General features: G+C 40.8%; 9 protein-coding genes and 2 long non-coding RNA genes across 18 annotated transcripts; 8 read left to right on the forward strand and 3 right to left on the reverse strand.

Annotated features, from left to right (window-relative positions):
* Positions 1-9,414: 9,414 nt before the first annotated feature.
* On the forward strand, positions 9,415-16,108 carry cmtr2 (cap methyltransferase 2). Its single transcript, XM_086107458.1, has 3 exons — positions 9,415-9,432; positions 11,328-12,596; positions 12,993-16,108. Exons 2-3 carry the CDS (start codon positions 11,334-11,336, stop codon positions 14,037-14,039), a joined length of 2,310 nt encoding a protein of 769 aa, XP_085963584.1. The 5' UTR covers positions 9,415-9,432; positions 11,328-11,333; the 3' UTR covers positions 14,040-16,108.
* Positions 16,109-31,596: 15,488 nt separating this feature from the next.
* On the forward strand, positions 31,597-45,727 carry LOC147207630 (calretinin-like). The gene is made up of 11 exons (XM_086107542.1): positions 31,597-31,782; positions 39,277-39,353; positions 40,250-40,339; positions 40,493-40,573; positions 42,379-42,435; positions 42,758-42,835; positions 43,563-43,618; positions 43,698-43,737; positions 44,723-44,776; positions 45,106-45,177; positions 45,250-45,727. Exons 1-11 carry the CDS (start codon positions 31,692-31,694, stop codon positions 45,364-45,366), a joined length of 813 nt encoding a protein of 270 aa, XP_085963668.1. The 5' UTR covers positions 31,597-31,691; the 3' UTR covers positions 45,367-45,727.
* Positions 45,728-50,494: 4,767 nt separating this feature from the next.
* LOC147207631 (aspartate aminotransferase, mitochondrial-like) lies at positions 50,495-59,656 on the forward strand. Its single transcript, XM_086107035.1, has 10 exons — positions 50,495-50,663; positions 53,204-53,360; positions 53,462-53,590; positions 53,661-53,720; positions 53,817-53,978; positions 54,997-55,101; positions 55,247-55,397; positions 56,365-56,530; positions 56,638-56,788; positions 58,593-59,656. The coding sequence occupies exons 1-10, from the start codon at positions 50,581-50,583 to the stop codon at positions 58,713-58,715; spliced, it is 1,287 nt and encodes a 428-aa protein (XP_085963161.1). The 5' UTR covers positions 50,495-50,580; the 3' UTR covers positions 58,716-59,656.
* Positions 59,657-60,420: 764 nt separating this feature from the next.
* Positions 60,421-73,383, forward strand: slc38a7 (solute carrier family 38 member 7). 2 transcript variants are annotated; one of them, XM_086107036.1, is made up of 13 exons: positions 60,421-60,525; positions 60,891-60,933; positions 63,017-63,450; positions 64,921-64,974; positions 65,500-65,644; positions 67,414-67,552; positions 68,623-68,721; positions 69,644-69,698; positions 69,773-69,887; positions 70,318-70,465; positions 71,420-71,619; positions 71,713-71,764; positions 72,344-73,383. In XM_086107036.1, exons 3-13 carry the CDS (start codon positions 63,196-63,198, stop codon positions 72,444-72,446), a joined length of 1,365 nt encoding a protein of 454 aa, XP_085963162.1. In that variant the 5' UTR covers positions 60,421-60,525; positions 60,891-60,933; positions 63,017-63,195; the 3' UTR covers positions 72,447-73,383. The 2 variants fall into 2 exon arrangements, with proteins under 2 accessions (XP_085963162.1, XP_085963163.1); XM_086107037.1 differs by having other exon boundaries at positions 60,513-60,609.
* On the reverse strand, positions 64,887-70,429 carry LOC147207633 (uncharacterized). Its single transcript, XR_015100448.1, has 3 exons — positions 70,301-70,429; positions 68,644-69,400; positions 64,887-65,052 (listed from the first exon to the last, which is right to left on the reverse strand). It is a non-coding gene; the product is annotated as an uncharacterized LOC147207633 (long non-coding RNA).
* A 282-nt stretch (positions 73,384-73,665) lies between the features above and the next one.
* drc4 (dynein regulatory complex subunit 4) lies at positions 73,666-88,393 on the forward strand. 3 transcript variants are annotated; one of them, XM_086107039.1, is made up of 11 exons: positions 80,716-81,519; positions 81,642-81,737; positions 82,624-82,821; positions 83,042-83,242; positions 83,441-83,495; positions 84,934-85,139; positions 85,491-85,646; positions 85,743-85,823; positions 85,899-86,108; positions 86,705-86,770; positions 86,876-88,393. In XM_086107039.1, exons 1-11 carry the CDS (start codon positions 81,517-81,519, stop codon positions 86,996-86,998), a joined length of 1,395 nt encoding a protein of 464 aa, XP_085963165.1. In that variant the 5' UTR covers positions 80,716-81,516; the 3' UTR covers positions 86,999-88,393. The 3 variants fall into 3 exon arrangements, with proteins under 3 accessions (XP_085963166.1, XP_085963165.1, XP_085963167.1); XM_086107041.1 differs by having other exon boundaries at positions 85,899-85,997; XM_086107040.1 differs by lacking the exons at positions 80,716-81,519; positions 81,642-81,737 and adding an exon at positions 73,666-73,871.
* On the reverse strand, positions 74,107-80,718 carry LOC147207635 (lysosomal protective protein). The gene is made up of 11 exons (XM_086107038.1): positions 80,438-80,718; positions 79,205-79,316; positions 78,992-79,129; positions 78,761-78,919; positions 78,280-78,371; positions 77,137-77,221; positions 76,908-77,054; positions 76,687-76,832; positions 75,550-75,712; positions 74,617-74,706; positions 74,107-74,554 (listed from the first exon to the last, which is right to left on the reverse strand). The coding sequence occupies exons 1-11, from the start codon at positions 80,617-80,619 to the stop codon at positions 74,471-74,473; spliced, it is 1,398 nt and encodes a 465-aa protein (XP_085963164.1). The 5' UTR covers positions 80,620-80,718; the 3' UTR covers positions 74,107-74,470.
* Positions 88,394-90,642: 2,249 nt separating the features above from the next.
* Positions 90,643-115,213, forward strand: LOC147207636 (stereocilin). 2 transcript variants are annotated; one of them, XM_086106692.1, is made up of 29 exons: positions 90,643-90,715; positions 90,814-91,935; positions 93,238-93,262; positions 93,366-93,906; positions 94,649-95,536; positions 95,606-95,668; positions 96,281-96,406; positions 96,638-96,804; positions 96,879-97,065; positions 97,947-98,062; positions 98,957-99,089; positions 99,173-99,355; positions 99,960-99,998; positions 100,080-100,256; positions 100,440-100,589; positions 101,454-101,512; positions 101,923-102,046; positions 102,186-102,268; positions 102,367-102,517; positions 103,379-103,584; positions 103,828-103,918; positions 104,023-104,194; positions 104,848-105,011; positions 109,235-109,390; positions 109,470-109,612; positions 110,752-110,900; positions 111,116-111,213; positions 112,350-112,497; positions 113,896-115,213. In XM_086106692.1, the coding sequence occupies exons 1-29, from the start codon at positions 90,643-90,645 to the stop codon at positions 113,982-113,984; spliced, it is 5,823 nt and encodes a 1,940-aa protein (XP_085962818.1). In that variant the 3' UTR covers positions 113,985-115,213. The 2 variants fall into 2 exon arrangements, with proteins under 2 accessions (XP_085962818.1, XP_085962819.1); XM_086106693.1 differs by having other exon boundaries at positions 102,367-102,490.
* Positions 115,214-116,199: 986 nt separating this feature from the next.
* On the forward strand, positions 116,200-179,268 carry furina (furin (paired basic amino acid cleaving enzyme) a). Of its 3 annotated transcripts, none has more exons than XM_086107044.1 (16): positions 116,200-116,367; positions 124,210-124,537; positions 150,293-150,391; positions 155,609-155,704; positions 156,650-156,778; positions 156,932-157,008; positions 162,496-162,584; positions 166,883-167,055; positions 168,592-168,804; positions 170,118-170,218; positions 170,545-170,648; positions 170,859-170,976; positions 172,111-172,290; positions 172,377-172,501; positions 173,653-173,760; positions 175,672-179,268. In XM_086107044.1, exons 2-16 carry the CDS (start codon positions 124,244-124,246, stop codon positions 176,277-176,279), a joined length of 2,514 nt encoding a protein of 837 aa, XP_085963170.1. In that variant the 5' UTR covers positions 116,200-116,367; positions 124,210-124,243; the 3' UTR covers positions 176,280-179,268. The 3 variants fall into 3 exon arrangements, with proteins under 3 accessions (XP_085963170.1, XP_085963171.1, XP_085963168.1); XM_086107045.1 differs by lacking the exon at positions 116,200-116,367 and adding an exon at positions 116,667-116,815; XM_086107042.1 differs by lacking the exon at positions 116,200-116,367 and adding an exon at positions 121,624-121,766.
* Positions 179,269-180,077: 809 nt separating this feature from the next.
* On the forward strand, positions 180,078-201,894 carry fes (FES proto-oncogene, tyrosine kinase). Of its 2 annotated transcripts, XR_015100449.1 has the most exons (19): positions 180,078-180,656; positions 181,917-182,090; positions 185,481-185,577; positions 186,543-186,726; positions 187,592-187,729; positions 187,923-188,042; positions 188,302-188,424; positions 190,898-191,093; positions 191,859-191,930; positions 193,677-193,865; positions 193,973-194,095; positions 194,211-194,264; positions 195,386-195,504; positions 195,594-195,688; positions 196,056-196,179; positions 197,222-197,379; positions 199,077-199,199; positions 199,316-199,784; positions 199,863-201,894. XR_015100449.1 is itself a non-coding variant. In XM_086107046.1 (18 exons), the coding sequence occupies exons 1-18, from the start codon at positions 180,432-180,434 to the stop codon at positions 199,456-199,458; spliced, it is 2,457 nt and encodes an 818-aa protein (XP_085963172.1). In that variant the 5' UTR covers positions 180,078-180,431; the 3' UTR covers positions 199,459-201,894. The 2 variants fall into 2 exon arrangements, 1 of the variants encoding a protein (XP_085963172.1); XM_086107046.1 differs by having other exon boundaries at positions 199,316-201,894.
* LOC147207639 (uncharacterized) lies at positions 196,298-212,224 on the reverse strand. Its single transcript, XR_015100450.1, has 2 exons — positions 212,078-212,224; positions 196,298-197,390 (listed from the first exon to the last, which is right to left on the reverse strand). It is a non-coding gene; the product is annotated as an uncharacterized LOC147207639 (long non-coding RNA).
* Positions 212,225-213,173: the final 949 nt, after the last annotated feature.

A 213,173-nucleotide genomic window follows, 5' to 3' on the forward strand; every position in this document is an offset into this window, starting at 1 on the left:
ATGTAAGAGAAACTCAAAGGAACAATTACTGTATTAGGAAGAGTCGGATCAAAGTCAGTCCTGCCAATATGATGAAACAGCCCGAGGTGTATTAACTATTGCAAGTTCTTTCTTACCGGTATTTAGAAGGCTCCTCATCACATTAAAAAGTGTTGTGCAAAAAAAAAAAAAAGTTTTTGATTTTAGACCAATACTGAAGGATTCCATTCATTTAAAAAACTTTTACATATGATTCTAAAATATTTTAAACAGAGACAATTTGACAAAATACAAAACAACAACAACAATCAATCAAAATCTAGTTTTTCTCATTTTAGTGTAGAGCAGGCGTGTCAAACTCATTTCACATGGTGGGCCACATACGGCCTCGGAAGATGTCAAGTGGGCCGGACCATTAAAATGATACCATACTTTGCTATAAATAACCAAAATGTTATGTCTTTCCTTTGTTTTGGTATAAAGAAGCACAAGAACATTTGGAAAATGTTGAAATTTAATGAACATATCTTTTACAAAACATTTCATGAAGCACCTTAAATTTCCTTCGACAAATGTACAATTTACTTTTATCATTCCCATATATGCATTGCAACTGATCCCACTGATTGTACAAACTTTAACAAGTAATTGGTATTGAAAAATATAGTAATGCACTTTAAGATTAAACGAGATTTATAAAGAAAGGACGTTTTAAACCATTTACACGTGCATATAAAATCTAAATGTAATCCCTGCCTACACCTTACAAACTAAGGAGAGGGCTATTTTTCACAGCCCCACTTTGTTCAGCGGAGAGATCGGTGCTGTTGAACGGTCTGCGGCTGGATGGATGTAAGGCTTGAGGAGCCGACGATGAGAAGAAAGGAGCGTTAGCGCGGAGCGCCGATGCGGATGTGGAACTGGGAGTCACGGCTTGGAATTGAAGTGGATTTACATGGGACAGGAGATGTGAGGCAATCTCTTTTTCGTTAATGGACGCTACAGCTTCGTGTTTGCTTTCAAAACTTAGCTTGTGGCAGACGTGTGCACATTTTCAGCATGACGTCTCTGATCCACTGGTGAAAGGACACTTTGATCCTCTCCTCTTTCATCTATAACTGCTTCAGACAACAAAGTGTATGCAGAAAAGTGGTGAAGATTGCACGAATGTCCGTGTCCTATGTGTTGTGTTGTGTTATTTTTGTTATTTTGACTTCAAAATGGCGCCGCGTGAGTGGCTGCCTTTCCAGCAGCTCCTATATTTTGTTGTTCTACTTCTTCCTCTCATAACTTTGCTGCTGTGAATTAGGAATTTCTCCATTGCGAGACTAATAAAGGTTTTTCTTCTTTTCTTATCTTATTAAATGTGTAAATGTGAGAGTGCTATTGATAGCGTCTGCTGTCATGGGTCTGTCTCAGTGACGGACTGAGGCTGCTGTTGTCTTCTTCTCTGCGCAAAACACTGTCCCCTAGCGGATACTCGATGAATTGCATCTTATTAAAATATTAATTCTGTCTTTTATGCATTTCTTTCACTTTTAAATTATCCTGCGGGACTGAATTGAACCTCCTTGCGGGCCGGTTCCGGCCCGGGGGCCGTATGTTTGACACCCCTGGACAAATCTGGAAGTCCTTGAAAATGGGATTTCTGATCACATGGCAGTTTTATTTGACATAGTCTTATCGCATGCTGCTGTGAAATCTGCCGCTCCTAGTTTTAAACGCCGAATTTTTAACCCTCGCACTGCTGGTCGTTTCTCTGATGCCTTTAATAACCTTTGCGTACCCTCGTCTAACACAGAGGAACTCACCTCTTGGTTCAACTCATCATGCCGTGCCATCCTGGATTTGGTGGCTCCTTCAAAAACTGTGCTCCCAAAACCTAAACCCGAGCCATGGTTTAACGACATTACCCGCGCAGCTAGGCAGGGGTGTCGCAAAGCCGAACGCAAGTGGAAAAATGACAAATTGCATGTCTCTTATCAAATTTGGAAAGACTGCTGGCGTAACTACCAGCTCACAGTAAAAGAGGCCAAAAGAGAATATCTGTCGGACCTTATTCAAGCTAACCGTCACAACCCACGCGCACTATTTAAAACAATAGATTCTGTACTCAAAACCCCTCTGCCTACTTGCTCGGATTCTTCACCCGAGATGTGCAACAGATTCCTTCAGTTTTTCATTGATAAGGTCTCTACAGGTAGGACTCCGGTCTCAAATACCGCATCTGACCCCTCTGTCCATGTTCCATGTTCAACTGTGCTAAATTCTTTTGAAACTGTGTCCTTGGCGCTTTTGGAGGATGTAGTTCGCCAGACAAAGCCATCTGGCTCCCCTTGCGACTCTCTTCCCCCGCACTTCTTTCAGGAGGTTCTCCCGAGTGTTGGCGCATCAGTCTTGGATATCATCAACAGCAGCCTCTCTTCTGGTGTAGTTCCCCAACAGTTTAAACATGCTGTGGTCCAACCCTTGATCAAGAAAGCTGGCCTTGATCCAGATGTGCTGTCAAGTTTCAGGCCCATTTCCAAGCTGCCTTTCATTTCCAAAATTCTGGAAAAAGTGGTGCACATGCAGTTGAAAATTTTCTTGGATGAACATAACATCTTGGAGGTCTTCCAGTCAGGTTTCAAGACGATGCATAGCACGGAGTCAGCCCTGTTACGCGTTTCTAATGACATCCTCCTGGCAAATGACTCTGGAGACCACGTGTGTCTAGTTTTATTGGACTTAACTGCAGCATTTGATACAGTGGATCACAGTATTCTGCTGTCTCGTTTGCAGCACTTGTTGGGCATTGGCGGCAGTGCTCTTGAGTGGTTTAGGTCCTATTTAGCTGACAGAACCTTCTGTGTGTGGCGGCCCGGTAGTCCAGTGGTTAGCACGTCGGCTTCACAGTGCAGAGGTGCCGGGTTCGATTCCAGCTCCGGCCTCCCTGTGTGGAGTTTGCATGTTCTCCCCGGGCCTGCGTGGGTTTTCTCCGGGTGCTCCGGTTTCCTCCCACATTCCAAAAACATGCATGGCAGGTTGATTGGAAGCTCTAAATTGTCCCTAGGCGTGAGTGTGGGCGTGGATGGTTGTTCGTCTCTGTGTGCCCTGTGATTGGCTGGCAACTGATTCAGGGTGTCCCCCGCCTACTGCCCGAAGACGGCTGGGATAGGCTCCAGCACCCCCCGCGACCCTAGTGAGGATCAAGCGGTTCGGAGTGAGGAACCTTCTGTGTCAGCCTTGGCTGCTCTGAGTCACGCACTGCTCCCCTGTCATGTGGTGTTCCACAGGGCTCAATTCTGGGGCCTCTGCTGTTCTCGCTGTATCTGCTCCCATTGGGTTCCATCTTAAGGAAACATGGTATTCCCTTCCACTGCTATGCAGATGACTGCCAGATCTATGTCCCACTGAGCAAGAAAGACGCCTTCTCATTAAGGCCACTCCTATCCTGTCTGGAAGAAAAAAAAACCTGGATGGCACAAAATTTCTTGAGATTCAATGAAAAGAAGACAGAGGTGATATTGTTTGGTCCCAGTGGCCCTTGTACATTCCATCCTGTAGACTTGGGCCCCCTGTCTCCTTATCTTAAGTCAACAGTCTCAAACTTGGGCCTTAAACTGGACAGTGATTTCAAACTCGATCGGCAAATTGGTGCCGTTGTTAAATCCAGCTTCTTTCACCTTAGACAGCTGGCCAAAATAAAACCTCTCCTCTCACATGAACACTTTGAGACGGTAATTCATGCCTTTGTCACATCCCGGCTCGATTACTGCAATGCCCTTTACTTTGGAGTCAGCCAGTCCTCCATTAAGCGCCTTCAGCTGGTCCAGAATGCCGCCGCTCGCCTCTTGACTGGTACTCGTAAGAGGGAGCACATAACTCCTACTCTGGCATCCCTTCACTGGCTCCCCATTCATTTTAGAGTTATTTTCAAGATCCTCTTATTTGTTTTCAAATCTCTGAATAATCTCGCGCCACCTTATCTCTCTGAGCTCATCCGCCCCTACACACCTGCCCGGCGCCTCAGGTCTGTGGACCAGACTTTATTAGAAGTACCAAGAACTAAACTGAGGCTCAGAGGGGATCGAGCCTTTTCTGTTGCTGGTCCCTCTCTCTGGAATGACCTCCCACTAAACATTCGGCAAGCCTCCTCGCTGCCCATCTTCAAAACCCTCCTCAAAACTCACTTGTATTCTTTGGCATTCGAGTCAGCATGACTTAGATTTGTTCTTGGTTTTACTGTTTGGTGCTTTCTACCGCCTTTATTACCGATTTGTCTTACTGTTTATTGTGCATGTTAAATTGCTCCATGTACAGCACTTTGTATGCAGCGATGGCTGTTTGAAAGTGCTCTATAAATACTGTTGACTTGACTTGACTTGTTGTTGACCCCTGGTGTAGAGGTCCGGGGTTCAATTACAGGCCCCGGTTTTCCTGTGTGAAGTTTGCGGTCCAATTTCCTCCCACATTCTCAAAACATTCATGGTAGGTTAATTGAGTGTAAATGCATGTTTGTCTCTGTGTGCCCTGCAATTGACTGGCAACCAGTTTAGGGCGTACCTCGCCTACTGCTCAAAGACTGCTGGGATAGGCTCCAGCATGCCCTCGGCCCTCATGAGAATAAAGCGGTTCAGATAATGGATGGATGGATGAGTGGATGGATCTGACCTTTACTTGATGTCCATACGTCTCTGCCTCAGAAAAATATCACTGACGAGCCCGACTATAGAAAATCAGAGTGTAATTTACTACTTATTATATTACCTAGAAATCGATATAATTATTATTTTGGAGTCATGAGCGACAGAACAGTCTCTTGCCAATCCCCCCCTCTGTTGGAACAAAGTAGTTTTACCAATATATGAAGGCGTTGCTCTGGTAGTTTTGCTTTTTTGCAAGAGATCGCAATCTGAGGTGAAGCTGGCTGCTCGCTGCCACACTTGTCATCATACCCATAAATTTCAACAGAAAATATGCATGGTAGCATTTCAAGGATGAAAACATTTTGACGATTAAAAAAGAAAATCAATATAAAGCAGACACAAGATAGCTGAAATGCATTATTTTTTTTAATGCAATCATTGTTTATTTTCTTTTACACTCCACATGCAGGTGATGTGCCAATAAAGCACCATTCTGGTGATGGAGGAAGATGCAGATAAAAGAATGCTGCGAGAACTGTAATGGCACCATGCCTCCCATTTGTTCATCTTCATCTGCAAACCAAGAACTAGTTTGCTCACAAACAGATGGACAAACTAAAATCAGTCTTGGCAGAGGTCTGTCATAAGGCCATTACAGCAAAACTAATGGTGGCTTACTTACATTCCGGTATATCATCTCGAACTAAAAACATACCAGATAAATGAACAATAATCCATGACATTAAGATTCAACATCTCAACTGGAATCAAACATCTGTTAAGATACTTTAACCAAAGTGGCCGGGCGGACAGACAGGCCATTAGCATCTCGCAGCAAAACCGCCTAAAACATTCTTCATTCTCTACATTAGATTATGTTTTCATTTTCCGTTGCGACATTCATTACTGCGCTGTCCCCTTTAGCAGTATTCTCAGTGTTATCGAGAAATTACTCGTAATGTCCGCCTCTTGTGGTGCTAATTTGTGGCGCTGTGTCTCTTAAATGTTTAATTGTTCCTGATAAGAATGTCAGAAAAAGGGGCTGGATTGTAATTGATGTGGCTACAGTCCTTTACTATGTATGTATATGTGTGCGTGTGTGTGTGTGTGTGTGTGTGTGTGCGTGTGTGTGTGTGTAATTAGATAAAAAGCAAGCTATTTTTTGAGATTGCTGGATACATGGCACGTTAGTTCTGTATGATATTACTGTGTAACATGTATCTGTACACAGTCCCTATATGCCTTTTTGATTATGCATCAAGGTTATGGTTGGCAGAATGAGGTCATCATGGATGGAGATAGCGTGCGTCCATCACTGTGAGGCTGGCCTGCAGGGTAAGCCTTGCATGGTAATAACTGTGTATATGAAGAAGAGACTTCTTTCATCACATTTGTGTGAAGCATGATCAAATGTGATGCACGGATGGTGTTCGTTTTACTCATAATGTCGACATAATCTGTATCTGGACGAGTTTCTGGCTCCTTGTGATTTTTGTCATCTTTATAATACAGTGCAGTATGGTGGCAGTGAACTCAAATCACCACTCTTGACAATAAGTATCAATTTGGCAAACAGTGATCAATACATAATAAAAGAGGCTTTAAGCTGTATAGTGCCACCCACAGTACAAGTTTACTATCCACCTAAAGATAAAACAAAGAGAATTTCACAGTATGTATTTAAAACAACCACCTTCAGTCTGCTAGCATGAAGCTTATGTTAATTAGCATCTATGTTATGGTGATTTAAACATTAATGAAACAGATTGAGTACAACCAGTCCAGAAACACATGTATACAGATAATATAGCAGTTGTTCCAGCCTTACTGTATATTCTTTATCCTCTGCATAGAATGCTTAATCTTAGGGCTGTACACATAAACTGAGAGGTGTTGGTATGTCTCACTGAACAGTATATATTTTTCCCAGTTTATTTATAAAATACATTTTATGAAGAAAAAATATGAATTAGATACATGATAAAATTGCCACAAGCAATGTCGTAAATGAGTAATAGCAGATGGAGTAGCATTGATGCAATGACGTTAAGCTTCATTGATTTTTCATATGATGGTAGTGTAGCTTGTCTGAAGTCACTCCTGTCACACAAAAACTCAGGAACTCATGTGTCATCCAGCAACAGTCCTGCCTGAGGCTCAAATCTACATCCCTCGGGTGAACGTTGAGTGCACTGACTAGCAGGCTAAGAGCCTAAGCTGCTAGCCCACCGGCTAGCACTTTTTTTTAAGGCTCTCGAGGAGTTAAGCTTGACTTGCGTGACATGAGGGAGCTGGCATCTGCTACACAGGCACACTGCATGGACTGTGTCTATTGAACTCAGTTCTCAAGCGACTGATGTGTAACAGTGACTAAACAATTTATACTCAATCCAACTGTAAAACTATGTAACAGTTGGATTAAGCGTGGGTTGATTGGTCATGACTCGAAAATGAGACACAAGAAAAATATGCACAAAATAGGAAGCAAATAAGTTTCCAATGTCCAATGTGAAGATTCAGAATGCATAGGAGAAATAGGGCGCACTGTCCAATCATGATTCATTAATTTATTGACAATAATTGGCCACTCACAAGTTAATCAGGCAACCACGTGATTGAGCTGTGACTAAGGTCTTGCAAATGACAGAATCCATTTTCAATACAAGCAACAACACCAACTTCATTGATCATCAGAACACTGGATAATTAAATCTCTTCTATTGGTATTAATTTCTCAGATCAAAAGGATGAGAAAAAAATTGATTTGCACAAATTAAGACAATTTTTTTTTTTTACTATTCTGAAGACACCACATGGAATCAGGACAGTGGGAGCAGGGTTGCTCCGACAAGACTTGTCCCAGCAGAATGGAGGTTGTTCACTGGATGATGCTGAGGGGGCTGCAGTCGTTGCTATGCTGTAATAATCCACACAGAGTATAGAATACATGCAACCACTCCTCAGATTGGCAGAATACATTTAATCTTTTTTTATAGTCACGCATGACCTTTAAAACCTCAACCTCCTCATAATACAACAGTTGTTGCACAAGCACATATACACAGACACATGCACATACAGGTTTTTCCCACATATTATTATCATTTGGAGGGTTTTTCTTTTTTGGTTGTAAAGTAATATCATTTTAAAATCGATTAGCCGATTGATGATTCCATCGACTATTGGTATAATCGGATGAATGTCTTCAACTGTTCTGTATGTAAATGCTTGAAGGTGTTGTGATTTTGGTTGTGTAAAGCACATTGAGCCACCTTGAAATGAAATACTGTATGTGAATCAAGTTTGCACATGCTGTAATCTATTGCAGAATGGTGCACTCGAATTGACCATGATATATTGCACATTTTGATGTGTCTTTAATTGAACAAAACAATATTAAGACAATTACAACTACTTTAAATTGAAGTAAATTTCATGAATCAATTTTTATGAGGCCCCCTCAATTTTTTTGGGGGGGGCACCCAGGCAATTGACTGTTTTTGCCTAATAGGTTTGCCCTGATTTGCACAATACTTGTCTTGTGAAAGGGGCAACCAAGTGTACTCCATAATGCACTCATTAATATTACAAAAGGTTCCAGTGGTTTAGCTGCAAATAGAAATACAAAATTTTTACAGCTACCATTTTGGAAATCCTAATTGCACCTGTATATCCCTGAGGTCCATTATTTATGAATAAGGCTCCCTCTGTGGGTGTCCTGCTTTTGCTTTAAGCCCTCCACTCCCCCATTTCTTACAAAACCTAATTTATCCTCATGGAACATGCTGAATGTACAGTATATGTACTATATATATATAGGAAATGGCCCCTAAGTAGAGAAAATAAACATCCATGCATAATGGTCATTCTTTGCTAAACTATATGGCAAAAGTCAGATTGGATCATCTCACATGCCAGACAGCTCTTATAATTATAAGGTACAGATCAGTATGTTGTCTAAAAAGATGCTCATGCAAGCCAGCTCAGTATAAAAAGAGCGTAGTCTACGTTAGAAATGTTCGAAGAGACATCTTAAATTGGATTATTTGCATGTCTGACATATTGTGAACAATGTGATTTGTCAAAGTGACATCACATTGCAGAGCATTCACGATTTATGTTAATGAATGTGCAACTCAGTGAAGCTCTGAAGACAAATGTCTAGAGGCATATTTAAAAGGCTATAAGCAAGCAGATGTTTTATGATTCATTTGGTAATTGTGTCTAAAACTGTTCTTGTGGAACTGGTTCAATGAACTACTTTGTATCTTGCATCTCAAATAAATGCAAAATGTACATGACATTGTCAAACTTAATTAGAGTACCGGTACCTGTATATACTTTTCTTTAAAATGTTCAAAGATTTGTACATTTTAAAGTACAATCAAATACTCCAAAAAAAAAGACAAAATATTACTGCAGTTTACTGGGTCACTTATAGTAGTTGTGACATTTTTCTTTGCTTGTGGATACATGACTGTACAGGTATTGTCTCTCGTGGCCAAGGAATTTGTTGTCACCGAAGAGGCTGCAATTAATTCATCAGGGTGCACAAACGATTTAATTGTTTACATTCTGTTTAGTTGCAGTTTTAAAAAATAAAAATAAATAAATGAATACAAATAATATTCAACAATGATTTTGCTAAATGTGCTTTTGAAGAAATTTACACAACGCCCCCAAATACAGTACCGCATATATTGTCCTTCAAAATGCCAGTGTTTACGCATGCGTAATGTGGGTCTGATAGATCACATGACTCGTTCATAAGCCTACATAATCACGTGACTGGGTGTCTTCCGGGGTCTGTGCTGCGGCTTGTCCGGTGAGTTTTTAACGCTTTGCGGCTGTTTTACATCTGTACTTAACTATACGTGTTGTTAAAAAAAACATTGCACTGAAAACATTTCCTAATATTAGACGGTTAGAATGTCCATAATTGGTTGTTTGGCTCTTTTAAAAGGTTACTTTTTACGCGATTTCTCTGTTGATAACGAAGTTTTGCTCTCAATTATCCCTGGTTTAAAATGAGTGTACCGTGACGACGAATGGTTCGTAACTCAACAATTCAGACCAGTTTACATCTTTTCAATAGAGGTTTTCATGTGTGGAGATCATTCCAGAATTATAAGCACCGCCATTTTTGGCAAAGTGGACCACTTATTATATCAATTTAATTATGTTCTCAAGAAAAATGGGCAATAAACCCACATACAGAAAGATCGGTTAACTGTACACTTTTTATGAGGTATCTGTCATTTATATTTTGCTGTACCTGGAGCAACCCTGATTTTGATACTGAGGCACCGATAAACATGTTTAAAAAAATAATTAGGGAACTGACAACAACATTAATTAAATATTTTTGAAAACAAAATGGTGTTTGCATTTAGTCAATATGTTAGGAATTTAGGAAGTTATGTATTTTAAAAGCTTCAAAGAGCAGGCAAAAATGAAGGTACGGTCACTTTCTCCATTGGTACATTGGCCAATGACTTGGCCAATTGGCCAATGAGTGTCTGCAAAGCGGTGTGAGGCTGTTAGGAACAAGTCAGAGCAAAGAAAGCATTTTGAGTCGCGATGCGCTTAGGGAATGGCATGTGCCGTGAAAGCCAGTTATGTCTGTTATTTGTTTGGCTACAGGAGAGTCCCACACCATCACCGAATGCTCATTTAATATTAGTATTAGTCCAATCTTAACAAGAGGGTTGCAAATTCAATACTAAAGGACTAGTTTTTGCTCAAGAGTAGATGCAAAGCTATGTTAGCTGCTGGTCAAAACTAGGCTAGGTTCACACTGCAGGTACATCTGACCCAGATCGGATGTTGTCGCCTATGTGCGACCTGCATCTGATTTTATTTTATTTTTTTAATGACCATTATTATTTTTTAAATGACAGTCTGACGGCTCAATTCAGAATTTTTTCTAATCCGACCTGGGCCACTTTCATATGTGGTCGTAGATCAGATAGATACATATGGATGTCTTTTTTTTTTTTGCAATGGGACTGCAGTCTGAATGACCAAGTCGCATATGTCTAACCTATATGTCACCAGAAGCCCAAGGTGCGCTCCAAGCAGGCAGGGGAAAAAGCGCTTGGGAGTGAGATTGACTATTTGATTGTCCACGAATCTGCAGTTGGATTGAATAGCAGTGTTATTTTACTCTCTATAGTTGACTTTAATTTCCCCCCACTTGAAACATGAAGCATCAAGTGGACATTTGTGGTGATAGTAGCAATTCACCTACACAGACAGACGGTTCATTTATTACGCACGGCAATGACATGACGTCATCTTTTGTAGAGATCTCCGGAAATCAAAAGCCTCTCCCCATTTCCCTAAAAATATTTATACCTCCTCTCGCATCCCTCCTCTGGAGATGATTAAAAAGATGAGCCGATACTCACTGGACCCCATTTACTTATGTAAACACGACATTGTGAGTGACGTTGTCTCTTCTTCTGCGCATGCGAGTCACTTCGGGGATGCACTAGACAGACTGAGCTCGTATTTGATACGTAATTTGAGATTTTGTTCTGGTCCGATGAAACCAAGGTAGAAATTCCTGGCCATAAACACAACCTGGGTTCATCGTAAATGCCAAGATGATTTATCTTGGTCACTTTTTTGTCATTTGGACTTGGGTTTATGTAGACTTTTTGTGTCCACCACATTTTGTGTCTTTTTGATTTGACCAAACACCTTTGTCTACCACAGCAGGTTATGAGGATGATTTCAGGCAATGGAACGAGGAAGAAAGTCTGCAGGCAGCAACTGCAAGTGAGCAGCGTTTCATCTTGTGATGCTGACGCATCGACTGAGATTAAAAGCCTATTCAGTAAATTTAGAACCTATCTCAAGCCGTCCAATGAGGAATGGCGCAGCCCTAGTGCCAATGTCGCCCTCAGACCACACGCAAAAGTAGAAAACTGCCGCCTTCAGGCCCTAAAGGTGTCCCTCAATGCTGTGAAGAACCAGCTCAGTGACAAGAACATCGAAGTGTGGCATAACCACACCAACTCCACCAACCGGGCTGGGAAGGTCATCGCCACAGTGCGCTCTGCCGCCAACGCGGAAATCTGCACTCAGGCATGGTGTAAGTTCTATGAGATCTTGGGAACATTTAATCTTCTTTCTGAGGAGGCACTGCACTCTGGGGAGCTCAACACTGTTCACCTATGCGAAGCTCCCGGGGCTTTTATAAGCGCCTTGAACCACTACGTCAAAACGTGCGAACGCACGCGCTATTGCGACTGGAGCTGGGCCGCCAACACGCTCAACCCGTACCATGAGGCCAACACGGGTGGCACGACCATCGCGGATGATCGGTTAATCGCCAACACTCTGCCGTGGTGGTTTTTCGGGTCCGACAACACTGGCGACATCATGCTCCAAAAGCACCTACTGGAGCTGCAGACGTTTGTGGCAAACATGCGGCGAGTGGATCTGGTGACGGCGGATGGGAGCTTCGACTGTCAGGAGAACCCTGATGAGCAGGAGGCGCTGGTGTCGCCGCTGCATTATTGCGAGGTGACCGCCGCGCTGCTGCTCCTCAGCTGTGGCGGCTCCTTCGTACTCAAAATGTTCACTCTGTACGAACACTCCTCCGTCTGTTTGCTCTACCTGCTCAACTGCTGCTTCCATTCCGTGAGCGTCTTCAAACCGGCCACAAGCAAGGCGGGCAATTCCGAGGTTTACGTCGTGTGCCTCCACTACGATCACAAGGAGGCCGTGAGGCCTCTGCTCTCCAAGCTCATCCGAAATTACGGACCGCATCTGGCGGAGAGAGAGGCGCTCTTCCCGGAATCCTCGATCCCGCCATCGTTCCTCGCACAGCATGAAGAGCTGTGCACATACTTTCATACCCTGCAGGTGGAGACCATCACAGAAAACTTGAGATTGTTTGAAGGAATGAGCACCGAGCAGAGGGAGAGGCTCGACTACATAAGGGATTGTGCCGCTCAGGAATACTTGCAACGTTTCCAGGTAGGAAGTCGCATCATTTTACTGCAGCGCTCCAAATATTTTTAAAAATTGATTAGTTTGTTGATATATGAATGAATCGGATTTTTTAAAATAGTTTTAATTTCCATCGCTATATACAAATCAGGAAAAAAAAAAAGCGTAAACGTGAATAAAAATCAAGTGCTGGTCTGTAACATGTCAGGAAATAGGTTAAAGTGTTGATCATTGTTTTTCAAAGTAAAAGCAGATGTTTGCAAATGTTTTATTTTGATTCTACGCAAAAATAATTAGTCTGCTTTCATGAAGGACGACAGAAGTAGGCACTACAACAGAGAATATTGAGTGTTTTATTATTTCTGTTTACTACACAGTAGGTGTCAGGGTTCACTCTGGATGAATTTCTGTCTCCGTGCTCAGGTGAGATTCCTTCCCCGGAGTCGCTGGATCTCCCGCAGCGCCATCAGCCCCGCCTACTGCCACGGCTCGGTGGGCCGACCTCTGGGACCGAAGAAGCAAGCGGCAGGCTCCTTCAACGAGCGCCGGGAATTGCAGACCCTCAGCTGGAAGGAGCGCGTCGAAAGAAGTTGCCATGCCGACTGGATACAGCGGCACTGCCGTGAGACAGATGGGACGGACTGCGTGCTGCGAGGACCCCTGTCCGGGTGTCACGTGGATTCCTGGTACATTGTCGTCGGCGCAGTACTGCCCGTGGTCAGAAACTCTGCGTTCTGTGCTGGAGTCTTGTTAAACTATCTGACTGAAGCACAGCTGGCGTCAGCTCAGAGAGACTTGAATCAAGTGCTTCCGTGTGACGCATGCCACACGGTTAGCGCCGCGTCCATCTTGTCAGACGTTGCGGGTCTTTGCACTGATAATAACGGGACGAAAACGAAAAGGCAGTGTATGGTGTTCGGTAGCCGCTCGGAGTGGGACGCCAGTGGGAGCCAAATCGAAGAGCTGCTTCTCACATTTCCTTCGGAGAGTTTGTATCCTCAAGGAGGCCACGGCGCGTCGCACGACGGAGCGCCGGCGTACCAGCATCTGTTGGTCAGCCGTGTCGTGATGTCCCTGCAGAGGCTGACCTCTGGAGATGCCCTGTTGCTGCTCGTGCCATCCGCGCTCACCCGTGTCTCGGCTGCGTTGGTGCTCTGCTTGCACGCTTGTTTTCGCTCAGTCAAGTTCAGGTGCCCGCCCCCGTCAGGCGGCGTCGGGGCAGTGCTCGTATGTGCTGGCTTTTGCCCTTCAGCTGCGGCCCAAATGCTGCCGGCTTTGACAGAAGTCCAAAACTGTATCGGTGAATTGCTGAAAGGCGAGGACTCAAGTCAACGCCAGCGAGCTTGTGATAAACAGGTGCTCCAATTTGTGCCCATGGAGGAACTCCTTAATGGAGGCTTGACTGACTTCCTGCGGACCATGAACGCTGAAATCATGCGACACACACTGCATTTGCTCATGCAGACATAGAACGGGCGCGACTATACCAGTTAATGCCTTAAGAAGCGTTATTTTATATTCATATGGATTTTTTTTTTAAATTAAGAATTTCTGTTTTTTGCATCCTTGAGTATTTTTGAGGGTGCTGTCATATGTGGAAATATACTGTATTGTGTTATCAGAAGGCGGTCCGGTGTATGAGTGGTTAGTGCGTCGACATCACAGTGCAGAGGTACTGGGTTCGATTCCAGCTCTGGCCTTCCTGTGTAGAGTTTGCATGTTCTCCCGGTGCCTGTGTGGGTTTTCTCTGGGTTCTCCGGTTTCCTCCCACGTTCCAAAAACATGCTTGACAGGTTGATGGAAATACTCTAAATTGTCCCTGGGTGTGAGTGTGAGCGTGGATGGTTGTTCATCTCTGTGTGCCCTGCGATTAGCTGGCACCCGGTTCAGGGTGTCCCCCGCCTACTGCCTGAAGATAGCTGGGATGGGCTCCAGCACCCCCCGCGACCCATGTGAGGATAAGCAGATCAGAAAATGGATGGATGGATTTGTGTCATCAGATTCAGAATCTGATTTACTAATACTGAATGTTATTACCCTCAAAACATAAAGCAGCGTCTTTTTAGTTTAAAAAAAAAAAAGGAAATCAGCCTTCAGCTGCTGATTCAACATTCATGTTAAAATTCTGCAAAATATCACTTGTCGGTCACCAGGAGAAAGAAGCCTGGCCAAAGCAATCATTGGAGCCGTCATCCAACGTAAGCCAACAAAGGAAGTTTATATGATTGACTGGCATTGGAACCTGCTGCCTCGACTGCTTTGGTCTGGTGAATCTCAAGTTAGGTTTTGAAGCTGAATGGTGAATTTGATTGCAGCTGGATTTTGATTGTTTTTTTTTTCTCCCTCTTTAAGATGAAAGTGTTTATAGAATATTTTGATGGTAATAAAATTCAGTCTTAGTGATTCAAAATCTGTCGGCATAGATTTACTTAAATAATCACGTTACATATTACGCAGAATGGGTCCCAATTACCTGGAGCAATAAACCTTAAAGCTCTGAATTTTTTTTTTTTTTTTTTTTGTCATATTTGCTGAGACTGTCAGTATAAACCTGACAATAGTACATTTGTAAAATACGCGAGGGGGGAAAAGATCATCCCACTACGGCTCCATCGTTTACCCTTAAATTGATTATTAAGACACCACTGTGCCTGGGTAAGAATAACCAACCGGACAGAAAGCGTAACCGACAAGGTTACATTTGTAGGTCTCTCATTGGTCATTGACAAGCCACACCCCCTGCAGCCTTATGCTGACATGTTAGTTTGGGATCAGTGAAGTGAGGTTTCATTCAAATCTTCCTAAGTGTTTTAAAACGGCAAATTCCTTTACATAGAACTGCAGAAGTTGTTCCTGCATACGACTTTCTTTTTCTTTGAAGTTGTGGGCTTTTCTTTCTCTCTCTCATTATTTGCACTTTCCCCTCCAGCTCTTGAAATGAATGTTTTTTTAATAAATTTTTGATAGCTTGTAAGTTTCGTTTTTCCCCATATGTGACCTAGACGAGCGGTCAACAGAGCAGTTACCTTTTTCAGACTTTATTTTTCTTCCACTCATTTGTGGTTGGGAACGCTGTGACAAATGATTGACACCTCCTAAGTCATGCCTTCTGTCTCTGATAGGTTGTTTTTCCTCGGGCGTGCTTGTTTCTTGCATATCAAATTAGAGGCACAAAATGGGGCCATCAACAGCAATTTCTTTTTATGGATCATATTTATAATTTATGAATTACTTTCAAGTAATAATGACTGTTTTAACAAATGTGACAAAAATAATTTAGATGGTCTTCTGTGATAGTTGGGGTTTCCCCCAAAGACTTGACATTGTTTCAAACCTTTGGGTAACTATTTCATCGGCAAACTCGGTTAATTTATTTTTAACCTGCCTTTTTGAAATACTATATTTATTTCTAATATAAATTGTGAGACAGAGCTGAGACGTCAAAGAACAAATTGTTAAGCGTAAAGAAGGCAGAATGTTAGTTTGTTGTCATGTTCTCCCGGATTGTCGCAGTCCAAATTAAACTATTCATCTTGCCATTGTATGTTTATTTTTTGTGGGTGGGATAAACAACAACAAAATGAAAACATTTCGAAAATAAACGGATGTGGCTCTTGAGCCGATCGTTAGGTACTTCAACTCAGTGAAGATCCTTTCAATATGCTTTTAATTCAAATGTGTCAAAAAAGGCTATATAGTGGAATGATTGTCCTCAAATTCTCATCCTCAGATGATTCTCCATTGTGAGACAAATAAAGGTTTTCTGATCTTATCTCCTGCAAGTTTTTTTGCAACTGTCCTTGTCAGTTATAAATTACAATGTATAGCAGCATATTTAGCCGGCAAATACCATATATCTTCATGGACTCAAATAACACACCTCATGTGGCCGCCATCAAAAGCAGCAACATTTTCTTATGTTTTGTTTTATTTACGATTTGTAAGAGCTTCTCCATGTCAAAAGCTAAAGGATTAGACATGCATGCATCAAATTCTTTTGCATCCGTACGGCACACAACTGAAAGTTGCTTTCAGTATAACTCATGCATAGCTGTAGTCACTAGGGGTTTTTAGGGGAGATTTGAACAACCAAAATGTCCCCCGTGCAGAGTGTCGAGCCTCCTGTCAGTCACAGATGGCTAGTGAGCCACTATGGCTTACCCTAGAGTGCTGGTCGTCTCCAGCAAATGCATTATTTCGTCCCAGGACGCGCTGATGCTTTTTTTGTCTTTTGGCCATTGTTACGGTTTGACGCCGGGTTTACCGTTTTATTTCTTCATTTTCAGGAAAGTGATGAATATAGCATGGGTACTTTACAGTGGATAGGAAAGTCTACATACCCATTTTTGAATTGCCAGGATTGTGTGATGTGGAAAAAAAAGAGAAATCATGAAAAAAAAATCTTTTCAATTTTAGGGACCCACAAGTTGCAGCTTGCAGGACCAATATGAGAATTACTGAAATAGAGTATGCAGATAAAAATAAATAACATTTGGACAGAACAGAGGATAAACAATACAGCGAGCAGCATGGAGGAAAAAGAGCAGAGACTATAAGATGGAATGTAGGGAAGTTGAGAGCAGGTTATTAGATGCATATTGATTCTGAACTGAACTGCTCAAAATACCTGGCACAGTTGTATGCATTTATATTGCATTTTTGTCTTGTATTGATGGTTTCTATAATTGCGGCAGCATAGGAGTGCCATCAAGAGGAGAATTGAGAGTCTGGTCGGTCCCCACTGAAGGAAAATACCAAATGCACAGCTCGTCACTGTGTAAAGGTTTGAACACCAGTAAGAAGAGGCTTGGAATAATCCAGTCGGGATTGACGAGGATGGCAAAAACTGCCGCGTGAGAGATAAACAAAAGTTCAAAGTATAACTATTTTTAATCTTGGGAAGTTCCAGAATGGATGTTTTTATGACATTGAGTACATGTATTAATTGTGACATAATGGCGCACGGTGGGGAGAACGCGCCACTGAGCAATCCCGAGCCACCATCCACTATCTGTCACAGCAACACGAGGCACGCCAGCAAGTCCCTCTCTCCTCGTGCAGCTGTTGTCTGACAAAACCTTTTTGTTTCATCGAAGAAAAATGGATCCTGTGAACGGAGCGATGGGAGATCAATCTTCATATTAGGGGAGAAAGATATGAGGCCGGTGCCATCTGGCTTAGGAGATCCACGCAATGCTTTTACATTAAAAGCAGGGCTATAAATGAAATGAACAGCTCTATTTTCACTTGTTTTGAACAGGACCGTAGAATGGCTGCTGAGACAGCAGAGCTTCACAGTTTTACAGTGCAGCTAACATTTGTTTGTTCCAAGGGTCCTTTTACAGTTGTCAAAACTGACTTTAAAGATATCTTTGAATATTCGCATTTCTCATTCATCCAGGTCATCGTATTCTCAGGGTACTGAATTGAATAGGCTGCATCGTGCTGTGATAGTGTTTGACTGTGTTTTGGCTTAGGGCTTTGTTGTTTTCATGCTGTCACCTTTATTGTCTCAGATAGGATCGGGCATGGCCTGATGTCTCTCAGTATACAAGATGGAGTTGCTCAGTGACACGTCAGAAAGTTAAGCTTCCTTGAATCCCTTCTACATCTAGCCCTACTTTCGATTCTTACTTTGTACATTTATATACCGACCCCGCTCTCTTTTATTAATTTGTATTTTTGTATATAAATGCCCAATTCCAATACCCTACACTACACCCTACAGTCCTCATTGAAGTGTACACGTAGTGGAAGTGCACATAGTGTTCCAGAGCGCGAAAGAAAGAGAAAGAAAGAAAATTGCAAAAGCAAGCGAAAGAAAATTGCAGAATTGTGACAGTGTGTGTGTGATTTACAACACATTCCAGATTTGAAGGTAAAAACTACTTTGTGTTGCTGCTATAAATGATAGCTGATGAACTCAGCTATTTTCCATAGTGTTGTGAGAAATGTGAAAATAGAAGGCACTAAAAAGCCTCTTTAAAAGCCATAATCCAAAGAAGCGGGAATGGTGTGCTGCTGTATCATCTGTGGTAACACAGTCCTGCATTTAAACCGATAGATAATGTCACACACTCTTCTGTATGTTAATCCCTAAGACTCCCGTATGAAAAATAAGGACAGTAGATGAGGCTCGTTCAATACAATTCAACCAATCCCAATATCGTATGTGTTTATAAACATACCTGTCAACTCATACGGTTTAGCCATAGTTCATACGGATTTTGTGGTGAATCTTACGTATATGGCCGCATCGCACAAATCATACGGATTCTGAAAATTTCTGTCTACTCGAATGCTTTCATTTCCGGTAACTTTCCAGTAAATCACGTGGTTCCTAGTTGAAAACAGCAGAGTATTCATTGCATACTTCGGTAGTGTACAAGCAAGTTCTACAAGGAAACAAATATATCATTCATGTTGCGCAATGGAACCAACAAGAAAGAGAAGTAAAACAAAGCACAGTGGAAGGTTTCTTCAAGAATGGATATCGCAGTTTAATGGCGCAATAATGCCTGGTAAGACTGATCGCTTGCACCAGAAACACTGACAGCATTATTGCAGTGCAAAGTAAATATGAATGGATGCTGTAACTTCGAGCCGATGGGTCAGCATTTGGAGTTGGTGAAAAAAGTAACGCAGGAATACAACTCTGAACACCGTAATGCCACTAAGTTGAATGATGATTAGACATTAACCAGACATTGTATTATGGAGATCTACAATAAATATCATTGAAAATTTCATGGGTTTTTTTCTGCCGTTATTTTGACATATAAAATGCTTTGGTATGTTATAAGGATTTTTTGCCCTTTATAAGGATTTTTTTGGTAGTTTATACAGGTTGGCGCTCCGAAACGTTGACAGGTATGTATAAAGAGCATCATTCTTGGAATCTGAAGGCTGTGGTTACAGCTTAATGTATGCAGTGGGGCAAACGGGGGACTGAAAGTCATCAATCTGTCAATGTGACGGATATTTTCTGTTCATAGACAGCAACAAGCAATTAACCTCTGACACCTGACCTGAATCGAAGAGTCAATTGGTGGAAATATTGCAGTTAAGTGCCGTGTTTCCCCGACCAGGTTTGTGGCCTCTGTATTAAATCATGTTGGATGATATCAGATTGACGTCAACGTTTTCTGGGTTTGTCTTCATAAAGCGCTAATTGGTTGAACTCTCCTCGGGCCTTCTTGCTTGGCACGACAAGGCGTGTCATGAAACTCAGGCATTCGCTGGCCTCATGGCTGACACTGACTAAATGTGTGGCTCAGCTGTATGAAAGAATCCCACAAGGCTTTAAGCTAATTGTATAAACTATATCATATGTTATCTGTATCATGTCATGGTCATTTTGTCACATCATTGACCCCAAAACCAAACAAACTGATTACAATGAGTTTGATGGATATCTTAAATTAATTAATGAATCAATGACTTATTTCACCTGAGACATTTCAGACACCTTTTGTAGGAATGCTTTGGGAGGAGGCTCCTGATTGTACTCCAGTGCACTAAACAAGGCCAAGCATGCCTATTAGAAAACCGATTCCATTTGCTTTTGGTATTCCTGGTATACGAACGACCTAATCAATACGTTCAAACGACTTTATCAATACATTCAAATGACTTCGCAGTATGTTCAAACAACTTAAGCAACTTGTTCGAACGACTTTACAGAAGGTTCGAATGACAGCCCAGTCAAAAATGTTTATTCCACATTGGCAGTTCCACACTTGTACCTGCTTGTACTTTGAATCTGTTTTGCATTTTATCTCATGAAACCATGACGGTGGATGGTCTGGCCAACAGAGACTTCTCAACCATGTTATTCGCTTCCAATGGTGTGGAAGTAATAAAAGTGAGTTTTTGCTCAGTGGGACACAGATCTGACAGTCATCCGCATAGCAGTGGAAGGAAATACCATGTTTCCTTAAGATGGAACCCAATGGGAGCAGATACAGTGAGAGCAGCAGAGGCCCCAGAATTGAGCCATGTGGAACACTGCATGATACTGGGGCAGTACGTGACTCAGAGCAGGCTAACACAAAAGGTTCTGTCAGCTAAATAAGACCTAAACCACGCAAGGGCACTACCGCCAATGTCCACCAAGTGCTGCAAACAAGTTAACAGAATACTGTGATCCACTGTATCAAATGCTGCAGTTGAATCCAATAAAACCAGACACACATAGTCTCCAGTGTCATTTGCCAGGAAGGTGTCATTAGAAACGCGTAACAGTGAGTAACTTGTTGTATTACTTTGTTACTGCCTAAACATATCTTACTGTAACACGTTACCCCAACACTGCTGGTAGGTTAGCCAATGTAGTGCCGTGTCCAGTAAATCTATAGTATGAAGCAAATAGAGGAATGTATGTCTAAAATTACTTGTCTATTTTTCCTCACCATGTCTAATTGTGCTGCAGTTAGACAATGGGTGTTGAGCTTTGTCATGTTTGTTTGGTCACATGGTAGCTCATTAGATAGGCCCTGGATTGGATTTCTTTTCATTTGATTACCGGTAATTTATATCTCCATTTGCAACACGGTGACTCATTCCATTGACAGCACTTTCTGTCGTCCACATTACGAAGCAGGCAAATCAATAGCTGATAGAGTAACTCCTTACATCCGTATTTTTCTCGCATTCTCCTCACAGGCATGTCAATGACCTCGCATGAACCTCTATATTGAACTGAGGTGATTGCAAGGACAGTGGTGGATGAGAGACCACAAATCAGGCTACCGATTCGCTTGTTTTCGTCGTTCAATTTTCGTAGCGTGCACTCACGTACAGTACACGGAAAGCACATTTACTGGACTTTATGTTTATGTGCTTGTCATCCCTCGGGGCATTTGTTTTGGGTGGAGCTTGGCAAACGTCAATTATTCATCTTACTTCTTGGTATTAGGTGCGCGGTGTGTGGGAGTTGGGAGATGCGACACCTTCCTGAATACAAATGTACCTTTCCCATCTTCGGTTCGATTAAATACAATAATGTAGCATGAATTATCGATATTTTTGTCTGATTGGTTGTCAGAGAGGTGTTAACCTAACAACATATTGCATATTTTGACCCTAATATTCCTATGCAATCCAAATCCCAACAAATTTTAGTCATGGTACAGATCAGTAGTCAGTCACCAGCGCTTGCAAACATTCTGAACAGGTCTGCTGTATCTTTTATTGCAATGTGAATGATCAGTCAGCTTTACCACCCGTTACTCAAGAGCACAGCGATCGGGCACACCTGACTGAGTCCATGACCAAAAAAAGGGTATTCCGAAAGTTTATGGAAAAAGATGACCTACTGAGAGGCGCCAGTTCAATTGTTCTCTACCTTTTAGACTTCTATCTGTTATCTTGTTGCCATATTGTGTGGTAGAACCCCACAATTGTTGCATCATGGCAGCAAATAATCACTTCTTGTCTCTGGTGACTTTACTATGAGAGGTCAGGTTGTTTTTTGCACATCAGAGATGTGCACTCTGGAGGTTTAACAACGTAATTGTTCCCTGCAGAGGGAAGGGCCGAAGGACAACGATCCCTGCCTGCATTCGGGGAATCATATTGCTCGTAGGTGGTTAGCACACTCGACTGTCAGCAAAAGCCCTTTGCAGATCATACTGTGTGTGGTTATGTCTCGTGCGCAGGATTATGATAGCGTTCTTTTTTTTTTTTTTTAACAGTTCATGAGTGTATTTTGGTCTAAAGCTTGTTTACATTGCGTTTTTGTTGATAATTATTGAGTGACATGGACTGTAATCTTGCTTTTTAAGATTGCAGAAAGCACGGTTATATGTTACTTTTATAATGTACATCTTTGGACATGCTTATTGATGTATATTGTGAGATATACTGTAAGTTAGGTTTGTTAGTTTGGAGGAAAAAAAAGGATTTCTTTCCTGTAAACATATAAAGGGATCACTGCATGCATGTTACACTGTCCAATCTCTGTGTTATCCCTTGCTCTTGCTCTTCATATAGTCAAGGTTTTGAATTGTGTTTCCATTATTTTGAATGTGTAGTTGGCGACACGCTATTGTATTTAACACAGTACATTTGAAAGCAGAAGGGTGAAAACAGGACGTATTTGAAGCTCATACTCATTTGTGAGAGAATATGAACGTTAAAGCCTATCCCGTTCGGTGTTCTACGCGCCCAGAAAGCAACGGCTGTTGGTTTATTTTATAATGTACACGATCGTAAAGCGTCGCTGTAATCAGTTGCCGCGAAAAAATGACATAACTGGGAGAACGGATTGGAAACTGTGTTTTGCTTTATCAGTTTCCAGCATTCTCCCTGAGTCCAACTACTTGTTATCAGTCTGCATTGTGTCGCCAATGAAATGGCTGATTACTGCAATGAGGCAATCTGTCACTCTCACTTACACAAATGGTACACTCCCACTCTGATTGCTGCTCCAGCGCATTAATGCCGGAGCAAATGTCTCTGGCACTCAAGCCCACAAAGCCTAATTTGATCTGTGTGCACACTTCCACACAAGTAAACCCACTCTGGGATTTTCATTCTACCCAACAATATGCACATTGGGGGTATTTATTGCCTATCTGAGCATATAATTATGCAATTTTAGATGGTGTGCACCAGAAAAAGATGACTGTGGTGTGTGTGTGTGTTTGTTATTGTGTGATGCTTCTCAGCCGACTTTCCTCATTATCTGCGTGATGAGACTAGCATGAAGAAGAAGCGAAAGGAGGGATTAAAGGCCTCCTGGTAATTAGCAAACGCATTAATTTGAACTACTCTGGAGTTAAAAGATGTCCGGCGGGTGAGACAAACAATCCCTTGGGTCACATCCTGGCTTGATTGGACGTCCTCCTGGCTATCCAGAAGACGGATTGCCTGCTGGATTGAATGTGCCTTTATGGGCCCTGAACATGAATGTTTTAAATAGCAGGCAGCGGCATGTCTGTAAGTGCTCGGCGCCTGAAACTTGTTTCTTGCACATCTGTTTTGTGCGATGCTCTCTTGTAACCGTTTCTTTCGGCCGTTTCCCTGACACTTGATTGATTAAGGTCACTAAACATTGGTGTTACTTTTGCGCCAAGTCCTTTGTTTTCTGGGATATCAGTGTCCAGTAAAGATATCTCCCGGAGTAGCGCTAAATTTGGCTTCAGATGCGAGGGAGACAAAAACTTTAACCCTTTCAGGGACAGCGGTTACTACCGTGGACAGCTTATCATGTTATCAGGTTACTGGGTGTATAAAAGTGTTAAATACGCCCATTAGCCACATTTAATAAACCAGTACAATCTCACGAGATCCATTGCAGGAGTATAAATTGGGATTTATAAATATATTCCCTCACTGACAAATATATATTTATTCAGTCATGCTTTTACCGTGGTTGTAATTTCCATTGGTTTAAACATTCACTGCGAGCTATGTTATGTAATAACCACTAAATAATGGATGCAGATGTTAGCTTCGTGGTCTGTGATTGCCACAGTCAGGATTGTTTATTGATTGATGATGGCACGGAAATATCAGGGATAAACACGGTAGCATTGTAAGGACCCATCCCAAATTAATTCCTCTCACCCCATAAGTTGTTTTTCTAACACATCTGTTCTTAAAGCCGTGGTTGAGTTGCAGTGTAACATCCGAGAAAATTAATCTGGGAATGCGGATGCTTGTTCTTGAAGTTAAACATTCATGTTCGCTATTTACAGGGTTTCCCAAAAGGCGAGTGCAAAATTGCTGCCCAGCAAGAGCTTTTTTTTTTTTCCTGACTGCAGTTCAGCACCAGTACGAGAAGCTTTATAGTCGTGCACACTGCTTCAACCCGAAGTACAATTGACTTCAGGTCAGTGAACATCGTCATCTGCTGCTTTAGGTCGATGTCAGTAAAGCGTTAGCACTTTTCGAAGAATCCGCGAAACGGCGCTTCTGTTGATGCTTATAGTTCTGGACTGACATTTTCTAAATTTGCACAAATGACTTCTCTGGGAGTTCAGTGTTTACTGCAAAAGTGGTAAGAGCAGGCCTTTTCCCTTGATATCAAGAACAGATCGTGTTTTAAGAAACTGGATCTGAAACTGGACATTTTAAAGCTTTAACTTTGCAAAACAATTTCACATGTTGCATCAGCTCTTGCACCAATCACCCACTTGTCCATTCCGCTGGCAACGCATGATTGTGATTTATATCTTCAGGTTTTGCCCCCAGGACATACGCGGGCGGCACAGCCAAGTGAATCACATGGACACATATCTGACAATGTGCAAATCAGGTAAGCAATCAGGAGGGCATGTGCAATTGATTTCATCCATCCATTTTCTATACCACTTATTAGGGTAGTAGCGGGTGAGGTGGAGTCTAACCCAGCTGAATTTGACCATTCACATTCACATATACAGTACTCTAAGAATCTTCTTTGAACCTCAACTAACATGCATGTTTTGGGAAGAAACCCGGGTAAGCATGGGTAGAATATGTCAACACAGGAAGCCCGGAGCTCTGATTCGAACCGCCGAGCTTGAAACTGTAAGGCAAATGCGCGAAACGATTTCAGCAGAAAGCAGTGAAGCAGGATGGTGACCCATGATTGAAAAGGACAAACATCCAAACACAGAAATACAAAATGAAACCACTCGCAAGATGCATGGAGCAGATGTGGGAAAAATGTCTCTTGTACATTGTACTGTTTTGTTTGATGTGAGGACAAGCAGTTTGTAAAATGGATGGATGGGTGGAAAAATGTGGTGGTTTTTTTCAGTCTTGAGCGGATTAATGAATTTTCAATTCCTTTTAATGGCGTAAAATGTATTTGTTATACAATTAAGTTTTAGTCTTTGCACGGCGCAAAGAACAGCAAAGGCAAACCATTTGTTATCCATGTTTGTTTATTATGTCAACTGACACTTTGTCGAGCGTTAGCGAGAATTTGATTAATTTAATTAGCATCACTTGGTTTGACAAATCATGTTAATCCGTGATCACTTTAATTAGGCAGAGTAGTTAATTGGTGTTGTCAGTCTTTCGGTTGTCATTAAAATATCTTCTCAAAACAGATGCATACTGTCTTTTCAAAATTGGCAATGGCTGGTAAAATTGTGTCGTGTGTCCCCATGTGACTTATTGTCACCTCTGAACTTTGCCGCTTGTTGTGATAATGAGGAATACGTTATTGAGAAGACATTCGTTTTAACATAATGTGCTTTTGTTCTGAACACAAAAAGAAGGCATATCAGATATCATACGCGGTGTCCCAGAAAACAAAATGAAAAGAAACCCAAAAAATATCCTTTGGCGACATTTGCTTCATTTTTGGCAGTTTCAAAAAATTGCCTCTATTTGATTTAAACATTAACGTCTGTACAAAAGGAGGCTCATCCTTGGTGGCTATAGCAAAACGTTATTATTAGCTGCTCCGACAATACAAGATTTATAAAACTTTTTTTTTAATGCATGCTGCAATAGGATAGTTCATATATTAAACATACGGTAAATTGTAGTTCTTAAAGAAAAAGTTAGAAATGTTTAAATTGTCATTTTTTTCCCTCTGACTTGAAAGCATAAACTTAAGATACGAGCGCTGTGTGGTGGACTTGAACTCAATTCAACTCACTTCACAATTAACAACACTCTGGTAAACAATTCTGAAAAAAAAACAAAAAAGCAAAAAAACTTTAAACTATTCATTGTCACTCAATATTTAAATTTAATATCAAACTAAACATAAAACAAAGAGAATTGCACATAGCAATTTAAAACAACGAAACAACTGCTTGAAGAAAGGCCCAAATAGTTTCATGCTAGCATGCAATGGCTGCGAACATACACACTGAAGATTAGCATCTAGAGTCAGTTTTAGAACCCTGTTAGCAATGTATGTTTGAATATAAAATGTCCCATAACACATAGAGGTGTGCGATATGAACAAATCCTAGCACTGGTAATTTTACATCCTGTTAACGAAATACATAGTATTTAAAATTACTTGAAGTGCAAATAAATGAAGTGACTGAAAAAAGAAATCTGGGTGAGCACAATTATTTTACTTTATTTCCTCGGTAGCAACGAGGAAAATGTAAATATCTTTCTGCTAAATCTGGTGCAAGCGTCTCTTCATGTCCTTTGATGTTGATTAATGTATGTACAAATTGTCCATGAATTTGAAAACCCCCCCTCAAATAATACAAACAACGTATTGTTATATCGTGCAATCGACTTTTTTTTAAGCACATCTACTATATACATATATTGTTGTATTGCAAAGACAGCCTACAGAAAGACTTGAAATGAAGCATTAAATAATAATGCAATAACTTTTGAATTATTTTACATTCTATTTACCATTAATTTTTTTTGGTACGAGTAAATGTTTTTGATTCCAATCTTTATAAAGTGCAATATTATTTTCCTTATTTTAAAAAACACATTGCAAAACAGTGTTCATAATTTCTGGGTGATGGCCCCTGTGGTTTATTGTTTGTTATTGTAAAGTGTCCTTGGGTGTCTTGAATGGCGCTTATAAATAAAATGTATTATTATGTATTATTATTACTGCATATCATTTCAACCAGCATGGTCATTCACATTTGTTATCACCACTGTACTCATCTGTTCTCACCACTGCTTATTCCTGCCAATCTCATTAAAATGTTTAAATCTGTTTATATATATTCAATCCGCACTGCACAATTAGGTTTTGCCTAATTCGACATAATCCCAAACCCACTTTATTATGCGTGCATTTGAGAAAATGACCATGGATGGTAAAGCTTCGACAACACCTGGCCGCCCTTCAACATTTCATCCTTTAATTTCCGTGTTAATTATGCATATTGTGTAGCATGGGCTCATCTTCATTTTAATAAAGCATTAACTCGATTGCACAATTCTCCGTAGTCAGTGACCTACAACCTGTGTCTGGATTGGCATGCAAGACCAACACAGGCGGTTTCAAATTCAAACTGCAGTCATGCATGTGCACACATATGCATGAATATGTACACGTCTTTGTACAGTACTTGTCTTTGTATTTGATGCAAAGTTGATAATTTAATTTATTTTTTATTTAGCTTTCATCACTCCCAGCCAGGGTTGGGGAGTCACTAATTACCGGTATATGTAATGATATTACGTCATCTACATATTTAGGTGGGTTAAAAATAACTCAATATTTGTGAACAAAATTGCCTAATGTGGGTCAAATATTGTTTTAAGAGTGTATTTACAAAATGTATGTAACTGTAATGTTACTGGGGGAAAACATAATTAGATTAGATTTGATTTGACTTTTTATTAGGTCTCCCATAGGAGAAACTTGTCACGGAGGACATTGCAGTTGCTTTTGGACAATTTAATGATTAAAATGTAGTTACCTTTGGAGAAAATTACCTCAGAAACTCAGATTATCCCCACCACCCAAAATAAATAAATAAAATCCAAGACTTGCAAATCACAGGTTGTGAATGGCTGTCTCTGGTCTTGTACCATTAGGCCGTACTCAATCAACTTGTTATTGTACAACAATCGGCTGCAAGTTTGCGATAATGTCGCAGGCGCCCTAAACTTTTCCGAGTTGGAAATACAGTAAGCGATTCAGACATTCAATAGATAAATGTCCCAACAGCGCAACAATTGTAGGTGCTGTCAACGTTAAAACAGTCAATATAGAGTCATGATATTTTTGTCAATTTTTGCACTGGATAGCCCTCCTGATACAACCCATGCATGTTCCATCACCCCAGACCAGGATGTGAACCCCAATTTCAATGTCTGAAACCCAGTGAGCCATCCAGCCACTACCGACTTTTTCTAAGAATCCATCCATCCATTCATTCTCTGAGCCACTTATGTGTACTCTCAGTTCAGTACGCTTGTCTCAAATCGCTACCAGCTTCAGTCTGCTCAAATCCATTCTTAAAACGAATCTGGTGGGTCACCCAAGCTTGGGTAAATATAACCCAATCTGTTCAAAATCCACATCTACTCAGTGAGATGTTTGGGAAAACAACGCAACATTTTTATTTATTTATTTTTGCATGTGTACACGTACTGTCGATTTCTGCCCTAACAGAAAAACACAAGTAACTCAAATGGAATCTTGTGTTGTGTTTTAGTATATTGCCTGTGTGCCTTATGCTGTATTATTGATGAAAATTTTTAACACTATCAGGGTATTAAAATGTGAAAAACAGTCGAGAACGTTGATTCAAAATGAGTTAAAAAAGTAATCAAAATGTAATCAAATGGAATTAGTTATGTTACTTTTCGGACAGTAATTGAAACACGAGTAGTTGCACGACTATTACATTGTCAAAGGGTAACTTGTAGCTGTAAGGAATTTCATTTCCAAAGCAATCATCCCGCCGCTAGTGCCAGCAAATAGCAAGAGGTTAACGATGCCTGCACTTGGGGAACGCGAGTGTTCATAATCACGTGATCAGGCGCTCCATTAATGAACATGTCCCTCATCTATCCTTGTCCTCTTCCCACATCCCGCGCTGCTCTGGGATTGATCCCATCGCTTTGCCTCCATCATTAAAATGAGAGTAATCAGGCCTCGGCAAACATTCTGTAATTATTGTTCGTACACCTTTCATGTTGCAAGCGCCTATAAATGTGGGTATTCTTTGTCACACGAGCACACATTTGCACATTCAAAATCATAAACGTGGACACTAGCCTGGCCAATTATCTCTGTTTTTGTTTTCTTCGTTTCTCTGATACCAGCGTGCTGCCTGGAGGGAGGAGATAAAGTGTCTTCGTCTTCTTCTTCGGCTTCTGCAGTTTTTTCCCCCCCATCCCTTTCACCCACCCCCACCGCGAGCGCCCATCCTTTACACCAGCTTCCAGAGACCAAACCACGGAACAGAGTTTTTAATGAGAAAGGAGATTAGGAAAAGATAGGAGCTGGGGCTCACACAACAAACAGAACAAAGGCATGTTGATTTAGCAGATATGCGAGAGCGGCCGTTTGGATTTACGTCCTGAGTGGGTTCGATTGAGCGCGGAGAATCAGGCTCTCTGACCCGAGCAGGCCAGGAAGAGTGATGGAGAGTGTGAGAAGAGCGTTGAAGGAGGGTGGAAAGTAGAAGCAAGATGGAGGCAGAGTGTCGGCCCAGCTGCGAGACAGCTCAAATCAAAAGTCAGCAGAGGAGAGAAGCAAGTGAAGTGGAAGACAATGTGCCTATAAATGGAACAGGGGTGATGCATTGAAGGCATAATGGAATCTTCTAGTTTGTCCTCGCCAGATGTTTGGGCCTCTTGGGTGACACAAGGTCAGTTTGGAGGGTGATTGAATGCTGCACTTTCACAACTTTTTTGATGGTTGAACTGCAGTCTGCACCGCTGGTATATCGAATCATTTTTTTCTCATTGAAAGAAATGGAAATGTGTTAGAGGAATCTATGAGCAAAATTGTATCATGTTTAAAGTTTCATTTAATTTGGGCACATCGAAGCGTTTGGGTGCGTATCCAGCACCCCCAAATGCCTGCACACAAAGGCGCCGGCCGTCTGGCCGGGGGACTGTTGAAGTCCACAATTAGCACGTCAATACAGGTGGACAACCACAGGGGAGAAGGCGACACTCGGTCATAAAAGGGGAATGAATAATTCGGGAACAGCGGTTGAGCAACAAAAGACGAGTTGAGAACACCCGTCGCGCCCAGACGACATTGACCATCCGCAAAGTCTACAACATGCTAATTCGATGTAGACCAGCCAGAAAAGGCGCCAATGTACTGGTGGTTCAAGTTGGAAAAACAGGTAACCAATCACTACCGAGGAGCCGGACCGGGGTGCGGCATGCAAACATCGGGGGCAGTGTTTTTCTTGTATTTTGCATATGTTACAATAAAATGTCGAACTCGCGGTGGCGGGACTGAGAGTGTGATCGCGGAGCAACTAACCGTCGTTCGCTCTCAGAGATCCGCTCCCGCCGATATTGAAGACAATTTTCCTGTGTGCCGAGTCATTTCTTTAACTTTGTCCGAGAAAATCTCTGACAAAATGTCATTCATTCATTTGTTCCAGCGACACCCCCCCCCCTCCCAAAAACCAAAACAAAACCAAAACAACACATTTTTTAATGTATTTTTTAGAAAGGAAAATAACACCCTAAAATATTGCACTTTGTACAAGCAAATAGTAATCAGATGTCTCATTAAAATGTGAGGAATTAATGTGCATCATGGTTAATTCATTGTAGCTTCTTCTGGTGTGCGCAACCTGGCCTCCTGGAGGGCAGTATAATATAGTCATACAGACAGGATAAAGACTATATGCTTGCAAGCAGTATTCTGTCTACATGTGTTTCTGCACTGTTTGTGTTCAAATACTCGATGTGTTGCTGAAAGGCGCAAAACACAGCAACTATGCATGCCATTAGGTAGCTTGTCCATGACATTTTGTATTATGTGCTAGCAGTAAGCTAGCAGACATCCCAAATGGCAAAACATTGTTCTAAATACATACCCTGTAATATCATTTGTTTTATAATTACAGTAAAGTTCAACTAGGAGTGGCAATACAATGATTTAACAACAGATTAATATCAATATGCAACATTTGATTTGGTCTCATTTTTTTTATATCCGAAAAACCTGGCATTTGAACAGATGTGACTTTTTATATCCATTGTATCTGTGAGATAATCACATTTGTCTCAAGTTTTTGTAAAAACTCGCATGTAATGAACACGTTTGTGTAAAAGCCGACTGTTAACGCATGTTCTCTGTCTTTATTTGATTAGGGAGAGAGAGAGAGAGAGAGAGGTGCTCTGGCTTGTTTTTCACATCATGAACAACAAAATCATCTCAGCAGGCAGCATCTTGTGCATCCTTTCGTGGCAACTCATAAGCAATGCCCAGGAGAAACCCCCGCCCCACTCCTCCTGCCCTGCAGCGAAAGTGGTCCCTGGCTCCCGTGGGGGTCGGGGTCGGGGGGGGGGGGGGGGCTGCCTTCACGGCCGAAGCGCTCCCTGGTGGCAGGAAGGAGAAGTGCGGCCGACGCGGGGGGGGGGGGGGGGGGGTTTAAAAGCAGCGAGTGAGGAGCGGCAAGCAAAAGCGAGGATCTACACAGGCAAAGTTGATCTTTCATCCAGCTTGCGAGTGCATCCATTCGAAGGAGGAGAAACGAAATGGCAGCCCAGACTCAACAACCTCACCTGCACCTGGCCGAGCTTACCGCAGCTCAGTTCATCGACATCTGGAAACATTTTGATGCAGACGGTCAGTGGCTCTTCTTCTTTTCTCTGCGTTCAAAAGTTCATCACATTAAAATAAATCATTTAATGACTCACTTTGTATTCACATTTCATGCATTGAAGCACAAATGAGTGAAACTTAAGTGAATATTTTTAAAAAATGTTTGCACTCCTGCTGGTGTAAATTGTGGTATTAGATGTTGATTTTTTATTTTTTTCGTCCCTTGATATTTAAATTGGTTTGTGTGCAATTTCAATTCACAAAAAAAGGTTATATGCTAATCTTGCATTTTTTATATGTTAGCCATGGGGAAAGATTAATAGACCATCATTATTTCTTAAGTTTACTGTCCATTTTAAATACCCAGTAGACTTTAAGGTATATTTTTTTGGGCCAATATATGAAAAACAGCTCATAAGAGTTGAATTTAAGAGCTGATTGAGATTTTCTTGATAATCACTAAAATCACTTCACAAGTTCTTATAACTACATGCCAAAAGCAGTGTTTTTGTGTTATTTTTTGTCAGTTAATCACTTGACACAGTTTTAGTGGTATTAGACATTAAAATGAACAAGAAATTGAAGAAAACCCCGGCAGTCTCTTATATATGTAGTATACCACCTAAAGTGGTATACTCCACCTAAATTGGTATACTATAATAGTTTCCGACTATCTTTAATGTTATTTATTTTGTTATTTATTTATTTAGGCGTCTTATAAATGGCTGTTTTACCCTATACTGCTTCATCACCTGAATTTCCCCTTTGGGGATCATTGAAGGATTATTATCTTATTTTATAATGTGGTTAGAATATGCGCTTTGGTCGATAAGGAGTTGTGGGGGTGGGGGTGGGGGGTTTGTCATAATATTTATAAAGAAGCAGAGTAAGTGAAGAGGGAGTGTAAAGGAGAGAGAGAAAGGGAGGGAGAGAGAGAGAGAGAGAGGGAGGGAGAGAGAGCTCACGAGTGACAGCTAGAGAGAAGGGGGATGGGGTAGGTGCATCATGTAAACTGATGGAGGATGGATTTAAATTAAAGAAGGGAAATGAGATGATGGCGCTAAAGTGGAACCATGCAACTCTAATGGGGAAATGGTCCGAAAATGATAAAAGAAGTACAATAAATATATGTTTACAGATGCCTAATGAAAACATCTTTGACTCTTGACTGATCATGACTAATTCTAAGACAAAACACAAATTAATGTCAACGTTAGTCTGTGTTAAAATTAAAACAGGGCTTCTTAAATGCATGTATCACTTTTCTATTGAATAAAAAGTGATCAACAAACCCTGCCAATAGGTAAATACACAATACATGTACAGAAAAGTAAATATCGGTAGGCCAGAGAAAGGCTGAACATCACGAAGCATCTTTGCCACCCTTACCATATTCATTTTTCAGTTTTAATTGAAGGATAATCTCCAGTCATTCCAAAAAACAACAACAACAAAATCCATGACCTCTACTGTTACACCAAACCGTAACCTAATTCTGCGGTAGTATTAAAGCTCACCGATACAGCTTTGTCTGATAACATCCAGTTGCTTTCATACACGGATGGGTAGTGCTGAAGGCTCAACAGGACCCCCTAAACCTCCCCTAATCTTCTTACACATTCCATGAATCTAATAGTCTTTTGAAAATTTGTTGACAGACTTGTGTCAATCTGCCCTTCGATCAAGAATGAGTTGAATCAAGGCCCGATTGGCATCCAGCGGACTCATAAATCCAATTTTAATTCTTTATTGAGACAAGACCAACATAGCTTACAAAATGGTCTGAAGCCAGGTCTGAGCAACATAATGTAATGGGTGACTCACTGTTGCAGGGTTCAGTATGAGCCCTTTTTACAATGATATTTCCCCAAAATGTTGAAATTACAAACAATGGAGAAGTCAATCTAGAAAAGCATGTTTGCATTCTGGATAAAACCAAAAGCAGAGTGTATCCAGATCAAGGCTCACGTGACCCTAAACAACAAAATACTGGACACGATCATATACAGTGTACAGTGGTACCTTGACTTATGAATAACATTACTTTCAAATTTTTTTGAGACACGAACCTCAACTGATTCTTTAGCTCATACACACACACACACACACGCACACACAAATCTGCTAGCCTAATGCTAACAGACAATGGATTGGAAAACACCATGGATGGGAAAACAAACCTTGCATTGTATTTGTGGTGTTCTAACCCGTTAGGTCACGTATAAGTAATGGATATTTGAACACAAATGGTGGTGCAACACATGTAGACAGACAATAAAATAATACCCATAGGCATATATTCATTATTCTCTGTGAAAAACAACTCTTTTTGCTATATATATATATATATATATATATATATATATATATAGAGAGAGAGAGATTATAGCGTTTCCTGATAGGCAAGTTGTGCACACTGGAAAAGGAAAAACAATCCTTTATATTCTATACTTCCTAAACCAACTCCATTTGGAATGACCCTTGAAATGACAATGACTACAAATTAATTTAAATATTTTGCTAATCACACGTGGACTGTACTTTAGTGGTTGCATCACTTTCCATGAGGACACTTCCTCATTGGGGGACAGATAAAAATGTTAAAAGCTTCTTCACTTGGTGGGAAGAACAAATTACATCTTTTTGACTGATAGAGTGCGGCTTGCAGAAGATCAATGCAAACTAGATTCACCATAAATCAACAGCCGGGCTTTAAACTAGCTCCAGTGCGCACAAGATTCATTACAAGGGCAGTTTATTCTCTATCAATAATCAAGGCGTGTATGCAGTATAGTCTAGTATAATTGCATCAAAAGCTTTTTCTGTAGTTGGAGGACAAAGTGGTCAGCTTCTTGTCAAGCTTGTGGACACCACCATCACAGCTGTGACACAGATGCCACCGAAATGGATTGTGGATGATAACTGGGGCAAAAAGAACAAGAGTTTGCATGCTGCATGGACCAACCAACTCGTCAGCCATTCTGAGACAAGTTATGTAACTGAGGGGGTTACATCTGCACTCAAGTGTGCTGTATCCTAATGCACATTTGTATTGCAACTCATACTTGACACTTGGGATGGAATGGGACAGTACTTGGTACACCTGGCATGTGTCAGTAAGCCCATACGTACACTGTTTTTATTCCGTTTCGTGATTCCCTTTGCATTGACATTATGGGCCCTATTTTTGTAGACGGGCATCCGTGTGCTCGTAAAAAATGCTACATCTTCATTTTCGTGGGGCAAATCTAGTTTACCCTGTTTGGGAATTTGGCAGACCGCCACACCTTGAAGGGTGTTCCAGTGGCCCAAGGGCGTTTTTGATTCCCTGCCCCCGACGCATCTGACAATTTGGTGGCAGAAAATATACTCAACTTTCGACCAGGTGAAGTAGCCAACAGCTTTGACATTCAATCATCTTTTTTTCTAATCTTTCAAAAATGAGGATCCACTTGAAATACTTCCTGTTTGTACTCTTCGTCTTTCACACTTACAATGTTAACACAATAGTGTGCCACCATCTAGTGGCCAACAGTGGAATCACACCCGAATAAACAACAAGATTTAATTATAACCAGACACACACAAAATGAAATAGCGGGACTGGGAAACCTCTATTTTGGTTTCACGTTAAATACGACGACAAGGGACTGAAAACAATTGATTTTAATGTCTACAAATGAGTTATGGCACGTACCATGGGTTACTACTATCGCCCCACCCTGACTTTAAACCATTTAGGAGCTACTGACATTTTACTCAGAACGTTTGAATATTCTTGTCTGAGATAATTGTCACCTCTGATCACAAAACTTTCACAATCTAATCAGATGCAATGCAAAATATCAGATGCAATACAAAATATAAAAAAATCTATTTTTACAAAGATAATGCTCAGTGTTGATTGATGATCCACATGAGAGAGGCCAAACATTAGAAACTTCTATCCGTAGCAGTGCAGTTATATATTGCAACCAAAAACCACAAAATCAAATGAATACAGAATTTATCAAATGAATACCTCTCTGACATCGTCAGTCAAAACAAGATATTACCTTTGTTGACTTTTAGATGCACCTGTTGTATTGCTTTTCCCTCTGCACCATGAGTATAAAGAGTGAAATACGTTTCATACTCCCCGTGTTTGAGTGTGAGAAAAATAGAGCACAAATCCGAGATGAAACCTGGCCAGGGATTTAGGGCTTGCATATTGCCTTCTCAATCATAGAAAAGAACATGAAAACATTCTAATCAGTGGAAATAGAATGCATTGTCCTTCACTTCAGCCCACCTCCCTGATGTATATGTATCCTGTGAGATCACAGCTGATCTTCTAGTCTCACTCCACTGGATCCAGCTGCAAAACGTGCTAATGAGGCCCTCAGGGGTCACAAGGTATGAAAACTTCCATGGTACGGTGTCTCCCCCCACTCCCCCAGTCTCCCATTAACTGTTTTGATTAGCCAGTCAATTCCCATTCAAAGCCAACCCATAGTGAAATTAACAACTGCTACAGAAATGTATTTCATGTGATTACTGTGATGTAATAAATTTGGCAGACACTTTATGAGCACAATCTAACCCAGTTGTTCGATTTTGGGCCTCCTGTTGGCTGCTTCATAAAGTTGCTGTGTCTTTACTGGGACGGGGGTGGCTCCTCAATCATATACGTATAAAATTGAGCACCTCATTGTTTTCTTGAATTGGGTTGGATTGAGGGTTGGACTCCGCAAAGGTTGACCTTTATCGCCGATTCTGTTCATAACCTTTATGGACAGAATTTCTAGGCGCAGCTGATGCGTTGAGAGGGTCTGGTTTGGTAGCCTCAGTGTTGCATCTCTGCTTTTGGCAGATGATGAGGTACTGTTGGCTGCTTCAAGTCGGGCTCTCCAACTCTCACTAGAGCGTTGGATAGATAAGTGGTAAAAAATGGATGGATGGATCTGGTGCTTAGAGAGCAGGAATGCTACAAGATGAAATATATAATAAAATAAAAATGTATCGGATTCCATAGCTACAAGCCACAGTCTGGTATGTTTGATTGTATATTCGGTTTTCAATTTTATTTGCATTTTCAAATATTGAGTACCGGTAATTTTTTTTTCATAAATGAAGTACAAAGAGAGACTTTACTTGGTTGGACTCAAGCATGCCTACGAAGCAAAGTATGAAACTAACACTACTTCCTACAAATAAACTAAACATCAAGCTTAACCTTTTCATGCACTCTGTAACCTGATAACATGATAAGCTGCCCCCGAAAGGGTTAAATACCATTGAAGAGAGTTCCTAATTTGTTATTTCAGACAATTACAGAAAAATAAAACTATTGTGTGAGATCAAGATACAGCAATGAGAGAGAAATTATGAATTTCACAAACGTCCAAGTGACTTTTTAATATTTTTGTGTCTGTAGTCTTCCATCAGAGATTTGTTTATATCTGAAAGCGCAGATGGTGACACGGGCCACCTATGACATCGTGTGCAGCTGAAGCAGTGAGGTTCGGATAAAGCAGGAGGGAGGTGAAGAGGAGAATGATCGCAAAGAAATTGAGATCAGATCAAGAGCCGAAGATAGAGGGGGCGTGGCTACATCTTGACATTGTATTGCGTGCATTGTAATGACATGCATGCTCATTTTTCTTGTTTGTTACTCGCGGGCAAACCAGAACAGTAAATGATGTATGATCCTCGGTCATTTGACTCATTCTCACAATAATGTAGAAAGAGGGACAGAATGCTCCAATAAGCATCAGTCGAACTGCCCACTTTCACTCTCTTAGTCAAGAAAACACTCATTACACACTCCAACTGCTCCCAAGTGCTGGGATTCATTTCTTCCGCTCCAGCAAATCCTGCTGCTGAAAATGTCACTTTGGGATGAAATATCCCATTCTGAACACATGAGAAGATTCTCTTCATGTCATCACTTTTAAGAAGCGGCTGCGGCGGGCCTTGCATTACCAGGGCATTCAATGGTGGTTTAGATCTGTTGAGAAAAAAAAAAGTGACATTTGCCAAATTGAAGTACTGGCCCAACAACAGCGATATAGAATAAAATGCGGAGGTGACAAAACTGTTACATGGTTTCACTACCGGCCTTCCGAGGGGAATTCGGAACTACAATGTGTCCTACACAGAGCCTGAAATCTGATTGGACAAAAAATAAAAATAAAATAAAATAATAATAATAATAAAAAAAGAACATCCACATACACAAACTGGAAGCATTGCAGCCAAAAGAAATGCAAAGAAATGAAGAGAATTGTTATTTATTATTATGTGAATATAATTTGATGGGACAAATAGTAGAATTTATATTAATTTCTTTTTTTGTAGGTCAGTGATTCTGATCGTGTTTGGGCCTTTCTGAAGCTGAACTTCAACTACTTTTTGTAAATAGCTGATAGATTGTGTAAATCATTTCCCCTGGTGATATAGTAATACTGTAGTGATTTAACACCAGACATGAATATTAATGCTTCGGGAGACAAATTAACATAAAAGATGCATGCTCTGTGATAGACTGCATGTTGTACGCTCTGATAGACACCCGTGCCACAATTAGTCACCGGGTGAGGCGTTCACTTGAAATTGATGCCTCGTTAATTTCACGTCAGGGGGGAAAAAAAGCACTTGGTACCAGGTGGAGCGTACTAGCACAGAAAGCCAGAGGTCAAATATAAAACAAACAAAAAAGCCTTGAAAATCGGGTTAAAATGAACAAATCACAATTAAGTACACTTCAGCTAGTGCAAAGTAGAATATACAGTACATATCACCATTATCGTATTCAATGTACAGTAATTCATCATTAAAGTGTTTCAGAAATACCTCACGTGTTGCGTGATATTTTGGTGTGGACTATTTGCATTGGCCAAGATATAGAGGAAAGTGTGTTTTGCAAAATGTGACGTCGAAACAGGAAAAAAAAAGTTCTACCTCCAATTACGCTGCATTATTGGAAGCAAGAAAAAAGGACAATGAACAAAAAAAATTCTCACTGTCGTGTTACCCAAACACAAGTGTTTGTACACCCACATAAATAATTTTCCACGGCTGGAATATGCTTTTTTTTTTTTTTTTTAAATAAATCAAATCTTCTGCAAGCCATTTATTTTTAAGGGCATTGTAGTAGCATCAATTTGAAATGATATTAAAGTGTTTGGACCTTATAGTTTGTGGTATATTTACAATTTAATTGATAAATTCAAGCAACTATGAACATTTCCAGCAGCGACATGAAATACTCTGTTCTCTGTTCACAGTAGGGCTCAGTCCTTATCCCCACGAATAGTGAGGGTGTGGGTGGGGGTACAATACTTTTATGAAATGTGATCTGTAATTCTATTTATTTAGAGTACAAATCGCAGGGCTTTGGGGATAGCTAAACACAAAGTGTGTCTGCTCTAAAGTGGAAACACTTCCGTATCATTTAAATGTATCAAACAAATTAGCGAGACTTGAAGCTTTCGAAAAGTTTCATAAAACTTAATTTGTCCCTCTTGCATTGTGCAGGAAATGGCTACATTGAAGGGAAGGAATTGGAAAACTTCATTCGAGAGCTGGAGCTGGCAAGACGGGGAGCAGGCGTGGTGAGTGCTCGGGGTGCATTTCCCGAAAAGCGGCTCATCCTCTAGGTTTTCACAATAAATTGTCCAGGCCTTGAACAATTTTATTTTATTTTTTTCACAACAAAGACACGACTGTTTACGAACACCATATTGAAAACCTCCCGCTTTGAATCCCTAGCAAGACCCCACTTTTAGTGTCCCATGTTTAGTGGACTGCAATATCAAGTAAATTAGCCAGTTCTCTCAATAACTGAGCAGGATTGTGTACAAAAACGAATACACTTTCTCAGTAGAAAAGTAAATTCAACGTAAAACAAAGATAATTACACTTTGTGTATTTGAAACAACCACATGACGTTTCCTCAGAGTCCACGAGCTTAATGCTAACACACGTCAGGTGGAAAATTTATTTACCCAAATAGGGTCTATTTCATTTTTTTTTTCACTAATCAATACTGTTGGCCTGACCCCACTTCATCAGATATTTTTATGCATTATTCACCAATTTTAAGTGTTCATAATAGTCTGAGAAAAAAACATCTCTTCAGTCTCTTGAACACCCCACTGTCTAAAAAGTGTCATCAAACTCCGCCTCTTCCTGCACGCCACAGGAGCTCTGTGGAATTTTGTGTCTTTACCCTTTTAAGCAGTGACAGCATAATACATTAGTGTTTTTTGTTGTTGTTGTGTAACTGTATTAAATTTGTGACCGAATATGATTTTGGGGTGCTGTTGTGTTGATGTTGTTGCACAACGGTATATGATAGCAATACTGTATAAGGCATTATACCCGGTACTTAGTAAGATGACATTTTTTTAATTTCCTGAAAAATAGTCATTTGGGAGATGTGAGGATTCCGCTCAATGGCAATGATATGAGGCCCATTTTGCATGTTTTTACTTTATTGCCTTTGCAGGATCCTTCACATGCTGCATTCAAGGAGAAGATGAGGGAGTTTATGGCCAGTTTCGACAAGAATTCTGATGGCAGGATTGAGATGACAGAGGTGAAGAGCGTGAGGAAATATGACTTGATTTCACTGGGACACACTTGCCTTATAAATGCATCTCTGGTGGAGTGCATCTGAAGAAGATAACACTCAAAGGTCACAAAAAAACCCCCAACTAATCTATCTCTCATTTTCTCTCTCACTCTTCAGCTGGCTCAGCTTCTGCCCACAGAAGAAAACTTCCTCTTGTGTTTCAGAGAGTTTGTGGGATCCAGCACTGAATTCATGGCTGTAAGTTAGTGTCAATCAAATCTGGATTTATCGGCATATGTATTACATTTGGACAGAAGTCTCGGGGTACAGCTATTTATCATTTAAGTTGTTACTGCTGGTTGATGTGAATCTTAGTTCATCTGACTGAAGTATTTTGGACAATTCCACTGTGTATGCAAACAGTTTGGTGAAGGCCTTTTTCTGCTCTCGCTTACATGGGCGTTTACAACATGATGTCACGTGTACTTCCAGTGAGCAAAAGACCCAGCTTTCTCCAATGGCACCACTAGCAAACAAACCCTTACATGTCATTTGACCATGGCAGTGCGAATAAGAAAAAAGGCTAAATAGCTTCAATGATGATTTTGACTTTTTGGTCGTCACTGCAGTTTGAATATGTAAATTGCCAGTGGAAAGTATTTGAGAGAATTTGCTTACACTGCTTGTAATTGACATTTCAACAGGTAAATTAAAATAGACTTGGTGCTAATTCAGACACACCGGTAGTTGACATGCTAGTTTAGGGACTGGCATTAGCCAGTTGACGTTTTTGTTGCGGCAACTAATGGCATGCAGGCGCCCTGTTTTGACGCTGAAATGATTAGCACACAAGCACGATAGCACGGTCTTCTCTGTACAAGTACTTATGAGGTCCACACATTTATCCTCCGAACAAATTCCGCTGAGTCGTTTAGGGTAACACCAAGCACAAGTTTTTGTCTTTGTTTCAGTTCAGATTAGCGGCCGTCAAACGTTTTCTACCACCCAGAACTACCTCGGATTCTATTGTTTACAAACATTATGAAATTAATAACACACATCATTGCAGCAAGAATCATTCCAATTGTGATCTATTATTATACTTATAGTTAAATGATATATATTAAATGTATGATAGTAGTGATATATTATTATGACTTTGAATGCAGTGATTTTGCTTGCCTTTCTTGTACCTAAAGAGCTATACCTACAGACATTCTTGTGGTACCAATATGTCCACAATAGCCATATTCACACTGTAGTCGAATAGGCTACTTTTATGTATCAAAATCGTGGCTCATAAAGCCACTTTGATATCTTGAGGTTTTTTTTCTTCCAAATACTGTACTACAAACAAATCTCATCTAAGTTGCAATGCGAAATCTGATCTTTGCCTCATGTCCATTCAGCTCAATGCGAAAAACGAGTGAACAAATAGCATCCGTGTCGTAGTGTTGTAGCCCTTTAAGCGATGGATATTTAAACACAAACTGTGCTGCAACCCAATGTAGACAGATGATATCGCAATACCCAAAGATATTCCTTATCCTCTGCAAAGAATGACCTATATTACTGCATCTTACTGAGAGGGTGTAACCGTCTGCATATACAGTAGCTGTTTAGCTGTTTTATCCAGGTAACCATTACATGTAGATCTGAAGGAGCAGCACAATATCCATTGAACTGTAGCAAATTTGACAAAAACGTGAATTGTTTGCATTTGCTTTAATGAAGTCATTGCTGGTAACATAGTGGTACTGTTGGTAAGGTTTCCTTCTTTAGTGTGCAGTTCGATGTTCACGCTGCCTGGTGCAGTCGCAGCATTAAAGCCTATTCTGAGACAACCATACATTATGGATGAAGAACAGCCTTCAGCAGAGGAAAGGCATTTAGTGTGGGCGCTTTTAGTATCCGTCTTGGAGGAACTCTATATTTACACAATATCTAGTGGCTGCCAAGCTTTTCTTTTACAAGTTAGTTTCTTAGTTATTTGAAGTATGATTTATGATGTTGTCATGTTTGCAGCTTGTGTAACCTCCCTTTTTCTCTTTTCCTTCCCGCAGGCTTGGAGAAGGTATGACACCGACCGTAGTGGATACATTGAGTCGAATGAACTGAAGGTATGATCTGTCATTGCGAAAACCTCTCTATGTTGTTATTCGTAATCAGAATATGACGGATTGTGTGACACTAAAAAGCCTGCTTACGTTATAAACGCTTTAATATCTTGAATTTCTTTCCACTCAACACAATACAACAAGTGAATCAAATCGAAGCTGTGAGGGGAATGATCTTTGTTTAAATCTCATTATTTGTACAGAAATCATTAATTATGATGAAGCCAGCATTCTCATCAAACATTTTTATCCTTAATATAATCCCAGCGTAGTGCTAATGCAATTTATACAACATGTATTCGCTCACCTTGCCAACTCTTGTCAGGGCTTCCTGACAGACCTGCTGAAGAAAGCCAACACGAGCTATGATGATAAGAAGCTCAATGAGTACACGCAGACGATTGTGAGTATTTGTCAAACACTTGCTGTTTTCACATTTCACACTTTCTGCTTGGGGAAAATAAGATAACGAATTCTTCCTATCTCAACATTTATATGCAATGTTGAATGTACTTATTGGTTTCTGTTTCATCATGTTTATACAAAAAAGAAATTATAGGCTACTTGAGAGGCAAAAAGAACCTTTTCGGAGCAATGACATTGCGTTACGTCTTTACTTTGAAATATAAAGATGTTGCCATTTGTTTTTTACTGTTAAATTTATCTGCTCAATTGTTGCATTTACATGTAGTAATCTTGAATTTGTATTTGTTTGTTTGTGTTGTGTGTGAAGGAATTTGTGTATGTGTGTGTGTGTGTGGGTGTGCACGTGTGTGTGTGTGTGTGTGTTTGGGGTTAGGATGACAGATTTTTAGGTGGACTTTTGTGAGATATTTTTGTGTGAGTGTTTTTGGGTGGCCATAAAAGTGTTTTTTTTTTTTGGTGTGTGAGAGATTTTCTGGGTTGTGCAGTTGATTTTTTATGTAAATGTGACAAACACATTGGTGTGGGGCCTTTTTTGTGCCTGTGAGAGTTTTTTGTGTGTGTGAGGTGTTTTTAACGTGTGTGCACATGCATGTGTAGGAGAGTTTTTTTTTCCTGTGTGAGAGGTAAACGATGTAAATGTAACATACATGTGCATGTATACTTGAAGCCCTGCTGATGAACGTGTTAATCCTCTTTCTCTGTAGCTTAGGATGTTTGATCTGAACGGCGATGGGAAGCTCGGTCTCTCGGAGATGGCAAGGTATGTCTCCAATTCATAAATATTCCGCGTTTCCCCTACAAACGACAATTTGTACTTCAAAACTTTGTGTCTTACCCAGGCTCTTGCCCGTACAGGAGAATTTCTTGATGAAGTTTCAGGTAGGAAGACACACAAATTAGGAGCCTGACTAATACATTTTGGTATAAAATACTGCAGGTGTATGTTTTGGAGTAACTCAAGTCATGTGTGAGATGAGACCCATGGCAGACAGTGCAATTCAGCAGAACTGGAGTCACTATACAAGAGGATTACAGTATATGGCCTTAAAGTGCGAATGGACATATGGCACATTGACACAAATACACGGCTACTTTAAGTCTTGTGGTAATCACGTTTCATAATATTACATCTGCCAGGGAGGTTGTGGTTTTCCCTTGGCTAGTGAGATGATGCAATCATGATTTTTACTCTCGTACAGTATCTGAACACTACAAGCCATGTTTAAAGGCAGAAACAGTGATGCTTTTCTGTTTTATTGACATTGTGAGACAATTGGTGAAGCTCCGACATGCTAAGCAGCCGTGCTGCCCAGAAAATAAAAAATAAAAGAAATAAAATAAAAGAAATGTAAAAAAATTAATAAAATCAGGTCATTGCCGTAGAAGCCGGAAAAAGTCCATTTCAGGGAAGGCGTGATAGCTGGGGATCATATCAATACCCCTGAGTAAAGCAGGGAAAAGTTCAGTCATACTCAGCTTTCAAGATTTTTTGCATGAGTAAAATCCCATTAAAAATATCTACTCAAATTACAAACAGATACACTATGTAATCCACGGGCAGTTATATTTGGCGATGACAATGATAAAAGTTTGTAGCACAGATACTATTTTAATCTTCCCGAAAGGCCTACCGCACGTACTGTTTGTTCCCATATATGCAGTCCAGTTTTTGGAACCAGATCAACAATTCCTTTCCGTCAAAGGATTAGCTAGTCTGGTCAGGATTAATTCAACACTAGGCCCTGTTATCATAATCTGCATGGATTAATATCAGATGTGGCTTTGCAAGGGCTTTTTTTTTTTTTTACTGCTCTCTAGAAATGTCCCACAGCTTCTAACAATTTTCTTGCTCCTATGCGCGCAGGGTATCAGGCTCACAGTCAAGGAATTTGACTCCCTCTTCACACTCTATGATAAGGTGAAAAACACTTGCTTGTTTTTTGTTTAGTTTTTTGTGTGTGCGTCTTGAATTTCTGACGAGATACATGCACGATTCTCAAATATGAGTGTTCATAATGACGTGCCGATGAAATACTGTTGATAGTCACAGAAAACGCATACCCACTACAAAATAGCAGCCGATGTTAGCCACGGATGCATTGTCCACTTTTACAGTCAATTACATACAATTTTGTGACGCTATCATAGCAGACCCGAAAAGAAAAACTTTTTTTAAATTGATATTGACCCAATAAACATGAAATCCTGCATTATGACAACCCACGTTATCTATTCTCTATTTCTCAGGACGGTAATGGTTACATTGATGAGCAGGAGCTGGATGCTTTGCTGAAGGACCTGTCTGATAAGAACAAAATGGTAATATCGACATTAAAGTGCAATCTGGATCCAAGTGTAAACTTTTCTGACCGAGAAACTGCATTTTGGTAGGATGTGGACATCACAGGGCTCTCGGGGTACAAGAAGAGCATCATGGCTTTGTCAGACGGAGGAAAACTGTTTCGCACTGAGCTGGAAATCGTCCTCTGTCGGGACTCGGAGCTGTGAGACCCCCCTTCTGCCTCCTTCCTACCTCCCGTTGCAACCTGTTGCATGTATGACCTGCTTACACTGCTAGAAAGAAAACTAAAAGTGCTCCTAAAAGCACTCGGTCAACTGCTGTCCCTTAACATTTAATCTTTTTATCATGATGCTTCCATGGTGAAATAGCCCTAGCAATTAAATACAGTATATTGTGTAATCACCTTTTTCTTTTTTCCAAACGTTTCCATTTTAATATACATTTGCAGTTTTCTGTTCATGTATTCTATTTATTTTAGTCTAAACTAATTTGATCTTATTTATTTGATGAAGCTTGTACTCTTCTATTAAATATATTACTGACAGAATGAATAAATATAACATAAGACTTTTGCTCCACTTATTCCCTCCACATTAAAGAACTCTTCCTCCCCTCCAAACAGCAGGAGGATTATTTCACCTTGCAACAATGCAATGTGAGAGAAAATAATTTCATTCCGCTGGAGCGGAGGGAAGATTACATACCGGGACCGGAAAGGTAACCGCAGCAGCTGGAGTGATACAACTTCTCTGTCCAATCTCTTGGTAACAGAAAGCTTGATGTAGGAGCTCCTCCATTTTTCATGCCAAGGCTTTTGTGTCGCTTTTAGATAATAAAAAAAAGAGTCGAGTTGGCAAAACACAGAGGAAGAGGAGATTGTCTCACTCCTGCTGCATGAAAACAAACAAAGTGGCAACAAAATCTGAGGAAACTGTCAGGTATTTTTGCATGCGTTTATACAAGCTTTTAAATGACATAAAATATACCACAGGTATGTCCTATTTTCTCGATTAACCTACACATACCAAAAAATAATGCTGGATTGTTTTCCTAACCCACTCGCTGGTAAGCTGTGGATTTCTTATAGCTCATTGTTACTTTTACCCAAAGTTGTGTGAATTATTTTGGCCCAACAGATTGGGTTGTAGGAGTTGGGGGGTGACGGGCTTTAAAGAACTAAAGTTGGTCGCCACTTTAGGGTACTTAAAGTCAATTTAGTGTAACATTCTTCATAAATGTTGGCGGCTGCTGGATGTTTCAGTGGGTAAAACCACTGACTATATGGGCACAGGGATTAGTAATCAAATTCTGGCCAGCGTGGACAACCCACCCAAAGAAAATGATTTGTGGTAACCCTTTTACAACAGGAAGATGCTTCTTCCTCTTAGAAAATGTTGGTAATGAAATGTGTTCTTTTTAACCACAGCTATACTAATAACCTGGTAACCCTCATCAATATGGGTAGTTTTTACCCCTTATTGGATCAAAAGCTTGTATAGGGTCAACTCCTCAACTCAACGTGGTGGGTATTAATAACCCAGCGTTGGCTCAGTCCCTTTTAGACATATCATTGGGTGAAGTATTTCAACCAAGTTTTCAGACTGTAATCTGGAATTCAGATATGAGCAGTTGCTCTTTTCACCCACAATTTTCTTAATTTCCACGTAGAAAGACGCGACCCCCTCCTTATGTATACCCCCATTGTGGAACATTCTATTTCCATCAGTTAATCATCAGCATTTTCATTTTTAATTAACTCACTATCTTTGAAGCCAATCTCTTCACACACCATTGCAGCGCTACACACACGTACACACTCATTCTCGCTTAAAAACAACAACAACAAGAGGGCACACCCGTACAATTGCACACAAAAACAAATACACTAGGGAGTTGGGGGGGGGGGGGTTGGGTGACACAAGGCAGTGTAAAGTCAAAGCTGTTAACTGCTGACAGCGACGAAAGAGAGTTTTATCCGCTCTGATTCCTTCACACACATCAGACGCTTGCAGTGAGGGAGATGAGAAGACGAGTGAAACACAAATGATGAGATTCCCTCTGTGAAACCCCCCCCCCGCCCCCCACCCTGACACATACATGTAGGCATACTCACTGGGCCAAACAAAGAGGGGATATAATCGTTGTAAATGTGCAAGAAGGCACTGCTGATTCCTAAAGTGCTCCAAGTCACATGCAGTATAGATATGCAGTATGTAAATATATTACACCAGATTCTTTATTTATTTACAAGGGAACATTTTTTATTTATTTATAAAGGAGTCTCTTTGACCCATTTTGACATTTGACAGCATTTTAAAAAGTACCGCCAGAGTCACTCTTTCACTGTGTGTGTTCAATGTGAGGACTTGTCCTATACTCAAAATACACAAAAATGAATAGACAGTGTTGCCTTGACATGCAAGTTTCATTCCAGGATGACGGCCGTAACTCAAAATGCTTGTGTCTCAAATCACCTTTTCTTGATGAATAGACATATCCTCAATTCATTGCAGCCCCCAAAAACAACAACAACAACAAAAAAAATATCACACTTTATAAAAACATACACTAAACACATAATTTATTATAATGTAAAGAAATTAAATAATTGATTGCCACATTTTTGTTTCGTTTCAATGAACATTGTGCTTGCTCCTACTAGATTGCACACTTTTGCCATCTGGGGCCAGTAAAATCCAGACATACAGATGTTCAGTACATGCAGATGTCACTGCTAAACTCAATAAGCCAGAATAATATTATATATAACAATAATTCCTTGCATAGGATGAGGACAATATACCTTTGAGTATTGTCATATTATCTGTCTAACTGTCTTGCGTCACCATTTGTGTTCAACTATTACTCTCTGTTGCTTAAAGGCTTAAAACATTGCTCCATTGATGCTATGTGAGCCCATCTTTTATGACGTTATTTTTTTATTGTTGATGTCTTAAGGCAAAGCTATGTGGTTTGTTTAAATACACAAGATGTAATTCTCTTTGTTTGATGTTTAGTTTGACAGTAAACGTTTGTGTGTTCACTGAGACCGTTCTGGGTCAATGCAAATAAATGTAAGATATAACAGTGTATTAAATCAAGGAAACTGGTCGAACGATGTTAATACACAGTTCATCATTTGACAGTTAGATCCAACTGATTGATGGACAGAATTCTTAGTGATCAGAAACATATTACTGATACGTGATATTTTAAATTTTGTCTACCTTTTAGCTGGCAACAAATGTAAGAAGAACACGTACGCAACTGACAACCAATATCCCTGCGCTGAAATGAAAAAAGGTGTGATGTTGCACTTCACAAACTCTAATTAGGAGGAAAAATAAATAAATCAGAGACCCAAGTGCTACTACAAGACTACTAGTGCAATTGGGTTGTATTGGTTTAAAAACAACATCAGTACATTGTCAAAGCTGTATGCTGTCACTGCAACCATTAGGTATACTCTGCACTTGGAAAAATATCACAGGCATCGTTGTCAGGAGAGAAGCTGCATTTATTACGTCTTAATCCGAGTGTTGGTGCCGAAATCAATCATCTTTCTAAAGATAATGCTAAGTCATGGCTTTTAGCAACACACCCACACACACAAGCATGCACAAGTTGAGAAACATCCCCTGGCATTAGTTCGTACCCCTTCCCTTTTTATCACTTTGTCCTCATTTCTTTTTGCAGCACCGTCATTTTTTCAGCCCTGCTTCAAAAGATCAAATTTCTTCAAAACGTATTCCCAATTTGTGGTTTTAGGGGAACACATTTGGAACATAAGTACCTTTGATCAAAGTTTCTGTTCATATTAATGTTGACTAAGCTTACACACAGCCAAGTAATATGAGGTAGTGTACATTCAAATTCTGTAGGCTTAAAAGGCTAGCCAGAAAATACTTAGTGTCAGGATTTTAGAGAATAAATCTTCTGGATGCATTGAAGGTATTTGCAGTTGTCTGAATGTGGGAGGGGAAAAGGGAGGACAACATCTGTGCTCTCCTGTTGGCCTGAGTAGTGAACAAAATAAAACAGTGACCTTTGCATGATCCCACACTGCAGACCTCAGCTGCAGACTTTAACTCAGTCTGGAACAACTTTAAAAAAACTAACCACCTCAAAACACGGTGCTGTTTGTGTCATAGTTTAAACTGCAAAAGCTCACAGCCTCAAGATTGTGCTGCTCTACCACATAATATAAGATGAGATAAGATAACCTTTATTTGTCCCACACTGGGGAAATTTGCAGTCTACAGCAGCAAAATTGGGGGGGCGGGGGAGAGAAAAAAACAAAGTGTTTCATTGCACAAAATAAATGTTTCAGAAAGAACTGTACACAGTTCAATAAAATGCAATATAAAATATAGCATTAGCAATATATTTGTAGAATAAATATAATAAATTAGCAATAGCATAGAAAACACAGCATAAGGTGGCTGTGCTATTTACAATGGTCACGGGTTTTCAGCAGTCGGTAGGAATGAGCGGCGGTATCTCTCCTTCTTGCAGCACGGGTGGAACAGTCTCCGGCTGAAGGAGCTACCCAGTGCTGTCAGGGCGGGCTGGAAGGGGTGGGAGGGACTGTCCATCATTGCTTTTAGTTTAGCGAGCATCCTCCTGTTGCCCACCTCCTCCAGAGTGTCCAGGGAGCAGCCCAGGACAGAACTGGCCCTCCTGACCAGTCGCTGGTCAGGAGGGCCAGAAGCCTCAAATAGGAACAATGTGGAGGTCACTTCCAAATTCCTGGGAAAAACAGGTAAAAAATTGAGTTCAAACCATCAACATCAGCGTGCCATCCAAGGTGTAACGACAATATTTCCCTTAATCTCACAGTGCAAAGGTGTAGGGTTCGATTCCTTCCCCTGTGGGGGTTGCATATTCCCGTGCCGTACTCTGGTTTCCTCCCACATTCCAAAAACATGCATGACAGGTTAATGGAACACTTTAAATTGTCCCGAGGTGTAAGTGTATATTTTAATATTGAACAAGATGGTGGTACTGTATTTGGAGAGCATTTTTTGAGGCGGCACTGATCAACAATCACTGCTGTATTAGTGTGTTGGATTGCGACATCTAGTGGACAAATCCTGTCACTATATAAAAATGAGGCAAAGAACGTTACTTTTTCATTTTTACCGTACAGAAAATATCATAATATTAAAATGGATTGCAGTGGCTGGTATACATAGTTGATGCTGTTAGTGCGCACACTAAAATATGCTATAATAATTAGGTCCCTTCATTCATCAAATCACATTACAGTATTTCAAGAGCGTACTTGCCACGTGACCAACAACATCCGGCGTCCTTACGTCATCGTGGCGTCATTACGTCCTCGGAGCTTCTCATCGTGGCCGTGACTGCCCTTCATCCGTCCACATCCTCCCAGACTTGACCCCACCAGGCACGCAGAAATGGCCCTGCTGAAGTCCAACAAATTGTTCGTGTGTTTTGGAAACATGACTCCGTCACTTGGGGTTATGTCCGCCCGAAACAGGTAAAAAGCGATATTGTGTTAGAATACTAACTACAGTCGTATATTTTATGTTTTAGCCACAGAAGTAGTTGTCGCTCATGCTAGCCTGTTTGCCTGCAGTTGAATACAATATACTTAGTCACATTGACAGAAGCTTGCTTACCCCGAGGAGCTAATGTTAGCCGCACAAACTGGCTAGCAAGCGCAATCAGGGGTCATTGGTTGACAGCAGGCCTTGGCAGAGGAAGCGTTTCCTTGTTTGCGCCAGGCGCTTTTGGCGTCTTTCTACACGAGCCCGAATGACACCTGTTGTGCCAATTTGGTATTTAAAATCAGCAATGTTTTTGAATACATTCATAAATCAATGCCACTTCCTGTAAAGCTTGTATGCATGGATTAGGGTTTTAGCTAAAATGTCTGCATGAAGATGTTTTAGTGCAAAATGCAAATAAAAATGCTAACATGACTTGTTCCAATCTGATGTGTTTAGTTGCTCAAAAGTCTTAAACATGGCGTCTTTTAAAAATGTATTTTAGTGAAGACAAATTTTTTGATTTTATTTTGAGCGAAACTCCTTGTCGGCAAATTCGCGGGCGCTGATTGGCTGTTGTGGGTCTCTTTCCGTTGTTGATTGGTTTAATTGTCGATGCGTTGTTCACGCAAGTGGCGCATTTGCGGATTTTTTTCTCGTGCAAATGTAATCATAGTGGGTTACGTGTGTGTGTATATATATATATATATATAGTCACGTATTTATTGTATACATAAAATGGGTTTTGTTTATACAATATTTCTTCTCTGAATATACTAGGTTTCTTTAATTTTGGAATTTCCATTATAGCTATTTTTTTCGTTTAGAGTTTAGTTTAATTTGTTTTTCAGGATGTTCGTTTATTTCATTTCCTTTTAATGCTTAGTAGTTTCGTTTTTTATTAGTTTTAGTATTACTTTTCATTTTGAACAATTGTGTATTAAAAATTCAACAAAAATATAATTTTAAAAGCTGTCCATCCACAAAACAAAAATCAATTACGATATAACAGTCCACAGACTATCGATCAGTGCAGTACATAATAGTGCTTCTCCTGTTAAAATCACCACAACTTCATATATACTGTCTATATTTTTTTTCATGTATGAACCAAAAAAGAAAAGCACTGTTTAAGACTGAGTTAAATGGCAAAAGCAGAGGAGGCATTCCAGCTAAGAGTCAAACATGCAAAGCTGTTGCCAAGGAGCGACGTCATGTGGGGACACTTTTTTTATTGGTTGCTGCTCAATGATAATTTTTTTGTTTGACACACATTATTGAAAGGACCACAACTCTCAGACAACTGTTCCAATGTCCTTCTTCTGGTTTATACCAAAATAAATACATTTAAATTCCACCACAAAGGCTCATGTATTAATTTCTGAAGACAAAAACAAGTGAAATTTTTGCTATATTTATAGTTAGTTTTGTAAATACAAAATGTTGTTTCAGTGTATTTAAAAAAAAAAAAAAGCATTTTAGTTTTATTTCCTTCCCAAAAATGTTTTTTTTCTTTCAAAGACAGTTTTAGTTAGTTTATTAGGTTTCGTTCACTAAAATAACCTTGGAATTTACAATTTTACATTACTCAGGACTCTGCTGGTTTCTGTGGGTGTATTTTCTCCAGCTTTAATATTGTTCTACTTAATTTAGTTTAAATGCTTAGAAAGATGATCTTGCTTTGCAGTAGATCTCAGACGTGTGATTATTATTTTTATTTTTTGTAGATGTTTGTAGCAAGAGAAAGGACCGCAGGGTGGCCTTTGTGCTATTGATCCCTGATAACTTGTGTGTTTATAAGCCAGGGTTCAAGTGTGCAAAGGTTCTATGTGTATGTAAACTATAATGCATCACTTAAAATTTTAGTTATTATCCTTTCTGGATTCTCATGAATGCTATTGAGAAAGCCCTGACAAAATATTTAAAAGCTGAAAAGACAAGTGCTTTTTTTATGTAGTTAATAGAGTTTGAAATTGATTATGTACTCAGGCTTTGACAGGGATTTAGCTTACAATTACATTCTTCCACATTATTATTTTGCTAATTTATTGTTATGAGGATATGCTTGAACTGCCCTTTGCAGAGATTTCAATTCTAATTTTAGCTGCAACGTTAGAGGGTTTACAAAGCGGAAGAAACTTGAGACCAATGTTAGCCTCAGCCATCTTAACAGAACTGCACCTATTTCTTTTGAAAAAAAATATTCATGTCGATACATACCTAATGCTGTGGTTTTGAAAAAGTTGACTTTTATTTCACTTCAGTACCATTTTACTCTAACTTTTCAGGATAAAAAAAGCGTAATATTTCTGAAATTCTTGTGCCTGTCACTCACATGATGTTCATGTGCTTCTACGTAAGCGCGGTCTCCTCGGTTCCCCTGATTTGTTAATCTCAAGCATCACAGGCCGCACTTACTACATTAGCATGGCCCGTGTGACTTAAGGCCCTCAAATACTTACGGTTGGACTTTGTATGCTTGCATTAGTGCTCCTGTTCATAATAGATATTTTGTCCTGTGCCTGAGCAGTTCATGGTGGGGTGGAGTGCAGATGGGCCCGCCTGATCCCATCCTGGGGGTGACGGAAGCCTTCAAGAAGGACACCAACCCGAAGAAGATGAACCTAGGGGTGGGAGCTTACAGGGATGATCAGGGCAAGCCCTTCGTCCTCAGCTGTGTTCGTAAGGTAAGACTGCACCCAAACACACGGCACTGCCTTGTTATCACGAGTGAAGTTTCAATGTTTTGTATTTGTGAATGTAACCCCCACCCGGGCATGTTTTCCAGGCAGAGGCCTTGATTGCAGCGAAACAGCTGGACAAGGAATATCTTCCCATTGGCGGTTTAGGGGAATTTAGCAAGGCTTGTGCCCAACTTGCTCTTGGAGCTGACAATGAGGTCTTGAAGAGTGGCAGGGTAAGTTGGTGTTGGTGCACAAATTCACCATTGAGATGTTTCAAGTTGCAAACTAGTGGTCTCCCAACAGAACATCACTGTACAGACCATCTCTGGAACTGGATCGCTGCGTATTGGAGCTAACTTTTTGGTAATACACTCTTGTACGGTGTAGTAGGTCTATCGGTCCAAATGAACAGGAAGGCAAGAGTGGATTTTCTCACTTGTTTCTTTTTTCTTGGTCCAGTCTCGGTTCCATGGAGGTCCTCGTGACGTGTACTTGCCCAAACCCTCTTGGGGTAACCACACACCCATCTTCAGAGACGCTGGAATGCAGCTCAAAGCATACCGCTACTATGACCCATCCACATGTGGCTTTGATTTCAACGGCGCTCTGGAGGACATCTCTGTAAGACACGAAAAGTCGCTTGGGTGGGCTTTATGAGAGGAACATTTTGAAAGTGGATCGTGTTATGTGACACTACTAACTGACTTTTTTTTCCTTCTTAATGTTGTTGTGAAATAAAATGCCGGTACCATACATTTCTAGTCATATCCAAAACAGTGCTTCGATACTAATCCACTGATACCACTTTACTAGCCTGACATGTAACTTCGGGGTAGGTGCAGTCAACCGTGTGGAGAGGCTTTTAAGCCAAACACATAAGCAGCATTCTGTTATCTGCCTACAAATGATCTCCGGCGCTAAGATGGGCTCATGGCTTTGGTAGCACTGCTCATCTCCGTCCAAGGCAGCGGCGCCTGCGTCACAAAGCCTCTGTAGAGTGACACATTGAGTAAAGAGAAGTCAGCGATGGTGTGAGAAAGTAGCACTTCGGTTGTCCTGTCAAATGTAATTTGTGGCACTCTCAAAAAGTCATCAAGCATTTGTATTTTGTAGTTAACGCAGAGAGGTAACTTGGCATCCATGATCCGAGTTGTATAGCCACCAAACTCCACATTCTTCTCCCTCTCTTTTTTTTGTCCGTCTTTTGTTTACTGCAGTTCCCCGAGTGTTCCGTCTGACACTGCATAACTGAAATGCCTTGTTACAGATTACATTTAAGTGACATACATGGCAAGACTCTTCAGTGCACTGTTCGAGAACATTTTTATGTTCTCAACTGGGTTTGATGAAATCAAACATGTTCTCATCACAACTGCAAGTCATAATTGTGTTCTGAAGTATCTGTAATCTTTGTTGGCGAATACTCAGTCTTAAAAAAAAAAGTGGTATCGGTGGATTCTCAGTTTGGTCGTTTTTCTTTTTTTTCCCTTGAATGTGTGGACCATTTTTGGTAGGAATTTAAACATTTGGAAATCAAGATGCAAGATTTTAAGATTAAAAAGTGACCAGGGAGGAGTGATAAGGTGCATGACCTCTTTAAAGTGCAAGTAATCTTCATTGGTTGATTGTTTTTCCACAGAAAATCCCAGAGCAGAGTGTGATCTTGTTGCATGCCTGTGCCCATAATCCCACCGGTGTGGACCCCAAGCCTGAACAGTGGAAGGAGATAGCTGACATTGTGAAGGTTTGTCTTTTCTGCCACGCACGTCACGCAATCAGAATTTGTGATTGTTCCAATGGCAGTGTAGATTACCACACTGTTCACTTTGATTGGCTCCTCTCCTATCTATCACCCCCCCCCCCCCCCCTTTTTCTTATTCACCTTACAGAAGCGCAACCTGCTGGCGTTCTTCGACATGGCCTACCAGGGCTTTGCAAGTGGAGACATTGATCGCGATGCCTGGGCAGTGCGCTACTTTATTGAGCAGGGCCACAACATTGTGCTGTCCCAGTCCTTTGCTAAGAACATGGGTCTCTATGGTCAGTGTCAATCTTTTTTTTTTCACAATAGTGTTTACTTAAGCCATTGATGGACAATTTCTTTATGCAGAACATTACACTTTTTACTGCAGTAGGAGTTGGCCACCTTTTCCTTGTAATCCACCGGATGTTGCAGCGCCACGGTCGTCCTTGCCCATTTGGATAGATGACGCCGGTTCATTAAACAAAAGCACCAAGCATCATAGATTAGTTGAGCTTGAATTCTCTCGCTCGATTCCCTTGGTCCTCCACATAACTGATAGCTTGCAGTTTAAACTGTCCTTCGTAGGTGCCATTCTCGGGATGTTGTTTTGGACAATGCACGTACCGGCACCTACTGGGGGCATGCCTTTCGCGTCCTCTTTCAGGCTCACCCTTCCCACTTTAACGTCCACATGCTGTCCTCAGTTACCTCTGCTTTTCCTCTACATAAGCAACGTGTCGGCACAACCTAAGTATGACAATTGGACCTGTCATCAACGTCACACAACAGCAAGGTTGTTTAAGTTGTATGGAAGTGGTGGAATTAATTTTTCATTCATCAGACTTCACATTCACCAGAAAACAATATACTACTGTATAGGACAATGGGTGATTTTTAAGATCTATCTTAGTCTTATCACCTCCTAGTGGTTAAATCTATTCACAGAAGATAGTTAGAATCAAAAATGTATTCCATCTCAAAGTAGCAATAAGAGTTTTTTATGGTCTCTTTCCATTTTTTGTGGTGTTATTTTCAAGCCACTGTGGTGAACAGGTATGGCAATATAACATTCAATGTGAAGTTTATAAAAGCACTTCCCTCGACCCTGATGTTACCATCGATGCTCGTAGTAACAAAACATGCTAAATCCCTTTGCATGCCCATTACTTTGTAAGAATGCTGAAGTGCCCGCAAGTGTTCCTTCAAAACGAGGCTGACATGCTGAAACAAGTTGATCTTGCGGTGGTGTTTTTGTGTTGCCAGGCGAACGTGTGGGAGGCTTCACTGTGGTGTGTAAGGACAGCGAAGAGGCGAAGAGGGTGGAGTCTCAGCTCAAGATCCTCATCAGGCCCATTTATTCCAACCCGCCAATGAACGGAGCAAGAATCGCCGCCACTATTCTCAACTCGCCAGATCTGCGTGCTCTTTGGTAAAAGTAGTTAAGTCATCGTGCAGAAATCATATGCCACAAGTCTTTGATTGTGTTTCTTCAATGCGAGCGCCACAGCTGATTGCTGTCATCAATCTGTGTGGCAGGCTGGAGGAGGTCCATGGGATGGCCAATCGCATCATCAAGATGAGAGAACAGCTGGCGGCTGGCTTGAAAAAGAATGGTTCCACCCACAACTGGCAGCATGTCATTGACCAGATCGGCATGTTCTGTTTCACAGGCCTGAAACCGGAACAGGTACACAAACGAGTTCAGACGGGCATTTGATTATAAAAGTTGATGGCGTCCCAAAAAAACTAACAATGAAATTAAGAGGTCCACAAGCTCATCTTTCTCTCAAAAGCATTATTTGTCACCATTATGGAAGACTGCAATTGAAGAAATTACATGTATGAAAATGGCTTGAGACTGAACTCTGAGTCATAAGATAAGAAACCCTTTATTTGTCTCACAATGGAGAAATTCCCAATTTACAGGAGCAAAATTATGAAGGGGAGAAAGACAAAAAGTATATAAATATAAATATAAGCATATTAAAAATGGGTGAGTGGGGGTGAGTCCAGGTTTTCAGGACCCTCTATTCAATAGCCTGACAGCAGTCGGCAGGAACGCGTGGCGGTACCTCTACTTCTTGCAGCGCGGGTGTATCAATCCCTGCTGAAGGAGCTGCCCAGTGCTGTTAGGGTGACCTGTTTATTGTGGTTTTGATTCAAAATGTATGGTATCAAATTAAATCGCAAACCTGAAGAAAAAAAATCCGTTACATTCGTTTTCGAAATCATTCAACCCTAGTATTAATCAATGATGGGAGTAGAAATGTAACATTGCTAAATGTTGGACTGTAGTTCATTAAATTAGTCATTTTAATACATTTAGATAATGGGTGTATAAATACTACAGTGACTCCCATTTTTATTTTTATACTTCACATTAAGAAATAAAAGTTAAGTTCATATTTTATATTTTATTAATTTAATATTTTACACATTCATTAATTTAGTCCTAATCGAATTTGACCTTGTTGTTACAAGATAAGATAAGATATCCCTTTATTTGTCCCGCAATGGGGAAATTACAGTCAGAATTCAGAAAGGAAAACGCTGGGTAGGGAGAGGGAAAAAAAACCACGCTCGAACTATCCTCTTCTGAGGATAATTTAAGTCCAGGATAAAAAAAGACCCTAGCACATAAATAAGCATATGACAGTTACAACAAGTCACAAGACATAACATGTAATAAGGGGGAGGATGAATGGGAAGGGGGGGAGGAGAGGGGTGACCGCGACGCGGCCGTCCTGACCAGCTGCACGGACAACACGAGCGCTCTGCAGATCGAACCACGTCATGGGGGAAAAAGAATCGGAGCGATGAAGACGGTGATAATAAGGATGTGTATGCGCGTGTGGTTGTCCAGTTGTGTATGTGTATGCGTGGACAGGTCGATCGTACGGAGTCGCTCCAAAACCGCATCAAATTGCGGTTGAGCTCAGTCACCGCTTGAGTCTGAGTGTTGGACACTTGCGGCAAGCCATCCAGAGTGACCGGCAGCTTCTTCCCTTCCAATAAAGCCGCTCCCGTCGGTTGAATTTTGCGATAGAACAGAAAGCTGCCAACACCAAACAGCAGCATACCTGTTATCAAAAGGCCGATAATGTAGATGTCTTCCACATCCTCAACGGACAGTATTGACGGGCACGCCATTCTCCACTTTCTCCATGGATCAAGGGCGTATCCGGCAGCAAATGTCCCCGGGGGGCAAGCAGGCTCCCCACTGCCTGCTCTTTTCGTCAGCCAACTAATTCCATGGTTAGTTCTTCGGATGAAAATACGGTAGGAGGCTAGGAAAAGTTAGACAAAGACTAAGTGGCGAGCAAGGAGAGGGTGGGGGTGAGGGCAGGAGCTGAGCAAAAAAGCGTCCGCCTTCGTCGAGAGCCAAGCAGAAAGCTTCATTATGCATCTTATAGATGCATAAAGCAGGTGTTCATCATGACCTACTGTTGTACTTTCCATAATGCATCACCACTGCAAATGTTCTTTTCCAGGTGGAACGCATAACGAAAGAGTATTCGGTGTACATGACCAAGGATGGCAGAATCTCCATGGCTGGCGTGTCCTCCGGGAATGTGGAATACCTGGCCGAGGCCATCCACGCCGTTTCAAAGTAGAGCGGATCCCGCTGGTAGAGCAACAAGAGCCATGGGGCAGAGTTGAAAAGATTTGACACGTCACTTGTCTCCTCTATTCATTTCTAGTACCCAGTTCGAAATTTTTCTTGGACGTCATCGGTCTACTGTCCAACTCGTTGCGGTTAAAATAGTTCACTTTATTTTGTTTGTTTTTGTTTCAAAACAATGTCACTCAACCACAGTTTCCCCTGCTAAATTGTTCAATGTAGTCACTTTGAGCTGACTGAGATATCTATTGTAATCTTGTCTTATTTATTGTGTGGAACAAACCCATCTGCTGTTCTTTTGCTTTTGACTCACTCAATGTTTAACCATCAGGGTAATATTTAGACAGTGGTTTCAAGTACAAGTGAACAAATGTCTGGCTTTGGGAAAACGTGCATTTTTGTTGGTTTTTACAGCACTTTATGACTTCATTCAAACTGAAGCACTGAGACTTTCAGGATTATCCTGATGCTCTTTGTCATTGGTAAGAAAATTATCTTTTGCCTGATTAGTTCTTCACCTGACCTAATCAGTCATTCAGTAGTTTTTTGTAGTATCACTCTTCTTTTACGTCTTTATTCAAATACTGTAGTAACTTTGAGTGTCATCAGTTGCTGAGCAGCAGGTTCTCAGTCAGTTGTGTCAGGTTGTCCTCACAACAGTCATGCGAGTCAAAATAGAGTTGGTAGAGGATTTTTTTTTTTTTTTAAACTACAAAGGTGGTTTATTTTCGTTTTTCCAAAATAGGGTTTTACATCAAGTATTGGTACAGTTGTCAGAGTTTGGGTTGTAAAAGGTGAAGTGTCAGTCTATTCATAAGACATGATGACCACTGAGGGTGTTCGAATGTCAAACGTTACCATTTGCCTCTGTATTCTGCATATTAAAAGATCAGTCATGTGCATTACAGAAATACAATAAATCATTACAGAATACGTCTGCTTCTGTGATTGTTTTGTTTTCTGTACTACTATGAAATGTGATCAAATACCGGTTACTGCAATACCGTATTACATCTTTAAAAGCCCAGTTGTTTTATACAGCTGACATGTGGTTATAAATTTGATCAGCAGTGTTATGCAATATAGCGGGCAGGAAACAATCCGATACTGTAATCATAGTTTCTGTTGCTCAGTAGACACCAACATGCAATTTCTGTAATATTTTAAGTAAAATACTGTACAGGGTATCCACAAAATTGGTGATTTAAAACAACGTTTTTTAAACATTGCATCCATTTCCTTTAATAAAAGTATTATAGAGATGATAAGGACATCGTGTTAGTGTTCTCATTAAATATAACAATTATATATAACTTTTTTTTTTCATTGTAAAACCTCCAGTATCACAGTAAAATTATTACATTGTATTATTTTGTTATTTGTATATAAAGCTTTCCAGAGTTTCCTAAGGTTTAAATTGCTTCCTAGTAGGCCAGAAATGCCACTCGTAGTTGAAGAAAACATTACTAGTAAGACCCACACATCATCCTTGTGTGCTTTATTGTCTTACTAGTGAGGGCAAAGAGCGTTCTATGACATAGACCTTAATAAAATCTTGAACGACTTTCCATAGTTTTTACTTAAGTTTAAATTGCGTACGAGAAAGCCAAAAGTGGCACAAGAAGTCGGAGTTGGGGTGGATAAAGGGATCGAAGTGATATAAAATACTTTACTACATTTCCCACAATCCCTGGTCACGTGACCAAGCATCACGTGCTCCTCAATTCTTTATGAAGGTACCCCACAGTCTATTTGCCAAGTAAGATGCAGCAGTTGCAGCAGAGACACCTGGATGATCGAAGGTTTTCTTTCATATTTTCCCCTTAATCTGTCATTGACACGCCGCTGGCGATTGTGACAATTAGCGCAGACAACTATTGTTTTAGGTGGGGGTTTTTCTAGGTGAATGAACGTAAAGTCAACAAGGTAGCTAGGTTCGCTAATACGAGACGAGTGGTTTTGAGAAACAAAAGATTGAGTGCACTGACAGTCATGCATTGTGTTTGTTAACCTTATTCGACAAATTTACGTCTAATCAATTACGTCAGCCTGGTTGAATCACTCATAACCTCCATTTAATGCCACGAACGCAGGAGTTTCTTTTTCGATGCAAACAGTATAGATTGATTTGAGGTCCTCAGTCTAACCCTTCGCTTGTCCTCTACAGACTCTGCAAACATCACTGACTGGATATCCACTAGTTTATGGAGGTAACATTTATCGTTTTTGTCAGTTTGTTTTATTATCTTACTCTTATGCTTGTTAAATAAAATATATCTGGGGAACAATGAAGAAATCTGCAAAAAACGAACAGTTTATCAGATTAATTCGACCATTCATAAGATTTATTTTACAATGTATAAATTAATATTTGAGCAAAATGAGCATTTTTGTTTTATTTAGGAATGTCCCGATCACGCTATTTTGAGTCCAAGTTTTAGGTAACTGCTGATACCGAGTCCCGATCCAACACCGCGGCAATGCATTAAGAAAAAAAGAGCGTGCATCCGATTTTTCTCACGTTCATATAGACATGCACATACATGTATGTTTCATGTTTTGACCATTCCACCAAATCAGTGCCAAATGCAATTTGTAAAACAGTAATCCCTCGCTATAACACGTTTCAACTTTCACCGCAGCATCGCTGTATCACGGTTTTTTCATGCAGTTTTTTAATAGTGCGTTGTATTCTGCATCCTGATTGGCTAAAGGACTGAAACCTAATGTCAACAACCTCCGCGTTTCATCGCTGTACAGCTTGTCAAATTTTCTCCATGACAAAACCTCCAATGTTGACCAAAGGTTCTGTGCAATATTTCTAAAAACCGTCAGTTGTTTCTATGAAAATGAACGAGGGACTACTGTACTCTCAAAATAAACTAAAAATAAAGTGTTTTCAAGAGCATTTAACATAAATGGCACCAATTTGGTTGAATGGCCCATGTAAGCATTACCATCGAATGACGGATTTCCCTTTTTTAAAATAAAATTTATTTATCTAATGTTAAACAATACTTTTACATCGGTACGTGTAGGATTGTGTGGGGTAAAATGACAAGTCCGCGCAGTCACATATTTGTTGAGCACATGTGTGACTTCTCTCGAAATGACACGAGTGGTGTGACCTCGTTAAATGCAGTGGGGAACAAGCTCGCTTGTCACCAAATAATTTACACTCCTTAAACTTCTGTTTGAAGTTATGTCGCTTGGACGTTTTTACAATCGCCAAACCTGTCTGTCGCACTCTCAGGCTCTCTCAACCCTTTTACGATGCCATTTAGCAAGGAGGCTTCTTTATATCAGGCAAGGCAGACTTATTTAGGCTTTCTTCTCCCTCCAAACAAGCTAGGAAGACAAACCCATTGCTCTGTCTCTGCCTGCAGGAGAGCTGTGCTAGCAGAAGAAATGTGCATGTTGGTGTGTGCGTATCACACTAACTGGATTGTTCCTTAAAAAACAAACAAACAAAAAACATTGTGAAATATAAGCCATTACTGGTACTGTTCTATTTAGCATCCTTAGTTTTATTTTGTTTCCTACTATAAACAGGTTACTCTGTTTACTACTGCAGAAGTCCTAAATCCACGTCATTTCGAACATTTATTTATTTGCAGAAAATGAAAAATTGCCAAAATACCTAATACGTTTTTTTTCAGTTAAATTCAAATTCTGATCTGTAGTACAGACCCTTGTTTTTTTGTGTATGCAAAATAAGAGAAAAACTATCTTTCAGTTTTAATTTTATTCGTCTTAATTTAACTACTATTGCTTAACCAAATATCAAAGAAATGTACAGTATGTTGGACCAATTTTTCATCCTAGACTTGGGACTAGACTTGAGGTATGGCAGCAAAGTCTTACAGCTAGTGGAAAAAAAAAGGAAACAAACTTCAATTTGTATATTGCCACTCCCAGTTAATGTTTACTGTCAAACTAAGCAAAATAAAAAGAATGCCACCTTGTGTATTTAAAACGACCACATATCCTTGCCTTTCAACCTTTTTTTTGTGTGTATAACTATGTTATTACTCCAGCATACCCACAACCTTAACAAGGAAAAGAAATGAAGGGATGAATCAACTTTATGAACATGAAATTGTCTCAAACTTTTTAAATTTGTTTTTTTTTTATCAAATGAATGTGTGCCATTGCTTCAAAATGTGACATTTTGCACCCATGAAACAACCCTGCTGTACTGTAGAGATTTGTACGTAATCCCTACAGTCACTGTGCTTTGGTTTATTTACTTGTTGATCTCCGAGTCTAACTGTAAACTGTATTGAATTCCAGATTACCAAATGGATCCACCTGCTAACCAATACTAATTACACCCCAAAATTGGCTAGTTCCCAAACCCTGTGGAAAAATTCAAGATTTATCCATCCTCTCCCAATCAATATTCATATTCTTCAAAAGCTGGATTCAGATAGTCTGAGATTTGGCTGTGTGGTACGCCTGCCAATTAGCTCATGGCCATTAACACTGACATGGACGACTGGGGAGGAGTTAGCAGCAATGACTCGGGAGAGCGAGCGCGGCTCTTGCAGAGTCCCAGCATGGACTCGGCGCAGCTTATGGAGTCGGAGAGGAGGCCGAGTGGCAGCGTGTCATCGTTGGGAGCGGTCTTCATCGTGGTCAATGCAGCTTTGGGAGCCGGTCTGCTCAACTTTCCGGCAGCCTTCAATATGGCAGGTGGCGTCACGGCTGGAGTCATGCTTCAAATGGTGAGGCGGCAACAACACGGCTCCCTTTCATGACTTCATGCAACCCCATTTTTGTAAATGAATGACGTACATGAAGTTTATTTGGTTCTCCAGTGACCGTCTTCATAGTCTTTCGGGCTGTGATTTGAGTGGAAATACACCAAATATTTGCAAAAAATAAAATAAAAAAAAATAATAATAATTTCTTCAGACTCTATATCCGTATAAATCCTAATACAGGTACACGACAATATCAGTAGTACGAAACAAAAAGTTGAACTCGTATATTGCACAGATTCACTACACACACAGTTAAATAATTCACGATTGTATATTTATCATTTTGATTAAAAAACTGGGCTCCCAGATAACAGAAACTCCGAATTAACCATCTCAAGACTTTGGAATATTGAATAAGAAACAATCACCCTTATTTTAAATGCAGAAATTGGGTAGGAAATTGGTGGTCTCAAAAAGTTCCTGTGTGATGATTGTGTCAGCGTCACTTGAAAGTGCCTTTGGTGTCCTCATCAGAACCATTTAGTCACTTGGAAAATGTGACGGAATAATGAAACGCTTGAGTTCTTGTTGTATATAGTATATATTGTGTATATATATATATATGTGTGTATGTATATATATATGTATGTATATATTTGCGCACATCACAGCCCAATGTTCAATTTCTTAAAATGTCTCTCCTTCATTTTATAACCCCCCCCCCAAACTTCATTGGACATACATGATTTTGATCCCACACGCTGCTCCGCTAACTACAGTGTATAAGTGGCTAAATGGTACAAATATTTAAAAAATTGTTTCTACGTCATTTTATCGTTCACTGCAAGTTATTTGATGAGTCCATTTTATCATCCGTATTCTATTTTTATCATCATATCAACTTCTGTCATTGTGAAATATCAACAAAAAAACTTTCTGAGATGCCAAATATATTTGTTAAAGACCACACAGTCCGCTTGCTAACTGAATCATATTGCCCAGTAAAAGTCCAGCGTGTGTTCATAAAATGCTAACATTGGCCAAACTCTTCAGTGTGTCAGTAAGCTCGATTATTTTGCCGTTTGCTTGTACAAAGCACGTTGTCTAATTGCAGTTAACTCATTGAAAACAAAGAAAAGGATGGAATCTTGACCCATAAGCAATCTCTCACCGCATAACAGCTACTTAATATAATAACTATGACTTTCAATGGAAAATCGAAACTTTTGGGGGGCAAAATTGTGACACCCGAAAGGCATTTTATGTTGACATTGACTCAAAATTGTATAAAACTGAGTTTCACTTTTTGAATTGAGCTCCTTTTCAAGAATTGTCAGTAGACTACGATATTTAATCTAATTTATTGAGTGCCCAAATAAAAAATAGATATATTTATAATGTCTGGCTGAAATTCTTTGATGATATTTGACAACACAAAAATATTAAGCAACGATGAATTAGGATGTGAGGCTGCCTTTCTTTATTTTTCAGTTCATGCTGATCTTTATTATCAGTGGTCTGGTGATTCTGGGTTACTGCTGTCAGGTTAGTATGATTAAAGCCCTTTCATTCACTGTAGTCTTTCTGGTCATCTCAGTCACTCGTTCTCTCTTGTGCTTCCATCTGCAAGTACATGATTTTAAATTTTTTCCAAAAAGTTGTAGTCGTAGTAGCAGAATGCTTGGATCAGCACTGTGCACTCAGACTTTCACTTCCTAAATGGCATATTGACTCAGCTGATGTTTTAGTGTTTCCTTTGTTACATTTACTTACATTTGAGCCACATCAGCATATTAGCTTAAAAAGAACATATCAGTTGGGGCCCAGCAATATTTAATAGCACTTATTTAGAGGATAAAGAATATACACATGTGAGCATTGTATTATATGTCCACGTGTGTTGTTGCACCATTTGTGTTCAAATAACTGTGATTTAAGGCGTGACAACACCGCGGCTTAGATGCTTTTCATTAGTTCGTCTACGGCATGTCTCCATGTTTGGCCTTAAAATCTTGTTAATCGAATTGACATTGCTGACTCCATCGCGTCAGCTGCTTTGGTTTCCCTCAGGTCAGTAACGAGAGCACCTATCAGGAGGTGGTGCGAGCCACTTGCGGAAAAGTCACGGGAGTCTTGTGCGAGGTCGCCATCGCCGTGTACACTTTTGGCACTTGCATTGCTTTCCTCATCGTCATTGGGGACCAGCTGGATTTCTGTGAGTATGCTCGCTAGTTTATCAGAGGACTGTCACGCCTGCCCTTGCTGCATCGGCTGCTCTGACAAATCTTGTCAAGATTCTCGCGGTATGAATGCACATTCCCAAATTGGTCCGAACAGAAAACGTGACAGCCGATCTGATCACATGACTAAACATACCTCCATATTGATGATAAATGGGCGAGTGCATGTGTGAAGTCTACCAAGCTACTGTTAACAGTCCTTATGTCACTGAGGCCTGCCCTGCTTTGCCGTTGCTATTAGCTGGTTCAATTCAAGGTCCATGACTGCTATAAGTTACGAATGAGGCAAAACTGATCGCTGGGTGACATCTGTATGCTACTAGTATACAGTTACAGTATACTAGTATGCAGTTTACTAGTTATTATTAACTAGTCGAATTGAATCATCTCACTTGTGTTACTAATGGCACGCAGTTGTCAATTAGTGCAGTGGTTTTCAAACTTTTGACACCTCCTAAAAAAAATACATGACCAACATTAAAATAGAGTAGGCCCAAGTGTTCATCAAAAATGAGATGCTTTTTTAAATCACGTTTCTGATGATTCTGATTCTGATTTATTTCTAAGGTATACATTTCGTATTGTAATCAAGCCACTGTAACATTTCACACAATTTGAACATTAAAATTTTTTTTTTCCCTCTCCCTACCCAGTGTTTTCCTTTCTGAATTCTGACTGTAATTTCCCCATTGCGGGACAAATAAAGGATATCTTAATCTTAACAATGTATTTACGGTAAATGGGGGGCGGGGGGTGGTTAAATAAATGATTCAGTAAAAATATGTTGTACAAAATAAACACAAATTTTACCTATAAGTTAAAGTAAAAAAAAAACAGTTCTCAACAATTGAGTGTAAAAATATTGTACTAGTTATGAGTTAAATCTAACTGAATTGTATAGGCAGGCATTATTTTGCATACCACAAAACTTTGAAAACCACTGAACTAATGCAGCATAATTTTGCCTCACAAATATGCACCTACCCAATATTGGGGCCGAAGAGTGTATTAATACATGGATAGACCTTACATTGGATCATTATTATTATTATTTTTTTAATGTTCCGAATCTGGAAAGCAGTTTTTAATTCAATATTGGATACACATCTTTCATTGTACAACTTAGTTAGGTTTAATTGTTTATTAGCGGACCAAAAGCAACATTAGTAGTGGACAAAATAATGAGTGAGACAATTGTTGTACTTGTATACCCTGGTTGTTCCATTAGTAGGCAGAAGCGGCATGCTAGTGAGGGCACACTTGTACATACATTGAAATGTGTCATTATTCCACATGTAGTACTTACAACTACATGTAACTAGTATGGCAAAACTATGTACTCGTTCGTGAACAAGACACTTGTAGAGCTGCTGGAGTGGTGGCCATAATAATGCGGTAGTTCCCAAGCTGGAAAGTCAATATTAGTATTAATTTTATTACATGCAAATTTAAAAGTGCCGTGTACCAGTGTTGATAACCTCTAGCAAAAATATGGGGCTTTAGCTGGTGAAGACAAAGGGTGCACAGGATGACAGAAGTGCCCCTCATGTGACCGTGTCATGTGCCGCGTCGTTCCAATATGCTGACAGCGACTAAATTTGTCTCCCGCTCGGGTCTGAAATTTACACTTTGGCCTTGTGTAGCTCTCGTACTCCGTGTGATTTTTTTAAAATCTACTCATCCATCAGATATACTGTAAATCTTTACAAATGTTTTTTTTTTTTTTTGGGGGGGGGGGTCACAGTGATTGCGGTGGCATTTCAGGATGGCTCTTTTAGCGGCTTGTGGTACACCGACCGCAAGTTTACCATCACGTTGACTGCAGTTTTGGTCATTCTGCCTTTGTCCATCCCAAAAGAGATTGGCTTCCAAAAATATGCCAGGTATTGCACAACACACAACAAAAATCGCACGTCATAAATTGATGACCTCAGTCAAAGAGATGACATGCTTTTCACTAAATCGATTGTGGAGGAAGGACATCACCTTCTGCTTGAGTCTGTAACTGTAATTTCAATTTTGTTATTGAAAAATATCCTCAATCTTATAGTTTTCTTTTATTTCTCACCGAATCATGCAATTTATTGGCTAGTTTATCCACGGTGATCCAAATTTATTTATTTTGATGTGGCCAGATAAAATTGTGATTTTCTTTTTTCAAAATATTCTGTAATTGTCTATTTTTCCGTGTTTAAAAAAAAACAATACGCTGCAGTTTAGAAGATTTACAAATATATTATTTCAGAATAAAAATGAGTTTTGTGTGATTTTTTTATTTATATTTTTTAACAAGCTCCTCGATGAATCATGCATGAAAATGAATTGATGCACAATATCTTGGAATTATTTGAGGTTTCAAAAGAACCAGAAACTGTCTAACATTTCTCATAAAATATTTTTCAGAATATCGGTTTGTTTAATAATATTTAACAATAAAACATTCTACAATATAGTTTTTTTAAATTGAAAAAATAAGTTTTCCTAAATTTAAAAGCGAATTGGAGGATTCAAAACTTTCAGAAAAATATTTTCCAAACTATGCTGAAATTGCTTAAAATGTTCCCGTTTTATTTACTTATTTGAAACTCCGTAATCTTAAGATACTTGACAATAAAACATTAAAGAAACTAAAGAAATTTTAGCATATATTTTCCTCATGATGTCTGCATGAAAACTTGAAGCTTTTTCATAAAACCTGTTTTTTTCTAACCATAACAAATGCCAATAAAACATTAGAGGAAAGGTTTTGAGATTCTCTTTTTTTGGAAAAATGTTTTCCTAAATTCCTGAGTCAAGCGGCTATGAAAGCATATGCTCGGGTAGATTATCTATGGAGCGTCACAATTTCGTGTGCATGAAAATGACTGTTCTTTATCCTTGAAAGAGCCTTGCCAAAGCGAGGTTCTCTACTGAGAGAGAATCTATTGAACAGTGTCCATCTCCCTTTTTGCAGTGCTCTGAGTGTGATGGGTACCTGGTACGTTACCATTGTGGTGATTGTGAAATACATCTGGCCTGATGCAGAGGTCATGCCAGGGGTTGTTCCGAGCAGGTGAGGGCGTCACACGCTTCATTCCTGGTCAAGTCCTTGCTCATATTAATCATCGGTAAAAAATACTGTTAAACTCAACCTCTGTTTAGCGAAGGGGGATTTGTTCCAGACCAGAAAAACTATTCAAAAAGAAAAAAACAATTGATTAATTAAATGGTTTTATCCACTCCACATGCTTGAAACACATTTTAACTCACTAAAGTGCACTTCAACTGCGTTCCACCTGTCTAAATCTTTTTTATTTATTTATTTATACACAAACCTCCCCAGAACGCTCATAAACATTAAATCTACATTTTCCACGAAAATTTCGCAGGGGAAAAAAATAACTAAATATAATATATATTATAATGTAAGTGGTCTGGTGGTCGACTGGTTAGCGCATCGGCCTCACAGTACGGAGGCGCAGGGTTCGATTCTGGCTCCGGCCCCCCTGTGTGGAGTTTGCATGTTCCCCCCATACCTGCGTGGGTTTTCTCCGGGTGCTGCGGTTTCCTCCCACATTCCAAAAACATGCACGGCAGGTTGATGGGACACTCTAAATTATCCCGAGGTGTGAGTGTGAGCACAAATGGTTGTTCGACTCTGTGTGCCCTGCGGTTGGCTGGCGACCGGTTCAGGGTGTCCTCCGCCTGCTGCCCGCAGACAGCTGGGATAGGCGCCAGCACCCGCCGCGACCCTTGTGAGAATAAAGCAGATCAGAAAATGGACGGATGGAGAGAGATGAAAAGAGAAGAAAAAAACTTGACGTCAGCGCTCCAGGGCATGTTGTGTAGTGTCACGACGTGGTACTAAACTGACTGCACGCAACTCGAAATTCAGACTTTTCCTGTACTGCATACTGTAAAAACCCATTAAAAAAAGTGTCCTTTTTTTACCATTTCATTTATTAATTTATTTTGACACATTTGCTTTGTTCCAGTTCCACCTGGACTGCAGTTTTCAATGCGATGCCAACCATATGCTTTGGCTTCCAGGTACTAATTTAGTTGTCATTTTAGCTCAAACTGTTCTGCCTTTCTGCAAATTCTCCGAATTTTTTTCTTCGCAGTGCCACGTCAGTTGCGTACCAGTGTTCAACAGCATGAGCAAGAAAGCGCTCAAACCCTGGGGGCTTGTTGTTACACTCAGCATGATTATCTGCCTTTTTGTTTACACAGGGACAGGTACTATTTGCTCTAACCATGTTGAGGCGTATAACTATTGACATGGTAAACAGTAATGATTAGCATTGTCAATATGTGACTGATGTCATTTTCTACACATTTGAAATTGATTAAAAGTGAGACTGAAAAAAATCTTTACATTATGTTCTGTGTAGCCCCACTTGTTTGATTGGTATTCATTTGTGGAATATGAGTTAGTTAGTTAAAAACAAAAAGTGGATTTTGCCTCGAAACTCGTATTGCACAAACACAATATTCATCCGAATGATGTGTTTAGACTAATGGAGGCACATAGAACATATTTATTGTCAATACTTTTTTTGTGTTGACCTCCCCTTTAAATGTATAGTTTTTTTGGTGTAATTTCACCACTATGTTCAGTGTTAGGGCGCTGAGATGTGTCATTTTTATACCTCTCCCATTTCATCAGGTGTCTGCGGCTTCCTGACGTTTGGTTCCAATGTCAGCCAGGACGTGCTGATGTCATATCCTCCGAATGACATCGCAGTGGCCATCGCCAGAGCGTTCATTGTCATCTGCGTGGTCACCTCATACCCTATTTTGCATTTCTGTGGGAGGTAAAAACTGTGGTTATCTTAATGCTTCTCCGTTACGTTTACAGACGTTGTAATATGTACCTCTGGAAGAGAGAGGCTCAGAGACAATAATTTTCTAGACATACAAAAGTTGACATCAACACTTCAGTTTCTTTGCATCTCAATCATAATTTGTTGGTATAAATTGCTAATTTTGCAGTGGTCTTACATTTTTTCTGGAGTTGTGGATATTTTAGACCACACCTTTATTTTAAAAAATGAGAACAATTATATAATTTCATTGAAATCAAGTTTTTCAATCTATCAAATGAAAATGATCATGATGAATGAAATGGGGAATTTTGAGGATATTTCAACAAGATTTGCCAAAATTATTTGCCTGTGAAATGTCCATTTTAAGGGGGGGGGGGGATTGCAATTACCGTATTTTCCACATTATAAGGCAAATCGGAGTATAAGGCGCAACTTCAATGAATGGCCTATTTTAAAACTGTTTTCATATATCGGGTGCACCATTATAAGGTTCATAGGATGGACGCTACAAAAGTGGCTGCGGTTGATTATGCATCCACTAGATAAAGCTATGCTAAAGGAATACAATATAATATAGCTTTATTTATATAGAGCCTTCACAACAAAGCGTTTTACAGAACATTTAAAATACTACGTCCAAGAAATCAGATCCATATCTAAGGTGCATTGGATTACAGTATAAGGCGCACTGTTGGCGTTTTGAGAAAATTGAATGCTTTTAGGTGTGCCTTATAGTGTGGAAAATACGGTAGATTAAAAAAAAATCTTAAAGCTATTCAGTCCTACCTCCAGATGTTTTTGTTTCATTTCTCTGGTAAACCATTAAAATGGCTCTTTTAGTTTTTAAGGTTCAGTTTTTGCTGAACCTCTAGCACGAGTAGGCACTTATCCATCATTGTGTTGATTATTGACAATCATTCCAGTTTCACCGTGTGTTTGCAGGGCCGTCATTGAGGGACTGTGGTTGCGCTGGCAAGGCGAGCATGTGGAGGTGTGCGTGCGCCGCGAGCAGAAGCGGCGAATCGTGCAGACACTCCTATGGTTCGTCCTCACGCTCGTACTCGCGCTCTTCACACCGGATATCGGGCGCGTCATCTCGCTCATAGGGGGATTGGCGGCCTGCTTTATTTTCATCTTTCCAGGTATCTTCCCCTCCTTGTTTGTCTATGCGCAGTTGTTGTGTGGCTTAGTAGCGTACAGTCATGTTTGCGGACGATCTGTGTTTGATTTGAAAGGTGTGTGTTTAATCCAAGCCAAACTGTTGGAGACAGAGAGACGATCTGCCAGGTGAGCGCTTCAATCTTTCACTCATATCATTAGTACACAAACACACATGATTAAATTACCTCTGTGTCTTGCACTGTTGACTCCCCTTGCCATTATCTTATATTTAAAAAAAAAAAAAAATCAACTTATTTCACCAAGAAATCGCCACGTTTGGGAAGACTCTTTTTCTCTTACAGATCAATTACGGTACCCCACCCTACCCTTTGTTTTGGGCCAGGTAAAAGCTCTGTAATGATTCTGTATCGTCACTTAAATATAAAACATCTCAACTCAATATGGCATGAATATTAGTTGCTCTTTGCAGAGGATAAAGAATACAGGGCTGAGCGAACTGTTAAATTGTGTTCGACTGTGTTCAATCTGTGAGTGTAAAGGGTTATTGCACCACAACATAGATGCAATTTAGCCTTAGCATTCAGCTAGTGGACTGAAAGGCTAAGCTTTGTGGTCATTTTGAATAATAAGGTGGGGCACCCATGACAAATGTGATTCGATAGTTTTTTTTTTTTTTTAAAGCAGTAATTAGGAGTGGCCTTAAATAACCCTAAAATGATGCCCGATTGGTGTTTTCATTCCCAGCTGGCATGGACTGGTGGCCTTTGGTATCGTCATGGTTACACTTGGAGCCTTCATCTTTGGCGTCACCACGACCAATTCCATCTATCAGGATGTCACCAATTAAAGGGGAACATTTCTGTCCCGGCTTGTGGAAATGGTTCTGCACTAAATAAGACTTGAGCAGTTTCTCATTTAATCAGCCCCAATCGCCACCTGATTGCACATCTATACTACAGAACCAGGAGTAAAGTGCAGACAGCCCAAACTATCAAGTCAACCTCGGGCACTTTATCCTTCATGTGTAATGTTTTGCATGTTCTCTGTTTATTTTGTTGATGCTTTTAATCTACAGCTAAAGCAGTATTGTGACTGCAGTCAGTCTACAACTGCTCACCCTGTGACCATGTACAGGTTTACAAGCGCTAAGGGACTTTGTATGGAAAACCTCACAATGAAATAGTTTGGTTAATGGCTTAGTACCAATCTGTACATTTTGAATTGTCAATGTTAATCATTGAGGAACAAGTGCAATGGTTCACAGCCAATGAATCAAAGTCCAGGCTAGTGACTGTTTACAATGCAGAATTGACATTTGATGATTTGCACCTTTTGATGTTGAAACTGGGTAAGAAATGTGTGAAATGACTCTAAATTCTATCAGATTTAGGCAGTTTTAGCACAGGACTAAATCAATGTACAGAACTGTTGGCTGGTTGGGGTTTGCCAATGTTTCTCTGAAGGGATACAGAATGTATGAAGCCATAAGAGCGTGTGCAAGATAAACCAAAGTTTGACATTTGTCGTTCTGAGCTCCCGTGGCAAACACTTAATACTACTGCCAGACGAGTCAGGATGTATTTTCTCAAAAGCAATATTTAAGGTTGCATGTATGGACTTAAAGGGATTTTCTTTAAATACAATGTATCCCAAGGGATAAAGCAGGAATATTCATTTCTGTTCTTAGAACTTGAAATATAACATTTGTGTCAGGTGTTTTGGTTATGATTTTTCTTTCTGGTGCTGCTGTTCCTTGAATCACATGAATAAATAGATGCATTCGTTATTTGACTTGTTTTCTGCCCAAAATGCACATCAGATCGCGATCGACCGGCAGCTTGTGGACTGGTCCCAAGTCGATGGGTGTAGTGTAAAAACAAACGAAAATTTGTGTGTCTCTGTACATGCTAGTAACATATTTTTATGTTAATCCCCACTGTACCCTAATAATCCTAACAGCCTCACTTTCACAAAAAGTATAATAGTAATAAAAACAAGTCCCCTTTAACTTCCGGTGTCGGGTGACTGCGTCACCGGAAATTGTTAGCGCTCAGCAATTTGCAATTGCACATTGCAATCAGAGCTGTCGCGATATAGCTTTTATTATAATTATCAGTCAAAGTTCGTTTCGTGTAAAATTCACCGATGGCACTGGCAAAGAATGGCAATCTGGAGGATCGAGAGAAGCATTTTAAAACGGTACGCCTGAGCTACGACAGTTAACAGGCTGCAAAAGTGCGTCCCATACCTCCGCGCCTGGTCTCCCACGAAGGTAGGCAGTGATTTCCTTTTAACAAACTCCAAGTCTTGTGTCTACTTTATTTGTCTGTTCATCTTAGCGGCCGGTATGGCTGTTGTTCATCATGGCATGCGTGTATAAGTTCGGGCGTGCGCGATAACGGGAGGAGGTTGGTTGATCGAAAAGTAGATCTTGCGTCCAAAAGGTTTGGGCACCGCTGATGTACATGTTGTCCACCCCAGATTAGTAAATAAACTTCAGAATGTAATATATTTCCAACATATTTTATTTAAAATACAGTTTTAATGAATTCAACTTCATTATTGACAAGTCACCTGGCATAAGTGAAAAGTGCAAACTGATTGCAGTGTTTTGATTCATTTCGGCAAACAATGACATTGAGTCATTTCTGAGAACCATTTTTTTTTCTTTGCACTGTGCCAAAATTGAACAAAGTGGAAAAGGTCATTTAAGTTTTCTTTATAATTAAGCTCAAACACTGCAGCTTGGACAAATAAAAAAAGCAAAATTAATTCCAAATTGTCTTTTCCCTCAAAATCCCAAATCCCTGATTTAAAAAAATACGCTATATGTCAATGAATGCACATTAACCTAAGCACAGTACCCACGATTCAGTAGGAGCCATTTGTTATGAAGGACTGGAACATGTGAAGAGCTGGACCTGGAGCCCACTGTGGAACCATGTGACCTGCACCCTGGAAACAATTATTCAGTACATTTAAGTAAAACTAAATGGAGTAAAACTATTTTGATTTACCTTCACTGTCAGGAAGGTAACGTTTCCATACTGCTGGTAGAATCCTGCGACCTGGTTGTCAAGGTGCCAGGGTTGATACATAGTGGTGGCCTGGGAACAACATGAAGACATTAGATTTGACTATCTCTGTGCAAACCTCAAATATCACTGGCCTCTGGTGGCATGTTTGTTCAACCATTAACTTGACATCCTCATAGATTGATCATCATCAAGATTGGCCACTAAAGTGGAAAAATAACAAGCATGTTGACTGACCAATAGTATAGATTTGTGAAAAAATAAGAAACTTCCAAAATTGTTAGCCTGATGCCATGGCAGCGTCCTCTACCTTCTGGCTTGATGCTAATATGCCAGCTAATACTCTTCATGAGCCTCATGTGTGGGTGGTTCGTTTGTGTAGAATAGCTTCACTACTTCATAAACATGTAAGGTAATTTGGTTTTATACGTGCAATAGAGTTGATGCTTTAGTTTATGGTGTTTTGCCACCATCTTTGCACAATTACAAACTCTGGAGGGAGTGGTACTGAAACCTGCACGTTGTGAAGAAGAAGAAAAAAAATAACAGTGAGCGACTGGTTAGCACGTTTGCCTTCTATTGCTGAGGTGCAGGGTTCGATTCCGGCTTTGGCCTTCCTGTGTTGGAGTGTTTGCATGTACTCCCGCGCCTGCGTGGGTTTTCTCTGGGAACTCCGGTGTCCTCCCACATTTCAAAAACATGCATGGCAGGGTAATGGAACACTCTAAATTGTCCCTAAGTGTGATTGTGAGCACAAATGGTTGTTTGTCTATGTGTGCCCTGTGATTGGATATAACCAGCCTACTGCCTGAAGTCAGCTGGGATAGGCTCCAGCACGCTCGCGACAAGAAGCGGATTATAAAGTGGATGAATGAAAAATCAAACAAGGGTTAGGGATCAATAGTCAGGCGCTACCTCTATGCCCAGGTCTTCCACAAACCACTGATCTCCCAGGAAGTTGCAGGCCATGTCCGTGTCCCCGTTGTAGACGAGTGCTCGAAGGCCAAACGAAAGCAACTTAAGATACACATCTTTCACTGATGCGTACAGGCTGGTGTAACCCTGCCCGACAGTCTCACTACAGAAGAGACAAGAAGCGTTAATGAGTTAATACAAGACATGCATGGAACAGGACAATGAGTGGACCATTGGATCCTTATTTCTGTGACTATCACGTGACAGCTGATCATGAGGTTATAAGAGTCACATTCAAGCAACCATGTAGAAAACGTACTCCCATTTACAACAACATAAAACATTTTAGAAAAGGCCCTATTATTGTTCCGCATCAAGCAAACAAAGCTCAGATTTGGTTATGAACTGTTCGGTACATTTAAAAATGTTAGGATGGACACTGCCAGCACAAATTGATGTTTCAGATTTTTATCCAATTGCTGTTTTGCTACTTAAAATAAATCGATTGGATGAATCAAATGTTTGTATCGGTGAGGTTATTTTTGTGCCCTTCCCTATGGCTGGAAACATCAGTATCCTACTACTACCCGGTACTACTAAGCCGCAACCAGCAGGGGGCACTCTTAACTACAAAGTAAACCGAGGGGGACTCCATATTCAGTATACTGTATATAGTCGTTCTTCTAAACAACAAAGTATTTTCTGAAGTTTTTAATATTCTGTGTACTCCAATACATTGTGAATTTAGAACATTTTAATTTATTAAGACGTGCCTGTATGTATAGGCATACAACACAAGACAAGTACAGAGTAAATGGAGTGAGAGTCCCTTGTGTGTGTGTTTTGTCGCATGTTTTAACAAAACGAAATCACGAAGCCACAACTACTTTCATTTTGTTACAGTTTAGCACGCAGTGGCCCAGTTCGTTCGCACTGCTGCCTCACACCCATTCAGAGAAAATAGATTGATTGTTACCATGGAGACATTGGCTCTGCTGTCACAATTCCGTGAATGTAACTGGTCAAATAAATTGTGGTCTCGAAATTAAACCACACTCTTTAGTAACACCACGCACACCATCCAAAATTAATGACAACAAAGAACTTGTCGTGCAGAGTGTTGGCGTTCGAACATACCTGCACAGGTCCCATGGTGGCAGCGTGTCCGGAATATGCAAGGCTTTCCTGACATCGCCCCTGTTGAGCCAGTTGACTTGAGCCGTGCTATTAATGCAGGGGGGGACTTTGCCCAGAGAGACGGAGAATGACGGCCCATCTGAAAGCTTCCCGCAAAGACATTGGTCAACATCCCTTTTGCTTTTCCTGTGTGGTGAATAAGAGTGTGGGCTCTCACTTACATTGTAGCTACGTTTGCGGTAGTTCTTGAACAGGTGACTCATTGCCCTCTCGTAGGCTGGGTGAAAACCACCGCGACCCTCACAGTTCAAGTAAAGCGCATACTCGTTAAGACCACTGTTGTACACGATATTAAAGGCCACGCCGACCTGCAGGGAGATCAAAACAGAGGCAGACATTGCTCACCTGGGTGGTGAGATGAACAATGTACATGCAGGTACACGTACATACCAGCGTCTGGCATTTCTGCGAAGTGGAGTTGGAGAAGTCACATCTTTGCTTCTCGCAGCAATAAAGGTTGAGATCACGCCACAAGCTGCGCATAACGCACAACGTTACAATTGCAACCACAGCAGGAAAAAGCCTGACTCCGGATGCAGGATCTCTGCTGATACTGTACATCTGTCTTCATGCTCAAAATACTCTTGATAGTACAACACATACGTTAAGGTACAGGTGTCAAACTCAAGGTCCGGGGACAGATCCACCCCATAAGATCATTTTTACATAGCCTGCGAAGGCAAATAGGCTTCACTTGTAACAACAGTGAGATATTGCAAGATTTTTTTGTGACCAACCCCCCCACACCACCTTTTTTTTTTTAAATAAATTGAAAACATTTGAACTGACTTCTGATTTCAAAACTAGTTATCCATCCATTTGTTGTGTATATGTGATAACATATCTTGAATATACTGTTATACCAGACTTGGCATTCTTCTTCATCTCTTAGCCATCTACCGTTTACTCTATTTACTCTTGTCATAGTGTCCCCCAGTGTTGACATTGACTCACCACATGTGAAATGCTTTTGTACTACATTTCAGTGAAATGTTTGGCAAGATTGTTCACATACCTGCTAAAATGCGAGTAGTAAAAAAAATAAAAATAAAAAAATCAAAGGAAACTGCCGCCATGTATTAGAAGTGTTTTTGAACAATATTTGATTAAAATAAAACATTTTCATCATAATTTTAAGCTCGATGGCCTGATCAAGAAGAGGTTGTTGGTGAGTACTCAAATGCAAGTTTAAGCTGTCTGAATATTTACATCAAAGCCAATTCTGACTTTACTTCTGCAATCATGTGTTTGTGATAGTTCAACTATTCGGAAGCTATTCATCTATCCATTATTTGAGCCGCTTATCCTCATGGGGGACGTGGACGTGCTGGAGACGGTCCTACACTGTAAATTACAACCGCAATAATTAACCCCATTAACTTATGTCCTATTTTACAGTGTCAATCAAAACTGGGCATTTTCACCTCAGTGCAGGCAGAATTTTAGACACAGCATCATCAGAAGTGCTGAGGTGAACGTTCAAAGACTGTACACGTTTATAAAATAAAGTTCCTTCATCGAAAAGTAACTTACTCTTCTCCAAAGAGGCCGTGGTAGTAGGCAAAATATATTAAAGTCTGGTCATTGAGTGCAAAGCTGCTGAGACCGTTTCCCACAGCAAATCCCTTAAAGAAAAAAAACAAATAAAAATTAACATACAGTTGACAGTGTAGCACAGTTTACACCAACCACTTAGCGTGCCACAAGAAATGGTCCAGTTTTATCTAATTGATCCAAAAATGATTACTTAGGGAAAATAAAACTCATTGTTGTCCTCTTTCTTTGCAAGCGACATAGTGACAGGCAGAACAATTAACGTATGCGTCTATTCACACAACAGAATATAGTGTTCAACTAAACAGGCTCAGATTTCAGACGGAATACGCACATCTGCGTGAAACGTAAGACGGGATATCATCATTTTTTAGTATACACGGAACTTTTTTTGGGGGGGGGCCCTCTCCATTGCAAAGTAACATCAACTGTATCATGCATTTTAGCTTAAGAATCTCACCTTAAATTTGATTTTGTCATCTCCTGTAGCAATGCGTAAACTGAGGGTTGGCACGTAAATTCCACCATAACTTTCTCCAACGATGAAAAAGTCATTCCGTGTGAAGCTCGGAAACTTGGCAAAAAAACTCTGCAGCGCTTTGTAATTGTCCTCGGCAACCTAAACAGGAGACGTGAATTTATTTATTTTTTAGCTTCACGCAACAAGTCAATCAATCATAGAATATATCACCTGATCATCATCCGTTGTGTAGTCGCCATCATTGGCGTAGGAGTAGCCGACTCCTGCGGGAGATTCTAAATATAGAACGTTTGCAATCTTGTTCCAGCTGAAAGTGTTCTCGTACAAAGTGGCTCCATCATCTCTTACCTGAGAGGAAATTAACAATGAAAGTCACGTCAACGGGGTGTTGTTGCCACTTTTGCAAACTGTGGGCACACCCACATGGAAGGGTCCGTTCTCGGATAGGAATCCATCCAGCGAGCTGCAGCCTGGGCCTCCGTTGAGCCACAATACCAGCGGGTCTTTGACCGGATCCCTCTGAGAGGTCACAAACCTGCACGAGACCCAAACCACCAATAAGAAGCAAACGTGCCGAGTACAAATATTTCATACCACTCTTCCCCCCCCCCCCCCCCCCCCGGACTGATATCAGTAAGTGTTCTCAGCCCAATACCAAAAGTAGGCCTACTTTTGAGACATGACATTTCTATTAAACCAGTGACCGATAATTTTAAAGAAATATCTTTCATTTATTTCTGACAAAAGGCAGAAGGCAGTTACTCTGCAACACGGAATGTAAGTTAAAATAAAAACACAAACAAATCCCTCTGATTTAGAATTTATTAGTAATAAATTCACAAATGTGCAAGGACAAAACAAATCTGACAACTCCTGATTTTTTGTGTTTGATCAAATTAGAATGCCAATTACACCTCCTCCAACCCAACTAGACATATACTGTAGACATAGTTCTGTTTCTCACTGGAGAAAGGGTTGTGTACTTTTAATAGGAGCAGGGAGAAAAGCAATATGCAATTCATGAGTCGCACTTCGGCAGCACAGTGAACAACTGATTAGCACATACGCCTCACGGTCCAGAGGTGCCGGGTTTGTTTCTGGCTCGGGCCTTTCTGTGTGGAGTTTGCATGCTCTCCCCGTGCCTGTCGATGTTTTTTTTCAACTGAATACTTGGGTCTACTTGCTCTTACTCTAGTAATTATGCACAGCACCACTTTTTACTTATCCTTGAGTCACATCATTTTCAAATGACAGTTTTATAGGAATATAATTTTTGTCTACTCAACCCACTTCTGATGAGCACAATGAAAATAAACCTCCGCACATAATTGTCCTTTTTTATTCCCTCTACGCTATCAAACTTGTGCCTTTGATTTGCTAACGTTGTGATCAGAATGACAAACGCTAAACTGGCTAATAACTGAATATAGACAGTAGATTTTTTCAAATGTAAGGAGTTAAAAAAAGTCGTCAGAAATATTAATACTCAAGTGTACGTACCTTGAAAAAAAAATCTAAGCACATTTTATTTAAAAAAATAGTTACTTGCTATCACTGAGACTGATTGACTTCAAAACAAGATAGTAAAACGAATGCAATCACGTGATCACTACGAGTACAGTACTTATTCTCAAGTGTGTTTTTCATGTCGCTCACCAATAATGCAGAAATTTGCCGGGTCTGGCCTGGACGTGTCCCGACCACTGACGGAAGTTGGGTTTGAAAGTCATGCCGGGGAGATTGCTCACCTCGTCGGGGGCATAATGAGCCCAAGAGCCACGCCAGAAGACGGCTAATACGGATAAAAACAAGACCGACGGGCGACCCTCGGCATACATCTTCTGACCTCAACGATCAGCTAACTGATGGGGATGATAACTGATGAAGCGAGGCTCGTTTTTTATATCCTGGCGCGTGACTTCCTTGCAAAACAAGTCACGTGACGGCGCTTGTTCGTCACGTGCACAGATGCCAATCGCACATGCTTGATTTTGCAACTTTTCACCAACACATTAACCTACTTTTAAAATCGATTTCAAAACCTTTAGCAACTTTTTAAAAGTGAATTGAACTATTACTAAAATGGGGTCATTTTCCTCGATGGCACACAAAGAATTTGTGTCACGCAGCCTGAGTGATACTGTTTTTGACTTTCGAAATGCATTATGCACCTCTACCGTTTCATACGCTGTACATACTGGGTGTGTTGTAATTTATCACGAGTACTACTGAGCTTTTTCCTTAGCCACTGTTGAGTAAAATCTGGGTTCTGCAGCTTTTCCAGCTCACCTGCGGCGGCGGGTCTCCGTCAGGGATCGCCTCTGAGCCCTCTCTTGTTTTCTGTGGTGTGATGGACAGATCAGGAGTCTCCTTTGACTATCATGTTTGCAGGTAACATTCTGATCTGTGGTGAGTGTAGGGGGCTGGTGTAAGAGGAAATAGAAAGGTGCGAACAGCCATCTTGTATGGTTTAGAGACGGCAGCAATGACCAGTTGATGTTACTGGTTATAATCTGCGGGGGGAAAAAGACTCTCACCCAATCCCCAAACAATTCTTTTCGTTGTAACTGTTGAACTGTCCAAGACTGTAATCAGTTCCAGTTCTTGGAGTGGAGAACTGCCTTCTATTGGCGGGTTTGCACACCGAGGAAAACCTTATCCCGTTGCCATAGCAACACTTGTTTGATGCAGCTCGGAATTACGCTTCCAGATATCTGCAAACGACATTACGAACCATGGTGAGCTAAAGTTTGTTTATCCCGAGTTTGCCTTTCGAATTCTAATGAGGTGGATGAATGAGTTGTATTAGCTTTACAGCATTGACTCGAAATGTTTTGGCTAACGTGCTAACTTTGAACAGTCGCCTAAAAAGAAGAGCTCGGGGAAAAAGTCAGCCAAGGTCAAGTCTGCTGCACTCATAGATGGACTCACCAAGGACGAGCTGTCCAAGGAGCAGGTCGGAATGAAAACGATGCCGCAATAAATAAATACATAATCTATAAGGTTTTGGGGTTTTAGATCAGCTTGACAACTTGAGTAAAGAGAGTTTGCAGCGCAGGACGCCCTCTCATTTGACTATACAAGTGATTCAAAACCGTGATATATAGTGAATATTTTATTTACTCAATTGGATTGATCTGAGCGATAAGGTTTCAACTTTGTCAAGTTACAGTTTTTAGGGTGTTTCGGAGCTACCATTGTTGAATGTCGTTCAATTCGTGCAGTGTTCTCTGAAAAATACACAAAAAAGACCAAAAATGATCCAAATGTGGGAACATTTCAGACTGAAATGGGCACCGGTGTCGTGTAATCTTTGTCACCCAGACCTTCCTTGCTCCAAGATGCCCACTTAGTTAATTTCTTCCCTGTGATATTAATGTTGATGTACCTTACTAATATAACGTTACCTCCGCGCAGGGCCTGGTCTCTGTATGTGTCAACCGTCTAGTTGTGGCTTGTTAATTTCATCCATGGTGACAAGTGCAGAATTAATGCCAGGAGCACTTTTTACTCAGGATTAAAAAAAACAGGTGAAATTGCTCAAGCAGGTTGAAAATTACCAAAAACATAGTTGCGATGTGTTTGACAACATGCCAATTGTAGACGCGGCGTTGTTCAGCGTTTGTGCACGTTACATGGGTGTACAGTGAGTCTCTTAGACTCCGCGAGTATTATGCACCGCAACCTAGAACACATTTTTAGGTACCGGTACATTGTTAAATTAATATCTCTCTGACAGTCAATAAGCTAATCATTATTTTGGAAGGCACATCTGTTGTGTGTATTGTTGTGGGTAGAAATTACGTGACGCTACGGCAATAAAATTGATTTCTAAATTCTAGATGATAGAGCACATTGCCATCCTGCGAGAGCAGCTGGACAGAGAACGGGAAGAGAGGAACTACTTCCAGCTGGAGCGAGATAAGATCCACTCCTTTTGGGATGTGACCAAGAAGCAACTGAAGGAGGCCGTGGCCCAACTCAGAAATGAAGAAAAGAAGATTGAGGAGGATGAGGGACGCCACCTTGTAGAGATTAAAGTAGGTAATTAAAAATCTTTTGCACAGCTCGATGGAGAAGTCAAGCAAGTATCCTGTTCAGAGTCGTGGATGAGCTGCTGTCCATTTCAGCTGACTTTGGGCATATCCTAACTTCCTGTGGAAGTTTACTGGAAACTTTGCACCTATTTCCTACTCTGCCTCACTGCAAAGTGTATTCGCAATCACTTATAAAACGAACCGCATCTTTCCGTGACATTAGGTGTATAAGCAGAAAATGAAGCACCTGTTGCGTGAGCACAACAACACCATCTCCGAGTTGGAAGCAGACCGTGTCACAACTGCTGAGGTGAGAGAGAAAGAACAAGCCCAGCTGGAGAGGGAGCTTCATAAGAGGACGGCAGCCATCAGGAACGACATACACCAGCTCGACATTGAAAATCTTGTCAGTGAGCTGGAGAAGGTGAGGACATCGATTAATTTTTTTTAACGCATCTATTTTCAACGCAATGGATGCTAATATGCATCTCATTGAGATATACTTTTTCTCTGCTATCCCAAAAGGAAAGGAAAACAAATTCCTTGTGTGTTTTAGATACTTGGCCAATAAAGATGATTCTGATTCTGAAATGACTGGTTTGATTGACCCATTTGTCAACAGGGACACAATGAAGAAGTGGCCAAAACAAAGAAGAACTGGGAGGACCAACTGGCAGGTAGACCTCTAATCCTCCAAGGGCATTTTTGTTTACCTGTACAGTGACAATCGGTTTTCGCCAGGAATAGGGATCAGTGAAAGCCCACAATAATTGCCGTAACTCTTTGTTGTTGCATATAGATGCCACAATTGACAACATAGCACTTAAAATGAAGATAATAAAACATGCAGCTGTCCGTCAGCCCAATCAGCAAGCGAGTCTTTTCTCGATCGGGGCTTCACATTTTTTTTGCAGATGGGTGTCCTCAGACACCATGTTAAGTAATTTTACACCATAAAAGCTATGCCCAATTAAACACAACATCAGTTGCAAGATCAGGACAAATTACAGTCAACCATATACCTGTACTGTCTTTTTTTTTTCTATAAGTGCAAAGAAGTCACCTTGTTTCAATTGCCGCAGACTGTAATCCAAGATTAAAGATCTTAGTTTTATTTCTTTTTTTTTGTGTTACATTAATCTTTCGTTCGTACTTGAGAATCAGGTTGTTCCTTCATGTCGAAAAGCTCCTGTCTCCCCAAGTCAGTAGCATCTAAGCCCACAACTTACTTCTATGTGACACCATGCTTCGAGGTCCAGGTCGCGGGCAGTTGGAACCTGTCCCCGGTGACTCTGGGCAAAAGGTGGACTATACCCTGGACAGTTAACCAGTCAGTCGCAGGGGACACATAGAGACAACCGTTCTTACTGACATTCAAATGGTCAGTGAGTGAGAATTCGACCTACGGTACCTGCACTGAAGTCCGGTCAATGTACCATGACACAATTTGTGGCTCACAATCATGAACCGATGTTGTGTATTGTATTCGGTAGTTATATTGTTCAAGCACAAACTACCTTCACATGAGGCTCATCAATTGTATGAGCTAGCAAACTAGCCTAAAGAACAAACTAGTAAACAGACGAGATATCACACACGTGGAAACAAATAATGCGCACAAATGATAGAAATAATTAAAATAATCTCGAGATATTTACCCACAACAACACAAATTGGATGGCAAATTAGACGACGCGTGCTATAAATAACTTCATAGGAACAGAAGCAAAACCATACTTTCGATTTCACTTTTGACTATCTAGTGCCAACAACAATCTCCAAACATTTTAAACAAGATGGAAAAACACGATCAATGCATTAAATTTAACCACGACATCAAGATTCCACTAGATGGTGCCAAAGGAATAATTTAATTCCTTTGGCCTGAACAAAAAATGCGTGTAACCAAGATGTTTGACAGAGGATTGGTTTAAAATATATATATACAGTATATATATGTGTGTGTGTGTGTGTGTGTGTATGCATGTATATATATATATATGTATATATATATATATATATATATATATATATATATATGCACGAATTTGCCACTGCTGTAACATGAATCTACAAGCGTTAACTCTATGTCATTTTGTGCGCACATTTGAGTAGGAACAGAGGCCCACTACAAGGAAAAGCTGGGGCTGCTGCAACAGGAGCTGGTCAACATGAGGAAAATGGAAGTCCTCAAACAAGAGGATCAGTGGAACAGTCACATCAACGCTCTTACCAGAGACCACGAACAAATATTTGGTGACACACTCACTCTCCTCAATCAAACCATGGAACGAGATTTGTATCACAATGATTCAATGAAGGTAAGAATGCTACCTTCTGAAAAAAGACTAAAAATACTCAGGCATACAAAATACGAAATGTTCGTGTGATGTGCTTCAGTTCAACGGCAAAAACGACAATACTAGCAAAACAGCGTTACTATCCTAATACCGGTATTAAGATTTTTGCAGAATTTTTGATTTCGATATATTTTTTTAGATCCTGTGAAGGTGTGAAGCCTAATATAGTGGTCATTAACCGTTTAAGTAATTATTTAAATGTATTCACCTTTAACGTTCAACATTTGTTCACAAATTATTTGTTTTAAAAAAGGAACTATTTCCTCATAAATAATTAACCACCTACCCTTTATTCTTCATGCTGTTTCCTAGAAACAAATAGAAGCCCTAAAGATGAAACAAAAAGAAAAGGAAAAGAACCTGACTCGCCTTCTAGCAGAAAACGAGCATCTCAGTAAGCTCCTCCTCGACGTGCAGCACAAAGCTGCTGAAATTGAGCGAAAGATGAAGAACCCGATCCGGAAAGAGGTTGCCTTTTAATACTGTGCTTATTGTGTGTGGATATTTCATATTGTGTGGGTTTTATATGTTACAACCAGCGGCTTGATGTTGAGCTTTCAACAGGACACCAAAGAAAAGAGAAAAGAAAAGGAGCTCAGTGATCAGAAACAAGAATTAGAGCAACTGAAGCAGAAATTCAGCGAGGTAAACGTAATCATAAATAATGTATTGCATTTAGCACCCTTCTGATAATCCGCTCTCACGTGAATGTGACTCTAGCTTCAGCGGGAACGAGACGAGCTGCGCTTGACCCTCACTCGGAACGTTGAGAGTGTTCAGAGGGAAGAGGATGAGAAGAATGCAAAGACGGAAGCGAAAGTGAGGGATATGATGGACAGCTTGGCAGCGACGGAGGCCAAGCTCTCCGCTGTGCTCTTGGTCTCTAATGTGGACCAAACTGCACTCAAAAGCAGCAGAGACAGTGCCATGGTACCACTTTTTCCCTTAAGGGCCTATGCACAGTGGTGTTAGAGTAACAGAGTGAATTTCCAAATGCAACCTAGGGAACAGGGATTTTATTCAAATTTTAATATACGTACGGTATATAAATCGCACCTGAGTAGAAGTTGTAGGACCAGCCTTACTCTGCAAAAAGTCTCATTTATAATCCCCAAAATAGGTACTGTTACATTCGTGGATTAAGTGTCGAGCAAATTCATCCATCCATTTTCATCCATTTTGAGCGGTCGCCATTTTGGGGCCGTCTACTGCCAACTGAAATGGATGTCAAATGTCTTCGGGCTCGCATTGCAATCACTGAACATAACGGGCCACGCGCTGCAGCGTGGCTGCAGGAGCTATCCCTTCACAAAACGAGCTATGTTAGGTATGTGTCAATTTCTTTCCAATTTCCACTTTTTGTTGATCTAACAAACATTCACGTTTGCGGATGTGACGTGACAAATTGTGGAAAAAGGGGTATAAATACTTTGGCGAGCCACTGTAGATGGAGGGATAGATGGTGGAATTTAAATCTGACAGTGAATATTTCCAATATTTTAATGGGGTTTTTTTTCCTCTTACAGGATATGATAGACTCCAACAATCAATCCGTGAAGGATTTACAATACAACATCTCTCGGGCTTCCAAGGTTTGTTGATCTTTTGCCTGTTTGCTAAAAGTGATACATGTAACAAAATAAGTAATGCGTGTTTTCTGTGTCTCCTGTATGTTGAAACATCGGTTCCTCTGGCAGGCCCATCAGGATTTATTCCTGAAGGATGAGGCAAAGCAAAGAGCTCTTGGTGTCTCTGTGGAGGAACCTTACGTGACATATTCCACATTTAGGAATAAATATTGGGTGTATGATGAACTTTAGATGAAATGACTGAATCTGTGATAGGTGATCTCACTTAGTCTGGTTTTGCTTGACTTGGTGAATCGAACTAAATTGAATACTATTGAACTATCAGGTGTACCCTTTGTGCACTCGGAAGACAAAAGGCAGTAGGGGGCATGGAATTGTGCAAAATGTCTCTGTGATATAAAATAATAAGGATTCAGGGCAATGGTCTACAAATTGGTGTTTCTCAGCTTTTATTCAACCAGGTGCATATTTTACATTAATTTACATTACATTTACATTATTACAAATCTCACAACACACTCCCAACCCAAAAATGTGACAAAAATTATATTTGTAGTAAATTATACAATTGTACTTTCAGATAGAAGTGAACTGACTTACGAGTTTGTTTGTTTTTTTAGATGCAAGCAATTGTTGGGCTTGGAAATTTTTTTACATTTATTTTTTGCTTTGATATGCGAGGACAAACTTGAGATACTATCGGTTATTGCTGGCAGTGACTCAACATACTTCTCAATAAGCAGCAAGTTTGGCAGATAGCATTAGTAAACAATTCTTTTTAAAAAAAAGTTTCAATCTGTTAATTGCCACTCCCAGTTGAAGTTTCCTGTCAAACCAAACATAAAACAAAGAGAATTACACTGGTATTTTTAAAACAATTAGTGCCTTAGGAATTCCCCGGCTAGCTTAATGTTAACACATAATGACAGACTCGATAGACTTTCTAATGGGTGGCATCTTATCCTTTATTTTAATCTTAATCTATGTCGCAGTGTTATAACTCTTTAAACAACAGGCATCCGAACATAAAAGGTGGAGCAGCACATGTAGACAGATAATACAACACCACTCAATCATATATTCCTTATCCTCAGCGAAGAACTAATATTAGTGGCCTGCTGAGGAGCTGTAGACCGTCTCCACGTACAATCTGTCTGTTTATTCTGCCCCCCACGTTTTACACGGACCGCTGAAAAAGTGGGACATTCAAATGATGCAGTATGACAAAACCTGTCTCATTGTATTTATTTGTGTCGTTACTTTTTTTTTCTAAGGTACAATATGATAGAGTGCTATTTTGTCATTAAAAAATGGGGGGGGGCTGTAATGGATAAATAGCGTTTCAATTCATTTCAATGGGGAAAAGAGTTGAGCGTGGTCATAGAATGAACTAAACTCATATCTTAAGGCACCGCTGTACTGAAATAACAAACAGCATATTTTCATTTCCTTACAAAATGACACTATGGAGTGTGAACCTATTCAGTGAAATGCAAAGCTATTATTATTTTGTGTGGTGAGCCACTGCTTAATTGTACCTTTTAAGATTAACCCCTGATTGATTCATTCATTGTCGAAGAAGTGTGTCTTTTTTTCTTAATAAAGTACAAAGAAGAATGATAATGATATGGTTGTCCGCTCACCAGCGTCCAGCTTTCTAAATCTCCGGAGACTCGTTGGCTTTTTGATGTAGCCTCCTGTCCCCTCTGTAGATGACATCATGTTTTAGTAAAATCATGTTCCCCGACTTTACAACAGTCACGTGTTGCTTTAATCTCCATGGAAGTGCTACGTGTTGGCTGATGGCAGTCACAAGTTCTTTGAAGATACATCTATTAATAACGTGTCATAAATACAGTGATGGTTCGGTAGACATCGCTGGGACTTAAAACGAACCCAAGTACCGGTATTCCAATCTCAACATCTAGTTGTCAGTAGAGCACCAGGCGGGGTGGATCCAGTTGCTCATTCTATACACCTGCAGTGAAACGAGCGCTGGTGCATCGAGTGATTGCTGTTCCTTTTAGTATTAATAATACAGGAGAAAGTTATTGTCCCAGTGAAACACAGTATCATGCTATGACAGGAAGCAGAGTGAGGTGTCCTCTCAGGTTTCGGAACCCTGCAGACGTTTGGACTCGGGGGAGCCGGCTGCTCTTACCTTTGCACAGGGCTCAATTGTAAGATTGTTAACTGAGTCCAAGCGTCGACAACCTGCTTAGTCCTGCTGGCCCATGCCACTCAGGTCAATACTACACCCCCGACAAAGCCAAACTCCCACGGTGAGCCCCCCACTGAGAGACAACACAATGGGGCATTAGTCAGTCGGCGACCGAAGACAGATAGACAGAAATTGCCGTCCTGATTCACTTCAACCAGATTTTCACTCCTTCGGTGACCTCACAACCTTTTCTGTTCAGAACTGGGGGAGGCCGAGAATTTGTTGTCCATCAAAATACGACGGCAGAAATATCGATGCCATAGATGAAAGTAAACACTGGTATCAAGTGGGAGGGTTGAAGGGGAGTGAAAGCTAAAGGACACAGTATGGTGATAGCACCACACTGAAGATGATGCAACTCACTTGATACCTCAACAACTGAACGGGTCGAGGGTGAGTTCTTTCATTTCTATTTCATAATCGTTTTAACACACAATTCTGTTTGCTCTCACGTGAATGTGAGATCTGAATCAGGCAAACCGTGTTTGTTTCAATGAATTTGAGTGATAATTCAACATGATTTCCACATTATAAAATGTATTGTATCCATTACGTACATAATAGCTATCACACTATACCGAAGTATTAGACAGAACCTGAAAAGGTTGACCAGAGACAACTGGACTCCAAAAGGCTTCTTCAATTCTGTATTTTAGATGTGCAGTGTGAAGCCTTCTGGATAAAAGGTAAAAGCACCTTCGACAAACAAGAAAAAGTCGAGTTGTCTCTATTCACGTTTCCTATCACCTGGACGGCTGAGAATCTACACAGGAAAATGTGAATTTCCGTATCATGATCGTCAGTGTTGACGTAATTCCTGCGTGGGTTTGAAATGTTTTTGAAAACCCTATTTAAGTGAATTTAGGAATTTGTTTCAAAATACATTATGCAGTACATTTGAAGAACAAGAATAACACAGAACAAGAACGGCCGGGCTGCTGGTCAAACAACCAAATAAGGTATTAATTCACTTAATCGTTGTTATATTGTATATTTGCGATTTATTATATATTCGCTTATTATTGATGACTATTCATTATTATTTATTGTAATTCTAAAAATTCATTGAATTCATGATCTGCTGTTACCCACCACCTATTTCACCTGGCAACAGTGATTTTTTTTCCCTCACTTAAAGAACTGACATTAATTATTTAACCATTTAAGAATAAACAGTATTTAAGAGTAGCTTGGCTCACATATAGTCAAGTTTCGCCATCCATACAGTAAATTTCATCTGGACTTTGCTTCAATGTCCAGAATACAATCTTCCAATTGGTGTCAGTGAGTCATAGCAGCAAGCAACATATTTTGCACGAGCTTGCCGAGAGAAATTTACAGTCGATCATGTGATGCCATCATATGGCACATTTCGTGACAAAATAAGTCCTGGTTTTGATAACATAACATTACAACAATAAGAGGTATCGTCCGATTGCTGATACGAGCTTTATTAGTCATGCTTTGCAAGTCTAAGGTGATGTGGAGACCAGTCATTAAGGTTTGATGTCCTTCTCTTTTACATCTCAGGTTAATCCTTCCAGTGAAAGTGAACAGACTTCCATTGTTTTCCAAAATCAATCGGAATTCATCCTGAGGAGCGATATATTTTTTTCACAGGAATGAATTAAAGACTGCAGACAAAAGGCCGGGCATGGCTACTCTTCGATTTACAAGCGTTCTAGTTTGTGCTATTTTACTCGGACAAGGACCCTCTGAGAAAACAGGTTAGTGCAATGTCAATATAACTGAAATGTGTGTTTTATTCCCACATTTATCTAATTAACACTCCTTTCTCTTGCTGCCCTGAATGGCAATCATTCAGCAAGCGGTAGAGAACAGCGAAGAGATGTCATTCTTAAGGAGCTTCTATCCAAACTGAATAAAGAAGGTACTCGGAACCCGCAAAAGGGCTCTCGGGAAACAAACAAGGATGTAGTTATGCTCCCTTGGGTGAATAGCGTTCTGGGGGGCCTTCAAACGTTGAGTGGATTATTTCCTGGTACGAACCTGGCTTCACTAAACCAGCCGATTGATCGTCGTCGTCTCTCGGGCTTCCTCTACAACATCTCACAATACCTCCAAGAAATGAGTTCGGGGCTGGAGGAGGCACCCTTTGATTTGGATGATGAACATCTGTGGGAGAAAGTGCTCTATTTTTTTCTCCAATCCGAAGGCAGCGCTGCACACAGCCAGTGGAACGGCCGAGTGCCGCCTCGACCCAGCATCCAAGTGAAAGACTGGTTTCTGTCCCTGAGAGGTAGCCCCCACTGGGACTGGCTTCTCGGGCTCCTGCAGAGCCTCACGACCCTCCTGCAGCGTCAGCCTCACAAGCCCATTCTGACTTTGTTATCGCAGAACTGGAGGACGGTGAGCGCTGTGCTGGAGGCCGCTTTCCAGGCGCTGATAAGCGGGACTTACGGACAAGCCAGCGCTGGCCTGCAGGGTTTCATTTGCGCACTGAAAGGTCACGCCGACTGCCCTTTCGGCGTCGGCTGGCTTCAGTACGTGCTCCGCTTCTTGCAAACACACAGATGGACTCCCGTGGTCAGTTTGCACCCGGCGGGGGCTGATGCTGAACACAACAGGAGAGGCTCGGCTGGACGTATCAAGCCCTTCAGCTTGCCCCCTGAAGTCCTGAAGCAGGACGCGTCACTAAAAAATCATTTTCAGGATGACGTAAGCGCAACGCAGGATGATCCAGATTCTATGCGAAACGTATTCCTGCAAGCGCTGACACGCTCAAGTGGAGGCAATTTGGCCCAGGAAAATCTAGCACTTGTGCAAAGTTTGGATAGGCTCAGGATGGGGCTTCTGCGCAGAGTGGGCAGTTCTGTTTATGGTAACTTGAGGAAGAAAGTGTCGCAGCTTACCATGGCAATGCTCGATGATGTCAACAATGTGGCGGACGGACCCCGGTCCAGTAGAAGGGGACAATGCTCAGTTGGTGAGTGTGTAGGGCGGTTCACATTAGAGTTAAATGGACGTGGTTGAGGATGTTAACACTCTATTATATTTTTTTCATTGAGAAATACAGTGCTCAACAAAAACGAGGGCACCCCATATAAATCGATTAGAAATCCTTCACTTTCCTGGCACGCTGCTCTACAAAACACTCGCAAAATTGCTTTACTGCAAATAAACATTTGTCAATGTCATTGGAAACAAGTCTAGAATTTAGCTGAAAAAAGTCAACCACTGTTTGTTATCACAAATGCTCTTGTATTCACTGAGAAATGGATAAAGATGATTTTTTTATGTTCTCATTTATGTTGAGCACTGTGTGCAGTCCCATAATAACATCGAAATGAACTGCTGTCGATGCCTAGTCTCCTTCAGTCGCACGGGTAGACCATGTTTTGTCAATTTTATTTAACGGTTGCGTTCTCAACTCAGTTTTATTTTTAGAGCACTTTAAAAGCAACCACAGCTGCAATACAAAATAAAACTCGAACATAAAACATGAACGCTTGAACATAACAATTTAAAAACAATAAAACAAATAAATCACTTAAAGGCTAAAGTCTCATGCCGATTTGAATGCCAAGGTATAAAAATTCGTTTTAAGGCCAGTTTAAAAAAAATGGACAGTGAAGGGGGTTGTCTAATGTGCCTCGGGAGGTCTTTTCAAAGTTTGGGGCCAGCCACACTAAAACCCCTTTGCCCTTCCACCCAGACTTTGGTACCTCGTACAATTAAAAAGATCTTTAACTTACTTTTTAATTATGTTCCTACTTTCTGTTTTTATAAAGAACAATATTTTAGAGTGATGGGGAATATAACATTTTTTGTTTGGGTTTTTCTTGGGGTGGGGGCTGGAACAAATGAATGGCATTTCCCATTTACTTCAATGTGGAAAGTTGATCTGAGATATGAATGTTTTGTGTTACAAAAGTTGTCACAAGATAAATTAGCATTTGTAGGGACCAAAGAAGAATGGATTATTACTCTTTAGTTACCTTTAATATTGCTTCAGTACCTTTAAAAGCTACATGTATTAGACAACAATTGCGGATGTCTCTCACTGCTTTAGGTCAACCTGCTCCTTTGAGTATCTTTTGTGGATTAAGATTATAGCTTTGCCCTTTCATTGTTATCAGTAATATTATATCAAGGGATTTGCGGGATTTGCCGGCGGAACTGTTATGTCGCATCTGATATGGTCGTTTGTGTGTGCGTGTGTGTTGGAGGTGTCAAGTTGCTTTTTCCTACTCGCATTCATGATATTTGTTTTCATGTCTCTCCTAAGGCGACCTGAGGAAGTTAATCTTATGGTAAGATCTTTGAAACGGTATACTGTACTTCCCATTGCCGGCGAATTGTCTGTAAATCTAAGTGAGATAACGCGATGCGTCTCTTGTGTTTGCGCAAATGTAGGGGAATAAGACATAATGTGACCTGGAACACGCAAGCTTTGGGCGTTAGCACCCAGCGTATCCCAAGCTTACTGTCATTCCTGTCCTGCCCCCCCGGTGATGAAAATAGCTTCGGACAAACAACTCCCCACTCACCTCTGAAATCCTCACCTTCCCATCATATCGATTCAAAAGGCCTTCATGATCAGCGCAATCAGCATCAACCAAGAAGTGAGAGTGACCTCCAAAAAGAGATGGAGGACTCAAGCACTGCAGAAATTCTGGAGGCGGCGTGCAATGAATCCATTCCAGGACTGAGTGGTGTCTCCAACTTCACAGTGTTCCTCTACTGTAAACTTTTGGAATGGGAAAACGGGTCAGTGAGTCCCGCTGATGGTGAAATGGGTCTGGACCTGCACGCCGCATGCTCTGATGCTGCTTGGTACCTGGCTGCGGCTGAGGAGGATTTCCTGTGGTTTCATTTGTGCAGTGAGTTCTTTGCATATGAATTCAACAACACGGTCTGTGCCAATTCCACTTTCTGGCTCCACAAAGCACCTCAGGTGAGGCCAACTTGATTTGATGTTTCAAATCAAAACATACACCCACTGGCCACATGTACTGTATATGAGTGGTTATTATTTTGTCTGTCACATAGTTTATGAGTCGAGTGTGCCGTGAGAAATTATCGTAGTCCACCTGTCTACAAAGTTTCTATTCCAGCGACATATAGTGACAGGCAGAGCAATTAAATGCTCTCCTATTCAATGGCAGAAGGAACGTCATGAACCCTAAGCCATGTAAAAAAAAAAGGCTGGGCATCCTTTATCAATGGTTGAGTCAATGTCATGTGGATTTTGGATGCCATGTGTTGAACCAGTGTCTGCACTATGGCTATATTTACAGTTTAGGCACGTGGTAGCTTCAGTCAGTTTTTGGTCTTTTGTGAGTGAATTTGGGGGGATTTTCGGCATAAGAGTTTGTTGTCTGGTATTTTGGTGCACTTCCAGTTCACTTCTGTTCAGTTAGATGGCAAATGACTTACTCAGAGATTTCCGCTTTCGCTGCAGAGCTCGGTCCCCATCCCCCGCGATTTGCAGAGGAACACTGTTGAGCATTCTCTCTGCTAAAATCGCACTTTCAACACAGCGGGTCTGCCATGTTTTTGTCATGCGTCTCTGTGGGGCATTTGTGTACAAAGTACACACACGCAGAGTACGTGGGTGTAGCGATGCTCAATTTGCAAACGCATTGGGGAGCCTCTTTGCTTTATGTTAACCTGCAGTATTTATTCCTTAATCACAGGCTACCAGGACACACAACTATAATGCGTTTAACCAGACAAGTATAAAGCAGCTGTGCGTGCACCTATCAAGCGGTACAACAGGAAGTCCAGCGCCTGTGGAAGGCTGTCTACCTCAGTCGGGCAGCAGGTTTGTGAGTGCCCAGGCTTTCCGGCGTTGCTTCCTACCCAACAGTTCAGCCCTTATCTCATCGTTGTGTGGGAGAGAACACCCAGATTCCCACCGCTCCTTCCCAGAGGGCAGCTGGGCCGCGATGTACTGCTTTCGACAACACAACCTCTCCCGTTTCGATGCCACAGAGGAAGCGTGTGAGTACAACGAGTGGGCTGTGACGACATTCCTCAATGTGACCATGCTGGAGGCGTGTTGGCAGACACGCGGACTGAGAGAGCACATGTGCTTGAATGCATCGCTCTACCAACAGCTGCTGAAATCAATGCCCAGCTTGTATGACGTTTGTGCTGATCTGCAAGCAGAGGTAGAGGACAGTAAGTGCTTACTCCAGAGGTTTTTTGACATGCTCCCAGCCCAGTATGCCTTCGACACATCGCAGCTGTGCGTGAACCCGGCCCCTCTGATGTTGGATGTCTTACACAAGCTCAGTGTGTGTCAAGTTGAAGGAGGGGAGAACCAATGGTTTTTTGTGACCCTCGGATATGTGTTGAGAGTACTGGACTTCATGGTCGGCCTCTCTTCGGGTCTGGATGAAGGGGAGGGAGAGGCCAGGCAAGGTTTGGGTCAAGCCATCCTCCTCTCCAGTCTCCTTGACAACGCATCCTGGAGTGCGATGCAGCCGGAGGCTTCCACCAGTGTACTTCACACTGTGGGAGTCTTCCTGCTTCGGGAGCAGAACATGAGCCTCAAAGAGGACCTGCTGAGCTGTTTCAGTGTAAGACGAAGCACACGCATACACACACAATCTCTGCTAGGAGGGTGAATTTTTGCTTTTGCTCACCAGCCTGTCTTGTGGGACCTCATTGAGCAGAACAACAACTCATCAGCTCTCAGGGTTCTGTTGCAGGTACGGTGAGGCTTCCGTATCTACAGTACATTTGATTAGACAGTGGTTCCCAAGCACCTTAGCATGCGCTGAAGTATCAGGAGTGCCACAAGAAGTTAAACATTTTCAATTCATTGGTCCAAAATTATTTATTTTCTCCAAATAATTTATCTGACTTCATTTATCAATGCCAGTGACATATATTGTCAGGCAGAACAATTAATTGCTCTTCCACCAGATGGCAGAAGGTACTATATCTGCACCTATTGCCATTATGCAACATAACAACTCATGGCTACCTGTACATCAGCTTTGTGTTCAACTAAACAGAGCCAAGTTTCAACCGAGTAAGTACATTTGTTTTTTGTACATGTATATTGAGACCCCCCACCCCCAATTTAAGATCCGAGTGGTGTTCTGTTATTGGACTTATATTAATTTCAAAAGACTATTTCAGATATGAGTGTTTTGGGTTACAAGTGTTGTCACGGAAAGAATGAATCTCAAGTCACTGCTGTACAGTAAAAATCTGGAGTAATTGACAACCGTTTTGAGAAGGTTTGTAATTGTGTTTAGATGCCACAAGATGACAGCAAAGCGCACCGTTTTACATTTTCATTGATTGCTCTCCAGGAATACCTCCAGATGCCTGAAAATAGCATTCACACTCTTGTGATGGCCGCTGAGAAAGATGCCGTCAAGAGGTTCCTCTCTCATATGCATCAAAGCTGGGATCACCTTCAAGTTGAAACAAGCCGGGTTTGTTCGAACGACACCACAAAATCTATCTCCTCTTTTTTGTCCTGATATGGGAGTTGTGAAAGTTCAAAAAAAAAATTTTCATTCCTTTCATGGCGGAATTACAGTTGTGTCGGACATATACAGCAGATGTTCTCACGTGATATGTGCAATCAACTGTGAATGTATAACGGATGATCTGTTTGAACCAACATCTGTTTTTGTCCCATCAATCTTTTTTCCCGATCTCAGGCTTCCCAAAAAGAGCTGCAGGCCATGGAAACAATGACTGCTGCTTTTATCCATAAATTCCCCAGAGTGACTCCAGAACTCTTTGTGGACCTGTCCCAGTTCCTCCCGTTCATGTCTGTCTCTGACATTATGAGCTTCCCAGCCTCCGTCATTGTGAATGACAGCGTGTGAGTTGCTGACGAGTAAAGAATCAAATGCAGGTGACAGCGTCCTGATACTAGACTTTTGGCTTTGGTTGAAGATTGGCTGCCATCCGCGACCACAGCTCAGAGATGAAGTCATCGCAGAAAAAGGCATTTGTCAAAAGACTTCTACAGTCAAGTGTGGTGGGTGATGTCCCCACCTGGCCACCGTACTTCCTCAGCTCCATCCTACCGCTACTGCCTTTCCTTCCAGTCAGTCGTTTTCAGCAGCTGACATCACGACAGGTTGTAGTGATATTTTTTTTGTTTTTATAATCATTAAAAACGGTGAACCTCAGCTCGTCTGAGCTGATAGGAAATGAGCCCTGCAAAAATCCGCGAGTATTTAAAGCACAATTAAAAAGGTTTTTAATTGCCTATAGCTCCGTTTTAGCATTTTTTTCTCTCAGGCCCACGGCACACTGAGCAACGTAGGCAAACACAATGAAGTGGGGCATCGCAAAAAATTACAGTAGGTGACTGGAACGGATAAACATCCACCCTGTACATTTTTTTAACGAACCACAAAAGCATGAGGCAATTGTCAGGGAAGAAGCCGATGACCACAAAGAAGAGGAAAGGGCCGACAATAACACATCAATGAATATTTAGGGAGGTTGTTGGCAATAATAAAGCTCTTCTGCACTCATGCCTGCACTCAGTAACAGAGACTCTCCATGCTTTGCTTTCTTGCCACAGGTACATTCAATTCGAAATATAGTTCAGTATTCATGTTTGAAACAATATCACCATCGATTCAAATTTTTAATCACTGAAAAATCGAGTGGCAACGGTTGACCGCTGATGAAAAGTAGTGACTAAAAGCGGCCCATTGTGTGACAGTTCCAACTCTTTCAAGCTACTGCAGACAAAACTACAGCCAGACTATAAGAAGTGCCTTCCCTCAGTTCAACATAGTTATTTGGCAGCAAGATATCACCCACGCAATAATTTTAGTTGAGAAATGGCTTTGGTCTGAAAACAAAAAGAGGTGAGTTTTTGTTACGAGTAATGGGGAGCATATTCCACAAATAGGCAACTTTGCGATTGCTGAATCATGAGTATGCAGGCATTCACTTCAGTCATTTCATGCTAAATAATATTCTTACGGATGTTATCTCATTTAGCTTACCCCTCTGTTGGAGTTGCTGGGCAATAGCAGCCTGGATGGTGTGAGAGGACGCCATGTTATACGAACCATTTTCACCAAGAACAACAATGTCACTGGTGATAACATATCAAGGTGGGACAGTTCAGTCTTTGAGCTGTTATGGTTTTTATTTCACGCATGTTGATAAATAAATAAATGTAGATCATTGTACATTTTGGGAGACAATGGTTTGTAAAGAAGCTTGTATCCTCAAAGGTAAAACCTTTTTGGCCACTAATATTTTTTACAACGTACAGTACATGCACTGTAAACCACTTTGCCTGCCTTTCTGAGTGACTGCAAATTTGGTCTATATTATTCATGATGATAATTCTTGCTTACTGTTTTCAATTATTATGGAAAGCCTTTTAAATAAATATTTAATAATAAATATTTGATTTCCAGCTTAAACGTCCATGTACTAGTGCAGTCTTTGTCCTCAATAGTAAGGCAATTCAGCACATAATAAGCAGAATGATTGTGTCTTACAAGTAATGTTTTTTTTTCCACTACCTGTGACACTTTTGACCAGGTAGTACCCGATTACTAGTAAATGGCTATGCTGCACTATGCCACTACTAGCCCTAACTATTAGGCATGTGTCATGTGCTCGTATTTTTGCCTCACTAGAAACAAGTTATTGTCAAAGTAGTGTGCGAAAGCTGTCTTATTATTGTGCAAAACTGTCATACAGTAGTGGAATGCATTACTGGAAAAAAAAATCGGACTAGTAAGACAGATGTCCTACTAGCTTTATGGAAAGCAATTTGAATATTTATTCCATATCTTTGATATCATGCTAAGATCCATGTACGAGTAGCTATGCGATCTTTGTCTTCGCTAGTTGGACAAAGGTCATATTAGTACATGGACGGTAAGGTGTATATCGATGATATAGAAGAGGTACCTTTTTCTGAATGATATTCTACAAAAAAAATACATGTTTGCTTTGTGAGGATAGTAAAGGGCTACAATGTTGTTTTGCAGGCTAGGTGTCCTTTCGTGTTACTTAGATCCACATGACCTGCAGTCATTTCTTTCGGACTCAGCTCTGTGGTCCACTCTTCATAGGCAGCTGGTCAAGTGTGTGTCCAAGGGCTTCATTAGTGCTAGTGGCAGGGTGAGACACACTTGTTCACATCATAAAACCTTCCAAGAATTGTAATGACCTTCTTTCATATTTTTGTCTCTTTTTTTGTACAGCTTTCATACTGGTTGGTCCCAGCTATGCGAACCTTGAATGCCAGCAGCATGGCTCCGGCAGAGCTGACTGGCCTCAGCGCTCTCCTCCCACAGCTAGGAGCGTCCTTCTTACTTTCGCTTTCTTCACAGCAGCTGCTGGAGCTCCTCTCCAAACCAGGAATAGACAGATATTCTCCAGCACAGGTCAGCAGGAGGGTTGTTCATTCCCCACATGGTTGAAACCCCGCTGTCACGTTGTCACAATTCATAGCACTGTATAAAAAAAATAACCGGCTTGTATGAAAGTAAAATTAATACTCCTAAATTACTGTCTGTAAAATATGTAAGCTTAGCATTGAACCCTATATTCTACATGGACTACTTTTGTACTGAGTCAGATTTAATCAGACCTAGTCCTCCTTTCGCACCATTTCACGAGAGCGCCCCTGCCACCTACTGTAGTGGAAGTGCAATTACACTTTATTTTAGTTCCCCAACCCCCTCCAAAAAATGTATCCCATGTATCCTTTTTTGATACAGTCCTTGTATTGGAACTTGTTATATTATTTAGTTAGAACAAATATTGTGGCTTACCTCTGTAAAGGTAGCTTGATATGAAAGACTCTCAACCGCCCCTGCAACATAGCATAATAACTACTAAAAGGATGTGAGCAATTAACAACAAGAGTTGTTGCGCTAATGAATTAGGAGAAGTGCTGAGTTTAATAATGCGATGGATAAATGGATTTAGCCCACTCTGGTTCTCATTGGTTTGTTTCTTTCCTATCTGATTCCTTTTCCCCTCCAGGCCTTTCAAATGTTGTCCAAGATTTCAAAAGACACCAATGTAAGTTAAAATTTGGAAGAATATGCTCACCGAATATGGGTCAACCTCACTCTAACCTCAATGTGTGTTTCTTCCTGGCAGCTCACAGCGGAAAAACTGTGCCGACTGAAGCCATTACACTCTGGTCTCTCTCCCACTGTGCTCAGAAGCCTCCACTGGTCTGAGATCAGTGAAACTGCCAACTGTCAATGTTGGAGAAGCATGCTGACAGAGCTGAAGCCTGGCCACAAAGCAATGCTGTACGATGCAATGCAAGAGGTGATGGAGCTACTTACTATAACTTATTATTCATTTAACATAAAATGCAATTGTCCGTATTTCCTTTTTCATTTTTTGTTACTCTTCTTTTGTAATCACATTTGAAGCAGGAAATACTTTGGGAGAGGGAGATACCAAAGTACATACATAACAATGGCCTTCAATCATGTTTTCTGTCATTAGGCATTGCAAAGAGACACACCCAACATCACTCAGCATGTAAACTGTCTCCTGTCATTAATCCCCCTGAGGAAGTTGACAGAGGCTCTGAAGAGGGAAGGCGTCTCGAGGGACATAAGCGTGTACAAACACATCAGCTGGTCACCGCAGCAGGTGCGTATCTCACTTCACCAACACTTTTTCCCCATTAGCGTGACAACAATAAGTTGTCAGGATCTCTCACAAAGAAAAAAAAGAAAGAAAAGCGCCAACCATTAATCATCATTGCTTCCCTCCCATTAATCTGCAAAGTCATTGGATATGCTTCAGATGAGCCTTTCAGAATATTAATGCATCGTACAGGCCAACCTCCATCAGGCTAATTAGTTTGGCTCTGACATAGTGATGTGGAGGAATGCCGTTTAAATTAATAATAGGTACATTAAAGGGCTTTTGTCACAGACAGGGGTTTATTAAGTTGCCTCCAACGTGTAAGAAGTCCGAACAGCTGCAAGAGAGTCTTCAAATCAAAGGTGGTGGCAATTTGAACCTACTGGTCCTATGCGACTACACATATGGTTTAATATTTGTCTAACACAGCGATCTTGTATTATGTTGTGGATGTTGTGTCCAATGTTTATATCATATTAAAGAACATTGCAAAGTTAGTTATTGGTGATGATGTTATTTTGGCCCTGACAAAGCAGTGGCTGTTTCGACCATGTGCAGTATGTGCGGCCTCACAGCACCGTATATCTGACGGCCAGACCCCCACTTAACCGGTTATGCCAGTTTATACTGGTACAAATAATTTACTCAACAAATACATTTTAATTGTCCAAGTTCATGAAACAACAGCTAAATTAATGCAACAAATCTTACACACTCTTGATAATGTCAATGCTGTGTGGGACAGATCAAAGAACAGGCCATACTTTGCCCACCATTGGTCTATATACAATCCATTCTTGTAACTAGAGTTCTTTCAGGTTTTGTGACCAATTTTTTATTTTATTTTATTTTATTTTGTCTGTACAGGCTCAGCTTTTGTTTAAGTGGATACACAACTCGAAAAACATCACCAGCAACATGGTGAGGTAAGTCAAATATGTTACAACAGGAAAGTTGGATAATATACTAGTGTGATGTAATGTAGAGACCAGAAGTCACTCACCTTTTTGAATCTGAGAGCTGCTTCATGCACACCAATTTGGCTGAAAAGGTCTACCAGTCTGATACGCACCTTGTAAATAACGCATTTGCCCAAATTACCTTTATGTTATTATTAATAATGAATGGTATTTGCCAACATGAGAACACCGATCATGCTTAGGATATCTCACAAAAATTACTAACCGTGATTCACCACGGTAGGAATGAGATAACTCTCAATGTGCAACAATTTATTTCTTTAAGTCGGTGCCTGGTGAAGACAGTAACTGGTTTTCAGGCATCTATAAATCCAGCCTGCCGAATTTGTTTTATATAATGACTTGTGTGTTTGTAGAGACATGGGCCAGGTTGCAGTTGGAATGACATGTGACTTTTTGAGGTTTTGGAGCAATGACACTGATTTTGCAGAGCTGCTTCAGTATCTCACTTTGTTGCCAGGAAACTTGAGACCTGCTCTGGTGAGAAGTTAATGCTCCAAAAGTGCTGTCTCAAACTATTTTCCAGTTTGATTACTTTCAGATTTGCAGGCAAGTGTCTCCAGAAATATCTTTAGTTCTAACCTTTGTTTTTTCTTTTTTGCTTTTTTAATATGACAAGCGAAACTGTATCGTAGAGGGAGTGAGAAATTATCCTCAACTTGATGTCAGCACTTTAAGCCCTTGGTTTTCTGCAACCTTACCGCAAGTATCTCCTTTTTTTGTCATGTAAATGGTTTCTTCATCAAAAAATCATTTACAATTCTGCCAAAAAGTCATACTTCTGCTCTGTTCTCTCTCAGAGCGACAATGATAGATGACCTTTCCAACACATCCCTCAGGGCTGTTCTGGACCACGTTCAGGCACACTTCACTGATTTCCTCCAACTACCACATTACAAGCAGACAAATATCGCTGAGAAGGCTGTAAGTGAACGCATGGACCGGTTCTTAGTAATTGTCATTTAAACATTATTATCTTTGTAAAGTCAAGAGTTTTTGATTCCTTTCTTGTATAATAACTAGTTAGACTGTGCAGATCCATCGTGTCCATTGTTGGGGGCAAGGCCCCTTATACGCTGTGTGGATCTAATTAGAGCCAATAGAGGGACTGCATGAAATGTTGTGAAAGCGCGTAGTGGTGATAAATAGTCAGAGAACACATTTAAAACTTCAATATAATAGTAGCGCTAACAATACCACGCTTGCATTAGTACTGTAAACAAGCTGACGTTAACCATGGTGGCTACACTGGTAGACTGTAGACGGCGCATGCCAGGTCAGTCTGTATTTAATGAGCGTACCCGCTTACATTGTCTGTTGCCACACCAGCCAAGAGCAGTGAAAAGGCTCTACACACAAATTGCACAAATTGCTGCATCCTTTTCTGCATTGTGGTGTCTCTCTGTAGAATGTGAATGCTCGAATGCTTTAAAGTGAAGGAGAGGACTTGATTTGATTGACAGCAAAGGGAATCTGCTGTTTACCCCCACAGCGGTGCTAATCACGTTTTTTTTTAACACACTGGCTCGTGTGCATCTGTGAAATTCCCAACATATGTTCCATGCATATGGACGCCAATTTGTGCCCTTAATGTTATTGTTAAGTTGTTGTGTGGAGGTACTGTACAAGCAATTAATGTACAAGCAATTAAAAATCAAAAAGTGGGAATAAACCTACCTCTCAAGCAGAAATAAAAACAAATAGAATAAAGAGATTTTTTTTGGATCCGCATGAAAAATATGTGAAGCCATTTCTGATGGCCATTTGCTCTTGAGTAGTGTATTTATTGTATCAGCATATGCTGCTTTGCAGGGTTCCTCTTCCCATAATGTGGGTGAGATTGATGGCCCCACTCTGGACTTTCTGGGTCCTCTTCTGCCTTTCCTGGATAGAGACAGTTTGTCTCTGGTAGACAAAGGTGCTCTGGCTTTGCGGCTGGAGGACATGAGGAGCTTCTGCCTTCCCAAAGAAGCTCTGAGAGACATCAGTGCCCTGCTCACACAGAAAGACTTCATGGGGTAAATGAAGTGTGAACAGGTTTTGATAATCATGTCAAGAGATCATTTTAAAATAAATGCAAACCTTCCGAGACAACAATCTCCTACGCTTCATAAGTAATTGCACTTCAAAATCTGGATTTTGTTTTACAAAGGAAAATACACTACATCATTACAAACCTCTTCTCATGTTTTTTTTTTTTTTTTTTGTTCTTTTCATTGTGATTTTGGTACCCTTCAATAATATGACTGCTCATTTTCTAGGGAACCATCCAAGTGGCAAACTGGAGACATTGAACATTTGGGAAGGCTGGTGTTCTCCCTGTCAACAAAAGAGATGAACTCCATCCCAGTGGTGAGCACCCATCAAAAAAAGACCAAGTATACAGCAATTATACATTTCATTTTGCAACATGGCTGTCCAAAATGAGTGTTATTAAACATTATCCCCCTGTTTAGAAAGTCTTGAATAAAGACACAGTGGAACAGGTTCTCTTGAGTCAAAAGCGCTGGGAGGAGAGCGCGGTGGGTGTCATCTGTTTGAAGTGGCGCATGGACCAACGTCGTCAGCGAGAGAAGACCCAAAGTCTCATAAGAGGGATGGTAAAAGTCCAAGGGAGTGGCGCAAAAAGTTCAGTATTCTCTACACTTAATGTCGTGTGGCTGTGATTATGTACAACTACTATCAGCATACAAGACCAAATTACTATAATTTTATGGTTGTAGTTTGCAATGCGCTTGTGAAAGCCACTAGATGATTTCAACTTCAAAATAAAAGTAAAACAAGTGATGTACATGGATATCAATGTCTTATTTAGCTTTTATTTAAAAGTTAGCATTCGAAAGCAGTCATTATGGGGGCTGACTTGACTTTGAAATGAAGCTGGCCTGACCTCTTCTTAACGCGCAAAAGAGCAGTGACGGACTTGAACTGGAGGGCAATATTACATTTTCAGTCCCCATGTGCAACTGCGCAGCACTGATGGGCACCCCTGGTTATACTAGTCTATCTCCTTCAAAGTCACCTGGAATAGGTTGCAGCTCACGCATAAACCTAATTAGGACGAACTATAAAAATGGCCCCACACTAAATTTGGAAAACCTCATTAACCCTTTCATGCACCCTGGAAGCTGGTAACAGGATAAGCTGTCCACTGTAGTAACCGCTGTCCCTGTAAGGGTTAAAGACTGATAAAAAAAATAAAATAATAATAATCAAGTGCAAGTCAAACGATTTTATTTCAGTGATTTTAATTAGTGTCAATGTGTGCCTTCTCCTTTCAGTCCCTAGCTGCGAAGACATCAGAGGTACGTTCCCCTCCGCATGGACATCGTCTCAATTGAGCCGCATGTCACAAGTCGACCTCAAAGAGTGTGTAGAAGTCTTCAGCCGGGATATGTCATTAAGCTCCGAGCAGCGCCGGGCGCTCTGGGTCAAACTTAGGCAGGTCAGTAGTGATGAGCAGAGGCAAAACAGGAGTATAAGTTCTGGTTTTGTTCATGTGATTTGAATTTGAGTGTGTGGTGGAGTATTTTTGGCTGGGTAAATAAAACTCAACTGAACCATCTCTCCGTGAGCCGTCACCTTACCGTGGTGGAGGGGTTTGTGTGTCCCAATGATCCTAGGAGCTAAGTTGTCTGGGGCTTTATGCCCCTGGCAGGGTCACCCATGGCAAACAGGTTCTAGGTGAGGGACCAGACAAAGCACGGCTCCAAGACCCCTTATGATAAAAAAAATTAAAGGATCTCAGTTTCCCTTGCCCGGACGCGGGTCACCGGGGCCCCCCTCTGGAGCCAGGCCTGGAGGTGGGGCTCGTTGGCGAGCGCCTGGTGGCCGGGCCTACACCCATGGGGCCCGGCCGGGCTCAGCCCGAAGAGGCAACGTGGGTCCCCCTTCTCATGGTCTCACCACCCGTGGGAGGGGTCAAAGGGGTCGGGTGCAATGCGAGCTGGGCGGCAGCCAAAGGCGGGGACCCTGGCGGTCCGATCCTCGGCTGCAGAAGCTAGCTCTTGGGACATGGAATGTCACCTCTCTGGCAGGGAAGGAGCCCGAGCTGGTGTGTGAGGTAGAGAAGTTCCGACTGGATATAGTCGGACTTGCCTCCACACACAGCCTGGGTTCTGGTACTAGTTCTCTCGAGAGGGGTTGGACTCTCTTCCACTCTGGAGTTGCTCATGGTGAGAGGCGCAGAGCAGGTGTGGGCATACTCATTGCCCCCCGGCTCAGTGCCTGTACATTGGGGTTCACACCGGTAGACGAGAGGGTTGCTTCCCTCCGCCTTCGGGTGGGGGGACGGGTCCTGACTGTTGTTTGTGCATATGCACCAAACGGCAGCTCAGCATACCCACCCTTTTTGGAGTCCTTGGAGGGTGTGCTGGAGAGTACTCCTGCTGGGGACTCCCTTGTTCTGCTGGGGGACTTCAATGCTCACGTGGGCAATGACAGTGAGACCTGGAGGGGCGTGATTGGGAGGAACGGCCCCCCCGATCAGAACTCGAGTGGTGTTTTGTTATTGGACTTCTGTGCTCGCCACGGATTGTCCATAACGAACACCTTGTTCAAACATAAGGGTGTCCATATGTGCACTTGGCACCAGGACACCCTAGGCCGTAGTTCGATGATCGACCTTGTGGTTGTATCATCGGATTTGCGGCCGCATGTTTTGGACACTCGGGTGAAGAGAGGGGCGGAGCTGTCAACTGATCACCACCTGGTGGTGAGTAGGCTCCGATGGTGGGGGAAGATGCCGGTCCGTCCTGGCAGACCCAAACGTATTGTGAGGGTTTGTTGGGAGCGTCTGGCAGAATCCCCTGTCAGAAGGAGTTTCAACTCCCACCTCCGACAGAGCTTTTCCCATGTTCCGGGGGAGATGGGGGACATTGAGTCCGAGTGGACCATGTTCCGTGCCTCTATTGTTGAGGCGGCCAATCTGAGTTGTGGCCGTAAGGTGGTTGGTGCCTGTCGTGGCGGCAACCCTCGTACTCGCTGGTGGACACCAGCAGTAAGGGATGCCGTCAAGCTGAAGAAGGAGTCCTATCGAGCCTTTATGGCCTGTGGGACCCCAGAGGCAGCTGACGGGTATCGACTGGCCAAGCGGAACGCAGCTTCGGTGGTCGCCGAGGCAAAAACCCGAGCGTGGGAAGAGTTCGGTGAGGCCATGGAAGCCGACTTCCGGACGGCTTCGAGGAAATTCTGGTCCACCATCCGACGTCTCAGGAGGGGGAAGCAGTGCACCACTAACACTGTGTACAGTGGGGATGGGGCGCTGCTGACTTCGACTCGGGACGTTGTGAACCGGTGGGCAGAGTACTTCGAAGACCTCCAACTACAGAGGGATCACACTCCTCAGCCTCCCTGGTAAGGTCTATTCAGGGGTGCTGGAGAGGAGGGTCCGTCAGGAAGTCGAGCCTCAGATTGAGGAGGAGCAGTGTGGTTTTCGTCCCGGCCGTGGAACAGTGGACCAGCTCTACACCCTTAGCAGGGTCCTCGAGGGTATGTGGGAATTCGCCCAACCAGTCTACATGTGTTTTGTGGACTTGGAGAAGGCGTTTGACCGTGTCCCTCGGGGAGTTCTGTGGGGGGTGCTTCGTGGGTATGGGGTACCGAACCCCCTGATACGGGCTATTCGGTCACTATACCACCGATGTCAGAGTTTGGTTCGCATTGCCGGCAGTAAGTCGGAATCGTTTCCAGTGAGGGTAGGACTCCGCCAAGGCTGCCCTTTGTCGCCGATTCTGTTCATAATCTTTATGGACAGAATTTCTAGGCGCAGCCGAAGCGTTGAGGGCGTCCGTTTTGGTGGCCTCAGTATTGCATCCCTGCTTTTTGCAGATGATGTGGTGCTGTTGGCTCCTTCAAACGGGGCTCTCCAACTCTCACTGGAGCGTTTCGCAGCTGAGTGTGAAGCGGTTGGGATGAAAATCAGCACCTCCAAATCTGAAACCATGGTCCTCAGTCGGAAAAGGGTGGAGTGCCCCCTCCGGGTCGGGGGAGAGATCTTGCCCCAAGTGGAGGAGTTTAAGTATCTTGGGGTCTTGTTCACGAGTGAGGGCAGGAGGGAGCGAGAGATCGACAGGCGGATCGGTGCAGCGTCTGCTGTGATGCGGACGTTGTATCGGTCTGTCGTGGTGAAGAAGGAGCTGAGCCAAAGGGCGAAGCTCTCAATTTACCGGTCGATCTACGTTCCAACCCTCATCTATGGTCACGAGCTATGGGTCGTGACCGAAAGAACGAGATCCCGGATACAAGCGGCCGAAATGAGTTTTCTCCGCAGGGTGTCCGGGCTCTCCCTTAGAGATAAGGTGAGAAGCTCGGTCATCCGGGAGGGGCTCAGAGTCGAGCCGCTTCTCCTCCACATCGAGAGGAGCCAGATGAGGTGGCTTGGGCATCTGATTCGGATGCCTCCTGAACGCCTCCCTGGTGAGGTGTTCCGGGCATGTCCCACCGGGAGGAGACCCCGGGGAAGACCCAGGACACGCTGGAGTGACTATGTCACCCAGCTGGCCTGGGAACGCCTCGGGATCCCCCGGGGAGAGCTGGAAGAAGTAGCTAGGGAGAGGGAAGTCTGGGCTTCCCTGCTAAAGCTGTTGCCCCCGCGACCCGGCCCCGGATAAGCGGTAGAAGATGGATGGATGGATGGATGAACCATCTTCTTGTCCCCAAAAAAGCGACACAATGCTTGACTTTAGCCAGCTTTATTTATATAGAACATTTCATATACAAGGCAACTCAGTGTGCTTCACACAAACAAAGACATCTTGAAGTATTTACAAACAGTTAATGACATTCAGAATCAAAACAGAGAAAATAAAAGTAGCTTACCAAAATTACCTAAATGTACATTGACACCATTTAAATACATAAACAGAAAACTTTTAAAACATTTAAAAGGAAATAAATGACACACACACACACTTACACACTAAAAAAAGAGAAAATCTGATTTAAATTAGTTTAGAGGACCTTAATCAAAGGTATGGGAATCAAAGCAAAGTTTTTAAACCTGGATTTAAAAGCAATTCACTCAGGGATGACTTTGCTTCTGTTGTCAACGTATTCCATTTGTGTGCAGCATAACAGCTAAAAGCAGCTTCACCGTGTTGACTTTGAACTCTGGGCTCCACTCAATGACCCCAAGTCTGCGAGTCCCAGAAACCTAGAACATTTATATTCAATCATCAGGAAGGCCTTAGCCTGGATTCAAATCCGAAACTTGCACACTGTGATCCAAACATGCTAACCAGTTTTCCACCGTGTTGCCCGCATTTTTGCCATGTTGAGATTAAATCATACATACATGATTCTTATATTGCATATTTTTCTATATAACAGGATTTGGTGGTGGTCATTTTTCAACAAGGACTAATGTTAATGCAGATTCACAATTCAAAGAGCACTTACAAACAAAATCTATACAACACCAGGAATAAACCACGGTATAGTGGGAGTTTACTCTTGACACCTTTCTGACACTGTCTGTCAAAACTTGCTCTTGGATTGGATCTCAGTGCATTTTGCAGGTGTACCTAAAGAGTGTTGAAGGTGGCAGTTCACTTAGCCTCCATCAATGACAGCCAAAAATGGTTCATAGCATGGCCCCAACCTGTGTGAGGTGTAATTATCAGCTTCTGTCTCTGATTGAACTATTTTGCTGTTTTCTGTGCACTGCAGGCATTCAGCCCAGTGAGTGAGCTGAGAACAGAGGAGATTTTGGTTCTCGGTTCTCTGGTGACTGAGATGACGGTTAGAGAACTGCATGACATCTCTTTGAGTGACCTGGCTGTTTTGGCCCATTTGGGGACAGTGTCATCCTGGCGCCCGAAGAAGGTGAATTGAATTTGAACTTGAAGTTGACCAACACTGACTTATCAACTAGCGAATGTGCCGACAACATTTGTCTTTTCAGATGAGAGCGGTAATTTTGGGCGTGTTGCGCAAGTGCAACCTGAAAATCGAAGAGTTATCTGCTGTCGATTTGGCAACATTTGGCCATCTGATCTGTGGACTGTATCCCTCAGAGATTAAAAGAATGAATGCTTACAACCTCAGGTGAGTGAATTAATGAGTCTCTGCTTTTCAAGTTATTGTCGATCAATTCTTACAAAGTAAAAGGCCACTCAGTACAGTCCAGACCTGTGCCAAGGTGGTAAAACATTGTGGTCTGCTTAGCGATGCAAATTACAAAGTATTTTTATTCAAAGCTGTGATGTGTGTCAAAGTGAAAAGTATTCATTAACTCATTTCCTGCCAGTCATTTTCGAAGCAGCCATTTTACATCATTTGGAGTGATCTTTCAAAACCCACAGAATTTTGTGTTTTCTGAAAAAGTAGATCTTCTTCTTTCACCATCAGTCCTTTTCCGTACTTGAAAAGTCAGCAGAAAAACGTGGGTTGATTAAACCACAAACATTGGTTTATGACCAAAAAAGAGAAAACAAGCTTTTTGTCAAAAATAACATGTCAAGCACAACCGTGACATTGATGAACATCATTTTTTTCTCTTTTTTTTAACTTCGAATTATAAAATATAAAAAACAAGGGCTTTTGTCGGCAAAATAGTAATTCATTTAGAGATACCCAACTATGAAACATCAGTGGCTTTTTTGCATGGTCATTAACTCCATGCCATCTTTTCTCACAAAAGCGAGTTTATACCTTACATAATACACTGTTTTTGAATGTGAAAAGGATGCTTTTGTCGGACTTCCAACGTGCTGGCATTTCTCTCGCTCTTACTCGGCGTGACAAGTTTATGTTCTCCCCCTCATCTTTATCTTCGACTCAAAAGTAGTGCTAAATCCAACACGATGCAACACCACCATCAACATGTATGTGTTAGTCACTACAGTAGCTTCAAAACCTGAATTTCACAAACTGTGCATATCCCTAGTTCACGCCTTCCTCTTTGAAATTCTACTTGACGTATCATTTGTGTCAGTAAATAGTTGGATTCCAGTCGACAGCAATAACAGAGGGACAATTCAGTAGAGTCCTCTTGAAAATACAGTCTAATTCTTGGAGGATGTAAGAAATAACTTTCTATGTGGTTGCAGTTGAAGTTACAAATGTGCAACACACCAACTAACAGATGCAACTAGAAAGTGGCTGCACACATATTGAAGTGTTCTGTAAACATTTTGCATATGCTCTGAGGAGTAAATCTGGAATCTTTTTTCCTGAAATGGCAGCATGGCCGTCCGGTTCCTGCGGGAAATGTCCTTGCCATGCAAAGAAGAGCAGATGGAAGCTTTGACAAGTCGTTTGTCCAGACCTGAGGCCTTTGGTCCAGTCAGTGCTTGGGGATCTGAAGTTTTCACAGAAATTGGGACACTGGCAGGTACGGATGGATGTAATATCCCCAACGATCTGTTGTTGCCAACATTTTATTGTCCCTCATCCAGAGTGAGGAAGGACAATTCTTGATGGATTGGAACAATTTAAAAAAAAATCTCCTTGGGGTTTGAGAGGAGAGCTGAAAAAGTTAGGAAAATCTCTATTTTGAGCTACACTAATGATCTCACTACAATGTTTGTGGAACTTCTGTATGCTCAGCGGGCCTGGAAGACATTGTTTTGTCAGCTCTGACACGAGAACAAGTGGAAGGCATCACCATTGAAGCAATCGGCCTGCTGTCACCCAAAAAGATGGCAGTAAGTTTTGTCTTTGATTTCATGTGAGCGGTTTATGTCAAGCCGATTGCAACTGAATCTTAAGACTCAAGTCTTTTTTTTTTATACACTAAAATATTCCCTTTTAACTCCATATTGGAGCAACTCACATTGATGGCACAACATCAGCCGGGGGTTCATACTCATAACGTTGAATAAAAAAAACAACAAGAAGACATTTTAGGAATTCGTAGCTTTCTTTGTGGAGGTGCTTTTTTTTTTTTTTGTGTGTCCTTTTCTCACTCGCTCCCCCTCACTGTCCAAAGAATAAAACCTGTTAGGTTGAACACAAGGCATTACAGACACTAGTCAACCTCCAGTTTGGTTGAATTTTGAAAAATTGAAATCTTTTGTCATCGGGCAGGCAAGTCTAAAGCGAGTGAGCGACATAGCAGGCAATATTTTAAACAATACCTGTATAAAATTAAGTGGCATGATGATGATTTGTTTGCATCACAGTTCTGAGGTTGGGGGTTGAATTTGAGCACAGGTGTTTGCGTGTCATCTGGGCTCCTCTGGTTAAAACGTGCATGTTCGGTTCAGTGAAGACTCTAAATTGTTTTCTAGGTGAGAGTGTGAATGGATGTTTGTCGACACGGTGAGCATAAAAATACTACAAACCCTTGTTCAAATGCCACGTTTCTATGATACAATAAAAGAGACTAACATTAATCATTTCGCGACCTCTGCACTGTGAGACGGACATGCTAAAGAGTCGACCACCGTGCTACCCGCTGTTCACACGAGTGCAACCAAGCTATTTGTTTATTTTTACCTATCTTCTCAAAATCCATTCTTTTTCAATTGAGTTGTGCAGGTCATAGGTTGGTGGAAATAGTTTTAATATGACATATCCTCTTTTTATTTCACAAAAACCTGGTGCTTGAACAGGGGTGTGGACCTTTTACTTCCGTTGTTGTGCCCTGCGATTGGCTCGACCAGTTCAAGACGTATTCCGCCTCTCACCCAAACTCAGCTGGGAGAGGCTCCAGCTCACGCAGGGCCATGATGAGGATAAGTGCTGTTGAAAGTGGATGCGTGGATGGATTCTGGAGTTGTATTCATGTTCTACTTCCCAAAGAGTCCTACATTAGTAGGTTTTACATTGACTTTGCCAGGTGGTGTTCAGTGCCATTCAGTTGTCCTGGTTGAGTGCTGAGCAGGCGTGGGCCATCACTGAGGACCAATGGGCGGAGCTGGACAACGAGCAGAGACACGCTGTCGGACTTGCTCGTTATGAAGGAGATGTAGAGCTTGAGCTGAGAGGTTGGTACTGACGCAACAATGGTGACTGAAGTTAATTTAATGTTGTACTAAGGGCGCTTCTATAATCCAATGATTTATGTCAGTGATTCTCAAGGTGTGGTGTGCGCACCACCGGTAGCGCGCGAGGCTTCTTCTGGTGGCACGTGAAATAATGATTCAATATTTTCACACTCGGATCATTGCAGGTTCAAGGGCAAGGCAACGCAACTTGATTTATATAATGCATTTCATGCACAAGGTAACTCAATGTGCTTCACGTAATTCAAAATGCAACATTTAAAAGAATTTACAAACAAATAATTTAAGACATTTAAAAGTAATGAAAAGGCACACGTATAGAAGAATAGTACAGAAATAAAAAATAGTTGTGTTGCACATTAGCTCTGTAATTTCCAATTTACTTTCCAAAGTCAACCGATTCAGATTTGTGATTGGCTGAGGGAAGTGGAGAGGCGGGAAGCGAGCTCAGAAGCTTAGAGAGAGTTCATTGAGACACGCAGGCAGACGATTGCGGGTAATACAATACGAACAATATAGGGCTGCACGATATTCGAAAAGCAATATGTGATATGGGTGCGGAATGTTGCAGTACCGATAACGCGATCATGTACTGATGGAATGCCATCTTTATTATCTAATGAAAGAAATGCATTTTTTCATCTGGCAAAATATGAATACTTTGGGACTTTCAGTGGGTATTTAGTGACCTAATTCACCACTTAATCATGCCATCACGTCACAAAAAACCAAACCAAAAAAAAAAAACCACTATACAACTATGGTTACAATTACACTGTACATAGCGTGTTATCAAACTGCTACTTAATACAACATGGCTGATTCATAGACAAATCTGACTCGTCTCAACTTCCAAGCACTCTCATCCACCCTCATTGCATACATATCTGATTTATAGCCGCTTATTGAAGTTTTGGATGCAGAGATGATTTTATAGCACCTATTTACTGTATATGTTAAAAATAAGTAGAAATATAAATTAATATATCATGATAATATATCTGTGTTTTTATATCCTTGGAAATTTTTTGAGTGTTGCGGTTTGAGAGAATTATTATTGTTCAAACTGCATGTTAGTGTCTTGCATTCCTTACAATAAGATTAAATATATATTTTTTACAAATAAAACCTCAGCTTTGTATTTATTTATTTATTATTATTATTTTTTTTTGTGAACATTTGGGCATTCAATGCTACCGTATTTTAATGTTGGTCACCATGATGGTACTTGGAGTGCTGAATAATATTTGGGCGGCACTTGGTGTAAAAAGAACCAACCATTGATATCATTTTGTTGAATGGTAACGTTTGTTTCTAAGCAACGCCGGTGATTCTTATATTGTGAAGACAGCACACGTGAATGTTCTTCTGCCCCCACAGGGAGAAACTCGGCTGCAGCAGGCCTGAACACATACTGCTTTGCTTTCAGCTTTGTGGCTCCAAGTCTCTGGTTCTGGCATCTCATCTAAAATGCTTCCAAATGGTTCAGTAGAATTTGACCTCCATTTTCATCCACACATTTGTGCATAAAATAAACATCATGATCTGTTTTATTGCTTCTCTGATTTGATTCCTTCCAATAACAATGTGCGAGATTCAGTCTAATTGAATTTTCACAAAGTGTAAATTATTAAATGTTTGATACTAATTTTGAGATCAATTACTATTCAGAAAAAAATATAGCTTTGGCCCATGTTGCAAATGTGGTTAGAGAAATATGACTTGATATGCTTTGAAGATTAAAATTAAAATGCGAGCTTTGACTCGAGCTTTACTAATTGCTCCCCGCCTTAAGCTATTTCTAATAAGACTACTAGATAGCTATAGTTACTGCATTGGAGATAAAATGTCTGTTTTTTTAATGTTAAAATGAAAATAAACCCAGATACATCATTTCAAATTATTTTGACCATAAATAATTTCCCAAATTATGAAAGGTCCTCCCGCCAAAAAAACATTCTAAAAGCTTCTGCAAGAAAGCAAAATAGACTACTGGAACAGCTGCATTTTTTTTTGTAGTTAAATACAGGCACAATGGATGATGGGAGGTGTGGGCTGACTCCCATTCAACATGACTTTTCTGCAATGTCTCTCTGAAGTAGAAGGATAAATGCTGACTTGAAAGTTCCATTTATCTTTTTCCTAGAATATCGCCTGACGCAACTACTATTGTGTTGAGTTTGTGTTTGTGAGTCACGACTTATTTCCTCCCTGAGCATACATGTGATTGAGCATGTGATCCCATTGCTGTAGCACTCGGTTGCTTTAGTCCTGCGCTGTAACTTTTTAAGGAACATTTAAAAGCACATTTAACCTTTAAGGCCCTTACTTGGTTTGCGTGGCACCCGCCGTGGAGTCGGGCGCAGGGTGGCACAGCGCAAGCTTGCTCGTATCAACTGGTTGCTGAGCAACATTTGCCTTTTCCAACTGGTTTTAATGTAAAGTAGGCTGCAGTTCAGCAGAATGTGTTTATTTAACAGTGACAACAAAAATGCCTGGCTTCGCTCATGATAGCGAAGGAGAAGACGTGATACGAGTGAAGCTTGCGTTGTACGAGTACTACTATGCAGGTACAGTTGCCTTTAGTGGAACACAAAAGAATCACTGCTGAAGTGCAGTCCAGTTGTACAGTATGTGTTTATTTTTTGGATTGTACAAACCCTTTGTTTTTGAAGGCTGGATTATTTATACAAGCATTGAGCAGGAAATATATTGATACTGTGATATACATTGGCTCAATAAAAAAGATGTGGACGCCTTTTGTGCCATATTTAAAATGGCATTTTGAAAGTGAGAGGTATTATGTGCCCCCTCCCATCCCCGCGCCAGTAGCGCTGAAGAAAATATGTGACCTCCTCCGTCATTGAAGTTGCCATTCCCTGATGTAGAATGTGCAACAAGAGGGAATAAAATTGGAGTGTGTTGGAGCTCCTCTATATTTGAATTAGAAAATATTTTTTAAATTATTTTAGGTATTGCGGTTAATGCATTGTTAGATCTTATGTAGGCTACACACATTGTTACAGCTGCAGTTGTTAACACTCTCATTAAAGTTGAGTTGAGATAACGGATGCATTTGTCTGTCTTTGTTTTATAGTAGTGATCTTTACAGGACAGTTTATGGTCGAGTATGACAAGAAAATTATGTCTATGTGCTCTGTTTCTTCATGATATAGTTGGACTCATGTGTGTACATTTCATTTACGGGACATTAAAAAAAGTGCCCTTTTTAAGATTAAGTGATCATTTGTACATTGAACAGGAAAAGCAGTATAGATGTACTTTATAGGGGTTGTAAAATACATTTAATGTTGATCATGATGGTGGGGTTAAGAATATTTTTAGGTGATGCCGTTTGAGAGAACCACTGGTACATCTACCACTGCTCGTGGGAGCGGTTGTCCAAAAAGCAATAAAATCTTGACGTGCCATAACATCTCCGTGAAGCAGTACGCCCCATGACATCAATTCATCATTTCCCTCTCCACGTTTTATTAAACCTTATGTCTATATTTAAAAGCACCGTGACCTAAGACGAAACGGGGCATGTGTGAGTAGCCTGCGAACCACAAAGGATAGCGCTTGCTACGCCATTCGGGATCAAGAGGTGGTGCTGCCGCCGCGTTATACGAGTGGGTGTCTCTGAACGTCCTCACTCCGTCCACGGCTCGTGACGTATTTCCTGGGGCTTGTGCGGACCTCTCCGGCACACCACGGAGGGATATCATGACTATTTATAACCAGCAAGTCGCACTTATCAAATGTTCCGAGGTTTTTCTGCGCCGTCCTCGTTTCTAGCACCGCTGGGTGCGAGACAACACGCCGGGTCGTGCAGCATGTAAACGGAAGCTGGTAAGTTGAGCCCTTCGTAAGTTTGCCGTTAGCTCTGACACACACACATTCGGACTTGTTTTGTTAAATGCTCAGCTTTTGGCTTCCCCGGTACCAAGGGGACGGCGAACCCGGGTGGAGTATTGTGGTCTTGTCGAGCCAGGTGGCTGTCAGTGGCTCTGGACTAGGAGCTCACACACGCCGAGGTGACGTCGACCGTGTCCGGTTTGATTGGGTGATGACCCGCGGCTTTACTGGATTTGTTTAAAAACAAACGTGATACGTTTCAGCAAGGAAATGTAAAAAGGGGGAAAAAGGTGGTGGGGTGGCGGGTGTCTGTAAAGTCAAGATCGTCAACCGGCCGTGGAAGTCAAGTTTACCGTCCACTTTCTGGTAAATTTCGTCAAGCACTCGTAGATCGCTGCCCGATAGATGACTACGTGGTGGTGTCACGGGCTTGACGCGTGAGGTGAGATCAACAACTCGCTCCTCTCGGTGGATCGAGAGTAAACGTTTCACTTGAGGTGTTTATGAGTGTACAGGCCAGATAAGTTTGCCCGCAATCCATATCAAGCACGCAGTGTTTTAGTGATTACAGCCAAAGCGGTCACATTTGTTATTGTTTTTGTTCCATAAGAATTCACTGCGTGGATCCAATAAACAAATAAACATTCGATTTCGCTGATTTACATCTGTTTATTTCTCATTTTTAATAGTCATAACATCTGTTCTTGCTTACGCTAACCATAGTTTTTGTTATTTACTGATTGTAGCCAATGTGAACTAAAGGTGGGACACTTAACCCTCGATTTTTGGGACACGTTCCGTTACATTTTATGCACGGGTTTCCTAAATAAGAGAACAACTTTCTGTTTCAAAATGTCTTAATTTTGCTTGACATCAATTTTTTAGATTACTGCATATATAATTTATTTGAAGCAAACAGTTATTTAAACACAACTTTTGAATGGTAAACTGCCTTTTGTTCCTTCGCTATTTGTATATGTGTGTAGTGACAAAAACCATAGTAAAAAAATGTGTACTATAAATTCAAATTTTAAAAATGTAAACCAAAACATGACTTATGTAATGGTTACATTACGCATGGGTTCATTGGTCATGCCTGCACCCCACTTTGAAGGCTTGACAAGTTGACTGGTGCTTAATCTAGATATGTAATTGTAAAGCAGTCATTGTGGTTCTGATTTAAAACCTCACTCGGGGCACAACGCAATGTACGTCAAATCATTTTCATTAAGTGCCCAAACAACACATCTTAAACCACAGAGAAGGGCTCTAAATCTTAACCAATAAATGCTCCCATGGCACAGTTTTTTTTTAATATGGCATGGTTGTTGCATTTAAAAGCATTCATAAAAAACACTCGTTGTTTTCGCTGGCGTTGCCCTTTTGAGTTCAATTTTCCGGTGTCTACATTCAAGAGTCTCTCGACTTTCATGTGTTCAGTGAGCATTGTATAAGGATTCAAACGCAGGAGATGCTCGGCTCATATTGCTTATGTTTCCTTAAAAAGAATGAGACATGCTTCAAGTGTAGCTTTCCTGTCAACAGTTTTCACTCCCTCGCTGTTGTATTCAGCAATGAAACCGAAGTCAATCGGGAGATTTGGCTCATATGAGGTTGGCGCTTTGTTTTTTTGTCTCTGATTTCCTCTGCTCGTACGAGTGGTCATGTTTTGCATTTTACTGCACTTTGAGGAGTACTCTGTGTTTCTTGCACTCATGGTAGCCTCTCACTTTCATCTGGGCACAAATGTTCTCAAATGGAAACCCCCACCCCCCACCCCCGCTAAAGCTCGGAGTAAAGCGAAAACAATTTATAACAGGCAAAATGACTTTACAACGTAACTATTCTATTTTGATGTCATACTCTCAAGCACACTCAAACGTGCGCCCTGGGGAACATTGACCCTGGGGTCACAGATTCTGATAGGTCGCAGACACTGTTACAACTCGACTAACCATCCATTTATCCAATTTCACCATAAAAACAGCCCCCAGTGGGTGACCGTGATGACAGTGTGACCCACAATAAAACCAAGTTTGACATCCCTGCTCTATCTCAACCCATTTGGTCAAGGCAAACAATTGCTCTGCATCGAGTCTCGAGTTTGTAGGGGGTTTCTTCCTTGGAGGGGGAGTTTTGCCTTTGTCACCTTTTGCTTCCTCTTGCAAGATTTGATTGTTCTCTTGCTGTATGAGGAGCATGACCCTCGACCTGCTCCATATCGTTAGCCTAATGTAAATTCCCAAGTCTTGTTTGAATGTACATACGTATTCAGAAAACAACTAAAAACAGCACAAGCAGCATGCAAGAAGATTGCAGTTTCCTTCATTCAGCCGAAGTGGATGGTTGTGATCCGAATGACTTAGAATAGTTCACTATCAGGCTAATGATATGTAAAGTGCTTCGAGATAACTTCGGCGGTGAATTGACACTATACAAATAAAATGATGATGGATAAATGTAGACTTAAGCGATCGTTCCTTTTTTCCGCTCCAAAAATACGGCCTACGATTTAGATGGTTAGCCTAATAGCCTATTTGCCCAAATCAATTTTAACTGTGACAATATCAATAAAATATCCCAGTGTGCTTTCTAAAATTGTTTTTTCCCCTTTTGTCTGTGTAAATTCTCATTCATCTTGGTAGTGGGAATCCAAAAAAGTGAATCAAGGCAACTGGACGTTGTTCTGTTTGTTTGTGGAGTGTGGAGAAAATGGATGGATGGTTCTTGGGATTTGGACAGAATGGCTGACTGTGAGATTTCATAAAACAGAACCAGGAATGATCATTTAAATCCGCAATAATAAACTCATTAATCTGAAAGAGAACATTCTTCTGTATAAATGGAATTTGGATGGTTTGGAAGCGTGTGGAGCCACAGTTGCCTGTTTGTTACGCCTATGGAGCTCCTAAATTTGCCATTTTATAAAATCTGGCTAAAATGTGTTTGTTCAACAGGAACCATGACTATGAAGGAAAATCAATGGTGAGGGAGTCATTCCAAACCTGATTTTGCACTCAGATTTTGCATAGTTGCTTGTACTGTGCTCCTGTTATTGTATTTGATCGCTTGAGTTGGAGTGGATTGGAAATTGAACAATTTGATTATTGTCGGGCCGCAATGTTTAATTAAAAACAATCACAAAAAAAAAGCTGAAAGCGAAATCTGGATCTTAAATGAACGAATGTTGTTTCCGTCAAGTAAGTTATCGCAAAGGCAGCCAGCCAAGAGGAAATAGTTCAAGGCAGAGACTATCCAAAGTTAAGTTGAGGGTTAACTGTTTACCATTGCTATGTTATGTCTTGTGACTTGTTGTAACTGGCATATGCTTATTTTTGTGCTAGGGTCTTTTTTTATTTTTTATCCTGGACTTAAATTATCCTCAGAAGAGGATAGTTCAAGCGTGTTTTTTTATTTTCCCTCTCCCTACCTTGTGGTTTCCTTTCTGAGCTCTGACTGTAAATTTCCCCATTGCGGGACAAATAAAGGATATCTTAGATCGCTATGTAATGCCCCCACAAGTGGTAAAGGATAGGGACATCTGCTGGTAAATTGCGTTATTGAACAAACAAGAAAGAAACAAACACGTGATAAACGCATTCATCCATGAGCTGCCGATGGCCAAAGCTCACGCTGAGTCATTCAGCAGCCTGCCAACTCTACCTGCTCATGTACTGATACCCAGGTCACTCACCGATTCCTCGTGTAATCAATGGGATAACTGGTAGGATTTGAAAAAAAATATTTGACAGCTTCAGCCCTAATGTGGTTGTGGTTAATACTGCGATTGGCCATATTATTTGTGCTGTAACCGCAATTCATGCGGGATGGGGACTCAGCATCGCATTTTGTAACCCCCCCCCCCAAAAATGCTAAAAAAACATTCATTTTTCTTTTTCCATGAAAAATGATGGTGGGATAGGGCTGATACAACCCCAGAGAATAAAAAAATATTGAAAAGAAATTGGAGGAAAAAAAGAAATCTGTGAATATGCAAATCCACTGGTGCTGAACTGTGAGTATGCCACGGTCCACTATGTAAGTGTACACATAGCCAGAGAATAGCCAAATTACATAATAAAATAGAAACCTTATCTGGTGTGTAAATTAGGACTGAACGATTTAGTAAAATAATCAGATTGCGATTCTTTTTTTTTCTTTAATCCTCTTCAATAAATACAGCAATATGTTTGTTTAAAGGCTCTCTTCACATGTAGGATTTAACAAGTACATGCAACGCCAAAATAAAGGCAAATGAATCATGAATTTTTGTGAAAGACAATTTATCTACTTCAGTCTTTTAAGTGTTCACTATGACAACTTCACAAAACTCAAGTGTGGTTAAACCCAAGTCATAAATCATATTACGTTAATAATCAAAAAACAAATCTGTGACTTCAGCCACTTCAACTTTTCACGTTTCATGAAACGATGGTATGTACACATGCCAACTGCACTTCTTAAGCACTGGAGTTAGCTACTGACCGATTAATCGAAAAGAAGCACAGATTTTTTTTGTTTTTGTTTTTGTTCTCTCAAATTGCAACTTTTGCCATTTGTAAATCACATTTTACTCCATTGGAATGCGGATTTGAATGTGATTAATTGTTCAGCCCTAATATAAATTGTGGCAGTTCTTTTGATGTCAAATCTTAAGAGCCTAGATCCTTTCAAAGCACCTTTTAACATTAAGTAAAAAGGACTGTTTACATTATTTAAGAAATGAGACAAAATGTTAAACACCGTAAACATCATTTAAGGAAATACGAAATAAAAGCCTTGTTTTCACGAGCTGTCAGTAAAACACTGCACTTAACATCTATCTCACGGGTGGTACTTTTTGTTGGCGTTTAAAACGACTTCTGCTGGCATACACTTGCGTTGATATACTAGTTCAGTGTCTTCGGTAAGTAAATGTCAGATAAACAGCATAGAATGATGTTTTTCCTACTTCTCCGTAAGGTAAATACTGTCACTTTAAGTCATGCGATAATATGAAATGTCCCAATTTTTGTAAGGTTAGCATTCTCCTTGTAGTTTAATCAGACTCATTATGATTTCCTGTATTTGCTCGACTACAAGTTGACTGTCTGACATGTGGTATCATTTACTGTGCTCCAACACGAGACCACTCGCAATGAGAACTCTGAGCGCCTTTGCCTCATGTCTCTGGTGAATAGCAAACTAGTTCCTGTACACGCCAGTGCTTCGTGTGTGTGCGTGTGTGTGCGAGCGCGCCTGCGCGTGTTTTATCCTTGCTGTTGGGCAACTGAATGGCTGAGCTTGTAGGTGAGGTCACAGACATCTGTATTTAAAGTCAGCTCATACTAACCTCAAACAGAGATTTGGAAACATGTTTACCAGCTGTACCAAAGGATAGAGGACAAAGTCGAGTAAGTTAGGCTGCAAATTTTACTTGTGCTCCCCCCCCCCCCCCCCCTCCTGAATATTATGTGTTTGTTTTATTTTATTACATTTCTCCTGTGCTTTTTTTCCCCCTCTGTATAAGTGTGTGTGTGTGTGTGTGTCTGTGTTTATTTTAGTTTGACTGATGATTTATTGTCCTGACAAAAATTTGACGAATAGCGACCGTTGAAGTCATCATTCTGAGCAAGACCTCAGGTGATAGATGGCAAACTATTAAAACAACAATAATAATAATAATAATAATAATAATAATAATCAGATGTGGTTGATTTCTCTTCCTTTGGTTTCTGGTTTTCATAGGAGGCATATGGCTGAGATATAGTTACAGACATTGGTCGAGGAATTTAAATGTTTGACTTTGCATGGTTTTCAAAACAAACGAACAAACAAAAAAAGTGCTACATTTTGGCCACTAAATTTTATTCTTGCCTTCTGTATTTTATTTAAAAAATGGTTCCCGGATTTTTGGTTGTGTCTTTGTGAAATTCAAAATGTATTTATCAGTAATGCATAATGTTCTTACCAGTATAAGACTGTTTTCAACACGTCCATTGATCATTTGCTACTAGTGTTATTTTCACAATAGGCTGGGTGACTTTTGATGATAGACAAGTCAAATGCTCCGGGATACCTTTGTGTACACTGAGCATGAACTGAACAATGGTATCAGATCAACAATGTATGTGGGCAAGATGTTTTTAAACTTCCTCAATCAACCCTGCTAGTGAGACAATAAAATATATCAGATGGACGTCAGACTGGGTGAAGGACAACATGAAAAACCCCCCCAATAACATTTCCCCTCAGCAGAATAACAGTCACTTTACCCAAAACAAGTTTTTGTTTTGTCATTGGACTGACTTAGAAGATTGATTTTGTTTTTTGTAAAGAAAGCCGAAATGTTATTTCACCCCTCTATTTTTAATAAAAGGAAGTATTAACATTTTGGATAATTTACTGGAAAATCATTTGACCAAGGCATTGCTCATCGAATTTTAATTAATTTATTTTTTGCTGAATGAACCATTCAACCAGGGAATTTTTTGCATTCTAGCAACACTGGTGACTCTCATATTTGAGCACACTTTAAGCTCAAACTGTACTCGGAAAGTAATTACCAGAAATGATTATGCAAGTTGTCCAGACAATTTTCAATACTCCTCGACAACGACCAAGTAACGTGATGCGCATTGAATGTGCTGCGAGGGCATAAAGAAAAGCCATTTCATTTAACCTTTGGGGCGAGGCCCCCCTGGAGACGAGCGCCATTCTTTGAAGAACAGAATGAGAAGGCTGGAACGAGGTAAACACGTTTGGCCACTTGAAGCAGGAAGGAGTGAATTTGAGCAGTTCTATTCAAAGCCTGGCAATCAGCCCGTGTTCAGTGCAGCTCCACGACTTTAAAAATGCAACCGCCACCCAAAAGATGTTTCTCATTTCACTGCTGCTTTCGACTCTTTTGACGAGACCACAAAATCCGCCATGTTGTCAGGGAAATCGGTTTACTCGAGTATTTCATGTGTCCTTCTTCATGCAAAGTCTTGCCTATTAGAGTTTCAAAGGTGTGTCTCAAAACAATAACGGGTCTGATCGTGACTTGACATTTGTCTGCTGAAAGTCGTCTTTATCGTTCTGCCTTGTGGCAATACAGACGGATGCTTCAAAATTGAAAATTTCATCCACTAAACCCAACTGAATCCACGTAAAAAACAAAACAAAACAGAAGGAGAAATGAACCGTTTGTTATTTCTTTTGGCCACTTGATTGTAAGGCTGAAGCTATGCAATGTTTGAATCAGTTATTCGATTGATTAATCCAAAAATCTGAATGAAATGCCTTCAAGTTTATTGCAGGTCTTTTTCCCCCCACATTACTGTTCATTAACTGATTATCGATGTTTATTTTATGCTCTTTAAAGTTGAAAAAAGGCCGAAGCAATGTCAACATGAGAGGGTGTGAAGTACTCGTCAATTTTGAAACAGAGCTACCTCTTCGCTACTGATTAATGCAAAGGGCTGCTACCGGTAGTTTGATTTGCATTTCTAAAGCTGCCTCAGTTTCAACTACCTGCCACTTATTAATATTCTTACTACGGCTGAACCTAATGATTTTTGCAACAGATGAAATTGACAATTTTCCCCCCACCCATAAATTGTTCATGATTGTTTTCCGTAGTAAAGCAGATGTTGGCAAATGTCTCATCTTGACACACACAAAATAGGGAATATAAACTTTTGAGAGGCTGAAATCAATTAGGATTGGGCAATTTTAATTTGAAGTAGTGGCTCTGAAGGATCAATTGATTATCCAAATATTTAATATTTTATAATCGATTAATTTTATTGTGTGGTACTTGTCCTTCTTGCAGGTATGTCAACTTGTATTTATTCTTCCCGTGTTTTCCATCAGGTAAGCTGTGACCTTCCCTCTCGTAGTCTCTCCCATGCACTGGCAAGCATCGCGGGCAGCCCTGGCGTGGCGGAAAGGTGCAATGCTCATTGATTGTGCTGCTTCTGGAGACCCCATGGCCGCTGGCCCAACACCTCCCTCTGCGAGCAGCCGTAGGCTCACATTGCTGAAGTTGATATTATGCTCCCTGTTGATCTTGCTGGTTTCTGGGCTGCAGCCGGCATTGGGTCAAAAAGTCTACACAAACACATGGGCTGTCCACATACCTGGAGGTCGGGAGGAAGCGGAGCAAATTGCCAGTAAACACGGCTTCATCAACTACGGACATGTGAGTTTCCCATTTTTGCTCCTAGTGTTCATGTAGTTGCGTGCGTAGTTGTACATGAGAAGTGTAAGAACACAAAATGGCATGAGGTTGTGTTTAGACATCTGCTGAATTGCCATGCTGTTGCAAGTTATACGATTTAGTGGAACCAAAGAGAATTTACTTTCCATTAGTTCCTGGCTGGCTCAGTATCAGCTGTAAGCACTAATAGGCACATTGCTCAGCAATAGCGATATACAGTATTTGTGCATGTGTCCCCTGGGTCCAATTTAATCAGTTTACCATGATGTTTTATAGTGCGTCTGCGTCCGCCTGTTCAGAAAGCCCCACTTGACTCTCAAAGCAACGTATAGTAAATCTGATCATGTGGCCAAGGAATGACAGTTCCTTTGTGCTTCGGTTACATCTTTATTGTTATTTGGGCTTGATTTCATATAAGAGCTCATCACGTTTAGATACCGTAAATTCCGGATTACAAGCCGCTACTTTTTTCCACACTTTCAACACTGCGGCGTGTGATATGAAGCGGCTTTTTAATTTTTATTTTTCCATCGCGGGAAAAACATGGACCAATAAAATGAATGAGTCTTTCACTGAGGTCCAATGAGATTGTATGATACTAATGCAGCGTTTATACCGGAGACAAATTCCTTGTGTGTTCTACATACTTGGCCAATAAAGATGACTCTGATTCTGATGACTAATCACAACTTCCGCTCTTTTTGCCGTAGCGGGGGGAAAAGATGTGTCACCCGGCAACAGTCGACCAATAAAATGAATGAGTAGTACACAGGGGTCCAATGAAATTGTATGATTACCGGTAATCACGACTTGCTTATTTCAATCTTTCTTCTAACCCTGATCAACATGGAGAATACCAGACGAAAAGCATATGATGCAGCTTTTAAACTAAAAGCGATCACTCTGGCAGTTAAAGAAGGAAATCGAGCTGCTGCCCGTAGTCTTGGCAAAGACGGTGGAGGCTCCGGCAAGAAGAACTGAGCCAGTGTAAAAAGACAACCAAAGCTTTTAAAGGTGGGCCGTCGTGGTGTTATAGATTCATGAAATGGAAGCCTGTCTATTAGGGTACGCACAACGTTATGTCAGCAGCTCCCTCCCAATTACAAGGACAAACTTGCTTCGTTCCGCACATTCACACAAACAAAGATAGCGGAGAATTCCATCAGCCCAGATGAAATAATAAATATGGACAAAGACCCTCTGACATTTGATTTGCCTCTCACTCGGACTGTAAATAAAAAAAGTGACTCCTCCGTCATACTGAAAACAAGCGGCCACGAGAGAACACATTTTACTTGTGTTTTGAGCCGCGCAGCATTAGGCCTAAAGCTGCCAACGATGATCATTTTTAAGCGGCTGACTATAGAAATAATTTCATATATCTTTTCCCATTTATATGATTTGCATTATTCTATTTAAAGGCTAGTGGGCTGCAGTATTTCTCCTCGTAATTACGCAGATGCGCATCAAGATCTCTTTGTCTGGCCTCTTATTATGTGTTTCAGCGTCATTTCGTTGTGCAAATGCATTTATCATGCTCATAAAAATATGGAGATTATTTTCACTTTAAGAAATTTTGCGTTTTTTTTCTGCGGGGGTTCAGCGGGGGACCGCACCCGGAGGCGCTCCACGGCAGCAGGGACGCAGAAGCAAACCCCCGCTTACTCATTGGCCAGCGGTTTATAGTTCGGTGCGGCGCATATAATTACAAAATTGATTTTTCTTCATAAATCTGAGCATGCGGCTCTTAATCAGGTGCGGTCTCTAGCCCGGAATTTACGGTATATCCAGTGGTTTTCGGCAGCACAACAACTCTCAGGTCTCTAAAATAACGACTACAAAATCACGGCATGGCAGGTTCCAGTGGGTTGGGGAAAAAAGACAATGAAAAGAAATGACGTCACGTACAATAAGTAGCTTGTGTTTTTGCCACGGTAAATTAGAACCAGTTTGACAGCCTTAGAATTAGACTAGTATGACTTCCTTGAGATATGATCTTATGATGCGATCTCCATTTTTTTTTTTGGATAACCCAGGAATCATTTTATGTCATATATTCATGTCTATATATTTTTTTTGCCACTGATAAACAAGTTCTCCTATTTATTCACAGTTTATGATTATAGCATATTTGCTGTATGTTACACATACAGTACATTTACAATAAAGTTTATCCAATCCAATCCAATAGCAGTATGTTCTACAGCATCTTGATTACAGTCTAGAATGCTACTGCTGTTTGACTTAAACCGAGCCTTTTTTTTTTTTTTTTTTTTAAGCTTTGCGCAAACAAACATTTGAAACCTTTGCTTATGGTGTCTGTGGTTTGTGAGTAATGTGTGGTCAGACAGCCTTGTATGTGTATGACGCTGCTGTTTTGTGCATGAGTGTGTTGGAATGAGGAAGGAAAGGATAGTTGCAATTGGCCAGTTTTTTTCCCAGTCTTATTATCAGGTAATTTTGGAGTGTTGACTTGATCATTTTACAGATTTGGAAAAGTCATTCCATGAATTTTCTAAAGTGCTTGTCTTCACGAGATTCATGGAGCCAACCCCAGTTGACTTTGGGCGACAGGCGGGGTACACCTTGAACCGGTCGCCAGCCAATCGATAATTAATCACATATGTATATATATACTCACCCTGTTGATGGATGCATTATGTGTTTATTCGTTGTTTCCATGTTCGAAAAAACAAAAAGAAAGAAAAAAAAAAGTCCCTGGATGGTAGGGAGAGGGCGGTATGAACTGTCTATTCTCCAAAAAGAACTTGAGGTAACATTTGTTTGATGCTAATCAGCTACTAGTTATAGCAAACATAGCATGAGTTGAAATGATCCGTATACTTTCCAATATTTTGTTCAAGTCACTTTTAAAATACTGTACACCGCATTGTGATTGTGTGTGCCACGTCAGCGTCTCCTCATAAGTAGGAGAGCACTGTCTTCCTATTGGTCAATGTCGAAGAACCGATTGAGGAAGGGGAAGTGCAGTGAAGGACACATGCACAGTGGACAAATGTAGCTTTTCTGAATAATTTAGTGATCTACATATTGTCACATTATTATAAAAGGACAGTCAAAACGGACCAATGTTAAAAAAGGTCTTGAGTCCATGGTACCGATTAGATGGCTCTTAACCGAGGCCTTTCATGGTCGGTTGAACAATGAAGCCCAAGAATCACTTCAAGATGTGGTTGAGTCGCCATTCGCATTCACGTCATAATGTGGTGGAATTTCATTATCAAAAGCTTTGTCCGAACTGGTCAATCAAGGTATATAGTCAATGTAAAAGTCATTTATGTCAGTGAAAAAAGTCATGATTCACCGAATATGCTGGCTAGGCACTGTGTATTAGCCGTCAAATGCTGACAGTACCATCTCTTATCATCTAATTTGCCTTTTTCCATTTGAACTGTAATTGTGTGACGGACAGAATATCAATATTTATATTCCTCAAATGAAGAAGACTTTCAAAGAAAGCCTTATGGACATTGCCTGCACTGTCAAATTATCAGTTCGTTTTGGAGCAGGGGAATAATGAAAAGAAAGTGAAAGTAATTCAATTAAGAAATCGGCTGACTCGCACGGCTTGATATTGGGATTAACTGCCAGCTTGCTTCTACGAATGGTTGTTTTACATTTTAAAGACTCTTTCTTACCCTCATCATCAAACTTGCTCTGCTTCTCAAATGGAAATAAGATGTGGTTGAGTCGCCGTTCCATTCGGATGGCATTCACGTCATAATGTAGCATTTTAGTACTGTATACGTTAACATCAGCAAGAGGTGCCGAGAATGACACATTAAATTAATGAAGGGGGGAAAAATCAATTGAGCTGTCTGAGAATAGGATCAAAGTTGACACGGGATGAAAAACTTTACATGCTCAAAAAGTACCGGAGATCTGTTGAGATTGACTTCTCTTTAAAGACCTCGGATTTCTTGCATTTTTGAAGCAATTCTTCTTCCTGATGCTGACGTGAGGCTTTTTTTTTGTTACATCATCGATTCAGTCTTGTACACAGCTCATTAATCTTTTGTGGTCAAGGGAGTGTCACTATGTAATATGCTGCATAGCAGGATTAACCTGTGGCCCTACCTACATATGCTGACAATTTAATGACTCAACAGTACGTTTCACAACTAATATATTTTTTTCCAATGAAATACCAAATGTCTTCAGCTTGAAGAAACAAATTGAAGGAATTAAAAGGGTTCGTTTTAGAGTTTATACTTATTGGTTGAGTCTGCTTTAAAATGGCGCTTCATAAATGCTATTGTACGATGCTAAAAATAACGTCGCAACCCTTCATGACAAAATGATTAAAGGTGTTTTGGGACCTTTTTTCTATTCTGCTTGAATCCTATTTTTAATAGTTTTATCTGGAGACCTTAAATGATGAGACACCATGCAAAAAATGCTTTGTTGTGTAAAAAAAATAAAAAATAAATAATAATAATCATCTTCGTTGCCACTGAAATGTCGTATGAAGTTGTGACTTTTTAAAGTTGGAGTAGCTCTTCCAGACAACTCTGCAGTGTGCTTGCCATTATGTTGAGGGACGGCGTCAAATGCTCTGTCACAAAACTATGATCATGGGGATCCAGAACCTCTCGAGCCATGGGGACATTTATCCCTCATCCTGCATATAGTGGTATAATGTCGCAGTCCTGTTAAAAAACAGGTATGTCCAATTTTTATGTCCATGGGGTGTTTGATCCATTCCATGAATGTATTTTATTAAGTTTAAATTCTAAAAAAAAATGTTCATGGAGTCTTTCAGATATCCCATGAATTTAAACATGTTTTAAAATGACAAATGTTTTTCACAGGACATTGACGATATGCTTGTCACCATTATTGTATTATTGGTTATCGCAAGCTCAATTTTACTGCATCTGCACCATAGAACATGACATCAAAGGCTGTCTGTTCGCTTTTATTCACTCTGCGCAGCTCTTTGTAGGTGTGTTTGTTTTTGTGCTCTGTAAACCAAGTTGAGTCGAGCCTTTCAAAGAGGCCACGCAAGTCAATGTCCACGCTCACCTGAATGTACACTGAATGGCTCATTTAGTCAGACATGCTCTTTTGATTGCGTCACCGTCGCTTGGATAACTGGAACAATTAGAACGGTAACATCATTCTTGGAGACAGCAGATATATTTTCAAGAGTTTGATGCTGTAATTGCTACATAAAATAATTGCTTGAATCACAAAAGAAATGCCAGATGACAAAGCATCTGATTGAAACTAGTTAACTTTTTTTGTCTTGAAATTTTAATTGTTGAATGGCTGATTCAGTATTTATGATGTAATTATAAATACAGAATCAGAACAGAACCCTTCATTGATCTACTGGTGGTCTATTCACGAAAACATTCTCGACGGTGTAAAATGTTTTATATTGGCCACAACTGGCATGTTTCGAAAGAGACTGACAGCAAGAAATCCATAATTGGACTCTGGAGAATTGGAACTATGAACTGGGTTGTGGTGGGGGTGTTTGAGAAAAATAGCTGGAAAGACATCTAACCAGAGATTTTGGGTGAAGACTGAGCCTGCTGAGCGCTGCAAGGAGCTACTCTGCACGAATCCCAAAGGGGTTTCCTCTGTTTTATTGCATTGCAACCAAATGCAATTCATCTCACTGAAAAGGACATTATGTACATACTGTATGTATGGAATTAACTTGTTCAACATGCCCTTTTTGGAGATTTAAAGTCCATTAAGATGGACTAGGATATAAGAATGGTTATCAAAATTTCCCTGATCGACTGCGGCGGGGGTGATGAAGTCACCGATAGATGCCTATAATGCTATTTGTAGAGAGCATCTCTGCTGGTTGCAGCCAAATGTGCGCATATATTTTGCCTCAATTTTGTTGTATTACCGTCAGGCCTTCCAGGTTCCTCAACTCGACCGTATATAACTTAATGTCGACAGCGATAGATTTCCACCGTTTAATATTTGATTTTCGTATAAAGCGTGTTTTGTAAAATGTATTTACTCGGGCAGTATCATCATCCATTTTTGATGGACCACTCCATACTCAACCTTTTCTAGCTCACTTTAACAAATGGACTGCGCAGCCATGTATAAAACAAGTAGTCTGTGCCTTGGTCATGGTGCGATTGTGAAATGGCTACTACATTGGGTCGAGGCCTTTATTGTTATGCTCTGCTTACACCATCCCGTCAGTGATGCCTACAGCAATGTCTACGGTGTCTTTGGTCCGAGGGTCACTGTGAGAGTGCCTGCTTTTATTCCTTCTTTTGGCCTCTCCTGAAGCAACCCTGCATTTCACTTCATCGCAGTGCAGCTGCTCTTCTTTGAAAGTTAATGAACTGCAGAGATTGACTGATCCGGTCTACTCCAGTGGAAACAACAGTCGAGAGAATATGGAGTTAAAACACCTGAATTAATATACCTCAACCGTATTGGCCATAAAACAATTGAATGGCTAGTAGTGCAGTTGATTCGTTTTTATTAAGCCAAAGTGTAGATATGATAATGCAAAATTAGTGTATTCAACAAACCAGCAGAGAAAGACACAGATATTGAGTTGGATTATTTGTAAATCTCCCACGAGGTTTAATTAAACCATGAAAAAGTGAGGAGTTAATAAGCGCAAGTCTCGTAAAAGTGAATGCCGTCATTGCATCCCACATGTAAAGTATAACTTTTCAGCATCAACTTTGAATGGGAACATATTGCAATGCTGGGCTGATTTCACTGAAACGATATTTTAATAACTTTACGCAGAAGGAGTTTTGCTCGAACTGAAATGACTCCTCAATGAAATCATTCTCTTAGTCATAGAGCAAACGTTGACAACTTCGGGGCTCAAAAAGGCTACAATAACCTGGAATAAAGGGGAGGTTTTATTTTCCGGTAGTATCGTGCTTTGTAAGCCAAACAAAAATAAAATGAATTCAGACAAGCAGATCCAAAGAAGACATCTAAAGGATTACCTTTAATTTGATCCATCTTAGTGCTGTTGTTCTAAACATAGGGTGACTAAGCTCGGTCTCAACATGCGACAGTAAGATGCTTCATACCTCTTCATTCCACTAATTTTGATGCAAAAGTGGCCTTAAATTACAGCCTGTCTTACAGAACCTGTATTTCTTTGTCATATCAATGGTGAAACATCCGAAAAAGGCTTCTTTTCATGGTTGGCAGTTTTTCTAGCAATTAATTACCTCTAATAAGTTACCTCTAGACAAACCAATATTTGTCTTCAAGTACCTGCCACCAGTCTAGTTGTAGTCCCACCCCCAAAAAGATTATTTTTTCCCAGTCTAAAGACAGCTTTAATGACTGAGAAGTCGATTTGATTGTTGACGGATCACATCTTGAGAAATAGTAAATAGTAAGGTTCATTCTTTATTAACTATGTTGTGGCCTCTGTGTGGCATTATTCTGCTCAGTATAGAAGTTATCATAAAAACAGAAGTTTCCCAGAGCTGCCAACTGTTATGGATTATCCGTAATTTGTCACGGAAATTATTCAACGTTGTTACAGCCATAAGACTTGTCTGTTACGGATATTAAAAACAAAACAAAACAATAATAATAACTAAAATAAAATCATGGGTCAGAATGCTCAGACAAGTTGAAAACAAGCAAGGATACTTGCTATACTGCAGTGTTCTTCTGCCCGTGGCGTTGCTGATGTCTTGCATCACTGCTCACTCATGGACAGTGGAAGCAAGCAGAGTCGGACATGAACCGAAAGCTACTTGAGGGTAATCGTAATGGTTGCGAGTCTTAATAGATTCATATCAGCCGCGAGGAACAAAGGCAGCGGCATCAAAGTGGAGATTCATTGCCAAATTACTGTTCCCATTAATACGTAGACGACAACTGTGTGCTAACGACAACTTTATTTATCATAGAATAAATACAGTGACGCTGCACTGTGTCGTGAATGTCATAATATTAGTAGTACTTGGAGGAATACAAACGACCACGGCTCCTTGAATTGTAGCTCATGGTGAAGTGATATATGTAATCACTTTTTTCCCCTAATAACAAATAAACACCTCTCAACTCTGATGTCCCAACCAAACTTTAGAATGAACTAAACCTTTAGTCTTACTCTTTGGTACACAATAACTAAAGAACAGATGAAAATAAACAAAACAGCAAGCTCATCTGCGAGAGACTGCCTCCAGCCAACAGCAATAAAGTGAACACCCATATTGCCAGGGGTCTTGAGAACCGCATCGACACTCACTCTATTACTCAGCTCTCCCCCACCGCGCGGTGATGGGAAGGCTTGGATGGAGCAGACACACACACACACAGGTCACAGGGCTATAATAAGAGCCAGATGTGCTGCGGGGATATGGAAGTACATAGACAGGCACCTTTTCAGCTTTCAAGAATGTGCATGTATGCACAGGCGTGGAGTCGGTTGAGGTATTTGTGGAATTTCTGTCGGAATGAAAAGTAGCTACTTTTTTCGCTAAGCTCCAATATGGTGGTCATACCTTTCATTGTATGATATATAAGTGCAAATATGCTATTTGAGAAATATATTTATTTCTTGTCGAATATGTATCATAGGGTTGACATGATCAGAATTATGGGGCCAATCAGCGAATTAATAAACGAAAAAAAACCAGCATTGATCACTGATCTGAGATGGAGCAATATATTTATTCAAACAACTTATTTACCCCCGATATTTGCAGGGACAGGGGACTGGCCCGACCCACAAATAGCGAATATAGAATGTATGCCTATTGAAATGTATTTCGAAGAAAAACAAAATTTGCCCAAAAATTCTTCCAAAAACACTAATAAACATTCAGTATGTTGAAAATGGGCATACATGTCACTTGTGTTTCTCTGGTGACTTTGATTGCAGGATACAAATGTAGCTGACAAAGGCATGAACATCGCCAGTCAATAAGCTGACCGATTCCAGCGAGAACTCTGTGATGTGTATTCCGTCACCCATAGGGATGGGAATTGAAAACCAGTTCTAGCTGAGAACTGGTTCCCAGAGTTTCAATTCCAAATGATGTCACTACGCGCGTTGCATCGCGTAGCAAACAAGAAACATGGCGCCAGCTCACAGTCAAAAGTTTGGTTACATTTTACAAGAAAGGATAAAATACAGGGCAACTTGCAATACATGTAAATTCAATATTTTGTCCTAAGGAGGAAACACTACCAATATCCAAAAGCTTTTCAATGACCCTCCCGCTTTTGAACCGTTACTCTCCAGAGTGCTCTACCAGCATGAAGACATTCAGCAGCAGCGGCAACGTAACCATGTCCTCTCCTGTCAATATTCCAGGTCTATGTTTGTGCTGTTTCAACATAATTGTAGAATCTGGTGCAGGGCGAGAGACAGTCTGACTCCTTATGAGGTTGGCAACACTCGCACCAGTCCACCGCTAGCTTCTTCTTTCATCGAGGCAGGGAACGGTCAGTTCTTAGATCACAGTTGGAATTCATTGTATTTGTCTGTCACTCGCTGACGTAGTTATACTGTATTTATATCCTATGAATGTTGACATTTAACTGGATATATGAGATTCTAGCCGATCACATATTTTGCATAAAATGTCAGCAGATCTGAGTGGTGTCAAGGCTAAAGCAAAGTGTACTAATATTCCCCATCAACCCCTGCCTTTACTGATGAGAACTTGAGTCAATGAATTCTAATTTAAAAAATAAAACGGGACTCATGAATTACATTTGACTCATCCAAACTCAATTTTAATTTCCTTAGTATTTGCCTCCATGGTTGTTTCTATTCCAGCGACAGAAGGTCCTGAATGTGAACCCTGACTAAAAGCATAAATCTGGGTGGAGGTAACAAGCTCATCACTTCGAGGAAGGAAGCAAATTCACTGGGCTAAACTGAACTGACTCATATGCCCCAGTTGCAGTGAGATAAGAGCGTTGTTAGCCAATTTCTTAAAGGGAAAACCAACCCAAATTTGTTTTCTTCACAAGAACATGTTCTGTATGCCTTCACTTGTCTAAACACGGCATTCTGATTCATATTGCGTTTGTGGAATGAGTTAAGCAATAAAATCCGCCCGTTTTTGTCCATCTCAGGGGGTAGTCGTCCGTTCTGCCACTTGCTGTTGACTGAAAATGACATCACAGGGCAGGTGAGCCATTATTGGTGTCATTTTCAGTCGACAGCAAGCGGCAAAATGGCTGCCCCCTGAGATGGACAAAAACGGGTGGATTTTACTGCTTAACACATATTCCGCAAATGCAGTATTAATCAGAATGCCGTGTTTAGACTAATGGGGCTTCAAAGAACGTATTCTTGTAAAGATTGTTTTGGGGTTGACTTCCCCTTTTTAATGCTAATGAGTTGTGTTATTACTGTAGAAGATTTTGGCCCCGGACTCACATGAGTAAGAAAGAAATGCAACAAATGTCGACTTAAATTCAGAAGATCCAAATCTTCTGGCCTTGTACTATCTGATATGGAGCGTCTGGGGTGTTGAAATAAGAACTGTAATGACCCATCCTCCCTCTTGCATGTAAACACATACATCACCACAGCCTCCTTGGGGAGGTGGGGCAGTCGTTTGAGGTGCAATTTAAACAGGGCCTCCATCTGATAAGCCTTTTACAATGAAAACAATGAAGTGAATGTTGAAAATCCTGTGTGAAGGAGCACTTTAGAAGGAATGGACTATTTGGGTGGAGCAGTTTATGATGGCTGAAAATGTTTGTTTTTTTTCCCCCTATGTAACAGGAATCCTCAATTGTATTATATTGTTGATGTTGTGCTATAGGGTAACATGTTTTAAATTTCAGATGAGGTGTCGTGCTGATCGAAGGGGAAAACAGGTTTATGCCCAATCAAATAGATGTTTTATATTTTTGCACTGTATGGTAAAAGAACAGCAATCATCCGGCTGCATTAGACAGTGAAAATAATGACCAAACACCCATATAAAGGGCGGTTTACAAACAGAAGAAGCACATGCATTTATGAAAGTCGATCAAATAATGAGAAGTTGAATGTTTTGGGTTTTTTAAAAATGTCACTCAGCCATCATTTTGTTGTTGTTGTTTTTTTCAATCAAGTTAGACTTTATTGCACCTTGAATGGATTTTTCTTATCAAACCATGTTCAAGGCTGTTCTCACTTCCTTAAACAGCACAGGATGCTTACCGGTATTTAGTTTTAATTGTTTCTACAGTAATGTCTTTGGTAACCTGCCAAGTTGGCAGAAATGGTTGCTCAATGTGCTAGTGGTCCAATTGTTTTGCCAAACATGTATACCTTGTGTTTTGTTATCAGTGTAAATGACGTGACAAATTCATCAGGTGAGTTGAGTGTCTTTTCACAGTTACTGTATATGATTGCCCATATTTACTTCCTTAAACACTCTGTACCACATGAGTTGTTTCCTTGAGCATGCCTGTGACTTCACGGAAGCATTCCGTTCACATTAGAAGTGGTATTTGTTTTGATAATGTGAACTACTACAAACCCAGTTCCGATGAAGTTGGGGTGTTGTGTTAAACATAAATTGAAACCAGAATGCAATGATTTGCAAATAATGTTCAACCTATATTTAATTGAATTCACTACAAGCTATTTAGCAAACAATCATTAACTTTGAATTTTATGGCTGTGATACGTTCCCCAAAAATTGGAACAAGTGGCAAAAAAAAAAGAGAAATTTGAGGAATGCTCATCAAACACCTGTTTGGAACGCCCCACAGGTGAGCAGGCTAACTGGGAACAGGCCGGTATCATGATTGGGTACAAAATGAGCATCCTGAATTGCTCAGTCGTTCCCAAGCAAAGATGGTTTGAGGTTCACCTCTTTGTGAACAAATGTTTCAGAAAATAGTCAAACAATTTGAGGGCGATGGTCCTCAGTGTGCATTTGTAACGAATTTAGGGATTTCATCATATTTTAGCATGTAAATGACATTTTCCATTACATGTTTGCGTTCAGCAAAACGGACTCGTAAGGCACAGTTCTGTTAAACTACATAATAGGTACTTTTCTTTGTTTAATGTTTTATTTGACCATAAACCTGAAAGAACAGTGCAATTAAACAGTTTGAAGCCTCTTTTTGATGAGTTGTTCACTAATACCCAGGATGCTTATTGTGAGGTGAGTTGAATTGAGTTCACTGCCAGTATGCAGCACTTGTATCTCAAGTTTGCGCTCTCAAGTCAAAGCAAAAAAATCTGCCAAATGACTCGTATCAAGAAAAACTCCTATTTGGGGTCTCTTATATCTCGGCACCACGTTATACAAAACGGAAATGCAAATTCAGGATGTGTGTTACTGTGAAGCTGATGTAGGAAAGAATCAGTAAATAATTCCATAGCACACCACCCCCAGTGTGGCTGCAATATTGAATCCCTGGATGGCTGTTGGAGAACAGAGCCCATCTTCTATATTGTGAATAATGAGGTTGCTGATCGAGAACTGCCGCGGATGGAATTTGGTGCCTTATTTCGTCAATTTCTAACAGCTGCAGTTTGTTGCCGCAGAGTGGTCGGATTGGGAAGATATGAATATTGCCTTTGAGATCATTACTCTATATTGTGAATTATAAACACCATTTGGTGCACCTTTCTGACATGGCAGTTTGGTTCCTAAATCTTATTTCCTTCATACATTGAAGTTTGCTTTGTTGGATACTCCGAAGAGTTCATATTGGGAATAAGAATAGATAGTGTTCTTTTCTTGGTATGCTTGTTAACTTCGATGTACCTTGCCAAAAAGATCCAGTTTAATCTCATCTGTCCAAAGGACATTTCACCCAAAAAACGTGGTGGTTTGTCTACGCATTGTGGCAAATTCCACTCTGGCTTTTTTTCTGATTTGCTATTAACGGTAGTGTCCTGCTATGAAGTCCACTTGGGCTCAAACACCAAAAGATTAGCTGTTTATTATTTAAGCCTTTGGGGAGTGTAAAACTCATTGAATGTTTTTCATCCCAAACACTAGACTGACGAATGGAAGCCCAGTGGTTTGATCAGGAAGTGTAACATAAGTAACTAAACGGACCATTGATGGCAATTAAGTAAAATAGCAACGTGAGCCCAACCACGTCATTCTTCTTAATGTATGTCAGTGTTTATAGCTTGATGGAAAGCCCACATTATACAGAGATTTTAAGCTATTGAAATGTATTGCATCAAATGACTTTTTTCTGTTTGAATTGGAAATGCCCGACTGTGTTTGAATTCACTTCGCATCTCGCCGAATGTGAGAGGTGTCAATTATTATTAATGGTATAAATATTCTGTCACAACCATCTAGCTATTACGCAGGACGAGTCACCCCACACGTTAAATCCGTTCCCGCGTTTTAAGCGAGTGGGGGCTGAATACAAGTTAATAGTTCGAGATCCCAAGCAAACCCATATGCATATTGTCTTTTACACCAATCGTACCAACAGTATTTTTGATTCCACGTGTCACTTAAATGTGCTCTCTCCGTAAAAATGAGGAGGAGGTCGTCAGCACCTCAGTGAATGGCAAAGAGCTGAATGGGAAGCTGTCCTTTATAACGCAAATATTGCTAGTTAAGTTAGATGTCTGTTAACGTGGCAAGGTGCACATCCAGACTTATAATTATTTCATTTATACGGGAAGGATTTAACATGACGCGCATTCTGCCTTCTGTGGGCCGTCTGACACAGGCTGAATCGGAGCGCCTTCGCTGTATAAACCAGTGTGCGAATAAAAACAAGCACTCGCGCTATGCAGCCAAATTACATTTTTACCGGCACAACATTGAAGAATTGGGAGCATTTGCAAGCATCATGGTCACATTTTCAAGCCCTGCAAATCATTTGCAGAGATGGCATACTAACTTTGCTAGCAAACCTCTGTTTTTACTTTTTTACAAGCCTTTGCAATCGATTGATGGGAGAATCCCTCAGAAAGATCTAAATGTCTGTTTCAATTAGATTTTTGTTGTTGTTCAGTTCCGTAATGCTTCCTGCGGAATGTTCTGCAATATGGCTGGCTCGTAATAGAATGCATTTTTCCTCTATTGCTCAAAGATTTAACTGCTGTCGGTTACATTGTAATTTGTTTATAACCGTCATATTCTCTTCTATAATTAAAGGACTAGTAATGATTCGCAAATCTTAAAAGGGGTAGTAATATCATGTTGTATTAGAAAGTGATGGCATGAGTAAAGTGAAGTTGAAATGAGGATGACTGCAGCTCAGAAAGAGCAAGGTGAGGGAATCGTGTCAAGGCGTATCTTCAGCTAAGCATGTTTAATTGAAATCATGTGTTTAAAAAAAACTTGCCTTTGAAATGCTTCACGTATGGCTGACAGTCAAATAATGGCCCATATCATATTATTCTTTTTTGTTTTGTTTTCAGACAACATGAGAAACTGAACCAAATGCTGAATATATTTCGTAATTTTATGTCAGAGGTAGAATTGAATGATCTGTTTATTTAAAAATTTTAACAGTGGTGACCAGTATCATGAGATGTTTAAGGCAAAAAGGTTTTCCGACAAAATATGACTGGGGCCATTATTTTATAAGATCAAGATGACAATATCACATTTACCTAATGTTTAGGCACCTTTTGTCTATGAACCAAGCCAATAGGCTTCCTACTCTTCCTACTCAGGAAACTGAGGTCTTTTGGGGTTCAGGGGTCGCTCCTTAAGACTTTCTATAACTCGGTGGTGGCCTCGGCCATCCATTATGACATTGTCTGCTGGTCAGGTAGCATCTCAGCCCGGGACAGAAAGAGACTGGAGCGACTGGTCAGGAAGGCCAGTTCTGTCCTGGGCTGCTCCCTTGAAACTCTGGAGGAGGTGGGCAACAGAAGGATGCTAACTAAGCTAAAAGCTATGATGGACAGTCCCTCCCACCCTCTCCAGCCCGCCCTGACAGCACTAGGTAGCTCCTTCAGCCAGAGACTGTTACAACCGCGCTGCAAGAAGGAGAGATACCGACGCTCGTTCCTACCAACTGCTGTCAGGCTGCTGAATAAAAAATAGCAACAATAATATTAATAATAATTAATGATGTGGAAAACAACTGTAAATAGCACTGCGATTTATCCATTTTGTATTTATATTGCACTTAGGTAATTGAACGGTGTTTGTTTGTTTTTTTCTTCTTCTTTCTGCCTACACTCTTGCTGCTGGAGGCTGTAAATTTCCCCAGTGTGGGACAAATAAAGGATATCTTAATATCATGCCTATCATTTTACCGGGGAAAAGATCCAATGAATCCCTTGTAATATCAATAATAAGTGCATCTGAATCCTTGTAATCACGCACATGAAGATAATCAAGCTTGAGTCTCTTTGGGATTTGAGAACGATGCTGATTGTGTTGTCAGACTCAAGGAAATAGCTGCGGTCCGCTTCCTTGAAATTGTCCCAGCCACCATGCAGTCGTGTGGTTTTGCATCCAGTGAGATGAATCCAGCAGCTGTGTTCGCCGTTTAGACTGAACTGCAGGCAGATGTTCCCCTCATTGATGTTGTGTCCCCGGAAGACCGCCCCAGGTCCTAAACACTATTATGAAAAAGAAGGCACACAAAGAAGGGGATGCAGCTTTTTGTTGATATCAAGGAGTTTCAATTAACCTGTTGGGCTGGGTCACCAAGTGAGTGGCATATTCAAATTCAATTTACAAAGGTTCTTTCCCACCTGTAGTTCACTTTGTCCTGTTCCACTCAGTTTGCAAACGTTATTAACACGATAATTGCATACATGCAAAACCAAAGCTATTTTGTAATCCATTTTTGTAAAGCAAAGCATGCCAGAAAACAAATCAAGTGACGGTTATCAGTACAGGTATGTTTTTTGCGCCTAAAAAGATATCTGCGGCCGTGAATTCATATTTTGGGTTTCACAATATCTTAATTCTGCGATTGGCTGGCAACCGGGTCAGGGTGTCCCCCGCCTACTGCCCGAAGACGGCTGGGATAGGCTCCAGCACCCCCCGTGACCCTTGTGAGGATTAAGTGGATCGGAAAATGGATGGATGGATGGATGAATATCTTAATTGTATTCTTTTCATAATAAATGAAATGTGTATGGGGAACCCAATTAAAAAGTATCTGAAATTATTTCAGGATTATATTTTCTCAATTTTAGCAAATTTGAACAATCTCATTGTTGATCATGTTATGGTTTTTGTTCCAATCAAAATCAGTGTTTTAGCTCAACTTTTAGAATGAAGGAGATTATCAAGTTTGTTCATAAATGAGTTTTCGATTTACCGTATGTTGTCCCTTTTTTGGGAAAAGTCAATCCTGAGACAAATGAGTACCGGTACTTTATTTTCACAACCAAAAAGTGCACTTAAAAGTATTACATTTTCTCCAAAATGAACGGAACATCTAATAATGCGGGCCTTGTGTATGCAGTTCTAAAATCTGTCAATGTTGTTGTGTGACTTCGCTGAGGGGTCCGCTTGACCGACTGACTGATGTTGTGCCTATAAACCTGTGCAAGCATGTGATTTTTCACATGCCCAAGTTCACACAGAAAATTCCAAGCTGGGATTTCTGAACCATACATTTTAAAGGTGTATGAAAAACTCTTCGCTTTGTGGTCAACGCTCAGGTACTCACCGTTGATTGCAACACCCTCTAAATAAAGATGTTCTACTTTTACAGCTGGATCGAGTAATGCGTTCTCTCCATTTTAGCTTTTTCCAAATGGTAAGCTGTGTAAGATCTGTCCCAAGTTGTACATATTGTTTTATTCTTATAAAGTATGCAATTAAGCCTTGGAAATTTTCAGGGTAAAGATTTTTGCCAGAATAAATTGTGTTTTCCTATAATGTTCTAACAATAGGAATGCTGTTACATCATTATTTTCCTCAAGGAAGAGACTGGTTCTTGAAAAAGTTTTGTTATAATTTATTAATGTGTGGAAACTTTTGGTTGTTTTTGCCACTAAATGTGTCAAAACTGACAAAGCAGCCGGACGTCAGCTATATTTCTTTGAAATGTACTTTCTATCATCAATCCGTCGTATCATCTTAATGGAGGCATTATGGCCCATGTGACATTTTTCTCAGTCACAACTCTCAACGTCACTCCTGGGCATCTCGGAGAGAGTTTCATAACAGTCCATTAAATTCAGGTGCAGTGGTTTTGGCCTCCCCATTGTGGATACGAGACAAAAGTGCGCATTCCTCTGTGGAGAGAGGAGATGATGGAAATGTTACAAACTGAAGCTTACAGGGAAATGTAGTGAAATTGGATTCCTCAAATAACCCCAGTGGTCCTCCACCAGGGTCAGAGGAACTTGTTTGCTATTCCTGTCCAGTCGCAGTGCTCCATCATTGCTCTAAAGAGAGATAAAATTAGGCACCAGAGTTAAATCTTATTAGCTGTCATCCCACTGGCAGTCCCGCTCGGTGCAGTGTTCTGTGTGTCCCTGAGAACTAGGGTTGGGAACAAAATGTCGTCCAACTCGGTTGTCAACCACAAAAATCGGTCGACACAAAAATGCAAGCCATGAAAGTGTTTTTTTAAAAACAATTTTAAAAGCATATTTGTGGCACCCCGAACCAATGTTTGGCCACTTTTGTGTTTCCACATGGGCATTTATTGCTGATGGGCGCAATCTTGAAGTAGCAAAGCTAGAATAAAATGATGCCTAGTGTTTGTGGTTGCTTTAGACTGAAAAGGGAGAAAAATCTGAATGGATGTATTACTGAAAAGAGGAGTTGGCGGAGATTGGAGACTTAAACACGAGCCAACGGCTGCTTCTCTGGCCACTCGGTGGACAACCGCTGCTAGATGTAACAACAACAAAGCTTTAAATTTGTGTTTTTAAGTGAGTTAACGCTGAACAGACTTAAACTTCATCACAGTACAACCCATCACTGTCTTCCACTGAATTGTCGTGACTGCTTGATGCCTGATAAAGCCTCTCCAGCCAACTTAGCTTAGCATCACTTGCTCCTTGTGTCTCATCACAGCGTCGAGCAGTGATGAGTGTGAGTGTAAAGTACGTGATTATTGTCGGAAATGCGAATGAAAAATAAAGACGAGGCGAGCGTGACGGTCATGGCTGCATCTTTTATCATTTGGCATGCGCCGCAGGCCATCGAAGCAGCCTTCACGATCATGAGAAGCACTTTACCCGGCAAGTGAGAGAGCAAAACAACAGACAATGGCTTGTACGAAAAGTAACATAGTTTTAAATCGGAATAATGTTAATATACTGTACATCAACCTTGGCAACCTTAAGCGTTATTTGTAAATGCGAGCTTAACACTGTGAAACAGAAAACAATAATTGTCAACTGGGAAGTATGTGCGTGAGGAGCCGGGGTGGATTGATTACTCTAGTAATCGATGGAATAATCGAGGAGGTAATAAATTCTAAAAAGATTAATTTGTCACATCCCTACTGCGAACCAATTGTGAATCTCAAGCCATATTAAAATTTGTCAGGTGGGTGGGACAGTTTGTTTTTAAAGTTTTTAATCTGATCTCAAATATAACTCTCATTCTGTCCACCATAGATAGCTTTGTCTGCATGCAATACCAGCACTTGGAATCCAGCAGAAGCCCACCCTGGGGTCCACAAAGCAATTTACCTTAACTGAAATGTCAGTCAATTCATTTCAAATATCCTCTGTCTTTTCTTCCATCGGGGGAACTTTAAGGGCACTCTTGAAAAATGCACTACGCTGAACCCGTTTTATTGCAGGCAATTAGTTCCAGAACCATCTGGAAAATCACAGCCATACCATTATTTACCTGAGTGTTGTGTTTTAAGCAGGAGTTTCTCCAAAATATGCATTAATACTGTAACTTCCTGTGTTGTGTTTTAAGCTGGGTTTTAATTTAAAAAAATCATTTCCAGAATGCAGATTAAAATCTGAAGATTTTATAATGATGACACTCACAGTTCTACTTGGTTATCCAAACCAAATTCATCTCCAGAATCACAAACTGCGTTGGAAGTGTTTTACTGGGCTGTTAAAGAGAGGAAACTGTCATTATCTCTTGTCATGTCAAACGCAGCGATACACTTTGTGCCCATGTGACAGGGCTGCCTCACTTGGGATGAAGCCGGCTTCCTGCCTGACCCTCTTCAATTTCCTCCATCTCAGTTTAACTTGCCCTCCCTCTTGGACGCCCCTTTCCTCCCCACAGCAAACTCTGAACACACCAGACACATAGACATTAACACACATACTTTCTCCGACAGGCTTAACAGCAATGAATGCAGTTGAATTCCTCCACTAATGAGGATGAGCTCATTAAGGCAGCTGCATGAGAGTCTACAACACGTTTGAATGAGATAATCCTTCAGCTGTTAATATGACTCTAATGGGGCAAACTTTGATCTCCAGCGAACTGAACATCAAACGTTGTTTCTGACTCCGTTTGACAGACAATTATTGCTTGGCCCATTAATGATGTCGTTTTTGTTAAATCATACAAAACGCTTTGTAAAACCTAAACTCATTTTCTGTACAATACTGCTCCTTTTAACTCTTTGAAGATGAATGTCGAATTTAAATAGGTCAGAGCAAGCGCAGTCATTGCATAACCAGCATTCTCTTTGTGATATGTAAATGTAATCTTTAAATTATGTACTGTATATCGAATCACAACATAATTGTGTGATCTTAGGAGTCGAAATTTCGTTTTTGGGGGATGTGAGGACCTATGAATCAAATTTTATTTACAATATTTATTTATTTATTTTTTACAAATACTTGTTTCACAGTCATTTAGATGCTACTTAGGAATTGACCAAAAATGGACATTGTCGCCCTCTGATTGACCGAGTTTTACGAAGACTTGGACCAATTTATATGCCTGAATTTCCTGAGTAAAATTAAATAAATTGATAATTTTAATAAAATTGTCTTCACTATGGGATACTTTGTAAACATTAATAGCTCAAGGTTTTCCTTTTATGTATATGTGGAGGGCGAGAAACACTTGATGTTAGTAACGCTCATGAGACCCAAGTTGGTTGTTTCGTTGCTGTTATGTAAGAGGGAATGATGAAATGCATTGGAGTGTTGGATAGTACCCTTCACAAACCTAAAAAAAAAACCTTTTTAGAATTTATGATTTTCATAACCTTGAATTTTGGGTAGAAGGGGAGTTATCTGCACTGAATGAAATAATAAATGCAACACTTCGTTTTGCTCCCGTTTTCATCATCTGAGCTCAAAGATGTAAGGATTTTTCGACAAAAAGCCCATTTCTCTCAAATATTCTTCACAAATCTGATGAAATCTGTTCGTAAGCATGTTTACTTTGCGAGAGAATCCATCCATAACAGATGTAGCATATCAAGATGCTGATTAGGCAGAATGAATAATGCACAATACAGTACAACTGCACAATTTAGAATGACCCTTTATTGTCGGCAGCTGGAGGCGCACGTGTGCAATATTCTTGCTGCCTCTATAATCAGCAACTCTGTATGTTATACTAGTGGGGCAGATGGATTATCTCGGCCAAGCAGAAGCACTCGCTAACACAGACTTTAGACAGATTTGTGAACCAGAAATAGACCTTTTGTGTTCATCGGAAAGTCTTCGATCTTTGAGGTGTTGCAATTATATTGTTCAATCAGTACATATGTGCATATTGTCTTTTACTGCCATGACCATCTAACTTGTTCATAAATAACCTTGCTGTGAAGAGGGTTCTCATTGACCTGTGAGGTGACAATACTGCAGCAGTTCTGCCATAACTCTGTAAACTATTTTTCAACCTCTTCGACTCTCCAAAGTAAAGGTCTGCTGTAGTGGACAAAAATCCCATTTGATGATGCACACAAAACTATGGCCGTTAAAACTCATGTTTATATAATTTAATATAATTAAATCGATTCACATTGTGTTGTTAGTCATGTCTGTCAGTATCTGGTTGTTGACGAAGAATTAATCAGTTTACCAATAAACATGGTTGGGCGCGTCAGTAAATTTTGCTGGTCCGTCATTTTTTCACTCACCAGCGGCCGGGCCAAACGTCCGTCATCATCAGTCCGTCATTATGTAAAGCCAAACTCAAACTGCAGTCACTGTCGTTGTTACTTGAGGCACGCTTCCATCATCGCTTAATTACAGTTTATCACCGCTATTTTAGGACAGTCAGTCAGTCTGTCGTCATCAGTCCGTCACAGTGTCATCAGTCATTCATCCGGCTCTCTGTCACAGGACAGTTGCTCTGTCAGATTATCAGATAAACTTGAGTCCAGCGGAAGGCCCTGCTGAATGGCCTGATGCTGAGCCCTGATTATGGGGACCGCCAGATCATCGCGTGCTGCCGCCAAGAGCACAGTACATTGGCATGGGTCGTCAGGAAGGCAGGACCGCGAAGCACAGGTGCGGGTCCGTGCTGGAGCTGCATGGGCTCTTAACTCATTCAGTACCAGCCATTTTACAGACCCTTTTTTACCTTACGTCTTAGAATATACAGTAGATAAGAACCTGGGATTGAATGTGTGGAGTCTGACAAGACATAAATTTGTCTTTGGCAGTGAATTAACAATGAATGCATGGCGCGCAGCTTTATTCCCGCACAGCAGGAGCAGTATCACAGGTGCTTTCATGCATCCTGTTGTCACCATTACCCATGCCACTTCATCGAATATCCATACAAAAAAAGCATGAATGAGAATAGACAATGTACGTTGCAAAACAATGAATTTAAACAATGAGCCGCAAACATAAAATAGCTACCATATATGTCGTTTAATTCAAATGCCTGCAAACCTGTTTTGAAGACTTGCTCTTCGCTTGTTTTGTTCCAGCTTCTTTTCTGCACAACACAACTAATCTTGGAGGGCAATTTTAAAGTCTCATTTTCTCAATTAATCACAAGCCACTGAGGCGCAAACAAAATATGGTAATGCGCCACATTCTGTATGCTTGAATAAACGATTAAGCTACCCAATACAATGTAGTAAAATACGTCACGCGTCGTTGCTCTAGTTTTACTGCACTAATGGTCTTCCGTCCATGGAATTAACCAGAATCCACAAGTGTAACCCATCACTCCATTTTCATATCACTCTAATGCAGCCCTAAAACCCCTTCCCCCATTTACCTTCAACTCGTGTTTTGTTGTTTACATTTTCCAATCTACTTATCCTCACGAAGGTCATGGACGTGCCGGAGCCTCTGCCAGGTGTCATCGGGCAATAGGCGGCGTCCACCCTGAACTGGTTGCCGGGCAATTGCAAGGCACACATAGGCGAACAACCATCCGCGCTCACACTCACACCTTGGGACAATTTAGAGTGTTCCATGAACCTGCCATGCATGTTTTTGGAATGTGGGAGGAAACTGGAGTACTCGGAGAAAACCCATGCAGGCATGGGGAGAACATGCAAACTCCAGAAAGGAAGGCTGGAACCGGAATCAAACCCTGCACCTCTGCACTGTGAGACAGATAAAGCTAAACAGTCGCCCACTGTGCCGCTTGTTTTGTCTTTTTTGTAAAACATAATTGTTTGCCAGCAAATGAGGCGTAAGACCTTTGGATGCATGGATTCTCATTATTTTTTTTTCTCGCAGAGACTGCACAAAAATAAACAAAAACGTGAATTTTAATGAACTCAATGGAATAATGCCTCTGTTCAGTAATGCACTACTCAGAGAGACCCTGATAAGCCTTTTCAGCTCTTATCTGTGACCAGTTTACTGGCTTCGTAATGGTCAATCTCAAATTCTGAATCCCCATTTTCCAGCTGTCGTAAATGGTCTTTCTTGCCAAGTGGAAAGTAGTTAAAACCTCAGAAACAATGTGGTCTGAATTAAATGGCCGAAATCATTACCCCTTAAGCGTGTGTACTGATTGCCAGATGATGGTTGTGCTGCAATGCTGGAATGGACATTCTCGAGGGTAATGTGGCAAGTCTGCATGTGTGAATATTTTGGTAACAGTTGAGTTGTTCTTAATGAGAGGCGACCTCCGGAACACGCTTAAATAGTCGCAATAATGTGGCTTTGTTTGTTTCCCTTGAAACATATTGCTGCTGAGAATGTTGTTTATGTGCTTGTGCAAGGCACAATGGTGCTAATTTTTCAAAATACTTGAAACATACCAACACAGAATGGATATTATTGGGTTATATGTTTTGTTTAATGTATCAAACCCAATTCCAATGAAGTTGGGATGTTGGATTTAACATATATAAAAACAGAATACAATAATATGCAAATCATGTTCAACCAATACTTAATTGAATACGCAAAGACAAGATATTTTATGTTCAAACTGATAAACTTTGTTGTATTTTTTATGTATTTGTTTATTTATTTATTAGCAAATAATCGTTAATGTAGAATCTTATGGTTCCAAAAAAAAGCTTGGACAGGGTCATGTGTTCACATCACCTTTTCTTTCAACGACATTCAAATTTGGGAACTAACGACGCTCATTTTTGAAGCTGTGTAGGTAGACTTCTTTGCCATTCTGTCTTGATGTGCAGCTTCAGCTGTTCAATACTCCAGGGCCTCCGTTTGTTGTATTTTCCGCCACATAATGCGCCACACATTTTGTTGTTTGTAACTTGTTCAAGTTGGTACATCCCTTATGTGTTGGTTGTTTTTTTTTTAAACTGCATTTTAGATGTCTGAAATACTCAACAAAACACTTCACAGCAAGACTGAATATAGCCCAAAATTTAGAACACTCTAGCCGCAGCTGTTTTTTGTTTGACACATTCTCTTTGAAGTCATGAGCTCAATGGATGAATTGATCACTTCATTGTTTCTTGATACCACTTAATGGACCTCACCCACCCTCCGTGCATATCTTTGATCAGTCCCACCTCCCAAGAGCATATCTCAGCCAACACAATAGACAATCTGCTCCTATTTTCTTGGCTTGGCTCGTGCCTTTTCAGTATAAGCACTTTTCCACATTCATACCTCTGTTTTTCCTTCCTTTGAGCTTGTTCTTTAATGGATTTTTATACCCATACAACTCACAGACATTCCGTATCATTGTGTGGTTATGACTAGCACAGAGCTGAATATCACGATTTAAAGTGTATACCATCCCTCTTGGCTGTTGCATCTCTCCCAACCTTTGGCTTTCCGTAGGGGCTTATAATACGTCAGACTGGCTGAATTTGATCTATTTACTTTGATTTAAAACATGATTCAGGCATGGGTTGTGCTTCTTTTGGATGGAAGCAGTGCTGCGACACAGGTAGGGGATGCGTATTGTGTCGTCATCATCGGTGTGTACAGACAGAAAGAAATTAATCAAACAGCTTTTGGGAAGAGACTGGATGAACTGGCCATTTTAAAGTTCACAAAATACATGCAGTAAAATACATATGGAATTAGCATTATATCAGGAGACATTTTCAGCGCTGGTCTTTCCTATCGATGCAGGCTTAGTGAAACAAAAGCCCCGAATTCACTCAGCACTAAGTCTTTCTAGGCGTTGACTGAGGGAGGTGAAGCTTGACCATGAGCGATAACAACAGCTCTAGCTGGCACAGACTGGTTATAATCACTCTGGTCAAATACGTGATGTTCAAGCTGCCTTGTTGGCCCCACACTCTGCATGCCTCTCACAGTATCCGTTCAGTATTTTGCAGTAATCAAAATAAATCATTTGCAACCATCTGCTTTGGCTTTTGAGAACAACGATCAACATTTTTCCCTATTTCCTGACATGTTACCAAACAAACCAGTCACTGAAATATAAACAGGTGGATTTTTTTTCCGACAACATCATAGCTATAAATTACAACACATGGTAAAGATCCATACTGTGCAAGCTTTCATTGGTCCAACTTAAAAACAAAAAAGGAAAATATCTCCAAACCCTGATGTGTTAGAAAAAGAGTAAAGACAGAGTGTGCATGGGCAGTATTAGTTTTGAGTTGTAGTTTTTCTTTTCTTTTTGTCCTCCCACCCACAACATCGAGCATGTACACACACAGCACAGAGCAGGAGATATGAAGTGCAGTGAACAAACCCCTAGGAGACACCCTGGTAAAATATTTAACAGGAATGAAAAGAAAGGTGTGCAAAGACACATAAAATAAAACGATGTCAATACTTATTCTGTGTTGTAAGATGTTCCGTGTTAATCTATTGATTCAACTTTGTTTTCGTAAAAGTTAATAAGTATACAATGATACGCAGAGGTGTACAGTACTTACAACAGTTTTATAGACAAGTGATGCTATTTATAGTCGTCGCTGCGATTTGAGGGCTGCAAATTGTTTTCTTGATCCTCTGTGGAGGGGGAGCATAACAGAAAAAAACTCGAGAAGCAATGGTTTAGGGACAAATAAAGCCATCTCTTATTAAAATTTGCTCTTTGACCGGTGTATTCAAATAAAAAAAATTGGAATAAACTTAAATGCAAAGTAATTGTTTTATCCTATTAATCGATGGAATAATTGATTCCATTATGAACAAATTTGATCTTGACAGCCTTAGAACATTCTCTGAATGTTCTTAATTCCCGCCTTTGAATCAGCAGTGCCTCTGCTGGTTGCTGCCAAGGCATGCACTCCATTCGTCCAATTGAAGGTTTTAAATCCGCATCCTACTGAGGGATGAACGTTTGCATCGGTTGGCTAAGGTAGCTTAATGTTGAGTTTTGTAAACAATTTCTTGCAGAAGTAAGAAAAACTTTGCAAACAACTGGAGAAAATGGATGTTCATGCTCCACCCCAGGGGCATTTGAATGTATTACTCTTGTATAACCGCATGCACTGGTTTGTTTTTAGCATGAACTTAACTCTTCTGTCATTGTATTGCAGGTTTTTGGGGATTATTACCACTTCAAGCATCGTGCAGTGGCAAAGCGATCGCTGTCTGATCACAGGAGCTCACAAGTCCGTCTACTTAAAGATCCCAAGGTAAGAGGTTTAAAATTGTGAGTCTTTTTTTATTATTATTGTATTGGGAGAAGAAACTCATTGTCGCCAGTTAATAAAAGGAAGATTGACATTATTTACTAATATTAATTAGGCGGCGCGGTGGTTGACTGGTTAGCACGTCGGCCACACGGTGCAAAGGTAGAGGGTTCGATTCCAGCTGCGGCCTTCCTGTGTGAAGTTTTCATGTTCTCCCCGTGCCTGCGTGGGTTTTCTCCGGTTACTCCGGTTTCCTCCCACATTCCAAAAACATGCATGGCAGGTTAATGGAACACCCTAAATTGTCGCAAGGTGTGTGTGTGAGTGCGGATGGTTGTTCGTCTATGTGTGCCCTGTGATTGGCTGGCAACCGCCTACTGCCCGAAGACGGCTGGGATAGGCTCCAGCATGCACCGCGGCCCTTGTGAGGATAAGCGGATCAGAAAATGGATAACATTAATTATGAATATTATTTGTTGCACATCTCTCATCTAGACTGATAACCCGAAGGCTCGTTCACAGCCCTTAGTATGATTAATATAAGTAGTAGAAGTGAAACACAGACAGCTTGACGGGCAAATGCATATCCTTCGACTGTGTTATTTTAAATGTCAGAAATGCCTCAGCATCCAGATGGGCTGTTGTCATAAGAGTGATGAAAGCCGACCAGGCTCTTCCCCGAGGAGACCCTGCAAGTCATAAACACTCCTCTGTCGACCTCTAAAATTCAGTTCATTTCACTCATCTTGACTGATCCTAATGGAAATTTCACATTTCTGTATTTTCCAGTAGTTTTGAAAGTCAATTTGAGGTTAGCTTGAAAATGAGCTTGTGCCCTGCTCCACTGGGAAAGACAAAGTGAAAATGTGTGTGAAATTAATATTGATAGCAATGGGAAATGATGCATTATGAAGCTAGACACACGGGGAACGAGTCTAAAACTTTTTTTTAATTGTTGTAAATTGAATTACTAAAATAACTAAATGGAAGAAAGCCAAGACATCGATAATAACATAGCACATATGTTTGTTTGCTGTTTGAGACAGTCATAGTTACCTCTGACGTTTTAACCAGTCACACTATTTTTGCATCGGGTGGATAAAATAATAATCCAGCAGATGTTTGAGATGAGTAAGGTTTTTGATTTTCCACTGTTGAGTCCAAAATTATTTTTGAGTGAATTTTTATTTTTGTGGTCAAGTAGGTTTTAACTGGAAATGACACAGAGAAAGGGGCGGAAGTCGTTTCATTTACAACAATAATAACAGACAAACAAACTCAAACTCAAAAAAAAGATTATTCAGAATGGCGCTAAAGATCTTTCCCTCAATTTCAGGGATACTATTTGAAATGAAAATGGCCAGTAATTTTCATTCGTATATCTTACCCAGTGTCTTCAAGACAGTCTTTGGAGACTTTCTTATATAATTTCCCAGCCATTTACTTGTAATGCCCGTTGTACACTTTCTTGTTGTGCGGCACAGGTGCAGGCTTGGAAAAAGTGCAATCATCTGCTGCTCTTGTGGGAGCTAAAGCCACCTCCCTCTCTATTTGGGGTTTCCTTTACCACTGGGCCGCCATTTCCTGTTGTTGAATTCCTCTGTTCTCCGCAGCACCTCAGAGAATGTGAAGAATTACCCTTTCGTATATCCCCCTGGAAAGTTCACCATGGGTCGCAAAGATGCCTCTGAGCAATTATTTTGTTTGAACACTTCAAAATCTAATCAGTTGTTTTAAATAAATTCATTTTTTTGCATAGTCTTTTTTTTAGATCTGTTTTTCACACGTTAAAACGAACAAAAAATATCAAAAACTCAAACCATCCCAAAACAACACTCAGCAATGCAAAAATATATAACCGACCAGATATCTACTCGTATGTATATTAATCGATATAAACACATAACTTCATATACACGTACAATTAAACATACGTGTATCCATCCATCCATTATCTGATCTGCTTATCCTCACAGGGGGGCACATGCAGTATGTACATACATGTATCTACAAAGTATAAACAGAATTGAAAAAACAAAACAAAAAGAATGCGGTTCATTATGGAGAATAGTTGCTACAAAATCAAAAGGGACTGCACAGCAGTCGCTGCTCGTGCCCCAAATGAAATAATTAAATGAATAAATACAAATCAAATGGGTGGGTCCATTCCTAATTGCATCTATAAACAAATGTGAAAGCTATAATCAACTGAAAAAGAGAAGCCTATCATCCTGCTGAAAGATATAACCATGGATTCCTTTAGATTTTGAATTCACAAGTTCACACGATAATTGTATTTTTACAAAATGTAAAAAGGGTGTCCACATTTTGTTCAACTTTTCCCCTTACAGTATACAATACGTTTATTTTTCTAATGCAAGAGTGTAGAACGTTTCTCTAATCCCTTGTGTTGAGTTTGGTCTGTCATTTTCCTACCACCTCAAAGCTGTTAATTCTTTTTTAAAAAAAAAAGTAGATGAGTTCACGTTTCTTTGCATTAAAAAGAAAAACTTCAGGGGACATTTGTCAAAGACAAAGTTCAGGATGTAACGGTATCATGATACCTGAATTTTTTTTCCAGTTCACAGCCAGCTTGTTAACTAGCCACGAAGGGATTTGAATGAATTGTGTTTCCAGCTTGCTGTGTGTTCAATCGCGGGCAAGATCTAGCCCTCGCCCAGATCTCATATGCTGGCTAACAGGAAACCCTTTAAAAGGGGCCCAGTGAGGACCTGACGCTTGGCTGTATTTGTTATCTTCATGCCTATTTACTTCATCCCACATTTTTGTCGGTTATTGAATGAGAAGAAATGTAAATATTTTGTTGATTTGTTTTTGATTGTTGTTTTGCAAACATACCAATGCAGCTGATGTCAGCTATCTATTATTTTTGTTGTTATTGTTATTGTTATTAATTTTTCATTGGTTGGGCTTTGCGCCCTTTAATTAATAACAGACATTGACAGAATTGCAACACTGGTCATCGAAAAGAGACAAAACTAATAATCCACAAATCTTTACCAAAAATCAACTAATCAAACTCAGGCATTGTTTTTGTTGTTCAGGAGAATTATATTAAAAACAAGATCATTGATCAGCTCCTGGACAAAAATGACGACACCCTGAACTTAATATTTTATTGCACAACTTCCTGAGTCATCAAACAATTTCTGTAGCTCAATTTATTCACTGCCAGCTGTTTTCAAAGCAAAGTTCCCCACATTGCCAGCTGTTTTTGATCATGTTGACTGATCTTTCAAGACCCATAGAATATTGTTTCCTATGACAATTTATGTATCAAACCTATCAAAAGAAAGAGGCTCTTCTCTTCTTGATGAGAAAAAAAAATCCAATCTTTTTGCTCTCTTTTGTAATCAGTGACTCAGAGGCTAGTCCTTTTTTTTCTGCGACACCTCAAACTGCAAAGAACAAAAACAGGGCTGAAAAAGGGCTTTTGATGACAAACTAATTGATTTATTGATACAAATCTAGGAACCGCGTTACTTGAATGTCAGTCGCTTTCTTACATTGGGGCTCATCATTCACTCAATGAACTTCCTCAACCTCCCAATCTAACCTAACGATCGTGACAGCATCCAAGTCCGAATGTACATATATATCAATCGCTATTTGACAGAGGGGACAGTCGGTGTAATTTTAACACCAGACATGAGCAATAGAACAGCGTGTGAAGTGACTATCTTCTTGAAACCTCCTCAATGTGTAAGGGCATTAAAACACTTTATCTGCAGGCTGCCACAACTGAACTGTGTCTTGCCGTCCGCATCCTAGAAAGGAGAAAATACATCTCAGTCGAAGCATCTCCCCCACTCAGACTGTGATACTAAAGTAAACCTCTGTGCAATTAAAACTAACTAATTCATTAATACATGAGATGATGGTATCACTGAATTAACCGCACATCAGTGTAGAAGGTTTCATCTACTGTAGTGATTTTTCATTTTCTGCACAACACAATTTTTCTTGTAAAATGCAGGTTTATTTTCACTGAAAACATCCCAATACGTTTAACTCTTTGAAACATTGCTTGCAGCAGACTGGCCTACTGTAGGTTGTTATAAGGGATGGGCAGATACTGATACCCATACTAGTATTGGTGTCGGGGCCAATACTGTTTGAACTCATACTCATACCCTAGGGATTTTTGTCTTAAGTGTATGTGGGTACCAGCATGTTTAAAATATGCAAACAGTGATTATACATAGGGCGGCCCGGTAGTCCAGTGGTTAGCACGTCGACTTCACAGTGCAGAGGTACCGGGTTCAATTCCAGCTCCGGCCTCCCTGTGTGGAGTTTGCATGTTCTCCCCGGGCCTGCGTGGGTTTTCTCCGGGTACTCCGGTTTCCTCCCACGTTCCAAAAACATGCATGGCAGGCTGATTGAACACGCTAAATTGTCCCTAGGTGTGAGTGTGAGTGTGCATGGTTGTTCGTCTCTGTGTGCCCTACGATTGGCTGGCAACCGGTTCAGGGTGTCCCCCGCCTACTGCCCGAAGACGGCTGGGATAGGCTCCAGCACCCCCCGCGACCCTAGTGAGGATTAAGCGGTTCGGAAAATGAATGAATGAATGATTATACATATTTGAGACAAAGATTACAGCAGTTACACCTATTTAATTAAATTATTCGCAAACACAACAGAAGAGAGTATGCCAGAGAGAGGCAGGCGAACCATCAGAAAGTCAACAGCGTGACGACACACCGATCACAGAGCCAACAGCGTGACAAGACACAACGGAAGGTGATGGGCGGGGCTGCAAAGATGCGCAGCCAATCAGCTCACGGGATAAATCCACTCGCGCTATCATCGGTCAACGTCGCGTCGGGAACCAATCATGCGTGCAGTCATGTACAAAACCTCTGAGTCATTCGTCATTTTTTTTTTCTGAATACAGTACTTTGGGGGGAGGGGAAACGTGATGTACTGAAGCTGCGATAAATGAAGCACGATATATTGAGGGATCACTGTATTGTGCTTTTGTTTTCAATATCGTGATTTTTTATACAGACCTCAAGCAGAGCTTGTTTTTTATATTGCCCACTTCCCTTCAATGTCGTCATAATTATCATATTGTGAAATTCATGTCGTGATATTGTATCGTGATGTTTGGATAGTACAACAGGTACATCCTTCTTTTCCTTGATGCTATTGTTGACCGACATCTCACTGTCATTTTTGTCTGCTCACTTCTGTGTTTAGGTAACCTGGGCAGAGCAACAGGTGGTCAAACAGAGGAAAAAACGAGATATCTACGCAGAACCTTTTGATCCGAAATTCAAGTACCAGTGGTACTTGGTGAGTTTCACTTGTACTAAACTCGGATTCAGTAAAACTGTATGAATGTGTATTTTCTGTGTTTTTGAATTTGTCACTGCACACCAGTTGAGCTTTTTATTCACTCAAATGCCAACAATTGAACATCGAAAAGTGATTGTTCCCGTCATTGAAAAATGTAATCCTGTGTGAATCTATTAGGATGCACTTTTACAGTGAAAACAAAGAAGCTTCTGTATGATCTTAGTGCTTTTTAAATGCGAGTCCTTAAATCCGCATATCAGTAGCTCAAGTAGAAGTGCAACAATTGACAATGAATCAATTATGAAAGTGATAATTTTTTTGATAATCGATTCATCGTTTGGATTCGTTTGTGCATTTTCTGCACTGTCAATTTGAAAAAAATAATAATAAAATTATTTTTCCAAGAAAAATACTATGACATTATTGAATCCAAATTTTCAGGGTGTCTGACACCAGTTTTTATCGGTCCCGGTCAGCATTGTCACATCTTACCACTAAATTCCCTTGATGGTGTTCGTGCCAATGGCATGACTGCACTTACAATGCCTGCCATCTGCACTGAGTGGTAGATCAGACACGATATTTGTAGCTATCTGTGACTTAAAGGATAGCTTTGAAGCGGATGAAAGCCGCAGCTTTGAAAAGGTCAGATTGAATGTCAACAGCAAATCAAACGGCATACAAAATGATTTGTGAGCCATTGTCAAAGTCTCCAGTGTTTTGGTCCGCATTAATGACAAAGCCCATTTGTTGTACTGGCACTTAATGACAGAATAACATGCTTGCCTTATTGCTTTCCTTGCTATTTTCCTCTCACCAAAAAGTATTTCCGCTCATGTTTCTGTGAATGAACCTTTGAAAAGTGCCATTTTGCCGCTTTTTGCTGTGTCACAATGAAGTAGAATCAAGAGATGGTCAATAATTATTTTTCTCCATCCTCAGTACAACACCAACCACCATGACTTGAATGCCAAAGCTGCTTGGCAGTTGGGTTACACAGGTAAAGGAGTGGTGGTGTCCATTCTGGATGATGGAATAGAAAAGAACCATCCAGACCTCAGTCAGAACTATGTAAGTATATATCCTCACTGTCCTAAAAAAACAAAACAACAACAACAACAACAAAAAAACATTGCTCCACTTATTGAAACATTTTGAATCATATTCATTTTTGAAACATAAATAGCCTTGAATAGTCTGCACGCTTGGCATGTTATGTCACAGGACCCAGATGCCAGCTATGATGTGAATGATGGCGACCCAGACCCTCAGCCAAGATATACACAGCTTAATGATAACAGGTATGTGCAACCAAATCAACATGGGGGAGACCGAACGAGAAGCCTGTTTTTCATTGCTCATTGTAGCGAAATGCATTTTCCTTTGCATTCTTCAGTCGAGCTAAACAATTCTGGTAGTCTTTCATATTTTCCTGTGGCTAGTCATTCCTCAAAGCATGTCCAATTGAAGGCGCCAAGATATTTTTAACTTTTTACGCCTCACACGTTCCGAAAATGCGCATTTGCTCCCTGTAATGAGCCCAGTGCTCATTTCCATAATTGTAGTGACCTTTTTTTCTCTCTCTGCAGCTACGACGTTAATACCGTATAGCTTGCATAAGAAGAGTAAATATGCCCTCGGATAAAAGAAGTGTGTGAAGAAAACGGATTTGTTGAAGTGGCCTCTGCAAGGTGGCATTAGAGGTTGTTGCAGCGATGTCTTGCAGAGAATTGATTGAATTTAGTCATCAGAATTAATGAAAGCGAGCCAATCCTTTGGCTCTGAATGAACCCACTTACAGTCCATCCTCTGTACAACTTGCGACTCGCCCTTGCCCGAGGTAATTTCATTTTTGCTTGAAATGATGGCAATAGGCAAGATAGTGCTCAAACATGTCACGTCTTTGCAAACAGAAGGCCTCAACTTGAAAATAAAACACCAAAAGAGGATCTTTGGTTGTATTTAGTCAATGTGTTTTAAATAACACAATTTCAGCCATTTTTCCAAATTCACTGCCAGCTGCTTTAAAGCATTTCTGACGGATATTTTGAGACTGACGGAATATTGGGTTCTGTGACAATATAAACACTTGTCTGTGTTTTGGGTCTGTATGCATATGGGCTGTGTCTGCTGTTCAGTAAATATAGGCAAAAATAGTGAAAGAGACACACATTTGCCTCTTAAAGCATTTTTACACTTCTTTTTGTCAATATAATTGTTGATGGGAACTGGAAACGATTCCCCATCTGTCGTTGTCACAATCCAAAACACTGGATCTCGGAAAAATGTGGGTGAGCCTCGCGCTGAAGGAGCCGCATACTTTGACATTCCTGCCAAGGCAGACTTAAGTACCTCTTATGGCTTAAAGTGGCCCACAGCCCAGCTAAGACACTTACTATTGATGTTTCTCACTTGCGGCATCACTGCTTAACCTTGGCTCATCTCAGGCCTTATCTCTTGCCACCCAGCTTCCCTATGCCTTCCCCGTGGCAAGACCAAACGCAAGACACCATGTTTGTGGTGCGTTCATTTCTCTTGCCTTACAGTGGGCCGATGCAGATGCAAGTGTAAACAACCAGTGGGCAGGAAAACTGTGCAAGTTTGCGTTAGACTGAACGTGTCTGTTCCCCTTGCAGAAAGGCCAACTGTTCACCTCCATAAAGCGGTCTTTCTTTCCCAACATATGGGCTGCATTGAGGATTGCTCGGGAGTGTGTGACCATTCACCCTCTTGTTTATGTTTCTTTTGCGTCGCGTCAGGGTGGTTTACAAACGTGCATTTTCTGAATTTATTTAAGTATTCCTCAACTACTTGGCTCATCTCTTCCGTGATTTGACTGCAGAGGTTGTCAATGTGATTTAAAAGAACGATATTCATTATTCATGTTTTATTACCATGCAGAGTTCTTCTTGATGAATCTAATCAAAAAATGTTGTGATTTTCCAAATTCAGACGTGCAGTGCATGTCATATGTATCCTTAATTGACCCTATACCGGCTCTCTAATGTTCCCACAGCCTGATAAACATCAAGACCCATTGGTTTAAAAAAAAAAAAAGATTTTCACATAGCCTAAATAGCCTGCAGGATTTTTTGAATAAGTTGGTGTTGGATTTAGAAATATGTATGATGAGCTCTCTGCGGGAAATAGAGACAAGACATGACAAGTTTAAACACAAATGCCGACAAGCGCCGTTGAGACAAAAATAGAGCCATGCCAGCAGCTATCCCAACATCGTTCAATGTTGCATTTACTAACCTTGAAAAATCAACCACCTGTTTGCCTGCAACTGCTTGTAAGTACAGGTTTCATTTCAGAAAAAAAAGTGCATTTCGTTAATACAGCAGCGGTGAAGCCAGTCACAAGCCCATACGTATTGGCACCCATCACGTCCATCCTCGTTAACTCGCTGCTCATAGAGCTTTTACTGTGCTTGAAAGTGAGCATAAAATATGATGCGTGGGTGAAACATTCCGAGAAAGATGATGTCATGAAAGTTGGTGAAATTGGTGTTTGTGTTCAGTTCCATTTTTTCCATGAGGAAGCCTTTGCTGAAGTCGGTCTTTGAGCATGTCGGTCGACAGGATTTTGAGGATAGCAGCAAAAAACACTTCTGAGCAAGGTGACTTGTCACTCCCTCTGAGGAGTTTGGATTAATAAGGGTTATTTTAAGAGTTAGTACAAGACTAGGGTCTAGTACACTCAAATGCTACTTGTCTTTATTGACAAAATACATGTCAGCGTCATTTTATAGTCAAGTAAAAATGTGTGAGATTTTGCTGGCCTTCTGGTGTTTTTTCATTTTGATATTTAATCACAGCAAATAACTTTTTGAAAAGCTTTTTTCAATAACACAGATTTTTGCTTTTTTTTCAAACTTGCCTTAATTTATATCACAATAAAAACAATGGAGTAGTCTTAGTGTTAAACTGGAAACCGGCAATCCAACATTTTATGAATGTTGCTGAATGTTGTGGAGCCCAACGGGTGACCAAATTATCGTCCAGCACTTCTGACATGTTCTCTTACAACTGCACATTTGTCTGCAAACAATGTCTTTTCTCAGTAGTTTATCTACAACCAGTTTTGAATATATTTGGATGACAGGAGCCTTTCCCAAGCAAATCTGCGGATTGTGCAGTCATGATGGTCTTGCCAGTTGCGGAGATGAAGACTGCGATGTGATACAAGTTTGTATCACTAATTCGACCTTGCCATGGGCTTCTTGCTATCATCAAAACATGATTTCTGTGTTAGTCGCAATCTCTTAATGAATGCCACTTTTTCAGTTGAATACGCATTCATCACCCAATGCAAAAGATGAAAAAAGAGCTCCTGTACAGATTTGACAAATCGCAGATTTCTATATTTTGGCGGCCTGTATTTGTGGTATACAAGCACACCGGAATGGCTTGCTAAAATTTCGCTGGTTGTTTTCATATAAGTAGCTCATTCATTTATGGTTATCTGACTACATCCCGCTACAGATATCAGTTGTGTCACTTCACTGTGAGTTTTGTGACATTCTTTGCAGCTAATGCTCCACAAGATAGAAATGATCAAAAACGTATTTTGCAAAACTAACATTGTGAAGATTCTGCAGACAAATGCAAATCATGTTTCACAGCTGACCCTGTTGGTATGTTAAATGCTGATTATTACATGAACATCTTTTAAATTTTGTTTGCTAAATGTAAACTTCATTCTTGAGCATTGTCTTATTAATTCTAATTAAACATGAAAATATGTTGTCGTCAAAATGAAGGAGTTAAAAAAAAAAGAATCAAAATAAATATCTAACTTGGCTTTGTTGTATGTAACTCTTGCATCAATTACCACAAAATAAGGGCACACCTTTGAATAAAAGGGACACTATTATTAATAGGCATTTCAACTTTAAAAATATCAGGAACAAAACACTGGACAAAAATAATTCAGAGCCGCTGTAGCAGATTTGCTTCCTTTTTAACAGTCATCTGAGCATAATTGAGACGCATTGCCATGCAGATTTTGCTTTGGCTGTGCCATATCTTATTGAATTAGGAAATTATGAAATGTTCCCATGTGTCCCTCCGCAATGTGCTCACATACCCCGAAGGTACACAGATATAGACAACAACTAAAGATGTGATATTTATTCATTTTTTAAATCAAACATGTTATAAATGTATCCGTACCAAAGGAGGACCTGAAACGCTTTATGTGAAACGTGCCTTCATTGAAGCTTGGTACTAAGAAAGTGCCCTTGTGGTTATCCTGAAATAAAAGAATGTGACTATGTGATGGGTTCCTTTGACAGATCAGTGGTGTTTTAATGTTGTGCATACTGGTACTGTATGCAAATCTGGAGAAAGTAGTTCTTGTCTTTTCTTAATCAGATTCCTAAACCAAGAAACGAATCTATCTCTCTGATAGCATTTGTATTCCATGAAACCATCTATCATGTCCATGTCTGTAATGAATGTGTCAAAAGCTGAGTTTGAAAAGGCTTGCTTGAATGGTTATCATTTATCTGCTTTTCATCAGCTACATCCCAAGCATGTATGCTGCACCACTGCAGCAGTGCCCCGGCAGAATGGATTTCAGGAAGTGCTTAAGATAAAATATTCTGAGAAATTGCCAAGATGATGTGTGTAGGTTTACTTTGGTCTTTTTATTTATTTTTTTAATTTGGTGCTTTGTGTGTGTTACCATCCTGCATTCCTCCCGCTATGTAGCAAAAGTAATTGCCTGTGACTGAAAATGGCAGACATCCGCTCCCTTAGCTCGCATAATACAAATAAAACATTCAAATAGTCTAAAATAAAGTTAGGGTTTGTGATCATTTTAACCTGAAATGCTGCAATATTTATGATTTGTGTGTCAAGTCATCAAGTTGGCCTAATGTGTCTGGATGACATTTTGCTTGTACAGTAGTTTCCCTTTTGTCCTGCTTGATTTGGCACATCGACTTGGTCTTTCTGTTTTGGGCTGATTAAACGGCAACAGGCGTCTGTGATATTTTGAAGGGCATTTGGAATATGTGTGCATCTGGCCGTCAAAGGGAATGCACCTGACTGGAATGTGCTGATCAGCCAGTCTGTTGGACCTCGGAACATTGCAGGGCCTCGAGCGAAATATATCACAACAGAGGCTTGGGAATAATGAAGGACGCGGTGTGTTAAAATGGGAAAAGGTATTCACAGAAATCCATCTCACATGCGCAGGAGATGTTTTTATTCTGCCTTTGACCGATTTTGTGCTCGCACACGCTCCAAGGTTAACATTTCTGGTGGGTTGTAAATGTATAGTGCAGGCAGTCAGTGGTTTAATGTTTTCGTCTTGTTGTTTTTTTTGAAAAATAGGAATATAGGTTTGTTTGAAGAAATCAAAGCCAAGAATTTTTCCTCATACGTTTGTTTTGTCTCAGTGTACCCCTTTTGCCATATTTCTTAAATGGCGCATACTCTCACAAGCAACATTATTAGCTGAGTGCATTACTTGGCCCTATAAATCTCCCAAACAAGCAAGTAATCACTCAATCAAAACTTTATTGATAGAGCATTTTTCATACACCCTCTCTAAGATCACACACACGCACAAAACTAAACTTACAAGCATATAGACATAATGCTGGGTTCGGATCACGAGAGGAAACACAACCACCAGGGCTGCACCAAGGTGCGGGAGGAATACTCATGCACATTGTACAATAAAATGCTATAATTTTAGATGAAATGTGAAAATATATATATATATTTTTAAACGTCTTTTCTTCTTCTCAACCCAATTTTTTTTTTTTTTTTTAGGCATGGAACACGCTGTGCAGGAGAGGTAGCGGCAGTAGCCAACAATGGCATCTGTGGAGTTGGTGTGGCTTACAATGCCAAGATTGGAGGTATGTTCTGTGGAGCCAGTCGTCAGCACTTGGTTGTGATAAACTTGAGCAAGTACTGACCACCTTGTTTGATGAACATAATGGTTTCAGCGGACTAATGATTACAGTGGCCGACAGGGGCAAGCGCTCCGCAAACACAGGGGGGTCTGCCAAAAAAAAAAAAAAAAAAAAGAATCACATGCAAATAAAAAAACACACACAACTGCAAAACAATAACGCTGGAAGTAAAAAAAAAAAAATAATGCCGCAAACGGCCAAATGCTGCAAACACAGGATTGACGTAAACAAAAAAGAAACACATAACTGCAGAAATGCACAAACACAAGCAAGAAATGCTGCAATCACAGTAACAAAGTGGAAGCAAGCATTACAATCCACAAAACAAATGCAAAAAAAAGCTGCGGAAATCCAATAATCAAAAACGATGGCAAGAAAAAAATTATGCAAGTTCACGCCACTAAATGGAAGTTTGCCAGGCCACTAGGGGGCACTGCAGGACCAATGTTCTTTTTGGGGGAGGGTTGTTTTGTTTTGGGTGTTTTTTGGCATTTGTTTTGGAGTGTTTAATGTTTGTTTCCACTTTGTTGCTGTGATTGCAGCATTTCTCTAGTTTGTGTTTGGATTTTGTTTGCATTTATGTGCTTATGATTTTTGTTTGCAGCGGGTTTGCCCCTGTCGGCCACCGTAGATTATCATAATTTTGTGTAAATATTACCTCGATGAATGGATCCAAATCAAAATCAGATGATTCAATTCTTGGTTGAACTGCTTTATGTGGAATTGAATATAACCTATCAAAGCCTTGTTTTGTCAACCAAAATGAATATTCATGAAATTAACTTTGCATCTATTGTTAAACTGTTGTAAAAGCTGAAACATAACTCAAGGCTTACCTGGCATTTCCCCTAAAGTTCATTTTTACAAATGATTTTAATATAATTGAGTGCATTGTTGTATTAAATGTTTCCTTTTTTTTGTTTGTTTGCTGTGAAGACTGAAGCATTGTCTTCTACGTTCACAGCTATTGTGATGTATCGTCAAATGTTTTCGACTCCCAGCCGCTGTAGGCAAAATGTCAACGATGATATTCTATCCTGAGTTATTCAGCAATTCCCCACAGCTAGTTTGCATATATTTTAATGACACTGGGTCATCAAATAGTGGAAATATTGTACAGATGTCTGATCTAAAACAAAATCTGAAATAATTGTCACTTGATGTGAACAGACATGGCAGTGCCGCCGTTGTCTCTAACTCATAACAGAAGGACTTTGGAGAGTTCTAACTAACAACAGAAGGGCTTTGGTTTTTTTGATGCCACATCACAGACTGGGGTGACGTCTAGTCAACAGAAAACACATTTATACAAAGTTGCTAATGCTCTGCTCTGATGTCTACAACACAACCACGACGAGAACATGGCCCGGCTGCTTGAAACGGGCGCTATAATTGATGCATGCACTGGTGGTGAGTGGTGCCAGACACAAAGACACAAACATGTAGTCATTGCTTTTATCAATGATTACAATTTTTCTGTGGATTTCATGTTAGTTTAATTTCTCTTCTGACAATCTTATTCCGTCATTAGTTTGAAACAATTTCTTCCTATTCATAGCCGGTTAGTTAGGTGGCGTAAAAGTTACATGATGCTAAAATGGGTCGGTGGCATGATCATTCATCTTAAGTAGCAGCAGTTCACTGTTGTCTGGAAATGAATTTCAGACTGTTAACTTGGTTTTACATAAATTTGTAAGATGCATAAAGCGGCAGCGACTTTTCATATGCATTGGTTCGAAATAGGTTTTTGTAGCCTTCTTCAGTGTTATTTTCCTTCTACCTGATTTCTTGATAGGATGTCTCCCCACCGACCTTTTTTCCTTTTTCAGCGTAAATCAAAAATAGAACCATGTTAAGATAGTCAGCCGCCTCTAATGCATGTGTTTATAGGATATCTTCAATTGTAGCTTACAGGCGTTGCTTATATGCCCGTCCGTGCTTGTTCTGTCATTTCATCTCTGCTGATCTGTCCTGCATGCCACTTTCAGCCGTCATGTCAAATTTGGACCTTTCACTGAAGAACGACATCCAGCTCATCTTTATGATCATTCTAGGTGCCTTGCGGGAATATCACATACACTCTCATGAAGATAAAAAGGTGCGCTGTGTGTGGTCTCATAAGTGGAGGAGCCTTCACAAGTGTATCAGCTGCGAAGTCGTGTTTTGAACAGCTGAGTTAGGATTAGTTGAAACAAAACGCATACATGTACGTGTTCACTTTTGCCAGCCATTTAACCTCCCAGACTCTTAAGTCAAATGAGAGAAACTACAGTCTCAGCGGTCTTCTATCCCCTCTTAACTTTCAAAGTTGTTCTTGGCACTGAAGAATGCATTCCTAGCTCAATAAAAATGTTTCACAATAAACCCATTTTTAGAATCTAACATATTATTGCCAAGTTTGGGGTCCAAGTATGAAATTTGTCCTGGCACAGGCTACAGTGGCATGCCACGCATTCACTGAACATTAAACTGATGAAGGCATACACTGTCCAAAAAGCTTTAAAGTCTAATAATAGACAAATAATGTTCCCCAGAAAGAACATTTTCAAAAGCTGGAATAGTAATTTGACATAATTTCTTCAAAATAGTGCGTAGACACGCGTACATGAAACCGCAATGGCTTATTTCTGACATTTTTGGGGGTCTGGGGATACTTTGAAGCTACTTTGTGCATTCTAAAACATTTGCACAGAAGTTGACACGACCACAGAAATGCTTCAAAGTTCCGTTTGATGCTTCTGCAGTATGTGGTGGCCCTTGCTTCCTCGGAAGAGAGCAGCATTTTGTCAAGGAGAGAATATGCCAAATTTGTTTTGGAATTTTCTTGCATTTCCTACGACTAATAGTTAATTTGAAATATCACTGATACAAACAATAAGATGTAGGAGATGGATGTAAACATGGACATATAAGCATTTTGGAGACACGAGTCATTTTCTGCGTCCCTTATCTACAATCATTTGTTTGATCAATGCTTATTTGATCCATGTGCATTTCTGTCCGATTTACTTTCTGTAATTCTTATCAAAATGTTTTTGTGTCTCATTTATTCATGTTTCAGTTGAAGCACTTTCGTTTCGAAGTCCTCGTGATGAATCCTTTCATCTTTCTGTTCGAATATTCTGTATTAGAAATTGAGTTTCAGCTCCAATGCATCTTTTCTGAACTATTTTGAGCACAGCAGCAATGAATTTGTCCTTAGTGTTGATGGTGAGGCCATCTCAACATTAGGATCCACAAATCATCTGTTGCAAGCTGACAGCCTGCTCACACGGCACACACACCCAAAAGGCGCACAATGAACTGCACTCGAATTATGCAAATAAGCAACACCACAGTAGTAGGTCTGTGTGCCTTTGAGTTACACCTCCCCTAATAGAGGAAGTACAATGGAGTCATTGGGTTGCACAATCGAAACATAAAACACAACAAACTTAAACCACTGCTGCAGTGAAAAGGACATTACCTTCTCCAAACAGTGGATCTAAAGTCACCCCCCCCCCCCCATTCAAATGTCAAGTTTTTGGGATGTAAAAATCAAACCAAGACATTTCACTTTTTCCACCATGCATGTTATTTCAAACATAGTTTTTTTTTTTTTACAAGGATAATTAAACAACATGAGAATGTGGTTGCGCAAGTGCACACACCCGCTTATAACCTGGGAAGTGGCTGTGTTCAAGATCAACAAATCATTCAAACTCATTAAATGGGTATAGGCACACCCGTGCTACTATTTTACAGTCCCTCTAAAGTTGTGCTGTTCAAGTAGGCTTTTTTTTTGACTGTTTAAAGTCCCTTTTAAAGTTCCGTTATCCAAGTATGCTTTTCTTGACATTTTGTTTGCTATCTAGAAGAAGCATGAAGGTCGTGTCTTAACAAGGATCGTCCCAGCTTTTTTTGGGAACGTGTTGCAGCTATAAAATTCAAACTTAATGATTATTTGCTAAAATCAATCAAGTGTATTAGTTTTCACATTAAATGTAGTGTATTTAATTGAATATAAATTTAACATGATTAGCAAATCTTAATCTTCTGTCTCTTGTATATCTACAGTGTTTCGCTACAATCTTGTCATTGCAATTCAAATGATTTAATTAAAATAGCTCATTAGAATTATCTGTGCTGCGGAGCTCAGCCTTGCAGTGACATCCCATTACCTAAAATAATGTCCGTATACTCGAGCATAACAAAGTTCCAAAGTAAGCGTGTTGTACTTGTGTATGTTAACACGAATGCAGGTGTGCGCATGCTGGATGGTGAGGTGACAGACATGGTGGAGGCCCAGTCTCTCAGCCTGAACCCCCAACACATTCACATCTACAGCGCTAGCTGGGGCCCAGAGGACGATGGCAAAACTGTGGATGGGCCTGCGAAACTCGCCAAAGAGGCCTTTCTGCGTGGAGTTACTGAGGTGTGTATTTGTGGGTGGGTGAGTCGGTGCGGGGGTTGTCATTTGTCTGAGAGAAATAATATACTGCTTGTGTGTGGCTTCCTTTCAACGGTCTAATAGAACTGTTCAAGCATAAGAGGACAAAAGCGCAAGGAACAAAGCTGTATTTGACCCTGACAATTTATGAATGGAAGGGAATGTGCTCTGAAAGCCACCAGTCAGGAAAATTATGAAAATTAAATCTGAACTGAAGGAAATTAAATGTGGTTTGATGAGGAAATGTTGTATGAACATTTATTTTAAATTAATTGATTGAAGCTGTATTCCTTTTTACTTCAAAACTCTCATAGCAAGTACATGTTGACATAAAGGTGCCCTTGCATTAGCATTCTTTTTTTTCCCCCCACCGTTTTATGCATAACACGTCAAAATGAATCTGATTCAGTTTGTGGATTGGAAGCAATAGCTGATAAAAGCCAAGGCTTGCAAAACGCTCATATTTTTATTTGCCGCCGTTGTGATGTCGAATCGTGATGCATTATTTAAGCACGTACCCATTTTTGCGGTTGCTACATGCCCACTCAACTCGGGGAAAAAATGACAGCCGGTAAGAAGTTACAGCTTCTAAAACTTTGCATCAGCTGCCAGTCTCACAGGAGCAACAACTTGGCATTTCAGAACCAGCAGTGTGCTGTTTTTGGTGACATTTCATGAAGGATGACTTCCTAAACATTCACACGTGCTACAAGTACATCTGCTCGTTTTAAGTCACTCACACACACATCGAGTCCTCTTTTGGTGGCTGCTAGGTCATGCAGTGTCGCCATGTAGGTGACTTTAACCCCGAGGGAGGGAAGTAGGTGTCCTGCTCTTGGCAAACCTGATAAAAAGACATGAAACATTATTTAAAAAATGTGATAAAAGAACAAAAAAATGGGGGGGGGGGTCCAATTTGTTTTGTCTTCCTACCTGAAGCAACAAATCAAGACTTCAGATTTGCAGTTGGTCCTCTATGACTTGTAAACAGGCCTGTACTTGGTAGCCCCTCTTGTTTTACTGCATTGGATTGTTATGTGTAAAAAGAGATTGATAAGCCAACAACAGATCGCACCCGAGGCTCTCACATATGCACGCCATGCATAAATACAGTCAAGCAACTACCCACGGCCTCGTTATGAACTGTGGGATTCGAAGCATGTGCCATAAAACTGATTTGGGACTGCTGCTGACAGACTACTTTGGTGATTGCTGCAGTGACTGCACTCTCAGTTGGCAGTGGGTGGCGCATGTACACGTTGGATCAATGCACAGGAACGGTGCCACTCAATACAATAAAGATGAATGATTGCACTTCAAGCACTGAGAGTTTGGATGGTATATTACTGGAACTGGTCACTCCTGCTTGTCGTCTGATTTTTACCGGCTTTTAATTTTCCGAAACGACCTTCTTAATATCTTCATTTTGAATAGGCAATGATTTGATGGAATTTCTACCTTTTTTGTTGATGGTCAAAGAAAGACTTATGTTTCTCTCTATATGTCTTCTCCAACCTTCAGGGCCGTGGCGGTTTGGGCTCGATCTTTGTGTGGGCATCCGGCAATGGCGGGAGAGATAAGGACAGCTGTAACTGTGACGGCTACACCAACAGCATCTACACCTTATCCATCAGCAGCTCCACACAGAATGGCCTCATCCCCTGGTACAGCGAGGCTTGCTCTTCGACCCTCGCAACCACCTACAGCTCGGGCAACATCAACGAGAAGCAAATAGTATGTTTTTTCACCCCCTTTCATCGACTCTGCAAAAACTTTTGGCTTTCAAAATTTAGGGTCAGATAGATCAAATCGCAGGTGTTGCCATCCATAGTTAAATTTATAGTCAACCGGATGATCATGTGAAATGCGCAAACAATCTCACAATCTATGTGCTGCACTCTCATTTATAGATCTCGAAACGCATTTCATTTCCCTAATATTCAAGGTAGACTGCGTGGCCATGTGCTTAGTTTTTAAATGGTTATGGGCTTCACTTTTCAAGTGCTTTTCCACCTTTAAGCACTTGTATTATTTGCAACGTCACCTCATTCAAATATTCACTCAGTGATTATTAATGGCGGCATGTGTTGCAGCAGAAGGAACATGAACAGAACCTTTGAAGCAGCAACAGCTGTGGTGTCAAGATTGCCAAAATGGGACTAAATGCAACAAATGAAGTGAAGAACCCATTTCCCCCCGTGCCCCCATCAAGTATACAGTGTGTGATTCCACATTTGAACGACTGCTCAGAATGTCTTCCTTGTGTCTTATCCTTACATCTCAATATTTGTGCACGATGAGAAACGTTATCGCAGTGCAGTTGTTGCACAATAATTGGTTATTGATTAATTTGAAATGCATGGTCTGGGGGTTGCAGCTGCATGACTCCCTGATCATCTTCCTGATCTGCCCTCTTTTTGTTTCATCTATTAATTCACTTTTAGCCCTTTGATATGATCATGAATCAGTAAATCCTCCAGGCAAGCTGCTGCTGAACATTCCTATCACAAACAGAATCATTTCAGTCTACACTCTGACAGTCACATTCTCTGGGTGGGCGGTTGTTGCTGCAACAGGAAAACCTGTTATCTGCGAGGGTCAATTGTGCACACGGGTGTGATTCGCCGACCGTTCATTGAGATTGTTTAGTTTAGTCACATCGGGCTGCGTCGCTTGATGTGCGTAATTGGCTTGGAGCTTCCCTCATTTTAGTTTCCTGACCTGCATCCTTTCCGAGATTGCTGGCCTCTTGCTTCATATTACTGCACATTTTGTAAATCACACCCGAAGCTGCCTTGTGTAAACCCTCTGCCGTTGAACATGAAGTCGGTATTCTGCAAAGGGTTAATCGAAAAAGGCACATGGGTCGAAGAAAAGGGACAGCGGATCCTTGTTTCCCCACATCTTTAATATTTCAACAGTGTTCACTTCCAGCAGATGCACTTCCATGATAATAAGATAATACGTGGCAATTAACACGTCAAAAGAATTATCCTCTTTGTCCTAGCAGGCTTAGGTAGGCTAATGTAATTATTTTTCTTTTTCAGATCACAACAGATCTTAAGGCTGAATGCACAGACTCCCACACAGGGACCTCCGCCTCTGCACCACTGGCCGCTGGGATCATCGCTCTGGCTCTTGAGGCAAAGTAAGGGCTAAACAATCATTTTCAAATTCCGACATCGCCGGCAGCTTTGTCCTAAGATTTATACGCTAAAAATGTCCTTGTGTCCACTGATCTAAATATACACTGTACTGCGCACCTGGCAGTTTTTTTTTCTGCTGAACTTGACATTTTGAGCACATTGACGAGTCACAGGAATTTATCGCTGCTTTTATGATGATTGCAGACAGTAGTTGTCCACAATGTCCAACAATCTTCAGTCATCTGGCTTGAGAATGTCAACATTATTATGCATGTGAGGGTGTGGGGTGTGTGTGCGCGTGTACAAATGTGCTTGCATTTTGTTCCAGTAAAAATTTGACCTGGAGGGACATGCAACATCTGGTTGTGCGAACTTCTCGCCCTGCCCACCTGGCCACCAACGACTGGAACACCAACGGGGTTGGACGCAAAGGTACATCACTAAAATTGACTGTCGCTACGTCCGTATTATTCTACATCCATTTCTGAAGCTAAATTGAAATCAAGACAAGCAGGGCCGTGGTTATGAACAAAGAATTCAATTTCTTGAAGTGGCACGTGTTCCGGAGCTTGAGTTGAGGTTATTTTGTTCGGAAGGCCAGCTTTCATTTCCATCTCATCTCTTCTCTCTCATTTCCTGCAGTCAGCCATTCCTACGGATACGGTCTACTTGATGCCAGTGCAATGGTAGCACTGGCAAAGACATGGACTAGCGTGGGACCACAACGAATATGTGTGATCACCATGGTCGACGAGCCAAAGTTTGTGCAACACACACTGTTCATGTTCATGTCAACTTTATTGTCAAATGTGCTACATGTGCAACATGCAGCACAAATGAAATTTCTTTCCTCAGGAGAGAGAGGAAGGAAATACTGCTCACTGTATTTCAAAGCCAATGATAATCCTCCCGATCTTCAACTATTTAGAACAGATTACGTCCTAAATGTGCATCTTTTAAGCAGTGTTAGTTTGAATTGAGTGGCAGGCAAACGACAGAAGGTCCGATCAGCCAAGCATCACTTGCTTGTTTTTGTCCACCGCAGTAGTGTCTGTCAAACTTAACTTTCCAAACAAGTTAACAAAAGTTCTACTGGGAGGAAGAAAACAAAACGGATGTATTTTTTTTTCCTATGGCTATTTTATATACAGTACTTTAAACAGTCTGACATCTCACGCAGTTATTATGCACTTGTTGCAGTTTGACTGTGTGGGTGTGAGCATCCACAGCTTTGGGCTGTTCTGAGCAGACGGTTTAAGCATCTGGGAGCAGCAATCAGGGCAGTCGAATTCATTCAAGGGTTAGCCTCATCCAGACTGACTTGAACCAAGGGGAGCAATTAGGGATTCGGCGTCTCTCTGTTGCAATCTGTCAAAATGAGAACAACCAAATGTACAGTACATCAGACAGTTTACAGTATGCAGTTTTCCTAACATATTACACCACATAATCAGTATTATCAAAATGTAAAAATGAAATAATGTTTTCTGCAATAGATGCATACAATTGCAAGAGAAATTAGCAATATTCAGTAAAAAGGTTAAAGGTAAGATGTCGTCTTTGCACAGCATCCCACGCGTGCTGCACGATATAGCACAGCTGCGAATGTATGAACACTACCATGGGACTATTATCGCTGTGTGTGTGTGTGGGTGTGCGTGTGTGTGTGTGTGTGTGTGTGTGTGTGTGTGTGTGTGTGTGTGTGTGTGTGTGTGTGTGTGTGTGTGTGTGACTATTAGGATATTTCACGTGTATAACAAGTCAGCATTCAGTGTTTTCCATCACAAAATACGGGCAATCCCGTAACAGTTGGCAGCTCCGGTAATGGTTCTGATGGCACACTCGACTTACTTGAAATGACACACCTCTGACTTCATTTGGCATCTTTTGACAGGAACATTGGCGGCCATTTATCAGTTAACAAGAGTGTGGATGCCTGCTTTGGAAGCGACAATCACGTGACCTCACTGGAGCACGTCCAAGCTCGGCTCACCCTGTCATACAACCGGAGGGGCAACCTGGCTATCCACCTCATTAGTCCTGCTGGCACGCGTTCCACATTGCTCCACCCCAGGTACAAACAAAACCGTTGGACACGTACACACTGACACAAACTGGTCAGTTCAATCTGTTAACACACCCGTGATGATTTCCCTCCAGGCCTCATGACTACTCATCAGAAGGTTTTAATGACTGGGCTTTCATGACCACCCACTCCTGGGATGAGAACCCCTCTGGGAAGTGGACGCTGGAGATTGAGAATGTAGCGGGGGCCAGTGACTACGGTAAAGTCTCTTTGCAAGATGTGACGCCATGTTTGTTTTCTTGGGATTGTTCGCATTTTGTGTGTTTATAACAGTACCGTATTGGCCCGAATATAAAACGGCCCTGATTATAAAACGAAAGAAAAAAGACTTTTTGAACACCAAATTAATTTTTATACAGAAAATATTTACAGTACATCTGAAAAAATGATGATAACAAAATATTTGAGAGAAAAGGTTTTGCCTCATTCAAAGCTTAATATCTGAACATTTAAATATGTAAACTAAAGTGCAATCACATTCGTAAATGAATGGCTTCTGGTTTTTGAAATGTAAATTACATAGCTTCTCCTCTGCCGGTTAACCTGGACGATCTTCGAACCACTTTTCTCCGCATTGTCGCTACGTTTCTTAGTTTTCTGTTATATCTTCTATTATTTTCTTCTCTTTTCTTTCTTACCGCTATTTTTTTTTCTTCTTCATACTACCGCTATTTTTATTTTTATTCTTTGTGACAGGGATTCACTTTGGCCTGGGGAGTCAAATTCAGCATTCGCTTCAATGATATCTGGCGCCATCTAGCGTCGTGAATGGGTATAATGTCTAGACCCCGAATATAAGACTACCCCCACTTTTTCAGTCTTATTTCAATGCAAAAAACATCATCTTATATTCAGGCCAATACTGTACTTGAAATCTCAACACAAAACAAAAACAGCGTGTCCTTCAAGAATGATGATGTTTCTTACCAAATATTGTCGGTCGTGAAACTTCACTTAACCATCTGACGGATACCATGAGGGATACACTGCAGTTAAAGCTTAAAAAATGGGAAAGAGAGTAAATTTGAGATTTGTCCGCTCTGTCCCCTCAGTCAGAAAACTTGCAGTCAACACACACACACATTTCTTTTGCACTCAGTTATTAGACACAAAGGGACATCCGGGCGTCTTAAAATCGCTGCTCTTTTCAAAGTGTCATTTTCTGTCACTTCGTGGCAAAGATCTGAGAGTCTTCTAAAGAATATGCTTGAACAAAATCTACCCTCGGGAGCTTAAGCTCTGATTGACGGGCCTACTTTTTTTTCCATGAACACTTTTTTTTCTTTTCCTGAAAGCTTGATATAAATATATATATAAAATAACTATCAGTTGGCTCATCACTCTTCTCAGGCACTCTAACCCAGTTCACTCTGGTGCTGTATGGCACCGGCTCCCCTGATGACTCTCAGGCTGGAAGCAGCAACTGCAAGATGATGGACCTCAAACAGAGATGCCTTGGTAAGACTGTGTCTCTTCCCAGTGCTATATGAAGACTGCGAGTGTGAAAAGTGTGTCTGGTGTTGTGGGCCGAAGATGAAACTTGTTGGTTTAGCTCAGCTTTTTGCATCGCGTCAAACAACAGTACATTATTTTCACACGCTTGTCTTCAACACTATACGAAGAAAACATCTTTCATACTTGTAAAATATCATTCGGGGCGGCATGGTAGAGTGGTCGTTTCCCAACCCCAAAATCCCTTCCGCCCAACCCCACTCTCTGACTGCCATTCCTTAGCCATCACACACCCCCTGTCCCATGTTGTAAAAGCCGTTGTAGTCTAAGAAGATGATTCAAGTACATGACATGGCTGAGAACTGACAGAACCGTAAGGAGCCGCCCCGCCCCAGGCAGATGAAGAAGTTATGACCACAGCCACAAACTATTGTTGATAGCTTCAAGCAGTTCATCAGATTATTCTAATCAATTCCATATTGCTGTCTCATAGCTAATCCAAATACTCGAACTGAAAACAAGCTACATTTGACACAGTGACAGTGTGGCCCCTCCAGGCGGACATGGGAAGTGAAATAATGACAGCAGGCCCAAAGCCATTCACAGGGTTATTTATGGGTTTAGATGTTGGCCTCCGGAAACCGAATATGAATGTTTTGTATTTGAATTTGAATCGCTAAACTTGAACAAGTGTATTGAAAAACCGAATCTGAATTACAGCAACAGAATTTGCATTGTTTAATTAGAATCTCTACTCTGAAAGTCCAAATCTGAATTGTACAATTTAAATTCCTCATTGAAAATTAAGTTCTGTATATTTTTTCCACAATGTTTTACGATAAAAAATTCGGTTTGTTTGACATTTCTCAGTTTTACAACAAAAAAATCTTCAAAGCGCAAATTCAGTTCGCGTGTCGAACATCCGGGTACTTGAGCCTTAGCATTCCATCGCAGAACTCGGACCTCCTCCGTGTCCAATCAGCACCTTTGATTTGAGCACGTGACACAAGCTCGCCGGGAAAAAATGTTATCTCCTAAGCGGCTCTTAACCTTTTTGACACCTTTCTTTAACATTTGTGGTACAATCCATCGGGTCACGGAGGGATGAAGGGATACTTCCTTTAGAATGATGGAAAGAACTGGATATTTTGCAACGTATCAAAACGAAATTTGTAGTTGGTTTTTCACGATTTTCGCCCTCACAAATCATATCATGGGCTCATTGAAGTCCATTCCTTAAGCATTACTGACACCCAGGGGTAGAAAAAGGGAAAGACACATTTTGTTTTTGTGATTGAAGCATTTCTTGCTTGCAGCCGTTTTCTTGGAATATGATCACATTTTGGTTTTCTTTGCATTTATCTGTTTGATTTGATTTTTTTCATCATTCCTGCGTTTTAAGTATTTGACCGTTTTCAGCGCGTTTTTGGTATTCAAAGTCAACCGAATGCAACTAGCCACATGTATAGATAAAAAAATTAATATTGAAAGTAATATTTGCCCACTGAACATTTAAGTGCAAAACTAAGACACAAGCGTAAGCTTAATGTAAAAAGAAATCGAATCTGGCCATGAGTTTTGCTATCTCTATTTGTATATTATTGCACAGACATATTTTACATCACTCACAGCAACGGCATTGTGCCGTTCGGTAATGTCATTATTTTACTTTGCTCCTGAAAAATGAACGCCGTTAGTCTCGCCATTATTCCCAACACTGGTAAAAAGTCTGCCTAATTATCTTTAGAAAGAGACATTTTGACACAATTATTTTATTCGGCCAGTGGTAATACTGTATGTGTAAAAGTCATTCTGTACTGTCTTAGCTCGCTTTTTCCATCTCACATAGCCTAGATTCATCTCAAAATGTCACGCTGTAGCTTGCTGTTGATCTGTTTTTTCTGTGCGTTTCTGCAGAATGTAATGCCGGCTACTACTTCCACATGCAAAGGTGTGTGAAAGCATGTCCAACAGGCTTCACTGTGGGTTCGCAGCCCCTCAACTACACAGTGGGCAACATCATTGCCCCGGCCTACATCCCAGCCTGCATGCCGTGCTTGCCGCCGTGCCTGACGTGCAGCAGGCTGAGCGCAGAGGCCTGCCTGTCCTGCCCTCCTCACAGATCGCTGAATCCCATCACTAACACCTGCGATCGCATCACCCAGTACATGCGCGAGTCCCCCGGCGGGTTCATGGTGGGTCAGGGGGACTCCGGGTTGCAGCCCCAGCTCAGCTCACGGCTGCCTGCGACGGTGGCCATTCTCAGCTGCATGGCCATCATGGCCGTCTTCGCCGGCATCTTCCTCCTCCTGCAGATGCGCTCGGGAGCTCTCGTCAAGCTCCCGTCGCTGGAAGCCGGCGGCGGCATCGCGGGCAGCTTCAGCCTGGGCGGCAATCGGGTGGTGTCATACCGCGGCATTCCGACAGTGTGGGGGGATGACGGCGTCAACACGGACTCGGAAAACGAAGAGTTTGATGTCCAAAACGAGAGGACTGCCTTTATCAAAACACAAAGTGCTCTTTAATACATTCCTTTTCTGCCCTGCTTTTTTTTTTACTTTCCAGATCCACACCACCAATTGTTGAATGAATCGGGGCCGGGGTGTCTGCTATCATGCTCTTCTCTGGTTTCATCTTTCATCCTGACTTCGGCTTCCATTTCAGTGGGTTCCTATCATCCTGCACTTCGTCGTAAGAGACCTGACAGGAAGTCTCTGCTCGCTGGGAGCTAAGTTAGGATGGCGGGCGTGTTCGCACATCTCTTCGACCAAGTGTCTTCCGCCCCCTCCTTTTTCCCCTCGGATCACTCGCAATGTGTGTCGGTCCCGCCCTCCTCTCCAGTTCCTATTGTTCCACTAAAAAGACAATTACTGGTTTGCTTTTCTTGCTTCCTTCCCTCTTCTATCAGTCTCTGTGCAGTAACCGGATGAGATTATTTTGATGTGAGGAACACGAGCGTGCCAGTGTCCATGTCCTGCACGTGACTGTTGAGTCGGTCCGACGTCAGTTAGTGAGGTGTTTTTCATAGCATCTGCTGCATTTTTTAAGGGAGGAAATCTATTTGGAAACACTAAGTCTCTCGCCAGTATCAACATCCCAAATACCTCACGTTCATTTTTTTTGGGGGTTTGTTTGTTTTGTTATTTGGGGGGGGGGGCACAATTGTTGGTTTTCTTATTTGGGGCGGTGGGGGGGGCACCTATCAACGATTGTGGCATCTGTGCGGCTTTGACAGGGGCTTCTTTTACAACTCCTCACAGATGTGTCAACTACAGTGCAAGCCACAGTTGTCTGAATTCAGTTGGAAACAAAATATGCGGCCCACAAATTTTTCCAACCTGTATCTAATCAACCCTGGAGCAGCTGCGTAGCTATTACTTGTGATTCATCAGCAGAAGGATTGGACTCATTACCGATACACCAATATATTCCCTTGGTCCGGGCATATTAGCACTACAAAGACAAATTTCACATGCCTCAAATCAGCAATGACACTAATGTACTTGTCTCTGTCATTGATTGTGAAAGAGAAACATACATCTTCCTTGTACGGGGACATTTCTCTCCCCCGATTCACATTTCTGCTCTCTCGAGTTGAAACTGCACATCATCACCATGTCTGCATCAAGTTCAAATTTAAGTGGATCTTTTCTATGAGCCCCTCCAACAATGTAGCTGGATTCTGTCTGATGCTGCTTTGTTGTTTTCTTTTTTTGTTTGGGTTTCTTTTTTTTTGACCTGAGGGGAAGGGTTGTTTTTAAGTCTTTGTTTCTCCCTTGCTGCATTTCAAATATGCATCTTCGGATTGAATCCAAATCAATTGATCTCTTTTCACCAGCTTCATAGAATTGATTTTTTCCCCCCCATCTGGCACTCGAAACACTGCTGAGAGAGGTTGTCATGTTGGTGATGACACGCATACAAAACCGCAGCTGCTCACCCTCTACATCTACCTCTCATCACTCAGCATGGTTTCATACAGCGACGCGTGCCAAAGCTGGAAATATTCTGAACTACAGTATAGGCTTTGCATTTCATTTGCTGCTTAGGATGCTGTGTCAATCTGTCACCTTTCCAATCAGCATTCACAGGCAGGGCTGTAAACGCTGGTTTTGGAAATAGGATGGGTCAAAGGATTGACTTTTTTTGTTCAGTTGGGCTGAACAAAATTGAAAAAACTGAAAAAAACATTTTTTTTCTCGCATGTTAAATTGAAATTGCCAACCAGACGTTTGTGCTCTTTGTACTCCCATCCTCCCTCGATAGTTCCTCTTGAGGTTACGACTTTTTGTTCTGACGCTGACAATCAATTTCCCTGTTTAGAGAGCAAGTGGCAGGCACAGAAAATGAATCCTTTTAAACCTAACCATTTGTGTCGAGAAGCCCTCTCAAAGTCTTTTTGGGTAATGTGCAAACGCAGATGTGATTACAGAGATGTTTGTCCTTGTGGCTGCACGGGACTAGTTGTGGATCTACATTATTGTGCCTACTGTCGTTTGGGCTTTAAGTAGGAAACTATTTTAAAAAAGTCATTCTGGCCTCATGTGACACGTCTACAAATCTTAATATCCTAATGCGGCACCAAAATTGCTTGCTTTAGTTCTTTTAGAATTACAACGTGAGGTGATGCATTGAATAGCAGTCATAGTCGAGCGTGTGCAAATGGTAAGATGTGCAACGTCGTTTTGAGTACGTAGTTGTCTGCCTGCTCGAGTGGGTGCTTTTGAGTGCTCAGGTTGCAAACGCACGAGGAGCCTTTTCAAACGCTCGCTGACAACTCTGAAACAAAGAACGTCATACAAGTGATTTGGAATATTTGGCTAAATGTGCTATATTGTCTTTTCTGAGCTTTCAAGATGTAAATATGGAAATAGAGGCTCTTGTGTAATTGCAATCAAATGGAGCTTGAGGAGTCTGGCGTGTCCGATTCAAATTAAAAGGAGCAATATGTTGGCAGAACCAAAGACAATCATTTTGTCAGTATCTTGTCTTAGGTTGTTTTGCTCGTCACTTGCCAATCCCCCCCCCCCCCCCCATCAAGTCCTTTTCACCTTGTCGTGTGTGCGTGTGTGTGTGTGAGTGTTTGATTGGTTATCATGCGTCATCTCTGTTGCGACACCCTCTATTGTTGAGCTGCTGTGAAGGAAGGGGCAAGAATGTATTCCATCTTCTTAAACTTAAGGGCTGAAGTCTGTTGTGCGCATGCCCGTGTGCTCCCATGCCTGGTCAGTATACATTAAATGAGTCAGGGGGAGTGAGGGGGCAGCATCACATGACCCCTGTCCGGCCCCTTGGCTGCACACAGTACCTTAAACATGTGACCGATGGATACCGAACACGGATGACTTGGCTTATCTGGGACAAAACTCTAAATAAGGCCTATTTTTGTACTATATGAATGGTGCAGTGTAATTATCTTGTAATTTAAAGATTTGTTTGCTTTTGGTTTCTTCTTTTTATTTAATTGATGTCAACTATAGATTCTACTAAAATAAAGATCTATGCAAATTTCAAGATGTTTTGCTTGATTTCACCTCACAACTGCATTTCAGTGTCTTGAGCGTAGTTCGACTAAGTAGATTTCATTAAAAACGACTTTGTTCAAAACAATTCGAAAAATATTGGCTCTACCGATGTTTTGAGGTAAATGATCTAAAGGGCAAATCTTTGTTCCCTGCAAACAGTTTGCAACATGCTGCATTATTCACCTCGCTCACTCCAGTGAGACTATTTGATGTATTGCCGGTCTAATTAAGACGATGGCTTTACACCGACTGTGTCATAAATCCAAATAATGAAGTGAGAGTGGCTCTGCGCTGGGCAATAAAGCAAACCATTGTTTTATGCATCAATAGCTCACATGAAAAGACTTGAGCATCTCAAGCTCTTAATAAAACTATAAAAAGGGATGTTTAACTCATATTTATATGTTCTCCAGGCCGTGTCAGACAACTTTCTGGAGTCTGAGCCACGATGCCCCAACGTAATTAGTGTTACCTTGTCGTGTTTGCGTCTCAAATCTTTCCCCATCGAAGTGAATAGAAATGCCATTAATTTGTTGCAGCCTCGGAAAATATATATATTTAAATCCTTTTTTATTGTAAAGTTTTCAACAGTAAATAGTATTGACAAATCTAATGTAAATGAACCGAACAGTTTTTTTTACCACTTTTTTTTTTTGCTTTAGTTCGATGGATATTATGCTGCTCCTTCTGTTGTGCATGCCTTAACCACCTGGGGGCAGTATAGTACAGACATACGACGATACAATTCATAGAGATGTCACAACTAAGCTCAGGAAGCCACGGTAATATTAACAGTCCCATTATTTGTTCAATTTTCTGTTCCTTTAAGGGTTAAACCATAATACTGTGACAGATGTCATTTAATCGCCCAACTATGACATTTGCCATCACGTGTTAGTATGAAGCTAAACATACTTGCTCACTGAAGCTGAAACTATGTAGTGTTCCTGAAGTAAAAGTGAAATGAGTCTTGCAAGCAAAACTCCTGCCGAATGAGGAAGTGCTACTTCACATGAACAAGAAGCAGGGAAGTAACCTATCTTTGACAAATGCAGCTGCTGCAACAGCACACCACTTTGTTTCCGTCTCACTTGCAGGGAGAATACAAAGCTCTTGTCGGGACACAATCCGAGTTTAAAAAAAATTCTCCAAATGGGATTTGGGGAGGAATTGCGAGGCCCTCAGGCTCATGCAGCTGTGCTGAGGCTGCTAGACTCTGAGCTTCACATGATGGAGGTCATGAAGAAATGGATGGGCCAGAGGGCCAAGAGTGACAGGGAGTTTGCGGTACAGCTGCATCACATGGCCGTCATGGTGGACAAGCAGGAGCGGCCTCAGCCTGAAGCTGGAATGGACCACATCAGCCAGATCAACAAGGTCAGACCACACAAAATTTGTAATGTGTCTTTCAATTGGGGAATATAGCCCTCTGCAATATTGCACAAAAAATATATAGTTAGGCCAGAGTTACGTAGAATGGATAAGATTGATCAGGATTGCAGTAAAATACAGTCATGTGAATTGGGAATTTCTCCATTGCGAGACTAATAAAGGGTTTCTTATCTTATCTTAGAGAAACTCTACTCAGAGACTCAGTTGCCTGAGCTGCAAAAATTCTTAACTTGAAGGGTCGTACTCAGCGGCGGTTCTGGATCAATTTCACTGAGGGGGCCGGGCTGGGGCCAGGGGTTTTGATGGGGGGGGGGCACATTCAACCCAGGGCTAAAAAGACAGATTCGAAATCTTATTTGACTTTTTATTTCTTCAGACTTTGAAATTGTAGTCATAACATTACAGTGATGAGAAAAAAACAGTATTAGGCGGGCTAAAATGTCTGCAAGCGTAACAATACGTCTGTTGAGAATATTCAAGCCAGGGGATGATTTGGTACCAGCCTGCCGGGGACATAAATTGCAAATACACTGAAGCTAGATGTTTTACATGCATATAATTATCCAAATTTTAAAAGGCAATGTCTTATATATTGATCCTGTTAAATAAAAATTCAAATAAAAAGGGAGACTAAAAAAGTTACACACACACCACACCACAGTTAACAGCGTGAAGGCTCTTGTTTTGAAGAATTGTCACTAACTGCCAAATTGCTGCTTGTTGTAAATTGAGTTGGATTTGTTGCCACCATACAGCCTTTGTATCTTCTATCGATGTGCACAAGTCAAAGCAACAAATAAACATACTGATAGCTTGTATCTCAAAGACTCGAAGTTATTGTACGTGCACTTGAGTATTTTTCTGGTGACTTAACATTCACTCCCTGCATTTATAAACCGAAATCTGCACATTCTACCCCTTATTTTGTCAAAACAGGTTCATAACTTTTTCAACATACGCAGATGACGGGAGTAGTCAGCCATGCTTGAAATGTACAGCAGATGGAAAAGTCTACACACCCCTGTTTACAATGCCGTGGTCTTGTGATATATAAATGACACCAATACATTTTCAACACCATTTAAGTGACCTCTTACCTACACCATAGTAAAATTGCTGCAATGCTGCAAAATCTAGCCTGCCCAGAAACTACGCTACCGTCGCTAATCTGTTGAAAATTTTCTTCTAAACTATCCCGGTTGTAGATGCAATGTCGTAATCCTACTTTTGCTTATCTGCCCTCAGTCCTGGGTGGCTCTGGTGTCTCAGACAGACCTTCTGAGCCAGCTGATGAGGAGGTGTTCTGAAGAGCTGCTAAACGGACCCGTCAGCAAATTGACGCTGCTCATCCGAGACAAACAGCAGCTCCGCAAAAACTTCACAGAGCAGTGGAGCCTCCTGAGGCAGGAGCTCAGCAAGGTGGATGACAGACACTCAAGTCAAACACATGTATCAGGGTCAGAATCCCGATCAAAATCATCATTATTGGCCAAGTATTTTCAAAACACGCAAGGCATTTGGCTCCGGTAGCTAGTCACTCTCATACAAGGGGAGTAACACACAACTCCTTTGTTAGCATTAGCATTACTGTATTACTTGTTGAACCAGAATGCATTATTATAGTGTTTTACGTGATGGTTATTAGTTATGAGCATGGATCAGTAAGCTACTTCACTACCGGAAAGTGCTATGCTTTGTCTTTCAGAATAAGAGCATACTACGGGTAGTGATGTGTGAACTATGTCAATGTTGCTTAACAGAAACTTAACATTGTTCATTCTTTTGTAAGTCTGCTCATTGCATTCTTATTATTTATCCCATGTTTTGGTTCACTTACCAATTTGTATTTGATTACTTTTTTCTCTCGCTTCACACGTGACCTGACCGACTTCGATAAACAGACCTTTAACTCCTTGAAAAATGTGTCAGTGATTTGTGACTTTAGGCGTTGTATTGAGTACCCCTGCTGTACTACTGTAGCAAAACTAACAAAATAGACATTTAGGGTAAACACAAATGTATAATACGCAGAGCCATTAGCAATATAATGTGTGCAATCATGCGGTAATCCCGATCAAATTGAACTCCCATCCATCCATTTTCTAAACCGCTTACCCTCACGAGGGGCACGGATGTGCTGGAGCCTATCCCAGCTGTCTTTGGGCAGTAGGCGTGGGACACCCTGAACTGATTGCCAGTCAATCACACATAGACGAACAACTATTCGCGCTCACAATCACACCTAGGGACAATTTAGAGTGTGCCGTTAACCTGCCGTGCATCTTTATGGAATGTGTGAGGAAACCGGAGTATCCAGAGAAAACCTACACTGGCACGAGGAGAACATGCAAAGTCCACACGGGAAGATCTCTGCACTGTGAGGCGGATGTGCTAACCAGTCGCCCATCGGGCAGCCTTCGAAATGGAACTGTATTGTGTAAATGATACACAGTGACAACGATGACAACACTTATAATGGCACTTCAGTGACACGCAAGATAGCTAAAGTGTCACTATGAACTCAAGAGTCAACCTTTTAAGAAGTTAACGACAAATGGAAAGAAGCTGTTGGAATGATTTAATTCCAAGGCGTCACCTTTGGTACTGTACACGCAGACTACATTTGTAAACTTGCAAAAGCAACTGAGTGAACATGCTGATGGGTATCAGATGGTCTGAGCATTTCCTCTTATCGCTCACATTTCATGCCTCACCACCGCGGCCGTGTTGCCCGCTTCCTGAGTCATATCACACTCATGCTCCCTCTTTTAAACTGCATGAATCTTCTCAAATACTTATGATTTGTATTGAATGAATTTGATGTAAGGCTGAGCAGCAATCCAGTGAATCTATGCTATTGATGAGGAATAGGAACAAGCCGTGATGCAAATATCGAAAATCTGTGAATAATTGATGCCTTTTCTTTAAGGGGCTTTGTTATTGGGTACAGATGCCACGAGATGATGGCAAAGCAATTAAAACAAAGGGGATCACATAGCATCAACACCATGCATCTCGCATGTACACAATTATTTCCCCATGTTACAAACATGGCTGCATTCAGTCGTTAAATCATTCAACACAAAAAATACATTTAGCTATGTATTTGCTAGCACACTGACATCACATATGGTCAAAAAAAAGGTACACTTTACATAATATTTATTCAGTCATTAAATTCACCTATTCGCATTTACACACAAAAATAAATGGTGGGAAATACACTCAAATCGTAATGGCAAAGTGGAGTACCCGATCTATCAGTAGCTGCATCCGATGAGAGGCATAAATATACTTCCACTTTTGGTCCACTACCTTATCAGATTTCAAACGCAGAATACACTATTGATTAATCAAACCTAACAATAATGCCATTACCATACTGGATAGCCTTAAAGTTATACTTTATTTGCTTCGGCTTCAGCAAAATAAAGTGCCGATACCTGAAAACACTCTTCGGTACAGTACCTCTTCTGGCTCGAAGTTCTTGCAGAGACTATACTTTTTAGTGCCCCACTCTTCCATTTATTTTGCTCCCGATTTTCTATTGCACTCCAATCATACATCACTGCACTGAAGAGCATAGACAAGAAATTGTATTCATGACCTGTTATGAAATGTCTCAAAGGAAATCCAGTTTTGCCTTGCTCGGGGCTGGAATGATAGAGATCAACGCAATTATTTTTCCTGGTCACACCACTTATTTGTGAGACCATTATTTGCTATCCACCATTTTGCCACTACAATCATTTGTGCCCATCAAACCCCCTTAAAAAAAAGAAAGAAAGAATGAAAGAAAGAAAGAATTATCCATGCTGTGCCTTTTGCAAGACGGGGCAAACAACAACAATAGCAATAAAACAATAAACACCAAACAGATGTACACCAAAAATAGATATTTTACTCACGCTTTATGCTCACTCTACTACTCCTGATACTGAACATACAACAAACAGAATTACAAGTTGTAGATTCCAAACAATAACTTTGCCTGAGAAATGTCCTTGCTTAATGCGAACACATAATAGAAAAGGCCATGGCCAAGCTAACGGATAGCTTTGGCATTCACCGTGTTTAAATCCTTTTTAGAAACAAATATTTGAACACAAACGGTGAAGCAACACACGTAGGCAGACAATATCACAATACATGTACAATAATAATATATTCAATCTAAATTCCTTTTTGTCGCAGCACCTCCTGTTGGATCTCACTAAAATCTCAGCATTAACTAAGATCTACAGTACTAGAGCCTGAACTCGTAGGTCAAATCTCCATCTGCATATTTGTTGACCATTTAACCACCAAATCCCGAATCCATTCAAATAGTTGAATTGTACTTTTGTTGAAAATCACCTCATAATAGTCCACAAATTGTCCATATTTCCAAGTCCAATTTGATCAAAATGGTAAATGGCAAATGGAGTTGACTTGGATCGCACTTTAGCTAAACAAAATGTTGTCCAAAGTGGTTAATCAAGCCTCATATTCGCTTTTTGAAAACATATTTGTTCTTGTTTTTAACTGCTTAGCACAAGATGCAACCAGGCGGTGCATTTTATATTAATATGGCGGAAGTTTTTTCAGCAAATAACGGTGGATAGGTTAGAAAAATAAAAGCATATCATGAACTCACGAATGCTGTGTTACGAATATTCGAGAGGAGAGTATTTTAAGTTATTCTCATACATACAGAAATTTATACAACTCTCGTTTTGGATCTCATTGTATTGTGCTGAATGCCGTGGTCAGTGAATGTATTTTCTTGCTGTGTTTGAGTGTTTAAAAGATGTTGTTTGGTTGCTGCAGGCCACTGAAACAGAGCTGGACAGGCTGAAGTGCAGCTACAGACAGGCGGCAAGAGACGCTGCTCAGGCAAAGAGGAAGTTCCAGGATGCCAGTAAAGGTCAACACTTTTATTTTGCCTTCGCCTCTCATACCATTCACAGTGTGTCAAAAAATTGATACACGAGCCGTCATTTGGATGATTGTTTTCGATATGAGCACTTAATGGTGGTAGTGAACTCATCTTTTTTCACAACAAGCAGCAGTCTGGTCGAAAATGAACAATTCTTGTTAAAAAAGGCTTCAAGATATAAACAAATGTATTTGAGAGTGCAATAGTTTTTTGGGGGGAGGGGGGTTTGAGTGTGATATTTTTTGTGCATTTGAAAGGTATCTTGGTTTGAGCAAAAGGTATTTTGGTGAATGTTTGAGCTAATTTGGCATGTGTGAGAGGTTTTGGGTAAGTAAGAGATTTATTTTTGAGTGTGTGAGGTTTGTGAGTGAGAGTAGTTTTTTTGGTGAATGCCTGATATATTTTTTAAGATGTTTGAGAATTATTTTGGTCTGTGTGTTTTTGATGTTTTGTGAGAGGTATTTTTGGTGAATGTGAGAGGATTTTTGTGATAGAAGTTTGTGTGTGTGTGTGTGTGTGTGTGTGTTTCTGTGTCTGCGTGGGCAGTGGGTGAGAGAGAGAGAGAGGTTTTTTTTGCGTGTTTTTTTTAGCGTGTATGAGTTTTTGTTGAAGAGAGTTTGCGTGTGAGTTTGAATTTGGTGAGTGAGAAATATTCCCGTTAAGTGTGAGAGGTTTTTTTGTATTGTGTGTGGTTTTTTTCATTGTATGTAAGATTTTTGTTGTTGTTGAGTGTTCGTCATGTAGTGAACAATTCTTCAAAAAAGAGGGTTCAATCTATTTAATGCTACTCACGGTTGAAGTATACTGTCAAAGTAAACATAGAACAAAGAAGGCATAACTTTGCCTTCACATCTTTTAGCTTAATGCTATTGCATAATGGGAAATACCATAGACAGGCTAGCAAGCAACAAAGCCATGAATCTCATGGCACCGCTGTATTTGTACGCTTTCAGATAGGGAGCGTGACAGAGCAAAGGAGCGATGTGTCAAGGCCACGATGAAACTGCACAAAGTGCACAATGAATATGTGCTGTCAGTGCGTGCCGCTCAAGTCTACCAGCAGCAGCACCACGCTCACATCCAGCCGGATCTGCTGAATGCACTGCAAACTCTGCAGCAGGAGATGGTGCTGATCATGTAAGATATTTGTCATTCTCTCCCACCCTGTTTGCAGCAAATGCACAATCTGAAAATGATGGTCTAGGCTGCCTTTTTCAGCTTCTTTTCACACACACACACCATTAACTCTCACATGATTTTCTCACTTAGACAAAAATGCAATCTTTTTTCCTCCTGTGACAGAGTATTTCTTTTTCTTTTTGTCAGAAGATTTTGTGATGTGTGTGAGATGTTTTTGATACCTGTGAGAGATTTTGTAGGGGTAAGTGTAAGGTTCTTTTGATTTTGCTATGAGAGGTTTTTTTTTAGTGTGAGAGTTTTAGTGTGTGTGTGTGTGAGAGAGAGTGAGAGTGAGAGAGAGGGGTATTTTGGTGAGTGTGAGAGGTTTTTGAATGGGAGAGATTTTTTGTGGGTATGGGTTTTTTGGTGAGTGTCATACGTTTTTGACTGTGTGTGAGTTTATTTCATTATTGTGTAAGGTGTTTTACTTTGAGAAAAATGCTTTTGGTGTATGTGTAGGCTTTTGTATGAATATGAGAGGATTTTGGATTTTTGGTAAATTTAAGAGTTTTTCATTGAATGTGACCGGTTTTATATTTTATGTGAGAAGGATTTTTTTTGGTGAACATGAGACGTTTTTTGACAAGACTGAAGATGTTTTAGTGTGTTAGAGTATTTTAGTGATTTTTATTTTGGAGGGGTGAGTGAGAGAATGTTTGGTGAGCATGAGAGTTGATGTTGTTGTTGGTGGCGACATGAGACGTTTGTTTCATAAAAGTGTTTTGGGGATCACAGAGATTATTTTGTTGTGTGTGACAATTTTTTTGGGGGGGGGGGGGGTGATTGTGGCGGGGAGCACATCAAAAATCTTGTTTTATGGTAGAAAGGAGATCCTGCAGGAATATTTTGACATTTCCTCCTTGCTTCATGGAGAAGTGGTACACATCCACCGGGAAATGTCCACCGCCATTACATCCATCGATCCTCTCACAGAGTACGAGAGCTTCATCCAACAGAACAGGTACTGCCTGGGGATTTTTTTTAACTATAAAGTGGGCACACAAACAAGCCTGGCAACAGCGAAATTCACGTGTGTGTGTGTGTGTGTGTGTGTGTGTGTGTGTCTGTGTGTGTGTGTGTGTGTGTGTGCGTGTGTGTGTGTGTGTGTGCGTGCGTGTGTGTGTGTGTGTGTGTGTGTGTGTTTGTTTTTACAGTTCTACCGGGGAGGTACCTGTTTGTGCGGAATTCGACTGCAGTCTTTTAGAGAACACGGAGAATTTAAATCCTCACCAAGTCCAGTTGAACGACTTGACACTGGAGACCATCCAGCACAAGTAAATATTCACAGGCACACAGACTGGACATTTATCACATTTATTACGATCCATTAACATCTCATATGTTTAAACATTTGACTATGCATTCTCATACACACACGTGCACACACACGAACGCAAAAAAAAGACAATGTCTGCTTATTTATTCAAAATATCTAAAAAAAGCAAAAAAAGTTGAGTATCCATTCACAGAAACGCAAATGTTAACATTCTACTCTTTCTGATTCGGGTCGTCTGTCTGTTTCCTGGGTCGCAGGCAGACGACAGTGGAGGAGGAGCTGCTGGAGCTGAGCCGTTCACTGAGCTGCCAGCAGGTTTCGGTGGAACAGCTGGAGCTTGAGTTGGAAGTGGAGAGAGGAGTGGTCAGGAAGGGCCAGAGGTGAGTGGACCGCAGGTGAGGGTGAACTCTCACGTCGTTTGCTTGCCGCAAAGACAAATCCTGTACACATTGCGCTGGCCACTATCAGAGTTCGGTGAGCTCACAGGAACTTATTAACTGTGATCCCAGGAGCTGTCAGCGCTTCATTGATTACAATAAAGCAATGCTGTTAATGTGATGAAGTACTATATTGCTGGCTTCCGCCATGATCAAGTTCTCAACTGACCTCATGGATGTATTTAAAGACGGGCAAAATGTATCGTAAATATGTAAGTGGATATGTCATTTCAATACAACAGAGTAAAGGTTTTTTTTTTGTTCTTGTTTTTTTTTCTGGTTTTATTTCCTAATTCCATGAACATAATTATACCACGGCTACACAATGGCATCTTATTCATATTTAACAGAATTTAATTGAATTGTAAACTATATGAGACAGAATTTGCTTTTATAATACAGCATATCATAGACCTGATCATGTTTTTTTATAGTATTAGCGCTTGAACACTAATGATGGAAATATCCCAAACAGTAGCGGAACTTTATGCTTCGGGGTCTGCAGCATGTTGAAGTTGTGAAGCTGCAGCCAAAGCAGAAGCCTCTTTTATTGATCCCACTTGTCAATAGAACATATGGATGTCTGCGTAGTCCTGTCTTGTGTGGCTCATTCGTCCTGTAAATTGTTTCCAATAGACAATGAATTACCTCCTAGAGAGCGCTGAGAGTTTATGTTTGGAGAGGGAGATCACATACAGTAAACTGCATAACTGATTATGACAAAACTTTGTGGTCGAGGAACCCATAAAGCAGTGCGGATCAAGCAATTCTATTACAGTATTTCTACACTAGCTGAATAGAACCAGAAATTGAAGGGGATAATATTTTATCAATTGTATTTTCAAATAAATCTAGAGTTGAGCAACTCTAGCGTGATGTTAACAGAAATGAATCCACAATAAGTAGCCCTTTCTTTCCCTTCATGGGAAAAAAATGCAAGTGTAATGTCCAGGGGCTGCAGCGTTCCTGCATTTCACATTTCAGTCACTTCTTTTGCTGCATTTTCTCTGTTAGTCCATTTTAATAAGAAAAATAATATTGTACTTCATAAAATCATGACGTCTTTAAATAGAATGTAAAGAAATCAATTTTTTTTTCTTCAATTCATTGGGCAGTGTGCTTCTTCTGGTGCCCTAGCCGCCTGGGGGCGCTGTAATACACACATACAAATACAGTATACATGGAGATGGTCTCAGACCCTCGGTAAACTACAGTAATGTTAGTTGTTCTTTGCAGGTGATAAGGAATACATGCCTGCAAGTATTGTTAGATAGTGGACACCCATGTATTTGTGCTTCAGCATTTTCAGATTCACCTATACGCTGATTTAAAAAGATTTTTTTGGGGGGGGGGGTTGATCCTTTGTCGTTATTCATGAAACCCCTTGCATATTCGAAGTATTTATTCTGAACCCAATTGCCCCCGTTTTGCCTTTTTATCTGGAAAAAAAATGTCATTGCATTTTTAATAAGCGTCAGTATTTTCAAGTTTTTACTTTTTTCCCGGGGGGCACAGCATTGTCTGTCTGCATGTGTTGCACCACTGTTTGTGATGAAATACTCGTTGCTTAAATACTTGTAATCCACATCACTGAAGCTATTCACTTGCCACTTTCCCACTTTTGTTAGCATTAAGATAGCAGACTTCAAGGCAAATTGATGTGGTTTCTTCATTCATTCATTCATCTTCCGAACCGCTTGATCCTCACTAGGGTCGCGGGGGGTGCTGGAGCCTATCCCAGCTGTCTCCGGGCAGTAGGCGGGGGACACCCTGAATCAGTTGCCAGCCAATCGCAGGGCACACAGAGACGAACAACCATCCACGCTCACACTCACACCTAGGGACAATATAGAGTGTTCAATCAGCCTGCCACGCATATTTTTTTTGGAATGTGGGAGGAAACCGGAGCACCCGGAGAAAACCCACGCAGGCCCGGGGAGAACATGCAAACTCCACACAGGGAGGCCGGAGCTGGAATCGAACCCGGTACCTCTGCACTTTATTTGACCGAAAATTTCAACTGATAGTGCCATTAAACATCTTGAAGCCGCTTTTTTAGGGAAGATTTTTTAGTAACCGCCAAATTGCTGCTTGTTGTGTGTTGTGAAGTGAATTGAGCTGAGTAAGTGGGGGCACTCATAATTTCTTTTTTAATTGCCACAGATGAAAATAAATGTGTGGAAAGGTGCATGACAACTGCTGATATAACCCACTGGATGCTTTTGGGCTTTTTTTTTTTTTTTTTACACTTTTACCCTCATTTTAGGTTCCCAACAGATCAAATTACCAAGGAAAAGATCAAACTAGTCCCCCTTCACTTTCTGTAGATCGCATTGTCTCATGGCATTCACGTCTTTATCCCATTTAAGTATTATTCATTTTCTATTCATTAAATCCACTGCGATATTACATGCAGAGTGTACCAGCTGAGCAAGAGACAAGCTCTGGAGGAGTTTCGGCAGCAGGTAGCGCTGTCTCAAGGCAGGAGGGCCAAGCTGGAGATCCAGAGGTTGATTCTGAAGACAGCGTTGGAGCAGCTGGGCTCCCAAGAACCTCCTCCTGCTCTGCAGCTGGACAAAGACACACTTTCCATTTCATCCAATACCAGCAACGTATGTTCTTCTGCAAATGTTCTGTTTTGCGGCTGTTAATGTCCAAAACTTAGACAAGAATGTCGCAATGTGTCTTCCCATCAGAATCGATTGGGATTACGTTGGGCTGCTTCCAGATGCTGATGTGTTTTAATAGTCTTATCTCTTATGGCAATGAAAGTACTTAACCTGAGGGAAGTTTTATAAATTTACTTTTTATGGAGGTTTTTCAATATCTTAAAATATATCCAGCCATTTTCAAGCAACCATAAATAATTTTTGGTTATTTCATCTTAGACACATATGTGTTAGACTCTCTTTAGTATCTGCAATATGAGAAATGTTAAATCCATCAAAAGAGTAACCCTTAAAGCCTTCTGCTGCTGCAATGCCATCGACTTGGCTGCAATGGATGTTTTCTTTTTTTCCAAATAGTTCAGTACTACTTATGTTTAGATATGTCTAACGACATTTCACTACCTTATCTTAAGTTTGCAGTCAGTTCACGTCATTTAACCGGTAGTGATAATGATGAGCAATTTGACTTTCACTGTTATTTATTTTTTCACATTTGTTACTTACTAAATCCAACAACTTCCTTAGTCGAAGGAAGACATTTTATTGGACCATAAATGTGACAAGCTATAAAACTCTAACTGTTAACTATAATTGATAAGCCATTTAGTGCTGACTTACTACCCCAATAAATAATCTACTTAATAAACAAATTATGCATAAATTAAGACTTCATGAACCTGCATGCTTTTCTCTGTGATTGTTTTTCAGGACCACAAACAGTCAGCAATCAAGCTACTCGGCAACGGGATCATGAAGAGTTTTTTTCCAGCCAAAAGTGATGTAAATTAAACACTAGAAACTGATTGCCCAAACACACATGCGCACACACACACACACACACACACACACACACACACACACACACATATAATGAGAAAATGAACCTGCAGCTGTTGCTTTCTGTAGGCATAAAAAGCAGGATGGGAGAGGATCATGATGTTCACTAATCTCTTCCTTTCACACTTGTTTCAAATTTACAGTGTTCAACCCAATAGTGGGCCATCATGTAGTAGCCGACAGTGGAATTACTCCAATTAAACAGAACAAAACTGATTAATAACTGGACAAAATCGATCAGCAAACTAGTAGAACAGCAAACCCTTAACACATGATGGAAGAAGGTTGATTGCACATCCAATGAAAAAATATGCTATGAAAGGAGAAGGAAACACAATGTAAGAGAATGTGTGCAACTATTTGTCCACTTCTAATATGACCTCTGAGTTTTCATTTTTCTGATACATTATCATGGTGACTGAGTGATTCTGATACGGACACCCATGGCACTATACTGCATTTGAAGGAGAACTGATCACACTGAGACAAACACAGTAAAACTTCTCTCCACATAGTAAACAATCCATCACATTTTGATGGTAAAAGTGCCAGAGTTACCAACAGAACTCTCTCGTCAGTCTCTGGAGTGCTAGGGGACTTTTAAGGATTCTACCAAACAAAAAGCCATGTTGTACTGAACATAAACTTAAAAAAAAGTCATACTAATGGTCATTTTGTTTTTTATGCTGAATTTTTTGGGTGTAGGGCATTCATTTTTGTAGTGTCGCATGGCCTAGGAAAAGTATGAAAACCACTCTTTAGCTATGTTACGTTAAATTCTAAATTTGTGCTCATTTGCTCTTGCGCAGAGCATAACTGCTCCTTGTGATACATTTTCAGGTTTTTTTTATTTTATTTTAACCAAAAATGGCACTGTGCTGTGCCAAGGCTGATCAATCTCAATTTGGATCAGCACCAAACTGCACATTTTAATTGAACGCCACCTTCTGTATATGCTTGACTACTGTCATTCAGATTTATGCATTAATCGATAAAAAAAAAAAAAAAACTAAGTGCCTGTAAAGTGAAGATAAATGTCTTGTAAATTTGAGACACCACAAGAACTGTTGTTAGCTGTAAAACTAAACACACAACAAAAAGAATGACACACATTGCTTATTTAAATAAGCGACATACAGTACTTTGTGGGTGCTAATGCTAACGATCTAGTCAAAATACCATTGATATGCAAATAGGAAATTAGCATCGAGTTGTGAAAGTGATAGTACTTCAAATAACAAATGTTCCCACACAAAGCTGTGGTAACACAATCAGACAGGTGATGTAACAATACTCAAAGATTGTTCTGAATCAGTGAAACCTGAGTCACAATAATGAAACTCAAAACGCTTTTCTACTTTTTTTAAAATCTTAATTTAAGTGTACATCTATGCATGCATGACACCACACTGCCCCTAAGTGGCCAAATTGTGCATAGCAAGAACAGCCAGCATTTCTTTGACTGGATTCCCATCATAACTGAATATGATCCCCTTACACATCCAGGGAAAAACAAATCAAAACAAAACAATACCTCTCACCCTTTCTCACTTGGCAGAGGTAACAAACACTACCAAAAACGTGCTTGGCAGAGCCAAACATGACAGCTTCCCTTGCCAAGCATCTCCATTCATTTTCCTCAAAATCATGCCAGCTGTTTCCAATTTTCTCTTCTCCTCTGTGTTCCAGCTACAGGAGGTGGATCGTCCTCTGGACCAGCAGGACTGGTACCACGGAGCTGTTCCGAGGCCAGAGGTTCAGCAGCTGCTGCAGTGTGATGGAGATTTCTTGGTGAGGAAGAGTCAAGAAAAACAAGGTTATGTGCTCTCTGTCCACTGGGATGGCTCCTGCAAGCATTTCCTCATTCAGAGCCTAAACGTAAGCGAAGCTCCCTTCACACTCTGCAACATTTTTGCAATTTCACTCCCAAAGTATCTTTTGTCTGTTTTATCACCTTTGCGAATGCTTTTGTGGATGCGATGGAGAATGAGTACCGCCTGGATGGGGAGAGCTTCAGCAGCATCCCTCATATGATCCATCATATGCTCTCCTCCCGACAACATATCACTCGCAAGTGTGATATAGAGCTGAGGAAACCTGTTCTCAAGGTAGCGCATCATTTGCTCCGTTTCCTCCATGCGATCACTCACTTAACTCGTCCATTCGGATAAAATAGGACCCACTCACTGCTAAACGACTGTCTTGCTTTTTCTCCTTGGATAGGACAAATGGGTCCTGGAACATGACGGTGTTATATTAGGAAACATCATCGGGCGGGTGGGTAAGATTTAAATATTTTTTTTAATCAAAACTTTAGATCAGTCACCCATCCATCCATCCATTGTCTCCCGACTACCTTGTTGTGGGTCTTGCATGAGTGAAGTCTAATCCACATTTTTGGTGAGACGTAGGGTATATCCTGGCCTGGACTGCCCCCCTCAAAACAAACAACCAAACAAAAAACAATCACACACATTTTCGCACCAATTTAGAACAAGAGTTGCCAACCGTTTTTAAATTGAGAGGTACTTCTTGGGTATTCATTAATGCCACTTTTATACACACTTCTGAAACAAAGTATTTGCTCAAACTACCATTAATTATTTGTGATTATTATTCATGAGTAATGTTGATCTGCATGAAGACACTTAGAATGTGAACGATTTCTCACCAAAAAGTAGTATCAGTAAGCAGCACTTGATTTCTATCAAAATGATGACTTGCAAATCTTGGACTTTAAATGACATGTATTTCTATTAATTCAAACTGTTAGGCAGTGCAGGATGTGAAAGAAAAGTATGTCCCCTCTCTTGGGCCCGGTGGTCCAGCAAGTCCGCCTCGCATAGGCCAGGGTTCAATTCCAACCTTCCTGTGTAGGGTTTGCATGTTCTTTCCATGCCTGCGTGGGTTTCCTCCGGGTACTCCGGTTTCCTGTCACATTCTAAAAATGTGCATGACAGGTTAATGGAACACTCCAAACTGTCCCTAGGTGTTAGTGTGAGCGCGGATGGTTGTTTGTCTGTGTGTGCCCTGCGATTGGCTGGCAACCGGTTCAGGGTAAATCCTGATTAGCTTATATATGGAAGCTTAACATAGTATCCACTATTACTATATTTGAGCGCATTTGACTTCTTCCATTGTGTAAAAAAAACTAAACGCATTTATCATCTATCACTTTTTTTTAAAGCGTGCGTCTTAATTAAATCTATAGAGAGTCGAAGCAGCTGTGTACTTGGTGGCTAAGTGGTCCACTTGCTCATCTACAACCAACACACTGATTAATTGCTTCATCAAATGCAACCAGTGTTGCACAAGGTTGCGTGTCGCAAAATAATTCACACTCATGAGACTTCTATTTGAACGGGAGCCGTTTAAATGCGTTTTTTTGGACCACACAGGGTAACTTTGGGGAGGTGTACAGAGGGACTCTGTGCTGCGATAACACCCTTGTGGCAGTGAAGACTTGTAAAGAGAACCTGGCACCGGAACACAAGAATAAATTCCTGATGGAGGCCAGGTTAGTTATGACCACATGCTCACATGCACATCACATACACCCAATCCCCCAACAGCCACCTTATATCATCCTGTTGCTGTGTCGTGCAGGATCCTGAAGCAGTACGACCATCCCAACATTGTGAAACTGATCGGTGTGTGCACTCAGAAACATCCCATCTATATCGTAATGGAGCTTGTCAAAGGTGTGTCAAAAATCTAGGCCTCTTCTTCTTGCTCTTAAATATAATAATAATCTACCAGTGCATCATATTGAGCTCAGTGCTACCGCGCATGTTGTGGCACAACTTGCTGACTACATAGATGTGCTACTCCAAATTTGGACTTGCCTGTACACTGTAAAACCCGACAACCCCCCGCCCCTCCAAAATTGCTTAAAAATGATAAAAATTAATTTCTCATGGTCATGAAAGTTAAAATGCATAATAGTAAGAGAAAAATTGATATCAAATATTAGTACGCTGTGCCTGGCTTGTTTATTTCATCTTTACTGTTTCCCCACTTTGTTTCTTTGTAATTGAACTGATATAGTATGTGTCCACATTTGAAAAGGTGGAGATTTCCTGTCCTTCTTGCGTCTGGACGGTCCGAGTCTGTCCCACAAGATGCTAATCAGAATGACAGAAAATGTCGCGGCCGGCATGGAGTACCTGGAGAGAAGGAAGTGCATTCACAGGTAATACTTGTATTCTATGTAGTTTTTTAGGCATAGTTTGGTTACATGGCAACAGAGTTAAAAAACAAAAACAAAAAAAACTAAAACACTGTACAGACAAAATCAAGCGATGTCGATATAAAAAGATGCACCAAAACAATTTTTATTATTTCTTAATGGTAGAAATAGAATACAGAAACTACTGTAGCCTTTCCCCTTAAAATGTTCTTGTCTATAATTTTCTTTCGACTCGCTTTCACTTCCTCTAGTCTATGTTTAATGTGGTACACATAATTTCTCCAAACAGCACAGTGACTATTTGCCACCCTTTAAATAGGACGACTGACTGACAAGTTTGAAGACTCTTGCGATGCTAATTAGAGCAGATACCTTGGTTGAACATGTCAATGTATTTTCAGGTTGTTTTTTTTAAAAGTATCATTACTTTAGTCAGATTCAAGTTATTTCTGTGACCACTGTGTGTTTTTATTTCCTGAACAGAGGGGCACCAACAGTTTTCTCAACTTGTGTATGTTTGCTCTACAACATTCACAGTTTACTTGTACAAATTTATGGGTACGACTCAAGGACAAGCTCAAGCTCTGGAGTGTTAATAATGATCAGCGCTGCATTTAAAAACGTTCTGAATAATTCAGTCTTGTTGGGGATCAAATTGAATTTGGTTGAGTGGTTTGGAAAGTGCCACTAAGAGCCACAGCAAGTATGTTAAATCATATGTAACTGGATATAAGCAGCACAGTGGCAATTTATCCATTTGTCAGCAGTCAAAAGGCGTGTCTGTGAGACAAAGAGCATATCAAAATTGATAGAAATATGAAAAATGGTGTGTGTTGCAAATGTTGAAACCGCTAATGAGAGGAGTGTGAGGTGGACTGTGTGGCACATCAAAGGAGGCAGCTGGTAAGGTCAAAGTGCCTCGCATGTGCTATGTGTGATACGGTATAACACAAGCACCTGCTCTCCATCTGAATCCTTCCCGTTTTGTGTTTGGCCCTCATCTTGTGTGTATACAGCAGCTCGCATCTGTCTTGTCTGTTTCCAGAGATCTGGCAGCCCGAAACTGTCTAGTGACGGAGCAGCGCGTCATCAAGATCAGTGATTTTGGGATGTCGCGGCAGCAGGATGATGGCGTCTATTCAGCGGAGGGCAGTCTCAGACAGATTCCAATCAAATGGACGGCTCCCGAAGCACTGAACTACGGTATTACACGTCTGCAAACACACACACAAGAAGATTTCCGCATTCATCCTCAAGTAGACAAACTGTGTCAGAGGTTTTCTCGGACAAAGTTAAAGAAATGACTCGGCACACAGGAAAATTGTCTTCAATATCGGCGGGAGCGGATCTCAGAGAGCGAACGATGGTTAGTTGCTCCGCGATCACACTCTCAGTCCCGCCACCGCGAGTTCGACATTTTATTGTAACATATGCAAAATACAAGAAAAACACTGCCCCCGATGTTTGCATGCCGCACCCCGGTCCGGCTCCTCGGTAGTGATTGGTTACCTGTTTTTCCAACTTGAACCACCAGTACATTGGCGCCTTTTCTGGCTGGTCTACATCGAATTAGCATGTTGTAGACTTTGCGGATGGTCAATGTCGTCTGGGCGCGACGGGTGTTCTCAACTCGTCTTTTGTTGCTCAACCGCTGTTCCCGAATTATTCATTCCCCTTTTGTGACCGAGTGTCGCCTTCTCCCCTGTGGTTGTCCACCTGTATTGACGTGCTAATTGTGGACTTCAACAGTCCCCTGGCCAGATGCCTTTGTGTGCAGGCATTTGGGGGTGCTGGATACGCACCCAAACGCTTCGATGTGCCCAAATTAAATGAAACTTTAAACATGATACAATTTTGCTCATAGATTCCCCTAACAAACTGTGATTCAGAAATAGATTTTCGAATTAATTTAGGCTTATACATCATGCCTGCTGGGCCCGCGATTGCTCTTATTTTAGTTTTTGGTTGTACAACCTTTTGAGGCAACCACTGCGCCAGCTGTTTCATGTTTGAAGGGTGCCTTTTCCAGATTGCATGTTTCAGCTCCTTCCACAGATGTGAAATAGCATGGTTCACATCAGGGCTGTTCAAAGTAGTCCAATGTTTGGTTCTTAGCCATTCTTGTATTTTTGTTTTCCTTTTAAAGCAGCCCCAGAACATTACCGAACCTCCTCCATGTTTCATTCTTAATACTGCGTTCTTTTCTTAGTGCAAGGCATAGACCAGGGGTGTCAAACTCATTTTTGCCTCGGGACACATGATAATTGCCGTTTCACTTGGAGGGCCATGATAACTGAAACTATATAAAGAAGACTAACGTTTTATTCAACGATTGTTTAAGTAACTGTAATGAGAGCTTTGGTAACAAGAAAATGCTTACAATATGTCACAGATTTATTACATATGAAAATTTGAATTTCTGGTACAGATTTTAGCGAGCATTGTGGAAGTTGTCATCTTTGATTTGCTTTCGCGGGCCACTTAAAATGATGTGGTGTCACTGAAATAAATGACATTGATAGGAAAGAAAAATCTTATGCAGATGAGACAAGACTGGAGCCTTTTCGCAAGTCACAACAGCTCTATGTTTACAGACGCAAAAAAAAAAAGACGCAATAGGGTATTAGCCGTAATGACGGAGGTAGTACTTTTGAACATTACGATCAGTTGAGTCAGATGGTTCGATAAAAATAATGATTCATTGTGACCAAAGTCATTCCTGGTTATAAGTAAAGGTTTAAATGAAAGGATAAGCCTCCGATAGACCCCCTACTCACTCAATATTTAAATTATAATTATATTGTTATTGTTATTGTTATCAGTCAGAACGCCTCTCTCTGATGTTGTTTTGCCCAGAAACTTTCCTTTGTCAACACTGCCCCCTACCGCTTATTTTGCAGGTCGTTATACCACCGAGAGTGACGTCTGGAGCTTTGGTGTGCTGCTGTGGGAGGTTTTCTCCATGGGAATGATCCCTTACACCAGCATGAGCAACCAGCAGGCCAGAGAGCAAGTGGAGAAAGGTAAAGACACAAGTGCTGTAGTCAATACCTGAAAATGATTTTCAGTGATTTCATCAATAAAAAAAAATGTAATGTTAATGCACATTTTAACCAGTGTGCGTACCAATTTGTTTCAGGCTATCGTATGCCGGCTCCACACGACTGCCCGCCGGAAGTGTCCACGCTTATGAGCAGCTGCTGGCAGCATGAACCCAAAAATAGACCATCTTTTCAAACACTTAGGGCGGATCTAATTGACATCTTGAAGAATAAGACATAATACAAACCTTATTTGCTTGTGTGTCTGAATTAAAAAAAAAAACAAACAAAACAGACAGCATCAGCCCTGAAACTATATCTACAAATAACACAAAAGTGATTAATACTTGAACATGGTCATGTTTACACAGTTACAAATGTAGAATTACTGATCAGATGATGATGACGGCGGCCCGGCGGTCCAGTGGTGAGCGCGTTGACTTCACAGTGCAGAGGTACCGAGTTCAATTCCAGCTTCGGCCTCCCTGTGTGGAGTTTGCATGTTCTACCTGGGCCTGCGTGGGTGTTCTCTGGGTACCCTGGTTTCCTCCCACATTCCAAAAACATGTATGGCAGGCTGATTGCACACTCTAAATTGTCCCTAGGTGTGAGTGTGCAAATAATTGTTCCTCTCTGTGTGCCCAGCGATTGGCTGGCAACCGATTCAGGGTTTCCCCCGCCTACTCCCCGAAGACGGCTGGGATAGCCCCCCCCCCCCCCCGCGACCCTTGTGAGGATAAAGGGGATCGGAAAATGGATGGATGGATGATGATGACGACTGATTTTTCTTCATATTAGGGAGAAATGCCCCCTCAAAAATGGAAAACCATGAAAAAACGTTTTTTTCTACAGTTTACAAAAAAGTGCACAAAAAATGTAAAAGCCTGAGTATGAAAAACAATAAAAGCAATAAAAAAAAACAGATAGCCAGAAAGTAATATGCCAGACTTTTGTGATGTAAATCTGAACAAGGTAAACAATAATAAATAAAAATCAACCAGTTCATGACCTCATAACTGTACAGCTCAAATAAACAAACGAGCTAAACCTGTTGCAAGTGTGCACACCGGCCGATATCTCGGGATGTGTTTGTTCAGAATTCCAATCACATTCTAACTCATTTTAAATGAGCATTAACACTCATGTCACATTTTAAAGAGCCTATGATTACCACCCCACCCCCACCGCCACCACCTAAAGAGTTCAGATGTTCTTGTAGGCTTTTCTCTTTCATTTTGCATCACAAGCCATGGTCTGCAGAGAGCTTTCAACAGCCTCTGAGGGATGTCATTTTTCAAAGGTGTCAATCAGGAGAAGGGTACAAATGAATTTCCATGGCATGAAGTCTACCACTGATCACATCAAGTGGAGAAAATATGGATGGCCCCCTTCAAAATTGATGAAAAGATGGGAATAAAACTGGTCAGGGAGGCTGCCAAAAGGCCGACAGAATCATGGATTGGAGATGCATATTTGAAGGTGCAGATTCTCAACCCAGCTGCTTCACACTCGGCTGAGGACGCCCTGTCTCTCCACCCCCACCGCCCAATGACAAGATCACGGTGATAATGTGGATCAAGTTCTGACACTGGTCAGATCAGGGCTGAACAGCCCATATCAAAGGGTTCGGTATCCCATACCGTGAAGTATCCCCTCCTCCCCCCAGAACTCCTTGAGGGACATGGCTTTCTTCAAGTCCATAAAACACTTGCCGACTGGTTGGCCGAACTCCCACACACCCTCGAGGACCCTGGTGTAGAGCGGATTCCACTTTTCCATGGCACGAAAACCACAGTGCTCTATCTGAATGTGAGATTCGACCTTTTGACGGAGCCTCCTCTCCAGCACCCCTGAATCGACCTCTGGTAAAAAGAAGACCACCACCGTGGGCCTGCTGATCCAGATGCACTTTCCCCAACGTCCATGCAAAGTTTCAGAAGGGGGTCCCCTCAGGACAGCCTCACATGGTCCAAATGTCTCTAATCCAGGTCAACCACTCCCCATATCCACATACACAATGTTGATGGTGCACACCTTCCCACCTCCTGAGATACGCTGGACTAGAATTCCCTCAAAGCTATCCGGAATTCGTTCCGCGTGGCCTCACCAAACTTCTCAACAACATTCTCCCGGGTCTTTGCCTCAACGACCACCAAAGTTGCTTTCCGCTTGGCCGTCTGACCCGTCAACGGCCTACGGAGTCCCATTTGGCCAAAAGGACCTGATGAGATGTCTTCTTCAGCTTGACGGGGTTTCTCACCTTTGGTTCATATTCACGTGTTATTTATATGACCTTTAACTCATTCAGTACCAGCCAATTCTGGACCAAGTCTGAAAAGACGTTTAAAAACGTATTTGGGAGTGAATGAGTTAATCATTGTTACAAGTGCAATTTTTTCCCCCTCATATTTACACGTGCAATTTAACTCAAGATTGGTCACAAGAGTATCAGAATTGTTTACAAGAGCACCACTTGATTGCTCTGGACTTAATTGTGTTTAATTTGATTCATTTTTTAAATTATCATTCTAAATGATGTTTGACTGCAGTTTGCACACGATTTCATTGTTTTCCTTTTCATATTATTGTTATGTTTTCTTTATTTTTGTATCACGCAAAGGAGCAGCAGTCCAGTCTTGTGCACTGCAATGACAATAAAAGCTATTCTGCAAGTCTTCTCATCATCGTATTAGTACTTGCGTCAGTACAAAAAGTGTTGTCCTGTCTTGTGTGCAAACTTGTTGGTAATGTTAGTATTTAAATTCTGTTCATGTCGTTGAAGCACCCGAAACCCCACCAAACATTCTTTTCTTCACATTCGCATGCAAAGGGTCATTGCTGAGTTGTTTTGTTCACACCAGAGTTGACCTCAATTGCATGATGAGTTGGCTGCCCTTTGGGCATTCTACGTAGGCCAGCCAAGCCATTTGGCTGTGGTACTTCTCGTTTTTAATTGAACACTCAAAATTGTCCCTAAGTGTGATTGTGACCGTCGATGGTTGTTAATTTATGTGTGACCTGCGATTGGCTGGCAACCAATTCAGGGTGTACCCTGCCGACTGCCCAAAGATGGTTGGAATAGGCTCCACCACACCTGCGATTAGAAAATGGACGGATGGATGAATTCTGTGTGACAACAGTGACCAAAGAAAGTGAGTGGCATAATTTGACAACAAATTTGTTCTTCCTGTCCCTGCCTGAGATTTGAAGGCCCTAATTAGACGTCGTAACAAATCAGACACTTTCACTCGCTCTGCTGTCCCAGATGCATAAAGAGCTTGCCCACAGGACACTTGCTCAATAACTCACTCAACTAAGAAGTGAAGATGCATGCCGAGTATTGAGCATTGAGCTAATTCGCAACCCTTGTCCCTGGATGGGCTTTTCAGATAGAAAGCAGAGCTGAAAACATAGCATGTCATAGCCACAGTGTAAAAGCGCAGAAAGCACGTACATTAAAATATACAAACACGTTTACTTGTCCTCCACCAAACATTCTTTTCTTCACATTCGCATGCGAAGGGTCATTGCTGAGTTGTGTTGTTTACGCCTTTGCAGATCAATGGTGAAACTAATCCAGCCAGTTGGCTGCCCTTTGGACATTCTATGTAGGAAAGCCAAGCCATTCTAGTTTAATAGCTTTTGGAAAGTCATCAGACATTTTGTTTGAAGTTCATGACTAATAATTATTTTGGATAAAGTCATCGGACATCTGCAGGGATTGCTATCACACCTGCCTGAATATTTCAAACGAAAGATCGCAAGGCGTTTTGTTTTTTTCCCCCTTGATCTGTTAGTAGTCCCTCGTTTATCGCACTTTTTTTTAATCACCCGCGATAAACGAAAATCCGCGAAGTAGCGTCCAATTAACATAAACAGTTTTTGTTGTTTTTTTAAAGTCCGCAAACGGTCCGCGAGAAGCTGCAAAACAACAGCGAGTCACATAGAGCCACATATACAGTACTGTACTCCATGTGTATGTTAAAAAAAATTAATATGTTTGAAAAAATCCGCGATGCACTGACCCGCGTTAAACCGCAAAGTAGCGAGGGATCACTGTATTGCCCATTAAGAGTATATTATGGTGACTCTTGATTTCCAGAGCTTAGGTTTACATTTCGCAGCAAATATTTTTCCTGATGGGCTTTGTTTTCATTCAAGGTTCAACGACATCTTCTCGCCCTGTCGGCGAGGGTTTTCCCAGGAGTATTCCGATTTCCTCCCACATCCCAACAAGACGCACCGTAGGTTAATTGAACACTCAAAATTGTCCCTAAGTGTGATTGTGAGCGTCAATGGTTGTTAATTTATTTGTGCCCTCTGATTGTCTGTCAACCAGTTCAGGGTGTGCCGTGCCTACTGCCCGAAGATGGTTGGAATAGGCTCCAGCACGCCCGCGATTAGAAAATGGATGGATGGAGGAATCCTGTGTGACAACAGTGACAAAAGAAAGTGAGTGGCATATTTTGACAACAAATTTATTCTTCCGTACCTGACTGAGACTTGAAGGCTAATTAGATGTCATAACAGAGCAGACGCTTTCACCCGCTCTACTGTTTAACGATTCATGTTATTTTTTTGCTCCATGAAAAGTCGCCTCTTTATTTCTCAGCTGTATATTACGAGACTTTGTTTGCACAAAAAATGTTATTTTCAGAAATTGAGCCACTTCTGTCAGAACTACTTTTTAGTCATGTGCCACATGGATTGTGTCCTGCGTTCGCCTTGTTAATGGGGTTTTTTTGGTTTTGAGATTTGTTTGATAAAAGAAAAAAAGTAATTTGCTATGACATAATTTTTGATTCAAAATTGGAAAGTGTTTTTAATGCTAAATGCTGTTCTCGCTGTATCTGCTCCCATTGGGTTCCATCTTAAGGAAACATGGTATTCCCTTCCACTGCTATGCAGATGACTGCCAGATCTATGTCCCACTGAGCAAGAAAGACGCCTTCTCATTAAGGCCACTCCTATCCTGTCTGGAAGAAATCAAAACCTGGATGGCACAAAATTTCTTGAGATTCAATGAAAAGAAGACAGAGGTGATATTGTTTGGTCCCAGTGGCCCTTGTACATTCCATCCTGTAGACTTGGGCCCCCTGTCTCCTTATCTTAAGTCAACAGTCTCAAACTTGGGCCTTAAACTGGACAGTGATTTCAAACTCGATCGGCAAATTGGTGCCGTTGTTAAATCCAGCTTCTTTCACCTTAGACAGCTGGCCAAAATAAAACCTCTCCTCTCACATGAACACTTTGAGACGGTAATTCATGCCTTTGTCACATCCCGGCTCGATTACTGCAATGCCCTTTACTTTGGAGTCAGCCAGTCCTCCATTAAGCGCCTTCAGCTGGTCCAGAATGCCGCCGCTCGCCTCTTGACTGGTACTCGTAAGAGGGAGCACATAACTCCTCCTCTGGCATCCCTTCACTGGCTCCCCATTCATTTTAGAGTTATTTTCAAGATCCTCTTATTTGTTTTCAAATCTCTGAATAATCTCGCGCCACCTTACCTCTCTGAGCTCATCCGCCCCTACACACCTGCCCGGCGCCTCAGGTCTGTGGACCAGACTTTATTAGAAGTACCAAGAACTAAACTGAGGCTCAGAGGGGATCGAGACTTTTCTGTTGCTGGTCCCTCTCTCTGGAATGACCTCCCACTGAACATTCGGCAAGCCTCCTCAAAACTCACTTGTATTCTTTGGCATTCGACTCAGCGTGACTTAGATTTGTTCTTGGTTTTACTGTTTGGTGCTTTCTACCGCCTTTATTACCGATTTGTCTTACTGTTTATTGTGCATGTTAAATTGCTCCATGTACAGCACTTTGTATGCAGCGATGGCTGTTTGAAAGTGCTCTATAAATACTGTTGACTTGACTTGACTAAATGAGATCTTATGACAATGAGCATGTTGACTCCGCCGTGCTGAGAGAGGGAAATCCAAAGATGATCAGAATTCCTGTGTCATAATATCTTCAGGTTGAGGGAATAAACCCTGCATGGTAAGTAGTATATTAAAGCATCGCCATTTGTATTTGATTCCAAAGTCACGCTGTAAAACAAAGTTTAAATATGCAATTGTTGTGCCAAGTTAAACACGTTTTCTCGAGGTGTGGTGACATGTCGGTATGTTTCCACTAACCTTAATGAGAGGTGGTGTTCTTTTGACAACCCGTGACTCCTTCCCACAAAAAAATAAAATCAAACTAGGGGAAAATACCATTTCATATATTTTTGGAGACTAAACCAACATTTGAGCTGATATGGGGTTTTTTTGGTGGGGGGTTTTGTCTTTTTGACGGCAAACGTGTGTCACCAACAAGTCTCGCGATCATGGCGATGTTTGTGTTTGCTTGTCGTGCACACGTCACAGCAACCTTTCCCACCTTGCTGTGAAAACAGTGGCGCAGACCACTGTGTGACACCACCTCCACCCTCTAAAACTCAGTGCCTTACAAGTTCTGAAGGAATATTGCTCGTGCTCTGAAATAACATGAACGTTCCACTCTTTGTCCACCTGTGCGGGTGCCGTACCGAAGCTTAATCCCTCTCGTATTTCAGTGACGAAGAGATTTAAAATGTCACGACATATTTCATCCCAAAAGGAATGAAAACATTCAAGTCTTCATCTGAGTTGCTGTGAAAATAACTTTCTCTTATTGACTTTGACTCTGTGATTTAGAAGTACCAACATAAACACCAGAGTAGCTAAAATCAGCCAATTGAGTGTGATTTTAGTGATGGTTGAAGTCTGCATCCATCCATCCATTTTCTGATCCGCTTATCCTGACAAGGGTCAAAGGGCATGCCGGAGCCTATCTCAGCTGTCGTTGAGCTGTCTTTGACACCCTGAACTGGTTGCCAGCCAATCGCAGGGTTGAAGTATTGACTAAATAAATAAAAACAAGTAATATATATCAAGAACTGCCACGCTAGCATAAAATGTCATTGTCAGTAAAAAAAAAAAAAAAAAAAAAAAAAATCCCTCAGTCAATATAAATAACTTCAATCACAAATTCAACAGAGCACAAATCATAATGTGTAGTACATAATGAGAGTCCGTTTTTGACAAACTGCTGCTTGTGAAGTTAGTTGAGATCAGCTCACTGCTACTGTGCAGTGTTCATATCGAACATCTGTGTTCGCAAGTCAAAGCAAAAAACAAAAACTAGCCTAAAGACATCTCATATCTTGAAAGCCTCATAGGTCTGGATGCTTGTATCTCAAGGCACTCCCTTGTACATTCCAAAAATGTATTCCTCGCACCTCCACAAAGTTTCAATGATCTCAGATGTGTAGCTTTTGAACCAATCCTGCTGATAGTCACACAAGCAAATGGCATAGACTCAAACTTCCCCAGGGTTTTATGGACATTGTTGTTTTTTTTTTGTTTAGTTTTTTTTTTAAATGTCTATTTATGTTGCCTTAATCCTGCACAATAACTACAATGGGAGCACAACCGGCTTGGCGGCGACATCTCCTTCGTGTAAACACTTAATGTAAAACTTGCTGCGTTGAAGAGGGTGCGACCGTTGTCAGTCATCCATCACCATGTCTGTCATATAATTTAGTTTTTTTTTTTAACTTTTTGGCCTCCTGTCAAGTGGTTGTGCAATTTTTTTTTCATCATTGACACCAGCTGCATCTGCTCCGCTGTCGATTCTAACCCTGAACTCAGGTGGCCCTATTCCTGTTTATTTACTTCAACCCGCACTACAAGACTACAGACTACAATGTCTGTGAGAGTGGAGTACGAAGTCACTGTAAATTGTCTGGATAAAATAAACCATTTCATAAGACCACCTTTCATAAAAATCACAAAATGTAAATAGCCTTCTGATGTGCTGCGATGCAGACTTTTGAATGTGAACGTAACTACACGTTATTGTACGATGTGTTTCTGCTTCCTTGAGTGTTAAGAATGTTAATAAGTTTTAGGACGGCAAGATTTTAACTGATTTTGAATTTTTATCCAATATTATGGCAAAAGTGAAATTGAAATTTGAGCACATCTATACCGCATATCAGGCTTCAATCGCAGTTGTCGGGGACTCACTGCAAGGTACATCATACGGCAGATCAGTGTTCTGGGATCAACTACTGTATATGTTTGAAAATGTTTTGTCAGTATCTCCCACATCAGCACGCAAGCCTTTGAATCACAACACAAGATCATACGACTGACGGGACACAATGAACCAAAGGACACAAAAGCACTGTCATGACATCCATAGTGGAAAGATGTTGATTGACATGTTCAAGCACTTCCACATAGACTTCGTGAACAGCCCACCATGACATGCACACTGTGTACCGAAACATTGCAATTTCGTTTGAGACGTATCATTCTGAGACCAGCAGCTTTTGGCAGGTTATACTTTGTAGTTTTGGAAGCATACAATTTCCTTTCACACAGCTCCCAACTTGGCAGTGTGGCAACGTTGCAAAATTGCCAACATCACTTCTGTTGGCAGCCTATCCCATTTCAGTGCGGCACAACATCTCCATGCAGCTTCACCATGTTTACTTTGTCTTCTGGGCTGCACTTATTGACTCAAGTCTGCAGATCTCAGAGCCCTATCGGGCTTGTATTCAATTGACATTTGTTTCAGGTATTCAGGACACAAACCATTCACTTGTCTGTTGCAGTTGTCAAATGATTGTGAACGCTCTGTCCAGTGAAGAATATGTCGTACATTTGCAGAATGATTTTCTTGATAAAAAAAAAAAAAAAAACACATTTTTGCGGCAGAAAATAATTAATCTAAAACCACTTCAATAAAAGTTGTGAGTCTGCACTTCAATCACATGTGATTTCTTGTATTTTAAATACAAAAAATCATAAAAATGTACTGTCCAAACACTTCTGGACAATAACTTTTCTTGATTTTTTTTTTAGGACTTTTTTTCTTTATGTAATAGCCACTCTTCCACTTGATGTTATTTTTAGAGTCTGAAGTGGAAATAATGGTTGGTCCTAACAAAATAGACATATTCTAAATGTGATCTTTTCAAAGTGGTTAAAAATTCACATACACATTTATAAAATATATATTTATACACAAGTGCAAAAAATGATGTGTCGCAATGGCATTTTCCTAATAGTTTAGCAGGGAGAAAGAATAACAATAACAGTAGGAGGGTCACCTGTGTTTTGTCCTGACAAACGTGTGTGTGTCTGTGTGTGTGTGTGAGAGAGACCATGTGACATAATGAAAATCTCCTGTTCTGATCCTGACTGAGGTTATCGCCGTGTCACATCATCCTCGGTGAGTTCAGAGACATCCACATGACGCTCTCCTATCTCTGGCATCTGACTGCTACGTTCCTTTGCAAATTTCAACTTGCTTAGTCACTCTTGTCAGGACACCCGAAAAAAACAAAACAAAAAAACCCCCAAAACAAAACATGAGTGCCTCAATGCCTTCATTTTAATCAACCCAATCACGTAATGACGTATGGCCGTGGGATTTGCATTTTGGCTTGAGATGCAAAATTTCTGCATCCGAAACATATCAAGTCAAGTACAACTTTATTGTCAAATGCGCTGTATGTGCAACATAACAGCACAGATGAAATTTCTTCCCTCTCAACCAGACAACAAGAGGAGCCGCTGCGGGTGCCCGCGCTGCCATCAAAAGAACAGTTAACATAAAATGACAAAATAATACAACACAACACATAAGACACAGACAGTCGTGCAATCTCAACCACTTTTCCTGCATACATTTTGTTGTTTGAAACAGTTATGGATGAAAGAGGAGCGAATCAAAGTGTCCTTTTCACCAGTGGATCAAAAATGTCATGCTGAAAACGTGCACACGTCTGCTACAAGCTAGGTTTGAAAACAAATGGAAGGTGTAGCGTCCATTAACGAAAAAGAGATTGGCTCTCATCGCCTGTCCCATGTAAATCCGCTTCAATTACATTTCAGGTGTCACATGGTTGTGAAATAATGCCAACTCATTTGCATTAATTTTCAGAGGGAACCTTTAAGGTCAAGCACAATTGTTCTGTGACCTCCGCCCATCTAGAAGTATTTATTGTTGTTGTTGTTGCTGTTTTTTTTTAGAATCAACCGATCAAGAAAAGCCATGTCAGGGTCAACCAGTTGCTGTTGTCTTGTGCTGAAACTGTAGAGGCAATGACGTAACTGTCTTGTGTTTTCGTGCGTTTGAAAATGTTTTTAAAAATTATTAAAATAAAATATGATAACACTGAAGCTGCATGGTTGCTGAGTAGTTAGAAGTTAAAAACGTATAAAAAAAAACAACTGAGATTATGATAGATTGAATTTATTGCACCAAATTGTTTTGATGGTGCATTTTTATTTCTAAACAAACTACACCATTTCTAAAGAAAGAAAGAAAGAAAGAAAACCACTTTTAATGTTTCCTGGAACTTGTAAATGGACTTGCACTTGGATCGAGTGCTTTTCTACCTTCAAGATAAGCGCTTAATGCCGTCTCCTCATTCGCCAACTGATGATGTGGCGGCAGGAGCAACTGTGGGTTCGTTATCTTGCTCAAGGACACTTAGACATGGTTACAACGGCTGAGGATCGAAACCCGAATCTTTTTGGGTTGACAGACAACACTCGAGTACCTGAGTCATATACTACTCACATTGGGTACTGTACCGGTAATTATTACAACTATGTGTGCCCTGTGATTGGCCGGCAACCAGTTTTAGGGTGTAACCTGCCCGAAGATGGTCAGATAGGCTCCAACATGCCCCGTGGCCCTCGTGCGGGTAAGCGCTTCGGGTAATGAACGGATGGAATATGAAAATGAGTCACTCATCAGCAGCGACAGCAAACTAAAACTTCCATCCAGAGATTAACCGGCCATGTTTCTGTTGTCCCGCACTAGGCCACTCCCCCTAAAATACACAACGCACGATCAATTTAATCTGGTATGTCGTTTCATTCAGACAAACGTGAGGCCATTTGTAGATTTGTACTTTTGGTGAGCATATCACCCGTTGATCTCGGAATGACATTTTTGTCCACAACTGGAGTTCAGTTGCAGTTTTAACATTTTCATGGCTGTCACACTGCTCCACCTCATTGCACAACATACATTTTTTCTCAGAACTGGATTTTTTTTTCTTGACAAACCAGACAATGGAAAGCCTGTTGCTATCAGTCATTTTGGACTTCTCATATAGCGTTCATTCTGTTTTGTTTTTGAAATGTAGTTTGTTTTAAATTTAGTCTATTATAAAAATTGTCTATTTGTCAAGCATGTGATGGCAAGAAATAAGTATAACAATAAATCAATAAGTAAATACTAAATAAATAAGTAAACTCTCAACTGACAACGCCATTTAAATAAAACTGTAAACCAATCCACACAATATGAAGTGCAGTTATGCATCATGTTTATGGAATCGATTGACCAACAGAGCAAGAAATGTTTAAAATATTGATCCAATGTCTATGGGCGAGCAAACAATGGCAAGGCCAAAGCTGTCCCAATGAACCCTGAAAAGAAAGTTTCAAAAATCAAGTGGCTAGTGACTTTTGGGACACTCTGTAATTTGTCCTTTTATAACCTCTTATGTTTTTATACTGTTCTGTGCTATTTTTCATTATTAAAGTGGCTTTTGGAGGCTGGAACAGATGAATGGAATTTCAATTTAGCAGTTCAACTTGGAAGATTGATTTCATATACTTTGCACTCCTGCATACTCGTGGTTCGGTGTTTATTCAATGATTTTTTGCAAAATGTTCTTTTCATTTTTTTTCCTCCATATTCAAACCCTGTTTTTGTGGAAAACACTTATTGACGGTTCACCTTAGTGTATTTGATTTGATTTTTTCCCCCCCGAGAGTCTTTGGGGTTAAAAAAATAACTTGTTGATCAATTTTAGACAGATTTTTGCTATTCAAGAGAATATGCGCTATAGCTCAATAAAAGTTAAAAACATCAGTTTAGGGGGTCTATAAGCTGAAGTGTCAGAGGTTTGTTTGAGGTCACGAAGATGCCATCTACGCAACTCCCACGTAACACTGTGCATGAACCAAGATTTTAACCAAGGGTTGTTGTTTTTTTAATATGACTTCAAGCATTCCAATGCAGCCTAATTGACCATTTCTCAAGCTCCGTGATGATCATCATCATTAGACATCATGGCAACACCCAATACTAAAGTGGCGAATGAAAGGAACTAACATGCTTTGTCTCGTAATTGCTGAACTTCACTGGTGTGTGTCTTACTTCCAAGATGACTGACAGGTGCTGCTAATATCTCGAGAGGCATCATTCATCAGCCAATGCAAAGCACAGCAAGCCATGTGATGGAGAGCAAGGTTGGAATGTAAAACTGAAGATAACATCTGAAACCTCCATCGTGACTCACTGTCACATGCGCAAAGTCGCCAGCCCAGGGGAAATATTTCAAGGTGACTTTGTCTCATTTTCACACCTATTAGCATGAATAGTTGTCATGCCTGCTGAGGCCCTCCCTTGTGTTTTTCAATTTAAAGCAAAAAAAATATTGTCTGTTATCAGTCACCTTTCACTCGACAAAGTTCTACACATGGACAGAGGAAAATAGCAGCTCGTCCTTGCCGTGGCAACCTAATTCCCTGTCGTGTAGTGCTAGCATGACTCAGTTGAGTGTGCTTGTTCACTTTTTGCAAAGTAACATAATCAACGTTTATTTTTTTGAATCGATTTTATACCACAGAAAGTATTTTTCACAACAGAGCTCTGTACACAGAGGTTATAGAAGGTGAATGTATCAGCTGTAATACCAAAACAGCATGCCATTATTATGTGTAAAGCTAAATTAACAAGACAACTTGAAGATGAGGGGTCAAAAGGGATCAGTATTTAGAACTGTTCATAATTCTCCCTACCTTGATTAAGGTCCTAGTTCCATCTGGGTACTGCCACCACATTGTTTCATTCTGTTGTTGTGTTGAGCAAGCGTACTGAATACTGCATCTACATTGTTTCATTCTGAGTTGGGTTTGGCAATTGCACTAAATACTGCCACCACATTGTTTCATTCTTGGTTGTGTTGAGCAATCGCACTGAATACTGCCACCACATTATTTAATTCTGCGTCATGTTGAGCAATCGCATTCCGCAATTGCACCCTGGCGAAAGTCTTTTTCACGAGTAAAGGAAGTGACGCTGTTCCAAATATTTGTAATTTTGTCCACAAGCCTTCACGGCTGCTCTTGAAAGATGAAGAGAAAGTTTTGCAATTGTAAATGTGTGTCACCTGATGGGGGTCAAAACAAATGTGTTGCTTATTCAACTGTTCCATATTATAGTTAGCATTTTTTGTTTGTTTGTTATTTTTTTCAAAAAAAATATTTGCAATGACTTAGAGCCACTGCTCCTCCACTTTGAGAGGAGCCGGAGGAGGTGGCTCGGGTATCTGGTTAGAAAGCCTCCCGGATGTCTCCCTGGTGAGGTGGTGCGGGCAAGTCCAACCGGCAGGAGGTCCCGGTCATGACATATGGGACATGACACGCTGGACAGACAATGTCTTCCGTCTGGCCTTGGAACACCTTGGGATCCCTTTGGAAGAGTTGGAAGAAGTGGCTGGGGGGAGGGAAGTCTGGGATTATCTGCTGAAGCCGCTAACTCCGCGACCCAACCCCGGATAAGTGGTAGATAATGGATGGATTGATGCATAACTCACAGGCACAAGAGGTGCATAACTAGCACAAATAATGCAGCAGTCAAGTTGACAACACCTGAAAATGTTAATAAATGTAAAGCATTGAACAGCACATTATTATGTTCAATAATACATAGATAAGGTGCTCATGACAATTTATAACAAATGCTCACTGCACCGTGAGGTTCCTGTATGTGCAATAAAGCCTACCGTCACAGCTATGTGGACAACATTTATGGTTTGCTCACCCGTGCAAGAACTTAAACAGCTTGTTTAGATAAGATTTTGAAGTTTACACTCTGTAACCGTGCGCTTACAAA

This window comes from Hippocampus guttulatus, chromosome 3 (assembly GCF_054856545.1).
Source record: "Hippocampus guttulatus isolate MCC_2025c chromosome 3, RoL_Hgut_1.0, whole genome shotgun sequence".
Classification (NCBI taxonomy): Eukaryota; Metazoa; Chordata; class Actinopteri; order Syngnathiformes; family Syngnathidae; genus Hippocampus; species Hippocampus guttulatus.

Coding starts and splice junctions, on each gene's coding strand:
- drc4 (XM_086107039.1), top strand. Junction 83,496..84,933: donor CTGGGAGGACCAACTGGCAG/GTAGACCTCTAA, acceptor ACATTTGAGTAG/GAACAGAGGCCCACTACAAG. Junction 86,771..86,875: donor ACATCTCTCGGGCTTCCAAG/GTTTGTTGATCT, acceptor TTCCTCTGGCAG/GCCCATCAGGATTTATTCCT.
- fes (XM_086107046.1), top strand. CDS start 180,432: ATGGGATTTGGGGAGGAATTGCGAGGCCCTCAGGCTCATGCAGCTGTG. Junction 193,866..193,972: donor TCCTCATTCAGAGCCTAAAC/GTAAGCGAAGCT, acceptor GATGCGATGGAG/AATGAGTACCGCCTGGATGG. Junction 194,265..195,385: donor TAGGAAACATCATCGGGCGG/GTGGGTAAGATT, acceptor TGGACCACACAG/GGTAACTTTGGGGAGGTGTA.
- furina (XM_086107044.1), top strand. CDS start 124,244: ATGCACTGGCAAGCATCGCGGGCAGCCCTGGCGTGGCGGAAAGGTGCA. Junction 155,705..156,649: donor TCAAGTACCAGTGGTACTTG/GTGAGTTTCACT, acceptor CTCCATCCTCAG/TACAACACCAACCACCATGA. Junction 156,779..156,931: donor CAGACCTCAGTCAGAACTAT/GTAAGTATATAT, acceptor GTTATGTCACAG/GACCCAGATGCCAGCTATGA.
- LOC147207630 (XM_086107542.1), top strand. CDS start 31,692: ATGGCAGCCCAGACTCAACAACCTCACCTGCACCTGGCCGAGCTTACC. Junction 40,574..42,378: donor CCAGCACTGAATTCATGGCT/GTAAGTTAGTGT, acceptor TCCTTCCCGCAG/GCTTGGAGAAGGTATGACAC. Junction 45,178..45,249: donor TGTCTGATAAGAACAAAATG/GTAATATCGACA, acceptor GCATTTTGGTAG/GATGTGGACATCACAGGGCT.
- LOC147207635 (XM_086107038.1), bottom strand. CDS start 80,619: ATGTATGCCGAGGGTCGCCCGTCGGTCTTGTTTTTATCCGTATTAGCC. Junction 75,713..76,686: donor CCACCATGGGACCTGTGCAG/GTATGTTCGAAC, acceptor TCTCTTCTGTAG/TGAGACTGTCGGGCAGGGTT. Junction 74,555..74,616: donor TTACCTTCCTGACAGTGAAG/GTAAATCAAAAT, acceptor AATTGTTTCCAG/GGTGCAGGTCACATGGTTCC.
- LOC147207636 (XM_086106692.1), top strand. CDS start 90,643: ATGGCTACTCTTCGATTTACAAGCGTTCTAGTTTGTGCTATTTTACTC. Junction 90,716..90,813: donor AGGACCCTCTGAGAAAACAG/GTTAGTGCAATG, acceptor GCAATCATTCAG/CAAGCGGTAGAGAACAGCGA. Junction 103,585..103,827: donor ACACAGAAAGACTTCATGGG/GTAAATGAAGTG, acceptor CTCATTTTCTAG/GGAACCATCCAAGTGGCAAA.
- cmtr2 (XM_086107458.1), top strand. CDS start 11,334: ATGAGGATGATTTCAGGCAATGGAACGAGGAAGAAAGTCTGCAGGCAG. Junction 12,597..12,992: donor AATACTTGCAACGTTTCCAG/GTAGGAAGTCGC, acceptor CTCCGTGCTCAG/GTGAGATTCCTTCCCCGGAG.
- LOC147207631 (XM_086107035.1), top strand. CDS start 50,581: ATGGCCCTGCTGAAGTCCAACAAATTGTTCGTGTGTTTTGGAAACATG. Junction 56,531..56,637: donor CCAGATCTGCGTGCTCTTTG/GTAAAAGTAGTT, acceptor TCTGTGTGGCAG/GCTGGAGGAGGTCCATGGGA. Junction 56,789..58,592: donor CAGGCCTGAAACCGGAACAG/GTACACAAACGA, acceptor GTTCTTTTCCAG/GTGGAACGCATAACGAAAGA.
- slc38a7 (XM_086107036.1), top strand. CDS start 63,196: ATGGCCATTAACACTGACATGGACGACTGGGGAGGAGTTAGCAGCAAT. Junction 63,451..64,920: donor CTGGAGTCATGCTTCAAATG/GTGAGGCGGCAA, acceptor TTTATTTTTCAG/TTCATGCTGATCTTTATTAT. Junction 71,620..71,712: donor CTTTATTTTCATCTTTCCAG/GTATCTTCCCCT, acceptor TTGATTTGAAAG/GTGTGTGTTTAATCCAAGCC.